Below are 288,358 nucleotides of genomic sequence, written 5' to 3'. Positions count from 1 at the left end.
GAGAGGACCATGTCTTCTCCCAAGTAAATTTGAGAGGAAATTTTTCGGATAAGATATGAATATTTAAATTGGAATAAATGGAAGGAGACCATATCCTATAAAAATTTAAATTTGAGGAGGTAAGTTGGGAATTGAATAATAACAAAATTTATATCAGTAATAAATTTACAGTTTCACCAATGTAGGTATGTACCAATATTTCTTGATAATTATAAGTCAATATTCTAAGGTACCCCGGATGCGGGTGACACGACCGCGGAGAATGGAATGCCACCTGGTTACCATGGGCGGCCCCAAGCATAAGACGCGCATTTATTGCGATCCGCCACCATGGATTGTAAGCGTGGATTGTAAGAGAAGGGATGGCAATTCATTGCCTTGTCCGGGCTTCAATTACGATTTCAGTGTGCAGTTATGGCATATAAGGATCGAAAAAGAGCAGAGGAGCATAAGAATGGTGAGGGTATGGAATGTCATGCATTCGGTCGAGTTCAGATTTTGGAATTGGGATTATGGTCGTCGGCTCTCAGAGCTAAGGTTCAAGTCGCCCCTTTGGCAATTGAAGGTGGTTTCAGGTCTGCAAGGGCGGGTGACGGTTGTTTCACACCTTCCATCTCCTCTTACCCTGCTCTGTTCCGCTTTCCTGCTTTCAGGGAAATCATGGTCAGGCCTCGACAGCGCCTCATCAGCCGTCGAGGCTCTGGTAGAGGCGGATCCTCACGCCCCTCAGTCGCAAATCCCCCCTCTCACTGCTGCCGATGTCTATGCCACCAAGTTGCAGAGGCTCATCCCATCCAGTCGAGCCAGTTCATGGACTCCAATAATCCTGATTCAGGCTCTGCCCCGCTACCTGCGTTTGGAACTGCAGTCTTCTCCTTCAGCAGTCCCCAGGGCAATTCTTGTATTAACACCCATGTCTCGGTCCTTTTTCTGGAAGAACCGAAGGAGGAGGTCATGGAGCAACCTCGCACACAGTTTCAACAGGCTAGAAGCTCCAAGGACGCTGAGGGTCTGCTAGAGGGTCGCCCAGAGCCGGATGTCGTCCCACCTTCGACTCAGGCAGCGCCTTCTTCAGAGAAGGACAAGGTCGATTGGGGCCCTCCCCCGGAAGGTATGTGCTGGATCTTTGAAGAGGAGCCGGACGAATAGTCGTCCGCTCGCTCATGCTCTACCCTTCAGACGATGCTCAGGTTTTTCTATGAATTGCTACGGTCGCTACAATGGCTTACTGTATGTTTTGGGTGTCTTTGTTTGGTTCGAGAATATATAGTTCAATGTCTGTCTACGCCCCTGCGAGGGATCTTGATGAAGGTCTTCTTTTTCTCTTCTATGCCCCTGCGTGGGATGACTATTTTTGCTCTCATTGTTCCTCAATGGTTTAAAGCCCCTACGTGGGTAATCTGTCTCAGTGGTGGTGCCCCTGCGTGGGTGTTTTGTCTCAGTGGTGTTGCCCCTGCTCGGGTGATCGGTCTTAGTGGTGTGGACCCTGTATGGGTGGTTTTTTTTTATCACTGTCAGTCGAGAGTGCCATCCTCGGCCTCTGGCAATATGACCTCATGACTGTAATTGTTTTCCTGTTTATGTACATAATAGAATAACATAGTCTTAACGAGAAAAAAAATTATTCTAAGGTAATTTAAATACTAGTAAAATTTGCATGATAAGATTAAGTAGGGCATTACATACACTCCTTCTTCATAGAACTTGATCCCTATGTTATAGTGCAAAAGATACAAGGAGTTCGAAGCAGTTTGGCAATAAGGCATAACAAGATAGAGAGAGAGTTATAGTAGTAAAATTTGGTAAGTCAAAAAATGACATCGTGTTACATCAAGAGTCTCCAACTGATCTATATCCTCATATCCTTCCTGACCTACTTCCATTCCGAACCTATCCATCCTCTGCTTCTATATACAGTGGAAGCAGCTATACCAATCTAACCACTGATAAAACCAATATGGCGAAAGCGTCGACTATATCGACCTAACTTCCCCAACAGGAGTCTGGCAATCATCATCACACGTATAGCAGAGCGTTTCCACCACTTACCTCCCCTGATTCCAGGTTTGGAGGTTACATGGTGGGAAATACCTCCACCCCTCCTCAAAAATAGGCTCAACACCCTAATATGGACCACACTAATTGGATACTTGTCATCAAATAATCCAGTCAGGTAGTCTTGTCACCTGTCATTCACATTTCACCCATGTCATAAGAGTGCATATCCAGTAGATACAAAATGTAATAGAACAATGTACATTATACCTTTCCCATGAGATATCTCAACCTTCCCCCAATGGAAGAGTAGATCTTGGCTATCATATAGTTCTTTCCAATCTGCGGGTTAGCTCTCATTCATGCATTTATATAACAAAAATATATATATATATAGATAAGTGATCTTAAACATGATGTTATTAAGTCTAGTATCTATGTGTCAATCTTGCAGTTCATACTGGAAATAAATCATAATTTCACTAAGTCATTCATTAAACATGACTTAGTGAAATTATGAAATTATGACAAAGGTTGGTTCGAAACGTCAATTCCAACAAACATGAATGCAATGAATCCGGAAGATAACACTACAAAGAACATAGATTGCAGGAGCCTCAAATCATCAAATCATATCCACTTGAGCCATACATGAAACAAAAATAATTCTGATAAGTCGCGCACTTGATAATTCATCACCAAGTGAGTCATATGTTAGGCCATACATCAAACATTTCCATCATCAATACCAAATCCATCAAATGATTTATATAAGTAGTTTCACGTGTCTAACTAAATGCATCAATATTACATAACGTTCATAAATAAATAACATGGAACTGCAAAATAGAACCTTAGCATAGGTAGTTGTCTAAGTCAAAAATGGGCATCATAGATGCTCAAAAAGTGAGGGGTAGTCACGACATATAGTCTCTGCATCCTCCCAAGTAGCAGATCATGGGCTACACTTGTCCCACTGGACCTTAACTTGGTCCACCATGCAACATTTGAGCTATCGAACCCTACGGTCCAATATGCATAATGGTTCGACCACTATGGTTCCCATGTCCGAGACCTGCAATTCCCTCCAATCCAGTTTGTGAGATTCATTAGAAACATAATGTCGTAAAATAGATACATGAAAAACATCATGAGTTATATGTAAATGGGGTGGTAGTACAAGACGGTAGGCAATTGGTCTAGTCTTCTCCTTGATCCTAAAAGGTCCTATGAACCGAGGTGACAACTTCGTCCCTTTCCCAAACCGAATGGTGCTTTTGTTGGGTCCGATACGAATAAAACCTTGGTCCCCTACTTCATAACTGTGATCAATGCTATGTGAATAAGCATAACTCTTTTGTCTATCTTGTGCTTCCTTTAACCTTTGTCGAATCTTCTTTACACATTCCTCCATTTCTTGAATTAATTCTGGCCAAACTATTACTCTGTCCTCCAACTTTTCCCAACTCAACGACATTCTACATGGCCTTCCATATAGAGCTTGATAAGGAGGCATCCTGATTGAACTATGGTAACTGTTATTATAGGAAAATCTACCAATGGTAAGTACCTTTCCCACTAAGTATGATTATCCATGACGTACATCCTAAGCATGTCTTCCATAACTGGATTTACTGTTTCAGTTTGCCCATCTATTTCTGGATGATATGCAGTGCTCAGGTTCAACTGAGTCCCTAGTGCTGACTGCAAACTTTTCCAAAACCTAGATGTAAATCGAGAGTCTCTATTAGAAATGATCTTTGTCAGTAGCTCGTGTAGTTGAATAACTTCACTTATAAACACTCGTTCCACATCAGTAACATCGTAAGTCTCTCTTTTTGGAATGAAATGGGCACTTTTGGTCAATTTATCAATTGTAACCAATATAGCATTGTGCCTCTGTGAAGTGAGTGGAAAACCCACAAAAAAATCCATGGAAATTACCTCCCATTTCGACATAGGGATGTCATGTGGTTGTAGGAGTCCTGTTGGATGGCGATGATCAACCTTCACTCGTTGACATTCAAGACATTTGGTGAAAAACTGGACTATATCGTGCTTCATGCCTGCCCAAAAGAAGAGTTTCTTTGTGTCCGCGTACATCTTATTTACTTTAGGATATGCACAGTAGAGTGCTCTATGTGACTCTTCGACGATGGTCCTTCTTATACCCCCTTCCTTAGGTATGTACATTCTCCCTTGAAATCTCAATAGTCCATCTCGTTCAAGGACATATCCCTCAAACTTTGGTTCTATCTGCTTCCCAATCTGGAGTGTTGAGATGACCTTTAGATACCAACTATCTTCAAAGAGTTTCTCCAACACACGTTCCCTCAAATTTACCTTTAAGGCTACTAGGGAAAAGGTTTGAGGTCTCTTGCGTCATGCATCAGCCACCACATTCTCCTTTCCCTTGATGTATGAGATCTCAAAATCATACTCACTCATGAATTTGCTCCATCGCCTTTGTTTAGAATTCAAATCCATTTAAGTGAAGAGATGCTTCAAGCTTTGATGATCTATTCTTAACTCAAATATTCTCCCAACGAGGTAGTGTCTCCGCAGTTTCAAATCTAAGATCATTGCTGCTAATTTTAAGTCATAGGTAGGATACAACTCTTCGTGTTTCTTCAATTTTCTGGATGAGTAAGCTATTACTCTGCCTTCTTGCATCAATACTGCACCCAATCCTTGCTTCGAAGCATCGGTACAGAAAATGATTTTTTTTTCCATGTCTGGTACTCAAAGGATTGGTGCACTAGTTAGTAACCTTTAGTTTTGTGAATACAATGTCGCATTCATATGCCCATTCATACCCAACCCCATTTCGTTGTAATGTGGTGATGGGTTTTACAATCCTCAAAAACCCTTCCAGAAACTTGCGATAATACCCTGCTATCGCCATAAAACTACATACCTCATGAGCATTTTTCGATACTAGTCAATCCATTATGGTCTTCACCTTTTTTCGGGTCAACTAAAATCCCTTCTCCTGAAATGATGTGCCCAAGGTAATGAACTTTCTTCTGAAAGAAGGAACATTTTGACAATTTTCCATACAGTTGATTTTCCCTTAAGCAAGTCAATACAACCCTTAGGTGCTTTTCATGCTCCTTTTCATTCTTGCAATACACAAGAATGTTGTCTAGAAAGACTTGCACAAATTGGTCCAAATACTTCCTGAAAAAACCATTCATGAGGCTCATTAATATTGTGGGTGCATTGGTCAAACCAAATGGAACAACTACGAACTCATAGTGCCCAAACCGAGTTCAAAATGTAGTTTTTGAGATGTCCTCTTCCTTAATACTCAATTGGTGGTATCTAGATCCTAGATCGATCTTTGAGAAAACCATTGCTCCCTTAATTTGATCAAATAGGTCATCTATTCGAGGTATCGGGTACCTATTCCTTATTTTTGCTCTATTCAAGTCCCTATAATCTATGCATAGCCGTAAGAAGCCATCCTTCTTCTTGACAAAAATTACTGGTGCAACCCAAGGTGAAATAATAGGTCTGATAAATCCCAAGTCTAAGAGCTCTTTTAACTGCATCTGCAACTCACAAAGTTCTGGAGTTGTCATCCTATAGGTTGTGTTATATGTTGGTTCTGCACCAGGTTTTAGGTCGATTGTGAAATCAATCTCCCTTACAAGAGGTAATCCAGGCAATTCCTTAGGAAAAAAATACTTGAATTTTGACAAAATTGGTGTTGATCTAGGGAGGGTCCTTTCTGGTCACTTATAGCCTCGACCACATATAGCTTGCAACCTTGTTGGAGACAACGTTTTACCTTCATCATGGATATGAATCGTAGTGATACTCCTCTCTTGATTCCAAAAACCTCAATTGGCCTACCTTTATCATCTAAACTAATCACCTTCTTCTTGAAACAGTCTACCAAAGCTTGATGAGTTTCTATCCAGTCCATTCCAATAAATACATCATACATCCCCAATGTTGTGACGTATGCCTTCAACTTAGTCATACACACCCCAAGGTTTACTTGACATTAGTTACCATAGGTCCTACCGCTTGTTTTATCCCATAAGCCATCTCAACTTGCTTAAAGTCATTGTGCTCATAGGCTGCCAACCCACATTTTTCTAATGCAATTGGTGAAATGAAACTGTCTGTAGCACCAAAATCAAACAAAATTTTAACTTTTACTTTGTTTATCATACCTAATGTTTCTACCATGGTAGACTGGTGTTCAACTTGTTGGTTATCAACTACTGCATAGATTTGATGGTGGCTACTAGCGACCCCCCCTCATTGGCGCTTTTCCTTCTCTATGTCTTTTACCAGCCTGTAACTCAGGGAAGTCACACTGGTAATGAGGTCCCCTACATCCCCAACAGGTGATGCACGGTAGACCTTCAACCGAATGTTGTGGAGTTCTTTGGAAACAGTTCCTTCCCTTGGGACCCTTGCCCCTACTTGTTGCTCCTCGCATATGACCTTGATTTTCACGCACCCTTGAAGCTACAGGTGAAGTTGCACTAGTAACCATTGAAATCCCCACTCTCGGTACTCTGGGTACAACCCTGTTTCCATATGGTGGTGGCCTCAAACTTACTCCCCCGAGGAAGGTACGAGGGGCCTTCCCCATAAACCTTGGTTGGCATGGAAAAATGGTTTTGTTTCCACCTTTTAAGTCTAAGTGTTCTTCGACATAACGAGCCTGTTCCACAACTTCTACAACTTAGGATGGTGTCCACATCCACACCATTGCCCTAATCTTAAGGTTCAATACATAAATAAAATGATATGCTTGGTGCTAATCAGTATCCATGTAGGAGACATACTTGACCAATTCCATGAATTTAATTTCATATTCTTCTACCGTACGATTTCCCTGTACCAGGACATGGAAGGCTCATACTTGTTGTTCTTCATAATATGCTGGTAGGTACTTTTTCCTGAATCTCTCCTCAAATAACTACGAAGTAACTATGTTTGGAGTGAGGTGTAGCTGACGCTCTAAGTTACCCCACCAATTTAGAGCACTATCTTTGAGTTGGAATATTGCTATTTTAGCTTTTGAATTGGAATTATAATCCCTTAGTGTGAAGCAACTTCTCATTCCTTCTAACTAGGCTTCTACATGTTCATTGGCACGACCTCCTGCAAACTCTAGGAGCTTAATCTTTTGGAGCTCCCTAGTAATGTCCTTGATTGGAGGTCCTCTATTAGAGACTCTTGATCCCTCAAGATTTCCTAACCGTGATGGAGGGTGCTCCATTTCCACTTCATTTGTTTGGCACCCTTTTAAAGTCTCATTAATTGCTTCTAGGGAATGCAAGATGAGAGTCAACTCCGGTGAAGGTAATGGGTTATTTGTAGGAGGTCCTTGTGATTCCTCTCCCTGACCTTGATTTCTTCGCGTCCTCACTATTTTGAGTTGTCCAAATATTTGTTCCAAGGGGAAAAGGAATAAATGATGAGTGTGATCAACCTAAATCTTGAAAATCAAAATTATATTTCTATCTTGATTAGTGTAAAGGAGAAGATAAATATTGCTAAAATAAGAATAAATTCTCATGAGATTTCTAGTGAAGTTAGGTGTTGGTAAATTCCCAAAACAGCATGGGATGATAAAATATTTGCAACAGTCATACATGGCTGAAAATTAAAAATACTCTCTTTGATTGTTCAACTAATACTCACACTAAATTGAAGTTCAAGATTTTGTCACACTAGGAACCTTTTTCACCTTTTATTTCAACAAAATTATGTTATTCATAGAAACTTATCTTAATATTTTAAATTATATTATTCATAGAATAATTATCTCAATATCTTTTTGAGTATAGAAATAAAATACTAATAAATTCAAAATAATATCTTATCATCTTATAAACCATTTCACTTAGTTGATCATCATTATCAAAATATTATGATTTATTCTCTTATTGATATCTTAATGTAAATTGTTTATATCTATATAATTAGTTACTTAAAATTTTTGTAACTCCTAATTAATCTCATCAAAAATATATATATATAAAACAAATTCCTAAACTAAGAGGATAATATACTTTTTTAAACAAAATCTTAAACTAAGAGGATAATATAGGTTTTTGAAGCAAACTTTAATGTATTTATATACAATATTATATTATCAGGTTGATTAATCAATGTAATGTTGGTTTGTGGAAAGTGTTATTTATGTTCACTTTCTATAAAAGTCAACCTGGTTGCTTAACAAAAATTACCCACAGCTCAGCTGAACCCTATTAAATGTATTATAAAATTAACAAAACCTTCTGGAAAATTGGACCAAATTCGAATAAATAAATAAAAAACCCTTCCCACTATTTGAAGCGACAATTCTATTGGAAAGGACAACACTGCTGATGAACTCTGAATACCTTGGACAAAGGATTCCCGCTAAACTCGACTTTTTAAATATATAATACAAATTCACAAAAACTCTTGAAGTTTCAACACTAGTTGAAGCCTTGCAGGATTTTCTTACCTAAAATGAACCTAGTTAAAGTATATTTTAAGAGTCAACATGGTTCTTCCTAAAAGTATTCCAGGTTTACAGGAAATGGAAGGTGTCTTCCCAGATTTGAGGCAGTGGAAGATTCTAGCACAGCTTTCGTTAATTATAAACACCAATTTTAAGCAACGAATAGCCAACAAAGAGATATGTAATCCTTCATAATAAGGATTTTCTGATACAAATTGGATATTCGACAATGAAGCTTACAATGAATTTCTCTTTCTCAATAGCATTTATTGTGATAATCTACTTGCATTCATGGAGGCACAGTTATGCATCGACAGTTTGTCACAACTCTATTTTTAGTTTTGGTGATTCTTTAGCGTGGAATCCCACCACTGCTGGAAACATCGGTAGACTACCTTATGGTGAAAATTATTTCAAAAGAGCTACAGGCCAGTTTTCAAACAGCCGATTAGTTGTGGATTATATCGGTATGTTGGAACCTTCTGCTGAATAAATAAATTTTATGCCTTTTTAAGGCATTGACTAATTACTTTCTGTATTTGGCAGCACAAACTGTTGTTTCTCTCCATCGAGTTGAAAAATATATCCACAGTGATGAGGTGAATGCAGAGGTTGTTGAGAATATTTCTAAGGGAGATGAATATGCTTTAATTATAGATGGGTCATTCAAGTGGTCTCCTGAAGATGAAGAACTGATTCTTAATAATATAAGTTTATGTGTGAAATCTTCATCTTTCATAGCTATTGTAGGGATAGGGTAAGCAGTTTCATGCTTATATTTTCCAAACAGGATTTGAATCAGATGTCTTCGTACGGAATGCATTTATAGATGCCTACGTCAAATGCAAAAGCATTTCAAATCATTTCAAGAAATAGACTTATGCTACATCCAAAAAAAATCTGGGGTAAGAAAGACTGACCACAACACTCCTAGGAATTCAACATCGGCAGATGAGAAATTTAACACATACTTTAAGACATCCTCGAGCTATAATGGAGTTAAACGTTATAACAATAATTATGACAAGTACTGGATTCTACCGAAATCCCTCTTTCAGTAGATATGAAGAAGTTAAGTCTAACAGAGATGTGCAATTTCATGACTGCAAAATTTCACAAGAGAGGGAACAAGAACAAAATGTAGGTGGAAGAGTTGGGAATGATAGGTACAGAAGAGTAAATGGAGACGATAAAGACAGAGACTGCAAGCAATTTGGTACTTCACATCATGGGTCCAGTTCAAGAGCTCAATGTATATTTGAAGAAAAAAAGATTTTGGAGGGCACAAAAAAAATATGGAAGAGAGTCACCTCTACCCCATGCTTCTTTTGCCAGTATTGTAGACAAAGTCTCTTTTGAAAGACACTTTCCATTTCTTGGTACTGAAATGAAGCATGCTAGTTTTAATTTAAATCAAGGAAATATAGGGCGGGGACAAGTTGGGATATCTGGGTTAGGCAGACCTTTATCAGGCTTATCTATCCTAGTTGGTTTGTCTCACGGCACATCAGGGAGAGGGATATTTGTTGCTGGAGCCAATGGACAGGTTTCTTCCTTAGTTGACATTCCAATATCAACTATGGGTTTGTCAAGAAGCAATGGTTTCTCTACTTTAGCTGAAAAGATTGCTCACGAAAGTTTGGTTTCATCCATGCAACCTAGTCCTACACGTGCAGGTGGAGATAACATGGTCTCCACTTCAGCACAAAATCCCCCCTAAAATTTGTTCTTCTCCTAAGGTAAATGCTGCAACCCAAAATCGGGAGGAATTGTCCCTAAAGCAGTCAAGGCAACTAGTCCCATTGACACGTACTTTACCAAAGAACATGGCTGCTTTCCAATCTGAAAATTCGAGGTTAAAATTACTTAAACACGCCCAGTTTGAAACCATTTCATCTGGTGGTAAATTTCAACAGCCTCTAGGATCTTTCCATCAGAATCCTTCTGTTCGTTCACCTCAAAAAATGAAATTTAAGAAGCCAACTCAAGGAGAGAATCCTTTGCAGGGAGGAAATTTTGGCATCAAATCTTTCGATGCCTCAAATGCGAGGGATAGAAAAGTAAGGTCAACAATGTCAATTGCAGATTCGACAGGATTGGAAACACAATCAAAACACAGGAGCTTAGCACTTGATGATAAGAAATCGGTGTTGCAAAACTGAAATGAATTTTTCAATGTTCTCAATAAAAAAGCCTCTGGGAGTCTACTAATGACCAGAGAGGCACAAGATAAGTCCACTTTATCAACTGGGAAGAAAATGGATGAGTTGAGTGGGAAGAGCCTTGTTGGGAATAAGTCTTTAAATGATGTAAAAATAAATGGCTCTCCTGATGAAAGTCCTGATAAATATAAGAAAGATCTTACAGTAGTAGATGAAGTTCACAAGAAAAACAATATTGTGAATGGTTCCATTTTTGGAAATCGCAGTAATTGTCCTAAGGATATGGATAAATGGGTTGCCCAACCCCATGAACGACATGTATTTCATTAGATGGTCAAAAGAGGAAGAAATCGCTTTTATGAGGTATGTTGGGTGGGACGAAAATGCAGAAGAGGAACCTCTCACAGCAGAGGAAATTAATGAATTCTACAAGAAGCATAAGACATCTCTTAATGCTTTGCTCCAAGATAATCATTGGCAAGGGGATCAGAGGCTTCACCTTGAAAATATGATAAGAAATTCCAGTTTTTAGTTTAAATTCTGTTGGGTCAGGTATAATAATCTAAGTTAACCAATGTACTAATTAACGAGATGACACCGTGAATGTGATCTCGATAAAAATAATAAGAACAACCACATGATTGAATCTTGTTCTAAATTGGATTCCATGATAGTTATATGTAATTACTTTTGATATATTGACAACATTATTTAGGTCGGATAGTTGTGATATGTAATTACTTTTGATATATTGACAACATTATTTAGGTCGGATACTCAAATTTTGTTGTGATAAAAATGTATTGAAAGTGAGGGATTGAGTAAGGCAGCCAAAGAAAATGCTTCAATCTTTTCAAAGTTGTTGCTTGAGATTTGTGTCTAGTGGGTCTTAGGTCCAGATTTTGAACCTGCTCTGATACCATGTGTAAGGCTCCATCCTAGGGTCCTCTAACAGAACTAAATTCTCTAATTTCAAATACAATAAAACAAGAAATAGTTTATTTCTAACTAAGCATTTAATCGATGATAATTTACCATTAAAATTTATTTCCTACAATTAAATAGTGAGCATTTCATTTCAATCACATACATGAGCAATCTATAAATAGAGGAATACCTATTCCGATAGTCTGGTTGACATGCCCCTGAGCTCTTGATCCTACTGGGATGCTGCTCTTGACTACCGACTGGAGTTACTTCCCAGCCAACTAGGAAGTATTTTCTAGCCCAAGAAACCTCCATAGGTTCTCTAGCCCTTCGAGATCAACTCCAACCAAATGTAGTGTGTCCAAGATAAACAATACTCTCATTTTCTCCCTTCTCTCTTCCCCACTTTACTCTCAAAAGAAATCCCAAGTAAATTTGAGAGGACATTTTGGGGATGAGATATGAATATATAATTTGGTAATTAATTAGATAGGGCCATGTCTTCTCCCAATTAAATTTGAGAGGACATTTTGGAGATGAGATATGAATATTTAAATTGGAATAAATGGAAGGAGACATATCCTATCAAAATTTAAATTTGAGGAGGTAAGTTGGGAATTGAATAATAACAAAATTTATATCAGTAATAAATTTAGAGTTTCACTAATGTAGGTATGTATCAATCTTTCTTGATAATTATAAGTCAATATTCTAAGGTAATTTAAACATTAGTAAAATTTGCATGATAAGATTAAGTAGGGAATTACACCCCGAGTTGTTACTCATATGCAGGATATTCTGCAAGACCATTAGTCTTACTGGTCACAGCTATCTGGTCTTAACAAGACTGATTCATCAGCACATAAATCTCCCTTCTCCTTTTCCTCTTTTCATCTCACGTGACAATACCCTCTTGATTTATTTCCTTGAGAATAAATCCTCATGGAAGTATTTAGGGATAGGTAACTGCCTACCATAACCACCTAACATATGATTGTCATTATCAAAACATTTACCTCATCTAAATCTTTTAATCAAAGTAATAAATTTATAAACTTAAAATAATAATGTTTAGTTTGTTTACTGCAGTAATAAAATATTTATAATTATTGGGGACGTCACACTCTACCACCATGCAAGCAAACATTGGGGACGTCACACTCTACCACCATGCAAGCAAAATTGGAAATCAAATAAAATAGTGACTAGAGACAATGGTAGTGGAAATAAAGAGTGACAATAAAACAACATCGTTGAGCTATGTAAATAAAGAAATATCTTTGACAGCATTAGGGATGGGAGTGTGGATTGGATTTTTCGGAGTTGTTTCTATGTTCATTTTTTGGGATATGGCAAGGTGTTGGGTAATGTGGTTGTCTCCCAAAAAAAAACAAAGAACATTTTAAGGATTTTATTGATTCCCTACATAGATCAATGACACTTCTCTATATAAATTAATGCCTTAGTGTATATAATATTGTTTTTTCGTATAATATTTGAGTGTCCCCTATTTTGAGGCCCTAAATGACATTTTTTTGGAAACAAGAAAATCAATAACCTTTGGAAAAAGTTTGGAGTCAAAATTTTTAGAACTCGGATATATATTTCTAACGAGGTATCATATGCATCAAAGAGATATCGTATTCCAATGTTATGACTCCAGGAAGTGGATTTACTAATTTACCCCAACGGGACCCACTCACTTTTGGCACTTCATCTCCTAGGGTTAGGTTTTTAGATTTTTAAGGTTTTCCATTGTTTTTCAATAATAAATAGGCGTTCGAGCCTCATTGTAACAAAGTTCAAAAGGCATGTAGATGCCACATCTCTTCTCAGAGATAAGCTACCATTGCATGAGCTAGTTTATTTATGTTCTCCATATAAACAATTTCCAATACTTTGTTATTAATGAATTGAAATTATGTTTTTCACTGTATCTTTATGTTTCTTTTTGTATGTGTATTTCAATTCATTCCTTCATAAAATCTAGATCACCTAAATATTTTTCAAAAACGAACCCATCTTCCATCCATATCTTGCCTTCATATTTATGCCGCATGAAACTCTAGGGATTGGAAAATATATTTACCATCTCCATTGTCCTTTTCTTTTTTAATATCAACAAAACTTACTTCTTTAGTCTGTTTCATTTTAACATGGTCATTCATGTTAACAAACACTTAAACAAGCTCCCATTTCCATATCCCTGTATATTTGTACAATCTTCCCAACATTTCAAGAATATGCTAGAGGCATCAAACTCCTTTCCATACCATCAACAATATTGGCACTCAATACCTCCAAGGTTTAGATTGGTCGCTTGGATCTCTCCACATCTTGTAGGACACTCAGGTTTACACGTCGTAAGCCCCACATTTCCAATTCTCATCTACACCCTTCACATTTGGTAGGATCACTCACTCAGTAGCATAAAGGTTACGTGACTATTCATGGCTGACTCCAACTAGTGTTTTGTGTCTCACTCGCTAATAGCTAACTTACAAGATCACTTCACACATGAAATTAATTATCCATGTAACAACTACTTTGCTCATCTTGAACCCATTTTTCACAAATTTTATAGCACTGCCGCACAACACTGCCTATTTCCCACTTCCTCTTAGAGACTATAGTTTTGTCATCTCCTAATTTGTTGCATTCCAAGGTTCTCATTCTCATGCTTGTAGACACAACCACACCTCCTGATCACATTTTGCTAAGGGTTTCATCATGACCACATCCAAAATCTCCAAGCCACCATCAGAAGTCTCAATATGTGTTCCTCCATGTGGCCACAATGATGCATGACTTGCATATGTCACAAATATCTCCTTCAAATCACGAACCTCATCTCCTCCTCTACTCAAGCGTTAACATCGTGTTCCTAGAAATATTTATACCATCTTTGTGTATCTTATATTTCTTCCAACATGTGCACTTTTCTTCCTCATGTCTTCTCTGTATTTCTCATAGAATTCTGGTCATTCATAACCATGCTTTGCACACAACAACATTTTTTTTTTCTGAATTTGTCTACTCCTATATTGATACAAAAATATGGTTACAAAGAGGCAGAGGCCTCGAGAGTTCTGGCCTATGAGATGGCATGCTTACAAAAATCGCTTAAGAAATTGACCAGAAGACCTGCATAATGACTTACTTTGAGACTTAAGATAACTGGAAACAGTAACTGAGGACCGAGACAAAAAGAAAGGAACAACGCAGCCGCTACCAAGGCAGTGACCCATATATAGATTGAACCAAGACAGTGACCAAAGAAACAGGAGATAGCCGCCCACGCAGGGGAAACCGGCAAGTCCAAAATAAAAAAAGACCTGATTCTGAGAGCTAAAAACATGAAATGGCTATGAATCCGGAAGGGAATGAGCAACTTGTTTCAGCAATTGAACAAAAACCATAAGGTGCAGACCTATTCAGTCTTCATGCGATGTTGGAGGCGATTCTTCAACAATGCGGTAGCCAAATTGGTCTAGGTCTTCACACTCAGAGGGTTGGCCCTCTTTTCCTAAAGGATCCTCGCCTGCAGGAGTGCTTGGACTGGCTTGGATGGTCGAATCCAGAGTTGCAGAGCCACCTTGGGCCTTTCTCTGAGTATTCATATTCTGCGAAGAATCAAACTCGTCTTCCATCATTGGTACCAAAGGATCTCCTGGACTGACAACCTCCAAATTCGCAGAATCCTCGCACAACTCAACAGTAACGGATGCAATGAAGGAGTAATTGCCAAGAGTGCATGGGAAGCGGAAGCGAGCTGTATGAGAATTGGGATGGAGAGAGCGCACTTCGGAGAAGAACTGCCCTCGACCCCTGCCACGACCGCTTCTGGTCTCAGGGTATCTATCAAAACGGAAATCCAAAGCCTCTGACGAAGGGTCTGAGGTTGTGGAGCAAGGCTGGTGGGAGACTCGGCCTTGGGAGCTGCCTCTTCTGCTAATCATCCTTGAGTGCACTCTTGGCATCTTGAAGAATGCTGGGGGATCCGAACAAACAGCCGTGGATGGGACTGAGAGGGGGCGACCGAGGGAGATGCAAAGAGGATTATTTGAAGCATAAAATCCCATATGAGTGTCGACGCCTTGATACTGAGACAGACAATACCCTGGACTATCTTCAACCTTTCTAAACCAGTATGTGCGAAAGGGAGGAGCGGGAAGGAATAACGAGCAGAGCATCATTACCGATATACTGACACACATGCAAGAGGGAGTGAGCTGCGTTATTGCAGCATTTAAGTTGATGGACTGTGATTTTAATTCAATTTTCATGCGATGCCGGCTGGCACTTGTGATGAGCCACGCGCCCTTCCTTCTTGCCACCAACGTACTGTTCTCTTGGCTATGCACCCGCATCCGGGGGTGATGAATCCTGTTGCACCAGAGAAGTGCATTCTTGTTTGAGTTGTGCATCATCGAAATCGCTTAAAGGACCTGAGAAAAATAGGAGCTACTGATTGACTCCCTGATTAGCCAATCTGTCTGCTACCTTGTTGGCCGATCGCCGAATATGTTTGAAAGTAATGCTTCTGGAAGTCCTGAGCCATTCCTCTATTTGTTCCAATCTACTTAGAAGCTGCCAACTCGAGGCAATCTTTGCTGCTGAGGTACCTGAGTGAATCCTTGTGGCTGCTGCTATTAAGATTTGAGAATCCCCTTCTACCTCAAGAGGGAAAAAGTTTTCCTTTTCTGCTATGCATAGACCTTTCCATAAACCTTCAAGTTCTGGTGCATTGTTGGTATCTTTGCCAATTGACCCATGATATATGTACAGTGCTGAACCAACTTCGTTTCTAAAGACACCACCATAGCCAGACAACCCAGGATTGCCCTTAGCAGCCCCATCAAAGTTCAATTTGTAAGATTGGGAAGTCGGGGGAGACCAATTGTGGGGAGAAGAAGTGCTGATTGGGGGGCTAGATTTGACTTAAGCTAAGAAAGTGAGGTCCAAATTCCAATCTCTCAGGATGAGGCATTCCTGAGGAGAGTTTGGCGGGTCCGAATCTTGCCAATGTCTTAGAGAAAGAGTTTCTTGCAGGTTTTGTTTGAGAAGAAACCATAGGGTATCAAGTGGCTTGCTAAATTTTTGAAGATTCTATTATTTCTCTCCTTCCATAAGATCCAATAGACAAAGCCCGGAATGAGGCTCCAAAGGGAGTTGAGAAGAAGGCTTTGGAAAGGATGCTGAGGCCAGTTTCCGATAGTGTCTGTGATATTTCCCACACATCTGCCCGTTCTTCTATTGCACAGAGCAATTCTCTCCCACAATTGTGCTGCTAGTGGGCAGGTATCCAGGAGATGCAAGATGGTTTCTGAATTGAGATTGCAATTAGGACATCTAGAAGGAACATTAAATCCACACTTTTGTAGATTATCCCAAGTAAGGATTCACTGCTTGCTCAAAAGCCATAGAAAAGTGGAAACCTTAGGCCAGATATTGGGTTGCCAAATCTGATCCCAAATCTGATCCTTTGCTATTTGCATGGGTTGATAGAGGAGTTGGTATGCTTCCTTGGTGGTGAACATACCTTTTGGTGTGTGTCCCCATCGCAGTTTGTCCTTTTGATCAGAGTATATAATTTTCTTGAGATTTAACTCCTGATCGATCTCTTCAAATGTTTCCCCCTGCCAATTTGCCTGCCAGGTGCTGGCTGATCTCCAGAGTTGAAAATCTTGTGGGGTTTGCCGCTGCCAAAACTGATGAACATGGATTTGGTTAGTTTGCTGCATCGAAGCTTGCCAGTTGGGTTTGTGGAAGAGAGAGGCTAGTTTGGGGAGTTTTTGCCAAGAGTCCTCCCAAAATCTAGCTGTAGTGCCCGAATGGATTTCCCAAAAACTGTGCGCTTGAATAAAGGCACTATGTTGCTTGGCAGCATTCTAGATCAACGAGCTTGGAGTTGTTGTGCTGATTCTGATGAGATCATCCTATTGACTGCCTGGCGCGTATTTGGCTTGCCAGAGACGTGCCCAAGGAGTGTGCGGTTTGGAAATCCAACTCCACCAGATATGGGCTCCCATTGTATTGTTGCTGTGAAGGGGATCCCTCAAACCTAGCCCACCAGTTGATCTCTGTAGACAGACCTCAGTCCATTTGACAAGAGCCCATTTCCTATTGAGTCCAGCAGACCCCCAAAGAAAGTTTCTTTGAAGATTGCGGATGTTCTTGAGAACCCATTTAGGAGCTCCCAATATAGAAAAAGCATAAAGGGGCATAGCTTGGAGAACGGATTTGATTAGGATGAGCCTGCCAGCTATGTTGAGCAAGCCAAGGGTCCAAGAAGAGAGCCTGGTTTCTATCTTATCAATGAGGGTTCTCCAGGAGGCGTGTTTAATAGCAGAGTCCAGCAATGGAGCTCCCAGATATTTCGAAGGAAGCGTGGCTATCGGGAAGCCCAGAATCCTAGCAATGTTCCTCTGAGTCAGGGTGGGAGTATGAAAGAAGAAGAGTTGGGACTTGGAGGCATCGATGGATGTTCCTGAGGCTTCTGAGAAGAGATTGAGCAGGGCTTTAAAGGAAGAGGTCTCTTGAGCTGACGAGTGGCCAAAAAGCATAGTGTCGTTGACAAACTGTTGATGGGAAATAGGAGGGAGACCATGAAGGGAAATGCCCTTTAGAGAATGGGAGGAGATGGCAGAATGAAGGAGGCGACTGAGGCCTTCGGCCATGAGAACAAAGAGGAAAGGGGAAAGGGGGTCACCTTGTCGAATGCCACGAGAAGGACGAAAGGGAACAGAAGGAGAGCCATTAAGCAGGATGGAGAAGCTAGGTGAAGAGATGAGGTTCATGATCCACTGAGTCCAAGTAGCGCTGAAACCAAATGCCAATAACATCTTATGGATATAATTCCAGCTGAGTTTATCAAAAGCCTTGGAAAGATCTAGCTTAAGAATCATACCTGACTTTTTTAATAGCTTGAGAGAGTGGATCACTTCATTTGAGAGAATGATGCCGTCCATTATCTGGCGCCCTTCGACATATTTGTTCTGCTCTGACGAGATGAGAAGAGAGAGAAGAGGTTTAAGCCTGTTCGCCAAGATTTTGGATATGAGCTTGTAAATGACGTTACAAAGTGCTATGGGCCTGTATTTGTCAGGCATATTGGGTTCATCCACTTTAGGAATTAGCACTATGAAGGTAGAATTTAGGGAAGGAAGGATCCAGTGCATCGATTTTGATTCCTCCACCATCTCCCAGACCTCTGTTTTAATTAGCTCCCAAAACACATGAAAGAAGTTGGCTGTAAAGCCATCGGGTCCAGGTGCTTTGCCATCCTTAAGTTGAGCCATGGCATCCTCCACTTCTTGTTTGGAGATGCGTTGGAGCAGCATTTTGTTGTGGTCCTCCGTAACAAGTTTAGGAATATGCTGCATGAGTGATCGAATGGCTTGATCCCTGCATCCCGGTGGCTCCCGAAGAATATCCTGAAAGTACTCTTTGAATTCCTGTTCCACTTCTTCATGCACCTCTAATCTCTCCCCTTGTCGATTATTTATGAAGGCGATGTTATTGTGAATTCTCCTTTCAATAGTAGATCTATGAAAAAAATTTGTATTTTTCTTCCCTTCCTTTATCCAATTGATTCTGGATTTTTGTCGCCACAGAACTTCTTCTTGCTTCCTTCATGCTTTGATCTTGGTTAAGAGGGTCTGCTCCTGTTGCACATATTCATCTGTTCTTCCCTCCAAGATAATTCTCTATTGTAGTGAGTTCATCTGCTGCTCCAGCTCTTTCCGATTTTCAAAGATGTTACCAAACTGAGTCCGATTCCATGATTTGAGAGCTTGTTTGAGATGTTTTAGTTTTTGTTGGAGCTGGTACATCTTGGCTCCTGCAGGGGGATTGAATGACTTCCAAGCTTCGTTAACTACTTCTTTGAATTTGGGATGAGAGAACCAAAAGGCCTCAAAGCGGAAAGGTCTATTGCACTTTGTGCCCGGATGCGACCACTGAAGCATTATGGGCCAATGGTCAGAGCCCACTTGAGGCAAGATGGAAGCATGAAATTCCCCACCTAGGTGTATGGCATTATCCGATATAAGGAAGCGGTCCAGCCTGGAAGCTATATGCTGTGGTCCCCTTCTTTTATTGGTCCAGGTATACATACCATTGGAAGTCTGAAGGTCCATTAACTAATTAATGTTGATGAAGTCTTTGAAGTCGGTGCTGTCAGCTTCTAGCTTCGATCTACCTTCGGATTTTTCCTCCAAAGCCGTGATGATATTGAAGTCACCGCCACCAATCCAAAGGGGAAATCGCCTATCTGAATTGAGAGCTATAAGTGTGTCCAGGAGATCCATCTTTTGTTGTAAGTCTTGTGGAAAATATACATTAGAGAGATGGCCATGGATATTGGTCCCACTTAGATGGAAGGTTGATTGAATGAAGAAGTGTGAGGCATGAAAGTCTTGAAGGGAGAGTACCTGCGGATTCCACAAGATTGCCAGCCCTCCAGAAGCCCTAGAAGTGTCCACTGAGACTGAGTGGCATCCTGACCAAACCTTATTTAGAATCCTTTCCAATACAATGCTATTTCCTTTGGTTTCTTGAAGAAAGACAATTGAAGGCATTTCTTGCTGGATCATATTTTTTAACATTTTGTGTTTTGTGGGGCTGTTAAGCCCTCTCACGTTCCATGAGATGAGCTTCATGAGGAACTATGGGGGAGATATTTGAAGAACCTGGTCAGCTTGGGGAATGTACCAGAATCCACCAGCATTTCTCCGATGATAATTGTCCTTTGCAGATCTGTCTTACGCCCTCGTTTCTTCGTGTCTTTCAAGATTTTCTTTCCATCCCAAGGACTGCCGGCCTAAATACCTAGACATTTATTGTGCTATGCTCTGGCCAGAACTACTTCAAGCCTGTCGATTTCCCGGAGGGGTATTGTATTAAATTATTTTTGTTTGCACGCCGTTTCCAGTTTGAGAATATCTAGCCCTTCCAGATCTACGCTCTCTGGTTCCTCATCCATGTGGATTGGAGTGTTCTGATCTTCCTCATTTATCTGTTGGTGAATGCTGAGAGCTAGAGCTGCATCGATTTCCATAGTGGAATATTTTTGGGCGGTCTCTGGATCTACTTTTTCAGAGGAGGTATAGGAGGGAATGCTGGTGAGAGTTGAGGCGGATTTCAGAACTGCAAATTGAAGGGGTTGGGGGGGTGAGGAAGGAGAGGGATCTACAAGAGGGATTTCAGGGTGATCCTCCGTAGTATTTTGAGAGGTTATAATTTCAAATATGTTCTGGGTTTCAGGATTTTTGGAGGTACCGGGAGCTGTCGGATTTTTCTTGGCACGCCTTCTGCGACTAGGGACCTTTATAAAACCCTCAGTGTCTTTGCTTGTCTCATTAACTAGGGCTTTGGATTTAAGATTCAGAGGGTAGTCCCTGAAGAGATGGCCATGTTCATGGCATTTTCTGCAATGAAAAGGTACATGCTCGTAATCTATTGTTTGGATCCATTCATAGTCGTCATGAAATAGACTTACCAAGTCCATGATTGCTTTAGTTAGATGCATGTGAACGCAGATCTTGGCATAGGAGATGTATCTCTGAGTTTTGGTTTCCTCGGCAGCTTTGATGAATACCCCCAGGCTGTTGCCTATGTCCTTTAAGGTCTCCTCGTTCCAGTATTCCAGTGGCAGAGAATACATGCGTATCCATACTAGAGCCCAGCTGAAATCTTCCTTGTCTGGGTTGAACCTTTCTTTCCAGTCATGCAGGTACAGGCCTAAAGAGTTGAAAAAATACGGGCCTCCCTTGAAGATGCGAGTTTTGTCTTCCAAGTAGTTGAAAGTGGTGGTAAAGAAGCCTTTGGGGCCAAGTTGCAGAGTAACTTGTCCTTTAGGCTTCCATTTGGAAGCTATCCAACCATGCAAGGCCTTTTCAATAGGCCAGAATCCGAGGAACTTGCCTATGAGTGCATGATCCCTCATATATTGGATTTCGTTGTTGATTCTATCACTGGGGAGACCTACTTTGATTCTTTCTGCAGTCTTCAGAATGCATGTTGCAGAAGACGCCTTTGGCTGTGACGTTGAGGTCTTTTGGTCATTGCCTATATCATTTGCGGCCGCAGAACCTGCAACAGGGTCCCCGATAGCATCGGTGGCAGGTTCAGTGTCCTGGTTGGTCCGAGGGAGGGCGCCTGGATTGATCAGAGGGTATGCGCGTTCTGTCTTGTCAGAAGAGAGACCGGTGAATGAAGGGGGGGTTGAGCCCACCCTCCAAAGGGCAAATCCATGGTGGAGAACTCAGTAGGAGTACTGAGTCAGGATCACCAATAACACAGAGTAGAAAGGCGAAAGGGTTAACGCTCGAGCCCTAGCGCGAGCAACATCCGGTGAGCCTTAGCGCAAGTTGCAGATCGAACGATAGACTCATAAAAATGAAAATAACACACAACAACATTGATCACAACTCTAATACCAATTTTTAAGTTCACGAAATTGAGGAAAGTGGTGGTGTCTAAAAACACTGTTGCTTGTGATCCCAACGGCCACTAGGACAAATTAACATGCATTGTTTCTACCTTTAAATATGTTATGTTCCACATGAATACTATTGTTCAATACCATGGGTTCTCATAAACCTAGAGAATGAAAACCACCAATAACTGGACTGAGTCAATTTTAACTAAACTACTCTAACACAAAGTTAATAAAGTGTTTGAATTGTGAGAGTGATCAACAAAGGAATATTTAGAGATTATATTATGTTGGGTTTCAACTATATATTCTTTAAAAATGTCTTCCTAGTTGGCCAATTTAGGTTATTCCACAAGAACCTTGAATTTGATAAATCCTAAGACAATAATTGGATGAGAGTGATCCTTAACACAAGAATAATTGTTAAAGGGTAGTGTGAGATTTAAATATAGTCTTAATTTTCTTTTTTGCAAGGGATTTTGAGATGCGAACAATAATCACTTGGGCGTAAGGAAGGGTGACTTTGGCTAGGGGGTTGGACAAGGGTTTGAATGTTTTTGGGTTGATAGATGAATGTAAGGCTCTTTTTATTTGAAAGATTTTGTAGCCATTAGATAAGAAGACTTTAGTTAAATGGGATTTTCCTTTTTCAAAAATTTAGGGTGCAGAATTTTGAATGGCCCTAGTGACTAAGGTGTTAAGGATGATAAATTCTTATGTTGGGAGCTGGTGAGAGTCACAATAAAGGTATCTATCTATATGGGTATTTTTTGAAATATCAAATGTTTCACACCTAGTCCACATTTTTCTAAAAGTAACAACACATAATATGAATTTGAATTTTGAAAACCTACACTCTCCAATCTTATATTATTAATGACTAACTTCTTTTTAATTTTATACATAAAAAAAACTAGATATGTATATGATTTTTCCATAATTATATATATGTTTAATTAATATTTAGAAAATTTAATTTCCTTTTAATTATTACGATATTTTTTCAAAGTTATAAATTTTAATATTATACTATAGATTAATTAAGTATATGAGGAATAATGTTTTTTAATTAATAATTAATTTTTAATTAAAAAAATATGTAAATGATATTTTCATATTAAATTTTATATTTTGTTAATGTTGATAATTTTTTCCTTACTACTATTTTCAAAATTATAAATGTTAGTATTATATTATAAAAATATAAAAAAGTCATCATATTATTAAAATCCATTATATTTCTTTTTATAAATTATGAAAAAGAGATTAAAAAGGGGAAAAATGAAAAATAATGATGGAGTTGGAAGAGATAAGAAAATTACAAAACAAAGAAATTAGATATGTTCATATTGTTTTGTGTTTATATTTCTTTTTAAAAATTATGAAAATGAGATTAGAAGGAGAAAAATGAAAAATAATGATGGAGTTGGAAAAGTTAAGAAAATTACAAAACAAAGAAATTAGATATGTTCATATTCTTTTGTATTGAATGAGATATAAAAGGAAAAAAAGCGATGGAAATTTTCATTAATAAAAAAAAAATATACAAAAGGAAAAAAGCAATGGAAATTTTCATTAATAAAAAGGAAAATTTTTATAATATATAATAGATAAGGTATTTTAATCATTTTAAATGGGGTTAAGAAATGGGGAATCTAGTTGATAAAGATAACATTATTTGAGAACATTATTTTAGGTGAAGATTATATGGGTTATTTATATTGATTTGATTTTATGTGAAGTTAGAAAATGAAAATTTTTGTCTATTAAAATAACATCATCACATTATGAAATTTCAATGTGTTTTCTAACTTTATAGTTATTTATATTGATTTGATTTAAATGGGTTAGAAAACGAGAAATTTTGTTGATAAAATGAACATCATGAAATTTCAATGTATTTTCTAATTTGATGAATTATTTGTATTTACTTGGTTTAACTAGGGCTCAAACATGAGAAATCAAAATTTCAATGTGTTTTCTAACTTTAAGGGTTCTCTGTATTGACTTGAGTTGGGTTAGAAAATTAGAAATTTTGTTGGTAAAAAGAACATCATCATATTATGAAATATCAATGTATTTTCTAATTTTATTGGTTATTTGTATTTACATGATTTAAGTGACTTTAGAAACTGAGAATTTTGGTTGATAAAGAGAAAGTTATCATATTATGGAATTTCAATGTATTTTCTAAGTTTATGAGTTGGATTCAGAGAGAAGAATAGAGTTGTTGATAAACATAGAAATTGTTGGTTTTAAATTTACTAATAAATTAATCTTAAAGAATTTTTTTTGTTAACACTTAATTTTTTTAATGAATAAATAAATATTTTAAGAGTTAAAATTATCTATTTTATAAATATTTAAATCAAATTTTATTTAAATTATTATTTTTTATTTTAACAATCGTTTCAAATATAGGTTATATTGAAACAAGTATAAATATAATTATTTAATTTTGGAAAAAAAATCATATTTTTAAATTGAAAGTATAAATAAATAAATAAATAAATTAATTAATTATTTGTATTATGAGAAAATTCTTCGGCGTAAATCACATGACATTACGGAGCAGTATCTTCATGCTTATTCCCACCATTTCCCGGCTCAGAAGTTGGGTGTTCTCAACACCCTCGCTACTCGGGCCTTAAGGATCTCTGATGAAAAGAGCTTTGAGAAAGAGAAATCGCATCTCCTTAATGTCTTTATTGAGAATGGTTATAGTAGATACCTGGGTTAGAAGGCATTCCTCAAAGCTGCCAAAAATTCATTAACAAAAAAAGATCCTAAAGAATGGGTCTGAGGGGTCCACCTACCATTTGTGCAAGGGACCACTGATAAGATAGTGAGGATTCTTAGGAAACATAATGTTTCCTCGACCTTCAGACTCCTTAACACCATTCGTAATTCCCTCCGATCAGTGAAGGATCCTATCGACCCTAAGGACATGAAGGGGGTCTATATTATTCCTTGTTCCTGTGGGACACCCTATATTGGTGAAACTGGGCACTCTATTAATCATAGGATTAGTGAGCACGTGGTTGACCTTAAACATAGGAGAACCAAGTCTTCCACACTTGCAGAGCATGCAGAGAAAACCAAAAATCATGTTTGTATCGAAGAGGTCAGTGTTATTGCTAGAGTTTTGCAGTTCCATCACTGAAAATTTAGGGAAGCCCTTGAAATTGAAAAAAGGTCGAGCAATCTTAATAGAGAGGACGGCTGGAAGATCAGTAGCTACTGGGTCCCAACCCTTGCTTCCTAGTCGTGTTCTTCCCTTCCTCCCCTCCCGTCTTTTATAGCTTGTTTTTGGTTTTCTTATTTGTTAGTTTCCCCTTGTTATCCTTTAACCTACTCTCTTTTACCATAGTTCTTTGTTCCTCTTTGAGGGTTTGTTTATATAATATAATATATTCAAATAGCCTTTAGTTTAAGCCTTTTTTTTTTTTTTTTTAATAAATAAACAATTAAATAAAATTAAAATATAAATTCTTATTATATTAAACTTTAAAATAACAGTTCTAGCAATAGAATTTTTTTTATTTTTTATTTTATTTTTATTTATTTTTAACTTACAATAGGATTTTATTTTACTTTTTATTTATTTATTATTATTATTATTTTTTCTAACAAATTAATAAATAAATAAACAATTGAATAAAATAAAATTATAAATTCTTATTATAATAAAACTTAAATTTATTTATAACAATCCTAACAATAGGATTTTCTTTTTATTAACCTCTAAAATTAAAACAAATAGTTAATTTTAATACTAATATAACTAACTATTGATTTAATAATTATTTAAATTCTATAACTTTAACTTATTTTATTTTTTACTTAAATTTCTCTCCTTTCCCTTGGTCCTGTCCTGCTAGTCGTTTCCAAGTCAAATGTAGCCGTTAGCTGGTCAATTTAGCTATTGCCTGGTCAAATATAGACGTTGGAGGTCCTTCTCTAACTAGTTAACATGTAGCCTAGATCTCATTCTTCAACTTGTCCTGACGATGAACCACATTGGTTGTGTAACGCCCTGTGGTTGATAGGCAGCCGGGCGCGCGCTCCACCCACTCCGCGAAATTGACTAAGGCATAAAACAGTGCGAGGGGCGACCAAGGGCGTAACATATCTATGAGGACGAGTTGGTGCTCTGTCATTTATAGGGGCGAGCTGGGGAAGCTTTTTCACAAGCCGACCGAGGAAGCATTAGGAAAACAAAGGAGAATTGTGGGGTGGTCCCGCGCCATGGGCGGGCCGACCTAACAAAGGTGCTCAAGTCGTTTGGTAATATGGTTGGTGGAGCGAACGGAGGGTCGGACGAGGGTGCGACCTCCGCGCTCGATATCATATAAACAAGGCGACGATGGATGGCATTCTCACCATCGCTCTTTGGTCTTCGCTCATCAAAATAAGGTGCGAGCAAGGAGATAACCGTAGCAAAAAGGCACAGGTTATGCGCCCGGTTGCCGGGCACGGTTGTAGGACTTGGCATGGAGGTTGAAGGCGCGGGTGGTGGGCGTGTGAGGGTGCCCACCCGCTGAAGGGTGTCGACAAGTTTTCGGTTGCGTTTGGGCATGGGACGTGCACGGAAGCGCTTGCCCGGTTCGGCAAAGAAGACTTGTGTTGTATTTTGGTTAAGTCGTGGTGAGACCACCATGCAGTCTTGCACGGGTGGGCACCCGACTTGGGTAAAACGCCGGTGGAGCCAAGCTCCCAGTCACTTGTAAAAATTCTTCATATATAATAAAAGAATTCTCTTGCATATGAATGTGTTTATGCTGTTGTTCTATGATGTTCTTATATTAATTGTTTTTGCACATTAATATGTTATTCATGTTTAATGATGAATGTTAAGGCGTAGTTTGTAAAGTAAGCTAACAATGAAAGATGTTGGTTACTTAGGCGGTGTCGTACCCGGCCAATTTAACGAAAAAAGAATTGGGGGCATGACAGGTGGTATCAGAGCAGGGTTGCTCATGATAGGTGAAGCTGATTCAAGGTTGAAGAAGCTTGATGAATGCAGAGAACAGACATTTATGCAAGGAAAAGTTATGGAGAAATGGTGGATTAACAGTCTGGGTTTCGTGGACTTGATGGTTCATGGCAAGACCATTCAAGCTTTGGTGGACACGGCGGCCACTCATAACTTCATGACGACACGGTTGGCAAAAGAGGTTGGACTGATGATCTTCCCCTCAAATGTGGAAGTCAAGGCAGTGAACTCTAGAGCTAAAGTGGCGGGTTTGGCACGCGAAGTGCCTGTGCAGATAAAAGACTGGAAGGGTTAGTTGGACTTCATAGTGATGGAGATGAACGACTTCGATATGATACTCAGACAAGATTTCTTGAAGGGCAACAGGGCTATTGTTGTCCCCTTCTGTGATGAGGTGGTGCTGGTTGGACAGTCACAAACTTGGACTTTGCCCACTCATAGGCAAAGGAGGGAAGTCAAGGTGCAGAATGTTTCGGCACTGAGTTTGGAGAAGGCTATGAAGGAGTCAGATATGGAGACATATGTGGTGATGTTCAAGGGAGTCGAAGGTGATGGAGTTGGGATGCCTTTTCCAGCCGAGATTTTTGAGGTACTGACCAAATATGCAGATTTGATGCCTGATGAGCTACCAAAGAAACTTCCACCAAGGCGTGCAGTGGACCATAGCATTGAGCTTGAGCTAGGAAAGAAACCCCCGGCTAAAGCACCTTGTCGGTTGTCAGGACCTGAGCTGGAGGAATTGAAATGGAAGCTAAAGGAGTTAGCTGATGTAGGTTTCATCAGACCTTCAAGGTCCCCTTATGGAGCTCCGGTATTGTTCCAGTGGAAGAAGGATTCGAATGAGCTACGAATGTGCTGTGATTACCGTGCATTGAACAAGCAGACGGTAAGGAACATGTATCCTTTTCCATTGGCTGTTGATTGCTTTGAAAAGCTTGCGAAAGCTTGACTGTTTTCCAAGCTGGACTTGAGGCATGGGTATTATCAAGTGCGGATAGCTGAGGGAGACGAGAAGAAGACCGCAATAGTAACAAGGTATGGTAGCTTTGAGTTCCTTGTTAGGCCATTCGGGTTGTGTAATGCTCTTGCTACGTTTTGCACTTTGATGAATGATGTCCTACAACCATATTTGGATTCGTTCATAGTAGTGTACTTGGATGATATAGTGGTGTTCAGTGAGAACATGGAGGATCATAAGAAGCACTTGGCGATGGTGTTCGAGGCACTGAGGGCAAATCAGTTGTTCTTGAAGAAGTCTAAGTGTGTGTTTGCTCAGACCGAGATTCCGTTCCTTGGGCATATTGTTGGTCAAGGGTACATACGGATGGAGCCGAGCAGAGTGAAGGTGATCGAGGACTGGGTTGAACCAAAGAATGTCCATGAGATGAGGGTGTTTTTGGGCATGACCAACTACCAACGGAAGTTTGTAGAGGGGTACTCCAAGGTAACATCATCACTGACAAACCTATTGAAGAAAGACAAGAGATGGAGTTGGATGGATAAATGTCAGAAGGCATTTGATGACTTGAAGAAGAGGATGGTTACAGCACTGATACTGAAGTTGCCGGACTTCGAAAGACTGTCTGAGGTACACACAAATGCTTTAGATTTTTCCATAGGAGGGGTTCTTATGCAGGATGGGCATCCAGTGGCGTACGAGAGTCAGAAGTTGCAGGATAGAGAACGGAGGTATCCGGTCCATGAGAAGGAGATGACTGCAATCATTCACTGTCTTCATATGTGGATGCATTACCTGATTGGGAAGACGTTTGTTGTCAAGACTGACAATGTTGCAGCAAGTTATTTTGCATCACAATCGAAGCTTTCTGTGAAGCAAGCTCGTTGGTAGGACTTCTTGGCAGAGTTCGACATGACTATCGAGTATAGACCAGGAAGACACAATGCGGTAGTAGATGCCCTTAACAGGAAGGGACAACTTGCAGCATTGGAAGGAGAAGACCGGGCAGCTAGGAGTAGAAGTCGAGTTCAGATGTTAGAAGATATGCAGAATAAGCTCAAGGAAAGTGTTGAAACCGATACTTTGGCGCAGAATATAGTGAAGCAGATAAAGGAGGGGAAGACACGGAAGTTCTTTCTACGAGACGGGTTCTTGTTCTTTGGAAACCGACTCTATGTTGCAAAGTCATCTGGGTTCAGGAGGCACCTTTTGAAGGAGTGCCATGACTCACCATGGGCTGGCCACCCAGGGATGTGTCGTTCTTTGGCATTGTTGGAGAGAGGATTCTTTTGGGAGAAGATGCGAGAGGATGTAGAGGAGTATGTAGATACATGCATCATTTGTTAGCAGGAGAAATCGGATACTCAGAGGCAAGGAGGTCTGTTGCAGCCTTTACCGATTCCTGAGAGACCGTGGATGAGTGTCTCGATGGACTTCATCACTCACTTGCCACAGGTTCAGGGGTATAGTGGGATAATGGTCGTGGTTGATTGTTTTTCCAAGTATGCTGTCTTTGTTCCTACACAGATGCCTTGTAGAGCCGAGCGGACTGCGAAGTTGTTCTTTAAGAACATAGTGAAGTATTGGGGGATGCCATTAAGCATCATGTCAGACCGAGATCCGCGTTTTACAGGCAGATTTTGGACCACATTGTTCATGTTAGTCGGGACAGAGTTGTTGATGAGTTCGAGTTATCATCCGCAGACAGATGGGCAGACCGAGAGGATCAACGCATTGCTGGAGGACTACTTGAGACATTATGTGATGGTTGATCAGAAGAATTGGCCTGAACTCTTGGATATTGCTCAGTTTAGTTACAATATTCAAAAGAGTTATGCGACGGGGTATAGTCCATTTGAGTTGGTGAATGGGCAGATACCGGTTGCACCACATATCGTAGTGACAGGAGGTTTTTTGAGGAGTCCTCATGCGAAGAAGTTCATGAAGGCTTGGGATGAGACCTTGGAGTTGGCATGGTTGCGCTTGCACGAAGCCGCAAGGAGAATGAAGAAATGGGCTGATCGAGGAAGACGGGATGCGCACTTCAGTGTGGGAGATATGGTGTTTCTCAGGATTACTAGGGAGCAGTTTCAGCCAGCCAAGGGGACTGCGAGCAAACTGACACGAAAGCATGAGGGACCATTCTGGGTGAAGAAGAGAGTGGGGGAAGTTGCTTATGAGCTGGAGCTCCCGCACCATATGCACATGAAGCATCCAGTTTTTCACATGAGTCAATTGAAGAGATGCATACTTGATGCTGATCATCCAGAGAGAGCTGAACCGCCAAGAGGACCAGCCGGGATTGTGGGCAAGCCAGGACTGGAGTTGGATAAGATTTTGAGCTACAGAACTACAGGCACTGGTTACCACATGAAACGGGAGTATCTTGTCAGATGGAAGAATCCATCGGAGGAGGAAAGCTTGGAATCGAAGGACTCGCTTTGGAGATGGAAGAAGAAGATTGCAAAGTATGAACGGAAGATACTGAGGTAGTCGGGATTGTCGAGGGCGACAATGATTTCGAGTGTGGGAGGATGTAACGCCCTGCGGTTGATAGGAAACCAGGCGCGCGCTCCACCTGTTCTGCGAAATTGACTAAGGCATAAAACAGTGCGAGGGGCGACTAAGGACGTAACATATCTATGAGGACGAGTTGGTGCTCCATCATTTATAGGGGCGAGATGGGGAAGCTCGTTCACAAGCCGACCGAGGAAGCGTTAGGCAAACAAAGGAGAATTGTGGGGCGGTCCTGCGCCATGGGCGGGCCGACCTAACAAAGTTGCTCAAGTCGTTTGGTAAATGTATGGTTGGTGGAGCGAACGGAGGGTTGGTCGAGGGCACGACCTTCGCGCTCGATAGCATATAAACAAGGCGACGATGGATGGCATTCTCACCATCGCTCTTCGGTCTTCGCTCATCAACATAAGGTGCGAGCAAGGAGATAACCGCAGCAAAAAGGCACAGGTTATGCGCCCGGTTGCCGAGCACGGTTGTAGGACTTGGCATGGAGGTTGAAGGCGCGGGTGGTGGGCATGTGAGGGCACCCGCCCGCCGAAGGGTGTCGACAAGTTTTGGGTTGCGTTTGGGCGTGGGACGTGCATGGGCGCGCCCGCCGGTTCGGCAAAGAAGACTTGTGTTGTATTTTGGTTAAGTCGTGGTGAGACCACCGTGCGCTCTTGCACTGGTGGGCACCCGACTTGGGTAAAACACCGGTGGAGCCAAGCTCTTGGTCACTTGTAAAAATTCTTCATATGTAATAAAAGAATTCTCTTGCATATGAATGTGTTTATGCTGCTGTTCTATGATTTTCTTATATTAATGGTTTCTGCACATTAATATGTTATTCATGTTTAATGGTGAATGTTAAGGCGTAGTTCGTAAAGTAAACTAACAATGAAAGATGTTGGTTGCTTAGGCGGTGCCGCACCCGGCCAATTTAATGAAAAAAGAATTGGGGGCGTGACAGGTTGGTTCGAAACGCGTTGACAAATGTAATGTCATGTGATTTACGCCGAAGAATTTTCTCATATAACTTGATATGGATCACAAAGCCTCAATTCAATAATTAATTGTATTAATATATATTAAGCATAGTTTAATTTGTAGGTAAAAGTTTTTTTTATTATTATTGGAATTTGGTGATACAATTTCAAACAAGAATGAGATTTTTTGTTGTTTAAAATGTATTTTTGAATATATAAATAAATTTAACACCATGAAAAATCCTAAATCACTTAAATTATGTTGATTAAATAACTTAATCTCAAATTTTTAAAACTCTCTATTAAATTTGATTAAACTTAACTAAAAAAACATGTTTAAAAAAAAAACATTTATAAATTACCCTAAACCATATATATTATAACCTTCTTAGTAATTTTTTTAAAATAAATTTAAATTAATTAATAAATACCATGCATCCCAATAGTATCATGAAACTACCTAAGATAACCCATAAGATAAACCATATTTGATATAATTAAAACCCCTCAAAAAGCCCCTAAATCTCGTGTCTCATTTCTCCAATACAATGGGGGTGGCGATCAAGTTATTCTTTAGGTTTTAAGATAGAAAATATTGTAAAAAAAATTAGTTTTATATTTTATTAAATATTAATAATCTCATACATGTAAATACCTCAATATTAATATTGAGGTATTATATAAATATTATTTTAAATATTTTAATTAAATGGTAAAAGCTATTTTAACTACTGTGAGTTTCGGGTGGTCTTATTTTTACGTGGTTTTCTACGATACAAAAATACTTCACACAAAATGACAATTTGGTGTCATACTTATCAATAAAAATTAAATAAAACACATATTAGTCGCAATTTACCACACTTTTCCTTATCTCTGTGCCCCCAATGCCGAATTACGAGCTGAACTGAAAAAGCCTATTTAAATGAAATTTCCAAGTACAATAGGAAGTTTGAGAGAACAATGGTTTTTACCTTCAAACAATAATTTGACAAGGGTAATTTTAAATACAATAGGAAATTTAAGAAAATTTGAATACTTTGTATTCTCATAAAATAGCTTGACATGGGTAATTTCAAGTGCAATAGAAAATTTCAATCATTGGAATATTTGTTTTCCTATTCAAATAAATTAGTTGGTCAAATTCCATATAGCTTAGGCCAATTAAAATCCCTCTATATACTTTACATTTATAATAATAGCTTTTTCAGGAGTAATCTTAACAATATCAATGGTTTAGTTTCACTTCAAGAATTAGATCTATCACAAAACAAATTAGAGGGATCCATTCCTATTGAAGGCATATATAATTGGACTTATTTACTTATTTTATCTGCTTATTCCACCAACTTTTCTAGCACTTTTCCCTCATCATTGGCCAATTGCACAAAACATTTGGTGCTAAATTTAAGACACAATGGGTTTACAGGCGAGCTTCCTCCATACATCACAAATTTTGGTGACTTGCAAGTTTTAAATGTTGGTTATAATAACCTTCACGGTAATATTCCTCAGTGGATTACAAATCTCAACAAGTTGTTTGTGTTGGATTTATCCAACAATAAAGTTAGTGGAGAAATACCATCGGATCTTCATACACTCCAAGGATTTGCAATAAACAAATCTTCACAAGGGATCATGTATGGATATGAAATGGCAGTAGACATAAAAGGGATTGAATATATTATGCCATATGTGTGGCAAACTGACAGGATATTTGATTTGTCTATGAATAATCTTTTGAGGGCGAGTTCTTTGAACATACCTGTGGTTTTGTCATGGGCTCACCCCTTTCCCCTGTTGTTGCTAATCTTTTTATGGAATATTTTGAATCTAAAGCTCTGGCCTTGGCACGTCTCCTACCTAAACTTTAGAAAAGATTTGTAGATGAAACTAATGTCATTTGGTCTCATGGCCAAGAAGAGTTAGATTTCTTCTTCAAACATCTCAATAGTCAATCCCCCGCCATTAAGTTCACCATGGAACAGGAAGTTGATGGTTGTCTCCCTTTCCTTGATATTCTTATTTCAAGGAATATTGACGGTTCCCTCTCCCACCAAGTGTTTCGGAAGAAAACACATACAGAGCAATATCTTCATGTCAGTTCCCATCATTTCCCGGCTCAAAAGTTGGGCATTCTCAACACCCTCGCTTCTTGTGCCCTAAGGATCTCTGATGAAAAGAGCTTCAAGAAAGAGAAATCCCATCTCCTTAATGTCTTTGTTGAGAATGGTTATAGTAGACACCTTGGTCAGAAGGCTTTCCTTAAAGCTTCTAGAAATTTGATAGTTAAAAAAGAACCTAAAGAACAAATCCGAGGGGTCTATCTACCTTTTGTTCAAGCGAACACTGATAAGATTGCTAGGATTCTCAAGAAGCATAATATTCCCTCGACCTTTAGACCCCTTAACACCATTTGTAATCCCTCCGATCAGTGAAGGATCCTATCGACCCTAAGGACATGAAGGGTGTCTATATTATTCCTTGTTCCTGTGGGACCCCCTATATTGGTGAGACTGGATGCTCTATTAATCAAAGGGTTAATGAGCACGCAGCTGACCTAAAACACAGGAGAACCAAGTCTTCTGCACTAGCAGAGCATGCGGAGAAGACTAAACATCATGTTTGTATTGAGGAGGCCAATGTTATTGCTAAAGTTGCGCAATTCCGTCACCGAAAATTTAGGGAAGCCATTGAAATTGAATGAAGGCCAAGCAATCTCAATAGAGATGACAGTTGGAAGATCAGTAGTTTCTTGATACAAGCCCTCTTTTCCTAGTCGTTTCTTCCCCTTCCTCCCCTCCCTCTATTAATAGCTTGTTATCCTTCAACCTTCTTTCTTTAGCCATAATCCTTTGATCCTCTTTAGGAATCTCCCTTGATTTCTTATTTGTAAGAGATAGTCCTTTTCATAACTATATAAATAGATTAAACGATCTAATATAAGGATATTTAAATACCTAAATTAGATAGGTTTACCAATAAATTTGGTTACCTTTAATAATAATACTATTATTATAACACTATTATATTAATAATAAGATTTTAATAAATCCTTACTATTACTAATTTACCTAAAACTGTTAGTTACCCTAACCATTAATAATTAGAATAATACTACAACAAGAATATAATAATAACTAATATTACATTAGTTAATACTACTTATAATATATGTTAAATATTAGTATCTAGTAGATATAATATAATAATAATTAATATTATTTTCGTTAATATTAAATACTTAAAATTACTAATATCCCTAGATCTATAATACTTATACCCATAAACTAACCTTACTATTAAATTTATATTAATTAGTTACACATGCCATTAATAATAAATACTATAACATTATATTATAATAATAATATAATATGAATTATTTGTTATGAAACCAGGTCACAAAAAGATAGAAAAGATAGATCAACGCCTTAGAATTCAGCCTGTTCGAGGGGGCAACCTCCTTTACATTACACAAATGAATGATTCTTTGATGATTCAAATGACAAAACCTCCTTTCTATATATAGTAGTCTAAGGAGTCACAATATAACCGAGCCGACCTAACAATAATAATATAAAGGCACAAAAATAACAATAGAGGGATTCTATGGGGCACAGTAATAACAATATGGGGACAATAGGGGCACAACAATATTAATAAGGGATACAACTACAATAGTAATGGGGTAATCACTAGTATTATAGGGACCTAACATGCCCCTCTCCTTCAAAAAAGTGTTGTCCTCAACGCTTGAGTAGTTCTGGATGCTTCTGTATAAAATTCTCATCCTCCCATGTGGAATCTTTAGTGGATAAGTTCTTCCACTTGATGAGATACTCCGAAATTGATCGATTTCGTAGCTGTCGAGTTCTTATTTTTGTGACTGCTTCCGGTTCCAATATAATTTTTCCTTCCTCATCAAGTTCTAGCAATATTGTTTGAATTGGGAGCTTGTCGCCTATAACCTTCTTTAAACATGAAACATGGAAAACTGGGTGCACTCGAGAAGCTGCAGGAAGCTCCAATTTGTATGCCATAGTACCAATCTTTTGCAACACCTTGTATGGACCATAATACTTTCGTGATAATTTATTATCCTTCTTAGCTTGCTTGAGGGACATTTGTTTATATGGTTGTAGCCGTAGGAATACCCAATCACCCACATCAAAACTTCTTTTGCTGCGATGTTGATCTGCCTGTTGTTTCATTCTATTCTGTGCCAACACGAGGTTATCCTTTAAGAGTTGGAGGACTTGTTGTTGATGCTCGATGTGATGTTCCATTGCTTGAACCTTAGAATTTTCTCTTAAATATGATGTGATGGATGGTGGCTGATATCCATAAAGTGCCATAAATGGGGTAATTTTTGTTGTTGTATGGAAGGAAGTGTTATACCACAATTCAGCCAGAGGCAACCATTTGACCCATTGTGTCTGTAATAGACCCGGGGTCTTAATTGTTTCAACTTTATTTTGTTGGAAAACCAAACATTCCACCACAAACTTTTGAATATCTGATTTAAGGCCATCCCAAAAAAATTCCTTCTTAACCCTGTGGTAAGTTTTTAAAAATCCTGAGTGCCCTCCTAAGGGAGAAGTGTGCAATTCCATAAGAATATTTTGTTTGAGCTGGGAATTCTTACAGAGGTATAAGCGATCTTTATACCATAATGAATCATTTTTCTAGTTAAATGTATCAGATGTACTGGAATCTTGTTCTAACTTTCGAATAAGTGCCCACACTTCTTCATCATTCTTCCATTCCTCCCTTACTTCATTTATCCAATCTGGTTGGATAATAGAAACGACGCACAACAATGCTTCCACATCCTCATCCTTTCTTGAGAGTGCATCTGCCACCACATTTTGCTTCCCTTTTTTGTATATGATTTCAAAGTCATAACCCAACATCTTTGTGACCCACTTTTGTTGCTCTTCAGAGGATAATCTTTGCTCTAAAAAGTATTTAAGGCTATCATGATCCGTTTTTACCTTGAAGTGTCTTCCTATTAGGTAGGGTCACCATTTCTTATGTACATGTAGTATTGTCAACATTTCCTTCTCATAAATAGCTTTGTGTAAAAACTTTCCCTAAATAGCTTTGTGTAAAAGCTTTCGCTTGATTAGACGACTTTCAAAAGCAATGGGTCTTTCATATTGCATTAAAACAACACCAATTCCATTTCCTGAAGCATCACATTCCACAATAAAGGTTTTTGTGAAGTCTGGTGTAGCTAAGACCGGTGCTTGGCACATTGCCTCTTTAAGATGTTCGAAGGCTTTTGTTGCTTCTGGAGTCCATGAAAATGCATCTTTCTTCAATAATGTTGTTAGAGGTGCTACTATTCTCCCATAATTCTTCACAAACTTTCGATAATACCCTGTCAACCCGAGAAATCCTCGCAGATGCTTTATGGATGTGGGGATTTTCCATTCCTTAATGGCTTTAATTTTGCTAGGATCTACCTTAACTCCTTCATGAGATACAATATGACCTAGATATTCCACCTGTTGTACTCCAAAGAAACATTTGGATCCTTTTGCATATAATTGTTTCTCCTCCAATAGTTGTAGCACCCTGTCAACATGTTCAACATGATCCTTCCAAGACTCGCTGTAGATTAGTATATCATCAAAAAATACTAACGCAAATTTTCTAAGGCAGGGTTTGAAAATGGAATTCATCAAACCTTGAAATGTAGAAGGTGCATTGGTAAGGCCAAAAAGCATGACCAAAAATTCATAATGACCCTCATGAGTTCTAAATGTTGTTTTCAGAATGTCTTCAGTCTTCATTCTGATTTGATGATATCCTGAACGAAGATCCAACTTGGTGAAGTAAATTGATCCATGCAATTCAACCAGTAATTCATCAATGACAGGAATGGGAAACTTATCTTTAATAGTGAGCTTGTTGAGCTCCCTATAATCCGGACACATGTGCCATGATCCATCCTTCTTATGCACCAATACTACTGGAGTAGAGAAAGAACTTTGACTAGGTTGAATTATACCAGCCTCTAGCATTTCTCCAACCATACGTTCAATTTCACTCTTTTGGGCATAGGGATATCTGTACGGACTGATTTTTGGAGGAACACTTCCTGGAATCAAATGAATACCATGATCATGATCACGAATAGGTAGGAGACCTTTAGGAGTCTCAAATACCTTGGAATGATTGTCCAAGACTTTTTGGAGATCTGGAGAAATAGATGATTTCGATGTGGAAACATCTAGCAAACATAATTGTGCAATTACACCTCTTTGTTCCTTTTCTAGAAGCTTCGTCATATTGTTAGAGCTAATTATCTTTCCCGGTCTCCCTGCAATACCCCTTAAGTCAACTTCCTTTCCTTCCGCAAAAAAATTTAAAGAAAAGTTCTTGAAAATTAAAAGCTATTGTACCCAAGGATTATAGCCATTGGACTCCTAGTACAACATCAGCACCTCCCATTGGAATGGAAAGCATTGGGCTAGTCAATACATATTCTCCCATGGATAGCTTGATATTATGGCACTTTCTAGAGAAATTTATTGTTCCTCCATTTGCAACGATCACTTGACACTCTGGTGCTGGATATAGGAAGCAATTCAATTCTTTTGCTACCTTACAATGAAAAAAATTGTGGGTACTTCCTGAATCAATCAACACTATTACCTTTTTCTTCTTCATTTGTCCTTCTATCTTGATGGTTTGAGGAGTGGTAATTCCAGCGAATGCATTACAAGATATGGTCGGATCCATTTCTTCTTTATCTAGGCTTTGTTCCTAGACTATATCCTCTTCTTTTGACCTTTCTTGCTCCTTTTCTTCTTCCTCTTCACAATCTATGTAGAATAATTTCTTCTCAGAACACTTATGACCTTTAGTGTATTTTCTATCACAACTGTAACAAAGCCCTTTTGCTCTTTTTTCTTCGAATTGTGTGGCGTCAACCTTATAGGTTGTGGAAGACTAGGGGCAACAACACTTCCATCTTTATAGTTGTGAGTGGTATGCTTCCTGGTTGCCATAATTTTGCTTTCCATTTTTCTTGCTAACCTGAATGCCTTCTCTAATGAATCAGGTTCCCAAAGGAAAACATCATGTTGGATATTATCCTTTAAAGTCCCTATGAACACATAAATCCTATGCTCCTCTGGAATATTTTTTACCCTTATGTTCAATTTTTGGAACTCCTTAATGTGCTCCATTATTGAACCCTTTTGTTTGAGACTTATCAATTAGCTAAAAAAAGTGTTTCTTTTTCTATCCTCATAATGTGTTGTCAATTCTTCTGTAAAAATTTCCCAAGTGATAATTTGTTTATGAAAGCAAAGCCATTGATACCATACAAACTGATTTGGTTCCAAAAATAAAGTTGCAATACGTACCTTTTGTGTGTTTTGCACATTATTGAGATCGAAAAATTGCTCCATCTGTAATATCCATGTTGCGGGATCCTTGCAATCAAACTTCCTCATATCGATTTTTGGAATATGGTGGGTCTTCGATCCAACATTAGAGTCTATGAAATCATGATTAACATTTCTTTTGTTCGCATCATGAGTTTCCTTTACTACCCTTTCACCATTAGTAAGTATTTCTTGTAGAAAATTTTGCAAATCTGTCTTCAAATTTATCTTCAAATCGTCAATCTTAGATTCCATGCCCTTTATCTTAGATTCCATGTCATTTATCTTAGATTCTGTTAGCTTTTGTGAGAGTGAAATTTGTTGCACTTGGTCTTGTAATTTTGATATATCATGTATCATTTCTTCCTTTTCTTCATGAGTCATGCTAGAGCTTTCAGGTTGCTTACTAGGTGTTTGCATTTTCTTTCCTCGGGGCATAAGTTACTGATAATAATGCTCTACTATGACTTTTGAATTCCTTCAAAATAATTTTTCAAACCAAGCTTAAGATAAAATTTAAAAAAATCTACACACCTTTTTTCACTTGGTAGGAGCTCAATATTGCCTCTGATGTATCTTTGTAATTTCAGATCATCCAATTCTAAAATTGCAACCTGCAATAGCCCTCTGTGTCCTCTTTCCGATGCCACCAGTCTGATCCCAATTGGATTCTCCAAGGAAGCGTTATGCCAAATCTCCCACAGTGACCTGATTATAGACTAGTTCAATAGAGTGAACTTGTACGATGTGCCATGTGTCCTTGTTTCGGCTTTTGGCTTTGAAAATATAGACAAGAAACTACATTCCGTCCTCTTTCTGTACCTTCTTACGAAATTTCAATCCAATGCTCAGAGAGAAAGTTATGACGATTTTCCTCAGGTCACCTGTTTGGAATGCAATTGAGGAGTCTGCAAAAAGACCAACTTCCTTAGATCATATCTCCGCAAATATGGCATGAAAGGCTCTAAAATTCAGACCCGAGGTTCAGCACGATTTCATCTCAAATTGGTTTTTTTTTTCTCTTTTGAAACGTCGCAGAAAAATTTTAATAGCGAAAATGCCATGATGACCTATTTGGAGCAGCGAAACCCTAGAATCCAAAACTTTGATACCAAATGTTATGAAACCAGCTCACAAAAAGATAGAAATGATAGATCAACGCCTTAGAATTCAGCCTCTTCAAGGGGGGAACCTCTTTTACATTACACAAATGAATGATTCTTTGATGATTCAAATGACAAAATCTCCTTTCTATATATAGTAGTCTAAGTAGTCACAATATAACCCAGCCGACCTAACAATAATAATATAAAATAACGATAGAGGGATTCTATGGGGCACAGTAATAACAATATGGGGACAATAGGGCCACAACAATATTAATAAGGGATACAACTACAATAGTAATGGGGTAATCACTAGTATTATAGGGACCTAACATTGTTATTAGTTTAGTTAATATCAAACCCTTTCGATTACTATGAGTTATTTTCCCTAGTTCTATTTTTATATGTTAACATTTCTATCAATTTTATTATAAATATTCCCTAGTAGTATTGTTAACATATCTAGGTATTAAAATAATATTTGTTTTAGCATAATAATATTATTATAATTAAACAATTTGAATAGCCAAATCTAGCCGTTTCTTGGTCAATTTTAGCCGTTTTTTTCCAGTATGATCTAATTTTAGCCGTTTTTATAGCCGTTGGAAGATCTGCTTTCCCTATTTAATTTGTAGCCATGATCTGATTCTTCAACATGTCCTGACGATGAACCACACTCGTTGGTTCGAAACGCATCGACAAATGTATTATCATGTGATTTACGTGGAATTTTGTTTTCTCATAAACTCGATATGGATCAAAGAAGCCTCAATTCAACAAATGAATAATCTTATTGGTGTCTAGTCAATTTAACGTCTTAAATTGCTCTACATAAATTATCAATCCGGGTATTGTAAACTGATGAAGTGTGGTGCACTATATGTGCTTAGTTAACCTTTCTCTTACTTCGTTGTTTTATAGTTTATGTGCAATAATCAAATAATGAGAGAATGACTATGAGACCCAGTATCCTTGCTGCTTTAGCAAAAGGACAAGATGATTCTATCACGTCATTAGTTCATTAAAAGGCTATGTGCATCACTAATCTACAATCAACTTGAAAGCAATTTATGTACAACTAATATACATGAGAAAAAGAAAATAAAATGCAGTAATTCAAACTGTACATTAATATACATGAAAATCAGAAAAAGAAATGCAAGAAATTAAAGTGACAACTATACAAGGCAGGGGCCCCCTACCACCTATGAAATCAAATGCTTAAAGGAAAATAAAGACATCAAATAAAGGACTAAATGACATCAGCCCAGTATCTCTGTTGCTGATTTAAAATGAAAATGAAATGTGAAATCTAAGTGACACTACATAAAGGAGACAAATCACACTACTTTAACCTTTTCCTAACCTTTTTGCCTTTCAGCTAGTTATGAACAAGTCAGCAATGTGAGTCTTAAAGCAAACTAAACCAAGATGTACTAAGTGATATTTTGGCTCCAATAAAGTTGTTTGATTATGGAGAAAGAACCATCAATAGATGAACAACTTGATATCTAAGAGCAAAAAGTGAAGTGCAAGTTAAAGAAATGATACTAATGAAAATCAAACTAGAAAAATAAAGGTCAGCAACATAGACAAGATGATCACATATGCCATTAGTCATGAAATCAAAGCAAAATTAAACACATTTGCATGAATTAAAATTGCATGAATGAAAATCTAATCTACCTTACATTCTACAAAGCAATATTTACAAAATGAAATCTACTCTACTTACATCCTAATATGCTCCATGACATCTACTTCACATCTCCTTCCATGTTGAGAACATCAAAGCTTTATTCAATTTCTTCAAAAGTACAAAGTACAAAAGCTTTCAAAAGCCATGGGACTAACAAGCTAAAAGGACTAAGAAAAAGAAGACTAGCAAATGAAGGAGAGAGATCTCCTATTTATACAAAAAGATGAGAGCCATCTCATTAATGAGAATCCATGAATCTCTCCCTCTACCTCTAGAGTCCTAATCAAAATAGGAACTGTTAAGACACATGTCTTCTTAGAGTTACAATACAATTAGGAGATGTGACACATATCCTCATGATCCCATGATTCTTTCCAACCAAATTCAAATTTGGCCTTGAGGTGCCACATAAGGGTCTTCTCGAAGTCTCCTTTCAACCTACACATGTCAACAACCTCAACCCATTTGTTAGGTATAAGCATATGCACATTATTTTCTAATGTTTAACCACAAATTCACTTAAAAGGCTTAGAAATAATAAAGCTTGGAAAAACATAAAGGTGGCCCAATGATAATGAAAGTGGGATGAATGTGGTGACATAGTAGTGAAATGGAGATGAAATGGAGGTGATATAATGGACATAATAGTGAAAGTATAATGCAAATGAATGACATTTTCAAGACTCAACAATTGGAAAAATCCCTGTAAGCATAGCAAGTATGAATAGCTTGCAATTGTTGAATTTATCTTGGAACCAATTGGAAGGGAAAGTACCTGTAGGCCTTGGTGACATATCTACTCTAGAGGAGTTAAACCTAGCCAAAAATAAATTGCATGGAGAAATTCCTCAAGAACTTTGAAAATTATCAATGCTGGCTTTGCTTAATCTTTCATATAATAACCTATGTGGGGAAATCCCAAGAGGGACACAATTCTACACTTTTACTGTGACTTCATTTCATAATAATAAGTGCTTATGTGGGCTTGCTCTACCACCGTGCAAGAAAAATGTGAAGTCAAATACAACAATGGTGAGAGACAGTGGTAGTGGAAATAATGTTAAAGCAAGATGGTTCAACTATGTAAATGAAGAAATATCTTTGTTATCATTATGGATTGGATTTGTGGGATTTTTTGCTATGTTCATTGTTTGGGACAAAGCAAGGTGTTGGGTAATGGGGTTGTCTCCCAACAACACACAAAGACAAGTTTATGGATTGTATCGATCCCCTACAAAGATCAGTAACACTTCTCTATATACATTAATGTCTATAGATTCAATATAATGATATAATGTTTCAATGTAGGTAAAAAACTTGTCAAAGAAATGTAAAATATAATTCAAAAATTCTATTTGAATTTCTATTAGTTATTAAATACAAAAATATATATGTGAAACATGGACTCAACTATCTAGATGGAAATCTCTTGCTCATTTAAAATTTTTGAATCAGAGAATTTTATGGCTCACTCCACTTAAAGGACTAAACTTTGATTACAAATGTTTCTTTTCCTAGGACCTTTGAATCTTGGAATGTAATAGAGACTCTATTATATTTAATGGAATGCATTATTCTAAATGAAATTAGCCCATGGGAGCACAACATTTTCTCTATTGTATTTTAAGAACATGTTGGTTGTGCTTAACATGAGAATTGTGTATGTTGGTAGCTACTAGAATTTCAATATAAGTTTGTTAATAATTTGTTAGTTTCCAAAGATTTTAAGTAGAGGCTTTCAAAAATTTTAAAAATTGCCCCAGTTATATCTAAATAAATCTCATAATTTCCAAGCGTTCTTGTACTAAATCAAGGTACTCTTGATAATATCATTTAGCTTGTTGTATGCTAGAGAATGATGCCTTGTGAAATGTGTTTGTGTATTCCTATAAGGCTTATGGTATTATTTTATGGTAAGAAATAAAATGTTGGTAAAATGTAATTATTAATTTGTTGAGTATATTCTTAGATTACGAGTGGATGTCCTCTTATTATGCATAGATAATATTCTCTTTCTAAACCATAGTCAAAGGAATGCATTGCAATAACATAATGGATTGGGTAATGTAGCCACCTTTAGTCTCTCATGAACCATTATAGCCCAATCTCTTCAAATTTCATATTGGAAAGGGATATTTTTGTATTAACAAACATGTTGACACCTTATAGAAAAAGGGCTAAAATCCAAACACTCATAATATGTGATGTGCACATATCTTACATTTATGAATGGGGCATAACTTCCAGTATTTTTTCGCTCATTTAGAACACAATATAAGTGCAATATTTACCATTCTTCATATTTAAATATTGCTTTGTGGATGATTAAAAAACTTATTCAATTGGTTGTTATTCAATATCTAATTAACTATTAACTACATACTTAGACAATGCATATTTCATGAAAGACTATATCCTTTACTCTAATTTTAGATTGGACAAAGTAAACAGAAACCATAAACAAATAACAACTTCCATGTCATAAATTTCAAAACCACAAACATAATACTATAATTCATTACATTAAAAGCACACATATTAGGTAAAAGATACCATGGAATATGGTTGCCAATAAAGCACTCACTACCTATCCATAATGATTTTACTCAAGTTCAATTCATAAGATGTGGCTATAAAATAATAACGTTGATTTCTATATGCAATGTCCTTTAAAATTTAAGGTTGTGTATAGAAATACAAAGTCAATGCACACTATATTATTTGAAAATATTGAATAAATAATATTAAATGCTTATAGAAATGACATGTAATGCACTAATGCACATATGGAACATGGAAAAATATTCATTTTTTTTTTCATAGGTTCCTTTGGAAAAGGAATGTGTTCATAATCAATGTTAATAATTTATGCTTATAACATATGTCATTTCCATAATTGCTATTACTTTTTTATCATATCATATATATATCTATATCTATCTATCTATCTATATATATATATATAGATATATATATATATATATATATATATATATATATATATATATATATATATATATATATATATATATATATATATTCCTAGCATGAATCAAATAACTAACATGTATATGTGAAATCAATATGTAGAGACTCAAATTCCATTCATCTAATTATGTATTTCTATAGAAACTTTTAGGGGCTAATATTTGCAAGTGGGCTAATTTCCCATGCTTTTCTACACAAAGGTTCACCAATTTCCATTTTTTTATAAAAATGATTCGCCCAAAATTTACAATATAAAATTATTTTACCTTAAAAAATGACAACATTATATAGATACTATATATACAATCATTATAAATTTTAAGAATTTTACAAATATATCAATAAATTTTTTATAGTTTGCATATTAGAGGCTAGTGATATTTGCCAATGTTTTTAAAGTTCAAGATAATTTTCCATCCTTAAAATTTTCCTTATGTATTTCATGGATTTCACAACGTCGAAAACAAATCGTGAATTTGATCATGTGGCCTCCCATCATCTCAAGAACGATTATTAGAATTGGTATTTTCTTATTGTTTATCCCCCTTCCTAATTCTATACATATGAATGTGTTTACCTCAATGGGTGTCTAGTACTTGAACAAGGTTGCCTTTGTTACCTTCTTGGGTCATTCTTTGGTCTTGTTTACTCCATGGTAGATTTCTTGTATAGGAATTCTCTCCTTCCCATAGATCAACCCCTGTGTTTGTTCTTTATTTGTTCTACATATGTTAGTTAGAGATGACTTCTTGAGATTCATGGTACACATGAATTTTGACAAGATTAAAATTTATCTTATCCTCTCCATGTTTCTCTCTATGACATGATATGTAGGTCATATATGTAGATAAATGCCCATATCTTGTGGCTAGGTGGATCAAAGGGCCATTTTCAAATGGGAAACTCCTGAATATACTAAGGATAACAAATTCCTAACTTTGATACATAAATAAAGAGTTGGTAACTTCAACATTTTCTAAAGGGGTATTTGTCATGCCTTTTACACCTTGTACTTTATGTTTCTTATAATCAACCTCTTTTAAATTTTGTTTAGGTTCAAAAACAATTATTTCAGTGTCTCAAATCTTCCCAAAACTTTATCATATTTGTGAAAATATTGGATCTCAACTTCAATAATTAAGCAACTAAACCACTTACATTAATAGTATTCATTACCAACCTCAACCTCATAGTGATAAATTACCCTCATAATTGTCCCATTCTTGTTGTTTGAATTCCTCCCATTCTTTAGTTAAATTCTTCTCATTCTTCATCCTAGCTAAGTTTGGATCTTCTTATTTTCTCTTGTGCATTTTTACTAGATCCTCTCAACCCCACTTTCATGACGGATTATTAATGCCATCTTTTAGGGAGAGAGCCTCCCAACTAAGGGCTAAGTTTATATGCCAATTGGTGTTATTATCGGTAGGTTTAGTGTGTTATTGTATATATATTTCATTGTGTTAGAGATTTATATTTTTAAAACAAACTATAGGAGATTATTTAGGGGATGGATTTGAGCATTCCGCCCAAGATTTCCTTCAATAGCATGTCACATATTAGTAAACATAGGAGTCAAATCTTTCTCTATGAGCCAAATGTATATAGGAGTATTTTTAGTTTCTATCTCTAATTTGACACAAACATATGGTATGACCCAAAATTATCTTGGAATTTTTCTCCTTCCCTTTATCCAATTGGGCATGTACATTCCTACCAGTCTTTCCAAGTGCTCATGTGACATGACCTACAATGTTTGACATGAGACCAATTAATCTCCCAAGTGGAGACTTATTTCTAGGACCTAAGGCAATATCTTAGGAACACTCTGAACATCCTAAGAGATCCCCATCATCTCCCTATAATTATGATCTCTGGAGATACTAGAAATAAACCCATCCCTGCACCTATGTACCTCCTTCCTATACAAGAGAACAAATCCTTACTAATGACTAAAGGATCCACATTGGCAAGGGAATTTTCTTGCTTATATTTTGTTGCCACGAATGTGATTATATATATATATATATATATATATATATATATATATATATATATATATATAGAGAGAGAGAGAGAGAGAGAGAGAGAGAGAGAGAGAGAGAGAGAGATAATTATACTTTGTAGCTAAGGATGGAATCCAAAACTTTGTTTCATATGGTTTAATACTTAATTAATCAATACCCAATTCACATCCAAAACAAGGAACATGAGATGAATATCACTAACCTTCATCATTGACCTGCGAAGGAACCAACACAACCAAAAACATTACTTAGCTACTATATTTTTGTAATGTCCTCGACCTCCAACCAGGTGATATTACACAATTCATAGTACAAATCTCATCAATTCATCAACATTCCTGTAGAATCTTGTAATTTATAATTTATAATTTTCTATAATTGAACCTTGGATCCACTAGAAATTTTATATGAATCTCACCCTAAGTTATAAACTGTAATAAACAATTAATATATATTAAACCCCAGATTAATTCTAGACTCCACTAGTAATTCCATAAATTCCCACTATAATTATCACCTAGCTTTTCAACCTAAAACCCAAAATTTGTATTTATTAGAAGAATGCATAATTAGTAAACAATTTACACACCACTGCATCCACTCTTATTACACGCACTTAGGGTTTAAATTCATTATAATAAAATTATGCAAAATAGAATAATTCCCACATAATATTATGCATGGTAGTTATGAATACCTATGAAAGTATCAATAAACCTATGGGATTAACTAAACTTATAATTTTAACAACGTAAGCACATAAGCATATATAAATACATATGAAAACAAATAAATGCACAAAAGTGCTCAAAATCCCAAACTAGGGTGTACAATGAAACTGCACATAAATATAAAACTTGGCATGTAAACAAATTACTAATTAATTACAAAAATTTAAACACAGAACCCCGAAAATTATGGTTTCTTCATAACATTCATAATTTTGAAAAGTAAATCACATGGATACTTAACTACATAAATTATTGATTGGATATAGGATCTCCACATTCCACCCTCCCATAGGTTGTATTGTTGATCAATTTCAACCATGGGTCACCCCTTAGCTGAGGTTGCAACTCCATGGGTAATAGTAACCAAAAATAACCATATATCCATGGCCAAGGTGCCAACCCAAAAACCATGTTTTTCATGGTTTTGGACACCCTCTAGGATAATTGCTAAGGTGGAAATCCACAACCATGCCACTCTAGGGCTCCAGGCACCGTCCAGGTCATCAAACTGACAAAACTCCCAGCTGGTCCAAAACCCAACCTTAGGGCTTACGAAATAGTTTCTTTGGACTAAATTCCAAAACCATCATCCTCCTTAGACTGATGATCATTATCAAAATGACATTGAATACTAATGTTCGTGTCAAGTACACACACACACACACACACACACACATTTTCCCATTGAATGGCTCTTTCTTCCATGCGGTGCTCTTGAAGCCACATGGGATCCAAGTGTCTTTGTTAATGGAATATGTCATCAAAACTTTGTTTCCCATCACCATGGAGTTGCACCACCCCTAATACTCTTACCATGGAGTGGCTTCGTAGCCAGTCTTTTTATTATTATTAAAATATTTACAAATTATATCATATTTACAATTTGGGCCCTCTCGCCACTTAAACAACACTGACACATATGCTCGGTCATGTTTGTTATAGTGTTTTCTCCTCGAATATGTACGAAAAAGAAACACTTAAGACCGTGGATGAAAAACAATCTCAACAATATAAATGGCTACTAAACATTGTAGATCTGCAGCAATTGATATAAGCAAAACATGCAAAAGTCGTGGTCTATGCCACAATAATAGTTAAACAACAAAATGAAATAGTAATAACTCCAATAATCCAATGGAAACCAGATATACAAACAATATATTTTATTATAACACCTGTGAAGGGAACAAATAAATGCTACCAGTCCCCCTCTATGGGATGGGTTCTTGGCTATCCTCAAACGTCTTTAGATTGTGTAGAGTCTCTCTCCTCTATAATGTGTAAACCCAAAAAATAAAATGTTTGAGCTCAATGGGAACTCAAATGGAAGAAAAATGGTGTGTGACAATGATAATAATGAAAGTTATAGAAGTGAGTGCAATAATGAAAATAATCGAAAGTGAATAATGAATGGAAAACCCTTCTATTTATAACAAAATATTGAGTTATCCTCGAATAATGAGAAATAGTAAAATATTATTAACCCCATTCTTGGAATAACGACTTGGAATATTTTATTATATTTGGTTAGGATGGAAAAAGTATTTAAACTTTTATTTAGAAATAATAAATAAATAAATGATTTATTTATCATCTCAAGAATTGGTTAAGGATTAATAAAAAAATAATGACTTATTTAATTATTCCTAAGGGATTTAGTAAAACATGACAAGAAATTATATTTAATTAGTGATTAATTAATTATTCCTAGAGAAAAATAAGATAATTAATAATTTATCTGTTGATTTTTCATAACTAGATCAAATATGACAAGGAATATTAATTAAACAATGGTTTAATTAATTATTCCTGGAAGATAATTAAATAAATAATGATTTATTTAATTATTCTTCATGGGTTTAATTATAAATTACTTTAACAAATGTGGTTTATTAAGTAATTTATCACAGATAAAGCAATTTTACTATGGTAAAATTGGCCTTACATGGTGTACTTTGATCCATCTAGTAAATTAGTCTAGATGATCAATTTTTTGGTGATAAAGGATTGTCCCCCAACGTACGAGTGTTAGGAGAAAAACATATGACAGAAGTATGTTGTATAGACACAATCACTAGACAATAAAGTGGAGTTAGAAAGAGAGAGAGAGACCAATAGGGCTGAAGTGAAAGAGGATAGGGACAGAGGGTACGAGACCAATGCAAGTCTCCTTTTATGTTATGGTACTGGATCTTAGTGAGGCGGGGGAGGCATACCTATACTTGTCAAGATAACTTAGTAAAAAAAATGATGCACCCAGAAACGTAAAACTGAGAAATGAAGTACATGCTGAATGGTACATAACATGCTGGTATAACTTAGCCAGAAAATAACACAATGTGTCCCATATACATAATGCACCTAGGAAAAGCATGAGCCAACACTGAATACAATATCATTTGAGTACATGAGATATAATGGCCCTTCCCTCAAATAATGGGTGGGATGGAGGTAGAAAAACCGAAGAAGCCCGGTTGAACAGGGAGGGGCTCTGCAAAACTGAATGGATCATTTGAAGGAGACGTGCATGCTATGAATAGTGCAATCGGTAAGAACCAAACCCATGAAATCTGCAGAACTGCATCTAAGGATGTAGAATAATATGAAGGCATCTGGGCATGTGTGGGGATACCTGAAGGGCCACCCCCTAATGAGGTTTGAAACATCTCACACACACCCGGGAATCACTGGTACAATCTGCTACATCAATGGACCATCAAGTGTATGAATCAGGAGCATGAAACAACCAAGTCAAAGGGAAATAATGAGTCCCTCTACTCGATGTGAGGTACTAAACAAGAATGGAAGTTGAAAACAAAATACATCGCCCTCTAAGCCATTCTTCTGGAATGAATGAGCTTATGTCAACAGAATACGGCCCGCGATAGGTGAGGCAATGAGGATCCTCAACTAAGGCACGAGGGAAAATAGTAATGTGTCTGATGCACTGACACTAGGGACAATGGAAAATGTGGGACTAAGGGATAAACAGATGACTTCCCTTGTTAGAGCATAAAGTGCATGTTTGACTTGGCAACAACTGACTCAACTTCGAAGGGGATGGGGGACAGTATGACTCGAGCCCAAAATGGGCAACACAAGATGAATGGTATGTAAATATGGATGGAATACTGTGACATGATATAATGGGACGTGAAACAGACTTCATGGATGCAAAGGTGACTCATCATGGATGCTTTGAACAAGGATGACTTGATGATGCTACCACATAGAATAGGCCTGGTGGGGGCCATGAAAGCATGAGTAGATGATGGTTACTCATGACTAAAATCGACATGTGACACAAAAAGTATTAAGAGGAGGTGGACCTCAAAGTACAAGGGTCTCTTTAGGAATAAATCTAATTTTGAGAGGCAATGAAGTGACCCTTATTGGAAAAATGGCTTCCTGGTGAAGTCTCAAATCATCAAGTGACATGATGCAACCTACCTAAATGCATGTTATGAAACCAGCTCACAAAAAGATAGAAAAGAGAGATCAATGCCTTCAAACTAAGCCTCTTCGAGGGGGAAACTTCCTTGACATTACACAAATGAATAATTCTTGGATGCTACAAATGACAAGACCTCCTTTCTTTATATAGGAGTCTAAGGGGTCATAATATAATCCGAGACAACATAACAATAATAATGTAAGGGCACAACAATAACAATAGTGGCCTTCTATGGGGCACAATAATAACAATATGGGTACTACATGGCCACAAAAATATAATAAGGGCGTTGCACTAATAACATTAAGGGGTTACGATAGTAGTATAGGGACCTAACATGCCCCTCTCCTTCAAAAAGTGTTGTCCTGAATGCTTGATTAGTTCTAGATGATTTTGTATAAAATTATCATCCTTCCATGTGGAATCTTCAGCGGCTAAGTTCTTCCACTTGATGAGATACTCTGAAATTGATCGATTTTGTAGTTGTCGATTTCTCGGTTCTATGACTGCTTCCGGTTCCAATATGATTTTTCCTTCCTTGTCCAGTTCTCACCATATTGTTGAACAGGGATCTTATGCAACTTTTGAATGAGTCCCCACCCTGCTTCGTCATCCTTCCATTCATCCCTTGCTTCATTTATCAAATTTGGTTGGATAATTATACCAACTTCTAGAATTTCGGAAACCATAGGTTCAATTTCACTCCTTTGGGAATATGGATATCTGTAAGGCCTGATGTTTGGAGGAACACTTCCTGGAATTAAATGAATAGCATGATCATGATCAAAAATAGGTGGGAGGAATTTGGGAGTCTCAAATACCTTGGAATGACTGTCCAAGACTTTTTGGAGATATTGAGAAATAGATGATCTCGATGTGGGAACCTCTACCGAACATAATTGTGTAATTACGCCTCTTTATTCTTTCTTTAGAAGCTTTGTCATTCTGTTAGAGATGATTATCTTTCCTAGTTTCCCTGTGATACCCCTTATTTCAACTTCCTTTCCTTTCGAAGAAAATTTCGTGAAAAGTTCTTGAAAATTAAAAGCTATTGTACCTAAGGATTGTAACCATTCGACTCCTAATACAACATCAGCACGACCCATTGGAATGGAAAGAATTGGGCTATTCAATACATATTCTCCCATGGATAGATTGACATTATGGCACTTTCTAGAGCAATTTATGGTTCCTCCACTTGCAACCATCACTTGACACTCTGGTGCCGGATATAAGAAGAAATTCAATTCCTTGGCTATCTTACAATGAATAAATTTATGGGTACTGCCCGAATCAATCAACACTATTACCTTTTTCTTCTTGATATGTCCTTCTATCTTGATAGTTTGAGGAGTGGTAATTCCGGCCAACGCATTAAAAGATATTTTCGGATTCATTTCTTGATGCTCGATGTGATCTTTCGCTTCTTGAACCTTTTTATTCTTGATATGTCCTTCTATCTTGAGAGTTTGAGGAGTGGTAATTCTTGCTAATGCTTTACAAGAAATGGTCGGATTCATTTCCTCTTTCTCTGGGGTTGGTTCCTGGTGTATATCCTCTTCTTTTGATGTTTCTTGATCCTTTTCTTCCTCTTCTTCACAATCTATGTAAAATAATTTCTTCTCAGCACACTTATGACCTTTAGTGTATTTTCTATCACAACTATAACAAAGCCCTTTTTCTATTTTTTCTTCCAATTGTTGTTGTGTAAACCTTCTTGGTGGTGGAAAGCTAGGAGAGAAAACACTTCCATATTTATAGTTGTGAGTGGTAGGATTCCTTGTTTCCATAGCTCCTCTTTCAATTTTTCTTGCCAACCTAAATGCCTTCTCCAATGAATCAGGTTCCCAAAGATGAACCTCATGTTGAATGTTATCCTTTAAAGTCCCTATGAAGACATCAACCTTTTGCTTCTTTGGAATATAATTTACCCTTATATTCAATTTTTGGAAGTCCTCAATGTGCTCTTCCATTGAACCCTTTTATTTGAGATTTATCAATTGGCTAAAGAAGGCGTTACTCTTTATATCCTCATAATGTGTTATCATTTCTTCTATGAAAATTAACTAAGTGACAAGTGCTTTACAAGAACAATGCCCTTTATACCATAAAAATTTATTCGATTCTAAATATAAATATGCAATATGTACCTTTTGTAATAGTTGTACACCATATAGATCAAAATATTCTTCCATATGTAGTATCCAATTTACCGGATCCTTGCCATCAAACTTCCTCATATCGCCTTTTCTTCATTTTAGGAGCTCCATCTTGAAATGACTGTAACTATGTAATTGTGGATCTCCAAGGTCTGAAATTGCGACCTACAGTATCCCTTTGCGTCTTCTTTCCAATTCCACCAGTCCAATCAAAATTGGATTCTCAAAAAAAGAGGTATGCCCAATATCCCAAGATAATCTACTTATATAATTTTTTAGTAGAGCGAACTTATACGAAGTGCAACGTGTTTTAGTTTCGACCTTTGGACCAAAAAACAATACACAAAAAATTACTATCCGTCCACATTCTGTATCTTCTTATGAAATTTCAATCTGATTTTCATAGAGAAAGTTATGATGATTTTCCCCAGGTCACGTGTTTTGAAAGTAATTTGGGAGATTTCCAAAACCCTAAATTTCTTGGACTGTATCTCTGAAAATATAGCGAAACAAGATCTAAAATTCAGGAACGAGCTTCACCGAGTTTTCGAATCAAATGGGTTTTAATTTCAGAGTCTGAAACTTCGTAGAAAAAGAATTATAACATACATTCCACAATGACTTGTTTGAGATGGAATTATGGAGCTTCCAAAAACCTTAACTTCCTCAGATCAGATCTCCGAAAATATAGCGAGAAAAGATCTGAAATTTGGACACGAGGTTCAGCGCAATTTCTTCTCAAATGGGTTTTTTTTTGGCTTTTGAAACGTCACAAAAAAAACGATATAGCAAAAATTCCACGATGGCCTGTTTGGAGCAGTGAAACCCTAGAATCCAAAGCTCTGATACCAAATGTTATGAAACCATCTCACAGAAAGATAGAAAAGAGAGATCAACGCCTTCAAAATAAGCATCTTCGATGGGGAAACCTCCTTTACATTACACAAATGAATAATTTTTGGATGCTACATATGACAAGAACTCCTTTCTATATATAGGAGTCTAAGGGGTCATAATATAATCAAAGCCGACATAACAATAATAATGTAAGGGCACAACAAGATAATAAGGGGGTTGCACTAATAAAAATAAGGGGTTACAATAGTAGTGTAGGGATCTAACAATGCATGAGAGAAATAAATACATGCAAATTAATGGGAAATGCTATGGGTAAAATTTCTTAAGGTAGAGTGCATTAAGAGGATTAGGAAGGAGTTGGCCTTTGAAATCCTCTAGGAGATATGCCCCCTTCCTTAAGTGCTTACGAATGATGTAAGGTCCTAGCTATAATGATTCAAACTTCCCATGTCCCAGGGTATCATGGGGTTGGTCATACACCAGAACAAGATCACCTTCGTGGAAGGCACGAGAGTTGACATTTTGGCCATACTGAGCTTTGGTGCGCTTTTGTGCCACTTCAATGGTTTTCAAAGCAATACGACGGTCTTCAGAGGCATGTTCAAGCATGACAAGTCTTTGTTCTAATGGATGGGTGTTAAGGTGAAGTTCGACAGCTAGGTGAAGGGAAGGGATCTCACACTAGATTGGCAAGACTGCCTCCTCACCAAAAACAAGGTGGAAAGGAGTGAACCCAGTGGCAGTTTTGACAGAAGTTCTATAGGCCCACAAAGTTGGGAAGAGCATAAGGTTCCAGTTGTTCTTGTGCTTATTCATCATCTGTTGAAGCATTTTTTTCAGAATCTTACTGACTGCTTCAACTTGTCCATTACCTTGGGGTTAATAAGACAATGAATATTGGTGCTGGAAGCCCAACAGTGAGGATGACTTACGCAATAGCTCATCTTCAGAATGTCGGCCATGGTCAGAGACCAATTGTTTCAGAACTTTGAATCGAGCAATAACATGGTTAAAAAATAAAAGAGTTGCGGTAGCCGTCGTGTTATTGAATGTTGGCATGGCCTCAGCCCATTTGGTAAAATAGTCGACCACCATGATAATATATTTATGGTTATTAATACATGGTGGTCGACACTCCATAAATTCAATGGCCCATTTATAAAAAGGACCAATAGCAATGACAAGATGGAGGAGAGCCAGTGGAGCTCTTGCCTTTGGGGCAAAATATTCGCAATTAGGGAAGTGTTTGACTGCCTCAATGCAATCACTGAAGAGAGAAGGCTAAAAGTAACCAACACGGACGAATTTCTGGGAAGTGGCCATACCAGAGAGGTGAATACCACAAGTGCCACTGTGACAGGAGTTTAGCACTTGCTCTGCTTCAAGATGGGTGAGACAACTATGAAAGATAGAATCCACATCGCGGCGATAAAGTTTGTCACCAATGAGGAGGTAGCGAGGGGCCTCATGTCGAATTCATCATCGATCATCACAAGTAATATGGGGGGCAAACTTTTGGGTTTAAAAATATGTGAGGATATCTCGTACCAAGAATCATTTGAAGTGATGACAAACAAGTGTTCATCTGGGAGCTCGTCATTAACCAGCGAATCACGTGCACTTGTGGTTAATTCAGAAATGGGTTTGGCGAGGGCCAAACCTTTCTTACTCTTAGGCATAACAAACTCAAGGTCGAATTCCTTGAGGATGATGATCCAACGTGCATACTTCCTATTGATGATCCGTCGACTCAATAGGAAGGTCATGGGGTTGGAGTTTGTTACAACCTTGGTGGTACACGTAAGGATATAGTGATGAAGCTTTTGGACGTATAAAATGATAGGCGGTGCCAATTTCTCTTCATGAGAGTAGCTCATGGGGGGACCTATGAGGTTCTTATTGACATAGTAGATAACATTCTCATTCCGATCATCATCTTCTTGAATAAGGGCCCCATCGACTGAATGGACAGAAGCAGAGATGTACAAGATGAAATCCTTGGTGAAGTTAGTAGGAATGATCAAGGGAGCAGAAGTGAGAGCATGCTTCAGGGCATCAAAATAGTATTGAGCATTGTCATCCCAAACAAATGGAATCGTTGAGCAAAGGAGTCTAAGAAATACATGTGTGGTGGTCGCATAGTCAGGCATGAACCTGCGAAGGAAGTTGGCTTTGCCTTGAAGGTTTTGTAACTAGCACAAGGTACGGGGAGGTGGAAGCTCAAGAATGGCTTGAACTTTCAAGGGGTCAAGAGTGATACCATTTTTCGACACAATGAATCCTAACAGATAGTTGGTGGGAACACAAAAGACACATTTCAATGGATTAAGATGAATGCTATACTTGCAACATCGGAGAAAAATGGTGCGCAAATCATGAATATGTTGTGCTCGAGACCTAGAAACAGTGGTGAGATCATCAAGGTAAGCAAGGATAAGGTGCACCAAGTCATGAAAATAGTATGACATGGCCCACTAAATTTTGACTCCAGCATTTTTTGAGTCGAATTGCATGACCTGATAAGTAGAGGCTCCCCTCGAGCTAATGAGCGTTGTCTTTAACTGATCGACATGACGTATACTGATCTGGTTGTATCCAAAGAATCCATCCATAAAGGATAGAACCTTGTGCCCCGCACACTCATCAATGATCTGGTCAATAAAGGGTGTGGGAAAGTTGTCTTTGGGACAAGCTTTATTTAGGTCAAAAAAATATGTACAGACACGAATGGTGCATTACTTCTTGAGAACAGGAACCAGTTTAGATACCCATGTGGTATACCCAATGTGATAGATGAAATCAGCCTGCATGAGCTTGTTGATCTTGGATTTGATGGCCTCACGATGAAAAGGGTGGATGGGTATCAACTTTTGACAGACAAGAGTGGCATCGAGCCATGTTTCGATATGGTGTTCAATAATGGCGGGATCAAGTCTGGGCATATTAGAGTAAGACCAAGCAAACACATCACGAAATGTTTTGAAGAGCTTGGTGTCAGGTTCAATTTCTTCTGGGGTATACTGTTCCCCCAAGGTAATGTTTTCTTCAACCCCTAGTTTATCTGAAATGTTGATTTTGATTGTAGGAGAGATATTGGCCATATTCTCTTCTTTGAAAACATCTAGGGCAGGGATTGGATTTCAAAACCAATCGAATTCACCATGGTTGAAGTCTTTTGATTCCACAGCATATTCGTCATGACACTGTTGTGGTAGGAAGTATGCATCATGGTGCATTTCATCCCAAGGGTAATTAGGGGTAGACATAATTATCATGATGTCCTCATCAGAATGGAAGATGGGCGGACATGAGGAAGACTGACTACATGATGCAACGATGGTACCTGGTGCATCAACCTGAGAAAGAAGGTTAAAAAATGCATCATCTTGAATGGTAGATGACGAGCTAGTAAATGGAGGATCTACGGATGTTGAGACCTACGATTATGTTGAAAGAGGTTTGATAGAAACACACGCAGAAACCTCAAAAAGGTTTTCTTGCGACGAACTCAAGAATGATGATAGGTAAAGGATATGGCCCGTGGAGTCCGTCATCTCAACATTAGGGGGAGGGACCAGGATGGTGGGACCAGAGTCCCCCTATTATGGTTTACTAGTGGTAACAAATCCACGGGTAAATGAGTAGGTGTTCCACTACGAGTGGTCTCATATTCACGAAGCGAGTCAGGGAAATCGCGAAATTCATCGAGACGAGGGCAATAATGGGAGTAGTGACCATGATGATCGCATAAGGCATAAGGGTGATTTGTGCGTAACGTTTTGAGATTCTTGGCTTGACCCGGTAAGTTAACATGGACTTTAGGGATATTTGACTCAGGGAACATTTCATGAACCAAAGGTTTAAGATGAGGGAGTTTAGGACAATTATTGGTGTTGTGCCCAACAACTTTACACAAAGTGCATGTAGGTGATGGATTTGGGGTCTTGGGCATTGGAGGAGCTTGGGGGGCCTTGTCCTTAGGTTCTTTCCTCTTGGGTTTTCCCCCATGTCTAGATGCTTTCGCAACAGGAGGGGGTTCATGTTGAGGTTGTGATCAAATTGAAGTAGTGGTAGGGGTCATAGGGATCGGCTGAACCAAGGTCAAAAAATTATAAGGTCTTAGATGACCAGGGGGAGTGCTTGCAAGAGTATTTATGTACCATACTAGGATCCCAAAATTCATGTTAGGAAGGACTAGCGAAGCCATGACAAGGATAGAAAATATTCCTGGAGGGGGAAATAAGAAAGTTATCTATCCTGCAGGGTAATGTCCCGACCGAACAACTCCTAGATGGTTGAGACCTAGAGGAACAATTCCTAGTGGGAATATAGGAGAGGCACGCACAAATGGAGGAGGTCCTTAGGGGGTGGATCTGGATGGCTCTGATGGGATGGTAACTGCAGGGTGATGAGGAGTGTAATGTTGTTTTAATCAATCCTAATTGATCGATACTACAACATTTAATTGTCAACCTAGGGTAGGTCTTGTTGTTTCAATGGAGTTTTCACTATTTGTGCTGATACAGTACAACCAAGAATGAAAAATAGAAAGAAAATAAAAAGATGTCATTGAATCAAATTGTTGAAATCAAATCATTCATGTAGAAATAAAGACACTCCGTAGAATTGAAATCACACTTCACAACTACCAAAGTAAGGGCGCGCCACACAGTAACTAATATCTACTCCAACTTGTTTCTACCATTTTGTTTGATTACTCAGTGTAACAACATAATATAAATTGGAACAATAGTGAATTTAATTCACAATTTGTATAGCAACACCAGGAAACCATATGACAAATAAACAAAACAAGAATGTACACTACCTCTACCACTGCAGTCCCTAACAAAGAGGAGGGCCCTTCCTCCTTAGCAAGGGTGCATGAATAACATGAAATTAATTAACAAATCAGCTGAAGATAAGTAACAACATCACCGTAGTGATTTTATATTAAAAGTAATTCAGAGTTACAGAAGCATAGTAACAATACCCTTCTATATGTCATCCTTGTACATAGGAAATCGAGTTTCTTTTATAGTTATTACATGCCCGAAAATAGAAATAGATCAGTCACAAGAATCTCACGATTCTCATGCTCATAAAAAATAATAGTTACAACCTATTTCTAAATACAAGTATACATTAGTTAGGATTGCAACCACTTGGGTCTGTTGCTTCCAAAAGAAACAATTCCTAATGCCGACACCTGTTATGTGGAATAGTACCCACACTTTCCAGCTCCAGTGCAACAACATCCTATGAGTGAATAGCAGTTCGAGATGTAACAACAATCATTGGTGACAACACCCTGGGTGTAACAATGGTCCTTTGTATTAGTGCGTAGTGTAAAAACATCTTGTAATAACATTCAATGTGTAACAGCAACCTGTAACAACGTAAGGGTGTAACAACGAACTTCTCTACCCTAGTCTGTAATTGATCATCGCTGCCTATTTACTCCATAGCCTTGTTCCCATGAGAAAAACTTGAAAAGGAGAAGATCTTCCTAAATACTCCTCCAATGCTCACCCCAGTTAGACACAAAAATGAATAAAGTATTGTATTATTCAACAAAATATGGAAAAATAACATGACAATGGAATAGGTTATAAAAGTGAGAAAAAGGGTGGTTAATCATGTAAAGTTCATAGGCATGGAGGATAAGAGGATAAAAACTGGGGAAAGAAGGTGCAAAAAATAGGTAAAAAGTCACACCCAACATCTCCCCCCAACTAAAGAAACTACATGTCCCCATGCAGAATCTTAGATTCTCCTGCTATACCCCCAATGTAAGTCTGTAAAATTGTAAGCACCAGTAGTGCCTTCACCCGGAACTCTGTAACCTTGAATGGCCATCAACTGATGTGGCTAGGATTCTTCTTCATAATCACATAGGTGGTAGTTTGACTGATACTCTTCTACTGGCAACCAAATCAAAGGAAATTTAAATCTGAGCCCAATCCAGAACGTTCCCAATGTCTGCACGATCTGAGCATACTCAAGCACCCGTGTAACAATAACCACAAAATTTGTGTATTCAAAAGGATCTCCTTCTTTCAACTCAGCGCTACAAGCTTTGGTGCATTTAAGGCATCCTACTAGCACTTGACTTTTCATATGTGCATGAAAAGTGAGGCAAATCCTCACAATCCTTTTCATATAGATGACTTATTGTTAGTTGATCTTTGGAGTGCTCAGGAATAGCTTAAACTCACGCCTGAGTTCATAAAACATCCCTGGTTCTGCTCTGACCCATAATGTTGTCCTCTCTTCATTAATTTTTGTTGATTTCATGGCCAGATGCCACTCAATCTCGTTCCTCATAAATGAAAGAAAGGTTCACAACTATAAATCTCCCATATAGGAGAAGACACTTGCTACCATTTTTGTGTTGACATACTCACACATGATATTATGCAAAAATAGCTCACAAAGCAAGATTTGTTCATCAAAATTGCAGGAGCGAAAAATCTCAAGAAAATTTTGGGTTGAATAACCCAAATAAGACCTATTCTCAAAAACTACTTTCAATTGAAATAAATAATAACGTTCCCAAAGCAACACTGGATACGATGGGGATCACTGCTTGCATGCTAGTAGGTTCAGGGCAAGATCATGGAGCTTGGTATTATCATTCGTCAGGTCCGAGACTTATTGCTATAACTGATACAGTTGTTCATCCTTCTTCTTCATGGCTTCCTTATGCCTCTATGCTTCCCATTCTCTCTCCCATTCTTGCTTTAACCAATTTTCCCTAAGGGAATCCATCATCCTTTTGTGTACCTTGAGAGAGATAACCCCCTCTTGTAGAGAGAGTGCCCGTTGCTTCCATTTTTGTAGCTCTGGTAACAACAACATCTTTTCAGAACACCATCCTTCATCAGGACCTGGTGTTCTCCCACATGCACTATCAATTGAGGGTGTAACAGCCTCCCGAGGGTGAAACTGCTCCACTTCTACTATTGGTTCTTGTGTAATAGTAGCTTCATCAATGGATTTTGTTACAGTTTCCTTCTCTCCCTGATCAACTTCCATTCCCATTGTTGGTTCTTGTGTAATAGCAGTTTCATCCACAGACTTTCGTATATTGTTTTTCCCTAGGCAGGGTTCTGTCTCCACTGCTGGTTCTTGTGTAACAACAGTGTCAACCACAAGCTCGTGGATGTCAACTTCTCCTTCCTCTCCTTGGTTGAATTTTGTCTCCACTGCTAGTTCTTCTGTAACAGCAGTGTTAGCCAAGGGCTCTTGTGTATCCACTACCAGATTACTTTTTGTGGACTACACCATCTCAGTTGCTAGTTCTTCTGTAACCACAATGTCCTCAATGGGTTTTTGTGTGTCAGCCTCCTAGACTTCAGTTTGTGTTTCCCTCGAGATGATGTTTGTTGTACAGACTCTAAACCCCACTGTCACTAGCTTCTCAGCACAGGTCGTGCAAACAGTACCTGGGACATCTCCCTTCCTGGCCCTATGCATGGCCTCAACCAAAGTGTCTAACCCTGGGGCTCTTTCCTCTGCCTTCCCCTCTGCTAGTTGTTCCCTTAGCTCTCTATTTTCTTTTCCTAAATTTTCAATTTTTAACAGCAACGATTGAGTTTCGCTCTTACCAGGTGAAGAAGGTTCCTCTGGCTGAGCGTGCTCCTTGTCCTTCTGCTCCACTGCCTCTTTGTTCTCCTTTGACATGGATGGGGACTCTAGGTGCCCGCTAACCCTTATTCTCCGCTTTTTCCACCTATGACCAATTGGTTTGTCGATTGGCCTCATAGCAACCCTTACTGTCTAAGGCGATGGCTACTCCTTTGTCGCCGCTGGAGCTTCCTCAAATGTCTCTATTTGTCTCTTGCGGGTGGTCCTCGCCTTCTTCCTCATGAATTCCTTCCAATTCCTTACCTGGTGGCTAAAGGCGTCTAGCACAATGAGTTTGATGAGGCCATGGTTGTTGACGCATGTTTTTGGATGCGCAACTATTTTCACGGCTGTGACCATATGCTTAATGTTTCCCAAAAAGAAGTAGGGAAGATTTATCATCTGTTGATGTCGAAGGTGGTTTAGTAATGGAAAGTGGTAATTGAACACAATTTTCGCCCTTCCCTCATAGGTGATGTACTTGATGAGGTAAAGGGCAACATCACCCCATGTCTAGGAAAGTGACAACATGTCAATCCCCCTCCCTTTCTTCACAAGTGACTCTTCCTCTTGGAGGAAATCCCCCTTCAGGGAGGGGTTATTAACCTTTCTATTAAACCACCTCTTTCCTTCCACTGGTAATCCTATAACTTGGGAAACCACCTCTTCTGTAACCTCCAACTTCAACCCCCTAACCTCCATATGATTTCCCTCTAAATTCTTTTCAAATTCCATGGCAACTCCACTGTTTGATCCCTCCAACCTCTAGAAGAACTCAAACCAGCCTGCATCCTTGAAAATATGGCATTCTTCAAGGAAATTCTCCAAGGCCTCTGTTGACCCTGGCTCATGTCGAATTGCTTCTCCACCCATTACTATGCAATTCAATGACGTTTTCCTTCCTTTTCCTTTCCTTCAGAAGTTTCGGAGTAGTCAACACACTACTTAGTTGTTTCAGCATGCAACTGTTCTTTTCCCACTTCTCTGAGCACTCTGAATGGGGCTGCAATGCTCCAGTAGGGGTAAATGGTAGGGTAGCACAGGTGAAAATTTCAAATTAAGATTTTGCAATCATGGTTCGTATTGCATAGTAATATTGCCTTATTAATGTTGGGTTATAGGAGGTCTCATCGAAGGTACACTTCCCTTTTTTGGTATGATCGTAAATTAATTAACAATGATTACCAGATCACCACGCCTTAATTATGGGTTTTTAAAATAATCATAGGTCATGCAAATGTTATGTTGCAATGTGATTCCCCCCCGGCTTAAATGTGACAGCCGACCTCGGCCATCAAAAGGGATGTCGTGTTAGTTTCCATAATTATTGAATAAAGCGAATAACAATATTACCTTTGTATGACATGGGGAGAAGTCATTGGTGGCGAGATGCGCGAACTTAGCTCCGGTGGCGAGACACGCGAACTTAACTCCGATGACGAGAAACATGATGATGCCTATTGTCTATTGCAATAAATATATTATTCCACCTATTTCTAGAAGTCGTCGACTGTTACAGGTGTAACAACCAAGATGACTATTATATATTATTAATTTTTAAAAAAATAGAGAAGAAAATATCATGTAACAACACTATCGTAAAGTATGCTTTGAAATAACAAATGTTGTTATAGAGTATGTAACAGCCACCACAAGGTGGTTTTCAACTGCTACAAAAATTGTATGTCTGCCACAGGAAGATTTATTTATTTATTTATTTTTTAAGTTTGAAGGTGTAACAGCCGCCAACCGTGGTTGATTTTCAGCTGTTACACTTATTGAAAAAATCAGAATTTTTGCAGCACAGGGGATTTCCCCCTATTCCTATAATCTGAAGATCCAAATTTGTAACAATGTTGACGAATGAATCCCTTGAAGTAGGTTTGTGATATAACTGAAGACAGTGCCCATTTTCAAGTAATGGTGTCCTCGCACTGTCAACGGTTACCAAATTTATAGTCCCATTGTTATATATTGCATATACCTCACAGGGACCTAGCCATATGGTGTAGAGCTTACCCCTGAAGTCTTTGAATATTGAGTCATATAAGAGAGCCCAATCTCCTTTCTGGAAATTCTTGTTCTTGATGAACCTGTCATGCCTCTGCTGCTGAATAATCTCATTTTGTTGGATATCAGCTAACCGTTTCTCTTCCAATTCATTGATATGGTTCAATCTCTACTTTTACACTTTATCCAGATCCAAATTTACCTACAATGTTGTTCTTAGTATCTTGATTTCGAACTCAATAGGGAATAAGGGATTTTTCCCATGCACAAGTTCATATGGTGAGAATCCTGTGGTATTCCTCCATGTAGTCTTGTATGCCCACAACACTTTTGGAAGTTTGTCGGCCTAATTCCTTCACTGACTGGCCACAGTCTTCGTAAGGATCCCCTCAATGAATTTGTTAGTGCTTTCCTCTTGGCCATTTTCTTGTGGATGATAAGGTGTTGTGATTCTATAATGGATTTTATATTTTTCAACCAACTTATTGATCATATGGGATGTAAACTGGGGCCCTCCATTTGTGACTATCTCCCTGGGTATGCCAAATCAGACAAAGATGTCTTCAAATAGAAAGTCTGAAACAACCTACTCCATGGCGCTGGTTAGTGCCTTTGCCTCAACCCATTTTGTGACATAGTAAGTGCAGACCAAGATATAAGATTTATGTCTAAATGAAGGATTAATTGGTCCCACAAAATCTAGGTCCCATTTCTCAAAAGGTTCTAAGACGGTTTGGGGTTGTAATGGAATCTCATTTGATTGTAGTGGTTAGCCCATCCTTTGACAACTATCACATCCCTTCACAAACTTCTTGGCATCATGAAATATTGTTGGCCAATAATACCCCATTGAAAGGACTTTGTACCCTGTCCGCTTGTCTGTGAAGTGCCCTCCACAAGGTTCCTCATGATAAGCTTTAAGGATGTCAAAGATCTCATCTTCTCTAACACAACATATGATCTGTAAATTTGGTCCAGTGTGATAGAGATTCCCATCTATCTAGGTATAAGTAACACTTTGTTGTATAATATTTCTTTTCTCCTTGGAGGAAAAATACTGCGGAAACTTCCTTGTAGCAAGATATTTGGCTATATTTACATACCAAGTTGAGTAAGTATAAATAGCAAAGAGATATTCATCAGGGAAAGAATCCTCAATAGGAATGCTATTGTCATCAATTGTTAACCTAGAAAGGAAATCAGCTACTACATTGTCTTTTCCAGGTGATATCAAATTCTTATAACAACAATAACCAGTGTGTAATTATACCATTGGTAATTGGCCTATTCATTAAAAAATGAATGACATAGTGGTTAGTGTGTACAAATACTTGATACCCGGTGATATAGTGTCAAAATTTATTTATGGCATGCACAACTGCTAAGAACTCCTTCTCGGTCACTGTGTAGTTGAGCTCAGTCGGGGTTTGATTTTTTCTTATGTAGTAAATAACATAAGGTTTCTTATCCTCCAGTTCGCCCAAAACAACACCTAAAACAATATCAGATGCATCTATAGCTGTGTGAAATAGAAGTTCCCAATTAGGTCCTTGTAAGACTAGAGCTGCTGATGCATAACATTTCAGCTTTAAAAAGGCCCGCTCACACTTTCCTATCCACAAAATGTCAACATCCTTCATGAGAAAATAAAATAATGGCGATGCAATTTTTGAATTTTTTTTATATAAATCTCCTGTAATACCCTACATGCACCAAGAAACTACGTACCTATTTTTGCGTCTTGGGGGTTGGAATTTTCAGAATTACCTCTATTTCTACAGGGTCTACCTTGATCCTGTCAATTGAAATGTAATGTTTGAGCATGATTCCTTCAGTCTTCATCATGGGACATTTTTCAGTTCTCAAAGAAACATTAGTCTCCACACATTGTTCCAACACTTTTTCCCGATTAGCTAATTTTGTTTCAAAAGCATCTCCATAAGGTGTAAATTGTCCATGAAGATTTCAAGGAAGTCATTCAACAAATCAGAAAAAATTCCTAGGATTACCCTCTGAAAGGTTATTGCCGCATTGCAGAGTCCAAATGAGAGTACTCTGGATGCAAAAGTTCCCCAAGGGAAAGTAAAGGTTGTTTTATCTTGATCCTTCCAGGGCAATCTGTATCTGATTGTATCCACTAAACCCATCTAAAAACGAAAACATTTTTTTTCCTGGAAATGGTATCAAGGCCCTGATATATAAACGGTAAAGGAAAATGTTACTTTTGAGTGGCCTTATTGAGTTCTCTGTAATCCACACAGACTCTCCACTTTCCATTCTTCTTAGGAGTGATGACAAGCAGCGATAGTCACAAACTGTCAGATATCAGATAAATAAAATTAGCACTCAGGAGTTTTTGTAATTCTTCCTTCACCACCTCCTTTAGTGTAGGTCTCATGTGGTGCTATGGTTTTCTCATTGCTTTGCATCCATCCTTCAAATAAATACAATGAGTGCACAGGTTAGGGGTGGATCCCTTTCATATAGGTATAGTCCCATGCAAATGCCTTTTTTTATTTATGTAATAGTTGTAACAGAAATTGGCTTTACTCAGCAGTAAGTTTGGGGTTATGTTGAAGCCCCGAAAATCAGGTCGACAACAAGGGGGATACCCGCCCGGTCCGGACCTTGGTTGGCAGCTCCTTATCCGTTTGGTATAGCGGGTTCAACTGGGGATAATGGGACCAGTTTCCCAATCTAAGGGTGTGTATGTGTGTGCAGAGTTGGATGATGCTGATCTAAAAGTTCTAAGCTATTTTAATCTAACTTTATGCTATTGTAATCTAATGAAAACAGCACATCTAATCTATGCTAACCCGGGATGTAATTCTTCTATTATGCGATCTAAAGAGATTTCAAACAATAACTGGTAATAAAGATCATTCAGCTATCATAAGAATAGAAATCAATTAAGATAAACCACTTTGCATAAAAAGTTAGGCAAAATAGTTGTGAGCAGCATATTGCATAATAATTTATTCATATATCAGACATAAATAAATGGCTCCACCATACAAAAGTGCCAAATGGTAACTCACACATTCATGCAATAACATATAAACAACTAAAAATTGTATATCACTTTAAGAATATGAGCAGAAATTGTCAAGAGATAGAAGTACCATTTATGACTGGTCCTACTCATAAGCTTCAAGCAACAATGGTTTATCTCTCCTTGTTCTAACATCTACTAAGAGTACAGAAGTGCAACCTCGGTAGCAGATATCAAAGGCAAATATTAATAAACCTCGATCCATCCATTCATCAAAACCTCCTCTGAGGGTGCAAAAGTGCATGTTCTGAGGACATGTTTTTGACAAATTTCTGGACCTTTCTCTAAATGCATGAGAAGGGTTTAAATACTGCTAACTAAATAACTTAATTACATAAATTTAGGATGTGGTTTAAATGACCGCCCTTTTTCTTAAGCAAAATTATTTCTAAAAAACTGAATCTAATTCCTAACTATTTCTGCATTTGGTCCTTAACGTTGTGAACATTCAACATCTGCCTGGGAAGAGTCAGCTGGTTGCCTTCTGCTTTTGTTTGAGTTAAGCAAACAGAAATGGCAAGCGTTGGCACCATTTTAGCAAACTAGAAGATATTTTTGAGAATCTTCCTCTTGCTGGGTGTATTTACTGCGTGTATACTTGGTAACAACCCAAATTTCCCTCAAATTGCTTCTGCTTTTGCTGTTTCGGTTTCCGAACTTGCGAATGACTAAGCAAGTTAGGGACTTTGCTTTCTGAACAATTTTCTTAGCGATGCGCGATTAGCGCTAGGCACTAATTGCACATCGAAAACTGCCTCTGTTCTTTATTCCGGGCTTTTCTGGTGTGTTTTCCCTCTGCAGCGCCTTTTCCTTTACCGGGTATAAGCTTCAGGATTTTTTGTAAACATGCTGCTTTTGTGAGCTTTTGACTCTGAGTGTTGAATTGCCTATTGATATCAGCATCTGTTCAGTAATACTCTGAAATCTGCGTTTCTGTTGTATGCGGTGTCCGTTTATGAGGGCATTTCTTCTCTGTTCTCTGAGCATTGACACTTTCCCCTTTTCCTTAGATGTTTCCTGCACATTGCTTCATGTTGTCACCTATCTTTCATTCCTGCAGTTTACGCAAAGGAAAAGAGTAATGATAATAAATATTGACATGAAAGCCCTAAGCTCTACGAATGTATAAAATCATGACACCCATAGCGAACTGACTCTTCGAAAAACACAAAACCATCCTTCATGAATACTTTAGCGTACATTCATTAATCTTCTTTAAGGCGCGCGCCCAATTTTTGGTTTACGGACAGCTTTCCTTAAATGTTGCACCAAGGAAAATTTGCGATGGGTGATTTCTGTGACTCGCATCGCAGCATCACGGATCGCGTTATCAAGATGTGCCATCGCAGAGTTTCCTGATCAGCTTAGCGTAGCATCGCGTTATCGCGTTGATCGCAGATATCGCAAGATCGCAGATCACATATCGCATTTATCGCAAATCGCAGCATCGCAGATCGCAGCATCGTGTTTAGTCATTCATGTGTAGATTATGCGACGTTGCAATATGCAATGTCGCATATCGGCCAATAGAGATTTCTTAAGATTCTCATTTATGGGCGCTTTATTAATGTATGCGATGCGATGAATTTCGCGTCGCTTCTTCGCAGTTTATTATGCTCATAAGGAAATGCTTTATTCTCTTCTCGCGATGCGATATATTTTTAAGGAGTATAATACAAAAAGTTTTATAAAATGTTTTTTGAATTTTTTATTAAGGGTCCCCACTTGCTTAGTGTTATTGCTAATACTAAACAAAGAGGGGGGTTGTTGGTGGCCACAACAATGACGATTCACTTGGAAGAACCAGTTATCTCTGCTTTTCTATTGAATCTTAACTTCCAAAACAGAAAAATTTTCATAAGTCTAAATTTTGTTATGGACAGATAGAGTACGTTGTTCCTTATCCTATTAATGATATTTTGTTTCAACCCTTTTCTATTCTAATTGCTTGCTTCCTCAGGCTTGTCCTTGTATCTACATCAGCCATTACTTGGTCTTTTAAAGATAAAATAAAGTCTTCTCTGTGTGACGGCTTTAAAATATGCTCATTTGTCGTAGGTAGAGCCTCTGCTGCTAGCAGGCGTCCATAGCCTCGACAGGGTTACCTATTACCCAGCAATGATCCTTTATCCTGCTTAAGGCTACCTACAACCTTCAAAGAAAAATCTATATTGACACTTTTTCCTTTTTTATTCTTAAAGAACAATGTCTTGGTTTGGTAACCAAATTATGACACAGTCATTCACTTGATTTACACTTTTGCTGAACAAGCTAGCTCGTGATGAGACCCCTTGTCTTTTGATTTCAACAATCTTGAGTCATTGCCTTGTTTTGGTGGACAGTATTGGCAAAGTCAGCAAGTTATAATATTTGTGATCATGATAAGCCGGCTCGTGATGAGACCTCTTATTCTTTGAGATATAGTGTTTCTTGGATTGTTCCTCTGAATGCTGCGATTTTCTTTAACAGGGAGGAAACCATTGTTTTCCTTAAGAAAGCTCTAGACGACAATAATAGAGTTTGAAAACAACAGTTTTACAGAGAATCTTTATTTTGTTATTGATACCTTTCATTGTGCTGATATAAAACAATTTCTTCGCTAAAGGTTGCTTTCATCAAATTTTGAAGTTGAAACTAGTATCATATCTAAGCTAAAGTTTTTAACTCTATTTGTCAATAATAGAGATCATATTTTCAAAATTTTTCTATTTATACAAGCGAAAAGCTCAAAATCTTAAAGAGAATTGGTGTCTTTTCGTGAACACCTGTAGTAACCATTTACAATTGGTTTTATTATGAAAAAGAAAAGAAAAACTAAAACTATTCTACAAAATAGAAGAATAATCTTCTATGGAAAATATATTTTAAGGATTTGTCCATTAACAGGCAAAGAATCCCTTCTACCTGCTAAATCTTGCAACACAAACGTTGATGGACCTATGACTTCAACAATTTGAAAAGGACCAAGCCACATCTTTTGAAATTTTGTATGTTTTCCCTTTTCTTCATGAGCCTTATCCCATTTCAAAACTAAATCTCCCATTTGAAAAAAATTTCTGGTCATTATGCTTGAATCAAAAGAGGATTTTATTAGCGCTTGGTGATGGGCATGGGTTTTCTTAGCTTGTTCTCGTTGTTCTTCTAATTTAATTATTTCCATTTGTCTTAGTTGTATGGAGGAAGTAGATACTTCATCGATGTATTGTACTAAAGACAAAGAGGGGATGACTAAGTGAGTTGGAAGAACCACTTCCTTACCATAAACTAAATTAAAGGGAGAAGTGCCGATTGAAGCTTTCTTCGTTATTCTATCTGTCCATAAAGCATTTACCAAAGCTTTGTGCCAATTCTTTTGGTTCTGGTCAATTGTTCTTTTAATAATCCTGATTAGGTTTTTATTTGTTGACTTAGCTAACCCATTACCTTGCGGATAGTAATTGGCCGAATATTTCAGTTTGAACCCTCTTTTAAGTGCAAACTCAGTCATTGCATTTCCAGAAAAGTATGATGCATTATCAAACATTAAAGCCGTTGGCAATCCAAACCTAGTGATTATAAATTGATCTATGAATTCAATGATTTTTTCAGAATTAGCTGTCTTGAGAGGAACTGCTTCTACCCATTTAGTAAAATAATTTGTTGCCATGAGGATGTATCTATACTGCTTAGAAGAGTGAGGAACGATCTCACCTATTATGTCCAAGCCCCACTGACTGAATGGTTGCTCGATGTTTACCAGCTGTAGTGGCATGGACGGTTTCTTTTGTCTACCAGCAGTAGTTTGGCAGACTTGACATTTTCTCACGTAACTGTGTGAGTCTTTGAACAGCGTAGGCCAGTAATATCCTGCACGTAAGATCTTATGTGCAGTATCATCTCCAGCATAGTGTCCGCCCGTTGGTCCATCGTGGAGTTCCTGCAAAAATTTTTAAGCTTCAGTTTTTTCAAGACATCTAAGAAGAACAGAATCATAATTTTTTCTAAAAAGAATATCATTTATGAGCTAATATTGTTTAGCTTTCAATCTCAGAGCTCTTTTCTTACTGTGATCCAGGTGTGATGGAGCATACCCGTTCTTAAGATAATAAATGATACAATGATTATGTATCATTTAGGCTTACCTCATACATTTGTACCTCTTCAGATGGAATTTCAGGAATTTGCGATGCTCCAGCCAACATTTTGCAGAAGCCTTGACCTCTTACAACGTTTGCTGGTTTGATCTCAAGGTCGTATTCCTGTAAAAAAGTGATCCAATTTGCTCTTTTCTCACCCACATCCTTCTGTGCTAGAAGATTTCTTACCGCTGGAAATGGTACTATGATCTTAGTATGGGTTTTAAGTAAGAAAGGTCTGAAATATTTGACCGCTTTGAAAACAGCATAGGCCTGCTTTTCCATGTTTGAATAATTGACTTCAGCACCTTGTAAATTCGAGCTAAAAAACGCAATTGGAGCTTCCGCTTTTTCTTGATTTACTTGAGTTAGAATCGCAGCATATGATTTCTCTGAGGCAAATGTGTATAAGATAAAAGATTCTGAAAAATTCGGGGTTGCTAAAGATGGAGCATTAATAATAACTTGTTTGATCAGGTTGAATGATTCATGTTCATCTTGACCCCATTTAAAGTTTGAATTCCTTTTAATCATGGTTTGCAAAGGAGACACAATTCGTGAAAAATCTGGGACAAATCTCTTTACAAAATTGATTTGACCAAGGAAAGATTGCATGGCTTTTTTATTATGAGGTAGGGATATTTCAGAAATTTCTTTGATTCTGTCGGGCTCAATGTGAATACCAGATTTTGACACTATGAATCCTAGAAGTTTTCCTTCACTTAATGCGAAAAAAGATTTCTTTGGGTTAAGTGAAATCCCATACCTTAAACATCGTTGAAAGATTTGTTTTAAGTCTCTGAGATGGTCACTTTGCTTCTTGGAGTACACTGTTATATCATCCAAATAAATTACTACGGATTTATTGACTAAACCCTTGAATGCAATGTCCATGGCTCTTTGAAATGTAGCGCCGGCATTAATCAAACCAAATGGCATCTTCCGATATGCGTATGTGCCCCATTTAGTTCTGAATGTGGTTTTCAACTGATCATCAGGATGTACCAGCACTTGATTATATCCTGAAAATCCATCCAAGAAAGACATCAGTTCTGAGCCTGCTACTGCCTGTAATATCTGTTCCATACATGGGAGAGGAAAATTGTCTTTTTGACAGGCTTTGTTGAGATTCCGAAAATCGATACAGATCCTAATATCTCCGTTTTTCTTTCTAACGGGTACCATATTGGAGACCCATTTTGAATGTCTGACGGGGAAAATTATTCTGGCTTTTAATAACTTATTTAGCTCAACTTTTATCTGATTTTCTAAATTGGGGTGGATCTTTCTCAGTTTCTGTTGGACAGGTTTTTCGTTGTCAATCATAGGAATAGTATGCTGAATGATAGAAGTGTCGTATGTCTTCAGATCATCGTAATTCTAGGAAAAAACATTTTTATATTGTCTCAAAAGACGAACATACGCTAGTTTTTCTTCAGGGGTTAGGCTGATTCCTAGATTAACGTTTTTCGGTTTATCATCGGTTCCTAGGTTTACTAATTCGTAATTCAGAGTTGGACTGTAGAGCTTTGAATTGGTAGACCTCTTAAACCGGTTTTTTAAATCGTATAAGTCTTCCAACTTAACCACTGATTTAGGTATAACATTATCAGTGATATTTTGTTGTATTTGTTGATCGTGATGGTCTTCGTCAATTATCTGATTGGAGTAGGATCCTTCAGAAGTGAGGAAATTTACAATATCAGGATCGTCATTGAATACTCTCCAATTTGTAATGTTGTCAGGGATGGACGGTCTAAAGATTAATTCTATTGAGAATCTATCTGATAAAATCTTCGGAGGGAATAAGCTTAGAGGCTACGTTAGCCAAAAGGTCTGCACTTGCGTTTTGGAGTCTCGGGATTGACGAAATATTGAATGCTATGAAATGCTCAGTCAGATCTTGTACTAAATATTGACAGTGTTTTAAATGACCTGATAGGCAATGTATAGTGTTAAGTACCTGTTTGACGACAATCTCATAGTCTCCAAAGACTTGAAGATACTTGACGTTCAACCCGATTGCTTTGTATAGGCCTTGCACCAAGGCCTCATATTTTGCTGTATTGTTTGTGCAATCGAATTCGAGTCTGCACGTAAGCATGGCCTTATTTCCTTCTGGACTAATCAGAACGCATCCTGCTCCTGCTCCTTCGTTAGATTTAGAGCCATCGAAATATAATTTCCAAAACAAAGATGTATTTACAAGTTTATCTACAAAATTAACACACCTTGAACTGTCAGTTTGGGAAAAAATTTCGACTTGGGATAAGACTGAATTTTCTAAGTAAGGTGATGTGTGAGCATTGAAATTATTGAGAAAAGAATCTACCGAGTAATTGTGTATGATACTGCTGTTATACAATACTGCTTCATTTTCTCCCTCTAATTACGTTACTATGTACTTCTGGTGTAACTCTCATTCAACTTTTATCTGATTTGGTTTACCGTTGTAGGGTAACCACATGTGCGACCAGTCGGTTGCAAAGTATCCATGGAGTTTCTCGGACCAATCCCTGCTAAGAATTAAGCCATAGAATTCTGGGATATCGGCCACTAAAATGTCAATAACCTGACATACCTTCGGGTTGGATGACAATCTAATGGCTACTTGATTAAGTTCACCAATCACTTCAAATTGAGATCGATCAAGCTGAACTATGCGTACTGTGGTTTTTTGTGGTTGAACATTCAACTTGGCACATATTGATCTGGGTAAAATATTCGATGAAGCACCGAAATCTACCAAACAATTGTGCACATTTTTATTGAAAATTTCATTGATCTTCCTCCAATCAAGGCGATATCATTTGGATCAATCTTATTGATCGCGTTAGTTGGAGGTATTCCCATGTTGTGGGAAGCTTGAGAGAGTACAGCGGTAGGCAAAGGTAAAATAGGCATGGCATGTAATTCTTTCATCATTATATTCTGTTGATGTTTCAGTTTGCTCAATTCATAAAGAGTGATATTAGCCCTAGTCTTTTTCATGTCATCAATAATATTGTATTCCATTTCATCCGGCACTATCAGTGTTTTTGATGGAGTTGTTGGATCTGCTGGAACTGGGCTAGATTGAGTCACTTTAGCGGTTGTTTTCTTTGTTGCGACTTTATCTTTTGTTGTAGAGCTTGCGCTCTTCTGCTTAGGAGTAGTTTGGAGAGGATCAAGCTGATGTTTGCTTCGTGTGCTAACCAGAAATACTTCTTGATCTTCTTCTTGTGGGAGTGTTACACAGTAATTTGTCACTGTCTCCCTGTCAGTCTCCCTACTGTGTCATGAACTCCATTTGATCATGCTCCTGCTCCCTAATCTAGCCAAATGACCCACTTTTCCAAAGTTTATTTGATCAGCGCAACTGTTATTAAAATAACCGCGCTGACTGGCGGCTGATAGTACAACTGATGCGCTGCCAGCACAGAAGCACACGGGTTTTCCGCGCTGGTCGAATTTCATGAGCCAGTGCAACACATATTTGTATTAAGCCACGCTGACACAGCCTGTCCCATTATCCAAATGCGCTGTCAGCGCTCCAGTCTAGTTATGCACCTGCGCTGATCCAGTTTGGGCAAATTTGTTCCAACAGCCAGCCTTCCAGATGACTCCAGACTTGGTTGTTGGCCTTGTGAGTATCGCCCTCCCTTCTATGGCATGTCTGTTCGTCATTTGAAACCACCTTCCTTGAAGATAAGCTCATCCTCCCACCATTCATGGAGACTCCTTCTCCTATTTAAACCTCTACCATTGCCATGAGCAGCTAGTTTTTAGTTTGGATTGTGTGGAGTTTATAGTGCTCAGATTGCTGCTACTAATAGGTAGTTGGTGTGATAAGTGTGGAATTGCTAGATAGCTTAAGGAAGGTTGTGAAGTGTTGCTTGTGTGAGAGAGAGTTCTTGTCTTGGGAGATCTATCTCTAAGGGTGAATGCTTAAGAGACTTGCTGGCTGGACCCTCTTGAGAAGGATTCGACGTCAAAACATTTGGTTGTACTCTTCTCTGTTATTGATTATTAATAGATGACTACTATTATGGTTCCATTATCATTTGTCTTTGTAATGGTTAATGTGAATTACATCCTTTCTGACTGATGTTTAATTGCTTTTATTAGATTTCATGCTTGTGTTTGTCTTTCTCTTCGTGTGTGCAGGTATCTATTCGCGGAGATCGTGGAGGATCGTGACCGGCCAGAGCGAAGGAGCGAGAGCGGCATCTCTTCATCAAACAATAGCGTTGGAATCCAAGTAGGTGTCCATTGCCTACCTTTTACTTGCAATTAGGAACTTGCATAGTAGCATTGACTGATTGTTGCTAGACCCGTTCTGGGCTAGTAGGGATCGCCTCTATCCGTAGAGGGGATTTACCTCTCCAACAATTTGGCGACTCCGCTAGGGAGCTCGCCTTTGTCTCTTTTTGTTCATTCTTGTCTTGAGTTTGATTTGTTCCTCTCTTTTCAAAGATCAGGGGTTAGTCCTCTGTTTTTAACCTTCCTGGTTCGATCTGGGAGGTGACTTAATTGTTTAAGAGTTACTGCCTTGGTTTGGGAGTTTTTTGCTTGTTTGTGCTTGTTTTTTTAGCCTCAGCGCAGTTTATATCAAAACAATCACGCTGACAACGCATAGCTGTCTCTTTGACTCCGTGGTCATCGTGCTTGTACATGAAACAGTCGCGATGATTCTGAAAAACGAACCAGCGCGACTAAGCCGTGTGCTTCCGCGCTGACAGCGCTTTGTTGCTACGCGTGACCTCTGGTCAGCGCATTGTTGCTGAGTTCTACCCGCGCTGATCCTGTAGAATTCAATTTGTTTCAAATTTTCCTCCTGAGCCTGTTGGTTTGACTGCCCCTTACTCTTTCCACCTGGTTTATGGCTTGTTTTTCATTGTTTGAACTGTGAATCACTTGCTTGTGAAGTCTTGTCGGGCGGATTTTGTTTTGTGTCCGGTGACCTAGTGTTATCATCCCGTTTTCGCTGGATTGATTTTGTTTTATCACTCGTTCACAAAGATCCGTTGCTACTTGCCTTTGCTTTTGTGAAAACCTTCCTCTTTTGCTTTCTTTGCTTGGTTTTTTAGGTGGTTGTCCTCGAACTAGTCCTTGGATTGTCTCGATTACTTCTCACCACCCAGACATAGATTACAATTGCTTGGTTTCAACCGGCTCTTTTCACGCTTGTTGTGTTTTTCATTGAGTGATTTTGTTTCTCTTTACTCGGTGTTGCTGTCTCTCAAAATTCATTTTAAAGTGCATTGTGTCTGTTGGAGAGGCAAATCCCCTCTACGGATAGAGGTGATCCCTACTAGCCCAGAGTGGGTCTAGCAACAATCATTCAATGCTACTATGAAAGTTCCTAATTGCAATTAAAAGGTAGGCAAAGAACACCTACTTGGATTCCAGCGCTGTTGTTTGATGAAGAGATGCCACCTTCGCTCCTTCGCTCTGGCTGGTCACGATCCTCCGCGATCTCCGCGAATAGATACCTGCACACACGAAGAGGAAACAAACACAAGCGTGAAATCTAATAAAAGCAACTATACATCAGTCAGAAAGGATGTAATTCACATTAACCATTGCATAGACAAATGAGAATGGAACAATAATAGTAGTCATCTATTATTAATCAAGCAGAGAAGAGTACAACCAAATGTTCTGACGTCGGTATCCTTCTCAGGAGGGGCCAGTCAGCAAGTCTCTTAAGCATTCACCTTTGGAAATGATTCTCCCAAGACAAGAAACTCTCTCTCTCACACAAGCAACACAACACAACCTTCCCTAAGCAATCAAACACTTCCACACTTATCACACCAACTACCTATAGTAGCAGCAATCTGAGCACTATGAGCTCCACACAATCCAAGCTATTCAAAAACTAGCTGCTCATGGTAATGGTAGAGGTTTATATAGGAGAAGGAGTCTCCTTGAATGGTGGAAGGATGAGCTTATCTTCAAGGGAAGTAGTTGCAAAGGGTCGAACAGACATGCCATAGAAGGGAGTCGATACTCACAAGGCCAACAACCAAGTCTGGAGTTATCTGGAAGGCTGGTTGTTGGAACAAATTCACCCAAACTGGATCAGCGCGGGTGCATAACTGGTCTGGCGCGCTGAGGTCGCAAAGACATAATGGAAAGGGCCATGTCAGCACGGGTAAATACAAACAGAGGCTGCGCTAGTCATGAAATTCGATCAGCGCGGGAAAGTCGTGTGCTTCCGCGCTAGCAGCGCACGCGGTCTGTTATGAAGCGCCAGTCATCGCGAATATTTTAGAAACAGACGCGCTGATGAGGAAAACTTTGGAAAAGTGGGTTTTTTGGCCAGTTCAGAAGGCATGAACTTGATTATTGTGAATTCCTGACACAGTAGGGTGATTGACAGGGAGACAGTGACAAATTACTGTGTAATAGATGCCCCCTAAAGCATGAAGACCGAGAGAGTGGGAGGGGTGAAATGCTTTACAAACTCGCCGAACTGGAACACCACCAGGAAGGACCGAATATCTCTGATAATCAAGTACATGCAGTCTAGGCATGGGCGCAGCCATCCGAAAGACATGCGAAAAGGTCTGTGGAATGGACGCAGCCACCCAGCTAAAGAGACCAGAATAATGATAAGATATGGTTGCAATCATCCATGAAGACTCAGGTATGGGCGCAGCCATCCATCAATGAGTCATGTAATGATCATCCACAAAATCGCAACCTGGACCATAACAGACAGAGATCCAGGGTCTTGCACTCCGTCCCGACCCGAACAAAGTACAAGTCCAAGCATGTGAATACATGAGCTGAAGTCGAACATGCATGGACATCGTCTGATTACCAGTCAATTATGAGAACTGTTAACAAACGCGAGAGGTACCACCAATAATGACAATGGTCCTCAAGGTACTATAGGCACAATCTGCAGCGTGTGATTCAATGAGCTGGTGTCGAACACCCGCAGAATCATTCGATCGGAGGCCAATGATGAAAACCTTGCGTCGAACACGAAGAACCTGCCATTGAGGCATGCAGGCTCTAAGGCACCTGAAGGGAGTCTCTAAGTCACCTTCCCGGATAATGAGCTGAAGTCGACAGGAAGTGACTTTGATCAAAGGTGGGCCATAATGTTTCCCACATCATCGACACGAGACAGAAGTAAAATGATTTGTGTGAGATGGCAGATGAGGTTGTATTATTGCAGAGGTCAACTTCTCTTGAACATATCGGCGGCACGACAGTGGATTTGGCAGTATTTGACATCAAATGAGCAGAGGGTATAAAGACGACGGCAATGAGCAAATGAGAGGTCAAATAGGATAACCCGTACCCACGGAGGTTAGTTGTGAAACGAAATGAGAAATTCCCACCCGACACGAATGCAGACCAGTGCCATGTTCAAGAGCGACATACTGCCGACGCGACAATTTCAGTTTCATTTTCCCCACCATTTCTGGCAGGTACCCCGGTTATTTTTGGATGACAAGCTTGACGGGGATAGCATATGCTTGAAGAGTGTCATTTCAACGATGCTCGATGTCATCAAGTGTTTAACGAGCCTGACAAAGGAAAAACTCGGCGTCTTTTGTTGTTTAGAGAGTCTGAAAAGACAGCGGAAAAGGAAACTCCAGGGGGGTCCTTTTTCGTAAAGTTGTGTCTCTCGAGCCCGAAAAAGTATAAAACAATGCTTGAAAGAACCGTCCGACCATTACGATTGAGGAGTATTTTTCGTAAATAGTGCCTTTGACCCGAAAAAGTAAAAAAGCGGTCGGAAACACGTCGTTTTTAGAACCAAAAACGAATGCGAAACGACAAACACCCGGCAATCTTTTTAAGTTACACGGTCGGAAAAAGAGCTTAAAACGACCGCCTCTCATTCCCCTTAACGAGCCAAGAGGAAGCTCGGCAATCTTTCCTTGATTTATGTCGGAAAAGAGCTCAAAGACGACATTTTTTGGGACCAAGTATACGAAAGACTACTTACGACCATGCTGGTTACCTGAACCTGCACAAGAACACCACCCGCATAAATCCATTCGATATGCATAAAAACATAGTAAAACATGCATGAAGGCATAATTAAGCGACATTAGAGCCAAATCCATGGTAAAAATACGACCGAAACCCACATTGATAAGAAATTATAGCAAATTATGAGTTTTTTACCATAAATAGGGGGGTAAAAGTCATTTTTACCATTGTTACCATTTTGGATCGTGAAGAACGTTGAGGAGCTGCAAAGTTGACGGAGCGATTTCCAACCCGTGTGGAGACCATTCATCCGGCAGCTTCTTCCAGGTAGGTTCTCCTCTCCCTGCATTTCATTTTGAGCATTTTTTTGAGCAATTCCATGGTGGAATGTGGCCATTTGGGCAAGTTCTTTGAGCGTTGGTACGCTCTCGGTCAGCGCGGGTTTCCTGCGCGGGACCGCACTGATCGAATTATTTTTACACGTACCACCTGTTGGGTCAGCGCGGAAAACACGTGTGCTTCCGCGTTGACCCGAGGAAAAAACAAAGGGGTTCCATTTTCAGCGCGACTGTTTTAAAAACAGTCGCGCTGGCACGGAAAAATTTGATTTTTAATAAAATGAATGTTCAAACTTCCACAATTAGCACTTTAATGTTTTTCCATGGTCTTGCAGGGCAAAATGTCTTTTGTGTGGCAAGAGAGAGCTCATGATGATGAGGATATAGCGGCTTATGCACTTCCCAAATGCCGAAATGCAATGTGGGCATGCGGCTTCGTGAAATTCTTCCTGACTCCGCGCCTGAGGGCGCAACCTGACTTACTAGAGTTCCTAATCAGAGCTTGGAACCCCGTAGATGGGAAATTCAGAATCCGTGGTGAGGATATCGAGTTTGACTCCACGGACATTTATTTTTTGACTGGATTGTCACGCCGAGGTCAGATGCCCATTCTGGAGGGGCAGCGACCCAGCGGTGAGACACTGGACCAGCTGATGGCTCGAGTATGCCCAGGAGACGCGAAAACACGGAGTGGGAAGGTTGGTATCCCGACAGTGCGAGACATGCCTCTTCGCACTATACTCTTCCTCGTGACACGAGCAGCGGGTTCTTTGGCCAATCATGAGGCCTCAAAGAACCAACTACTGCTAGCTTTGGAGTGCCTTCAGCCCACCATTTTCAACTGGGCGACAGCTGTGACTAACAGCATGAAGAGGCAAGTAAACAACTGCCGTTGCGGAGAGACGAAGCAGTTTGCGTATGGGTCGCTTCTTCCTCCGCTCATGCTGGAGCGGGTGCCAGCTCTACAGCTACAGACGATGGCTGTGGATCCACCTAGAGGTCCCCAGGAGACGAGGGCTAGCCGATGGTCCCGTGTCATGCCACGTGGAGGTGGAGGCCGCCCAGTATCTTGGGGAGTGTATTTCAGAGAGTGGCTGGATCGCTAGGTTGTCATTGTGGAGGACTGGCCATATGCTGGCATGGACTTCCGCAATGATCCTGACATGCCACTGCCTGCAGGAGAGCATTGGGACGACGGAGGTATGATACTTGATCTTTTTTCAATATTTTTTAATATTTTTTGATTTTTCATGTACATGTCTTAATAGATTTCACTGTATGCAAATGTGGGACCCGTGAGACCCATTGGCCTAGCCCCAACGGCACGGAGGGAGGGGCAAGGAGCTGGAGCCCTGGCCCTAGTGCCTCTAGGAGTTGATATGTCGGAGACGGTGGCTCGCAAACTTGAGGGTTTGCTGGAGGGAGTGCCAGATTACCAGGGGGTCGAGGAGGTCCCTATAGAGCATCAGATCCACACAGTGGGGGTGGCACCCAGGATGCACCGCCTTTTGAGGCGGGTGGCACGAGCAGCTGTATGCTACAGAGAGCATAACCCAGCACAGTAGTCGCCTAGGTTTACTTCCACTGATGTTTTGAGAGACATATGTCTCGGATGTACTGAGGACAGTGATTCCATTTTTGACATATACACTTATTTTTGAGCGCCTTAGTGCGCCACACGATATATATATATATATATATATATATATATATATATATATATATATATACATACCGATTTTTGGATGGATCTTGTTACATATGATGATGTTTTGTTTATGTTATGCAAATGTTCGATACAATTGTGATCTATGCATCTATCGCACAACACACGACCCATGTATTTTAGTTTTTTTAAATGCAAGCTTAAAAACACACACGGCACGTATGCAAACTAGAGAATATCTTATTTACATATGCTTTACTCTATTATGCTTTCGATGTCTTCTTGTATGATGTTTATCTATTTCACAAATGTCTGTCTAACACATGATTTGCCAATGCATTAGTCAACGTGTTTAATCGTCTCAGAATATGTTGATATGTGATATAGTCAAAATTCCTTTCTAACAATCTGACACGTAGATACAACCTTAGGATACGTTGGTCTCTGACGGAATATCGCCCATTGAGTTGATGAACGACAAGCTAGGAGTCGAGGTTCACCATCATTGCACGAATGCCGAGATCAACTGCTTCGGCTAGTAGCTCAATTACAGCATTGTATTCAGCAGCATTATTAGTGGTACGACCGAGGCAGACTCCTTGAAGATCTAGCAACTCTCCGTGAGGATCATAGATTGCCCACGCCGCAGAGGACAAATCGCAAGTACTACGGCAGGCGCCATCAGCGAAACCAACATAAGGTGCACTAGACATCTGCACAAGAAGGAGAAAACACAATAAGAGGCAAACACGCCTTCACACCAAAGCAAAACATGAAATCATGCACACAAAACACACTAAACACGTGTATGTACAAACTGAGTGCACGAAGTCATGCATAATATTTCTTCAAATAAAGCCCGTTGCGGGGCTTGTCAAGAGGATTTCCTTCGTAATCAATCAACTCATATGCGCCCTTTTGTAAAACTCTCTTCACGATATAGGGACCTAGCCACATGGATTCGAGTTTTCCTGCCCCCAGCTTATCTTTAGCTTGATCATAGAGCAGTACTAGATCTCCCTCAACACAGGAACGAGGATGAATATTCTGGTCAAAGTGAGCCTTGACTCTCTTCTTTTGCGCTTCGATAGCCAGAGAATCTAAACGACGAGTCTCGTCCAACCGTTCTAGGTAAAGAAGCCGTTCCTCCACCGGAGTGGTGTTGGGAAGCAACTCGACAGCTAATTTCAACGAAGGAATCTCACACTCGACGGGAAGGGTGGCCTCCAGTCCGTAAACCAACTGAAACGGAGTGAAACCGGTGGCGTCCTTCACAGAAGTCCGGTAGGCCCACAAGGCTGGGAACAACATCAGATGCCAATTAGACTTGTGCGTATTGACGGTGCGTTGAAGCATAGTGATCAAAACTTTGTTCACGGCCTCGACTTGACCGTTGGATTGTGGATAGTACGGTGTCGAACTATCTTGACGCAAGCCTAGTTGGGTCGTTAGTTCCGTCATCATGTGATTACGGAAATGCTTTCCGTGATCCGTGACAATAGCCTGAGGGACTCCGAAACGAGTAATGACATGATTAAATAAAAACTGCGCCGCTGTGTAACCGTCTTCGTTCAATGTAGGCATCGCTTCAGCCCACTTGGTGAAATAATCCACGGCAACGATGATATACCCATGCCCCCCGGCCGAACGAGGGTTACAGGACATATAATCGATGCCCCATTTGGCAAATGGACCTACGGTGAAAACAGGGTGCAGTGGTGCAGAAGGAGCACGCATTTTTCGGTGGTATACTTGGCATTCATGGCATGCGCGGATGGCAAGAATGCAATCTTTGAAGATAGAAGGCCAAAAGTAACCAGCACGGAGAATTTTCTGGGCGATAGCATATCCGAACATGTGACCGCCACAAGCACCATAGTGGCAGTCATTCAACACCTGCTCAGCTTCCTCGAGAGTCAAACATCGGCGGAGAACAGAATCAACGCCGAGGCGGTACAGGGTATCGCCCAAAATGCGATAGGGTTGAGATTGGTGACGAATTCGTCGTCGAGCATCTTTCGATACATTTGGACAGAAGGAAGACGTCTGCAAATATACGATAATGTCCCCGTACCACAGGTCGAGGGTGCTGATGAGAAACAATGTTTCATCCGGGATATGCTCCTCCGAACGAGATGGTGCAGAGTGGGATGGTAAGGAACAGAGCAGTTCAGCAAAGACCAGAGATTTCTTAGACTTGGCTGCAGTGAATTCCAAGTCGAACTCTTGGAGGATTACAATCCACTTCGAGTATTTGCCCCCCAGCAGTTGACGCGACAAAATGTAGGTCATGGGGTTGCAGTCAGAGATCACGGTCGTTGTGCGCAACAGGATATAATGCCGAAATCGTTGGACGACGCAGACAGCTGCCAATGCCAACTTCTCGACATGTGCGTAGTGAGTTTCCGTATCCAGAAGGTTGCGACTAAGATAATAGATAACGTGCTCGGTGCCGGCATCATCATCCTGCACTAGAACCATGCCGATGGTGGTGTCAGCAGCAGCTAGATAGAGAGTGTAATCACGGTGGTAGTTCGGAGGTCTTATGAGCGGAGCTGAGACAAGAAGGTCTTTAAGGTGCTCGAAAGATTCCTGGGCAATAGCATCCCAACGAAAGGGTGTGTCTCGCTTTAATAACCGTGTGAAACCCTTAGCCACCTCGGCATAATTCGGAATGAATCGTCTGAGAAAATTAGCTTTACCCTGCAAGCTCTACAATTGCTGCAAAGAGGCAGGGGGAGGAAGATTCAAAATGGCCTCGACTTTGAGGGGATCCAGACGAATGCCTTCTCGGGAGACGATGAACCTGAGTAGTCAGCCAGATTCTACGCAGAAGACACACTTATGCAGATTGAGTCGAATACGGTAGTGTCGACAGCGGAGAAAAATTTCGCGTAGATGAGATGGATGGTCCTGACGCTTAGCTGAATGAGCTGGGAGGTCATCCAGGTAAGGCTGTACGATGTGTCGAATATCATGAAAAGCATATGACATCGCACGCTGGAAGGTGGCACCGGCATTTTTGAGACCGAAAGGAAGCTTCTTATAAGCGAAGGTGCCCCAATGACAAATGAAAGCTGTCTTATGCTGGTCGGCAGGGGCTATGTTGATCTGGTTATAGCCAGAGAAGCCGTCCATAAACGAATAAATCTCACTTCCTGCGCAGTCATCAATGAGCTGATCAATGAAAGGCGTAGGAAAGTTATCTTTCGGACAGACACGATTGATGTCGCGGTAGTCAACACAGACCCGGATAGTGCCCTGCTTTTTATTCACATGGACTATATTGGTCACCCACTCCGTGAGGAGGATGGCATAGATGAAACCAGCTCGAAGAAGCTTTTCGACTTCGGCCTTGATGGCTGCAGCCTTTCGAGGGTGCACTGGACGTAAGCGCTGATGAACAGGCTTAGCATCTGGATAAGTAGGTATTTCGTGCACCACAATACTAGGGTCGATGCCGGGCATTTCCTCGTAAGACCATGCGAAGACATCACGGAATTCACGAAATAAATCAGTATAGAGTTGAACCTCCTCAGGAGTGCATGTGACTCCAATGAAAATATTCTCGACAATCCCTAGTTTGATAGAGATGTCGATAGGCTGGGTTTGCATGATGTTACCCATATTGCCCTCTGAAGACACTTGATATAGCTAGACAGGTGTTTGGAGGGGCGGAGATGGGACACATGAAGCAAACCGCTCGAGACATGCGACCATTTCCGAATGTGGAGGGAGAAACGAAGAGCGATGGTGGTGATCTGACCAAGGGAGCTCTTCGAGAGACATAGTCTCTATGATGGCCTCATCGGAGGGAAATGTTTCCTTCAGAGGATCCGAAGTGGCCTCATCACCCAGCCAAGGGAAATGATCATATGAATCGGGAACACTGCTTAAAAAGGCAGGTTCAGGAGGGGGAGCCGATGCAGCGACAATCTCGATGTAGTTGAGCTCGGCAGGACTCAACGACATCATATCACCCCAAGAGTCTTCCTGATTCAAGGGAGGAAGAACCCATGGATCAGAACGTACTAAAATCATGTTAACAGGGGCGAGATTCGGAGGTGGGAGGGGAAAGACTCCCATTAAGGACGGATCTTTGAACAGTCCGGCACCCACACTCACTAATGACTTGGAGGTATGCTCCACTAATGGCACATTTCCTTCAGAAGAAGAAGCAAAAAAGGACAGCTGGTCCACCGTGACGATTCTTCCTTGATGAGGGAAGCAAACGACACGGAACAAGGACGAAGCCACGGCTTGCATGGCGTATGTCCAGCTTCGTCCAAGGAGGAGGTTGTAAGTGAGATTAGCGTCAACAACTTCAACCTCTACCTCTACAGTTTTCCCTTCTAAAGAGATAGGCAATCGTGGGAGGATACCATATGGACGAGATTCTCTTCCATCGAAAGCTTCCAGGGTCATAGGAGACTGACTCAGAGCAGGAGAACCAATAGCCTTCCAGCAAGCAACAGACATGATGCAGGTCGAGGCACCCTCATCAATGACTGTACGGTGAATCGTTTTGCCATTGATGAGGACCTGTATAAGGAAAGCCACTTGGTGAGGCAGTCTCTGTGTGAAACCCTCGAGATCAAAAGAAATTAAATCCGAATCTGCCGGGTCGATGCCACCAATGGCTGATAGCAAGGACTTCCTCTGGGAGGGGCAGCTCTGGAGGGCTTCTAACGCGGACATAGCAGACGGAGCCTGAGCTAAGTCCTCGACAATGCTATAGTGCTGGGCAGCATGAGCATTGGGGTTATAAGATGACTTCCTGAGTACACCTTTGGGAGGGGGTCGGGGGATCGTCTCAGTGCTGGGCTGTTCGATGTGAAGGGGACCAGAATTGGACGGAGGAGCACTGGAGGGAACCTCCGGCTCTTTCCCGGCTTGAGACGGATAATCTTTCGCTCGAGTTGAAACATGGATGGGAATCGTTCCCGCCATGAACACTTGAGAACCGAACGAGGAAGAGGATTGAGACGGATCTGCCACCATTTGGGTCTGCTGGGAAGGGAAAGGCTCTTTAAGCACAACAGGAGGCCCCGGATCACCTTTCAAAAGTCGACTAACTTCAGACCGCCTTGGGCAATCCTTGGTATAGTGATCCTCATCGCAGATGAGACAAGGATACTTAGGTTTTCGTTTAGCTCCTTCCTCGGAGGGAGGCTTAGGAGGATCCTGCTTGGGCTTTCCAGATTTATCTTTAGCTTTCTCTTTCTTTTTCCCTTTCGAGGATTTGTCCGCCGCGGTGGACTGAACGGCGTTTACCTCGGAGGTACTCCCAGAAATTGATTGGCCCTGAGAAGCATTTTCGTTAGAGGCGTTCTGTTTCTGCTTCCCAGGGTTCGCGGCTGATTTCTTTGATGACGAATTCACAGAACCAATGACTCCATCAACAGAAGGCTTGGGTGGAGCCTTGGGCTGTCCAGGCCTTGGGGCATCTGGCAAATACTCATACAAAGTACTCGACTGAGAATACACTAAGTCGAGGTACTGAGCTCGCGCGATTGCTTGCTCTTCAGTTACACACGGTCCCATTGCGATGTCTTTTACAATCTTAGCGACAAAGGAAGTCGTGAACCAATCGGTCACGAGTTGATCAGGAATCCAAAATTTGATCAAGCGACGACGCCTTCTCCATTCATGTAAATGATCAGAGATGTGCGTAGCCGTATCCTGTTTGAGAGACGCGAGGAGATGTGTCCCAGTCTCGTACCGAATGGGCAACTGAAAATGAGTCAAGAAGGCCATAGCCAACGAGTTGAAATCTTGAAACATGCCGCGATTCAGCTCGATGTACCACTTAGCGGCTGAACCAGTGAGAGTTCTCTGAAAGAGGCGGAGCCGGATAGAATCATCAAGCCATGAGTTCCATGAACACCAAAGGTGATAAGTCATTACATGGGCCTGAGGGTCTTCACCAGCTTTGCCATCAAACTTTGGACAATCACCTGGTATTTTGGTTGGAACCGATGGCCAATATGGATTATGCAAAATAGGATCATTTGTTAACTTGGGCACATCAGGCAGTTCCAACGTTGCTAAGAATGGTAACCGAGGGTTAAAGGACATTTGCGGCTGCGGATTTGAGGCAACATTAGGGTTCCAACCAGGTGGTGGTTGCCCCCATGGGTTCTGTCCAGATGGACCCGGCCCGAAAGGGCCTGGTGCATAGGGACCTTGCCCATAGGAGTTCTGTCCATATGGATTCTGGCCATATGCGGACAGTTGTCCCTGTGTCTGCCCCCCAGCTCCCCATGTATTAGAAACTTGCCCTATAGGTGCGGCATACTGATAATTTTGGTAAGGAGTGACCTGTGGCTGTTGATAATTTTGATAAGGAGCAAACTGAGTTTGCCCCTGGGGTTGCTGGTAGCCATATGACTGCTGGGCCCCATACTGAGCCTGATAGGGAGGTTGCATCTGGTAAGAAGGTTGAGGCTGTGGCCCACCTTGCATTTGATAACCCATTTGAGTTTGCGGCCCAGAATAATGTCCTTGAACCGGCTGGGCTTGGATCATCTGGCCCGAAGGTTGACTTGGTTGGATTTGGGATGGGCCTGGCTGGCCAGCAGGATGAACTTTCTGGGTGCCAGGTTGTCCGTGGACCACCAAGGGTTGTCCTTGCGGTACAGATGACTAAGCCGGCTGAACAGCTGGTTGACCCTGAGGTTGGCCAGCTTGTCCAGATGGATGATTAGGGCGGACAGCGGGTTGACCTTGCTACATAGAAGGTTGGCCTGTCTGCCCCCCAGAGTGCACAGACTGATCGGAGGGCTGGCTTTGCTGTATAGTAGGTTGCCCCCCTTGGTGCATAGGCTGAGCAGTGGGTTGGCCTTGCTGTATAGCAGGCTGCCCCCCTTGCCCAGAAGGATGCATGGATTGAGCAGTGGGTTGACCCTGCTGAATGTAGGGCTGCCCACCCTGCCCAAAAAGATGACCAGACTGGGCAGTAGGTTGGCCCTACTGTAAGTAGGGTTGCCCCCCCTGCCCAAGAGGATATCCCTGCTGGACTGCTGGTTGACTTTGAGGAGTATAAACTTGCCCAGCTTGTTCAGATGGGTACCCCTGCTGGAAACCGGGTTGGCCTTGTTGAATGTAAGGCTTCCCTGGTTGTCCAGTTGGGTAACCTTGCTGGGTACCAGGTTTCCCTGGATATCCAGAAGGTTGACTCTGATATGAAAATGACGGACCCCCAACGGCCGAGGGTTGTCCCGGGTAGGGTTGTCCCTGCGGGCCCCCAGACTGTCCTGGGTAAGGCGGGCCATAAAGTGGTTGCCCTTGAGGGGTTTGCACATAAGGTGGCTGGCCTTGATTGGGTGGTCCTTGGGGCTGTCCAGGAGGATTTCGGCGCCCGCGAAAAGTATGAGTAATGGGATCATATGTAACGTCCAACGGTGCCGAGTTTTCAACGGAAGGTTGACGAGGCAGGGATGAAACGTTCTTGAGGTACTGACCGTTAGCATCATAATAAAAGAGTGGACCTTGGTAATCTGGATCCACAATGGGCTGCCCATGGGCATCATACGGACCTGCTCCTGGAACACCACCAGAAGAGGGCTGAGCACTTTGTGCAGAATCGATGACTCCAAACGAAACCCCTGGCTGGCCCTGACTGTAAGAGGGACCAGCCCCAGGGTTTGTAGATGAGGATGCTGTCACAGCACTGACGACCGGAGTCGAGTGCGCTACACAAACGGTTGGATTGGTAGGAACTGAGGTAACAGGCGTATTAAGCCCTGAGGTAACAGGCGTATTAAGAGGTCACGAAATAAAGGGCCCCGTGGTGGCAATAAGACTAGGATCCCATATAGTCGTAGAAGTAGTTCTAGCAGCTATCCTATCCCTCACTGACTGATATCGTGGAGGGAGTGGAGAGGTAGCTGGGATCAGAGTTTCAATGTCTGTCACCACGGGTGTCTCACCTGTGCTGGAAGATGTCTCATCCATGGGGGAAGTAGACATCGGAGACGACATACCGAGAGGAGTACGAGGGGTATAATCGCTGTCAGGCTCCCAGATAGGATTCCAATCTTCTATGTAATCTTCGTCGCCCGGGGCACGTACGTTGATAGGCTGGATACTCTGAACAATGGGAAGAGTATCGCTTACAACTGGTACCTCTGGAGCAACAGAAGATGGAGAACCTTGATCACTCGGACCGGGAGTTGACGGGTCAGCCAGGATGACAAGACCCCTTAGAAAACCTAAATAAAACTAACGATAAAGACCCTACTCAAAACTAACGCACACAAGATCTAACCAGGTGATGTTATCGTGGCCGAATAAATTTTAAGACACAAGAACCAAACTTGACCTTTTCATGTTTCAAGAGTCGAGAAAAGGACGAAAAGATGACTCCAGTCTCCTTCGAATGTTTAATGAGCATGAAGTGACAAGACGCTCACAGGCACCTTTTCATTTAGGGAGTCCGAAAAGGATCAAAAGTGACTGCTCTGGAGACTCTAGGTAAAGGGTTTACCAAGCGACTCGTAAAACTGCTTATACACCTTAGCAATCGTATGAGAGCCAAGGACTTTCCGTACTGCAGTCAATCTTCCTGAATGTTGTGTTCGGTGCGTTACGGTTCACAAGGCGGTAGACTCGGCCTCCTATGGATAAAGGATAAAAGCCTAGTGGGGTCTCCCTATATACGCGACGGTACGTGGGAGCACAGTCCGTGTTAGACCACTATCGAGTCACAGAAGGAGGAATCACCCAACCATAATGTGAAACAATAGTGACTATGTTTAAAGACGCCGGAACACGTCTCTAACCTAGACCTCTAGATATTTGCGTTTAGTTCCAGTGCATTTTTAGGTTTATTCAGTTCATTTTATGGTTGATCTTGAAATTAAGTTTCGATTTCAGGCCCTATCGTATGGTCTCTCACAATTTCCTAGATGCAAGCTATATGCCAAAGAATACCATTTTGTTCGATGAATTCTAACTATGAGAAGGTTAAGAGCTTTCAATCAAACAAAACGAAAACAAGCAATCAAACAATCTAATGCAGCTAATGACAAAGAAATGAGACTTTTCTTTTGATAATGCAAATCAACAAAAATGCTCTTTCTTTCGATTAACTATTGAACGCAAAAGATGCTAGTTTGATTTCTCTTTCAATGGCACTAATGCACTTCAAAACGAATTTTGAGAGACAAGAACACTGAGCAAAAGAATTAAAATCACTCAATGAAACACACAACAAGCGTGAAAAGAGTTGGTTGAACCCAAGCAATTGTAATCTATGTCTGGGTGGCGAAGAGTAGTCGAAACAACCGAGGGGCTGGTTCGAGGACAGTCACCTAAACAACCAAGCAAAGAAAGCAAAAAGGAAGGTTTACGCAGTAGCAAAGGCAAGCAACAACGAATTTTTGCGAACAAGTGAACAAGCGAACAAAACAAGGTTGGTCCAGTGAAAACTGGATGATGGCACTAGGTCACGGGGCGCAAAAATGAGATTCGTTCGACAAGGCTTTGCAAACAAGTGTGCAACAGTTCAAACAATGAATATCAAGTCACAAACCAAGTAGAAAGAGCTGGAGACAGCCAAACCAACAGATTCAGGAGGTCAAACTGAGACAATTTCAATTTCACAGGATCAGCGCGGGTAGCCTTCAGCAACTGTGCGCTGAAACTAGGTCACGCGTAGCAACTTGGCGCTGTCAGCGCGGAACGACACGGATTAAGCGCGCTGGTTCGATTTTAGAACCATCGCGACTGTTTTACGTACAAGCGCGATGACAACAGGTTTAAAGAAACAGCTAAGCGCTGTCAGCGCAACTGTTTTGATATAAACCGTGCTGAGTTTAAAAAAGAGGCAAAAACAAGCCAAGAACTCCCAAACCAAGGCCAGAACTCTTTAAACAATTCATACACCTCCCAGATTGACCTAGGAAGCCTGATAGGGAGAACTAATTCCCAAACTCGAAAAGAGAGAAAAATCAAATTCAAACACAAGAATGGACACAAGAGACAAAAGGCTGAACTCCCCAGCGGAGTCGCCAAATTGTTGGAGAGGAAAATCCCCTCTACGGATAGAGGCGATCCCTACTAGCCCAGAGTGGGTCTAGCAACAATCAGTCAATGCTACTATGCAAGTTCCTAATTGCAATTAAAAGGTAGGCAAAGAACACCTACTTGGATTCCAGCGCTGTTGTTTGATGAAGAGATGCCACCTTCGCTCCTTCGCTCTAGCTGGTCACGATCCTCCGCGATCTCCACGAATAGATACCTACACACACGAAGAGGAAACAAACACAAGCGTGAAATCTAATAAAAGCAACTATACATCAGTCAGAAAGGATGTAATTCACATTAACCATTGCGTAGACAAATGAGAATGGAACAATAATAGTAGTCATCTATTATTAATCAAGCAGAGAAGAGTACAACCAAATGTTCTGACGTCGGTATCCTTCTCAGGAGGGGCCAGTCAGCAAGTCTCTTAAGCATTCACCTATGGAAATGATTCTCCCAAGACAAGAAACTCTCTCTCTCACACAAGCAACACAACACAACCTTCCCTAAGCAATCAAACACTTCCACACTTATCACACCAACTACCTATAGTAGCAGCAATCTGAGCACTATGAGCTCCACACAATCCAAGCTATTCAAAAACTAGCTGCTCATGGTAATGGTAGAGGTTTATATAGGAGAAGGAGTCTCCTTGAATGGTGGAAGGATGAGCTTATCTTCAAGGGAAGTAGTTGCAAAGGTTCGAACAGACATGCCATAGAAGGGAGTCGATACTCACAAGGCCAACAACCAAGTCTGGAGTTATCTGGAAGGCTGGCTGTTGGAACAAATTCACCCAAACTGGATCAGCGCGGGTGCATAACTGGTCTGGCGCACTGACGTCGCAAAGACATAATGGAAAGGGCCATGTCAGCGCAGGTAAATACAAACAGAGGCTGCGCTGGTCATGAAATTCGATCAGCGCGGGAAAGTCATGTGCTTCCGCGCTGGCAGCGCACGCGGTCTGTTATGAAGCGCCAGTCATCGCGGATATTTTAGAAACAGACGCGCTGATGAGGAAAACTTTGGAAAGGTGGGTTTTTTGGCCAGTTTAGAAGGCATGAACTTGATTATTGTGAATTCCTGACACAGTAGGGTGACTGACAGGGAGACAGTGACAAATTACTGTGTAACAGTGCCATTGAAAAAGAAATCGAACTAATATCTTTTGCATTCAATAGTTAATGAAAAGAAGAGCATTTCATTGATTTGTGTTCTCAAAAGAAAAGTCTCGTTTCTTTGCCATTAGCTGCACTAGATTGTTTGATTGTTTGAGTTCATTTTGTTTGATTGAAAGCTCTTAACCCTCTCATAGTTAGAATTCATCGAACGAAATGGTGTTCTGTGGCATATAGTTTGCATCTAGGTAATTGTGAGAGACCACACGATAAGGCCTGAAATCGAAACTTAAATTCAAGATCAACCATAAAATAAACTGAATAAACCTAAAAACGCATTGGAGCTTAACGCAAACATCTAGAGATCTAGGTTAGAGACGTGTTCCGGCATCTTTAAACATAGTCACTATTGTTTCACATTACGGTTGGGTGATTCCTCCTTCTGTGACTCAATAGTGGTCTAACACGGACTGTGCTCCCACGTACCGTTGCGTATATAGGGAGACCCCACTAGGCTTTTATCCTTGATCCATAGGAAGCCGAGTCTGCCGCCTTGTGAACCGCAACGCACCGAACACAACATTTGGGAAGATTGACTGCAGTACGGAAAGTCCTTGGTTCTCATACGATTGCCAAGGTGTATAAGCAGTTTTACGGATTGCTTGGTAAACCCTTTACCTAGAGTCTCCAGAGCAGTCACTTTTGATCCTTTTCGGACTCCCTAAAAGAAAAGGTGCCAGTGAGCGTCTTGTCACTTCGTGCTCATTAAACATTCGAAGGAGACTAGAGTCATCTTTTTGTCCTTTTCTCGACTCTTGAAACATGAAAAGGTCAAGTTTAGTTCCTGTGTCTTAAAAATTTATTCGGCCACGATAACACTACCTTGTTAGATCTTGTGTGCGTTAGCTTGAGTAGGGTCTTTATCGTTAGTTCCCTTTAGGTTTTGTGTGGGGTCTTGTCATCTTGGATGACCCGTCAACTCCCAGTCCAAGTGATCAAGGTTCTCCATATTTTATTGCTCATGAGGTACCGGTTGTAAGCGATACTCTTCCTGTTATCCCGAGTATCCAGCCTATCAACGTACGTCCCCCGGGCGATGAGGATTACGAAGAAGATTGGAACCCTATCTGGGAGCCCGACGAGGACGATATTCCTATTACCCCTCCCGATATGTCGTCTCCGATGTCCACTTCCCACATGGATGAGACATCCCCTAGCGCAAGTGAGACATCGTGGTGTCGAATATTGACACTCCCATTCCAGCTACTTCTCCACTCCCCCCATGATATCAGTCGATGAGGGATAGAATAGCTGCTAGGGGTCCTTCTACAACTATATGGGATCCTAGTGTCATTGCCACCACGGAACCCTTTGTTTCACAACCCCATAATACACCTGTTACCTCGGTTCCCACAAATCCAACTGTTTGTGTAGCGTACTCGACACCGGTCGTTAGTACCATGACAGTGTCTTCATCTACGAAAAATGGTGTTGATCCTTCTCACAGTCAAGTGAGTAATGGCCTACCGGAACTTTCGTCTGGAGTCGTCGATCCTACACAGAGTGCTCAACCCTCTTCTGGTCCTGTTCTAGGAGGGGGGCCGTATGATGCCCAGGGGAAACCCATTGTGGACCCGAATTACGAAGGTCCACTCTTTTATTATGACTCTACTGGTCAGTACCTCCAATTCGCTCAATCCGTGCCTCTTCAACATTTCGTTGAAGTCTCGGTACCGTTATCCATTACTTGGGACGCCAGTACTCATTCTTTTCATGGGGGCCAGGCAATCCCTAGGCAGCCTCAAGGACCACCAAATCAAGGCCAGCCGCCTTATGTGCAAGCCCCCCAAGGGCAACCACTTTATGGCCAGTCTTACCCAGGACAATCTAGGGGCCCACAAGGACAACCCTATCCGGGACAACCTTTGGCCGTTGGTGGTCCGTCGTTTTCCTATCAGAGTCAACCTTCTGGTTACCCAGGGCAACCTGGTACCCAGCAAGGTTACCTGACTGGACAACCAGGGCAGCCTTATATCCAACAAGGCCAACCTGGTCTCCAGCAGGGTTACCCCTCTGGACAAGCTGGGCAAGCTTACACTCCTCAAGGTCAACCAGCAGTCCAACAGGGGTATCCTCTTGGGCAAGGGGGGTAACCCTACATACAGCAGGGCCAACCTACTGCTCAGTCTGGTCATCTTTCTGGGTAGGGGGGGCAACCCTACATACAGCAGGGCCAACCTACTGCTCAGTCTGGTCATCTTTCTGAGCAAGGGGGGCAACCCTACGTACAGCAGGGCCAACCCACTGCTCAATCCATGCATCCTCCTGGGCAAGGGTGGCAGCCTTCTATACAGCAAGGCCAACCCACTGCTCAGCCTGTGCACCCTTCCGGGCAGATGGGCCAGCCTTCTATGCAACAAGGCCAACCCACTGTCCGCCCTAATCATCCATCTGGACAGGCTGGCCAACCTCAAGGTCAATCAGCCGTCCAGCGTGCTCGGCCATCTGTTCCGCAAGGACAACCCTTGGTGGTTCACGGACAACCTGGCACCCAGCAAGTACATCCTTCTGGGCAAGCGGGTCCATCCCAAACCCAACCAAGTCAACCTTCCGGCCAGATGATCCAAGCCCAACCAATTCAAGGACATTATTCTGGGCCCCAAACTCAAATGGGTTATCAAATGCAAGGCGGGCCACGGCCCCAACCTTCTTACCAAACGCAGCCTTATTATCAGGCTCAGTATGGAGCTCAGCAAATGTATGGCTACGAGCAACCTCAGGGGCAAACTCAGTTTACCCCTTATCAAAATTATCAATAGATGCAGGTCACTCCTTACCAAAATTATCAGTATGCTGCACCTGCAGGGCAAGTTGCTAATACATGGGGTGCTGGGGGGCAAACCCAGGGACAACTGTCCGCATATGGCCAAAATCCGTATGGACAGAACTCCTACGGGCAAGGTCCCTATGGGCCAGGTCCTTTCGGGTCGAGTCCATCTAGACGGAGTCCATGGGGGCAACCACCATCTGGTTGGAACCCTAATACTGCCTCGAATCTGCAGCCACAAATGTCCTTTAACCCTCAGTTGCCTTTCTTAGCGACGTTGGAACTTTCGGATGTGTCCAAGTTGACAAATGATCCTATTTTTCATAATCCGTATTGGCCACCAGTTCCAACTAATATACCCAGTGATTGCCCAAAATTTGATGGCAAAGCTGGTGAAGATCCTCAAGCCGATGTCATGACCTACCACCTTTGGTGTTCATCGAACTCATGGCTTGATGACTCTATCTAGCTCCGCCTCTTTCAGAGAACTCTCATCGGTTCAGCCGCTAAGTGGTATATTGAGCTGAATCACGACACGTTTCAAGATTTCAACTCGCTGGCTATGGCATTTTTAACTCATTTTCAGTTACCCATTCGGTACGAGACGGGGACACATCTCCTCACGTCTCTCAAACAAGACACGGCTACACACATATCTGATCATATACATGAATGGAGAAGGCATCGTCGCTTGATCAAATTCTGGATTCCTAATCAGCTCCTGACCGATTGGTTCACGACTTCCTTTGTCCCCGCAATTGCGCGGGACATCGCCATGGGAGCCTGTGTAACTGAAGAGCAAGCGATCGCGCGTGCTCAGTACCTCGACTTAGTGTACTCTCAGTCGGGTACTTTATATGATTATTTTCCAGATGCCCCGAGGCCTGGACAGTCTAAGGCTCTGCCAAAACCATTTGTTGATGGAGTCATTGGCTCTGTAAACTCGTCATCGAAGAAATCGGTCGTGAACCTTGGGAAGCAAAAACAGAACGCTTCTAATGGAAATGCTTCTCAGGGCCAGTCTAATTCTGGGAGTACCTCCGAGGTAAACGCCGTTCAGTCCACCGCGGCGGATAAATCCTCAAAAGGGAAAAAGAAAGGGAAAGCTAAAGATAAATCTGGACAACCCAAGCAGGATCCCCCTAAGCCTCCCTCCGAGGAAGGAGCTAAACGAAAACCTAAGTATCCTTGTCTCATCTGTGATGAGGATCACTACACTAAGGACTACCCGAGGCGGTCTAAAGTTAGTCGACTTTTGAAAGGTGCTCCTGGGCCTCCTGCTGTGCTTAAAGAGCCTTTCCCTTCCCAGCAGACTCAAATGGTGGCAGACCCATCTCAACCCTCTTCCTCGTTCGGTTCTCAAGTGTTCATGGCTGGAACGATTCCCATCCATGTTTCAACTCGAGCAAAAGACTATCCATCTCATGTCGGGAAAGAGCCGGAGGTTCCCTCCAGCGCTCCTTCATCCAGTTCTGGCCCTCTCCATATCGAACGGCCCAGCACTGAGACGATCCCTCGACCCCCTCCAAAAGGTGTACTCAGGAAGTCGTCTTATAACCCTAATGCTCGTGCTGCCCAGCATTATAGCATTGTTGAGGACTTAGCTCAGGCTCCGTCTGCTATGTCCGCGTTAGAAGTCCTCCAGAGCTGCCCCTCCCAGAGGAAGTCCTTGCTATCAGCTATTGGTGGCATCGACCCGGCAGATTCAGATTTGATTTCTTTTGATCTCGAGGGTTTTACACAGAGACTGCCTCACCAAGTCGCTTTCCTTATACAGGTCATCATCAATAGCAAAACGATTCATCGTACAGTTATTGATGAAGGTGCCTCAACCTGCATCATGTCTGTTGCTTGCTGGAAGGCTATTGGTTCTCCTACTCTGAGTCAGTCTCCTACGACGTTAGAAGCTTTCGATGGAAGAGAATCTCGTCCTTACGGTATCCTCCAATGCTTGCCCATCTCTTTAGAAGGGAAGACCGTAGAGGTGGAGGTCGAAGTTGTTGACGCTAATCTCACCTACAACCTCCTTCTCGGACGTAGCTGGACATACGCCATGCAAGCCGTGGCTTCCTCCCTATTATGTGTCATTTGTTTCCCTCACCAGGGGAAGATTGTCACGGTGGACCAGCTCTCCTTTTTCGCTTCTTCTTCTGAAGATAATGTGCCATTTGTGGAGCATACCTCCAAGTCATTAGAGAGTGTGGGTGCCGGACTTTTCAAAGATCCCGCATTAATGGGAGTTTTTCCCCTCCCACCTCTGAATCTCGCCCCTATCAACATGATCTCTGTACGTTCTGATCCGTGGGTTCTTCCTCCCGCTAATCAGGAAGACTCTTGGGGTGATATGATGCCGTTGAGTCCTGCCGAGCTCAACTACGTCGAGATTGTCGCTGCATCAGCTCCCCCTGCTGAACTTGCTCTTTCGAGCAGTGTTCCCGATTCATATGATCATTTCCCTTGGCTAGGAGATGAGGCTACTTCGGATCCATTGAAGGAAATATTTCCCTCCGATGAAGCCATCATAGAGACCATGTCTCTCGAAGAGCTCCCTTGGTCAGATTATCACCATCGCTCTTCGTTTCTCCCTCCACATTCAGAAATGGTCGCATGTCTCGAGCGGTTTGCTTCGTGTGTCCCATCCCCGCCCCTCCAAACACCTATTCAGCTATATCAAGTGTCTTCTGAGGGAAATATGGGCAACATCACGCAAACCCAACCCATCGACATCTCTGTCAAACCAGGGATTGTCGAATAAATTTACATTGGAGTCATGTGTACTCCTGAGGAGGTTCAACTCTATACTACTCTATTTCGCGAATTCCGTGATGTCTTCGCATGGTCCTACGAGGAAATGCCCGACATCGACCCTAGTATCGTGGTGCATGAAATACCGACATACCTAGGGGCTAAGCCTGTCCGTCAGCGCCTACGCCCCATGCACCCTCGAAAGGCTGCAGCCATCAAGGCCGAAGTCGAAAAGCTTCTTAAAGCCGGTTTCATTTACCCCATTCCCCTTACGGATTGGGTGTCTAATATAGTCCCTGTGAATAAAAAGCAGGGCACTTTCCGGGTCTGTGTTGACTACCGTGATATCAATCGTGCATGTCCGAAAGATAACTTCTCTACGCCCTTCATCGCTCAGCTTATTGATGAATGCGCAGGAAGTGAAATTTTCTCGTTTATGGACGGCTTCTCTGGCTATAACCAGATCAACATAGCCCTTGCAGACCAGCATAAGACAACTTTTATTTGTCCTTGGGGCACCTTTGCCTATAAGAAGCTCCCTTTTGGTCTCAAGAATGCCGGCGCCACTTTCCAACGTGCAATGTCTTACGCCTTTCATGATATTCGTCACATTGTACAACCATACCTGGATGACCTTCCGGCTCATTCAGTCAAGCGTCAGGACCATCCCTCTCATCTTCGCGAAATTTTTCTCCGCTGTCGACACTACCGTATTCGACTCAATCCTCATAAGTGTGTCTTCTGCGTAGAATCAGGCCGACTGCTCGGGTTCATCGTCTCCCGAGAAGGCATCCGTCTGGATCCCCTCAAAGTCGAGGCCATCCTAAATCTTCCTCCCCCTGCCTCTTTGTAGCAATTGCAGAGCTTATAGGGCAAAGCTAATTTCCTTAGACGATTCATTCCGAATTATGTCGAGGTGGCTAAGGGTTTCACATGGTTATTAAAGCGAGACACACCCTTTCGTTGGGATGCTATCACCCAGGAGTCTTTCGAGTGACTCAAGGACCTCCTTGTCTCGGCTCCACTCTTAAGACCCCCGAACTACCACCGTGATTATACTTTCTATTTAGCCGCCGCTGACACAACCATCGGCATGGTTCTGGTGTAGGATGACGATGACGGCAATGAGCACGTTATTTATTACCTTAGTCGCAACCTTTTGGATACGGAAACTCGCTACGCATATGTCGAGAATTTGGCATTGGCAGCCGTTTGCGCCGTCCAACGTTTCCGGCACTATATCCTGTTGCGCACCACGACCGTGATTTCTAATTGCAACCCAATGACCTACATTTTGTCACACCAGCTACTGGGGGGCAAATACTCGAAATGGATCGTAATCCTCCAAGAGTTCGACTTGGAATTTACTGCGGCCAAGTCTAAGAAGTCTCTGGTCTTTGCTGAATTGCTTTGTTCCTTACCATCTCATTCTACACCATCTCGTTCGGAGGAGCATATTCCGGTTGAAACGTTGTTTCTCATCAGCACCCTCGACCCGTGGTATGTGGACATCATAGTATATTTGCAGACGTCTTCCTTCCGTTCCAATGTATCGAAAGATGCTCGACGGCGGATTCGTCACCAATCTCAACCCTATCGCATTCTGGGTGATACCCTGTACCGCCTCGGCGCTGATTCTGTTCTTCGTCGATGTTTGACTCTCGAGGAGGTTGAGCGGGTGTTGAATGACTGCCACTCCGGTGCTTGTGGCGGCCACATGTCCGGATATGCTACCGCCTAGAAAATTCTCCGTGATGGTTATTTCTGGCCTTCTATCTTCAAGGATTGCATCCTTGTCGTCCGTGCATGCCATGAATGCCTGGTTTACCAACGGAAAATGCGTGCACCTCCTGCACCACTGCACCCTGTTGTTACCGTAGGTCCATTTGCCAAATGGGGCATCGATTATACGTCCTGTAACCCTCGTTCGGCCGGGGGGCATGGGTATAGCATCGTTGTCGTGGATTATTTCACCAAGTGGGCCGAAGCGATGCCTACACTGAACGAAGACGGTTACACAGCGACGCATTTTTTGTTTAATCATGTCATTACTCGATTCGGAGTCCCTCAGGCTATCGTCACGGATCACGGAAAACATTTCTGTAATCACATGATGACGGAACTAACGACCCAGCTAGGCTTGCGTCAAGATAGTTCGACGTCGTACTACCCCCAATCCAACGGCCAAGTTGAAGCTATGAACAAAGTTTTGATCACAATGCTCCAACGTACCATTGGTGCACACAAGTCTAATTGGCATCTGATGCTATTCCCTGCCTTGTGGGCCTACCGGACCTCTGTGAAGGACGCCACCGGTTTCACTCCTTTTCAGCTAGTTTACGGACTGGAGGCCACCCTTCCTATTGAATGTGAGATTCCTTCGTTAAAGTTAGCTGTCGAGTTGCTTCCCAACACCACTCCGGTGGAGGAACGACTTCTTTACCTAGAGCGGCTAGACGAGACCCGTCGCTTAGCTTCTCTAGCTATCGAAGCGCAGAAGAAAAGGGTTAAGGCTCATTTCGACAATACCATTCAACCTCGTTCCTTTGTTGAGGGAGATCTAGTACTGCTCTACGATCAGGCTAAGGATAAGCTAGGGGCAGGCAAACTCGAATCCATGTGGCTAGGCCCCTATATCGTGAAGAGAGTTTTGCAGAAGGGCGCATATGAGTTGATTGATTACGAAGGAAACCCTCTCGACAAGCCCCGCAACGGGCTTTATTTGAAGAAATACTATGCATGATTTCGTGCACCTAGCTTGTACATACGCGTGTTTTAGTGTGTTATGTGTGCATGATTTCACGTTTTGCTTTGGGGTGAAGGCGTGTTTGCCTCTTATTGTGTTTTCTGCTTCTTGTGCAGATGTCTAATGCACCTTATGTTGGTTTCGCTGATGGCGCCTGCCATAGTACTTGAAACTTGTCTTCTGCGGCTTGGGCGATCTATGATCCTCATGGAGAGTTGCTAGACCTTCAAGGCATGTGCTTGGGTCGTACCACTAACAATGTTGCCGAATACAGTGCCGTAATTGAGTTACTAGCCGAAGCAGTTGATCTCGACATTCGTGCAATGGTGGTGAACCTGGACTCTCAGCTTGCCGTCCATCAACTCAACGGGCGATATTCCGTCAGGGACCAACGCATTCTAAGGTTGTATCTACGTGTCAGATTGTTAGAAAGAAATTTTGATTATATCACATATCAACATATTCCGAGACGATTAAACACGTTAACTGATGCATTGGCGAATCATGTGTTAGACAGGCATTTGCGAAACAGATAAACATCATACAAGAAGATATAGAAAGCATAATAAGACCATAGAGTAAGCATATGTATATAAATAAATCTTTTTCCAAGCATAGTTTGCATGTGTGTCTCCATATGTGCTTTTAAGCTTGCATAAAAATTAAAATATATGGGTCGTGTTTTGTGCAACTGATACATTAGATCACATTTGTATTAGACATTTGCATAGCATATAAAAACATCATCACATGTGAAAAGATCCATCCAAAAACAGTATATATATATATATATCACGGCGCACCAAGGCGCTCAAAAAATAAGTGTATATGTCTAAAGTAAAGGTCGGTGTCCTCAGTACATCTAAGACATATGTCTCTCAAAAACATCAGTGGAAATAAAACCTAGATGACTACTGAGCTGGGTTATGCTCTCTATAGCATACAACTGCCCGTGCCACCCGCCTCAAAAGGCGATGCATCCTGGGTTCTACCCCCACTGTGTGGATCTGAGAAGCTATGGGGACCTCCTCGATCCCCTGGTAATCTGGCACCCCCGCCAGTAAACCCTCGAGGTTGTGAGCTATAATCTCCGTCGTATCGGCTCCCGGAGGAGCCAGGGCTAGGACTCCAGCACCTTGCCCCTCTCTCCATGCCTCTGGGGCTAGACCAATGTGTCTCACAGGTCCCACATCTACACACCATGACATTTATCAAGACATGTACATGAAAAATCAAAAACATTAAAAAGAGATCAAGTGTCATACCTCCATCGTCCCAATGCTCTCCCACGGGCAGTGGCATGTCGGGATCGCCGCGGAAATCCATACCGGCATATGGCCAGTCCTCTACGAAAATGACCTGCCAATCCAGCCACTCTCGAAAATATACACCCCAAGCCACTGGGCGGCCGCCACCTCCGCGCGGCATGACATGGCCCCATCGACTGGCCCTCGTCTCCCGAGGACCTCTGGGTGGATCCACGACCATGTCCTGTAGTTGTAGGGCCGGCACCTGCTCCAGCATGAGCGGAAGTAAGAGCGACCCATAGGCAAACTGCTTCGACTCTCTGCGTCGACAGTTGCTCAATTGCCTCTTCATGATGGTTGTTACTGTTGCTGCCCAGTTAAAAATGGTGGGTTGTAAGCACTCGAGAGCCAGTAGTAGATGGGTCTTCGAGGCCTCATGATTGGCCAAAGAGCCCGCTGCCCAGGTCACCATGAAGAGTATGGTACAAAGGACGATGTCGTCCACCGTCGGAATACCCACCTTCCCGCTCTGTGTTTTGTGTGCCTGTGGGCACACTTGAGCCATAAGCATGTCAAAGGTCTCGCCACTGGGCCGTTGCCCCTCCAGGATGGGCATCTCGCCTCGGCATGAAAATCCAGTCAAAAAATAAATATCCGTGGAATCAAACTCAATGTCTCGGCCACGGATTGTGAATTTCTCGTCAACTGGGTTCCAAGCTCTGATTAAGAGCTCGAGGAGATCAGGTTGCGCCCTCAGGTGCGGAGTGAGGAAGAATTTAAGGAACCCACATGCCCGTATTGCATTTCGGCACTCCGCATTAGCATAAGCGGCTATATCTTCGTTATCGTGAGCTCTCTCTTGCCAAACAAATGCCATTGTGTCCTGCAAGACCATAGAAAAATATTAGGACCCTGACCGTTGAAGTTTGTACGTTCAATTTTTTAAAAATCGAATTTCACGGCGTCAGCACGACTGTTTTTAAAACAGTCGCACTGATAATGGCGCCCCAGTGTTTTTTTCCTTGGGTCAGCGCGTAAGTACACGTGTTTTCCGCGTTGACCCGGGTGGTGGTGTGTGTAAAATAAATCGATCAGCGCGGACCTGATGAGGATATCCGCGCTGATCGAGAGCGCATTCGAGCTCAAAGAATTTGCCCAAAGGGCCACTTCCCACCGTGGAATTGCTCCCAAAAAGACTCAAAATAAAGCGCAGGGGGAGGAGAACCTACCTGGAACAAGCTGCCAGATGAATGGTGCCCACACGGGATGGAATTCGCTCCGTCAACTTCACAGCTCCACAACGTTCTCCGCGGCTCAAAATGGTAACAATGGTAAAAAAATTCTTTTACCCCCTATTTATGGTAAAAAATTCATAATTCATTATAATTTCTCATAAATGTGGGTTTTTTATCATGTTTACCATGTATTTGATACCAATGTCGCTTTGCTATGTGTTTTATGCATGTTTTAAGATGTTTTTAACATATCGAACGGGTTTATGCGGGTAGTTTCCTTGTGCAGGTCTTTGTAACCAGCGGGGTCGTGACGGTTCTATATATACTTGGTCCCAAAAAATGTTGTCTTCAAGCTCTTTTCCGACGTAAACCAAGAAAAGATTGTCGGGTTCCCTCTTGACTCGTTAAAAGGAACGAGGGGCGGTCGCTTTTTAAGCTCTTTTTTCGACCGTTTAACTTAAAAAGATTGCCGGGTGTTTGTCATTTCACACTCGTTATTGGCTCCAAAACGACGTGCTTCCGACCGCTTTTTTACTTTTTTGGGTCGAAGTCACTACTTACGAAAAGTACTCCTCGATCATACTGGTCGGGCGGTTCTTTCGAGCATCATTTTATACTTTTTTGGGCTCGGGAGACACAACTTTACGAAAAAGGACCCCCTTGGAGTTTTCTTTTTCGTTGTCTTTTCAGACTCTCTAAACAAGAAAAGACGCCGAGCTCCTCCTTTGTCAGGCTCGTTAAAACCTCATGACATCGGACACCGTCGAAATGGCGCTTTCCAAGCATATGCTATCCCCGTCAAGCTTGTCATCCAAAAATAATTGGGGTACCTGCCAGAAATGGTGGGGAAAATGGAACTGTAATAATGGTCGTTGTTACGCAGTAATTTGTCACTGCCTTCCTGTCAGTCACCCTGCTGTGCCCAGAATTCACAATCACTGAGTTCATGTTTCCTGAACTGGCCTAAAAACCCATTTTTCCAAAGTTTTGTTCATCAGCGCGTCTGTTTATAAAATATCCGCGATGACCGGCGCCCTGCAGTGTATTTCATGCGCTGCCAGCGCGGAAGGACATCACTTTCCCGCGCTGGTAGACATCGCGCCTTTCCCGTGTGCTTCCGCGCTGACATGACTGTCCCAGTTATTGAGACGCGACGACAGCGCGACAGTTTCCTAATAATCTGCGCTGATCCAGTTTGGGCGAATTTGTTCAAACAGCCAGCCTTCCAGATGACTCCAGGCTTGGTTGTTAGTCTTGTGAATGTCGCCTCCCCTCTATGGCATGTCTGTTCGACCCTTTGCAACCACTTCCCTTGAAGATAAGCTCATCCTTCCACCTTTCTAGGAGACCCCTTCTCCTATATAAACTCCCACCATTACCATGAGCAGCTAGTTAGCAGTTGGAACAATTAGACATAGCTTGGATTGTACAGAGCTTGCTGCTGTAGGTTTGGTGTGTTAGGTGTGGAAGTGATTGATTGCTTAGGGAAGGTTGTTTTGTGACTTATGTGTGAGAGAGTTGCTTGGCTTGGGAGAATCATCCTCAAAGGTGAATGCTTGAGACATATGCTAACTGGCCCCTCCTGAGAAGGCTACCGACGTCAGAACATTTGGTTGTACTCTTCTCTATTCTGATTAATAATAGATGACTGCCGCTATTGTTCCATTCTCGTTTGTCTATGTGATGGTTAAATGTGAATTACATCTTTTCTGACCGATGTATAGTTGCTTTTATTAGATTTCACACCTGTGTTTGTTTCCCTCTCGTGTGTGCAGGTGTCTGTCCGCGGAGATCGCGAAGGATCGTGACCAGCTGAAGCGAGGGAGCGAAGACGACATCTCTTCGTCAAACAATAGCGTTGGAATCCAAGTAGGTGCTCTTGACCTCTTGTTTAATTGTAACTAGGAACATGCACGACAGCATTGATTGATTGCTCCTAGACCCCTGCTGGGCTAGTAGGGATCGCCTTTATCCGTAGAGGGGATTTACCTCTCCAACAATTTGGCGACTCTGCTAGGGATCAGCCTTTTTGTCTCTTGAACCCCTTTTGTGGTTGACTTTGATTGGTCTTTCTTCCGAGTGTTTGGGATTGTTTCTCTGCTTGTGAACTTTCTGGGTGCATCTGGGAAGTGCCTTAATTGTTAAAAGAAGCTTACCTTTGGTTTGGGAAGTTTTCCCTTTGGCTTACTTGTTTTTTGCACTCAGCGCGTTTTAAATCAGAACAGTCGCGCTGACATCGCGCCCCTATTCCTTTGGTTTTCTTTTCATCGCGCCTGTACGTCTAACAGTCGCGCTGACCTCGTTTTCAGAGACAACGCGCTTTATTCGTGTGCTTCCGCGCTGGTATCGCGCCCCCGCCTCTTTGAAATTTTTGTCATCGCGGCTATGTGTTTTATTTCCGCGCTGACCTCGTTTTTCAAGGTCAGCGCCCTTTATTCCTATACTTCCGTGCTGATATCGCGCCCCCGCTTCTTTGTGGTTTTTGTCATCGCGTCTGTTTAAATTTTTTTCGTGCTGATCTCGACAGCGCGCTTTATTCCTATATTTTCGCGCTGACGTCGCAAAGTTGCTACAGGCTACCCCCTGTCAGCGCCGAGTTGCTGAAGGCTACCCGCGCTGATCCTGTAAAATTCATTTTTGGCCAAATTAGCCTCCTGAACCTCTTGATGAGACTATCCCTTCTTCTCTCCACCTGTCTGATGACTTGTTTTTCATTGTTTGAACCTAGGATTGCTTGATTACGGAGCTTGGTTCCGTAGGGTTTCGTTTTGCTCGATTTTCAAGTTTGCAAATACCTTCCCTTTTTTCGTTTTTGCTGCTTGGTTCATGTTTCCATCGTCACTTTTGCGATTGCTAGATTGTGTTGTATCTCTAGTTGATTGGTTGGGACTCTAGTCCTCCGGGTGTTTGCTCTTTTCTATTGATTTCGCACCCTAGCCCTAGGACATCTAGTGGCTCTGTGTGTGTCAAGCCTACCGTAGGAAGCTTGTTTGCTTGTTCGACCAGTCGAGTTTAGATTTGTTCATGCACTTCTTTAGTGATTTTTGAAGTGTTTTGGATTGTGTTTCCGAGTGCTTTCTTTTCACTTCCTCCTTACTTGCAGTCCTTGCTTGTCTTGCAGAGCTTAGATTACATAGCTCCTGCAGAACTTTGTTTTCCTTTGATTTGGAAACTTTGGTTGAGTGTTTCGGGAACTTTGTGTGCTTTCATTAAGTAGTATACTTGGTGTTCCGGTTCCTCCAAATTCATTTAGGTGCTTTGTGTCATTGAAAAGAAATCAAACTAGTAGCTTTGCTTTGAAAATTGAAAGGAAAAGAACATTTCATTGATTTACATTTTCAAAAGAAAAGTTTCCTTTCCTCACTTTAGTTGCATTAAGGTGCTTGTTTGCTTGTATTTGTTTTGTTTGATTAAAAGATTCCTTGCCCTCTCGTAGCTAGAATTCATCGAACAAAATGAAGTTCTTTGGCATATAGATCGCATCTAGGTAATTGTGAGCGAACATACGATAGAGCTTGAAATCGAAACTTAATCTCAAGATCAACTATAAAATGAACCAAATGAATCTAAAAACGCATTGGAACTAAACGCAAATATCTAGAGGTCTAGGTTAGGGACGTGTTCCGGCGTCTTTAAACATAGTCACTGTTGTTTCACATTGGGTTGGGTGATTCCTCCTTCTGTGACTCGATAGTGGTCTAACACGGACTGTGATCCCACGTACCGTCGCGTATATAGGGAGACCCCACTAGGCTTTTATCCTTGATCCATAGGAAGCCGAGTCTGCCGCCTTACGATTCGCAATGCAGTGAACACAGCATTCACGAAGATTGACCACCCGTACCCTAAAAAGTATTCTGTGGTTTTGCGAAAAGTCTGGCACACCTTTTACCTAGAGTCTCCAGAGCAGTCACTTTTGATCCTTTTTGGACTCCCTAAACGAAAAGGTGCCTGTGAGCGTCTTGTCACTTCGTGCTCATTAAACATTCGAAGGCGACTGGAGTCATCTTTTGTCCTTTTCTCGACTCTTGAAACATGAAAAGGTCAAGTCTAATTCCAATGTCTTAAAATTTATTCGGCCACGATAACATCACCCATTTTAGATCCTGAGCGCGATAGTTTTGAGTAGAGTTTTTATCGTTAGTTTCCTTTAAGTTTTCTAAGGGGTCCGGTCATCCTGGCTGACCCATCAACTCCTGGCTTGAATGATCAAGGTTCTCCATCCTCTGTTGCTCCAGAGGTACCAGTTGTAAGCGGTACTCTTCCCATTATCCCGAGTATCCAGCCTATCAACGTACGTGCCCCAGGCGACGAAGATTACATAGAGGATTGGAATCCCATCTGGGAGCCCGATCATACACCTCGTACCCCTCATACCCCTCTCGGTATGTCGACTCCGATGTCTTCTTCCCACATGGAAGAAACAGCTTCCAGCACCGGTGAGACGCCCGTGGTTACAGACATCGAGACCCCAATCCCGACTTCCTCTCCCCTCCCTCCACGATATCAATCAGTGAGGGACAGGTATGCCGCTAGAACGACTTCTACAACTATATGGGATCCTAGTCTTGTTGCCTCCACTGGGCCTTTTGTTTCGCAACCCCTTAGTACACCCCTCACTACAGGGCTTAACACGCCCGTCACCTCAGTTCCCACTCAACCTACTGTTTGTGTAGCACATTCGACTCCAGTCGTCAGTGCTGCGCCGGTTTCCTCATCTGAAAACCCTCAAGATGGTTCCTTTGTTGGTGGAATTCCAGGATCAGGACCGTATGATGCTTATGGGGAACCCATAACGGACCCAGATTACGAAGGTCCCTTCTTTTACTATGATGAAAACGGCGAGTTCCTTGAAAGCATCTCGGGTCTTCCTCATCGTCCTTTCGAAGAAAACGAGGAACCCTTGAATGTCACGTATGATCACGCTACTCATATGTTCAAAGGGAACCGGGATCCTCCCGGGCAGCCCTTAGGACCACCCAACCAAGGCCAGCCATTTTACGTGCAAACCCCCCAGGGGCAACCACTTTATGGCCCGCCTGACCCAGGACAATCTGGGGGCCCACAAGGTCAACCTTACCAGGAACAACCCATGGGCATTGGAGGTCCGCCATATACATATCAAAACCAACCTACTGGACAACCAGAGCAACCTTCTTTCCAACAAGGTCAACTCGGTTTCCAGCAAGGGTACCCCTCTGGACAAACTGGCTAAGTTTACAACCCTCCAAATCAACCAGTGGCCCAGCAAGGGTATCCTTTTGGGCCGGGTGGACAACCCTATGTTCAACAGGGCCAACCTACCCCTCAAATCACGAATCCTTCTGGGCAAGGGGGGCAACCTGCCATGCAGCAAGGTCAACCTTCTGCCCAGCCCATATACCAAGGAGGGCAGCCTGCTATACAGCAAGCCCAACCCTCTTCCCAATCTATTCACGCTGGGGGACAAACGGGCCAACCGTCTATACAGCCAAATCAACCCGGTGTCCACCCTTATCGTCAAACTGGACAAGCTGGTCAACCGCGACGTCAACCAGCTATCCAGCCGATTCGACCACCCGTTCCGCAAAGGCGACCCTTGGCGGCACATGGACAACCTAGTGCCCAGCAAGGTTACCCTGCTGGCCAACCAGGTCCGTCTCGAATCCGACCAAGTCAACCTTCGGGCCAAATCGCCTCAGCTCAACCGATTCAAGGACAATATGCTGGCCCCCAAACTCAAACGGGTTATCAAACGCAAGGCGGGCCTCAACCCCAGCCTTCCTACCCAGCGCAGCCTCCCTACTAGGCTCAGTCTGGCGCCCAGCAGGCATATGGCTACCAGCAACCCCAGGGGCAAAATCAATTTTCCCCTTACCAAAATTATCAACAACCACAGGCCACCCCTTATCAAAATTATCAATACGGTGCACCTGCAGGCCAAGTTGCTAATACATGGGGTGCTGGGGGGCAGTATCAGGGTCAATCGTCTGCATATGGGCAAAATCCGTATGGACAGAACCCTTCTGGACAAGGTCCTTATGCACCCGGCACTTTTGGGCCGGGTCCGTCAGGACAAAGCTCTTATGCTCCAGGCCCTTTTGGGCCAGGTCCATCGGGACAAGGTCCTTGGGGACAATCATCATCCGGTTAGAACCATAATACTGCCTCGAACCCTCAGCCGCGGATGTCCTTTAACCCTCAGCTGCCGTTTTTAGCGACATTGGAACTTCCGGACGTGTCCAAGTTAACAAATGATCCTATTTTGCATAATTCGTATTGGCCGCCAGTTCCAACTAAAATACCTGGTGATTGTCGAAAGTTTGACGGCAAGGCAGGAGAAGATCCTCAAGCACATGTTATGACTTATCATCTGTGGTGTTCATCAAATTCATGGCTTGATGACTCTATCTGGCTTCACCTCTTTCAGAGAACTCTCACTGGTGCAGCTGCCAAATGGTATATTGAGCTGAGTCGCGGAATGTTTCAAGACTTCAACTCGTTAGCTATGGCATTTTTAACCCATTTTCAGTTACCCATTCGGTACGAGACTGGGACTAACCTCCTTACGTCTCTAAAACAGGACACAGCTACTCACATCTCTGATCATATACATGAATGGAGAAGGCGTCGTCGGTTGATCAAGTTCTGGATTCCTGATCAACTCCTGACCGACTGGTTTACAACCTCCTTTGTGCCCAAAATCGCGAAAGATATTGCCATGGGAGCTTGTGTAACTGAAGAGCAAGCGATCGCGTGAGCTCAGTACCTAGACTTAGTCTACTCTCAGTCAGGTACTCTGTACGAGTATTTGCCAGATGCTCCGAGGCCCGGCCAGACCAAGGCCCCACCGAAACCATCAGTAGATGGAGTCATTGGTTTTGTCAACTCGTCGTTGAAGAAATCTTCCGCAAACCCTGGAAAGCAAAAGCAAAATGCTGCCCATGAGAATGCTTCTCAGGGCCCAACAAATTCTGTTAGTACCTTAGAGGTTAACGCCGTTCAGTCCACCGCGGCAAATAAATCCTCGAAGGGGAAAGGGAAGGGAAAAGGAAAACCGAAAAATGGAAATAAACAACCCAAACAGGAGTCCTCTAAGAATTCATCAGAAGATGGAGCCAAACGAAAACCCAAGTATCCATGCCTCATTTGCGAGGAGGATCACTACACCAAAGACTGCCCTAGGCGGTCCGAGGTTAGTCGGTTATTGAAAGGTGCTCCTGGACCTCCTGCCGTGTTGAAAGAACCTTTTCCTTCCCAACAAACGCATCAGGTGGCCGACCCCTCTCAGTCCTCTTCCTCGTTCGGCTCTCAGGTGTTCATGGCTGGCACCATCCCCGTCCATGTTTCAACTCGAGCAAAAGATTATCCTTCTTCAGTCGGGAAGGAGCCAGAGATTCCATCCAGCGCTCCTCCGTCCAGTTCTGGTCCCCTTCACATCGAACGGCCCGGCACCGAGACGATCCCCCGACCCCCTCCTAAAGGTGTACTCAGGAAGTCATCCTATAACCCCAATGCTCGTGCCGCCCAGCACTATAGCATTGTCGAGGACTTAGCTCAGGCTCTGTCTGCTATGTCCGCATTAGAGGTCCTCCAGAGCTGCCCCTCACAGAGGAAGTCCCTGCTATCAGCCATTGGTGGCATCGACCCGGCAGATTCGGATTTATTTACTTTTGATCTCGAGGGTTTTTCCCAGAGACTGCCTCACCAAGTAGCATTCCTTATCCAGGTCATCATTAATAGCAAGACGATTCATCGTACTGTTATTGATGAAGGTGCCTCAACTTGTATCATGTCAGTTGCTTGCTAGAAAGCTATTGGGTCTCCTGCTCTGAGTCAGTCTCCTACAACCCTGGAAGCGTTCGACGGAAGAGAATCTCGCCCTTACGGTATTCTCCAACGTTTACCCATTTCCCTAGAAGGTAAGACAGTCGAAGTAGAGGTGGAGGTCGTTGACGCAAATCTCACATACAACCTCCTCCTCGGCCGCAGCTGGACATATGCCATGCAGGCCGTAGCGTCCTCTTTATTCCGTGTCATTCGTTTCCCCCACCAAGGAAAGATAGTCACGGTGGACCAGCTCTCTTTCTTCGCCTCTTCCTCCGAAGGAAATGTGCTATTCGTGGAGCATACCTCCAAGTCCTTAGAAAGTATGGGAGCCGGACTTTTTAAAGATCCTGCTTTCATGGGAGTTTTTCCCCTACCACCTCCCAATGTCGCCTCTGTTAATATGATTTCTGTACGGTCAGATCCATGGGTTCTTCCTCCCCCGGATCAGGAAGACTCTTGGGGCGATATGATGCCATTGAGTCCAGCCGAGCTCAATTACATCGAGATTGTTGCTGCATCGGCTCCACCCCCTGAACCTGCTCCATTGAGTAGTGTTCCCAATTCATCCGATCATTTCCCATGGTTAGGAGAAGAGCCTACTTCGGACCCATTGAAAGAGATTTTCCCGTCCGATGAGGCCATTATAGAGACTATGTCCCTAGAAGAGCTCCCTTGGTTAGATCACCACCATCGCTCTTCGTTCCTCCCTCCCCATCCGGAAATGGCCGCATGCCTCGAGCGGTTTGCCTCATGTGTCCCATCTCCGCCTCTCCAAACACCTATCCAGCTATATCAAGTGTCGTCCAAGGGAAATTTGGGGAATATTACGCAAACTCAACCAATCGACATCTCTGTCAAACCAGGGATTGTCGAGCATATTCATATTGGAGTCACTTGTACTCCAGAGGAAGTTCAACTTTATACTGCTTTATTTCGTGAATTCCGGGATGTGTTCACATGGTCTTACGAAGAAATGCCTGGCATCGACCCTAGCATAGTGGTGCATGAGATACCCACGTATCCAGGAGCCAAACCTGTTCGTCAGCGCTTACGTCCTGTGCACCCCCGAAAGGCAGCAGCCATCAAGGCTGAGGTTGAAAAGCTCCTTCGAGCTGGTTTCATTTATGCCATTCCTCTCACGGAATGGGTGTCTAACATAGTCCCTGTGAATAAAAAACAGGGCACTATTCGGGTCTGTGTAGATTATCGCGACATCAATCGTGCCTGTCCAAAAGATAACTTTCCTACGCCTTTTATTGATCAGCTTATCGATGACTGCGCAGGAAGCGAGATTTACTCCTTCATGGACGGCTTCTCTGGTTACAACCAGATCAACATAGCCCCCGCAGACCAGCACAAGACAGCTTTCATTTGTCCTTGGGGTACCTTCGCTTACAAGAAACTCCCTTTCGGTCTCAAAAACGCCGATGCTACTTTCCAGCGTGCGATGTCATACGCTTTTCATGATATCCGACACATCGTGCAGCCTTACCTGGATGACCTTCCAGCTCATTCAGCTAAGCGTCAAGACCATCCATCCCATTTACGCGAAATCTTCCTCCGCTGTCGACACTACCGCATCCGACTCAATCCTCACAAGTGTGTCTTCTGCGTGGAAGCTGGCCGAATACTCGGGTTCATCGTCTCCTGAGAAGGCATCCGTCTGGATCCCCTCAAAGTCGAGGCCATTTTGAACCTTCCTCCCCCTGCCTCTTTGCAGCAATTGCAGAGCTTGCAGGGGAAAGCCAATTTTCTCAGACGTTTTATCCCGAATTATGCCGAGGTGGCTAAAGGCTTCACGCGATTATTAAAGCGAGACACACCCTTTTGTTGGGATGTCATCGCCCAGGAGTCTTTCGAGCGTCTTAAAGACCTTCTCGTCTCAGCCCCACTCTTAAGACCTCCGAACTACCACCGCGACTACATTCTTTATTTAGCTGCCGCCGACACCACCATCGGTATGGTTCTGGTGCAAGACGATGATGCAGGCACCGAGCATGTTGTTTATTATCTTAGCCTCAACCTTCTGGATACGGAATCTCGTTACGCTTATGTCGAGAAGTTGGCATTGGCAGCTGTATGTGCCGTCCAACGTTTCCGACATTATATCCTGTTGCGCACAACGACCGTGATCTCTGATTGCAACCCCATGACCTACATCTTGTCACGTCAGCTGCTGGGGGGAAAATACTCGAAGTGGATTGTAATCCTCCAAGAGTTCGACTTGGAATTCACTGCTGCCAAGTCTAAGAAATCTCTGGTCTTCGTTGAACTGCTCTGTTCCTTACCATCTCACTTTGCACCATCCCACTCCGAGGAGCATATTCCAGATGAGACGTTGTTTCTCATCAGCACCCTCGACCCATGGTATGGGGACATTATCGTATACTTGCAAACGTCTTCGTTCCGTCCCAACGTATCGAAAGATGCTCGACGACGAATTCGTCACCAAGCTCAACCATATCGTATCTTGGGCGATACCCTGTACCGCCTCGGCATCGATTCAGTCCTTCGCCGATGCCTAACTCTCGAGGAAGCTGAGCGAGTCTTGAATGACTGCCACTCCGGCGCTTGTGGCGGCCATATGTCTGGATATGCTACCGCCCAGAAGATCCTCCGTGCTGGCTATTTCTGACCTTCTATCTTCAAGGATTGCATCCTTGCTGTACGTGCATGTCACGAGTGCCAGGTCTACCACCGGAAGATGCGTGCACCTGTTGCACCACTGCACCCTATAGTAACCGTGGGACCATTTGCTAAATGGGCAATCGATTATACGTCCTGTAACCCTCGTTCGGCCGAGGGGCATGGGTACATTATCGTTGCTGTGGATTATTTCACCAAATGGGCCGAAGCGATGCCTACATTAAACGAAGACGGTTACACTGCGGTGCAGTTTTTATTCAATCATGTTATCACTCGCTTCGGAGTCCCTCAGGCTATTGTTACAGATCACGGAAAGCATTTCCGAAATCATATGATGACGGAGCTGACAACCCAACTAGGCTTGCGCCAGGATAGTTCGACACCATACTATCCACAATCGAACGGTCAAGTCGAAGCCGTGAACAAAATTTTGATCACCATGCTTCAACGCACCGTTAATACGCACAAATCTAACTGGCACCTTATGCTTTTCCCGGCCTTGTGGGCCTACCGAACTTCGGTGAAGGATGCTACCGGTTTCACCCCGTTCCAGCTGGTTTATGGACTGGAGGCTACCCTTCCCGTCGAATGCGAGATTCCTTCATTAAAATTAGCTGTCGAGTTGCTTCCCAACACCACCCCGGTGGAGGAACGACTTCTTTACTTAGAACGGTTAGACGAGACTCGTCGTTTGGCCTCTCTAGCTATCGAAGCACAAAAGAAGAGAGTCAAGGCTCACTTCGACCAGAATATTCATCCCCGTTCCTTTGTTGAGGGAGATTTAGTACTGCTCTACGATCAAGCCAAAGATAAGCTGGGGGCAGGGAAACTCGAATCTATGTGGCTAGGACCCTACATTGTGAAAAGAGTTTTACAAAAGGGCGCATATGAGTTGATTGATTATGAAGGAAATCCTCTGAACAAGCCCCGCAACGGGCTGTATCTGAAGAAATATTATGCATAGCTTCGCACACTCACTTTGTATATACGTGTGTTTTGTGTGTTTGAGTATGATTTCGTTCTTGCTTTGGTGTGAAGGTGTGTTTGCCTCTTATTATGTTTTCTTTTCCTGTGCAGATGTCTAGTACACCTTATGTTGGTTTCGCTGATGGTGCCTGCCGCAGCACTTGCAATTTGTCTTCTGCGGCGTGGGTGATCTACGATCCTCACGGAGAATTGTTAGACCTACAGGGTGTCTGCCTAGGTCGTACCACTAACAACGTTGCCGAGTACAGCGCTGTAATTGAATTACTTGCCGAAGCAGTCGACCTCGGCATCCGAGAACTAGTAGTGAACTTGGACTCCCAGCTGGTCGTCCATCAACTCAACGGGCGATATTCCGTCAGAGATCAGCGCATACTAAGGTTGTACCTGCGTGTAAAGTTGTTGGAACAGAATTTTGATTACATTACTTATCAACACATTCCAAGACGATTAAATACGTTAACTGATGCATTGGCAAATCATGTGTTAGATAGACATTTGCGTAACAGATAAATGTCATACAGGAAAACATAGATAGCATAATAAGACCATAGGCATATGTAAATAAACCATTTCAAGCATAGCTTGCATTAAAAAACATATAAAATATATGGGTCATGTGTCATGCAAATTCATACATAAGATCACAGTTGTACTGAATAAATGCATAACATAACGAAACATCATCACATGTAACAATGATCCATCCAAAAACAATATGTATATATATATATGTCGTGTGGCGCACTAAGGCGCTCAAAAATATAAGTATATGTCCAAAAATCAGTACATCTGAGTCATGTGTCTAAACAACAGTGGAAATAAAAGCCCTAGGTAAACTAAGGAGCCGGATGATGCTCTCTGTAGTACACAGCTGCTCGTGCTACCCGCCTCAGAAGGCGGTGCACCCTGGGTTGCACCCCCACTGTATGGATCTGATGCTCTATGGGCACCTCCTCGACCCCCTGGTAATCAGGCACTCCCTCCAGCAACCCCTCAAGGTTGCGAGCTACGGTCTCGAACGTGTCAACTCCTGGAGCAACCAAGGCAAGGATATCAGCTCCTTGCCCCTCCCTCCGTGCCTCTGGAGCCAAACCAATAGGCCTGGCAGGTCCCACATCTGCATACCATGGCATTTATTAAGACATGTACATATAAAAAAAAAAAACTCAAAAAACATTGCAAAGTTTAAATGAGATCAAGTGTTATACCTGCATCGTCCCACTGTTCCCCTGGGGGCAGCACTAGATCTGGGTCATGGCGGAAGTCTGTACCCGCGTATGGCCAGTCCTCCACGTAGATGATCTGCTGGTCCAGCCAGTCTCGAAAAAATGCTCCCTAGGCATGTGGCCGGCCACCACCCCCGCGTGGCATGATGCGGGCCCATCGTGTGGCCCTCGTCTCCCGAGGATCCCTGGGAGCATCCACGACCAATGACTGTAGCCGCATGGCTGGTACCCGCTCCAGAATAAGCGGAACCAGGATAGACCCATAACCAAACTGTTTCGTCTCCCCGCGACGACAGTTGCTCAGCTGCCTTTTCATGTTGTTGGTCACTGCTGTGGCCCAATCGAACACTCTAGGCTCAAGGCAGTCAAGAGCTAGCATGAGGTGAGTCTTCGAGGCCTCGTGGTTCGCCATGCTGCCTGCTTCCCGGGTCACCATAAACAGGATGGTGCGAAGGACTATGTTTCCCACCGTAGGAATGGATACTTTCCCACTCCGCGACTTCTCGGCCTCTGGACAGACTCGAACCATGAGGTCGTCTAGGGTACCACCGCCAGGTCGCTGTCCCTCTATAATGGGCCTCTCACCTCGGCGTGACAACCCAGTCAGGAAAAATATGTCCATGGGGTCAAATGTGATATCCTGGCCTCGGATGGTGAATTTCCCATCCACCGGGTTCCATGCCCTGATCACAAGCTCAAGGAGATCGTGCTGAGCCCGTAGGCGCGGCGTAAGGAAGAATTTCATAAAGCCGCAAGCCCGCATGGCATTGCAGCAATTCACATCTGCCCAAGCAGCCACATCTTCAACATCGTGAGCTCTTTCTTGCCATTGGAAAGCCATGATGTCCTGCACAAGCCCATAGAAATCAGTTAGAAGCGCTGGCATTGGACATTTCACGTTCATTTGCAAACACAAAAATTTTTCCGCGCCAGCGCAGCTGTTCTGAAAACAGCCGCGCTGGCCATGGCAGCCCTTTGTTAAATTTCGAGGTCAGCGCGGAAGAACACGGCTTTTCCGCGCTGACCCGAAGTTGGCCACGTTTTGTTCTAATTCGGTCAGCGCGGACCCACGCGGGATATCCGCGCTGACCGAGGGCGCATTCATGCACCAAAAATTCACCCAATTGGGCAAATTTAACCGTTAAATTCCTACTGAAAACAACCAAAATGCAGGGCAAGGGAACAAGGACCTACCTGGAGGAAGCGGTTCGAGAAACGGTGTCCGTATGGGCTGGAAATCACTCCGTCAACTTTCTAGCTTCTTCACGTCCTTCACGTCCCAAAATGGTAAAATGGTAAAAATGACTTATTACTTCTTTCTATTTATAGTAAAAACTCATATATTGCCATATTTTTGGGTTTTTGCCATTTTTAACCATGACTTTAGCCCTGAATTCGTTAAATGCTTGTTTCAAATATGTTTTTTACACATATCGAATGGATTTATGCGGGTAGTGCTCTCGTGCAGGTTCAGATAAAGCGACTTGGCCATGGTGGTCCTCCGTTCGTATGATCCCCACATATGTCGTCTCTAAGCTCTTTTCCGACATTAAACAAGAGAAGATGGCCGAGCTTCCTTTCAGCTCGTTAAAAGGAACGAAAGGCGGTCATTTTAAGCTCTTTTTCGACCATTGATCTAAAAAGATTGCCGGGCGTTTGTCGTTTCGCGCTCGATATCGGCTCTAAAACGACGTGTTTTCGACCGCTTTTTTACTTTTTCGGGTTGAAGGCACTATCCACGAAAAGTACTCCTCGGTCGTAATGATCGGGCGGTTCTTTCGAGCATGGTTTTATACTTTTTCGGGCTCGAGAGACACAACTGTACGAAAAAGGACCCCTCCTGGAGCCTCCTTTTCCGCAATCTTTTCAGACTCTCTAAACAAGAAAAGATGCCGAGTTTTTCCTTTGTCAGGCTCGTTAAATACTTAATGACATCGGGCATTGTCGAAATGACGTTGTTCAAGCATATGCTATCCCCGTCAAGCTTGTTGTCCAAAAATAATCGGGGTACCTGCCTGTAAAGGTGGGAAAAATGGAACTATGATTACAGTCGTGTCGGCAGTATGTCGCTCTTGAACATGGCACTTCGCTGCTTCGTGTCTGGGTGGGGTCATCTCATCTTGTTTTCACTAGCCTCCATGGGTTTCGGTTATCCTATTTGGCCTCTCATTTGCTCATTGCCATCATCACCATACCCTTTGCTCATTTGATGTCAAATACTGCCAACCCTGCTACAGTGTCGCCGATGTGTTCAAGAGAAGTTGGCCTTTGCAAGAATACAACCTCATCTGCTATCTCACACAAACTATTTTATCTCTGTCTCGTGGCGATGATGTGGGGAACATTATGGCCCACCTTCGTTCAAGGTCCTTTCCCGTCGACTCCAACTCATTATCCGGGAAGGTGACTTAGAGACTCCCTTCAAGTGCCTTGGAGCCTGCATGCCTTAATGGCAGGTTCTTCGTGTTCGACGTGAGGTTTACATCATTAGCCTCCGCTCGAATGATTCCATGGGTGTTCGACACCAGCTCATTAATTCACACGCCACGGATTGTACCTCTAGTACCTTGAGGGCCATTGTCATTATTGGTGGTACCTCTCGCGTCTGTTAACAGTTTTCATCATTGACTGGTAATCAGACGATGTTCACACATGTTCGACTTCAACTCATGTATTCACATGTCTGGACTTGTACTTTGTTCGGGTCGAGATGGAGCGCAAGACCCTGGATCCCTGTCTGTTATGGTCCAGGTTGCGATTTGTGGATGATCATTACATGACTCATTGATGGATGGCTTCGTCCATACCTGAGTCTTCATGGATGGCTGCGCCCATACCTTGTCATTATTTTGGTCTCTTCAGCTGGGTGGCTGCGTCCATTCCACAGACCTTTTCGCATGTCTTTTGGATGGCTGCACCCATGCCTAGACTGCATGTACTTGATTATCAGAGATTGCTCGGTCCTTCCTGGTGGTGTTCCAGTTCGGCATGTGTTGTAAAGCATTTCACCCCTCCCACTCTCTCGGTCTTCATGCTTTAGGGGGCATCTGTTACGCAGTAATTTGTCACTGCCTTCCTATCAGTCACCCTGCTGTGCCCATAATTCACAATCACTGAGTTCATGTTTCCTGAACTGGCCTAAAAACCCATTTTTCCAAAGTTTTGTTCATTAGCGCGTCTGTTTATAAAATATCCGCGATGACCGGCGCCCTGCAGCGTATTTCATGCGCTGCCAGTGCGGAAGGACATCACTTTCCCGCGCTGGTAGACATCGCGCCTTTCCCGTGTGCTTCCGCGCTGACATGACTGTCCCAGTTATTGAGACGCGACGACAGCGCGACAGTTTCCTAATAATCCGCGCTGATCCAGTTTGGGCGAATTTGTTCAAACAGCCAGCCTTCCAAATGACTCCAGGCTTGGTTGTTAGTCTTGTGAATGTCGCCTCCCCTCTATGGCATGTCTGTTCGACCCTTTGCAACCACTTCCCTTGAAGATAAGCTCATCCTTCCACCTTTCTAGGAGACCCCTTCTCCTATATAAACTCCCACCATTACCATGAGCAGCTAGTTAGCAGTTGGAACAATTAGACATAGCTTGGATTGTACAGAGCTTGTTGCTGTAGGTTTGGTGTGTTAGGTGTGGAAGTGATTGATTGCTTAGGGAAGGTTGTTTTGTGACTTATGTGTGAGAGAGTTGCTTGGCTTGGGAGAATCATCCTCAAAGGTGAATGCTTGAGACATATGCTGACTGGCCCCTCCTGAGAAGGCTACCGACGTCAGAACATTTGGTTGTACTCTTCTCTATTCTGATTAATAATAGATGACTGCCGCTATTGTTCCATTCTCGTTTGTCTATGTGATGGTTAAATGTGAATTACATCTTTTCTGACCAATGTATAGTTGCTTTTATTAGATTTCACGCTTGTGTTTGTTTCCCTCTCGTGTGTGCAGGTGTCTGTCCGCGGAGATCGCGAAGGATCGTGACCAGCTGAAGCGAGGGAGCGAAGACGATATCTCTTCGTCAAACAATAGCGTTGGAATCCAAGTAGGTGCTCTTGACCTCTTGTTTAATTGTAACTAGGAACATGCACGACAGCATTGATTGATTGTTGCTAGACCCCTGCTGGGCTAGTAGGGATCGCCTCTATCCGTAGAGGGGATTTACCTCTCCAACAGTCGTGTCGGCAGTATGTCGCTCTTGAACATGGCACTCGTCTGCATTGGTGTCTGGGTGGGGATTTCTCATCTTATTTCACACTATCCTCCATGGGTTTGGGTTACCCTGTTTTGACCTCTCATCTACTCATTGCCTTGTCACCATGACCTCTGCTTATTTGATGTCAAATACTGCCAAATCCGCTGTCATGCCACCGATTTGTTCAAGAGAAGTTGACCTCTGCAAGCTTACCACCTCCCTCTGATGTCTCACACAAAATATTTTCCTCTGTCTCGTGTTGATGATGTGGGAAACGTTATGGCCCACCTTCGATCAAGGTTACTTCCTATCGACTTGAGCTCATTATCCAGGAAAGTGACCTAGAGACTCCCTTCAGGTGCCTTAGAGCCTGCATGCCTCAATGGTAGGTTCTTCATGTTCGACGCGAGGTTCTCATCATTGGCCTCCGATCGAATGATTCTGCGGGTGTTCGACACCGGCTCATTGATTCACACACCGCGGATTGTACCTATAAGTACCTTGAGGACCATTGTCATTATTGGTGGTGCTTCTCGCGTCTGTTAACAGTTTTCATCACTGACTGGTAATCAGACGATGTTCATGCATGCTCGACTTCAGCTCATGTATTCACATGCTTGAACTTGTACTTTGTCCGGATTGGGATGGAGCGCAAGACCCTGGTTTTTGTCTGCTGCAAACCATGTTGTGATTTTGTGGATTGTTATTGCATGAATCATTGATGGATGGCTGCGTCCATGCCTGAGTCTTTTAGGATGGCTGCGACCATGCCTTATTATCATCATGGTCTCTTTAGCTAGGTGGCTGCGTCCATACCACAGACCTTCTCCGTATGTCTTCTGGATGGCTACGCCCATGCCTAGACTACATGTAATCGAGATATCAGTTGCACGTGCAGGTCCTTCCTGGTTGTGTTCCAGTTCAGCGAGTTTTGTAAAGCATTTCACCCCTCCCACTCTCTCGGGCTTCATGCTTTAGGGGGCAATCTGTTACATAGTAATTTGTCACTGTCTCCCTGTCAGTCTCTCTACTGTGTCATGAACTCCATTTGATCATGCTCCTGCTCCCTAATCTGGCCAAATGACCCACTTTGCCAAAGTTTATTTGATCAGCGTGACTGTTATTAAAATAACCACGCTGACTGGCAGCTGATAGTACAACTGATGCGCTGCCAGCGCGGAAGCACACGGGTTTTCCGCGCTGGTCGAATTTCATGAGCCAGCGCAACACATATTTGTATTAAGCCGCGCTGACACAGCCTGTCCCGTTATCCAGATGCGCTGTCAGCGCTCCAGTCCAGTTATGCACCCGCGCTGATCCAGTTTGGGTGAATTTGTTCCAACAGCCAGCCTTCCAGATGACTCCAGACTTGGTTTTTGGCCTTGTGAGTATTTCCCTCCCTTCTATGGCATGTCTGTTCGTCATTTGAAACCACCTTCCTTGAAGATAAGCTCATCCTCCCACCATTCATGGAGACTCCTTCTCCTATTTAAACCTTTACCATTGCCATGAGTAGCTAGTTTTTAGTTTGGATTGTGTGGAGTTTATAGTGCTCAGATTGCTGCTACTAATAGGTAGTTGGTGTGATAAGTGTGGAATTGCTAGATAGCTTAAGGAAGGTTGTGAAGTGTTGCTTGTGTGAGAGAGAGTTCTTGTCTTGGGAGATCTATCTCTAAGGGTGAATGCTTAAGAGACTTGCTGGCTGGACCCCCTTGAGAAGGATTCGACGTCAGAACATTTGGTTGTACTCTTCTCTGTTATTGATTATTAATAGATGACTACTATTATCGTTCCATTCTCATTTGTCTTTGTAATGGTTAATGTGAATTACATCCTTCCTAACTGATGTATAATTGCTTTTATTAGATTTCACGCTTGTGTTTGTCTTTCTCTTCGTGTGTGCAGGTATCTATTCGCGGAGATCGTGGAGGATCGTGACCGGCCAGAGCGAAGGAGCGAGAGCGGAATCTCTTCATAAAACAATAGCGTTGGAATCCAAGTAGGTGTCCATTTCCTACCTTTTACTTGCAATTAGGAACTTGCATAGTAGCATTGACTGATTGTTGCTAGACCCGTTCCGGGCTAGTAGGGATCGCCTATCCGTAGAGGGGATTTACCTCTCCAACAGGGAGGATGAAATCCCACATTCCTTGTAATTCCACAACTTCTTCGTCATCAGTCTGCCCTTCAGCGGCACTTTCTTCTTCTTCCTCTTCCTCAGTTTCAGCATTTGAGATGGAATTGGGTGGTTTTCGATCCATTAAAGGACCTCTTTTAAAAGCTCTGAAGGGATTTTTCGTTGAAGTTTCTGCTACTTTTTTTTTTATGTCAATCATCTCATTAGACATGGTCTTTAATACTTTCTGCAATCCTTCCAAATCGAAAGGGTATTTCGCTTGTTTCTTCTTGGAATCTTCCTTGAAGGTGACTTTTTTAGACTTGCGTTCCTCTATCGCGGATCTCTTTTCCAGGGCTATTACGCGTTTCTCTACTGCTATCGCCTCTGTCAAGTTTTCAACTAAGGTTGTTTTATTTGCCCTATCCACGAAGATTGCTAAGTTTGATGGTAAGGCAGTAATATACCATTCACATCGTACTTCTTCGCTGGGTTGGGAAGCAGTGGGAATTTTGTTGAGAATTTTATTGAACCATAAATTCAAATCTTTGATAGGCTATTTAACTTTGGCTTTAAGATTGGATAGGTCATTGATTAACGTTTCCATTGATCTGTCATCACCAAACTTGGTAAGGAATTGATTCTGGAAGATATCCCAACTTGTGATAGACCCGGAGGGTAATGAAAAGTACCATGACCCGGCTATCCCTTGCATTGTATAGGGAAAAAGCTGAACAACAACGTCCTCATTAGTGACTCCGTTGAGGTTGACAGAAAGCACGAAATTGTTAATGTGTTCTTCCGCTAGCATGCCTATTTCTGGATTGAATTTGGGTAGCCATTTCTCAGGATGGGCCGGTATTTGACTCAAGGGTGGAGGCATTGAAACTGCCCCAGGATTGTTCCATGGAGACTGGGCCATCGTTGAGCTGCTAGTAAATGAAAGTGCAGAAGATGATCCATGTGGCTGGGAAGATGAGGATACTATGATCGCAGATGATTGAAGAGGGGTTGTGGGAGTTCCGGTAGACGGATGGATGATGGTTTGGAATGGAGGCATGGGTGGTTGACTTCGCGGTGAGGTAGTTGAAATGGGCGGTGTAGACGAAAGAGTCTCCTGTCAGACTGTTGTGGTGATTTCCTCGCTCGTTTCCTAGTGGGAAGAGGCAACTCAGTTGGCTGGGTGCCAAATTTTTCACTCTTTAATCTGGTTAGGGGATGAGCAGGATTGTACTGCGAAGTCACACTGCTTTGAGATTTATCAGACTCCTGAGGAGAAATGGAAAATCCCTGAAGTTTGTGAATCATAGATTCCACTCCAGGAGGTTCAATGGTAAATTGGTCTAAAATATCAGGGTGTGTAGCAGCGATTGATACTCGAGCGACTTCTGACTCTGGATTTAAATATACTAGAGAAGTCGGGGGAGATGATGAGGGCGATTTACTCTCAGAATGGTATTTAGATTTTGATTTAGGTGCCATTCATAGTTCAGGCCCTCCTTCTAGCGCCAAATATGTTGAAGCCCTGAAAATCAGGTCGACAACAAGGGGGATACCCGCCCGGTCCGGACCTTGGTTGGCAGCTCCTTATCCGTTTGGTATAGCGGGTCCGACTGGGGATAATGGGACCAGTTTCCCAATCTAAGGGTGTGTATGTGTGTGCAGAGTTGGATGATGCTGATCTAAAAGTTCTAAGCTATTTTAATCTAACTTTATGCTATTGTAATCTAATGAAAAAAACACATCTAATCTATGCTAACCCGTGATGTAATTCTTCTATTATGCGATCTAAAGAGATTTCAAACAATAATTGGTAATAAAGAGCATTCAGCTATCATAAGGATAGAAATCAATTAAGATAAACCAGTTTGCATAAGAAGTTAGGCAAAACAGTTGTGAGCAGCATATCGCATAATAAGTTATTCATATATCAGACATAAATAAATGGCTCCACCATACAAAAGTGCCAAATGGTAACTCACACATTCATGCAATAACATATAAACAACTAAAAATTGTATATCACTTTAAGAATATGAGAAGAAATGGTCAAGAGATAGAAGTACCATTTATGACTGGTCCTACTCATAAGCTTCAAGCAACAATGGTTTATCTCTCCTTGTTCTAACATCTACTAAGAGTACAGAAGTGCAACATCAGTAGCAGATATCAAAGGCAAATATTAATAAACCTCGATCCATCCATTCATCAAAACCTCCTCTGAGGGTGCAGAAGTGCATGTTCTGAGGACAAGTTTTTGACAAATTTCTGGACCCTTCTCTAAATGCATGAGAAGGGTTTAAATACTGCTAACTAAATAACTTAATTACATAAATTTAGGATGCGGTTTAAATCACCGCACTTTTTCTTAAGCAAAATTATTTCTAAAAAACTGAATCTAATTCCTAACTATTTCTGCATTTGCTCCTTAACGTTGTGAACATTCAACATTTGCCTGGGAAGAGTCGGCTGGTTGCCTTCTACTTTTGTTTGAGTTAAGCAAACAAAAATGGCAAGCGCTGGCACCATTTTAGCAAACTAGAAGATATTTTTGAGAATCTTCCTCTGGCTGGGTGGATTTACTGTGTGTATACTTGGTAACAACCCAAATTTCCCTCAAACTGCTTCTGCTTTTGCTATTTTAGTTTCCGGACTTGTGAATGACTAAGCAAGTTAGGGACTTTGCTTTCTGATCAATTTTCTTAGCGAGCGCTAATCGCGCATCGAAAACTGCCTCTGTTCTTTATTCCGGGCTTTTCTGGTGCGTTTTCCTTCTGCAGCGCCTTTTCCTTTACCGGGTATAAGCTTCAGGATTTTTTGTAAACATGCTGCTTTTGTGAGCTTTTGACTCTGAGTGTTGAATCGACTATTGATATCAGCATATGTTCAGTAATACTCTGAAATCTGCATTTATGTTGTATGCGGTGTCTGTTTATGAGGGCATTTCTTCTTTGTTCTCTCAGCATTGACACTTTCCCCTTTTCCTTAGATGTTTCCTACACATTCCTTCATGTTGTCACCTGTCTTTCATTCCTGCAGTTTACGCAAGGGAAAAGAGTAATGATAATAAATATTGACATGAAAGCCCTAAGCTCTACAAATGTATAAAATCATGACACCCATAGCGAACTGACTCTTCGAAAAACACAAAACTGTCCTTCATGAATACTTTAGCGTACATTCATTAATCTTCTTTAAGGCGCACGCCCAATTTTTGGTTTACGGACAGCTTTCCTTGAATGCTGCGCCGAGGAAAATTTGCGATGGGCAATTTCTGCAACTCGCATTGCAGCATCGCGGATCGCGTTATCAAGATGTGCCATCGTAGAGTTTCCTAATCAGCTTAGCGCAGCATCGCGTTATCGCGTTGATCGCAGATCGCAAATATCGCAAGATCGCAGATCACATTTATCGCAAATCGCAACATCGCAGATCGCAGCATCGCGTTTAGTCATTCGTGTGTAGATTATGCAACGTTGCGATATGCGATGTCGCATATCGGCCATCAGAGATTTCTTAAGATTCTTATTTATGGGCGCTTTCTTAATGTATGCGATGCGATGAATTTCGAGTCGCTTCTTCGCAGTTTATTATGCTCATAAGGAAATGCTTTATTCTCTTCTCGCGATGCGATAATATCGGCCATCGGAGATTTCTTAAGATTCTTATTTATGGGCGCTTTCTTAATGTATGCGATGCGATGAATTTCGAGTCGCTTCTTCGCAGTTTATTATGCTCATAAGGAAATGCTTTATTCTCTTCTCGCGATGCGATATATTTTTAAGGAGTATAATACAAAATGTTTTATAAAATGTTTTTTGAATTTTTTATTAAGGGTCCCCACTTGCTTAGTGTTATTGCTAATACTAAGCAAAGAGGGGGGTTTTTGGTGGCCACAACAGGTTAATATTCAAATTTCTTGGTTCTATTTCAATTGGACTGCGGTCAGTATTCTGAGTGGTTCTTATTTGTTAAAAATCTATATCTTCCACCACTTCTTCCCCATTCTCATTTTTCACAGAAGCAACAGAAAGCGAGTTACTAATAAAACCATTAATGATTCATCTTCTATCTCATCCTTGAAATACTGGGCTTTCCCCAGAGTGAGGAGTGGTAGGGAAAGATCTGATTTAGGATCAAACTCATCCCACCAAGGGTTATATAAATCAACATTTGGTTTTCAGGGGTAAAGATTGAAGTTCTTTGTCGCCTCACCATCTAAGATCATCATAGATTCAGATCTGTAGCCTATAAATGCATCTGCAATGGCCAGCCAAGGTCTCCCTAAGATCAAAGGATATCCACCCAAATTGGATTTGGGTTGTAAGATAAGAAAGTCAGTCAGATACCTCCAGGAAGCTATTGTAATCACAATATCCTCTAACACCCCCTTGGGTTTAACATGGAACATGTCTGCTAATTCAAGTACATTAGGAGTATGTCTAAATCCCTATAGCCCTAGGATGGTGAAGAGGTCCTTTTTCATTACATTAATGGCAGCCCCAAGATCGATCAACATGTTAGCTATGGGCTGATCATTAATGTAGACAGTAACTGTAGGATTTCCTGGATCATTATACTTAGTTAGAAGAGGCTGAGCGGACATTAATTTGGATAACCTCCCCATCACATGTATGGTAGAAGGGTATTTAGGCTTCCTCCTAGGTTTCTTGACGCACAAATCTTGCACCGTTTTAGCATAGATAGGTACTTCTTTAAGGGCTTGCAACAGAGGAATTCGTACATGCAGATTTTGCAACTCCCTAAGAAAATCATATTCGGGCTGTGAAGTCATTCCAGATTCAGCAAATCTATGAGTTTATGGAGGGTCTTGAGTTACAACAGTCGAGTCTGCTATTACAAATGTATCAGCCTTTCCCGAGTTGGCTATTACAAAAGTAACATTCCTTCACGGGTTGGCTGTTACAGATGTAATAACTTCCTCTGTATCAACTGTTATATGCATAACAACCGCCTCCGAGCCTACAGTATCTCTTCTAGAAGGTTCATAATCCTCCTCTATAATGATAGGTAAGTGACTTGGTTTAAGTACCTTACCCAATCGCAATTAAATTTCATTAAGCCTGTTGGGCATGGAATCTCCCCGAGGCATGTTTTGGGATTTAAAGCCCATTTTGACCAAGTCTTTTGTAAAAGCTCCACGAATTGTGGGCATGGAGTGCGGAGTCATAATAGATTCATAGGGTTGTCCACCCTAGTTTTTGTAATGTAATGTCGGCTTGATAGACCTTCCCATGATCCACGGACCATGGGATTGCATAAATAGAGCGAGGCTCTAAGTAATAGAAAGGAAGAAGTAGGAAAAAGAGATGAGTTGAAGAGATTGAGTTTGAGTCCAGTGTATCGATTTTGGGTTGTAGAGTAGGAGAAGGCTCTGCATCTGAGTGCGTAGAGGCCTAGTAGTCCGCAATTGAGTGCGTGGACCCCTATAGCTGAGTGCGTAGGGCAGGTCAAGTCTGTAATTGTTTGAAGAATCAATAAAGAGAAGTTTACCATATTTCTGTGTATGTCTTCCTTTGTTATATGTTATTGGGCATGAATTACAAGTTTACTATTTATTTACATGTGTGAACTTATATGAGTGTGTTGAATCGATAAATATATTACAAGGCACCTATTTATGTGAAGGTAACTAATTTGTGTAAGAAGTTAAGTACGATCTCAAGTGTGACTTAGGGAATTAACGTGAAGTGTTTCTCCAGTAGTGCGGGGGTTCCACAGCCCTGGTGAGGGCTGCGTGAAGGTGGTGTATCAGGGCACGAAGGCCTGGGAAGTGCGTGAAGAAACCTATGTGTAGGAACGAACAGTTGGACCAGTCGAAACCCTCAAACATCTCAAGGGTGCAAAAACCTGGTTCCAGCACCCTCCCATACTACTTCGGGTGAGACCTCAGTCCGCGCTCCATGAACTGTCGCCGAAAGGGCCAGTAGTACAGGGATTTTCTTGGCTAATTAACGTTGAACTTGGGTCAGGCCCCAACAAGCCAACAAATGGTTCTGTTGCCGGGACCGAGATCTACATAAGAGATGTCTGATGTCGCATCACTGGAATCCAACTAAGAAGGAAATCGAAGACTGGATTGACAGGAAAATCCACGAGTTCGCAGCACAGGAGAACAGGAATTTGCGAGTGAAAAAAGAAGAGTGGTTAGACTGCTTGTATACAGAGATCCACAAAATTTTCTTTGCATCATTCCCCATTGAGCTGTATGAGTGGATCGTGAAGCTAGCCGATAGCCCAGGAAGGTGCAGGCTTGATAGTCCTATTTTGTGGACCCCAGAGTTGGTGTGCAAATTGGAAGAATCAAAGGATAAGATCGTGCAGGTTGTTGATAATTCTCTTGATCAAATTATAGGAGGATTCATCACTGACTTTGCAGTAGACACTTAAGTTAGCTACAACGATGCAGAGCGACATTTTCTCAAAGGACCGTGAGGTAAGTACCTTAAGTCTTTGAACACTTGGATTAAAATGCTATTGCATGAGAAACAGATTATGCAGTTACATTAATGTTCGAGGCTACACGAAGTGGAAGAATTTACAGAAACAAAGGAAGTGTGGAACTAGAAACTAGCCCCTTGATATCACCTCCGCGAAAGAACGAGGAAGAGCTCGCACAGGTATCTCCGTGCAGTGTGATAAACTTGATAAGACAAAGGATTCCATACATACCACCTCCACCCACATCGCCACCAGCTTCGCCACCATCACCTCCATCCTCACCCACCCCACCTCCACCACCATGCTATAATATGGGGAGCTCAATAAAGTTTATGGTGTTCAAAGGCGTCGGAAATGAAGATCTGGACCAGTTTTGGTTCGTGGTAAAAGATGTGTGGGAAGAACAAGGAGTAACATACGATGCGATCAAGAGAGCTATGTTGGTTAGTTCCCAATAGGATCGTGCATTGACCTAGTATAATAAGCACTCAAGTGATCATCCGAATGCAAGAATTGAGGAGTTTCAAATTGCGTTAACCAAGGAATTCAGCAGGCTAAAATTAGAAGTGCAGTCAATAATTGGGTTCAAAGAAATCAGGATGCTACCAGGCGAGACTCCTTGGGAGTTGGATCAAAGGCTGAAAAGTATGATCGGCGAAGCCAACATGACTCTGATAGAGGGACAACATCTTTCATGGTTTGTAGCATCCCTAGCTCCACATCTGAGTAACACGTTGTCACAGCAAAGAATAACAACTCAGGCCAGAGCATTAGAGACCGCGATGAGGCTACATGAAACCTCGATACAAGATCCTAGCCTGGGAGTTCAGCAGATCCATGTGCAGTTAAAAAACATATGCCTTGAGATGCAGACCCTAAAACGAGACAGAACAGTTCACCCAGAGGTGCGCGAAGAAGTATGGAGCATAAAGTGCAAAGGTTAGGGCCATGGCAAGGACCATTGCCCAGTGTTTGTGAATTACCTCACAGGAGGAGGACCAATCCTGTTGAGGCCAGAGGCACAAGCAGGACCTAGCGCAATGCCTACATTATGGTATACGATTTGTCAAATAGGGGGGAAGCATGCCACAGACAACTGCCACTTATTGCAAAAGTACACACAGAAGTCCCAACAGTTGTTCTATAATTTTTGTAGGTCAGTAGGGCATGATGAGCACACCTACAAAAGTTATGAGTTGATGATGGATAAGACTCCTACTTATAGAGTTTAGGATGAAACATGGCCGCTTGACCAAAACACTGGAGTGGCACGCACCATATTCTAGGGGTGTGGACGAGGCCGAGGGGGAGGAGGATTTGGGAGAGGGCGCAGACAACTCATATGTTATAATTGCAGGGGGCCAAGACATTATGCCCATGATTGTATGAATCCAACGTGTCCATCATGCTAGTATTGTACATTTTTTATCACGAAATGGAGGATTTTCCCACACTAATAGCGATTTTGCGTGATAAAGGAACACTCCAACCTACCTCGACTTAGAGCTTGCAAATGATGAGGTTTGGACAAAGAGGATTCTAATGTGAAAATTGTACTCTAGAGTGGAATTATGACATGGGATGGCAAAGGAAAGTAGCCTGAAGAGAGTCCTTGTGTCCATAAGGCTCTAGCAAAAGAACCATAATTTGATTTGGAGCGCACTAAGGAAACCTTCATGGAAGCTAGGGAGAACTTTGTTGATGCCTCCACTTCAAGAAGCAAGGACAGACCGGAGCCGGAAATGGACCCCTCGATGCTCACAATATTCATGGAAACATGCATGAAGTTGTTGCGCGACAGTAAGGCTGTAAAATGACTATAGAAACTCATCAATCGATGTGCTGGGAGCGTGCCAGGTGAACCGCGCGTAGTCAGAAAGGTTGGAAAACATGCGACAAGGACAGGAAGAGAAATGAGATTAACTACGCAAATCAGAGAATACGAGATGGATCAAGTGATTGTAGACTTGGGATCATACACGAACGTTCTGCCAATGCAGACATGGGAGCACATGGGGAAGCCTACGATGCAATGGTCTCCTATCCAGCTACGAATGGCGAACCAACAGAAAAAATGGCGAACCAATAGAAAATCCTACATATGGGAAGATTGTAGGGAGTCACTTTAGATATCGAGGGAGAAAGTGCACTCACAGATTTTGAAGTGATAGAGATTGTTGATGACAACAATCCCTACCCCACGCTATTAGGGATAGATTGGGCCACTAACATGAATGGGGTAATAAATCTAAAGAAGTGCAAGATGATTTTTGAGAACAAGTCTTTGCGCGTAGTTGTACCATTGGACCCTGCAGAAGGATCGCATTACACGGAGCCAGTGCATGACTATGAGAGCGATGATGATCTAGATTACATATACAAGATAACAGCATGAGAACAAGACTGGGTGAACCCAAGCATGGATGGATGAATCTCATGGGAGAGCGAAATTTCTTGTACGTCGGATTCGGACGAAGAAATAGAACAATGGCAGAACTGGTTACATGAGGCAACCACACTAAACTGTAACATGATCATAAGATCATTGCGTTTTTATCTATGGAAACAACGGATCTGCCTACGTATGATGGATTAAGAAAGGTAGAGGATTTCTTAAACAAGTTTGAAAATGAGGTGCTAGAACAACAACGATTCGAAGTGTTGAAATGGGTACTGCACGCTATGCCTGCAAGGTGGTGGGGTACTCACCAAGGAAGCTTTGGGGACTTGTGCATATATAGAAGGATGATGCACGCACGATTTTGGAAGCCCATAATGTGATTGATGAATAAATACCAGGGAGGGGATAGTCCGTGCATGCATCTGTCCGCATGGGTACGAGCATATGGCAATCAACCTGTGCGGAAGCACATGAACTGCGCATTGATTGATTCATTCCACGCGCAGGTGTTAGGGGGGAAAAAATATGCAAAGCTCCTAACAATGTAAGCTTTGAAACGGGAACTGATACTGTTACCCGTTTCATAGAGATAGCAAAAAAGTGACCTTATTTTGAAAAAGGGTGATGCAGAACGAACATGTTTTTTTTAGAGCATACTTTTTGGCACTTTAATTTTTTTATGTACATTACGTTTTAGAATCGTTTTAGAATGGTAGTGATTTTCACGGTGATTTAAAAAAGCGAGTATTCTGCATCACCACCTTTTTTTAAAAGACCTATGTTTTGGCTTTAAATTTTCTAATGTATAAAATGTAAATAATTATTTTGTAAATTTGATCATTTTTGAAGTGGCCATTTTCTTCACATTTTCTTGTTTTTTATTTTAATTTTAACTTTTTTTTAATGAGGTTTTTATTGTTTGCATTTTTAAATTAGGAAGTTGATATTTAGAATTTTCGTTATTCTACATATTTATACATCCTTAATTAATTTTTGAATCCACATGAAATAATTGTTTCTAAAAAACAATCTTTTTTAACAATGGACATAAAAATAACCATTTTTAACATAAATATAACTAAAAAATTACATGTTTTGATAATTTTTTGCTACAATTGACATGTCAAATCACAATTTTTATACGATAATTTTAACTAAAAATAGTTAAATAATAGTTTTTTCTATGAATTTCATGTCAAAAAAATAATAATAATCATTTTTTTTAAATAATGATTAACTTAAAAATCAATGCGAAAATCACATATTACAAATATTGAACGTATAACAACCTTAATTGAGTGTTTATTATTATCATAAAATGTCAAAGTCAAAACATTGCAAAGTTTGATTTACAAGCATAACTTAAATTTAATCAACAATGTTACGTAATCCAAACTCTTCGTCCTCTAGAGTTTCATCATTGTCTTCTTCCACAATATTTTCTGTTTCTTTTTGCCCACTTTCCTCTTCTAATGGGTCTTTGATGTCTGCGAATATCCTAATGTATGTCTTTCCAAACATTCCATGTAATGGTGGTTGGCGTTCCTTCGCCTTTTTTGCCACATGTGATTCATTAAAGTCCCCTTTATTCAACCCAATTTCTTGCATTGCATCTGGAAGAAATTGAAGAACATTAATTCTTTGCTGAATGAAATTGCACTGTACTGGATCTTTTTCAATTGCAATGCAATTTCTTCATTTTTGAAGGCAACATGCTAGCGTTGTACCTAATTATCAAGCACAAAAGAAATAATGAACTAAATTAGTACAATGACATATTAATTAAAAAATAACATATTGAAATTCAATTCCATATAATAAAACTTACCTGAGCCAGAAAATAAATCCAGAACCCAATCTCCTTCATCTGACAAATGTCTATAAGATAGTTAATCAATAATTGTGGTTTTTGATAAATGTTAACTATCTCTTTTTTTGCTTTTGATTCCGGGAATCAACCAGCCACCAGCCGGGCAGGCGGCTGGTGGCCGGGTGATTCCCACCAGTCGAGCGGGTGGCTAGTGGCCGGTTCATTCCCAGAATCACCCAGCCACCAGCAGAGTGGGCGGCTGGTGGCTGGGTGATTCTGGGAATCAACCAGCCACCAACCGGGCAGCTAGCTGGTGGTTGGTTGATTCCCGGAATCAACTAACCACCAGCCGCCTGGTTGGTGGCTGGGTAATTCCGGGAATCAACCAGCCACCAGCCCGGTGGCCGGCTAGTAGCTGGTTGATTCCGAAAATCAACCAGCGACCAGCGGCCCGCCCGGTTGGTAGCTGGATGATTCCAGGAATCAATCAGCCATCAGCCGGGCGGCCAGCTGGTGGCTGGTTTATTCGGGAATCAACCAGCCACCACCACTAGCTGGCCACTCAACTGCTGGCTGGTTGAATCTTGGAATCAACCAGCCACCAGTGATTCCAAGAATCAACCAGTCACCAGCCAGGCGCACCAGCCACCAACCGCGAGCTCGGCTGGTGGCTGGGTGATTCCGGGAATCAACGAGCCACCAGCCAGGCGGCCGGAATCAACCAGCCGCCAGCCACCCGCCCGACTAGTGGCTAGGTGATTCCAGAAATCAACCAGCCACCAGTTGGGCGACTAGCTGGTGGCTGCCGCCCAACTGGTGGCTGGTTGATTCCCGGAATCAACCAGCCACCAGCTGGCCGTCCGGATGGTGGCTGGGTGATTCCTGGAATCACCCAGCCACCAGCCGGGTGGGGGAATGACCCAGCCACCAACCGGGCGGCCGGTTGGTGGCTGGTTGATTCCAGGAATCAACCAGCCACCAGCTGGCCGCACGGCTGGTGCTTGGTTGATTCCGGGAATCAACCAGCCACCAGCCGGGCGTAGCCCCCAGCCGGGCGGCCGGCTGGTTGATTCCGGGAATCAACCAGCCACTAGCCGCCGACCCAACCGGTGGCTGATTGATTCCGGGAATAACCGAGCCACCAGCCGGGCTGGTGGCTGGTTGATTACCGGAATCAACCAGCCACCAGTTGGGCGGCCAGCTGGTAGCTGATTGATTCCCGGAATCAACTAGCCACCAACCGCCCACCCGGCTAGTGGCTCCGCCCGGCTAGTGGCTGGTTGATTCCCGGAATCGACCAGCGACCAACCGGGTGGCCAGCTGGTCGCCGGTTGATTCCCGGAATCAACCAGCCGCCAGCCGGGCGGAGCCACCAGCCGGGCGGGTGGCTGGCTGATTCCGGGAATCAACCAGCCACCAGCTAGCCGCCCGACTGGTGGCAGGTTGATTCCCGGAATCAACCAGCCACGAGATGGGCAGTGATTCCGGGAATCAACCAGCCACCAGCGGGGCAGACAGCTGGTGGCTGGTTGATTCCCAGAATCACCCAGCCACCAGCAGGGCGGGCTGCTGGTGGCTGGCCACCAACCGGGCGGCCAGCTGGTGGTTGGTTGATTCCCGGAATCAACAAGCCACCAGCCGCCCACCCGGTTGATGGCTCTGCCCTGCTGGTAGATTGTTGATTCCCGTAATCAACTTGCCACTAACCGGGCGGCCAGATGGTGGCTGGTTGAATCCCGGAATCAACCAGCCACCAACCGGGCAATCAGTTGGTTGCCCATGAACCGGCCACCCGGTTCATGGTTGGTTGATTCCAGGAATCAACCAGCCACCAATGGGGCGGGTGGCTGGTGGCTGGTTGATTCCAGGCACCAGCCTCCTGCTCGGCCGGTGGCTGGTTGATTCCCAGAATCAACCAGCAACCTCCCCGGTTGGTGGCTGGGTGATTCCCGGAATCAACCAGGCACCAGCCGGGCGGTCAACTGGTGGCTGGTTGATTCCCGGAATCAACCAGCAACCAACCGGACGGCTGATTGATTCCCCCGCCCGGCTGGTGGCTAGATGATTCCGGTAATCAATGAGCCACCGGGCGGCGGGCGGCTGGTTGATTCCAAGAATCAACCAGCCAGTAGCCGGGTGGGCGGCTGGTGGCTCGATGATTCCGGGAATCAACCAACCACCAGTCGGGCGACCATCTAGTGGCTAGATGATTCCCGGAATCAACCAGCCACCAACCGGCCACCTGGATGATGGCTAGTTGATTTCCGGAATCAACCAGCCACCAACCGGTTGTCCGGTTGGAGGCTAGTTGATTCCGGGAATCAACCAACCACCAGTTGGTCGCCCGGCTAGTGGCAGGTTGATTTCGGGAATCAACCAACCACCAGCGGGGTGGCCAGCTGGTGGCTAGTTGATTCCCCATATCAACCTGCCATTAGCCGGGCAGCCAACTGGTGGCTGGTTGAATCCCGGAATCAACCAACCACCAACCGAGCGATCGATTGGTGGCTGGTTCATTTCAGGAATCAACCAGCCATCAACCGGGTGGCCGGTTGATTCCGGGAATCAACCAGCCACAATCCGGGCGGGTGGCTAGTTGATTTCGGGAATCAACGAGCCACCAGCCACCAGCTGGGCGGGCGGCTGGTGGCTCCGCCCAGCTAGTGGCTGGTTGATTCAACGAGCCACCAATTGGCCAGGCGGGCGGCTTGTGGCTCGTTGATTCCCGGAATCAACCAGCCACCAGCTGGGCGACCAGTTGGTGCCTCATTGATTCTCGGAATCAACAAGCCACCAGCGACCAGCCGCCCGCCCAATTGTTGGCTGAGTGATTCCCGGAATCAACCAGCCACGGCCGGGCGGGCGGCTGGTGGACCAGCCGCCCAGCCAGCTGATGGCTGGTTGATTTCCGAAATCAACCAGCCACCCTCCCGGCTGTTGGCTCCGCTCGGCTGGTGGCTGGTTGATTCCCGGAATCAACCAAGGACCAGCCGGGCGGCCAGCTGGTGGCTGGTTGATTCCCGGAATCAACCTTCCACCGACCGACCACCCGGTTGACGGCTGGTTGATTCCCAAAATCAACCAGGCACTAACCGGCGATCGGTCGCTCGGTTGGTGCCTCGTTGATTCCGGGATTCAACCAGCCACCAGCTAGCTGTCCGGCTAGTTTCAGGTTGATTCCGGGATTCAACCAGCCACCAGCTAGCTGCCCGGCTAGTTTCAGGTTGATTCCGGGAATCAACTAGTCACAGGCTGGTCACCCGGTTGGTGGCTGGTTGATTCCCGGAATAAATCAGCCACCAGCCGTGTGGGCGGCTGGTTGATTCTGGTAATCAACCAGGCACTAGCCGCCCACTCAGCTGCTAGCTCCGCCCGGCTGGTGGCTGGTTGATTCCCAGAATCAACCTGCCACTAGCTGGGCAGCCCGGTTGGTGACTGGTTGATTACGGGGATCAACCAACCATCAACAGGGCGGCCGGCTGGTGGCTGGTTGATTCCGGGAATCAACCAGCCACCAGCCGGGCGCCCGGCTGGTGGCTAGTTGATTATGGGAATCATCTAGCCACCGGCCGCCACCAGATGACCACGTGGCCGATGGCTGGATGATTCAGAGAATCATCCAGCCACCGGCCGCCCGCGCGGCCAGTGGCTGGTTGATTCCCGGAATCATCCAGCCACTAGCCGGGCGGGGGAATCAATCAGCCGCCCGGTTGGTGGTTGGTTGATTCCGGGAATCAACCAGCCACCAGCTGGCCGCCCGGCTGGTGCCTTGTTGATTCCGGGAATCAACAAGCCACCAGCCGGGAGGATGGCTGGTGGCTGGTTGATTCCAGGATTCAACCAGCCACCAGCTAGCCGGTCGGCTGGTCCACCAGCCGCGCGCCTGGCCTACCAGCCGCCCGCTCGGCCGGTGGCTGGTTGATTCCGCGAATCACCCAGCCACCAACCGCTCTCTGGTCGGTGGTTGGTTGATTCCAGGAATCACCCAGCCACCAGCCGGGTGAGCGCCTGGTGGCTGGTGGCTTGTTGATTCTGGGAATCAACGAACCACCAACTGGCCGCCTAGCTGGTTGATTCTGGGAATCAACGAGCCACCAACCGCCCGCCCGGCTGGTGGCTGGTTGATTCCGTGAATCAACGAGCCACCAGCCGCTCACCTAACCGATGGATGGTTGATTCCGGGAATCACCCAGCCACCAGCCGGGTGGTCGGCTGATGACTGGTGGCTGATTGATTCCCCCGCCAGGTTGGTGGCTGGATGATTCCGGGAATCAATGAGCCACCGGTCGGGCGACAGGCTAGTGGCTGGTTGATTCCAGGAATCAACCAGTCACCAGCCGGGCGGGCGGCTGGTGGCTCGATGATTCCGGGAATAAACCAGCCACCGGCCGGGTGGCCATCTGGTGGTTGGTTGATTCGCGGAATCAACCAACCACCAACCGTCCGCTCGGCTGGTGGCTCTGCTCGGCAGGTGGCTGGTTGATTCACGGAATCAACCAGCCAACAACCGGTCATCCGGTTGGAGGCTGGTTGATTTTTGGTATCAACCAACCACCAGTTGGTCGCCCAGCTAATGGTAGGTTGATTCCGGGAATCAACCAACCACCAGCCGGGCAGGCGGCTAGTGGCTGGTTGATTCCCAGAATCAACCAGCCACCAGTGGGGCGGCCAGCTGGTGGCTGGTTGATTCCTGGAATCAACCTGGCACTAGCTGGTGGCTGGTTGAATCCCGGAATCAACCAACCACCAACAAGGCGATCGGTTGGTGGTTGGTTGATTTCGGGAATCAACTAGCCATCCACTGGGTGGCCGGTGGTGGCTAGTTCATTCGGAGAATCAACTAGCCACCAGCCGGGCGGGTGGCTAGTGGCTGGTTGATTCCGGGAATCAACGAGCCACCAGCCACCGGCTGGGCGGGCGGCTGGTGGCTCATTGATTCCCGGAATCAACCAGCCACCAGCTGGTGGCTCGTTGGCTCCCGGAATCGACGAGCCACCAGCTAGCCACCCGGCTAGTGGCTGGTTGATTTCGGGAATCAACGAGTGACCAGCCGGGCGGGCGGCTGGTGGCTCGTTGATTCCCGGAATCAACCAGCCACCAGTTGGGTGGCCAATTGGTGGCTCTTTGATTCCTGGAATTAACAAGCCATCAGCCGCCCACCCGGCTGGTGGCCGGGTGATTCCCGGAATCAACCAACCACCGGCCAGCGGGCGGCTGGTGGCTGGGTGATTCCCGGAATCAACCAGCCATCAGCCGGGTGGGCGGCTGGTGGTCCAGTCGGCTAACCAGCTGGTGGCTGGTTGATTCCCGGAATTAACCAGCCGCCCTCCCGGCTGGTGGCTGGTTGATTCCCGGAATCAACCAGCTACCAACCGGGCGGCTGATTGATTCCCCCGCCCGGCTAGTGGCTGGATGATTCCGGGAATCAACCAGCCACCCGCTGGGCGAGCGGCTAGTGGCTGGTTGATTATGCGAATCAACCACCGGTGGGTGATTGATTCCCGGAATCATCGAGCCACCGGCCGGGCGGCCATCTGGTAGCTGGTTGATTTCCAGAATCAACCAGCCTCCCACCCGGTTGGTGGCTCTGCTTGACTGGTGGTTGGTTGATTCCCGAAATCAACTAGCCACAACCGGCCACCCGGTTTATGGCCGGTTGATTCCCGAAATCAACCAGCCACCAACTGGTCGCCTGGTTGGTGGCAGGTTGATTCCGGTAATCAACCAACCACCAGCCGGCCGCCCAGGTAGTGGCAAGTTGATTCTGGGAATCAACCAGCCACCAGCCGGGCGGAGCCACCAGCTGGGCGGACGGCTGGTGCCTGGTTGATTACTGGAATCAACCAGCCACCAGCCCCCCGCTTGGCTGATGGCTGGTTGATTCCGAGAATCAAGCAGCCACCAACTGGGCGGCCAATCTGTGGCTGGTTGATTCCGGGAATCAACTAGCCACCAGCCGCCCACCCGGCTGGTGGCTCCACTCGGCTGGTGGCTGGTTGATTCCCGGAATCAACCTGCCACTAGCCGAGCGGCCAGCTGCTGGCTGGTTGAATCCCGGAATCAACCAGTCACCCGGTTGGTGACTGGTTGATTCCGGGAATCAAGCAACCACCGGCCGGGTGGGTGGCTGGTGGCTAGTTGATTCCGGGAATCAACAAGCCACCTGCTGGCCGCCAAGCTGGTGGCTAGTTGATTCCGGGAATCAACGAGCCACCAGCCGCACGCCCGGCCGGTGGCTGGTTGATTCCGGGAATCGCCCAGCCACCAACCGGGTGGGCTGCTAGTGGCTCGGTGATTCCAGCCGTCTGGGTGATTCCCGGAATCACCTACTCATTAGTCGGGCGGGCACGGGCGGCTGGTGCCAGCGCGATTCCCAAAATCAACCACCAACCAGCCGGGCAGGCGGGGTGGCGCGATTCACCTAGCCACTAGCGGGGCGGGCTGGCGGGCCGCAGGGGTGGCCCGCCCGCCCGCCCGCCCGACTAGTGGCTGGGCGATTCCGGGAATCACCCAACCATCAGCTGAGTGAGCGGGCAGGCCGCTGGGGTGGCACAGCTTGGGCTGGCGCCACGCCGACGGCCCGCTTGCCCACCTGGCTGGTGGCTTGGCGATTTCGGGAATTTCCCGGACACCACCCGCTCGCTTGGCTGGTGGATGGGTGATTCCGAAAATCACCCAGCCACTGGGTGGGCGAGCCGCCGGGGTGGCGCGGCTTGGGTTGGCGCCACACCGGTTGCCCGCCAGCCTACCCGGCTGGTGGCTGGGGGATTTCAGGAATCACCCAGCCACGAGCCGTTCCACCCCGGCGGCCTGCCAGCCTACCCAACTAGTGGTTGATCGATTCTCGGAATTGCCCAGCCACCAACCGGGTGGGCAGGCTGGCCGCTGGGGTGACTCGGCTGGGCTGGCGCCACCCTAGCAGCCTGCCCATCCACCCGGCTGGTGGCTGGGCAATTCCTGGAATCATTTTTCTTTTGTATCTAGCATGTTATGGTTGAAAACATGTTGAATTTATACTTAGGAAAGAAAAATTATATCCTACCAAAAACATTAATGTGTTTTTTTCCTCATAAACAACTTTGTTTGGCACATAAAAATTTGGTTTTACTAGTATTTTTTTAAAATTTTGATAATTGACCCTAAAAAAAAAGTCATTGTTCCAGTATCATCACTTTCGTTTTTAAGCTATATTTTGCATGAAAATTTCGTAGTCACTGCCACTTTTAAAACATGTTCAAAATTGACCCCTAAAAAATAAAATCATCGTTCCAATATACACACTTTTCATTTTTAGCACTGTTTTTTATGTTTTTTCGGGGTTTTTGGGCCAGAGTTCCCGTTTTGAGTTTATAGTTCCCGTTTCGAGTTTATAGTTCCTGTTTCAAAGTTTACATTGTTTCCTCAAAGGAGAGCAACAAAGTGAACAGAAGATGGTCACGTAGAGTGGTAACCATATGGAGGCATTTAGTGAAGTATGCGAAGTTTTGAACAAGGTTTATCGTGTGCAGCGCAAGAATTGGGACTTGCGCGTACTAGCAGTCCTATGGGCGTATAGGGAGACATGAAAGAAATTGACAGGATGGACACCATCTAGGCTGGGTTGTGGAATAAATGTTGTAATCCCAACAGAGTACCCGAGGCCTAATTCGCACATAGTAGTTCCGAGGGATATGAAGGGTCGCCATGCCTTGGAAGGAGGGATTGTGTAGTTAGAAGTTGAAGAAAAGCGTGCGGAATCTGATGACGATAGTCAGAAAAATGATCTTAGGCTTTAGGAACTTATGAAAGAAAGGTGCAATTAAGGAAGAAAAGTGTTCTCATGGAAGTAGAAGTCAAGAAGCTTGAGGATGAGATAAAGAAATATTTTCTCGGTCAGAAGATCAGGGTGGTAAAACAGGGTGCACGCAGTCACGTTGACAAATTTGGGGACTATCTCCATGAGTTGATCACCATGCTGCCTTGGATGGCATTGCATATTACTAAACAGATCAACCAGGATGGGGCACTGTAGATAAGAGAATACGCGACACAACTAGTAACGATACAAGATGGATGTTTTCCAGGGAAATAATTGGAAGGATGGTTGGAACATTACACGAGTGGCGCAGCCACCTGACTAACCGTGAGAGCTACAGTCTTAGCACTCCAGGCAGTTGAAAGGAGGCACGGGACTATAAACTATTATGCCCGGGAGCTGCGTGATGTTGGAGCTGCGCGTAGGGGTAAGGTGTCACAAGGTTTGTGACCGCGCAAGCGGGGTTGTGATGATGCGCGAGTTGGCAGAAAAGTGACCATTGAAGTCACTATTCATGATGTGATACTCGAATTGAGGCCAAATGAAGTGGGCTGCAGGAATTTAAGATGCGATTTATGGCAAGATTTGCGCAAATATGCCACCAAGGGAGAATTAATGAATAGGATTTTGGGGGAACGGTCAAATTCAAATTCAAAAGGCACTATAAATTACAAAGAATTGCCTAGCAAACAACACTTGGTCATTTGCGAATTGAGCTATTAAGTTGAGAACTGGTTGTTTTCTACCAAGCGCTAATTGAGCCCCTGAGTTCGCGAGTGATAAATTTCTGGACACATAAGATGGCAGCATCAGAGGAAGTTATGGAAATTGTGGAGATAACCGCCGAAGAGGTCGCACAGGCCCTGTCTATGGGAGATGTTGTGGAAGGCGCCGAGATTGTGGCAGAAATCCAGAAATCACCATGCATGCCAAGACTAAAGAAGGACAAACAATTGATGATTCTAGTGCGTGTGTCCTCGCAAAACCTGTTGCGCACCAAGATAACCATGGAAGAAAAAAGAAAGTGGTTACCGTGGAAACTGGCGAAGAGGAGGAAGACATGCAGGACCTCATCATTGAGGAAGACGAGGACAAGGGCATGGAGGTAGAAACTTAGCCTTCGCACCCTCCAACAAAGCTACCCGCCTATACCCCCTTACGGAAAGGGAAGGCGAAAGTACCTAAGGATCTTGACATGAGCAAGAGTGCTCTCCAGATGTCGCTTCTCCCGGACGACATAATTTTCGAAGGCCCGCACCTAGGAAGGGTACCAAGCTTAAAGTTTGAAGATTGGGATCTCGCTGACCATGAGAAATTCCCTCAACTAGAGACCTCACAGCTCATGAAGCCGAAACAAAACACCCTAGCATGGATTATCGAATTGGAACCGCGGAAGTGCTTATGCAAAGTGGAGAAGGTAGGGCTATTAAACCTGCTCTTCGTGGCACATTTTCACCGCACCCCCATAGCGATATTCATCATTAGGCAGCTCCTCTGCCTGGTGCATGATGGGTGTTTATGGTTGGAGGAGCCCATCCCCATCATGGAGCATTTGATTCACTACATCACTCGGTTGCCATGCAACAGAGAGGACCCCGTGGACATCTCACAAGGGAAGAGCAATGATCTAGCCGTTGCGGAGATGATGAATAAGAAGTATAAGCTAGAGAAAAAGAAAAGGGGCTATGCCTTATCCAACATCAACAAAACGACTGTTAAAGTGGTGACCCAGATATTGGTGAGCAAGGTCATGCGCAAGTGTCACGTAGACGAGGTACCTGCACTGATGGTCACACTGGCTGAACAATGCGTGGAGGGGTTCCAGTTCAACTAGTTTGAGTTTTTGTGCCATTAATTCCTGGAGAATTGCCACAAGGCCTAGGAGCAAGGAAAGACATTCTAATATGCATGGCTTCAGCTGTGCATAGTACTAGTGGTAGGAGAATTGTCGGAGGACAGTTAGTTCCCCACCATTGACAGGGATCTTCTGGAGGTCGTGAAGTATGCTTCACTATGGGCCACTAAGGATGCGAACTGGATCCACAACAACAAGATATTCTGGGTGTTCATGGAGATGAACCTCAGAATGGGGATCAACCGCAAGCCACGGTTGTCACCCACTGTCTACAATAACCTCTAAAGTTTCGCTCAGAGCAGACTTCCACAAATTCTATGTCAGAGCATGCAACGATCCGACCAAGAAATGGCATGAGTTACCATTCATAGCCACGGATGATGCAATCTTTGCCATAATGGAAACATGGCCTCCAGAGTGGCACGCCCTAGATCTTGCAACAGTGGAAAAGACGGTTGTGCAACAGAAGAAAGATGAGGCCAAACTGCACATAGCATAGTTCGCAGAAAAGAGAAATAGGAAGTAGCGACAGCCAAAGCGCAAAAGGCATGGGACGCTGCGCAGGTAGCAGCAACACAGAAATAGGCCGCAGCAGCAGCATCACAGAAGGCGATAGAGTAGGTTCGTGAGGGCCAGTAGTCACCTTCACATGAGTAGGGAAAAGAGGCAGAAACATAGGAGGAAGAGGGCGGCATAGATCCACAAACAACATCGACACTACTAAAGTGCTAGCACCTCAGCGAGCGGATAGGGTCGCGCAAGAAAATGAAAGCTTCCAAGTTGTCAATCAATTCGATCACTCTAACTGAGGGTGATCTGTGTGACATCAGCAAAGCAGTATGCGATGTCACCACTGAGGCTATCTAGGGTTTCGCAAAGTAGAATCAGATTGTGTTGGGAGCCCTCCGAGTAGCTTCAGGAGTTGCAGGTGCACGCTCCTCAGTTTGGTACCCTTTCAACCAACCTTGTAGTAGGGACAGTTGCAACCGAGTAGATGTTGTACGCTCAGATAACCAACACAATAGTGTTGCCAGAAGGGTCACTAATGATGGCCAATGACATTGACAGTCCTACGGTGAGTGCACTAAAGGGAATAAGAATCAATATGGTTGCGCTCCCGCGAGAAATGTTATATGTTCTGCAGGATGGGATTACTGCAGAACTGCGAGCTAAGGAGAACTGCGTGTTGCAAGTACTAAGTGAGCAAAAGATCAACATGGAACAACTGAGCTTGCAATGTGATGAGGTGGAGGCACAGAACCAACAGATGGAATAGGCACTCGAAGAAGCCTGTCGGATGGTCCCCAAATTGGCCATCCTAGCAGATGCACTAGCAGAGGCGCACATCCACCGATTAGTAGCAAGGGTGTGCAATGCACGAGACGAAATGACGAAGGTTCAGCTAGAGCTGAACCTTCAGATTGTAGAGCTGTGACTGAAGGCGCAATAGTCCACCCCTCCAGAAGTAAGGGACTGCACCAGAATGTTGAAAGAATCCTTCGAGGTCCTCACCACTTTGCAGGAGGACCCCAATATTTAGCACTTAGAGATAGAGGCGTGAGAGCTCCAATAGCAATATGACATCATCAAAGGGACCACGCAGATGGTGGCCCTTACTGAAAGGCTTGCACGAATGCAACAGGACAAAGCGCTAAAAGAACAAGTGGACGCGACACGACACAAAGAAGCAGTTTTGAAAGCATGCGTTCAACCTTGGATCGATGAGGCCTTCATCATTACAGTGGCAATTGATGGTAAGCTCACACAAATGTAGGGGGCACAAACACAGATGTAAGAAAGTAGTTCCGACTCCACGGTCTCATAGCAACACGTACAACTGATCCAGTAGGCAGCAGCTCAGTGCATTGCTGACCTTGCAGTAGTTCAAGTAGAGTTGGAGGGACTTCGCGCGCAGATCTCCGCACCGAAATAGTGACTCGAGGGCAAGTCACGATGTTTGTGTTCGAGGCTTGTTGGGCATGGAATTCCCCCGAGGCATGTTTTGGGGATAAAGCCCAAGTTTTGACCAGGTATTTTGTAAAAGCTCTACGAATTGTGGGCACGGAGCGTGGAGTCATAATAGAGTCATAGGGTTGTCCACCCTAGTTTTTGTAATGTAATGTCGGCTTGATAGAATTGTATAAATAGAGTGAGGCTGTAAGTAATAGAAAGGAAGAACTAGAAAAAAGGGATGAGTTGAACAGATTGAGTTTGAGTCAAGTGTATCTGTTTTGGGTCGTAGAGTAGGAGAAGGCTCTTCAGCTGCGTGCGCAGAGGCCTAGTAGTCCGCAGCTGAGTACGCGGACCACTACAGCTGAGTGCGCAGGTTAGGTAAAGTATATAATTGTTTGAAGAATCAATAAAGAGAAGTTTACCATATTTCTGTGTATCTTTTCCTGTGTTATATGTTATTGGGCATGAATTACAAGTTTACTGTTTATTTACATGCACAAACTTATATGAATGTGTTGAATCGATAAATATATTACAAGGAACCTATTTATGCGAAGGTAACTAATTTGTGTAAGAAGCTACGTATGATCTCAAGTGTGAATTAGGGAATTAGCGTGGAGCGTTGGTCCAATAGCGCAGGGGTTCCACAACCTTGGTGAGGGTTGTACGAAGGTAGTGTATTTGGGAGCAAAAGCCTGGGAAGTGCGCAAATCAACCTACGTGTAGGAATGAACAGTAGGACCAATTGAAACCCTCAGACATCTCAAGGGTGTGGAATCCTGGTTCTAACATCCTCCCATACTACTTCGGGTGAGACCTTAGTCCTCACTCTGCAAACTGTTGTTGAAAGGGCCAGTAGTACAGGGATTTGCTTGGCTAATTAACGCTGAACCTGGGCTAGGCCCCAACAAGCCAAAAAAGCCCCACGTGGGTAATAAGTTAGGTCTGGAAGGTAGTCGAAGCCTCTATTCCTTGAGCTAATTTATTGTTCGAGTTTGTGTTAGGTTGCATAGGTAGTTGGGTTCGCATAAGCAGTGTAGGAGTAGGAGTTTGGAAAGGAGGTAACTGCAGTTGTTGTTGCATTGGTAATCCAAGTAAATTTATATTTTGGGTATTTCCTCTCCAGTTCTGGTTCCAAGGGTATGATTGAGATTGAGGATATTAGATAGAGGGAGATGGACACCATTGGTTTTAGGGTGAAGGAAACTATGCTGATGAAGGAGTAGGATATTTCCATGGATATTGTTGAGGATTATATGCATTGTTCCATGAATTGAAAGAGGAAAAATCTTGACACATACCTAGAGGTCATGGTTGAAATGGCCTCCTTGGTGTGATGAAATAAGAGGATTGCACCTCCTCGCTTGACTCTTTAAGTACTACCTTCAGTCTAGGAAGCTCCTGAAATTGACCTATCGAATGTTCCATCTCACAAATATTACACAAGCTGATGTTGTTCAATTCGCATTCCCTCAAAGGATGCTTCTTCCGGCAATTCAGACAAAACACAACCAAAGGTGTATCAGCTTCTGCTTGTGTCATCCTGATCTATGTTGTCGTTATCTAGGTAGAGAGAGTATTGAGGATATTTGTCTTGAAATTTTTAATTTCCGATCTCTTCTCTGGTTACTCCTTCTCCAACACATTTTTGTATTCGGTAAGAGGCATCTTGAATTGTGCTCCTCCCCTTAGATGATCCTCTAGAGCATCTTAGACAGAGCTTTACAATTTCAGTGAATGGTTTTGTTGTAGCATCTACAACAAACCTCCAAAATTTTTCCATAGCTTCATTTTGGAGCCTCCTTACCAACTTTTCATAGTAGTCTGCCTTGCTTCGTCAAGTTCATAAGCTTTAGTGTTTTTCTTGCACAAAAGTAGGGTGTCGATCACAGCTCGATGCATTCCCATCACAGGCTATTCACCCAGACTTGGTCCAATTGCAGGCTAAGCATATCCTCAAATAAATTGCGCAATTATGGAGGGAAACCATCATTCCCTCGAGAAGTTGCATAATCCTGTCTGGCAACCTGCTTAGCTCAAAAATTGTGCAACTCTGTGAGTCAACCCTAACAGAGAAAATTGTGCAATTTTCCCCAGCAAGGTTGCTCAGCCCATAATCTGCGCAAATATGGGCAGCAGTCAGCTGCTCTACCCAAAAATTGCTCAAATATCCTGGGCATACAACCCAGCTCCTAGCCAGAAATGTGCATTTTCTTCCAGTAGTCGAACAACCTCTTACATGTGTAGCTGAGTGGACCGGTTCCCTTCGAGATTGAGAAAATCTAAGTTTCATGCATGGGTTTCTTCTCCCAAGGCAGAATGCAAATGCATCCCTTGTTTTAGGGATCTACTTTTAGCAGTTGGAGGTTACATGCAAGGATTAGTTTAGAATCCTCCCACCAAGTGTCGCTTTCCCTAGATTTGTGGCATGCATGTCACAACCTCAATGTTATCAAAACTCATCAACTAGATACTGCAGAGCTCATTCCTCACATCAACCTTGCAGCTGTGACATCCCACATCACATCCAGGAGTTGTCAGCACATTCAGCTTATTTGTTTTGGGGTAAGCCCGCTTTCCATGACTTATGTTGCAGTTCTGGCACTTTTTTGTAATTCGCTTCGTATGAACATTGTCTACTTGATTTCAGTGAGCGCTTGCTGTTTTTTTTATACATACTATCTTGTACTAGCACCGTTTTATTTTTCGTTGCTATCTCATTGCTGTAGCATGCATAAACTGTTTTGCATGAACAGTCACCGATTCGGCGACTCGCTTCACCCACATGCATGTTGATATGTTTATTGAATCTTTCATTTAATGTTTTCATGCATGACCAATCACTTCAGTTTTCACTTAGTGTCGCCATGCATTCACTTCCATATTTACTTTCAGTTGCTTGTCTGCGAGTTTGACCAACCTTGGCCTAGACTCTGCCTCACCAAGAACCTCACCAAGAAAACATTGCGCAATCTTGAGAGGGAAGGCTCTGCCTTCCTCTCCAGAAATGTGCATTTATTTCCAGAAGTTGTTCCCCAGACCTGATTTGCGCAATCCTAAGGATAGTGACCGCTGACCCAGAAAATTGCACAATGCAGTCACTGAGCCTGCAGTCATTGCCAACTAAAATTGCGCATTGTGCAATTCTAGTAGTCAGCAGCCAGACTAGACTGTGCATTATGTAGTTCTAGCAGTCAGTCATTCTCCCAGTAGCTCAGATTGTGCCTTGCGTAGCCTTGGCAATCAATCTCCCGACCTCTCAGCAGAAATTGCACAACCTTCATCATGAGTCACATAGGTAAGTTGCAAGTCAGTTCTCAAGTTCATTTTGGTTTTTTACTGAGATATTGCTCGCCATGAGTGATTCCATGTCTCCAAGTATTGTAGGTGTTCATCTGCCTCTCAGCAGTGTAGGTACAAAGGTTTCCAAGAGAGTTGAGTCGAAGACACCGTTTAGAGCACACCTGGAGATGCAGTCGATCAAATGTCTATGGGCTTACCTACTCATGAAGATATCAAGTTGTTCGTAGACAATAACATCAAGATATCATAGCAAGAAACATCATGACCAACAGCTAGATGCAATATATCAAACACAATGAATGCAAAGAATACAGCGAACACAACGAACACAATGATTGCAGCGCATGGAAGAGGAAGGTTGTTGACAAAACAGAGGCGGAACAAAGTTGCAAGATCAAGAAGATCCACTGAGGATGAAAGAAACTTTGGAGACTCGGGATATGAGGTGATGACATGACATGAATATTGTGCGGAGACAGAGAATGGAACAAAGAAGGATTTACATGTGCTGAAGTAGCAACTCAAGGAAGAACATGAAGCTACATAGATAGATGAATGAGTTGCAGCAAGAACAGGAACAATAGTGGGTGCAACATGCACTCACGAATGAAACTGCACCCATACAAGTTTTATATCTATCCTAGCAGTTGGCACATAGAAGACATGGGGAGTAGTGTTGTTGATCGCATGCAAGGGATTCAACAACATGCATGTCATTGTGTGCACACATGCGATCCAACCCATTCAGATCACTCACCAAGGCGAAGGCAAGAAACAAGTCCAACTGGAGCTAAACATGTACTTCTGCAAGTTGATGCGCATGACCACTAGCACACACTTGAAGATTAGCACAGACACTATGCATCAGTTTGTTGTCAGTTCAGCCACACCCAATAAGACTATGCGCATGTTAGAAGATGAGTTGGATGAAGGTGCTGAACCAATGTGCCGATTGTAGCAGAGGCAAGATTTCGCTTCAGCAAGATGTCACCATGGGGTTCATGCACACCAACGTAGATGACCAAGCTTGGCATTAGATCACAACCTTCAACATCACAAGCATGTCAAAGAGTTGGTGTCACCTCAACAGACCGAGTGTGAGTGATGTCTTGCATGGCTTGCTTAAGCCATTTCGTCTCACATGAGCACATGTGCATTGTAATGTAACATCATGTCAAGTGGAAGTTCAAGTGTCAATAGTTGGATGTAACAGTCATAGAGTAGATGAAGAGTCATGAGGGTAGATGAATTGTCACAAAGGGGAATGTCAAGGTTCACCCCACCCTTTGCTATAAATAGAACTTCATAAATCATTGTAGAGGCTTTTGGTCAACCAAGTTTCTGATAAGACTATCTTGGAGAGCTTGGACAATATTGTAATGTGCCTTGGCTTCTCCACTACATGAAGCTAGTACATCTTTTTGGAGGAGCAGGCAGATGTGGCTGTAACATTCCACTGTTGGGGCTAGCGGGTTTACATGGATTTATTGTATCACAGGAACATACACTTATTTATATAATAAGAGGCAACACGTTTCCATGCATATGTTGTTATTGTAGTTGGATTGTTTTGGTTGTTGTAGCAATGTATGTTGTTTAACTTACATAGTTGTGTATGAACTGTTTTGTATGCAATTATATGAATCTTGTTGCAAATGTGTTGTTGGTTTAACCATCACTATGGATTTCTTGCTAACTTTCGTTCTAGTTTGTGATTCATCATTGCTCGTGTGCTCCCTTCCCATCCGAGTACTGTTATAGGTTGCCAAGGGGTGCACTGATATCAACCCGCCTATGTTAGAACCTCTCATGCAGCTTCCTTGGCTCACTACAGTGGTCACACCCTTGCTACTGATAGAGTTATCTTACTTTCCTCTATGCGAAATCGTGGTCAATGCATTACCATACGACCCACTGCTACGACTCCTACATCAAACAGTCTGATGTCTAATTGGGTATTCATACCGGGGATATCCCCTTGACATGTTGGCGGATCCAACAGCTTCAACATTTCTAGCGCTAGAAGGAGGGCCAGATGACAAGGTGCATCCTCTCATCTAGTTTTGAAGCTTTTCATGCCTTTCATGGATTCTTACACTCTTCTCCCTCCACGATGTTTTTCAAATCGTGAAGATGTCTCTGTCATGGGGGAGTTTTTCGATCGCTTGCCCACTTACACGTATGATGGTGAACGCAAAGTGGCCTGGCCTGAGTACTTACATGAATTTCTTTCCATGCTTCCTGAGGAAGATGGGTGTTTTAATGAGCAGGCCAGCTTGCTACTTTCACACACACACTTCGCGAATCTCCATGTCGATGGATACTCATCCTACTGGCAGACAACATGCACTCACTTGAGCACTTCTGTGATCTCATTGAAGACACTTTCTATCATTTTGATCTAGATAATCTTGACCAAAAACTGTTACAACAATGGAAGGCTCCACATGGATTAGTTATAGATTTTTGGCAGCGCTTCTGTGACTTGCAGTTTCAAGCTTAGAGGAGCCAAATGAAATTTTCCTATCTTTGGGACGGTTCGAGTATTGCCTTAAGAAATTTTCCCGTCCTAAGAAGAATCTTGAGATCAATCCTCGCTCAACATTCTTCACTGATGGATTTGCGCAATCTCATGTCGATGCGGTCACTGTCTCGACTGACTATTCACCTTCCTATGATTCAATAGCTCCACCACTGTTCAGCGATGTTGAGGATCATGCTCACACACTTGTTCATTTTTCACACCCTCCCAAGATCACTTCACTCAATTTGCGCACAGATTTGGTTGCGAGTTCTTCGAGTTCTCATATACATTCTTTTCTACGTCCTCCGTCTTCGTACTTGGGTGTTCCTCGAGATGAGATTGTCATGTGTTCTTCCATTCTGGACTCTTCACTTGTTGTGAACGAGAAACAAGCCACTGACGGAGTTGGTGTTGCACAAAAAACATGCATTTTTATTCATGAATAGTATGAGTGGGAGCTTGAGCATCAACACTTGGCGAAGGAGGACTTCCTTCCGTCCAAGCCCCCTATGTTCTTTCCTGACATCTTTGGTGAGCCTTCCATCCATGATTTCATATGTGTGCCTTCATCCATGGATGTACCCATTGTTTATCACTCGCAGGACTCGCCGGATGCGGGTCCATCATTCGACAATGGAGAGGATAAGTTATTCATTGAAAATCCACTTGATATTTCATCTATCTTTTTTGGAGACACGGAGGATGAGTTTGTTCGCTTTTCCCCTTTGTTTGATTTATCTAATCATGAGGATGCCAATGAAATCTTTGATTTTTCTAATCGTGACTGTCATGATCCATTTGTTTCCATATTTGATCACGATCATGAATCTATCATAGTTGATATTTCAAAGCCATTGGTCTATGATGATCTATCTGATGATGAAGTCGAAACACCCAAGACTGTCAAGGCACTTCAGCCCGAGCTGATGGTTATGTCAGGTCCTCACTCTCTTGGGGTTAGTCTCACTTCCAATCATGAAAGTATTCAATCACCCAAGGCTCCTCATCACTCATCTATATGCATTGAAGATCCATATCACACAAATATCTTACTTCATCCACTAGAACTTCATGATCCCATCGCTCATACATTGGACGTACCTTACATTGCAAGCACTCGTTTGCAACGCAAGTTATCTTTGTTTCTTTCGTTTGATTTCATGTTAGAGTCAAGAGTGTGCTTATGCTCCAAAGTTGCATGCAGTGTCACACAACTCCATGATAAGTCCACGGACTACTCGTCATGCACTTGCACCCACTTATGTCCTGTGGGCACTATAAAAAATGAAGTGTGGTTGTCTTCATTCTTATATCTTTCTTGCTTATTTGTTTGCACAACTGGGTTGCTCGCAGACCAAGCCTTCACCAACATGGGTCAACCAATGCGTCGATGGCTACATTGGAAATATCACTTCACATGATCAGGCCCATGCACTGTTAAAGTAAGAGTAGGAGTAGTGTTTTCTTTTGGTCAGTTTGCTTGCATAATTGTTTTCTTACTCGCTTTGTTTGTTTGCTTGTCTACTTAGTTGTTTTCTTACTTTCTTTGCTTTCACTTTCACTTCTGCTCTTTCTTTTCTTTGTTGTTTGTTAGTTCGCTTGTTTTGTATAGTTCGCTTGTTTCGTTCGTAGGTTAGTTTCACATGAAACCATGTATGACTCTTGAAATGAGCTGGGTGAAGTACAAGAGGGCTTGTACAACTATCACTACTTGGTTATCTGCTATCTTGCCTCTGTATGTAGAAATTGTTTCTTTTATTTCGTGATACGTCGAAGGAAAATATGTATTGTTGGAAGTGAACCTTGGTGAAAAACAACGCTTGCATGCTAATTAGTGTCACCTTCTCTAACCGGTTGTTTTTGGGTTAACCCTTGTCAGCTCAGTCAAGTAGAGTAAGGTGAGGGGGAAACCTTAACAGGCACGTCAAAGATATAATAAACTACTTCTCTACTGGAAAAACCTCTTCTACTCTCAATAAGTCGAGATCCCTCTTCCGCCTCTGAAATGAATATGTGCTATGCACTCTTGAAAAATAATGAAAAACGAAAAAAAGAAAAGTCAAAAAAATGAAAAATGAAAAATGAATAAGGCAAAAGAAGAGAAAGGCTTCTCATGAAGGGAGGTGATGCAAGTAACTTCACCAGGGTACTGACTAGGCTCGCTAGCAGCGAAGCCATGCTTGTGTTCCTAGGTGACTCCACCGGGGTAATGTCTAGGCCTGCTAGCAGCAGAGCAACACCAGAGATGAATCTAATACTTTGACGAATATACTTCTTGTGCACCAATATACCCCTTAAGCCCAATCAAAAACACTGTGTTGATGTGGCTTGGGATGTGTGAAAATCAACCAAGATCTTGGCAGATGCTACATCTTACAATCAAGCTAGTGTGAAACCAAGATGAGCTGAGAACTGAACAATACTTTTGGAGGTGTTAGAATTGTTTTTGATGAACAAGGTCCATTCAGAGAGCTAGAGTTCTACCAGTGTGTCGCCAAGTGTTGTAGCTACTACAACCACCCTCCAAAATTTTTCCTTAGCTTTATTTTGGAGCCTCCCTACCAACTTTTCATAGCAACTTGCCTTTTTTCATCAAGTTTACAAGCTTCAGTTTTTTGCTTGCACAAAGGAAGCCTGTCGAGCACAGCTCGATGCATTCCCCTCAGAGGTTATTCACTCGGACTTGGTCTGGTTGCAGGATGAGAATCCCCCACAAGAAATTGCACAATTCTGGAGGGCAACTAGCCTTCCCTCTAGAAATTGTGCAATCCTGTCTGGTAGTCTGTTGGGCTCCAGAATTCCACAATTCTACCAGTCAACCCTCACAGGGAAAATTGTGCAATTTTCCCCAGCAAGGCTGCTCAGCTTGGAATTTGTGGAAATGTGGGCAGTAGTCAACCGCTCTACCCATCAATTGTTCAAATCTCCTGGGCAGCCAACCCAACTCCCAACCAGAAATGTGCATTTTCTCCCAGCAGTCAAACAACCTCTTGCATGTGTAGATGAGTTGATTGGTTCCCTCCGGGACCGAGAAAAACTGGCTTGTATGCATGGGATTCTTCTCCCTGGGAAACATGCAAAGGCATCCCTTGTTTCAGGGATCTATTTTTAGTAGCTGGAGGTTACATGCAAGGATCAGTTCGAAAACGTCTCACCAAGTGTCTCTTTCCCTAGATTTGTGGCATGCACGTCACAACCTCGATGTTATCAAAACAAATCAATCAAACACTGCAGAGCTCATTCCTCACATCAACCTTGCAGCTCTGACATCCCACATCACATCTAGGAGTTGTCGGCACATTCAACTCAGTTGTTTTGGGGTAAGCCCACTTTCCATGACTTATGTTGCATTTCTGGTGTTTTTTTTATTTCACTTCGTGCGAACGTTTTCTACTTGATTTCAGGGAGCGCTTGTTGTCATTTTCATACATACTATCTTGTACTAGCACTGTTTCAAGTTTCGATGCTATCTCACTGCTATCGCATGCATGAATTGTTTTGCACGAACGGTCACCGATTCAGTGACTTGCTTAACCCACATGCATGTTGATCTGTTTACTAAATCTTTCATTCAATTTTTGCATGCACAATCAATCACTTCTGTTTTCACTTAGTGTCGCCATGCATTAAGTTCCATATTTACTTTCAGTTGCTCATTGGAGAGTCTAGCCAACCTTGGCCTGGACTCTGCCTCACCAAGAGCCTCACCAAGATAGCATTGCATAATCATAAGAGGGAAGGATCTGCCTTCATCTCCATAAATGCACATTTCTTCCCAACATTTGTTCCCCAGGCTTGCTTTGCACAATCTTGAGGGACAGTGACTACTGACCCAGAAAATTGCGTAATGTAGTCATTGAGCCTGCAGTGATTGGCAACTGAAATTGTGCATTGCATAATTCCAGCAGTCAATAGCCATACTGGACTTTGCATTGCATAGTTCCAATAGTCATTCATTTTCACAGCAGCCCATACTCTGCCTTGCATAGTCTTGGCAGTGAGTCTCCCGACCTCACGGGTGAAATTGCGTAATCTTCATGATCAGTCACAATGGTATGTTGCAAGTCCGTTCTCAAGTTCATTTTGGTTTTTGACTAACAGATTGCTTGCCATGAGTTTTTCCATGTCTCCAGGTATTGTAGGTGTTCATCTGCCTCTCAGCAGTGCAGGTACAATGGTTTCCAAGAGAGTAGAGTCCAAGACACCATTCGAAGCACACCTAGAGATGTAGCCGATCAAATGTCTATGAGCTTTCCTAGTCACAAAGATATCAATTTGTTCATAGACAATAACATCAAAATATCATAGTGAGAAACATCATAAACAAAAATTGAAGGAAACATACCAAACACAACAAATGCAGCGAATACAGTGAACGCAACAAATGTAGTGAATGTAGCGAATTCAATAGGAAGGTTGTTAACAACATAGAGACATAACAAAGTGTGAAGATCAAGCAGATCCACTGAGGATGAAAGAAACTTTGGAGACTCAGGCTATGAGGTGACGACGTGACATGAATATCGCATAGAGATAGAGAATGGAACAAAGAAGGAGTTTCATGTGTTGAAGCAGCAACTCATGGAAGAACATGAAGCTGCACAGACAAACGAATGAGTTGTAGCAGGAACAGGAATAGAAGTGGGTGCAACATGCACTCACGAATGAAACCACACCCATATAACTTTTATATCTATCCCAGAAGTTGGCACAGAGCATACATGGTGAGTAGTGTTGCTGATCGTATTCAAGGGATTCAGCAACATGCATGTCATTGTGTTCACATGCACGATCTAACCCATTCAACACACTCACCAAGGCAAAGACAAGAAGCAAGTCCATCCGGAGCTAAACATGTACTCTAGCAAGTTGATGCACATGACCACCAGCACACACTTGAATATTAGCATGGACATTATGCATCAATTTTTTGTTGGTTTAGCCACACCCAATAAGACTATGCACATGTTAGAAGACGAGTTGGATGAAGGAGCCGAACCAATGCACCGGTTGTAATGGAAGCAAGAGTTCGCTTTAGCAAGATGTCACCATGGGGTGCATGCACACCATCACGGATGACCAAGCTTGGCATTAGATCACCACCTTCAACATCACAAGCATGTCAAAGAGTTGGTCTCACCTCTACGGACCGAGTGTGAGTGATGTCTTGCATGGCTTTCTAAAGCCATTTCGTCTCACATGAGCACATGTGCATTGTAATGTAACGTCATGTCAAGTGGAAGTTCAAGTATCAATAGTTGGATGTAGTAGTCATAGAGTAGATGAAGAGTCATGAGGGTAGATGAACTGTCACAAAGGAAAATGTCAACAGTCACCCCACCCTTTGCTATAAATAGAACCTCATAATTTATTGTAGGGGCTTTTGGTCTGCCAAACTTTCGATAAGACTATCTTGGAGAGAGCTTCGATAGTATTGTAACATGCCTTCGCTTCTCCACTACACGGAGCTAGTACATCTCTCTAGAGGAGGAGGTAGATGTCACAGTAATGTTCCACTGTTGGGGCTAGCCGGTTTACATAGATGTATTGTATGACAGAAACTTACACTTCTTTATATAATAAGAGCCAACACGTTTTCATGCATGTTATAGACATTTTTGTGCCTCGCAGCATGGAGCATGAAATGTCAATAATTACAGGGATCCAAAGTCCCTAAACATGTTGTTCTTATCCCTAGAAGAACAAGGTCAACAAACCACAGCACTTCCTATCAGTTCTCCACCTGAAAACACTCAAAAACAGGCTATTTTTGGATCATGTCAGCTGCTCCACTGAGCATCTGCGCTGAATGTCAACTGCTCCTCCTTGTACCTGCGCTGAAAGTCAAAACTAATGAAGGCTACCTGCGCTGGGCGAGATTGGCCAAGTGGCACAGTCATTCTGCAAGGTGTCAACTGCCCAGGAAGCTTCCAAACTGACACTTGGTTCAAGGAATTCGCCCTATGATGAGTAAGAAGGTCTTGATCTCCAAGTGGAAGCAAGATTCTCCAAGTGGACTCAAGAACTGAAGATTAACTAAAGTGGGAGAGGACACTAGTCAGCTTTATGCCAGCCTCAAGCTGACTCATCCTTTCTCCAAATCTCCTATATATAGAGCTCTCTTATGAGGTCTAGGGAGGCTGGAATTTTGTGCAAAGTAAGGAAGTGTTGTTGGTTTAAGTTTTGAACTATTGGGTGATTGCTTTGAAGGAGGTGAAGAGGAGATTTCTTGCTGCTGGGAGGTGTTGCTGGATTGGGCCTCTATGGTTGTAACCTTCTCAGAACTTTACTTCTTCCATTAATAAAGCATTTGAGGTTCTTCTATATACATGTGTTGCAATGATGTATTGTTGTATTTGTATATTTGATCTATTCTAATCCATGAATCAGTTATGAATGCATGCTTCTTGTAGTTTCCCTCTTTTGCCTTTTTGCAGGATCTTTGTGTAGCTGGGCCCGTGAAAGAGCAGGGAGCTGGAAGCAAGCGGCAAAGAGAGAAGACTGGATCAACACTAGCGAAAGACATCGATTGGTGGATCTCTTTCTCCTCTCTGTATTTCATAAAGAAGAAATATCAAATAGCTTTGCTTTCTGTTGTTGCTAAGGAACTATCACCCTTAGAGTAGGGATAGGGTCATTCCGAGTCGGATACTTTTCCCCACAACAAACTGGCGACTCCACTGGGGAGAAGTTGTATCTTGTTGGTTAGTTGTGTTTCTTGCTATTCATCTCATAAACAAGGAGAGCACCAAATCGAACTGCAATTGAATCCTTCAATTGCAAAGTAGAGGGCAGCAGCTCTGGCTCAGTTTATGAGCAAGTTTATGATTTGAAGAGCTAATCCACAAGGACTCTTGAGCTCTTTGTGATAGCTTTTAATCCTCTTGATCATCCCTTAGCTTGTACTTGACCTATAGCTTTTTATTTCAGCAAAAACTGTGAATTTTTGAGCTTTTTATGACCCGGAAACCCTTGTAAACGCAACTCTCGTTCATCAGTGCAGGCTGCCCAAAGGCAGTCTGCATTTCAGCGCAGGTACTCCCTTCGGGAACTGCGATGAATGTCAGTTTGACAGACCAGAGCCTGCGCTGAAACAGTTAGGCAGTGTCCTACTGAGGTTTCCCACTGTGTCTTTGCCCTGTTTTCACTGTTATTTTGCTGCTGTTGCTAGTCATTGTACTTTGCTGTAAACCAACTGTCCTTGCCATTATTCTGCCTCAGTTGTGTGATGAAACTGTGATTGTTCTTTCAGTATTTCTTGTTTCATTTACAGTTTCCCATTGTGAAAAGCGAACTAGTTTAGCTGTGGCCTCTTAGATCTAGAACTGTAAAAGTGTCGTAGTGGTCTTAAGAGTTAGTTTTATTGCTTTTCATAGCTGATTGAGTTTGTTTTCTTTCATCTTATGGTTTGAATTCATACATTTCTAGTGTCGAAACAAGTACTTGTAAGGCGTCTTTTGATTTTAGACAAACTTCTTTGTTTGTGCTTCAAATTGAATTCGAAATTATACAACAGCTTCCTTTTTGTCTTACATCAACATTAAGGAAAAAGAAAAAGAAATACCTACATCTTGCATTTGCATTTTCGATAAGTTTTCATGATTGATCTAGGAGAAAGTGCATTAGTGTGTGCTTTGTGATCTGTGTGAAAAGATGATGTCTTTCTTTTCCCTCAGTAGTTAGGATTTTCAAAGCTAAAATGATTGTAAAGCTTGCTTATCATTTTAGCTGCATTTAGGAATTTGTACCAATACATCTCGTGGTGATCCTGAAAGACAAACTGCTAAACAAGATCAACTTAAAATATATTGAATGAATCTAAAAACGCTTTGTAACATAACTCTCACAGTAGAGGTCTAGGTAGAGACGTGTTCCGGCGTCGTTAAACATAGTGACTGTCGATCTCTACGAAGGTGGGTGATTCCTCCTGAGGGACGATAACACTAATACGGACTTGTGCTCCTGCGTACCGTCGCGTATATTGGGAGACCCCTATAGGAATTTATCCTTTATCCTTAGGAAGCCGTGTCGGCCGCCCTACTGATCGCGATGCAGTGAACATAGCATTCACGAAGATCGACCACCCGTACCGTAAAACGTATTCTGTGGTTTCGCGAAAGGTTTGGCACACCCTCTGCCTAGATCTCCAGAGCAGTTTCTTTTGGCCTTTTTCAAACTCTATAATTGAAAAATTCCAACCGAGCATTTGTCACTTCGGGCTCGTTAATACATCGAAGGTGACTAGAGTCATCTTTAGCTTTTTCTCGACTCTTAAAAACTGAAAAAGCAAGTTGTGTCTAAAAGCGTCTAATAAAATTCATTCAATACGGAAACATAATTCCCCTTTTTGTATTTTAGTTGATCGAGTAATCCGCAACCGTGGAGGAAAGTCAATTAAAACTCCGTCGTTCGAGGAGACTCGCGAGTCAACCGTCTTTGTCTCCGGAATCGAGATTAGTACGGACGAAGCGAACTCGCTTGACCAGGTCAAAATCTCCCATTAAAGTTAGAACAACAGTTCCAACAACATCTGAGATTCTGGTCACTCCTAATATTTCTGGAATCCCTGCCTCTATTGAAGAAGTTCAACAGCCACAGAGGGACAGTTTCACTGATCCTGGTCTGAGAACAAGTACTTGCATTACTGAACCAGTTCCATCTGTAACCGGTCCACAGAGTCTTGTCGCTCAAACAACTGTCGCTGTCGAAGCAACCCCTTCTTCGGCACCAGAAATCTTTTACGGACCTGACGGTCTGCCTCTTCCTCTTGGTCTAATTGCAATAGAGGAAATTGTAGAGGACCAGCAAGCAAATACTCCAACTCATTTTGGGGTAGGTGTAACTCTTTTTCCTTCTGCATCAGAAGTTTGTCCATCACCAGTGGAAGTTCCTGTAGAATCGCTGGGCAGTTTATTGGATAGACTTAAAATGTCTGAGCAACCGTCGACATCTAGGACTGTGCCAAATGACACAACGACGGCAGAAGCTCCTGCTGTCACTCCAACGATGTTTGCCGGTATACCAGCTGTCCCAACTAGCTCTCAACAGCTAGAAGGAGTCCACCCAGGGACTATTACGACAGCTTGGTCTATTCCAGTTTGTTCTTCCGGTATAATACCCGGTAATTCTTATGTTGAAGCTAGACAAATTGATCCCTATGGAGGTCAATTTGGGCCATCCAGTCCTCAAAGGCAATCTATACCCTTGAGCTCCGGATTGCTACCGTATGGGGGGCAATATGCCCTTTCACTTCCTCTTTCGGGAGGATACCCATACGGCAGTTTTCAACCGCATTCAGGTTTGACTGAAGTTACGACGAGTGGTTGGGTGCCTATGTTGCCCCAACAACCGAGAGTTGTATATTCCATGCAACAATGTGTACCTATGTCTAGCATCCCGACGACGCCAGCAATTGTAACCGTGTCGCAAGTTCAATCGATGCCTATTGTATGTCAACCCCAAGTTGTAATGCAACAGCCCCTTGACCCTGCAACACAACCACAATCGCCAACTGCCGGGACGACACAGATACAAACGGGAACCATGACCCCGCATCTTGGTCCGTCGGTTAGTATAGCACAACAAAACATGGCTTCACAACCATGGATGGTGCAATACCAACAACCTCAGTTTCAACAGGTGTACCAGGGATCTGAGCAACAGATCTTTGCGAATAGTGGACAACCCTATATTCAGAACGGGTTAAATCAACCACTTTACAGTGGCCAAGTCCACCAGCCATATCAGTCGTATCAACATCAGTTGCATTATGCTGGTATGCAAAGGCCTACTGCTCAGGCGATTCCATCGTATCCTGGGTATGCCTCGCCAAACCTGAATCAGCAGTTGCCATTCGTGGCGACTCTAGAATTACCAGATTTACATCGATTGACGAACGATCCAATCGCCTATGCCCATTGGTGGCCAGCGATTCCTCACAAGCTTCCTTCGGACATTCCTAAATTCAATGGAAATCCTGGCGAAGACCCGTCGAATCATGTGATGACTTTTCATCTGTGGTGTTCGTCGAATACCTTGAATGATGATTCGATAAGGCTTCGCCTTTTCCAGAGGACATTGACTGGTCCGGCGACTAAATGGTATATTGAATTACCTAGAGCCTCTTTCGACAATTTTAGTTCCCTAGCCACGACTTTCTTAACACACTTTCAGTTACCTATAAGGTACGAAACTGGAACCGAGATCTTAACCAAGTTCAAGCAGACAACGGCCACACATATATCAGATCATATACATGAGTGGCGTCGTCATCGTAGAATGGTAAAGACTTATGTTCCAGATCAGCTATTAGCTGAGTGGTTTATAAAGTCGCTTCTTCCTGCTATAACAGAAGATGTGGCAAAGGGAGGCGTCGTAACAGAGGAGCAGGTTATTGCTCGTGCCCAATATTTAGACTTAGTGTATACTCAGTCTGGCACGCTCTATGATAAGATACCTGATGCCCCCAGACCGAAATTTTCAATCCCTCCTCCTCCTGGATCAAATAGTGGCTCTCATGCCGGTGACGGTGTGATTGGAGCTGCAAACGCAAAGTCGACAAGGGATTCGAATAAGAAAGCCCGTAAGACTTCGAATCAAAAAGAAAATCAAGAAATTCTTGCTTCGGAGGTAAATGTTGTATCTACGGATAAAAGCAAAAACTCCAATCAACCAGGAAGCAAGAAGAAACAAAACAGAGGGAAGAAGAAGAAACAGGGTGAGTCATCCCCTCAAAAAGCTTCTTCAAACCCTCCTGGGCAAGGGAAACAAATTTATCCATGTCAGATATGTGATGAAGAGGGTCATTTCACAAAGAACTGTCCGTTCAAAGCTGAGTTAAAGAAGTTCTTTAAAAGTTCCCAAACTTCAGCTGTGTTGACTGACCCATTTCCCAACCCAGGTCAAAATATGGTTGATAGTGGAAATGCTTCCCCATCACAAGTGCTTATGTTGTCGGTTTCTAAGCAAAATGATGCTTTGATCTCAACAAGAAATAAAGATTATGGGAATCCACCGGTGTCGAACGACAAAGGGAAAGATCAACCCAGTAGTTCGACAACAACTTCGGCAGACGTTGTACCCCCCATCACGCATGAATTAGCAATAAAACCGCCAAAGGGAGTAGTACACAAGTCGACATTTAATCCTCGCGCCAGGGCGGCGCAACATTATAACATAGTGGAAGATTTGGCCCAATCGCCATCCGCTATGTCGACTCTTGAGGTACTTCAAAATTGTCCATCCCAAAGGCAGGCATTGTTATCAGCAATTGGTGGAGTGGATCCTAAAGATTCCAATCTTGTATCGTTTGATCACAGAGGATATGATCCTCAGTTACCAGCGCAACTAGCTTTCCTTATTCAAGTGAAAGCACTCAACAAAACTGTTCATAGAACGATTATTGATGAGGGAGCATCGACATGTATCATGTCGATGAGTTGCTGGAAAACTCTTGGATCTCCAATCTTGTCGCGATCTTCGACAACATTGAAAGCATTTGACGGTAGGACGTACACTCTGTACGGTATCCTAAATAACTTTAAGGTTGAACTAGGGGGAAAAATAGTGGAAATTGATGTTGAAGTCATCGATGGCAATCTTGACTATAACATCCTACTGGGAAGACCATGGATATATGCCATGGCAGCTGTGGTGTCGACTTATTTTAGGAAGATCGCATTCCCATTTGAAGGAGGGATTACGATTGTCGACCAACAAAACTTCCTCCCTAATGGTTCACAAGTTACTGGAAGCATTCCCATGATCCATGGGAGCGACCATTCAGTTCAAGATATCGGAGTAGGCTTGCTGAAAGATCCCACAATGATGGGAACTTTCGCATTGCCACCTCCTCTCCATGTAGGGAATATCCTGTTTGTAGCAACATGCAACATGGTATCTTCCGTGAAGGTCGTAGAAGACAAGGTCGTCATGGATCATCAAATGGTTTTGCCACCAAGCCCTATAGAAATATTGTAGCAATCAATGTTTCAGGCATGGGAGGCGAGCCCAAGTCAACGCTCGTCAAGCGTTTGGGTAGATAGGTCTGGAGAATATGGTACCCCATTAGATCCATGGTCAAAAGTTCATGGGACTGACGAAGGAATCTTACAATCAATGATGATTGAGGGGACACCATGGAATGATCACCACCATCGTTCCCTTCTTCCGGAGTGTGAAGAAGGAACTCAACACGACCTATACCACCCTTCAGTGTTTGAATTCCTAACAAATACTGTAAATACGGTGGATTCAGAGCGAAACCTATCCAATATTGAAGAGACCGTAGCCATAAATATCTCGACAAAACCTAATGTTGTAGAGAATATTCATGTCGGAAAAAGTTGTTCCCCTTCAGAACTGGAAATATATGGTGCTCTCTTTCGCGAATTTAGAGATGTCTTTGCATGGTCATATGATGAAATGCCAGGCATTGACTCGAGCATAGTTGAACATGAGATTAAAATGTATCCTGATGTCAAACCAGTAAGACAACGGCTTCGGCAGGTGCACCCCAAGAAAGCCGCTGCCATTAAGGCAGAAGTTGAGAAACTTCTCCATGCTGGATTCATCTACCCGGTTCCTCTAACCGATTGCGTATCGAATATTGTCCCTGTTATGAAAAAGCAAGGGACGATAAGAGTGTGCGTCGACTATAGGGATGTAAACCAAGCTTGTCCAAAGGACAACTACCCTACACCCTTCATCGACTAGATAATTGATGAATGCGCCGGATGTGAAATCTTTTCCTTTATGGATGGATTTTCCGGGTATAATCAAATAAATATCCGCCCACAGGACCAGTCTAAGACTGCATTTATTTGTCCGTGGGGCACATTCGCTTATCGAAAATTACCCTTTGGTTTAAAGAACGCAGGGGCGACGTTTCAGAGGGCAATGAATTATGCCTTCCATGACATCAAGAACATCGTTCAACCTTACCTCGACGATCTTCCGGCTCATTCGCGGAAGCGGACTGATCATCTGCGGCATTTGAGAGCAATATTTCTACGTTGCCGACACTACAAGATAAGACTCAATCCGCACAAATGTGTGTTTTGCGTCGGTTCTGGTCGTTTACTTGGCTTTGTAGTCTCTAAGGATGGGATTCGTCTCGACCCCTGTAAGGTTCAGGCAATCATTAATTTGCCTCCACCTTCAAATTTGCTTCAGATTCAGAAACTCCAAGGGAAAGCAAACTTTCTGAGGAGGTTCATTCCAAATTACGCAGAACTTGCCAAAGGTTATACTCGTCTTTTGAAAAAGGATGTACCTTTTGTCTGGGACCAGGTCGCGCAAGCTTCCTTTGATGCTCTGAAAGATTCTCTAGTAAGAGCATCATTAATGTACGCCCCGGACTATCAAAGAGATTTTAACCTGTATCTAGCTGCAGCAGATACAACCATTGCGATGGTTTTAGTGCAAGAAGTCGATGGAATTGAACATCCTATTTATTATTTAAGTAAAAACTTAAATGACACAGAAAGTAAATATTCCTATGTTGAAAAACTAGCGCTTGCTGCTGTTCAAGCGATTCAAAGGTTTCGACATTATGTCCTCTTTAGGAAAACTACCATTCTGTCAGATTGCAACCCCATGACGTATATACTGTCGCGACAGTTGCTGGGGGGCAAATATTCAAAATGGATAGCGATCCTTCAAGAGTTTGATCTGGATTTTGTAAAATCCAAATCGAAGAAAGCTCTAGTTTTCGCGGAATTATTGTGCGATCTCCCATCGTCGTCCAACGATGAAACATCGGAAGAGTCAATCGTGGATGAAAATTTGTTTCTGATATCTGTAAGCGATGAGTGGTATGGAGACATCATAGTTTATCTCCAAACCCAAAAGTTTAGGCCTAATACCTCACACTCAGAACAGAAACGTATACGATACCAATCTAAAGACTACGTGATCGTCGGTGATACACTTTACCGTCGTGGTGTCGATACAGTTCTAAGGAGGTGCCTTACCCATGAGGAGGCCGAGAAAGCCCTGAATGATTGCCATTCAGGCGCGTGCGGGGGGCATCAATCTGGATATGCAACAGCACAAAGAATCTTACGAGCAGGATACTTCTGGCCTACCATGTTCAAAGATTGCATAATAGCAGTCAGAAGTTGCCATGCATGTCAGATTTTTGATAGCAAAACCAGAAGACCACCCGCACCTTTGCAGCCTATAGTTGTTGTTGGGCCTTTCGCCAAGTGGGGCATCGATTTCATGCAATGTAACCCCACCTCGACCGGGGGGCATGGGTATATTATAGTCGCTGTTGACTATTTTACCAAATGGGCCGAGGCGATGCCTACATTGGATAACACTGGTGAAACAGCTGCCCTTTTCTTTTTCAATCATGTAGTCGCCAGGTTCGGCGTTCCACAGGCTATAGTGACAGATCATGGATCGCATTTTCGCAATCACATGATGGTTGAATTAGCTACCAAACTAGGGCTATCTCACGACAGCTCTACCCCATATTATCCACAAGCCAACGGACAGGTTGAGGCAATCAACAAGGTCCTGAAGCGTATGTTGCAGAGGATGATCGGGGTTCACAAAAGAAGATGGCACCTACTCCTGTACTCAGCCTTGTGGGCTTACCGAACCTCGGTAAAAAACGCCACTGGGTTCACACCGTTCCAATTGGTGTATGGCTTGGAGGCAGTCTTACCGATCCAGTGTGAAATTTCGTCTCTTAAACTCGCAATTGACCTCCTCCCCGGAACCTCAGAAGAAGAGGCCCGTTTCTTGGAATTGATCCAGTTGGATGAAAACCGTCGTGACGCTGCTTTGGCGAACGAAGCCCATAAGAAACGAGTCAAGGCACAGTTCGACAAGAATGTCAAACCTCGTGTCTTCTCTGAGGGTGACTTGGTTTTGCTTTACGACCAAGAATCCGACAAGTTAGGAGCAGGAAAATTTAAGTCCTTATTGATGGGTCCCTATATTGTTAAAAGGGTGTTAGCAAAAGGAGCCTACGAGTTAATGGATTGTGACGGAATACCACTGGCGCAACCCCGCAACGGGTTGTACCTCAAGCGTTACTATGCCTAATTAGTAACCTGAGTGCTTTTGTTGTATTTTGTTTTCGCTAAAGTGTTTGTTTCGGTTGAGTAATCCACCTTCCTCGTTTGTTGCAGATGTCAAATTTTTCTTAAACATATGTGGGATATGCCAACGGAGCGAGTCGTAGTACGAGGAATTTGTCCTCCGCAGCCTGGGCCATTTTTGATCCAAGCGGCGAGTTAGTGAGTTTCAGAGGTGTGTGTATTGGACAATCGACGAACAACATCGCTGAGTATAGCGCGTTGATTGAACTCCTCTCTGATACCATTGCCCATGGTATACGCCGACTAATTGTTAGGCTAGACTCACAGCTTGTGATACTACAACTCAATGGTATATATTCCGTTCGCAATCCAGCTATTTATCGAATGTTTCTAAGGGTTAAGATTTTGGAAAGAGAGTTTGATTCAATTCAATACCAGCATATTTCCAGAAACTTAAACACATTAACAGATTCATTAGCAAACTATGTATTAGATAGACATTTACGACATGTATAAGAGAAAGATGCATTGGTGCTATGCAAGTGGATCACAAAAGCAACCAGAATAAAACCCGAAAATCAAAATATATAAAGTTTTTTATAGTTTGTACATAATGTTCTGTAACCAAGACAAAATGGGTCATATGACCTAAAAACTCAAAAATATGCTAGGGGGCACCCTAGCCTAGTGGTGCTCATGATAGTACGTCACGGTCTGTGCAATCATGCGCAAGAGACGAGTCCATCGTCTAGGCACGCCAATAGTGTGACGCTGCAACTGTAAAGGTAACTCGTCAATCTGTACATCCGGAAGGCCACGAGTAAGGCTCTCAACCTGCTCCTGCACAGCTGTAAGGGTCTCAGTATCGTCAAGATCGCGAATAACAACTCTCCTAGCAGGCTCTGCTGCTGGGGCAGCAACAGGCGATCGCGGACGAGCTGCTGGACGAACAGGACCAACATCTGCATGCACCCAAGAGTTTGATTAAAAGTCTTGTTAGAATAAAGCACAACGACATTATGAATAAAAACAATAAACAGTGATATGGTCAGAGATTTTACCAATAGCGCCCCATTGCTCGCCGTCCGGTAGCACCAAATCCGGATCACCTCGGTAATCCATACCCACGTATGGATACTCAGAAAACACCATCTCCTGACGCTCGAACCACCTAAAGAAGGCCTCAGTGAAAGTAATCTGAGGTTGACCAGCATGTCGAGACATATGGTCGACCCACCTCTGCATGCGTGGCTCGGTCGGAGAAGGCAAGTCAAGTATGATGTACTGAGGCTGCATCAATGGGATTTTCTCCAAGGCAAAGGCAGTCAGAATAGAACCAAATCCAAAGTTCTTCAGCCTCCCGTCCTTTACCTTGGTCAATTGACTTTTCATCTGAACAAGTACTGCATCACACCAGTTAAACACTTTCGGTTGGAGACACTCCAAGGCGTGCTGCATATAAGATCTGTTGGCAACATGTAAAGCTGCGCTACCGGCCATCCTACCAATGGTAAACAGAATGGACTTGAGAGACCTGTCAGTAATGTCACGGATATTGATCTTGCCGTCTCTGCTTAGCTGTGAACCTTCCCGGCAATACTGACGGATATAATCTCTGGTGCAATTAGTCCCTCGAGCCGTACCTGACAAAGAAATGGGGGCACCCCGCCTTGACAACCCAGTCAAGAAGTACATGTCCTCTATGGTCAAGGGGATGGACTTTCCCCTAATCTATAATACTTGGTTAACAGGATCCCAAGCATCAAGCATATAATGCAGTAAAGAAATCTGTGCTCTCATGCTAGAGATACGGAAGAACTTCAGTAGGCCACAGTTCCAAAGCGCGTTCACCGTGACCGGGTCATGGAGGGAAATCATGTCCTCTGCTTCATGTTCTCGTTCTCGCCATGTAAGGGACATTTTGTTCAAGGTTCCCTGCAAGCAAACAAGAGAAGGAGTAAGTTCCTGATTTTGATGAAAAACTGGCGAAAAAATCATCAAAAAATAACATGCAGGATCAGTTTTCTAGGCCCAGCGCAGGCAGAGAGTCTCTCCCCTGCGCTGAAGCGCAGTCTGCCTTAAGACAGCTTGGCATTCAGCGCAGGTCTCGAAAGGAGAACCTGCGCTGATGCTAGGGCATTTTGATGAAACCCCTGAGGCTCAGAAACCCTGAAAAACATGCATGAAACTGAAAAAGGAAACCATGAAAGTAAAGGGCTAGGGTTTAGCTCCTACCTGGTCCAAACGGCGCCGAAAATCGTCCGCAGAATCTCCCGGAATCAGCTGGTGAAAATCAAGGAAGAAGAGGCACCTCCAGAGCTCCAACAAACCAAATGCAAATGAAATGGTAAATGAGAGGTAAAAACACCTTTTTATGACTTTTTACATAGTTTAAAGTTAAATATTAGGGTTATAATCTCATTTTCATGCAAATATTATCCATTTCTAACAAAGTTTGTTGCAGCAATTGAAAGTGCAGTACTATATTTGAAAAGAGAAAAGCTAGTAAAAGTAAAAAATCAAATTTGACCATGTAATCGAGCAGTTTTACCGCGGAATTTATGCTCGTTAAAAAATAGAAAAGCGTGAGCAAGGGTTTCCACCAGAGTTCAAGCTCATTAAAAAATGAACCTATCCCGGTAAATAACCATTGCGATCGTAAATTTGTCAGCCTTAAAAACCTTGGTCGTGTTTTCATCCACCACCTCCACCGTCATTTGGCCGATCGTTCACCCCCATATGATTTTTTACCCATTTTGAGGAACAGCTGCGAAGAGTGATTTCACCTAGCCATCCTTGTGACACTGCCATGATTGGAAAATTCCAACTTGTACCTGGAATCAGTTGCTATCCCTGTTTATCACTCGTTCCTCAAAAGACGAGTCATCTTTGAGCTCTTTTCTGACTCGTAAAATATGAAAAGTTTGCCGATTTTTGGCCTTCCAGCTCGTTAAAGGGACCAGAAGAGCTATCCCTCATTTAGACTTTAATCTTTTTGGACCTGAGGGATTATTACACAAAAAGATCGAGCGCTTGTCTTGTTCGGCTCGTTAAAAGTACGGAACACCCATCCCTTCTGTATTGTTTTATAATTTTTCGGACTTAAGGGATTCGATGACAAAAAAGGAATTATAGAGTTAACTTTCTGTACCTTTTCAGACTCTCTAAAAATGAAAAGGACCGAGTTTTCCTTGTCGTTAGACTCGTTAAAATGATTAAATAGCGACAAACTTGTCTTTAGACGAGAACGAGTTTCCCTATCGCTAAGCTCGTTAAAACATAGCGATAGGCTTGCCCGAAGGGCAGGTTATAGAACAAGCATATGTTATCCTCCTCAAGCTTGACAAAAATAAAGAGGTACTGGTCAGAAATGACTGGGGAAAAATTGGGAGAACCTCAAAGCTTTAATGGTAGCAAGTCGCTCTTGAACATGACACTTTTCCTCCGTACCACATCGGGTTGGGTTGTTTCATTCACCAGTCTCATCACCATGGTCTTCGCCAAACCATCCACATTTGGGGTAAATGCTACCGATCCATCGCATCAGTGTCGTTATATGTTCAAGAGAGGTCATTCTGAAAGTGTCAACCGTGTCCCATCCACTACCATACATTATCCTTCATCCGTCCATGATCGCCACCCCGAATCATATGTCACAGATTGTATTCACCTCCACTAAAATCATTAGCTCCGTTCCGTGTCATTGATGTGGGATTCATTAAGGCCCTCCTTTGACGGATCGCTTCTTGTCGACTTCAGCTCATTATCCAAGAATTTGATCTAGGAACAACCCCCTCAGTACTTTGAAGCTTGCATGCCTCAATGGCAAGTTTCTCACTTCCGGCGACAGGTATACATCAATGACCTTCGACCAGAAGGTTTTGCGTGGCGTTCGACGCCAAGTCCTTTATTCACGCCACGTGAATTGTACTGCAGTACCTTGAGGGTCATTATCATTATCGGTGATTCCTCTCGCGCTTGTTAACGGTTTTCATCATTGACCGGTAATCAAGCGATGTCTTTCCATGTTCGACTTCAGCACAATTCTCACATGGATCGACTTGTACTTAGAGTGAAGATCGAACGAGTTTGAAGACCCCGGATCTAGTTTCATCCATCCGGGCTGCGATATATATTCAGGAGATATAAAAGCATTTGTCATGTACATCATTGCAGCAGATGATCATCCTATTTAAAGGATGATAATTTCAGCAGAGAATTATCAGTCTACCATCAGACGATCGTCTGTTCTATGTACCAAAATGTATTTATAAAGCTGAGCATGGGAATGCTCGCCTCAGCTAGATCATGAAAACAGAATGAAAAAATAATGTATTGTATTGTATTGTATTACAGGGCACCTCTCAGCACTTGAATGAACTTCGGATCCTCTGGATAAAGCATTTCACCCGATAAACGACCTCATACTTTAAGGGGCAACTGTTATAGACATTTTTGTGCCTCGCAGCATGGAGCATGAAATGTCAATAATTACAGGGATCCAAAGTCCCTAAACATGTTGTTCTTATCCCTAGAAGAACAAGGTCAGCAAACCACAGCACTTCCTATCAGTTCTCCACTTGAAAACACTCAAAAACAGGCTATTTTTGGATCATGTCAGCTGCTCCACTAAGCATCTGCGCTGAATGTCAACTGCTCCTCCTTGTACCTGCGCTGAAAGTCAAAACTAATGAAGGCTACCTGCGCTGGGCGAGATTGGCCAAGTGGCATAGTCATTCTGCAAGGTGTCAACTGCCCAGGAAGCTTCCAAACTGACACTTGGTTCAAGGAATTCGCCCTATGATGAGTAAGAAGGTCTTGATCTCCAAGTGGAAGCAATATTCTCCAAGTGGACTCAAGAACTGAAGATTAACTAAAGTGGGAGAGGACACTAGTCATCTTTATGCCAGCCTCAAGCTGACTCATCCTTTCTCCAAATCTCCTATATATAGAGCTCTCTTATGAGGTCTAGGGAGGCTGGAATTTTGTGCAAAGTAAGGAAGTGATGTTGGTTTGAGTTTTGAACTATTGGGTGATTGCTTTGAAGGAGGTGAAGAGGAGATTTCTTACTGCTGGGAGGTGTTGCTGGATTGGGCCTCTATGGTTGTAACCTTCTCAGAACTTTACTTCTTCCATTAATAAAGCATTTGAGGTTCTTCTATATACATGTGTTGCAACGATGTATTGTTGTATTTGTATATTTGATCTATTCTAATCCATGAATCAATTATGAATGCATGCTTCTTGTAGTTTCCCTCTTTTGCCTTTTTGCAGGATCTTTGTGTAGCTGGGCCCGTGAAAGAGCAGGGAGCTGGAAGCAAGCAGCAAAGAGAGAACACTGGATCAACACTAGCGAAAGACATCGGTTGGTGGATCTCTTTCTCCTCTCTGTATTTCATAAAGAAGAAATATCAAATAGCTTTGCTTTCTGTTGTTGCTAAGGAACTATCACCCTTAGAGTAGGGATAGGGTCATTCCGAGTCGGATACTTTTCCCCACAACAATGCATATGTTATTATTGAAGTTAGACTGTTCTGGTTGTTGTAGCAATGTATATTGTTTAAATTACGTAGTTGTGTATGAACTGTTTTGTATGCAATTATTAGAATCTTATTGTAGATGTGCTCTTGGTTTAACCATCACTTTAGATTTTCGGATGACTTTATTTCCAACTTGTGATACATCTTCACTTGTGTGTTCCCTTCCCATCCGAGTACTATTATAGGTTGTGAAGGGGCACACTGATCTCAACCCACCTATGTTAGAACGTATCATGCACCTTGCTTGACTAACTGCAACTATCACACCCTTGCTTCTGACAGAGTTATCTTACTTTCCTCTATGTGAAATCGCGGTCAAGGCATTACCATATGACCCACTACTGGGACTCCTACACCAAACGGTCTGACATCTAATTGGGACTTCTTACCAGGGAGATCCCCTTGACATGTTGGTGGGTCTAGCACCATCAATAGGTTCCTGCGATATACTCCCCTTCCCTAGTAGGTTCAAGGTGTCAAGGAAGTTGTCTCTCATTCCTCTGATAAATATGGTCTTCAATATTTCATGGTCTAAATCGTTGTTTTTAGACCTCTGCAGATTATAGTGGAACCTCTCTACATAGTCTTCTAGGCTCTTATCCTCCTTCTTTGTCCTTAAGAATACTTCCTCCCTTAATTCCCTGGTTCTACAATAGTCTTGGTACTTTGATAAGAACATCTCCTTCATATCGTTCCATGTTCGCATAGAAGTGGAGCTCAGTCCCATGAACCATCTCAAGGCTTCCCCTTTTAAAGTAGTAGGAAATAATTTCAGTTTCTGAGCATTTGAGATATAGTCATAACTCCTGCATAAGACATCAAATTCAAATAAAAAATATGTCCAGATCTTCCATAGCCATCCCTTGGAAGGATGGTAAGGATGATAGAGGAATATTTTTCATAGGATCTTCACCTCCAATATCTCCGATTGGGAACTCAAAGGTGGTAATAGTAGCATGTGTCTTAGCATTGTTGTCATTGTTGTCCCCCATGATTAATCCTTCTAACCCTTTCTGTAACAGATGTTCTTCAAACTGTTCTTGTGATGGTCTTGCAGGTGTGATTGATGGCTCATGTATCCTCAGGGTTGGTTGTTTCACTGCACTACCTGAATCTGGATATTGATAAACCAATATGTGCTCTCCTGTCTTAGGTGTTTTATGTTCCCCCTTAGTCTCCCCTTGTCCCTCGGTCCTCAAGTTCTGGCTACTAGCTTCCCCCTCACACTCCTGGATTGGATTCTTGATCTTGGGAGTGTGGGTGATATCTTTAGAATGATATGGCCCTGAGATAGAAGAATCATAGGTTTTTTCCCTTGTTATGGGAGTGACATCTTTTTGTGACCCTGTTTTCCTTGCATCCCTTTGAGAGCTTGATTGTTCTTTTTCTGCCTTAGATATTAATCTTGGATAAATGTTTTCCTTCCCAAATCTACACTCTTCCTTTCCATTTGACGACTCGTTTTTCCTGTGACTAATTAGCGTGGGGGTATTTTTGGTATCTCTATAGTTCCTATGGTTGTACACATGGACCCCTATGTGTATTAATTCACACCCTAAGTGTCTCAGTCTTCGGCAGTGGTGAGCTCGCCCAGGTATGTTAGAGCGATGTGCAGGTTCTTACCTCTCGTCTTACTGCCCAACTACTGAAGAGTTAAAGACACACTAAAAAAATTACCAAAATTCCATGCCCTAAGTACCCTAGTGATTACAATGGTGAGCCCGCCTAGGTATGTTATAGTGATGCGTAGGTTCTTACCTCTCATCTTACCACCCAACAATTGTGGACTATGAACACTCTATCATCAAACAAACAACTTGGCTAACTGTATCGTCAATTGCCATCCCCAGCAATGGCACCAAAATGTAGTGTTGTTTTAATCAATCCTAATTGACTGAGACTATAGCATTTAATTTTCAACCCAAGGTAGGTCTTGTTGTTTCAATGGAGTTTGCATTATTTGTGCTGATACGCTACAGCCAAGAACGAAAAATAGAAAGAACAACAAAAGATGTTGTTGAATCAAATTGTTGAAATCAAACCATTCATGTAGAAATAAAGACACTCCACATAATTGAAATCACACTTTGTAACTACCAAAGTAAGGGCACACCACACAGTAACTAATATCTACTCTAGCTGGTTACTACCATTCTGTTTGATTACTCAGTATAACAACATAATATAAATTGGAACAACAGCGAATGCAATTCACAATTTGTACAGCAACAACAAGAAACCATATGACAAATAAACAAAATAAGAATGCACACTACCTCTACCACTGCAGTCCCTGCCAAAGAGGAGGGCCCTTCCTCCTTAGCAGGGGAGCAGTAGTAACACGAAATTAATTAACTAATTAGATGAAGAGCAGTAACAACATCACCATAGTGATTTAATATTAAAAATAATTCAGAGTTACAGAAGTAGAGTAACACTACCCTTCTATATGTCATCCTTGTACATAGGAAATTGAGTTTCTTTTATATTTATTACATGCCCGAAATTAGAAATAGATCAGTAATGAGAATCTCACGATTCCATGTTGATAAAAAATAAAAGTAGTTACAACCTATTTCTAAATACAGGTTTACATTAGTTAGGATTGCAACCACTTGGGTCTGTTGCTTCCAAAATAAAAAAATTCCTACTGTCGATAGCTGTTATGTGGAATAGTACCCACACTTGCCAGCTCCGGTGCAACAACATCGTGCAAGTGAATAGTAATTCGAGATGTAACTACAATCACTGGCATCAACACCCTTGGTGTAACAATGGTCCTTTGTATCAGCGCATAGTGTAACAACATTCAATGTGTAACAAGAACTTGTAACAACATACAAGGTGTAATAGCGAATTGCTCTACCCTACTCTGTAATTGATCAATGCCACCTATTTACTCCATAGCTTTGTTCCCACGAGCAACTCCTAAAAAGGAGAAGAGCTTCCAAAATACTCCTCCAATGATCACCCCAGTTAGCCACAAAAAGGAATAAAGTATCGTATTATTTAGAAAAATATGGAAAAATAACATGACAGTGGAATAGGTTATAAAAGTGAGAAAAAGGGTGGTTAATCATGTAATGTTCATAGGCCTGGAGGATAAGAGGATGAAAATTGGGGAAAGAAGGTGAAAAAAAATAGGTAAAAAGTCACACGAAACAAGGATCTAGTCGCATATCAGATGTACCAGACTACTTAAGAGCAGCCCGTGACGCTTGTAACATGAAAACACTCAAAGAGTTAGGCTTTGAGATGAGAGGAGGAGGACCTGGGAAAGCACCCAACAATGACGAATATTTGTAGAATCCGGGTGAAACACCAGTGAGAGGGGTTGGAGACTTCTTATCTGACATTAATGAGATAATGGAATTGGGGGAGGTCACCAATTCTAGATCGTTGTAAGTCAATTGATTGATGGTGGCAATCTTCCCTTCATGGGGGAAGCACATCTCGCAAAAAACCACAGATGCGAATTTTGACATGGCATATGTGTAAATACGACCTAGGAGAATGTTGTAATCTAAAGGGGCATCAATAACCTCAATGTCTACATGGACAGTCTTACTTGCAAGAATCACTGGACAATTGTGATACATGCCTAGAGGCTCGGAGGAGTGACTGTCCCAAGCACACAAAGTGATGGTGGATGGGGACAACTCAGGTGACTTAAGTTGTTTCCAAACCACAACGAACATCACATAGGTGGATTCACCTTCATTGATAATGCATTGGGAGATGATATCATTACGGACTTGATGTGGTATCTGGAAAGCAACGAATGAAGGTAATGGGGGGTATTCTGATGTATCAACTAGGAAGACAATCAAATGATCATCAGAAGGATCTACTGTGCCCAAAGTAGTTAGTAGAGCTTTCTTTTGAGATGGGTATGACTGGAGAACCTATAGCATCGACATGGCGGCAGGTGATTGCACCAAGTCATCTACTATAATCTATGTATGGGTAGCTCAATTAGAAGCCACATTATGGCATAACGGGACCTTGGGGATCTTAACAAATTCCTCAAATTTACGTTGAGGGATTTGTAGCAGACCATTGGTGGTGTAATAGGCTTAGTAGATGCTTTGGTTTTGGAATCAGTCGCATAAGAATTCGATGCCTTGTCATATTGATGCAACCGAGTTTGTAGGTTTATATCAGACGGGTTAACCTCGTCAGAATTCATCATAAGGATCTGGTAGTCACCAGGACTAGAAGTTTTGGGGGGCATGGACTAATTGACCTTTTTGATGTTGATCAACAACAAATCCTTGCTGAGGGAAAGGATTTGTAAGCACTGTCCATTGAGATGGCACAAAATTCTGAGGTGATTATTGACCTCTAGAAGCTACTTGAGCTTTCCACATTTGGCGTATCTGGGGCAAGACAGGACACTCATGTGTATAACGGCCATGTACACCACAACATGCACAAGGCTTGTTCGTATGAATAGCCTTGTTCTACTTGGGTTGGATGCCTTTTTGCTGGTTGTTAGTGTTAGTCTAGTTCCCCTGGGGTTCACTTGGTTGATTACCTTAATTACCCTAGTTACCCTAGTTACCCTTCCCCTTATTCATTTTCTTTGAAATTTGGGGATTGGTTGCACTCTGTTGCATAAACACTTGACCCTCAGGGGACGGTGGTTGTTGGGGCTGAGGATCCATGGGAGGCTTCGCGCTAATTTTTGAGGGGTTGGAGGCTCGGTTGTGCATAAGAAGGAGCAACGGTGTGGTAGACAGGTGGAGCATTGGCTAGCCCTCTAAACATGTTTCTAGCAGGAGGTGAATAATTGTTGGAGGCACTGGTTCCCCCCTGAAAATAGCCATAACTTTGTTGAGTATATGGTGAAGGGTGTGAAATGCTTCGAATGATACCGTCGATGGAATGAGATTCCTCCAGTGCATTGGCACCTCTAGGACAGGGGACGTTTGCAATGATGGCATAGACATAACTGGATTGCGCATAAATCAGGTCATAGTTGAGAGTGGTTTGGAAATCTTCTTCCTCTGTCTGAGGAAAATGGGACGTGACATATTTTCCAATGGGTGATAAAAGGCTCCTAAGAAACCAATCTAGATATACACAGTCTTCGAGGGGTGGAGCACGACATGTGATCCTCCTTCTACGCCATTCCAAAACATGATCGGAAAGACGAGTGGTATAGGACTGATGAAATGAGGTCAAGAGCTCCGTACCAGTGTCATATCGGAGAGGTAACTGAAAATGTGAGAGGAACACTTTAGCAAGCATTGTGAAAATGGAATGACATGCGATGGGCTAGTCTACATACAATTTTGGAGTGTCTCTAGTGAGCATACGTTGGAACAACCGAAGACGAATGCATCCATCGGTAATGGAGTTGGATTAACACCAAATGTGGAAGGAGCGGATGTGATTGGTAGGGTCCTCTCGAGAATTACCCTCAAACATTGGCATGTTTGAGGCAAGCTTAGTTAGCATAGTAGGCCAACTAACATCATGGTATATAGGGTCGTTTATCAAATGGCTAAAATCTAGCAGACTTAACCCATCCATAAAAGGGAGCATGGGGGCCGCTGGAACAGTTCTTAAGACTGTTCCGCTAGATGTGACCACTAGGGTAGGATAGGAGCCAACACTAGATTGGGTTCCTGCACCAGCTGTGGGTCGAGACATGATGACGATATGCTGTGAAGGACTCTCGGAATCATATGAGTAATCAGATGAACCAGGAGAAGAGTCGATATGGGGACTAAGGGGACTATGAACTCGAACCCTGCGGAGAGGAGTAATATGCCCAAGTGGAAACTAGGGATGAAGTTCTAAGAGTCTCTGTGACAAATTCCTTGGTGGCGCAATGGCAGTAAGACATAAGTGGTAGAGAAATGGGGAAGGGAGATAAACAATATGCCTTTGTCTCTATTGTTATACACATTTTTGTGCCTTACAGCATTGAGCATGAAATGTCCATAATCTAAGGGATCCAAATTCCCTAAACATGTTGTTCCTACCCCTAGAGGAACAAGGCTAACAAACCACAGCAATTCACAAAAGTTCTCCACCAGAAACTGCTAAAAAACAATTCAATTCAGGATCAATTCAGTGGCTCCACTAGCTGTCTGTGCTGAATGTCAAAGTCAACACTAGCTACCTACACTGCAATGCAGGTAGAAGCACTACCAGGGTGCGCTGAGCGAGAGTTGACGTGTGGCAAGTTCATTCCACAAGGTGTCAAAACCCAGGAAGCTTCCAAAATCTTCCTCAATGACACTTGCCTCAGTGAATTCGACTATGATGAGTAAGAGGTTCCAAATCTCCAAGTGGAAGCAAGAACCTCCAAGTGGAATCAAGAACTGACAGAGGGAGAGGACACTAGTCAGATCTCAAGCTGACTCATCCTCTCTCCAAACATCTATATATGGATCTCTCCTCCATGAGATCTAGAGGCTAGAATTTTGTTATTGCAAAGAATTGTTGTTGGTTTGAGATTGGAATCATTGGGTGCTTAATGCTTTGAAGGGAGGTGAAGATAGGAATTCCATTTGCTGGGAAGGAGATGCTGGATTGGAGCCTTCTTGGTTGTATCTCTTCCTGAACCTTGTTATTCATCAATAAAGCTATCTTGGTTTCTCCTATATACTGGTGTATCTTTGATGTATGATTGCATTAGTATGTTTAGTTTATTTCTAATCCTAAACTAGTTATGAATATGAATCTATTTCTTTGTGTAGTGTTCTCTTCTTGTGATCTTGCAGATACCTGTTGAAGCTGGGCGAGCGAGAAGGCAAGTAGCTGAGAACTCTCAAAGAGGAGAGAAGCTGGATCGAGGGACAAACGGAAGACATCGGTTAGTCCATCCATCTCTCTTCATTCTTAATTCATAAAGGAAGAATACTAGAATAGCTGTCTCTGTTTGTTGCTAAGGCACTGTCACACCTTAGGTGGATAGGATCGTCCTGCATAGGCATTTTTCCCCACAAAATACCTGACGCCCCTAGACCGGAATTCTCAATTCCTCCTCCTCCTAAATCAAATAGTGACCTATCTAGCCTTTGTCGTCAAGCGTTTGGGTAGATAGGTCTAGAGAATATGGTACCCCATTGGATCCTTGGTCGAAAGTGCATGGGACTGACGAAGGAATCCTACAATCAATGTTGATTGAGGGGACACCATGGAATGATTGCCACCATCGTTCCCTTTTTCCAGATTATGAAGAAGATACTCAACATGACCTTTATCACCCTTCAGTTTTTGAATTCATATCAAATACTGTAAATACGGTGGATTCTGAGCGAAACTTATCCAATATTGAAGAGACTATAGCCATAAATATCTCGACTAAAACAAATGTTGTAGAGAATATTGATGTCGGCAAAGGTTGTTCTCCTTCAGAACTGGAAATATATAACGCTCTTTTTCGCGAGTTCAGAGATGTCTTTGCTTGGTCATATGATGAAATGCCAGGCATTGGCTTGAGTATCGTTGAACATGAAATTAAGATGTATCCTGATGTCAAACGAGTAAGACAACGGCTTCGGCAGGTGCACCCCAAGAAAGCCGCTGCCATTAAGGCAGAAGTTGAAAAGCTTCTCCATGCTGGTTTCATCTACCCGGTTCCTCTAACCGATTGGGTATCGAAAATTGTCCCTGTTATGAAGAAACAAGGGACAATTAGAGTGTGTGTCGATTATAGGGATGTAAACCAAGCTTGTCTAAAGGACAACTACCCTACACCCTTCATCGACCAGATAATTGATGAATGCACCTGATGTGAAATCTTTTCATTCGTGGATGGATTCTCCGGGTATAATCAAATAAATATCCGCCCACAGGACCAGTCAAAGACTGCATTCATTTGTCCGTGGGCACATTCGCTTATCGAAAATTACCCTTTGGTTTAAAGAACGCAGGGGCGACGTTTCGGAGGGCAATGAATTATGCCTTCCATGACATCAAGAACATCGTTCAACCATATCTCGACGACCTTCCGGCTCATTCACGAAAGCGGACTGATCATCCGCAGCATTTAAGAGCGATATTTCTACGTTGCCGACACTACAAGATAAGACTCAATCCACACAAATGTGTGTTTTGTGTCGGTTCTGGTCGTTTACTTGGCTTTATAGTCTCTAAGGATGGGATTCGTCTCGACCCTTGCAAGGTTCAGGCAATCATTAATTTGCCTCCACCTTCAAATTTGCTTCAGATTCAGAAACTCCAAGGGAAAGAAAAATTTCTGAGGAGGTTCATTCCGAATTACACAGAACTTGCTAAAGGTTATACTCGTCTTTTGAAAAAGGATGTACCTTTTGTCTGGGATCAGGTGGCGAAAGCTTCCTTTGATGCTCTGAAAGATTCTCTAGTAAAAGCATCATTAATGTATGCCCCGGACTATCAAAGAGATTTTAACCTGTATCTGGCTGCAGCGGATACGACAATCGCAATGGTTTTAGTTCAAGAAGTCGACGGAATTAAACACCCTATATATTATTTAAGTAAGAACTTGAATGATACAAAAAGCAAATATTCTTATGTTGAAAAACTAGCGCTTGCAGCTGTTCAAGCAATTCAAAGATTTCGACATTATGTCCTCTTTCAGAAAACTACCATTTTATCAGATTGCAACCCCATGACTTATATATTGTCGCGACAGTTGCTGGGGGGAAAATATTCAAAATGGATAACGATCCTTCAAGAGTTTGATCTGGAATTTGTAAAATCCAAATCAAAGAAAGCTCTAGTTTTCGCAGAATTATTGTGCGATCTCCCATCGTCGTCCAACGATGAAACATCCGAAGAATCAATCGTGGACGAGAATTTGTTTCTGATATCTACAAGCAATGAGTGGTATGGAGATATCATAATTTATCTCCAAACCCAAAAGTTCAGGCCTAACACCTCTCACTCTGAACAAAAACGTATACGATACCAAGCAAAAGACTACATGATCGTCGATGATACGCTTTACCGTGGTGGTATCGATACAGTTCTGAGGAGGTGTCTCACCCATGAGGAGGCCGAAAAAGCCCTAAATGAGTGTCATTCGGGCGCATGTGGGGGGCATCAATCTGGATATGAAACAACACAAAAAATCTTACGAGCAGGATACTTTTGGCCAACCATGTTCAAAGATTGCATAACCGCAGTCAGAAGTTGTCATGCTTGTCAAATTTTTGATAGCAAAACCAGAAGACCACCCGCACCTTTACAGCCAATAGTTGTTGTTGGGCCTTTCGCCAAATGGGGCATCGATTTCATGACATGTAACCCCACCTCGACCGGGGGGCATGGGTATATCATAGTCACCGTTGACTATTTTACCAAATGGGCCGAGGTGATGCCTACATTAGATAACACTGGTGAAACAGTTGCCCTTTTCTTTTTCAATTATGTAGTCGCCAGGTTCGGCGTACCACAGGCTATAGTTACAGATCATGGATCGCATTTTCGCAAGCACATGATGGTTGAATTAGCTGCCAAGCTAGGGCTATCTCACGACAGCTCTACCCCGTATTATCCGCAAGCCAACGGACAAGTTGAAGCGATCAACAAGGTCCTGAAGCGTATGTTGCAAAGGATGATCGGATTTCACAAAAGAAGGTGGCACCTAATCCTGTACTCAGCCTTGTGGGCTTACCGAACATCGGTAAGGAATGCGACCGGGTTCACACCTTTCCAACTGGTGTATGGCCTAGAGGTAGTCTTGCCAGTCCAGTGCGAAATTTTGTCTCTTAAACTCGCAATCGATCTCCTCCCTGGAACTTCAGAAGAAGAGGCTCGTTTCTTGGAATTAATCCAATTGGATGAAACCCATCGTAATGCCTCTTTGGCTAACGAAGCCCATAAGAAACGACTCAAGGCGCAGTTCGACAAAAATGTCAAACCCCGTGTCTTCTCAGAAGGTGACTTGGTCTTGCTTTACGACCAAGAATCCGATAAATTGGGAGCAAGTAAGTTTAATTCTTTATGGATGGGACCCTATATTGTCAAACGAGTGTTAGCAAAAGGAGCCTATGAGTTAATGGATTATGACGGAATTCCACTGGCGCAACCTCGCAATGGGTTGTACCTCAAGCGTTACTATGCTTAAATAGTGACCAATATGCATGCACCTCGATTTGCGTTATTATGCTGGGGGCATGCAAACCTGTTATCGAGCAGTTTCAGCACACAGTTCATGCTCGTTAAAAAATAAACGCAAGATCCGAGCAGTTTTAATGCGGACTTCATGCTCGTTAAAAAATAAACATAAGCAATGAGCAAGTGTTTCCACCAGTGTTTAAGCTCATTTTAAAATAAAAAATGAACTAATTCCCGGTAAATAACTACTGTGAATGTAACATTATCAGCCATTAAAGCCTTGGTCGTGTTTGCACCGTCACCTCCACTTTTCATTTGGCCGATCGTTCACCTCCATATGATTGTTACCCATTTTGAGGAACAGCTGCGAAGAGTGATTTCACCTAGCCATCCTTGCGACACTGCCATGATTGGAAAATTCCAACCTGTACCTGGAATCAGCTGCTAACCCGTTTCATCACTCGTTCCTCAAAAGACGAGTCTTCTTTAAGCTCTTTTCAACTGACTCGTAAAATATCAAAATATTGTCGAGTTTTGGCCTTCCAGCTCGTTAAAGCGACCAGAAATGCTATCCCTCCTCTAGATTTTAGTCTTTTTGGACCTGAGGGATTATTGCACAAAAAGATCGAGCGCTTGTTTTGTTCGGCTCGTTAAAACTATCGAAAACTCATCCCTTCTGTATTGTTTTATACTTTTTCAGACCTAAGGGATTAGATGACGAAAAAGGACTTTTGGAGTTAACTTTATGTACCTTTTCAGACTCTCTAAAAATGAAAAGGACCGAGTTATCTTTGTCGTTAGACTCGTTAAAATCATTAAATAGCGACAAACTTGTCTTTAGACGAGAACGAGTTTCACTATCGCTAGGCTCGTTAAAACATAGCGATGGGCTTGCCCGAAGGGCAGGTTATAGAACAAGCATATGTTATCCTCCTCAAGCTTGACAAAAATAAAGAGGTACTGGTCAGCAATGACTGGGGAAAATTGGGAGAAATTCAAGAAAACTTTGATGGTAGCAAGTCGCTCTTGAACATGACACTTTTCCTCCGTACCACAATCGGGTTGGGTTGTTTCATTCACCGGTCACATCACCATGGTCTCGCCATACCATCCATATTTGGGGTAATGCTACCGATCCATCGCACCAGTGTCGCCATATGTTCAAGAGAAGTCGTTCAGAGAAGTCAACCGTGTCCCATCCACTGTCGTACATTATCCTTCGTCCTTTCATGACCGCCACCCTGAATCATATGTCACAAATCATTTTCACCTCCATCAAAATCATTAGCTCCGTTCCGTGTCATTGATGTGGGATTCATTAAGGCCCTCCTTTGATGGATCGCTTCTTGTTGACATCAGCTCATTATCCAAGAAGTTGATCTAGGAACAACCCCTTCAGTACTTTGAAGCTTGCATGCCTCAATGGCAAGTTTCTCACTTCCGGCGATAGGTATACATCAATGACCTTCGACCAAAAGATTTTGCGTGGTGTTCGACGCCAAGTCCTTTATTCACACCATGTGAATTGTACCGCAGTACCTTGAGGGTCATCATCATTATCGGTGATTCCTCTCGCGCTTGTTAACGGTTTACCTCATTTACCGGTAATCAAGCGATGTCTTTCCATGTTCGACTTCAGAACATTTCTCACATGGATCGACTTGTACTTAGAGTGAATATCGAACGAGTTTGAAGACCCCGGATCTAGTTTCATCCATCCGGGCGGCGATATATATTCAGGAAAGATAAAGACATTGACATGTACATCATTGCAACAGATAATCATCCTACCCAAAGGATGATAATTTCATCAAAAGTATCAGTCTACCATCAGACGATTGTCTGTTCTATGTACAGAAAAATGAATTTATAAAGTTGAGCATGGGAATGCCCGCCTCAGCTAGATCATGAAAGAAGTATGAAAAATAATGTATTGTATTGTATCTTATTACAGGTCTCCTCCCAGCGTTGGATGAACTTCGGATACTCCTGATAAAGCATTTCACCCGATAAACGGCCTCATGCTTTAGGGGGCAACTGTTATAGACATTTTTGTGCCTTACAGCATTGAGCATGAAATGTCCATAATCTAAGGGATCCAAAGTCCCTAAACATGTTGTTCCTACCCCTAGAGGAACAAGGCTAACAAACCACAGCAATTCACAAAAGTTCTCCACCAGAAACTGCTAAAAAACAATTCAATTCAGGATCAATTCAGTGGCTCCACTAGCTGTTTGCGCTGAATGTCAAAGTCAACACTGGCTACCTGCACTGCAACACAGGTAGAAGCACTACCAGGGTGCGCTGAGCGAGAGTTGACATGTGGCAAGTTCATTCCACAAGGTGTCAAAACCCAGGAAGCTTCCAAAATCTTCCTCAATGACACTTGCCTCAGTGAATTCGACTATGATGAGTAAGAGGTTCCAAATCTCCATGTGGAAGCAAGAACCTCCAAGTGGAATCAAGAACTGACAGAGGGAGAGGACACTAGTCAGATCTCAAGCTGACTCATCCTCTCTCCAAACATCTATATATGGATCTCTCCTCCATGAGATCTAGAGGCTGGAATTTTGTTATTGCAAAGAATTGTTGTTGGTTTGAGATTGGAATCATTGGGTGCTTAATGCTTTGAAGGGAGGTGAAGATAGGAATTCCATTTGTTGGGAAGGAGATGCTGGGTTGGAGCCTTCTTGGTTGTATCTCTTCCTGAACCTTGTTATTCATCAATAAAGCTATCTTGGTTTCTCCTATATACTGGTGTATCTTTGATGTATGATTGCATTAGTATGTTTAGTTTATTTCTAATCCTGAACTAGTTATGAATATGAATCTATGTCTTTGTGTAGTGTTCTCTTCTTGTGATCTTGCAGATACCTGTTGAAGCTGGGCGAGCGAGAAGGCAAGTAGCTGAGAACTCTCAAAGAGGAGAGAAGCTGGATCGAGGGACAAACGGAAGACACCGGTTAGTCAATCCATCTCTCTTCATTCTTAATTCATAAAGGAAGAATACTGGAATAGTTGTCTCTGTTTGTTGCTAAGGCACTGTCACACGTTAGGTGGATAGGATCGTCCTGCATAGGCATTTTTCCCCACAACATCTATGTGGGGAGATAAATTTATTATGTCAAGTCTTCGCTTGGCAGTGTAAAACGAGCATCATTTGCTTAAGGTGTGCTTGTGTGTGTAAGTGTGCTTATTAATTAAGCCCAGATCGTGTTTGAAAAAAGAGAAAAGGATTGCTAAAAATGAACTGAAATTTAAAAAAAAATGAACAACAAACCAATTAACTAAACCACACCCAAACTGGGTTTGCAAACACTATGTTGGTTGGTGGCGAAATCTACCGAAAACACGCTAAAAATGTTAAGAGATCTAAGTGTCGATGTGACTAGGATCAAATGAAACTAGGCTTCTAGAAAGTGGTGCAGCAACAACAAAACACCAGAGAGGAATATCGTTGCAAAAAGATATGGAGATGGGTGAAAAACCTAGGGCAATTGATGGGACCCTAAGGAAAATGACCAAATAAGGTTTAAAATGAAACTTTGGATGGAAACAACCTATCTTTGAAGATTTGAAATATAAAGGTACAAATCTAGAAAACATGGTTGAAAGTGTTGCAGAAACTCAGACTTCTTAGTCAGCTAAACTCCTCCTAAAAGGTGGAAGCGTACTAGAAGCCTCGAGGGGCTAAATTCCACTTCGATGAGTAAATCATAGTAGATCAAGGCCTAAGTAGGATGAGACAGAGGTCAAACAACCCAGCAGACAACCCTCAGAAAAACCGAGAAATAGATCTGACAAAAACCCAGAAACCATAAAATCATAGGTACTAACCTGTTTTCAGCGGGAGCACAATTTTTCGGCTGAAAGGTGTGCTCTGGACATCCAGATCGCACTTTTTTTGGTAGAAAAGTGAAATTTCTACTCTTTGATTCCTGGTCGGCAAGTCTCGGAAAACTTTGTCATCTCTGTCACAGTTGGTTCCTGTGACTTGTAAAAAAGACCAGAAAACTTCCAGAAGTTAGAAATTTGATAGATATAGTGTTAAAAAGTTAGTAATCAACATTAAGAGACTGAAAAAAAAAAAAAAAAAAAAGCGCCTAAGCTGAAAACTGAAGGTCACCCAGGTTTCTAGATCCGAAGTAAAAAATCAGTGGAGTCACCAATTTTGTTATAGTGTTTTCTCCTCGAATATGTACGAAAAGGAAAAACTTAAGACCGTGGATGACAAACAATCTCAACAATATAAATGGTTGCTAAACATAGTATATCTGTAGCAATTGATAGAAACAAAACCTACCAAAGTCCTGGTCTATGCCACAATCATAGTCAAACAACAAAATGAAATAGTAATAACTCCAATAATCCAATGGAAACTAGATATACAAAGAATAGGTTTTATTATAACACATGTGAAGGGAAAAAATAAATGTTACCAACCCCCCTCTATGGGATGGGTTCTTGGCTATCCTCAAACGTCTTCAACTTCTGTAGAGTCTCTCTCCTCTATAATGTGTAAACCCAACAAATAAAATGTTTGAGCTCAATGGGAACTCAAATGGAAGAAAAATGGTGTGCAACAGTGATAATAAATAGAGTTATAACAGTAAGTGCAACAATGAAAATAATCAAAAGTGAATAATGAATGAAAAGCCCTTCTATTTATAACAAAATATTGAGGTATCCTCGAATAATGAGCAATAATAAAATATTATTAACCCCATTCTTGGAATAACCACTTGGAATATTTTATTATAGTTGGTTAGGAGGGAAAACGTATCTAAACTTTTATTTAGAAATAATAAATAAATAAGTGATTTATTTATCATCGCAACAAATTGGTTAAGGAATAATAAACAAATAATGGTTTATTTAATTATTCCCAAGGGATTTAGTCAAACTTGACAAGGAATAATAATTAATTCGTGATTAATTAATTATTCTTAGAGAAAAATAAGATAATTAATCATTTATCTGTTGATTTTTCATAACTGAGTCAAATATGACAATGAATATTAATTAAACAATGATTTAATTAATTATTCCTAGAATATAATTAAATAAATAGTGATTTATTTAATTATTCTTCATGAGTTTAATTATAAATTACTTTAACAAATGTGATTTATTAAGTGATTTCTCACAGTGAAAACAATTTTACTATGGTAAAATTGGCCTTACATGGTGTACCTCGACCCATCTAGTAAATTAGGCTAGATGATCAATTTGTTGGTGATAAAAATGTTGGTCCCATAATATATATATATATAGATATATATATATATATATATATACATATATATATATATATACATATATATATATATATATATATATATATATATATATATATATATATATATATATATATATATATATATATATATATATATATATATATATATATATATGCCGCATATTATAAACATATAAACACATAAGTCTGCAATATACATCCAACCCACAATCCTCATAACAAGTACATATGTCTACATTATAAATGGATGGGGGTATTACATTTCCCCCCCACCCCCCCCCCCCTCCCCCCCTTATTTTATGCAATATCCTCAATGGATCTTATTCTCATAAGCTCAATATATTGTGGAAATTCCATGCCTTCATGTATTGCTTCATCCTAGGGCATCTTCTACTTCCTAGTGCCATTTACACATTGGCGGGATATGAAGATCCTTACCCCATGTTGATGAGCATACTGTCTCCGCATTCTCAACCTCATTACACATATAAGACATCAAACTCATAACATTAATGCCATGTGTAGTCAATTCTCACATGCATAAATATATATACAAACATATATATGGAAATATTTTTCTCTTTTCATCAAGGGTAATCAACAATCAAATATATACAATCATAACTAAATATGAATTATGAAGAATGAAATTTCATATAATGTGAAAATCCAAAGTCAAATATAGCTTTTAGATTCCCTAATCACAAGCATGGGCCCTACAGATAAATTTATGCAAACAACTATCTATCCTTTGATGCTAGTTGTTTCATTTCCAAATTCCCTCTCTCTTGTTGGTTCATGTCCTATAGGATTTCCATTTCACCATTCTTATTTTGTAGCTCACTCTTTAAAACTTATATCATGTTTTCTATTTTTCCATCTCTCACTTCTCTTAGTGTCTCAATATATGTTTTAAAACATTACATATCCAATTTTCCTTTATCTACCTATATTCCAGTATTTTCCTTTTGCTCGTACACTTGAATAGAAGAATCCATGTTCTGTTCCTCATGCAATTTAGTAAGTTTGAAATTTTCCCTTTCATTATGCTTTTGTATTTCATTAGCTCTTAGAAATCCCTCTTCCTTGCTACACACCTTCATATTTTCGTATTCTATATTTCTAAAATGATTTTGAGCTTCTCTTTGCTCTACTTCTTAGTGTTTATGCTCAAGTTCCAACATTTGTCTCTCCAAATCCCTACTAAACTCCCTATTTTCTTCAGTGTGATGATTAACCAGAGCTCAAATGTTTGGTTGAACTTTATTCAATTCTATTGCCAAAGTTGTACCAAATCTATCATCTTTCGGTACAACTTGTCACATACTTGCTAGTTTGACCATTTACACACATATTTTTTCATAAATAGTAGCTTGTTTCTCTTTTCATCGCACTTGTAATGATTTATCATATCCTACACACAAATCCATATAGAATATATATTGTAGATATGCTACAACATGTATACAAGCTTGTCAAATGACTTGTTAGAAACATATTATAACCCATCGTGTCCTTGTCGTCCACCTACACAGAATTTGTGAAAACCTAACATTGATGTGCCATCAACCCGTGAAAAACTTATGGTAATCAGTATGCAATCACCTGTGATAAACCAATCACAAACATGTCATAGAACCTGTTGTATACCCTTTTACTCCATTTGACCAATTCCTCGGTTGTATCCTGTAATGATTGTGTCGAATACCAGTGACAAAATATGTTATTACCTTTACTTAAAATGTAGGGAATTCTGATATCAACCTATGATCATTTTACTTGTAATGCTCTGTCAGAGATTGTAAATATACTTGTTATCTACTTGTGACAAGCATGTCGTAAACCTGTAATAAATCTTGCAACCACCCAATCCACTTCATACACTTTGTTATAATTTGTAATATACCCATCGCCTACCTATGACAACCTGTTATTTTAACCATAATATACTCGATATAACCTATCACAACCCATTGCAACTTGGTCAACCACGGGTGACAAACCCAACTATGGTAACCTACCATATAACTATTATGAATGTTTTGTAATCTTTTGATTATATTCCTGTCAATTCTATGAGATTCTATGATATCTTATGGTACCTGTGACATCCATATGGTATCTGCGATCACATCAAATTACAATATATTATATGCCTATCATATTAATAGTTGTTAATTCATTAACATATTATCATTTATTCCTATTTGTACCATCGATATTTTTGCAATCAAACGTGTATATAATCTTGCATAAAGTTATGGTATTCCACCCCTTGTAGCCTTGGTATTTGCTAACCTTGCATAGTATTGTTGTTTAGTATCCTAATCATGTACCAATTTAATAGCCAACATGCTATTTTTTTATGATGTAAACTATGTCAGTGACCACTTTATTTATTTACTTGATCCTTATATTTCAGTTTAGACCACCCAAAAACATACTTAATGCTACAGTTATCAAATCAAATCCCGAGTTTATGATATTTGATTACAAATCAATCATGCCCATAAAGTCAATAGTCCATTCACAAAATTTTATTCCTAAGAGTTACAATTCTTAACTCATGTAATCATAGCACAAAAAAGGAATAAGATATGTACAAGGAATCAACACTTATTAGATTAGTCTTCATATCATATATTGTGTAAATAATACAACATATTATTGTCAAGTAGCAGGAAATAATCAAGGGAAATTCATGCTTCACACATGTATTTGATAAAATGTTGCATAGTTTATCAGAGAGAGAAGGTTTAGAAAAATTTCCCTTCTCCTTTTTCTTATAGGTCACAAAATTCAGTCAACACATTGTCCCATTCTATAGTTTTCTCATGATGAATATTCCTTTACCAACCACCTGTATCTTATATTTGTATTATCATCATTGTTGTGCATGCATTAATTTCCAAGGTGATCCAGATTTAGACAAGAACGCAATAGATTACAGAGATAACCATAAATACAGAGATGCGATAACCATAAATATAGAGATGCAGCGGAAATAATACTTCATTTCATTAATGGAAAATACTGAAATATGCTTACAACCAGAAATGGAAATAAACCAGCTAGGGCGATGGTAGCTTATCTCTGAGAAGAGATGTGATGGCTACATGCCTCTGAACTGTTCTGAACTGTATTACAATGAGGCTCGAAGGCCTATTTATTGTTGAGAAACAATGGAAAACCCTTCACATCCCGAAACTGTACGGCTGCGGGTGCGGTGTAGTCGGTAGGCCCAACCGCTTCACAACCTCTGCTGAAATGAGGTTCTTTTGGCTGCCACTGTCGACAATGAATTGTAGCGGCGAACCCTTCACCCACATCTGTGAGTGGAAAAGATGCTCCCCTTCCTCTAGATTTTCGGGCTCATCTTTCTGGATCTTGGCGGTGGCAACAGTGGCACTGGGATCCGCATCAATGATCTGCTTCCCTTTTCCATTCCCCTTGTCGGGTTCTGGCTCAGGGTCGGAACATGCATCTGGTTCGGAAGCCTTCAACTCAGCCACCAGCGACTGCTTGGTCCGACACTCACTTGTGTTATGAGTGGGACTCTTGTGGAACTCACACCACTTCCTTGTGTCCTTCTTCGGCTTCATGGTATTTTTCTTTTCTTGCGGCTTCGACGGGTTGTCTTGGGTCACCCCGCCCTGGCTTTGTCCTTTGGGCTTCGAATTTGCAGATCCAAAGTCTCGCTTCTTCTGTTTGAATTTTTACTCGATTTTGACAGCATATCGGTATGCTGTGCCGAGTGAGGAGATGTTCAAGAACCCCATCTCTTCCTGGATGTATTGGTGTAGGCAGCCGCGGTATTTGAGTACCAGATGCAGCTCAGAATCTTTGATACCCAACTGTGTGCGAAGGTTATGAAAAATGTTTGTGAACTTTGGCACATCTTGGTCTCGTCCCTGCCGTAGTGTGGTCCATTTGATGTATTTGTCCTCATAGCTTCCGACAGGGTAGTACTGCTCCTTGATGGCATCCCGGAAGTCATTCCAAGTGGGTGCGGCTGAAAATAGTGAGCCTGTACTTTCATCCTTTTGCTCGCAGTAGGTTTCCCACCAGTCCTTGACGTGGGGGGCTGCTTTAAGAAGAGAAAAAACAATCTTTTCCCGACTTGAAAATTCGTGAACAGAAAAATACCCATCTAGCAGATTTAACCATTTATCTACAACATCTACGTCTATCTGACCCTCGAAGATGGGGATTTCAAAATTAACTTGTACCTTGAAGGGTGTGGCATTTCCAGAGTCGCTGTTGGAAGCCGATGCGTCGCCTCTGGGTAGCCGCTGAAGGATCTGCGCAAAGCTATCCGTCATCACGTTCCTTTGCCGCTCGAGCGCTTCTTCGAGCAAGATTCTGATAGGATCTCCTGCCCCCTCGTCTTTCTTCTCATCCGCCATGGGAGGCCGTCGGGATTTGCGAGGCTGGTCTTGCAAAGGTTCGACCAGTTCAAGCCCTAACTCCTTATATCCCGACCTCGTTGGGGACATGCAAAGAAAAACAGAGAAAAAGCAGACCGCTCTGATACCACTGATCCGGATTTAGACAGGAACGCAATAGATTACAGAGATAACCATAAATACAGAGATGCGATAACCATAAATACAGAGATGCAGCGGAAATAATACTTCATTTCATTAATGGAAAATACTGAAATATGCTTACAACCAGAAATGGAAATAAACCAGCTAGGGCGATGGTAGCTTATCTCTGAGAAGAGATGTGATGGCTACATGCCTCTAAACTGTTCTGAACTGTATTACAATGAGGCTCGAAGGCCTATTTATTGTTGAGAAACAATGGAAAACCCTTCACATCCCGAAACCTAACCCTAGAAGATGAAACGCCAAATTGTGGGCCCCGTTTGGGTAAATTGGTACATCAATTTCCCGGGGTCGTAACTTTGGCATACGATCTCTGTTTGACGCGTACGATAGCTCATTAGAAAGATCTATCCGAGTACTATCACTTTGGGAGGCAACATGGGTCCATGGACCCATGCTGCCCCAGAATCCCAAAAAAACGTCGTTTAGGGCCTCAAAACGGCTTCGGAAGTTCAGGACTCGAAAAACTGCTAAAAATAGTAAACTGCGCTACAATTTAGGAAACTGAAAGAGCTGAAAGAGACAATTGTGGGGGTCCAAATGGGATAGGTGGGTGGCCACCAACATCCACCTGGATCACAAGGTATCTTGGATACCTATTCATGTATGACTTTACCATACAACTCATGTCACTATGACCAAGGAATATATAACACTTTCATTTATTATCACAATCTTAATAAATAAATTTCATCGTGGCACTTTACTTTATTTTAGTCGTTTCCAATTATACACTATCCATTGTGCCCAAGTGAAACCCATGCTTCACTAGTCATGGTCTTGTCAAAAATCATCCTATTATTGTGGTAATCATGTAACCTTCAGGAAGTATTTTCTTCAATGTTTCTACCCATATTCACATTCTTAGAATATGTTTCTACCAACATATTCTTTCCATCAATATCTTTCCATTGACTACTACCTTACTAAATTTTGATATCTGGGCTAATAATTATTGTAGACTTTTACTTGTAGATTCAACATCTTATGTGATATGCTAAAACGTAATACATGAATCTACTCTACTCATCAGCGGAAACAAAAATTGATCGATGAAAACACTAAGTAGAATAGGAAGAATTTCAATCGCACATAACACAATATTTTTCTGGGGAAAGAAATTGCTCAAAACCCCAAATATCTATATTGTATTAGCTAGAATATCTGAGAAGAAAATATGATGCTTGTTCAACTCAAACAATTTCTGCACAAGTACAATCTATCTCTCATCTTCACAAATGAGCTCAAGCCAACACTTAGCCAATTTTTCCGCCTGTCAAGCCCCTACTTCCTTGCGAAATTATTGAGATAATTAGCCCATATTTAATTGGGAAAGTCTCTCTCCATACCTGCAAAATCCATCCATAGGCCCTCAACTAATTGCATGCACCATATGTACAACTCAGAAAATTATACAACTGACAGTACGTTGTCCCTAAACTCTAATCTCAACTACATCTTCCTTAGAACTAACATGCATGAGTTATTTATGAGTGAATTTTCAGTTAATTGGTGGAGTAGTGAAGTTTCAATGGTGCTTGTCCCCACTACTAGACCTCCTACAAGTTCCTCCAACTGTTTGAACTAGCTTAACTAACTTCAACTCGGCTAGACTGAGTTACTTAATTACAACTCAAAAGAAATCAACTTGGACCCCTAAGATTTAGGAATCACTCTACATAAATCTACATACACTTCCAACTCGAATTTATTGAGCCAACTAAGTCAAATTAACTTAGTTAGTTGTTACAAGTTACTATGAGAATATAATTTCAATTTAATTCCAAATTTAATTCAAGGACAAATTGAAGCCACCGATTAACCCACAAAACCCTTAATATAACTCCAAATTCCATATTTTCTTTTAATCCCTTTAACCAGTGCAAAAACCCCAATTTTGTTTTCAACCTAAGCCACAGAAGTTTCCAATTAAGCGACGTAAGATACCAATTGAAGCCACAGAAAAACCATACATCCACCGAAGGCACAGAAACCACCGAATAACACACATAACCCACATTATAACCCCAAATTCCATATTTTCTTTAAAACCCTTTAACCAGTGAAATAACCCTAATTGTTTTTTCAACCTAAGCCATAGAGGCCACCAATTAAGCCACAAAATACACCAATTGAAGCCATAGATAAACAATACATCCACAAAAGGCACAAAAGCCACTCATAACCCACAAAACCCACATTATAACCCCAAATTCCATATTTTCTTTAAAACTCATTAACAACTTCAAAAAGCACATTTTTTTTTTTTTTTTTTTCAGCCTAAGCCACACAATCCACCAATTGAAGCCATAGAAAAACCTTACATCCATAAAAAACAAAAAAGTCACCAAATATCCCATATAACCCACAATATAACCTCAAATTCCATATTTTCTTTAAAATCCTTTAACCAGTGCAAAACCCCAATTTTTTTTTCAACATAATCCATAAAAGTCACCAATTAAGCCATAGAAACCACCAATTGAAGCCACAGAAAAACTCTACATCCACAGAAGACACAAAATCCAACAAATAACCACAAAATCAACATTATAACCCGAAATTCCATATTTTCTTTAAGACTCTTTAACTAGTGAAAAAAACTCAATTTTCTTTCAACCTAAGCCATAGAAGCCACCAATTGAACCCACAAAAAAACCATACACTCATAGAAGGGAAAAAAAGCTAGATAATAACCAACATAAAAACCATACGTTCAAAGAAGGCACAAAAGCTAGAGAACAACCAATAGAGGATAGATGTTGTGAATACCGAGAAAATTGATGTGTTGACAAACACAATTGCAGGTATGGTTGGTAGGACGAATAATCCTCCCATAGAAGAACAATGCCAAGATCTAAACGCCTACTACAACGAGCCCAATATCGTGTCCAATGTCGAGTTAAATAAGGTTGAGTGAGCGAGAAAAATCGAAGAAAGATCCCTCCAATTCTGAATCACAGTCAATGCCATACAACTCTGTAGCAATGTGATTCCACCCAAGAGCCAAAACCATTTACTGCGTCCACACCCCACCTCTGCAGCCAAACAAAACACCACAGTAGCCAAACAACACAATGAAACAGTCGAACAAGATGCCATAACAAGAGATAAATAGAGTTTCACCTCACCATCAATGAACACCTCACACACAACTATTGACGGAGCAGAATTTGCACGTTTCGGGCTTTGAAAGAAATGAATGGGGAGTGAAACAGTGTCGAGTAGTCAAGGCAAGAGGAACCCTAAATGGTGCCAAAACACGAAGGTGGGTTCCACACTGTGAAGGGGACATGTGGATGTATATTAATTTCTATGCTAGCCAACATTATACACATATCATTTTGGAATGACCTTCAAATGTTCATTTGGATCAATAAATCCCCTTAATTATGCCCATGCCAACCCATTAAATTATTGGAGTGATAAATTACATTTCCTCTCACCCTCATTTGAAATGTGCCTCATTGGTTACTAATTTTTCTAGAGCTACCACTTTTCCCTTTAAATCCACTACCTCTAAATATATTACTTAGGTAGCAATGATTACTCTAAATTGGGAACTTCACTCACCTCTCATGGTTCAACAAAACCCTCTTATACCTAGGAATACCTATAAGAGTGGATCAAACTTATGTGTCTCACGTGACTCTCATGATTCCATGAGATCATCCCTTTTCTATAGCTATAACCAAATATGTTTTCACACAAGAGGCATTTTTAAGAACCCATTATGTGTTTGCATATATAAATATTTCCAACCCTCTATGCCATTCCATTATTTATATTCTTGACCTCACTCCTCTAACCACATTTTTTTCTTCTCTTTATTAAAATACTTCCCATTCATTTGTTCCTTTTAAAAAGATGTGCTTTTCATCTAATCCTAGAATAATGTATGATCATATTCTATGGTTTTGGAATATAAGTTTTAGTCTTGTGTTTTATTCTCTCACCCTTAACAAAAGATCCCATATAAACATTATGCACATCAAATATAATAATATATCTATTATATATAGATCATATCTTCTCAACCTAACTCAATGTTGGATATTCTATATCTTTATGAACTATGTGTTACATCCTCTTCCCCATAATCATATAGCCCGTCCTAAACAAACTAATTTAAAATATCATTATATTCTCATATCCCTTTGACTACTCTACCTTGAAATATACCACATTGTATCTAAATTTTTAAAGTTCCTAGAGCTCCAATATAAGGATGAATTGTCCATGTATATCCATTTTTCCATACTTATCCTAACTAGATGTCCATTGACATTATCCTTACACTCTTACATTATACTTTAAGGAATTAAACCCTTAATGTTTTTACAATTTAGTGGAAATTCCTATGATGCAACTTTAACAACTTATGGATGTATTTGCCTAATTAATTGACATCATGAAACCTTGTGACATTCTTAAGAAGGCATTTCTTTACCATTAATGTAGGAAATGATGAAATTTTAGTCAACTAGCATAGATACATCTTCATCCAAAAACTCCTAACCCCGAAATATCATGTGTGGAGAGGGGCCAAATATCACATGGTGCAGACTTCCTCAAGCTTCTTACCTCTATAAAAATGTTTGTACATTGAGATTAGATCCCTCTTTATGCTAGATATATTGAAGGTTAATATGAGCCTAGGTTGAGTATTCTTAGGAAGACTGAATTTAATATTTACAGGTTCACGACACCATGAATGCGAGAGGTATACCCACCTGCTTCCTATCTATGTTCGAGGTTGGCATATAAAGTTTGGTCTGTTATAACGCTATCTTTGTAACATGGGTTGGGGGACGCTACTAGTGATAAGCCTCGTTTACGGAAGGGAAAGGAAACACTAGTTAAATTAGAAGATTCTATGACTTGCAATATTGGCCTTCTCGACTATGTAATGTTGATTTCTATCTTTTTTTACAATATCATTTCTTGCATGGTCATATTTACTGGTTTCTAGTGTCTTCTCCTGATGTTTCCTTTGCATGTTGATAATTGGGTTCCCCGTTTTAAGCTTGAATTATCTGGGAAATCCCTATGGAGAGTAAGGGTTTTGGTAAATTATTAGGTCCAAGTCTACAGACGCAGGGCTCATGGGTGCATGGGTGTTATCGGGAAAACTAGTGCCCATCCAGAGCTGTTGGTCCCACTAAGACGTGTAGCTATCTTAGAAACAAACAACTAAAGTTACTTGTGTTTTCCTTTATGAGAGATAGATGAGAGAGAAGCAGAGAGTACCAACCTCAGTCTTTCGCTAGTCTCCTTGCTAGTTTCCTCTCTCCTTTGATAGAGCTTTCGCCACTCCTTTCTCACTTGTCCCACTTCAAAGAACACCTGTAGATTCAAAGCAACAAAATACCATCAAAGCATAGAGATCTATAACCATAAACAATGTAGGATCAGATGTACATTAACCATATAAATGCATATACAATTACAAGATTCAGAGATATACAAGCATATGGAGGAAAAATCAAATAGCTTTATTGATAGAAGTAGTAGAAGAGAGGATTACAACCAAGCTATCTGATCCAGCATCATCCTCCCAGCATGAAAGCCCTCTTCACCTCATACAAAGCAAGATCACCCAACAATGTCTTCAAAGAGAAACCAACAACACTTCCTTGCAAATTACAAAATTCCAGCCTTCCGGATCTCTAGGATGAAGGATCCATATATAGATGTTTAGAGGAGAGTGAGTTAGCTTCTGGGATTTTGATTAGTGTCATTTCACTGATAGTTCTTGGTTCCACTTGGAGATTTCATGATCTCTTACTCATCCCTGGGCGAATTCAGAGAGGCAAGTGTCATATGAGCAGTTTCTAGAATATTCTTTGAGTTTCCACCTAGCAAACTGCTTCTGCCATTTGTGTGCTCTCGCTCATTGCACCCTACATAATGGATTTTGAGTATGCATTGCACCCCCCATGTGTAATAGGTGAGATGCATCAGACCCTTAGCATGGAGTAGTCTGTATGGTCCAGTTTTGACCAGTTCTGAGTAGTTTTTCAGGGAGAACTTCTAGGAAATGATGTAATCAGCTGACCTTGTTCCTTTAGGGTATGAAACAACACTTTTATGGGTTTAGAAGCCCTTGGTTTATGGACATATGTGATTGGGGTTGCAGTGCCCAAATATGTCTATAACACTTGCCCCCTAAAGCATGAGGTAGTAAATCTTTTGATGTCGGGTGAAATTCTTTATAATGAGGATCCGAGGTTTTTCGAACTAGAAGGTGACCTGTAATAAGATACAATACAATACATTATCTTCATAATATTTTCATGATCTAGCTGAGGTGGCCATTCCCATGCTCAACTTTATAAATTCATTTTCATTTACATAAGACAGACAATCGTCTGTGTGGCAGACTGATGATTCTGGTAGTGCCATCATCCCTTAGCTTGGATGATTATCTATGCAGAAATGATGTACATTTGATGTCTTTATTATCCTAAATATATCGTAGCCCAGATGGATGAGACTAGATCCGGGGTCTTCAAACTCGTTCAATCTTCGCCCGAAGTACAAGTCGATCCATGTGAGAAGATGTTCTGATGTCGAACATGGGAAGACATCACCTTATTACCAGCCAATGATGTAAGCTGTTAACAGGCGCAAGAGGAATAACCGATAATGATAATGACGCTCAAGGTACTGCAGTACAATTCACGTGGAGTGAATAGATGAGTTGATGTCGAACACCATGCAAAATCTTTCGGTCGAAGGCCATTGATGTAAACCTGTCGCCGGAAGTGAGAAACTTGCCATTGAGGCATGCAAGCTTCAAAGTACTGAAAGGGTTGTTCCTAAGTCAACTTCTTGGATAATAAGTTGATGTCGACAAGAAGTGACCCATCGTAGGAGGGCCTTAATGAATCCCACATTTACGACACAGAACGGAGCAAATGATTTTGTGGAGGTGAAAACGATCTGACGATATAAGGTTTAGGGTGGCGGTCATGAAAAATGGAGAGTGAAGGTATTGCAGTGATGAGGCATTAGCTAGGTTGGTGAATTCTTTGAGCGAATTCTCTTGAACATATCGGTGACACTGAAATGGATTGGTAGCGTTAACCCCAAAATGGATGGTACGACGGACCAATGGTGATATGGCCGGTGAATGGAATAACCCAACCTGAATCAATCATGGTGACGGAGTGAAAGTGTCATGTTCAAGAGCGACCTATTACCAATGAAGTTATTCAAGTTTTCTTCCATTTTTCCCTAGTCATTGCTGACCAATACCTCTTTATTTTTGTCAAGCTTGAGGAGGATAACATATGCTTGTTCTATAATTTTCCCTTCGGGCAAACTTGTCACTATGTTTTAACGAGCCTAGCAACAGTGAAACTCGCTCTTGTCTGCATGGACAAGTTTGTCGCTATTGTTTTAATGAGTTTAACAACAAAGATAACTCAGTCCTTTTCAATTTTAGAGAGTCTAAAAGAGACGTAAAGGCAACTCCAGTGGTCCTTTTTCGTAATGTAATCCCTTAAGTCTGAAAAGGTGTAAAATAATACGAAAGGGATGACTTTTCGATAGTTTTAACAAGCCTAACAAGACAATCGCTCAATATTTTTGTGTAATGATCCCTTAGGTCCAGAAATATTAAAATCTAGAGGAGGGATGGCACTTTCGATCGTTTTAATGAGTTGGAGAGGCCAATTGCTCGATAATCTTTTCATATTTTACGAGTCAGATGAAAAGAGCTTAAAGGAGACTCGTTTTTTGAGGAACGAGTGATGTTTTTGGATAGCAACTGGTTCCAAGTAAGGTTTGGAACTTTTCAATCATGATAGTGTAAAGAAGGTGGCTAATAGAATCACTCGTCACAGCTATTCTCAAAAGGGTAAGCAATCAAATGGAGGTGTATGATCGGCTAAAAAGGAGTGGAGGTGATGGTAAGAACACGACCAAGGTTCAAAAGTTGATAGCCATGCGATTGCAATGATTATTTACCGAAGGTGGGTTCATTTTTTAATGAGCTTAAACTCTGAGGGATCATTTGCTCATTGCTAGGTTTATTTTTTAATGAGCCTAAACTTTGCGTAAAACTGCTCGTTGCTAGATTTATTTTTTAACGAGCTTGAACTTTGCGTAAAACTGCTCGTGCCAGTCATATAATAAGGATGTCTCATCGATAGGTTCATTTTTTAGGGAGCTTGCCCCATTCGAAACTTTGCTCCAGAGCCTTTCATTATGCAAGCTAGGAACGACCAACCTACGAGTTTAAAGGGTTAAGAGCCTACAAACTAAGAAAATAAATGGTCGCTTTTCACTTGCATGCAAAAAGGTTTGCATGCCCCCAGGTATAAAGTAGAGTTTCCAGGTCACCATATGGAAGTTCTTGCATTAGCAAGATTGTTCCATCCGTGTTGCAGACAAAACACTTCCTTGGCGATGTCCATCGAAATGGACAAAGGTGACTGTTGTCAGTCCCAATCACATAACCTTTGATGAGGGAATCCTTTTCCAGTCCAAATCCATTTTCCTAAATGGACAGGGGTATCAAACTAGTCATATTCCTACACGGAAACCTACCTTATATCTGGGGTTTTCCTGCCGAAGCAGACCAGGGTGCATGCCTCCTGGGTTTCAGTCACAATCACCGAATCACTCGCGATCATCAGGTGGGCAGACTGGAGATTGATGAGACATTCCTTACGTAAAAAGACCAGTTAGGGATGGCATTTGACTAATAGCTGTGTTTGAACCAAGGAATGAAAGCTGGTCTACGAGTTGGACCACTCTGCCTTCATGTGGAAAACACATCACTCGAAAGAGTGAGGAAACAATAGCTCCCATGCTATAAATGTAGTCACGTCCAAGGAGTAGATTGTAATCTAAAGGCCCTTGGAGTACCATCACATTTAGATGAATGGTTTTCCTTCTCAAAGTTATAGGCAAATTTGGAAGGATCCCCAATGATCGACTGGTTCCTTTGTTGAAGCCTGTCAAATTTCAAATCTCGGGCAGAAGCGATGGCGAACCAAGTTATTTCCAAGCAGTTGAGGAAATGATACTCACAGAAGCCCCTTCATCTATGATAGTACCAACCATGATCATTCTGTCAGCTTGTACTATGATTCAGAGTGGTACATTAGATGCTAGGCGGGGTCTCCCTAGTAGGTTCCAATCGAAGGAAACGACTAGATTGCTTGGAGGAGGGACCAAATAAATAGCCAAATAAATCTCTAACGAACTTCCTTCCTATGGTAAAGGAATGGGTATATTTCCCCCATGTTCATCGGATTTTGTGTTTATGAAAAGAATTTGAACGGTGTCGTTCTCATTCTCTTTGGTGACAGTATCATCTGAAGGTGGACCTTCTGAAGACAAGATTGGGTCGACTGCCGTCTCGACCTGTTGACTTTGGTCCGGTGTGGACTCAGAGGGTTTATCTTTAATGGTAGGTGCTTCGACTGACAACAACGGTGTGTCAGTCGGGTTTTCAACTAGCGATGGACTCAGCAAGAGTTTCTTGTCTCCAAGAGGAAGCCGCTGCGGTGATGCAGGACGGTTATCCAAGACTCTTTTAGCTTCGTCTAGGAAAGGACAACAGTGGAGGACATGATTGCCTTCACACACTCTACAAGGAAATTTAGATCTTCCTTTCTTTCCATTGGCTTCGTTTTCACTAGTTGATGGTGTGCTCTCAACATGATTGTCAGAGGTTGAAGACACCAGATTGTGCAAGTGGGGAGACCAGTCCCTCAGGATCTGTCGGATACAGGGACAATCTCGATGAAAGTGGTCTCCCTTACAAATGACACATGGAGATTTAGGTTTGGAAGGTGCAGTGTGTGGATTTTCGCCAGACGATGCACGGTTGCCCCCTTTTGCCATTGGATTCTTCTTCTTCTTCTCCTTCCCTTTCTTCTTCTTCTCAGTTACTTGGTTTTTAGCGTTACTAGCTTCACCAAGCGAAAAGGAAGAAGGAGAGGGAGAAACAAACGAAGTAGAAGGTAGGGGAGAAACTTCAGTATCATCTGGTTGCTGATTTGATTGTTGAGGAATTGCGGTGTTTTGAACGATAGAGGTCAAGAAAAGCCATACTGGCAGGCTAATTGTGAGTCCTGGAAGGGACAATGTGGCCATGTGTGGAGCACCAACAAGGGGAAATCCTTGATTGGTAGAGTCCATTTTCTCAACCCAAAGACCAACGAGGGAACAATGACGCTATTCCGATTAAAATAAATATTATGATGCTTTGACACAATTTTCTTTTTCAATTTTTAAGAGTCGAGAAAAAGCTAAAGATGACTCTAGTCACCTTCGATTTTTAATGAGCCTGAAGTGACAAGTGCTCAAATGGACCTTTTCTTTTAAGGAGTCTGAAAAGGAACAAAAGTGACTACTCTAGAAATCTAGACAGAGGGATTACCAAACTAATCGCAAAACTGCAGAATACTTTTTACAGTACGATAGTCAATCTTCCGAAATGTTGTGTTCAGTGCATTGCGATCGATAGGGCGGCAGACACGACTTCCTAAGGATAAAGGATGTAGCCTATTGTGTTCTCCCAATATATACTCAATGGTACGTGGGAGCACAAGTTCGTACTGGCACTTGTCATCTCAAAGAGGAGGAATCACCCAACCTATGATGAAAGCGATAGTTACCAGGCTTTACGATGCCGCGTCTCTAGCCTAGACTTCTAAATGTTGTGCATTAGGTTCCAAAGCATTTTTATGTTCATTGAGGTTTATTTTACAGTTGATCTTTCTTAAGAATTTTTCCTTTAAGGTTCACCACGTGATGTAGATTTACAATTCCTAAATATGCAATCTAAGATGATAAACAATTGTTTACTTTCTTTTTGCAATTAAAATCCTAGCTACTAAGGAAAGAGAAATGAAATTCTTTCAACATAGAGCAGAGAGCATACACTAGATGCACTTTTCCTAAATCAATTCCAGCATGCAGGCTAATGCATGTATTGTTTTTCAGTTTCCTTAATGTGAGAATGACAAAGGAAAACTAAGTATAGATCTGAACTATCTTCTCTCAAAGCAACAGTACTAACAATTTTATCTTCAAAAAACGAAAGGAAGGCTAAGACGACACTTTGCGATTTTGAATTTAAAAATGCTTTTGATACCTGAAATACTAATGATTCAAATCAAATACAATGGCAAAAGTGTAATCGAATATCTAAAAGAGGAATGCTTTTCGACACTCTTTTTCTTGACTAAAAACGACACTTGTGACACTTTCAAATCAAAAGACGACAGTTCGATTAAGCTACTATTTGCAAAGGAGAACTGTAAATGATGAAAAATACATAAAAAACATTCACAATTCCTTCTGATGGAGGCTGAATAATGCAAAGGAAGATGGTTTCAACAGAGATATACTGATCATAGACAGAAAAACTATTGAATAAAGCTGAAGACAATGAAGAAAAACCAAAATCTGGAGGCAGAAACAGTCTCATTCAATCATCACACCTGTAACACAGGGAAACAGGGATGCATCCCACCTACAACACATGGGAGGTGTGATGCATCCAGATTGCCAATAAGAGACAGTGTGATGGTCCAGGGACGAGACTGAGCTTGGTTTTAACTCACAGTTTGCAGCTAAGTTCAGGGATTTAGGTTGAGCTAATGATAGTCAATAAACACAAAGTATAGAGGCTGATCTAATGAGGTTATTGGAGCTACCACTAGGGAACTTAGGATGTTTGCAAGCTAGATGTTCAGTTCATAAACCAACCTGGAGATTGACTGAAGCAGCGTTCATCTACTTTACAGTTGCATAGCAAAAAAAGTTCGAAGGCTAGCTGGCTTAACTTCAGGCTCCGTTTGTGGTTTATAAAGCAAACAACAATAACAAAACAAACAAACCATTTGATCCCTAGTGGAGTCACCATTTTGTTATCGTGAAAACTACTGTCCGTTCAAAGCTACTAGTCCCACTAAGACGGGTAGCTATCTTAGAAACAAACTAAAGTTACTTGTGTTTTCCTTTATGAGAGATAGATGAGAGAGAAGCAGAGAGTACCAACCTCAGTCTTCCGCTAGTCTCCTTGCTTGTTTCCTCTCTTCTTTGATAGAGCTTTCGCCACTCCTTTCTCACTTGTCCCACTTCAAAGAACACCTATAGGGTCAAAGAAGCAAAATACCATCAAAGCATAGAGATCCATAACCATAAACAATGTAGTATCAGATGTACATTAACCATATAAATGCATATACAAATACAAGATTCAAAGATATACAAGCATATGGAGGAAAACTCAAATAGCTTTATTGATAGAAGTAGTAGAAGAGAGGATTACAACCAAGCTATCTGATCCAGAATCATCCTCCCAGCATGAAAGCCCTCATCACCTCATACAAAGCAAGATCACCCAACAATGTCTTCAAAGATAAACCAACAACACTTCCTTGCAAATTACAAAATTCTAGCCTTTTGGATCTCTAGGATGAAGGATCCATATATAGATGTTTGCAGGAGAGTGAGTCAGCTTCTGGGATTTTGATTAGTGTCATTTCACTGATAGTTCTTGGTTCCACTTGGAGATTTCATGATCTATTATTCATACCTGGGCGAATTCAGAGAGGCAAGTGTCATATGAGCAGTTTCTAGAAGATTCTTTGAGTTTACACCTGGAAAACTGCTTCTGCCATTTGTCTGCTCTCGCTCGTCACACCCTACAAAAGGGATTTTCAGTATGCATTGCACCCCCTGTGTATAATAGGTGAGATGCATCGCACCCTTAGCATGGAGCAGTCTGTATGGTCCAGTTTTGACCAGTTCTGAGTAGTTTTTCAGGGAGAACTTTTGGGAAATGATGTAGTCAGTTGACCTTGTTCCTTTAGGGTATGAAACAACACTTTTAAGGGTTTAGAAGCCCTTTTTTTATGGACATATGTGATTAGGGTTGCAGTGCCTAAATATGTCTATAACAATGGGGGACACCATTTTTATTCCGGTGGCACCTCCCACTCTTGGAGGGCCACTATTTATGTATGTTTGTTGGCTCGGGTTGTGGAATTCTATGTTGAAGAAAAAGTAACTAGGTTCGGTCTTCATAAATGTAATTTTGATTTTTGTACTTGTAAAATAAAATAAACATTATTTTTTTAAATTATAAAAATGAGTTTCTTGCTCATTGCATAGGTCTAGCACACGTCAAAGTGCTATAGGAAATTCAAAGAGTCAAAATAAAAGTTGAAGGCCCTTAAGGGCATGTTACACCCAGTATATTTATGTATTAGAACCCAAGAAATACCTCCAAGGAAAGTCACAATCCTTCTACAAATTCCGGCCTCACAAAAGGGACTAATTCGCATCTCCAAAGTCAAGTCAACCTAAAGTCATCAAGTAATCTGAAAAGGAGTGACATACCACTATATATAGGGTCACTCATCCTCACCAAAAGGCAACAAGTCACCTCTGAAATTAGCAAGGAAGAAGGAAGAGAAAAGGGTATGGAAAAGGACAAAAAAGTTGTCTCTCTTGTAGCGAACAAGGAGCGATAGAAGACTGAGTTCACAAGGCATATTTATGGTCTAGTTATAGTCACATGTGCGAAGAAAGGGAGGCTCATTCTTCTTTCATAACTGACCTCCTAGTATATTCATACAAAGAGGCTTGGTTGGGCTAGAAAATAGTGTTGATTAGGCCTCTTACTCGAGCAAAGAAGAGGGATACTCAAGAAAAGGTAAGAGAGCATACAAATCTGCAATTATTGAAGGCATCCTCCACACGTGCAAAGGAAAATGAAGACATACTACTATTGTTCCAATTATGAAATCACAGTGAAGAAAAGAGACCTCGATTGGGTTAGTAACAAGGTCTTCTCCTTGATTAAGGAAGGCTCCATCTCAAGCGAAGGAAGAAAAGAATAATGTCCCTTTTAGGGCATGCAAATTAGCGTTTCTACAATAAATCTATCACTTTTTGGAAGAAGGACAAAAAAGGAGGAAAAAAATGTTGCAAGAGGAAGTGATATCATATCAAAAGGAAAGGCTTCACTTGTGCTTGGAGGATCTTCTTGTCAAGGGTCTAGGTTCCGTATTTGTAAATTGAAGCTTCAATAATAGAAATTTGTTGAAGGTTTTTCCTCTCTAGGAGAGAAAGGTTTTTCCCTGGCAGAGAGCCAACATCTTATGTTCTTGTCTCTTTTATTTTGGTAATTGTTTGATGAAGTAAGTAAACACACATTGGTTGAAGGGTTTTCCTCTCTAGGAGGGAGAGGTTTTTCCCTGGCAAAGAGCCAACATCTTGTGTTCTTGTCTCTTTTATTTTGGTAATTGTTTGATGAAGTAGTAAACACACATTGATAATAATAAGAGAAAATTTTGGTAATAAGAAAAGTTAAAAGTACTTCACAAATTGTTATCATTGGTAGAAGAATCTTATTATATCTCATATTCCCTAGATTCTTCAACATGGTATCAGAGCTAAGGTGATGCATCAATGAAGGGAATCTCAAGAATAGATAGAAGAGTGAAGTATCAAGATCAAGAAAAGAAAGGAATACAAATATTGAAGCATCATATCTTCAAGCAAGTGTTCCAGATCCATCAAATACAAGGAGAATTACTATCTCCTCTCCTAGATCCATCAAGAAGGACTACCATCCTAGGAACAAAGAAAGAAGAAAGACATCCATATAAAGGCATCCACAAGAAGGCTCATTCAAGAAGAGTATCCATTCTAAAAAATAAAAGCACTTTACATCAAGATTAATGATTAAAGGCCTCTACACATTGGGAAGTCTTAAACACCAAGCAATCTCTCAGAAGGCACCTTGAAGAAATCATTTTGAAGATCTCTAAGATCCAAGAAGACAAATCATCAAATCCTCCAGAAAGAAGCAAGCGATATTCATCACCAACATTATAAAGTAAGTATTTTTATGTCCTCTTATGAAATATCAAAGTCTTTCTGCAAGGAAATCAATAAATTGGTTGGGACTGCTAAATTTCTTGCATGGAAAAAGAGGACTGATCTATTTATAAAGGAGAATGAACTTTTGGACCACATCAAAGGGACTGCCATTTTTTCTACTAAGGAACAAACTCAAGCCCTAGAAAATTACAATAAGGATGAAATAAGGGCTCAAAGGATTTTGATAGAATACATCAAGGACCCTCTCATTCCTTATGTTTCCAAACTTGAAACATCTGAAGAAATCTATGATAAGATGGTGGAGCTATTCTATGCTAGTACAGCTGAAGAAGTGATGTCACTGTGTAACGAATTGTATAAGATGAATATGTCCAAGGAATAAGGAATAGCTCCCTACTTCATGAAAATATCTGAGATGAGATATCAACTACAATAGTTAGGAGAAGTTATGTCTGACAGAGAAATGACTACTTTGGTACTCAATGCACTACCTAAGCAATGGGGCAACTTCACATCAAGTATATATGCCAAGAAGGAAGCTACCCCATTAAATGAAATTTGGTCTCTATGCAAAATTGAGAAGACTAGACTAAAAGCTAAAGATGATGTGGGATCAAAGGAGAAAGAATTTGATGTTATGGCCAAGAAAAGAGGAAAATTTGGCAAGTTTGGTCCACAAAGAAAGGGTAAAAGAGATATGTCTAAAATCCAATGTTTTGGCTGTCAAGAGTATGGACACTATAAGAGGGACTATCCCAAATTTAAGAAGGACAACAATAAGAGGAAATGAGAAGAAGGCCACATTACCCAAGAAGTGAAAGAAGAAGAGAAGAATCAGAATAAGGAGGACCCTCCGGATCTCTTCTATGACTGAGATAAACTTCTTCACATAAGTCTTCTTTAAAGTTTTGGGTATTATAGGAACATGTAGTAGTAGGATAGAATGCATTGTTTATGAGAATGGCATCTTCCAGAATATAGGAGTATTATGTAGAGATAGATTAGATAAATAAATTTATGTAGGAATGGTGTAGCCATTGAATGACCTCATCAATTCATAAAGGAATGATCATGATCAAGAAGAATCATCTTAGAAAGCCACCATCATCAATAGGAAGGAACATTTGTAGGATGAGGACTACAAGGATGATATTCAGAAAAGGCAGATGTCTTGATGGGAATTCCACCTATGGGAATTCAAGAAATGATAATGTGTAGGCAAGGAAAGATGTGGCAAAGAAAAAGGACATTGAGGAAATCTCAATCAAGGAAGTTTTCAAACAAAGCTAAGATGATCAAAGAAAGAATTAATATGAGGTATGTATGCATTTATGTTTTTAGTTAAATTCATTTCATCATTTATATCGATGAGCATGAGGAATTTCTCTGGTAGCATGATCAAGAATACGGTAGATATCTTTCATTGAATAACATGCATGAAGGCATGGTTCACACACTGATAAAGTTGAAAATGAGGAATGTCATCATATGATGTATGAGGTGATTGAAAAGAGAACCTATAAAGAAGCATATGGGAAAAGATATCAAGGATAAAAGGACACCATGAACACTAGGAATTAGCATCGAACAAATTTGGTTAAAGGATCTCTCGAAAGAAGGCACGAGAATTCTGACAAAGCAAGAAAAGATAAAAGGACCCTTGACACCTGTAAAATCCTTGGATATATGAAAATGCAGGATGCGGATGATTCAAGCCAACTAGATTTCATGATATAAAACCATCTTGTAAGGTACTATTTAATTTAAAGTTATGCTTTGATTTCTTGAATAATATCTAGATGAGTTCATGTAGTGCTAATGGAATAAGGATTGTAAGTGAAAGTACAACTAGCATTCATGTGGTGGACGGAAATTCCTGAAAGAAACATGATGAGGAATAAGTAGCCATATGACGAAGGTTCTAGATATGTATCAAGAAGGCCACTTTCCATGGAGGAAGGAATGACAGGATGAACTAAGAAGGACAGTGATTGATGGTTGATGTCCTACAAACAAGAAGCTCAACTGAATTTCATGAAATCAATGAAAGAAAGTGATTAAGCAGCTGGATGTCCCACAAGAATAAAGTTGTTGATGCACAAGAGAGTCCCTAGTTAAGAGGCTGCTCTCACAAATCCATGATTAAGAGGTAGCCTGGAAAAGTTCTTGGTCAAAAGGAGCTTAGGTACATTCCTTCATAGGAATGGGAATATCTTCCCTAGCTGAGAGGGAGAGATAGACACAACATTCTTGTCTTCACTTTCGAAGAAATAATAGAGGATTGGTTAACCATCTGGCATCTGATACTCTTTGAGGATGTATAGGGCATCCATGGAAAGAGTAGGAAAGAGGATGGATATTCTTTGAGGTCTAGGAACCCAAGATAAGAATAGTCCTAGAAGGTCATACTCAGTGAACACCCAGGTGGGTATGTACCTTGAGAGACAATGATGAAGGTGTCTATAATCATTGGCCTCACCAAAATTATGCTTTGTCTATTGAGAGATAGATATGTCAGTCAAGGCCTTGATGTGTAAACAATGTTGCTTATTATGATGCTATAACAGATGGATTGAGAATATGATTTCTATTATGTGAATTATTTAGAATGAAAATGGCCAAACACCTTGTAATGATTTATGAATACCTCCCTAGTTAAGATGGAGTGTTGAAGAAAGTGTAACTAGGTTCAGTCTTCATAAATGTAATTTTGATCTCTATACTTGTAAAATAAAAGAACTATTATTTTCATAAATTATAAAAAATAGTTTCTTGCTCATTGCATAGGTCTAGCACATGCCAAAGTGCTATAGGAAAGTCAAAGAGTCAAAATAAATGTTGAATACCCTTAAGGGCATGTTACACAATGTATATATATGTATTAGATTCCAAGAAAGAGCTCTAAGCAAATTCACAAGCCTCCTACACATGTAGGCCTCATAAAAGGGACTAACTTTCATCTCCAAAGTCAAGTCAATTGAAAAGGAGGGATAGACCACTATATATAGGGTCACTTGTCCTCGCCAAAATTCAGCAAGACACCTCTCAAATTATCGAGGAATAAGGAAGAGAAAAGGGGACAAAAAAGGACGAAGAAGGTGTCTCTCTCTTATATCGAATAAGAAGGGATAGAAGACCAAGTTCACAAGTCATATTTCTAGCCTAGTTACAGTCACATGTGCGAAGATAGGGAAGCTCATTCTAATGTCATATCTGACCTCCTATTATAGTCATATGAAGAGGATTGGTTGGGCCAGCAAAGAGTGCCAACTAGGCCTCTTACTCAAGAAAAGAAGAGGGATACTCAAGTGAAGTTAAGAGAACATACACAACTATAATTCTTCAAGACATCCTCCACATGTGCGAAGGAAAAGGAAGACATACTACTATTGTTCCAAATATGAAATCACAATGAAGAAAAGAAAGCTTATTTGGGTTAGTAATAAGGTCTTATCCTTAATTAAGGAAGGCTCGATCTCAAGTGAAGGAAGAAAATAAGAATGTCCCTTGTAGGGCATGCAAACTGGTGTTGTTGTAGTAAAGTTATCAGTTGTTGGAAGAAGGATAAAGAAGGAGGACAAAGTGCTACAAGAGGAAGTGATCTCAGATCTAAAGGAAAGGCTTGACTTGTGCTTGGAGGATATTGTTGTCAAGAGTCTAGGATTTGGCATTTGTCAATTGAAGCTTCAATAAGAGAAATTTGCATAAGGGTTTTCCACTATAGGAGAGAGATGTTTTTCCCTGGAAAAGAGCCAAAATCTTGTGTTCTTGTTTCTTTTATTTTGGTAATTGTTTGATGAAGTAAGAAAACACACATTGATAATAATAAGAGAATATTGTGGTGATAAGAAAAGTAAAAAGAACTTCACAAATTGTTATAATTGGTAGAAGAATCTCATCATAGCTCAAATGCCCTAGATTTTTCAACATTCTGAAGGGACGTAGTGTCCTCTGATGTTTCATTTATTTTTGTCGTCATACACTAAGTTAATTATTTTATTTCATGTGGATCTCTCTACACATCATATTCCAAGTCCACCTACGATGTATCTACTTTCGACATTTATACAATGGGTTGGTTTACGAAAGCGGGAAGGTGGGAGAAGGGTGAAGAAAGGGGGCCTGACCTCCACAGATATGGTGAAGTCTCAGCCTTGCGGTGGAGCCTCGCACAGAGGAAGAAGGGGCCACATACACCAGGAAGTAAAAGGTAAAGAAGTTGGTTCATCTTCTAGTCAGAATACAAGGTAGAGGATTACACGACAAAGGACAGTGTGACAAAGGGTCAGAAAATGAACTTTGATATTCTTTAGGCCATGGTTCAGGCATACTATGAAGGGACCATGACACATGTGAAACAATTGATTGCGGCCTGGGAGGCAAAGTTGAATTTGAAAGCCAAGATTGATATTCCAACCGAAGATTGGGGTGAGCCTATCACGGCCCCTGGATACACTTGTTTTTGTCTAACCCTATTTTTACAGTCCATCCATATCTATTGGTTAATGAAATACATAGTGGCCAAAGCAATGGTTGCGACCACCAACATAATAGTGCAAAGTGAACCCAAGCCAAGCCTCTAAGACATTAAAAAATAGCTCCAGCTTATTCAACTTCAGTTGCAGAATCAAAATGCTCACCTAGGCCGCATTGACAGGCATATCCCATGTATGTCACAATCTAAATTGTCAATATCAAGTGCTAAAGATCATGCTCTAGTGGAATCATCAGATGATTAGTTGATCGAAGTTATGCCTGTTAAGTTTGGCTTAATGTTGGTTGTCTATGTCGGGTAGCATTTATCTTTTTAGTGTTATGCTTACTAGTTGGTTTGGCTTGGTTAAATAGACCCAAACTATTTATGTTTTGGATGGATTATAATACGATTCAGTGGCCAATAGACCTAGTTTCCCACTAGGTGGGTTGAGGTCACTTAATGACTTATATATTTGTAACATGCCTATTTATAGATATATGGATGAACGATATTGCTAAGCTTACCAAAATAAAATAAAAGAATTATGAAACAAGTACAAAATTCGAATTACAAACATGAAACATCCACATATGTTGTAGAAACCAGGTCTAAATGTAGTTATGTTTATACGTGATGTCTACACATGGAGTGGTTTTTCAAGCCTTCATGTCATCCCATGGGGTAGATTATCAAAATAAATCACCACATTTTTGTTTATATTTGTAAAATGACTTCCCATTAATTTGTTCCTTTCTGAGGGATGCAATTTCAATATGATGCTAGAATAATTTAAGATTAAATTGATAGGTTTCAAAATATCAATTCTAATCTTTAGCCTTTGTTCAGTCACCCTTATCAATACTATATAGCTCACATGCACATTAAATATCCTAATCCAACCCTTATACATGGAATACATCTTCTCAACCTAACATTAATGGACTAATGCATGTTAACTATGTTGTTCCAACCCCTATTAATGGAAAACATGTTCTCAAGCAAAGTCCAACACTGGATCTTATTCCCTTCTTTATGGACTACGTGTTACATCCTTTTACATTTAATGGTGAATCTTAATATCACATAAGTCTTCTAGTCTCCTATATCCTTAGGAATAATTTTCCATTAAGTCTTCCTTTCCTATATTCATCTCTAAATTTTACAAATCTTGTAGAAAAGACTTAATTACCCCATGCAGTTGGCATTCAAGGTATTGGATCCAAAAAATTAGACTAAACCCCTTATATGATTCTACCATTTAGTACAATGTCATATCACCTAGTTCGAGGAAGTTATGGATGTCTCCTTCTAATACTTTTATGTCATGAATCCTTGTGACATTGGCAAGAAAGTCCAATAATTTTACTAGATTACCATTGAAGTAGGAAAGGATGAAATTTTATTGGATTTGATATAGGTGGTGCTAAAATTTTTCATTCATTTAGGATTATTACTTAATTTATTATTAGTGCCTCAAATTGCATACATACTCTTTAACACCCCAAGTTCTTTTGAAATAGACACTAAACTTATCAAATAACACAAGGTTGTAAAATTAATATTCCTTATTATGGAAGCATGGAAACTCAAGGTTGAAATAGGTGTATAATATAACAAAACCCTACCTCTTAAGTAAATTTAAATAATAAAATGATCAAATGTGGAATTGTAGAGAACAAAATAAGAAAATATCACAAAACCAAAAACGAAAAAAAAATGAACCAAGGAAAATAAGAGGGCCAAAGCACAAAGCAATTGAACAAGCCCCACAAGAGAAACTTCCTCCTTTTGATCCCAAAACATATTGTAAACTACACCTAAAAAATATGGTAACATGCATGAAGTTCTAGGCCATGACAATGATGATTCCCTTACCTAACAAACAATTGAGAAATATTATAATTTACACCATTTTTTTTGTTAGCTTGACCCATGGGGGATTTAAACCTATAATCTCATGGTTTACATAATACTCCATAACACAACGATCACCAATTGAGCTACCCCCTGTGAGCTTATAAATTACACCAAGTTGTATTCCATGATGGTAACTATTTCCTTACTAAACAAAATAAGAAACAAATAAGGATATGTAGAATAGGACCTCACCAATAAGTCAACAAAAGTTGAAGCAAGAAATTCTAAAATCTCATATACTTAATAGCTCTAGCCCCTCCAACTATGCATGTTCATCCAACTCTACCCTACATGAAGTTCTTAATGGTATGATATTGAAGTTGATGCTTTTATAAGCATGTTGAGTTCTCCATCTAGTTATAGAAATCTCTTTTAAACCCTTCCTTTCGAGAACTATCTTTTAAGATATCAAATTGTATTTTCCTTTTCCCATGGTATGCTATTCTTGTTAGTTTTATAATTTTTCTTTTATTTTTCCACATTCTCCCATGCACCAAACATTTCTAAATATTTCTTACATCTCATTGCAACATAATTATCCCACATCAAATAGTAACTTTAAACAAACTTGTGCATTTTAGATTGTATATGGTGACCCCATCATCTAATTTTAGGAAATAGAGAGAAAAAGATATTAAATTTTTGAAAAAATGCATTTTTTCAATATTTCTTTCCTCAATAGGCTTAGCTTTATTTTTTTATGTGTGATATTTGCTGGAACATAATTTGTTTTTATACAGGATAAGTTAAAAAAAAATCTTGTACAATGTCAATTGAATTGTTTTACATTTCCAACTTATTAAGATAAAGAAATGAATTATAAAACATTTATATTCAAATTGCACACATACATCACCTAATTCCATCATTTATTTATATTAGACCTATTTAACATTCATTTTGGCTTGATTTTTGCATAAGAGACTTAATTTTACAAATGAAAACAAAAAAATCATGTGTACATAGAAAAAATTTCAAATTCAAAGTGTATTAGAAGGCACGTTCAAATATATTTATGTCTATTTAAAAAAACTAGACCTATTTCTTCACTCCACCCTCTCTGATCCGAATTTAAACAGGAACACAACAAATTAAAGATATAACCATAAATACAGAGATCCAACAGAAATAACACTTCATTTCATTTATATCAAATACTAAAAAATGCTTACAAACAGAATGGAAATAAGACTAGCTTGGACAATGGTAGCTTATCTCTTAGGAGAGATGCAGCGGCTACATGCCTCTAAACTATGTTACAATGAGGCTCAAAGGCCTATTTATTATTGAGGAACAAGATAAAACCCTAAACATCCAAAACCCTAACCCTAGGAGACTAAGCGCCAAAACTATGGGCCTTGTTTGGGTAAATTGGTACATCAACTTCCCGAGGTCGTAACTTTGGCATACGATCTTCGTTTGGCGTACACAATACCTCATTAGAAATATCTATCCTAGTAATACAAATTTTAACTGGCCAACATGGTCTATATGTAGTTTTGGCCCCGATTTCCCAAAAAATTTCCATTTAGGACCTCAAAACGACTCTAGAAGTTCAAGACTCGAAAAACTGCCAAAACTAGTAAATTGTGTGTTATAATTAAGGAAACTAAAAAAATGAAAGAGACAATGGTGGGGGTCCAAGTGGAATAGATAGGTGGCTAACCACATCCACCTAGATCAATCCTCGCCTCTTAGGAAGCAATGGTCCCCATTGTGTTCAATGCCTCCATGAGATGGGGAAACTTTTGCTGGTGTGAGTTGTTCTGCAATGTCCGATTTGTCCAATAATGGTGGGATGTATGGTCGAAGGCACTCCACATTGAACACTGGGTGCGAGCCAATGAATTTGGGAATGTTGTGCTCCAAAGAATCATCTCCCATAGCCTGGTAATGGTGTAAGGACCATATCAGAGTGGTATGAGCTTCCGATAGGCTCTAGTAAGACATTCTTTCTACAAATGCAACCAAACATTATCGCTCACCTAAAACTTGTGTGGCACCCGATGTTGATCATGTTTCTTCTTCTACTTGGAATTTTCCACATGGGAGTGGTGATATATGGGCCCGTTGGGTAGAGGTGCTCTGGGAGTCAGATCAAATGAATTCTTCACCTGACAATGCAACGGTACCACTGTGGGTGATGAGAAGATGTCCATGTATTCTTTCATGATTGTATCCACATACTTATGTTGCATGGAGGAACCATTCCTGGGGGCCATGGATGTGGCTATGATCTTCCCCTTACACTCAGAGAGAACCTAAAAGAAAATAAATTTTCTAGTCTGGGAGATGATCTTACTGTATTCCTTTACAGAGATCAAAGAGGTGGCAATAGGTGGAGCTACCTCTTGTAGCCTGTATAACGTATTACCCAAAGAAATAATAATAGAGAAAGGTTTGGACTCATATACAACATGTCACTTCCATAATTATGGTTTTCCTAATAATACATCACAAATGTCAAGAGGAGCAACATCACACGATACCTCATATGTGAAGGGCTTGATGTTGTAGGGAAGGTGACACTGTTGGCCGACTCAGAGATCACGTCCTTGGTGAATCCGGTCATTGTACGGATGCGGGTATGTTGTAGTCAGTAGGCCCAACTGCTTCAAGACCTCTACCGAAAAGATGTTCATTTGGCTCCCACTGTCAATAATGAATTGCAACGGCAAACCCTTCACCCACATCTATGAGTGGAAGAGACGCTCCCCTCCTCTAGATCTTTGAACTCATTTTTCTATATCTTGGTGGTGGCAATAATGGCACTGGGCTCTGCATCAATAATTTTCTTCCATTTTTCATTCCTCCTGTTTGATTTTGACTTAGAGTCAAAACATGCATATGATTTTGAAGTCTTCAAATTAGTCACTAGTGACTACTTGGCCCGACACTCACTTGTGTTATGAGTGGGCCTCTTATGGAACTCATACCACTTTCTTGTGTCCTTCTTTGAATTTGTGGTGTTGTTCTTTTCTTGCGGCTTTGACGGGTTTTCTTGGGCCACCCCACCTTGGCTTTGTACTTTATTTTGTGGTTTAGCGGCCCCTTTCCCTTGCTTCGGGTCAGCAGATCCAAAGTCTCGATTTCTATGTTTAAGCTCCTGCTCGATCTTCACAGCGCATCGGTACGCCATGCCGAGTGAGGAGATGTCGAAGAAATCCATCTCATCCTAGATGTACCTATGTAGGCAGCCATGGAAATTGAGTACCAAATGTTTCTCATAATCCTTGATACTCAACTTCGTGCGAAGAGTATGAAAAACATTGGTAAACTTTGGCACGTCTTGGTCTCTTCCCTATCGCAGCGTGGTCCAAATTATGTATTTATCCTCATAGCTCCCAATGGGGTAGTACTGCGCCTTGATGTCATCCCAAAAAAATTCCAAGTGGGTGTGGCTGAAAATAGTGAGGGCATACTTTCATCCTTCTGCTCACAATAGGTTTCCCACCAATGCTTGATGTGGGGGGAGGTTTTGAGAAGAAAAAAAGTGGTATTTTACTGGCTGAAAAGATCATGAATAGAAAAATATCCTTCTAATAGATTTAACCATTTATCTACAACGTCTACATCTATTTTTCCCTCAAATATGGGAATGTCATAGTTTACTTGTACCTCAAAAGAAGTGGAACCTCCAGAGTGGTTGTTGGATGTGGATGTGCTGTTGGTGGGAAACCGTTCAAAGATCTGGGTGAAGTTGTCCATCATCGCGTTCCTCTATCGCTCGAGGGCTTCTTCAAGCAATATTTTGAAAGGATATCCTGCCCGCTCATATTTCTTTTCTTCTACCAATGGAGGTCTTTAGTATTTACAAGGCTGGTCTTGCAAAGGTTCGACCATTTCAAGCCCTAACTCCTTATATCCCAAACTCGTTGGGACATGCAAAGAAAAATAAATGAAGAGAAGACCCCTCTGATACCGCTGATCTGAATTTAAATACAAATGCAACAAATTACAGATATAACCATAAGTACAGAGATGCGGTAGAAATAGCACTTCTTTTCATTAATATCAAATACTGAAATATGCTTAAAAACATAATGGAAATAAGACTAGCTTATCTCTGAGAAGAGATGTGGCAGCTACATGCCTCTGAACTATGTTACAATGAGGCTCAAAAGCCTATTTATTATTGAAGAATAAGGGAAAACCATAAACATCCAAAACCCTAACCCTAGGTGATGAAGCGCCAAAATTATGGGCCATGTTTGGGTAAATTGGTGCTTCAACTTCCCGGGGTTGTAACTTTGCATGTGATCTCCATTTGGCGCTCAAAATACCTTGTTAGAAAGATCTATTTGAGGACTACAACTTTCGAGTGATCATCATCATATCAAATTCATTATGGCCTCTAGAATTTCAGGACCCGAAAAACTACCAAAAATAGTAAATTGTGCTATAATTAAGGAAACTGAAAAATGAAAGAGACAATGGTGGGGGTCCAAGTGGAATAGACAAGTGGCCACCCATATCCACCCGGATCAATGTCATTATGAATACCAAACGTAGTTACACTTTTCAACACAGAAGAATGAAGCCCAACAACTCTTACCAGTATCTTAGGAAAAATCTTTCCCCATATCCCTAGCACCGAACCCTAAAAATTGAAAGTAACCGAGACTTGATAATGCAACTATTATATAAGAACAATGACACAATTTCCTTAGAAAGGTTAATTTTGGTGCAAACAAGGTTACCTGAAGGTCCATTCGTGATGGAAGGGGAACACATGTCCAAACTATTACCGTCGCCATCAAACTAGAAATAACCAGAAGGTAAATTCAAATTAAACGAGCTCCCGCAAGAACTAGTGGTTGGGAGCATTAACAAGCGTGTTGATAAAAAACTAACAAATTGTGCAAGTTATGCAAAACAATAAAACTGGACATCACAGCTCACCTATATAGCATGGAGATTACCAAAATGACTGAATGGAGTTAGTTCAGTGTGAAATTGCTGAGCTCGGCTAGGTGATTGTGCCAAGAAAATGAGTGGGCTGAGTAGCGGAGGGAATGAGGGTTGGTTACCCTAACTTCTCACCATGACTTGAGGACCATCAGATGAGATATTTGATGAGCTACGGTGAATATTGCAACAACTGTTTGTTACCTTGACTAACAACTGATAGTTGCAACTTTTTCAAGAAGATTCTGGTCTCCTCTTATGGAATACTTGCTTAAGGTGTTGATAAGGTTGATTATGGCCTAAGTTAAAAACATTTTTATATACTAATATTTATATTAAAACTTAAAAGATTCCATAGTTATTACATGGTTACTTAAATATACATACACACACACACACACACACATATATATATATCGTTCGTAAAGTGTAGGTGGTAATATTTTTTTTATGTATAATGAATGTGTGCTTAACATGTTACAAGTGGTATCAAAGCCACGGGTTGCAACACTGTGGCCTTTGAAGGAAAATATATGATTAAAAAAAGTGTTTATAATGCACATAGAGAAAGAGCGGTAGTTGGAACAGTATGAGGAGGGTAATAGGAGCCACCCCACCTAGTGGACCTTCGACAAGAGCTAGATCTAACCTAGAGATGTGTGTCTAGTTGGGAGAAGGCACTACAAATGTGAATGCTATGATGTTGGAAACTGTTTAGAAATTATGAGTGGAAATGATGAATCTAAGAGCTGATAATGAGATACTTAGGTTTGAGAAGGAGAGAAACATGAAAAGTCTCTCAGATAAACAGAATATGAGGAATCTAGATCCTACTCTTGATAATGGGAATAGGGAAGAGACAAGGTGACAACAAGGATATCATCCAAAAGGTGGGGGAGCTCGAATGGATAACGAGGAAGAGTCGGGCAATACTTCTGGTGGCAGGGGGGGCAAGTGGCCAAAGATTGAGTTACAAGGGGAATTCAAGAAAATAAAGCCCCCATTGTTCAAGTGAGAAGTGGAAGAGGCTATAGAAGCATGGTTGGTTAATATGAATAAGTACTTCCAGATTTATGAAGATGACGATAATTTAAAAGCTTGCCTAGAAGTCTATCAATTGCTGGGTAAAGCCACACAATTGTGGGAAAAAATTAAAATAGTTCGTAGCATTGATGAACAAGAGGTGATTGGGGATACCTTCCAAAAATATTTTAAGGACAAATACCTGATTGAGAGATTTTATGATGAGAAGGCAAAGGAATTTCATGATCTGAAGTTGGGACAGTAGTCCATGGACGAATTTATAACCAAGTTGACCTCTTTGTTGTGTTATGTTCCTTACATATGAGAGGAAAAACAAAAAATGCAGCACTTTATAAGCAGTATGTTAACTTTCATGAAGGAACAACTAGAATTTGATAATCCCAGTACAATGGACGAGACAATAAGGAAGGCTTGTATTTTCTATTAGTAGATGTGGAAAAAATGAGATAATAGTAAAGGCTAGTTGGGTAAAAAGGAGCGGAGGAGTTATTTGATTAATAATAAGAATACTAGATCAGGTGGGGAAAAATCAGTACCCAAGAAATCTATGGGAGGATCCTTGAGAAAGAGTTAGCAGTGAAACATAATTTCAAGCGAACCCAAACCAACTGAGGCATCAAATAAAATAGAACATGGGAAATCACAGAAACCTCCCCTACAATATTCAGGTTGTGGGAAACCCCACTATTATGAGAATTGTCCTCACCACACTAGAACTGGGCTCACAAAGGGTGTTTAAGAAGCCTGTATGGTTAGAGATTGGACGAGAAACATACCGCAGATCAATGTTGCCTTGGAGGATCACCAAGTAGAGTATCAACCTGCCATGGTGGAGTGTTAAGGTAACATAGCTAGCTAGTCCGTGTCTATTTTAATTTAAACATGAGAAAGTCTTAGTTATGTTAGTTCGAAAACAATTGAATTGTGTCACCTATCAAGTATTAAATTTAAAAATCCAAGACTAGTGCAACTAGCCACATGAAACAAATGTAAGGTGACAGCCAAAGTGGAAGGTTTTCCTATGCATATTGGAGGCCAAGAGACTAAAGTAAATTTAAATATATTACCCCTAGGGTCATAAGATGTAGTCATTAGGATGGACTTGTTAGAGGGACATTGGTCCTTAGTAAACTGTAAAGACAAAATCATCAGTTTCGTCACAGATGAAGGAAACATACAAGGAATTCAGGGCATTAAAATAATTGTTAAGCTATCATCCATCACTACTAATCAGTTTAAAAAAAGTCTCAGAAAAGATTTCGAAGTTTAGGCAGTGCGAGTGGGTTATGCTAATTCTAAAGATAAATTAACATCCTTAGAAAATATACCCTTCGTTCAAGAGTTTGTAGATGTGTTTTCTGAAGAGATATTACGATTGCGCCTGAAAAGAAGCATTGACTTTACCATAGAACTTATTCCAGGAGTTTCCCCGATGTCAAAAGAACCATATTGTATGAATATTCCTCAGTTAACTGAACTCAAGATATAGCTACAGGAAATACTTGACAAAGGGTACATTCGGCCAAGTGTGTCACCTTGGGGGGTGTAGGTGTTGTTTGTAAAGAATAAAGATGGAATACTAAGATTATGTATTGATTATCAGTTAAATAAGCTAACCATAAAAAATAAGTACCCTTTGCCAAGGATTGATGACTTGTTTTACCGAGTTAAAGGTGTCATGGTATTCTCTAAGATCGATTTGTGATCGAGGTATCACCAAATTACAATTAAGGATGAAGATGTTTGTAAAGCCATGTTTAGAACACGCTATGGCCATTATGAATTTATTGTGTTACATTTTGGTCCTACAAATGCTCCTGCAACCTTCATGAGTTTAATGAATAGGATTTTCCACCCCTATTTAGACAAGTTTGTTCTAATTTTTGTTGATGATATTCTGATTTATTGAAAAAATGTATTGGATCATAAGGAGCATTTGAGGATAGTTCTTTAAACCTTAAGAGAAAATTAGCTCTGTGCCAAATTCAGTAAATGTGACTTTTTTAAGGAACAAATTCAATATTTGGGGCATGTAATATCCTCTAAAGGTATTTTTATTGATAGGGAAAATATTAGGACTATCCTGGACTCGTATGTTCCTAAAAATGTTGCCGATATTCAGTTTTTTATTGGATTAACTGGTTATTATCATCATTTTATTGAGGGGGTTTCTAGAATTTCCTACCCCATTACATCTCTACAAAATAAAGGCAGAATTTTTAAGTGGACAACTGAATGTCAACATAGTTTTGAGAAATTGAATTTTTTATTGACATCAACCCCAATGTTAAAAGTTGTTAATCCATAAAAGAAGTTTATTGTATCTACAAACAATTTCCAAGAAGGGGTGGGAGGTGTCTTGATGTAGGATGGTAAAGTAGTAGCCTATGAATCAAGGAAGCTAAAGGAGCATGAGAAAATGTATTCATCATATGACTTAGAACTTACTGCAGTGGTGCATGCTTTAAAAGTATGGCACCATTACTTACTAGGGAATAAATTCATGCTAATGAAAGACCATAGTAGCTTAACCAGTTTCTTCAAACAAACTAATTTAAATGCATGACAAACCAGGTGGATTACATTCCTAAGTGAGTTTGACTTTGATATAGGACACCATAAAGGGAAGGAAAACCGTGTAGCTAATGCCTTAAGTAGAAAAGTGCAATATGTTTAACAAGTTCGGTACCATCGCATTGACTTTGATGTGAAAAAACATCATAAAGAAGATTCACCTAAGGATCCCAAATATGAATTCTTATGGCAGCAAACTAAACAGATACAAGATTCTGGAAAACCATCAGAGTATGGTATAAATGATAGAAATTTGTTAACTTTCAAAGGAAGGGTTTATGTTCCTAATCAAGTGGTTATTAAAGAGATGTTGTTAGATGAATTTCACCGCAATCCTTGTGCCGCCCACCCTGTGTATAAAAAATTATTTTCTACGATTAAGAGAGAGTATTTTTTACCTGGTGTGAGGAAATATATCATTGTGTATTTAGCCAAGTGTTTGGGGTGTCAACAGAATGAGGTTGAACATAATCACCCCATTTGTTTACTCCAACCGCTTCCTATTCCTAAATTGAAATGGGAAGTAATTACATTGGATTTTATAATTGTACTACCCAAAGCCCGAAAACAACATAATTCTATCATGGTAGTGGTGGATAAGTTAAGAAAAATTGTTCATTTCATGCATGTTAAATCCACCTATAAAAACTGTGGAAATCACAAATATCTTGATGAAGGAAATATTTCGGTTGCATGGCATGCCAAAGGTATTAATTTCAAATAGGGATGTAAAGTTCAAATCTGCATTCTGGAAAGCTCTTTTTAAAAGGTTGGGTACCAAGATTCAATTTAGCATTGTTTATCACCCACAGACATATGGGAAAACTGAGCAGGTAAACCAGGTATTGGAAGATATGTTGCGAATGTATGTAATATAGTATCCAACCAAATGAGAAGAATACCTTCATTTTCTTGAGTTTTATTATAATAACAACTACCATGAATCATTAAAAATGAGTCTATATGAGGTGTTGTATGGAAGAAAGTGTAGAACCCCCGCTAAGTAGTGTAGCCCAGAAGATAAGACAATTTTAGGAACTGACATGTTGGCAGAAATGGAGCAAGAGATCAAGAAAGTTAAATGGAACTTAAAAACGACAAGGATAGACAAAAGGCATACACAGATAAAAAGAGAACTTATAAAGAATTTCGGATAGGGAATCATGTTTATGTTTGGATAAAACCCAGAAAGAGCACCCTATAGTGCGGTTAGTATCTTATCATCTTTCCCTTCCAAGCCACATAAAGGTTCATAATGTATTTCATGTTTCACTATTAAAGAAGTATGTATATGACTCCAGACACATTATTAGCTGGCAGGGTGTACAAGTATAAGCTAGATTCTAAAATGTGTATAATTAGTTAAGGAATAGATTTATAACTAATAATGATAATAATGCTCTGGCAAGTCGAACCAGACGGGAGTTTCTGGTATAACCTCTATGTATTCTCGACCAGAGAGAAACAATTTTGCGCAGGCGGGCTATCATCTTGCTTAAAGTCTAGTGGAGACACTTTAGCCCAAAGGAAGGCACCTGGGAAGAAGAATGTATTATGGGACAGGCTTATTTTGACTTGTTCCATAGGCTATAATAAACACTCAGGACGGTTTTTCACGAAAGAGGCGAAATATGTAACACCCTAGGATGATATTTGAGTTAATGACATTTACATTACTTGCATTATTTGATACTATCGTAAATAAGGCTTGTGGAAGACTAGTGAAACTTTTGTTAACATTTAATACCTAGTAATGTTATTTTATTATTATGAAATCTCATAATTCAAGACGGTAGACTGGTAAATGAATTCGAACCTCCAGGAAGTTAGAAATAGTTACACTTCTCTTTTTGGAGAGAAAGGAAGATCTCAGTGGAAAGAAGAGGGTTTTTCTTTTGTTGTTTTCAATGTAAGGAAAGAAAATTCTGTAAAACTGATAGGATGTTGTCAAGGAGAGATGTCCTAGCTAGACTAGAGCCAGTGGATAACTTCGTTACAGATAGAGATCAATAAGTATTATACTGGACTATAATATTCATGTCTACTACCTGACACGAAGGAAGAATATTATTTTCTATTGTTCTGGAGTGGAAGATCAAGGGGAGAAGTGGACGTAATTTCCCTTCTCAAGGTTGGGTGGAATGGTCTCAGCTCTGTTGAATTCGTGAGATAGTTGTTAAATAGATAAGTATCTATACCTAAACATATATATTTATATGGTTTGGATTAAATTTCTGTTGGAAAGAAAAGTTGTGGTTGCTTTGACTGTACTGTAATAAATTTTGCAGAAGTATCTTTAGGTTTGTCTATTGAAATTAAATACTTGAGTTAAATACTGGTTGTGGATTATTTCTTTGTTGTAACTGGACTCTATGCTCATCTATTAAAGAACAATTTATGTTCTTGTGCATTCAAATGGGTCATGGGTATAGGTGAAAAGTGCTATATCAGGGTAGACTATGTTATGAACAAATGTAACCCTTTTTTGAATGAAGTGACATAAGGTTTTTGTAAGCTGCATGGTGAGTACGGTTAAGTTGATGTGAACCCAAAAAGTTGTACCTAAGGAAATGTTTGTTGTCCATTGTAACACAGAGTAGTGAAAGAATTAAATGTAAGGAAAAGAGGATCTCATCCAAGTAAATGGAAACAGATGCACAAGAGTAAAATCTAAATTTTGCATAGAGGGTGACAGGGCTAGGACTGGTTTAGTTTCACGCCAAGCCAGATTAAACCAGGAGCCTGGAACCATTATAGCCTAAGCCCTCAAAACAAGTCATGAGATATAACAGTACCTAGGAAGATTATGGCGGGAGGACTAAAACCAAAACTTGATAAATGTGTTACCAAACACCCTAGACAATTGTAAATGTTAAGTCAATAGGAAGTTAGGAAATGGAAGACCATTGTGAAAACTATGGGTTATAAAGTTTACCATTTGAGGGTCGAGAGGGAGTAAGAACATCATTAGGTAATGAAATTGATTTAACCATTGAATAAATTACTCAATCATAAATTATTTTACTACAAGCTTCTATAAAACGAGAATAACTGACAATCAAGGTAACCTCCACAAATACGACATTCACTAATTGTTGAAGAAATTACTCAGTCATAAATTATTTTACTACAAGATTCTAGAAAACGAGAATAACTGACAATCAAGGTAACCTCCACAAATACAACATTCACTATTAAATTCAACTAAAACTATAACAAACTTGTTGTAAATCACAAATTTTATAGTGCAAACCCTCACTAGTTGGAAATATGCCACCGTGGGGGTTGAGACCTAGGCTTCCAAATAAACCAATTGCTAGGTCCAGTCCCCCTTGTGCCTATTTTGCAATATAAACCAAATAAGAACAAAATTAAAACATCGTCCATGTAATTGATAAGAACCCAAGAAAATGTATACAATTTATAAATGAAACAAAGTAAAGAGCATGAAAGTTGTATGGTAATTTATTCATATGCATAATCTTGTACATACAACGTACAGGGAGATTGAATATTAATAACCATTGTACATGCATTAACTGAAAAAAACCCTTTTTGGGTTAAGGCTGTCGTGAGGCTCAACCTCTAGCAGGAATCAATAAAATAGTGAGACAAGTAGTGCTTTAGACCAAGTTTAAATAACTATCAGGAAAACTTATAACCAGTTGGTCATTGTTTTCTCCGAGCAGGGGATCAATGGAACCCTTCCAATTATTACAGATGATGTTTCAACAATTAAATAGAGACCTCATGAAATAACAATTTTGACACCCAAATAAACCGAGAGGATATGGCTTCAGCCACTCAGTTGTCGCCCTCAAAGCGTCACTGGAGTATCTAACGAGCCTATTATCATTCCTCCTATCGGAAATCATTACAACCCACATCCTAACCCCTTTGAATACAATATTTACTTTTATTCAAATACATTCAACCCATCACAAAGACTCTCTCGATTATTCTTCCACACATTTAGTCATACCACTTTCCTTATACGATACAATACTTATACCACTTTCCTTATATGATACAATACTTAATGCAAAGAATGTGATTTTACACCATAAATAATGGAAGAAATCTATGGTTATTCAAACATTATGAGTTCGAGCTAGAGAGTATTTTTTGTAAAATGGAAGATTGTGATGGAGTTGGAGAGCCGAAATTTAATAAAGAAGAGAGATCAGAGAAAATAAAAATATTCATAAAATAAATTATAATGCATTTTGTGTTGATTTTAATGGGATAGGAATTTAGGAATAAAATTTAATAAAGAAGAGAGATCAGAGAAAATAAAAATATTCATAAAATAAATTATAATGTATTTTGAGTTGATTTTAGTGGGATAGGAATTTAGGAATAAAACTTAATAAAGAAGAGAGATCACAGAAAATAAAAATATTCATAAAATAAATTATAATGCATTTTGAGTTGACTTTAGTGGGATAGGAATTTAGGAATAAAATTTAATAAATATGAGAGATAAAGAAAATAAAAATATGAATAAAATAAATCATAATGCATTTTGAGTTGATTTTAGTGGGATAGGAATTGAGGAATAAAATTTAATAAAGAAGAGAGATGAGAGAAAATAAAAATATTCATAAAATAGATTATAATACATTTTGAGTTGATTTTAGTGGGATAGGAATTTAAAAATAAAATTTAGTAAAGAAGAGAGATCAGAGAAAATAAAAATATTCATAAAATAAATTATAATGCATTTTGAAATTATTTTTTAAATGTTGAGTTGATTTTAGTGGGATAGGAATTTAGGAATTTTGTGAGTGGAATGAGAAAGTAGTAGAAATAGAAAGATAATTATAGAATTTGTATCGATGTGAAGTTATTTTAATGCTGACTTGATTTTAGTGGGTTAGGAATTTTGTGAGTGTAATGAGAAAGTGGGAGAAAAAGAAAGATAATTATAGAATTGATATTGACTTGACTTTAAAAAGGGAAATTCTATAAGTGAAGTGAGATAATGGGGAAAAATTATAGAATTGAAAAAAGAAAAAGATAATTATATTAATGCCAAAAGGTAAGGATTTTTTATTAAATTTGACTAATAAATAGATGAAAATTTTAAAAATAAGTTTTCAACCATTTGATTTCATTGATTTTTATCAATTTAATAAATTAATAATAAAAATAATATAAAAATTTAAAATATGTTGAACATTAATTTTTTTTTATGCATATCATTGTAATTTATTAAATACTCAAAAATTAAAAATTATTTAAAGATCAAATATTTCTTATTTGTAAATTATTGTAATTAGAAAGTGAAGAATGTAAAGCCAAATTTTGATTCATAGTGTCCATATTTAATATTATATATTTAGGGTCATCAAGAGTGACATTATCTTCTTTTTTTCTTTTTTCTACATATTTTTTTTTTAGGGTCGTGAATCTGTAACTTATTGGAGTAATTTGGGAGCTATAACCTAATTGCTACCATTATAACACCAAAAGCATATCCAACATTCAGTAAACTAGATATACTAGGAATTTATGACTTACAAAGATCACATGAAGGTGGAAAATCCTACTCCTTAAATCTTATCACAATAGGCAAAGATCAAGACATAAGTAATTAGAGAAAAAAAAACTAAAATCAATCATAAATGCAAAAGAAATAAAAAGAAAATAAATAACCAAACATAAGATTCTCTTAAAACCTCACATAATCATCAAAAACAATAAAAACAAAAACTAAATAAAGAAACCACAAACAAAATTGAAAACATAATAATATTAAATATTAAAAATAATTCTATCATTATATATAAATGCATTTATATTTTAAATTTTTATATCTACATATAAATAAAATTCATCAATTTAAATTAATTGAATGACCATTAATATTCTTATGTAAGCGTATATAGACAACATGTGAGTTGTTGTTATGACTCCAATTAATACATCTGGTTATTCATCATCTGGTTATTTTTTATTCCTCTTAGAAAATAACTTAATTAAAAATATAGATTGAGAATTTTTTGGATAATTTGTTAGAAATTTAGTTATATTGTTCTTATAAATTGTGAGTAATTTGGTATTGAGTATTATGTCTTTTAAAGTACTAATGACGACTAACTTGATGTATTAATTGGAGTCATAACAACAACTCACATGGGATATTGTCTATATCGACTTACATAAGAATATTAATGGCCATTCAATTAATTTAAATTGATGAATTTTATTTATATGTAGATATAATTAGAAAAAAAATGTAAAAAAAAATATTTTAAATTTACAATATTTTAGTTAAAATTTTACTTTTATTAATAGTTTAATCTTAAAGAATTTGTTTTTTTGGTTAACATTTAATTTTTTATTGAATAAATAGATATGTATTTCCAGAATTAAAATGATCTATTTTATAAAAAAGTTGAGGGGATGATTGCTGCATAAATACCGTGGTCTCTGATACTTAACACAAAATGACAATTTGGTTTCATACTTATCAATAAAAATTAAATAAAAAAACATATTATTATCAGCGGTTTTATTATATAAATATTTAAATGACAAATGAGTGTTATTAGCTTTGGTCTTTACCAGCAATAAAAAATGTTTTTATGTTCTTGTTTCTCATTGGAAAGAACCACAGGTAACGCTAAATTCCTTATCTGTGTGCCCCACCGACAATCGCCGAATTCTGCGCTAAACTGAAAAAGCGTATTTAAAAGAAAAATAGTGTACGACTCGATGGGAGTGTACCAGTTTATAACAAATTCCCACACTTTTCCTAATCTCTGTGCGCATGCCCCACCTTGTCAAATTCCTGAAGCCATTACTTAAGTTCCTTGTCCTGTCAAACAATTGTTTGACAGGGTAATTCCAAGTACAATAGAGACCAATTTTATTTATTGATTTATTTAAATTTGTATTTAAATAAATTAAGTGGTCGAATTCTTGAAGCCATTGTCAATTAAGAAAACTTAAATTTCTTGTTTTCTCACATAATTGTTTGACGAAGGTAATTCCAAGTACAATACGAAATTTCTTGTTTTCTCAAATAATTGTTTGACGAAGGTAATTCAAAGTACAATAGGAAATTTGAGAAAAATTGAATGGCTTTTACTTTCAAACAATAGTTTGACCGGTGTAATTCCAAGTACAATAAGAAAGCTTGAATTATTGAAATATTTATCTTTTATTCAAACAAATTAATTGATCTAATTCCATATAGCTTATGTCAATTAAAAGCTTTTTCTATACTTTACATCTATAATAATAGGTTTTTTGGAAGTATTCTTAACAATATCAATGGTTTAGTTTCAATTCAAGAATTAGATCTATCACAAAACAAATTAGAGGGATCCATTCTTATTGAAGGCATCTATAACTGGACTTATTTAACTATTTTCTGTGCTTATTCCAACAACTTTTATGGAACTTTTCCCTCATCATTAACCAATTGCACAAAACTTTTGGTGCTAAATTTAAGACACAATGGCTTTACACGTGAGCTTCCTCCATACATCGCAAATTTTGGTGACTTGCAAGTTTTAAATGTTGGTTATAATAACCTTCAGGGTAGTATTCCTCAATGGATTACAAGTCTCAGCAACTTGTTTGTGTTGGATTTATCCAACAATAAATTTAGTGGAGAAATACCATCTGATTTTAATACACTCCAAGGATTTGCAATAGACAAATCTTCACAAGGGATCATGTATGGATATGAAATGACATCACACATAAAAGGGATTGAATATATTATTCTATGTGTGTGGAAAATTCACAGGATATTTGATTTGTCTATGAATAATCTTATTGGAAAAATCCCTGTAAGCATAGCAAGTATGAATAACTTGTGATTGTTGAATTTATCTTGGAACCAATTGGAAGGGAAAATACCTGCAGGCCTTGGTGACATATCTACTGTAAGGAGTTAAACCCAGCCAAAAATAAATTGCATGGAGAAATTCCTCAAGAACTCTGCAAGTTATCAATGTTGGCTTCACCTAATATTTCATATAATAACCTATGTGGGGAAATCCCAAGAGGTACACAATTCTACACTTTTATTGTGACTTCATTTCAGAATAATAAGTGCTTATGTGGGCTTGCTCTACCACCATGCAAGCAAAATGTGAAGTCAAATACAACAATGGCTAGAGACAGTGGTAGTGGAAATAATGTTAAAGCAAGATGGTTCAGCTATGTAAATGAAGAAATATCTTTGTTAGCATTAGGGGATTGGAGTAGGGATTGGATTTGTGGGAGTTGTTGCTATGTTCATTGTTTGGGACAAAGCAAGGTGTTGGGTAATGGGGTTGTCTCCCAAAAACATACAAAGACCAATTTATGGATTGCATCCATTCCCTACATAGATCAGTAACACTTCTCTATATACATTAATGGCTTAGTGTATATAATGTTTTTTTTTGGTATAATATTTGAATATCACTTGCTCGCATATATCATTGTTTTATTCAATATAATGATATAGTGTTTCAATGTAGGTAAACAACTCCTCAAAGAAATGTAAAATATAATTCAAAATTTCTATTTGAATTGATATGAGTTATTAATACACAAAAATATATGTGAAACATGGAATGGACTATCTAGATGCAAATCTCTTACTCATTTAAGTTTTTTGAATCAGAGAATTTTATGGCTCACTTCACTTAAAGGACTAAACTTTTATTACAAATGTTTCTTTTCCTAGGACCTCCAATCTTGGAATGTAATAGACAAGGAAATTTTTAAGAAACCCCCCAAATTTATATGTATCATAAATGGGTGAATCCCCATGGTATATAGAAAAATGTATAGGCTATTTTTTATTGATATAATATACGTTTATATTTTTTTGGCGAATCTTTCACTGAACTATAAAATTTTGTTAAATCTTGGCGAAATTTTCACTAGTTTATATGGTATTGGAAATTCTTGACTAATCTTCTAAAAAAATAGAAAACAATGTAAAATATTGGTTATTCTTTGATAATGTATAAAAATATATATAATAATAATAAAATTATTTAGTTAAATTATAATATACTATTTTTCCATGTTTTGGAAAAGAAAATTCATGAGTAATGTTACTCTAGGTTCTTATTATACACTATTGCAATTTTGTTTTGCATGGTTTTATCTTGTTTTACTAGAAAGGTCTTGTCACATCCCAAGGGGAAACTAGTTGGAAAGACACCCCCAAAGGCGTGTGATGTTGAAATAAAGAAATTATTTTTCTCAAACTTGGTCATGATACATCTAGATAACTCAATCATATTTAATGTAATTCATATTTTGTAGGCTTCACATGAAAGTAAGGTCAATGAATAGCTATATCGAATTCAGTGACATTTACATCAAAATTCTTTTATTTTCTCATACATCACTTTTCTAAAAGGTAGATACTTCTCCAATTCCACGAGTTCAAATAAACCAACAACTTTAAAATATGGTGCTTCCTCCTCATATGTAGGTTTTTCACCTAATTTTTTTATCATAACTATTGTAGTAGTTGTTGCACTTTATTCTACCATTGACAACTCTTATAATGTTGAATTGGTAAACAATTATTTGAAATCACAGAAAATGAAAAATGAAAATGAATGGAAGATAAATATCTATTGAAACTTAATTCCCTACACGATGAAAAAATAAAGAAGGTAATAAAACAAACTCATTAAAAGACTATAGTTGGTGAGTTAAAAAATATAAACAATATTCTCTGCATGTTCAATACTTGGAAAAATATGTCACAAAACAATAATGATCAAGGGATTTTTCAGTTCAAGAATGGTAGTGCACTAAACAATGTATCGTTCTCATCTAATAGCATGTGATTCTTTTTTTGTATTGGTATCAATGTATAATTGCATTAGATGAATGTCCGTCTCATGATAATAGGACTCCTATGATGAACACATATGATCCTAGTGCATAGAGCATTTTTCTCTTCATTTAACTAAGTAGATCTCATTTTCCTTTCTTAACAAAAAAATAAGTATTTTCAAAGGAAATATAAAATAAAGATAGTAGCTTATAAAAGACAAATATTATTTTGTGACACCACAAAGTCAAAGGAGAAAAAGACTTTCCTTAAATAATCAAATATATAAAGAAAATAATTTATCTTTTATGGCCCAAATTTCTCATAATTTCTACATTATTCTTTATATGATTTAAATGTATTTTCCATTCCTTGGAACCCATTTTTTCTTTTCTGGTTAACTCCTTTCCATTACCTTTATATTCTCTTTTCATTGCTAAACTCACTTAATATTTTATTTCTTTCTTTTTTCTTGATGATGGGTGGAGTGTCCAATTCAAATATTAACACACAATTTATTCCAAAACAAATATCAACAATGGTTAAAATGTTGATGATGAAGTGGCCTATGTTAGAAAACCTTGTGAAAAGGATAAATATGATAGGATTATTTTCAATAGGTTGATTAAGGGATGATGTGAGTTCCCATAAGACATCAACTGAACAAGTAATGTCAGGAATGCTGAAGGAAATTATCCAAGTGTGAAAATAATTCATGTCAACATATATGACTTGAAATGATTGGAGTAAGGATTCAGCTAGGCATAGTTTATATATTCATTTATTTGTTTATGATGGAATGCATGTATGATAATGATACCTATGTGGGATATAATGAAGGAAGAAGCTTTTCGTATGGCAATATTGTTATAATCCATTTTATTCAACCATGAATTAGTATCTCATGATTGAGTTACATGACAATGAGTGAAAGGGTAACATAATCATGTTATGAATTTGTATAGGACATGAAAGTGAATGCCAATAGAGTTAATGTGTGATACCATATTGTTCGTGGATATGGAAGCATATAATATTGCACAAGTGTCCAATTGTCTCCCTACTTATATTGGTGTTGTAGACTTTAACCTTCTTGCAAATAGTGAGGAGATCCTATAGAGGAGAGGGTTCCTAAGGTAATATATAGTAGATAAGGGAAGTTCCTCGTAGTATTCCTAAGGTATAGATGGGATATGACTAGATGATGTTTTGAGGTGTTGGCTAGGCCCTCCAAGTGATGATGGTGGAATACATGGTATAGAAATGTAGTATTTTGATATCAAGCGACAAATATAGATTGAGTAGATGTGATCATGAGTATTGGCACATTGGTTTATTGGAATAAATATTTAGTTTCATCTTGTAATGGTAGGTATATTAAGTAACCCATGTACATTGAATCTGTAGAAATTCCCACTGTAGATCAATAGATTATGCAATAAACTAAAGAAAAATTGACGAGCCCCAAATTGGGTAACTTATTGGGCTCATTTTGCCTAGTTATCCTTGTTCAGTCCTTGTTCAATCCTCCATTTTTCATAGCTTATGCATTATTTTTTAGTATGTTTATGTCATTTGTACGAATAAGGGTGGTCACTCTTCCTAGGTGGCTAACACGTGCTTATTTCAGTTTTTTTTACACATGTTGGAGCAAAACCGAGCAACCATGGGCTAGAAGACAACCAAGTTTGAGGTGAGGATTGGTAGGGGGGATTGTCTATGACATTAAATAGCCCTTCCTCGGGATCTTCACCCCCAAACTCCGAGCCCACAGGCCACCAAAACCGGATCTTGAAGGCAGCCAAGCAGATTTTGGAGAAGGGACTGTTTACTAACAGTTGGACAGCCAAGTCCCCCAGATTTAGGAGGCCTGCTAGGGCCCTTGTGGTGTATAAATGATAAGGCCTCAGCCTTCGAAAATGACTTTTGGAAACCATTGCATATTTTGCACTACAGTGTTGTCAGATTTAGCTCGTTTTCTTGTAGCCATTTTGGCATAACTCTTGACTGATGACTATTTTTTAATAATGATAAGCAGTCCTATTTCATATCAACTCTGAGCTTTCTATAGGAGCCGTAGCTCTCAGGGTTGGGCCCAACATGAGAGCCTAGGGCCTCCTTTATGTACTGTTATCTTTCCTTTGAGCATCATTGTTTTCCTTTTGTGCATTTGCAAACGTATTTCTGTTAGGCAGATTAAGTTGTGTTGATTAACTAGGTCATTGTTTATGAATAGAATGCTTCAGATGTTTAGAATAGATTGGTAGGAAAATAACAGAAAAAAGCTCCAAAAAAGGGTCAACAAACACTTTTGGTTTCACCTCTTCCTTGTTGGATCAGGGGCTGGAATTGAAGTAACTGTGTTGTCCCAAACAAAAACACTAGTTTGCTTTAACCATGCAATCCTTAGTGTACTGTTTTCATTTGCAGAAGTTGGTTATGTGTTCAGATCTCTAAAATGTTTCATTGCATCTTTGATATACATGGTTCTCGTCCAAATAAAGCTGTTGTTCATTCACTTTATTGTTAGATAGATTAGATTAGCTAGGACTTTGATTACTTGCAAGACTTTGTTGATTCAGTTGAATGTATACGTTGTAGAGCATCCCTACCACTCTTTCATCCACCTAAGCTTCAACAGAGCCATCTCCTCCGTCTCCTAGCTAGGTTCCTCGTCTCACATCTGTCCTCTTGCCCATGTAACCCTACCTTTTTGTGCAATCATTGCTTCAGCCTTCCTTGAGCTAACTTAGCCATCTACACCTTCTCATCACTCCATCCACCAGTCCCTGGGCCACTTCAGACCCCTATCCTACCTCCATATCCATTCATGCATCTTCCCTCACTCACCCATCCTCCAAAATCCAATTTTTAAACATCGTGTAGAAACTTCTGAACATCTTGTAGAAATTCCTGAACATCCTGTAGAACCCCTGCAGACTTCCTATAGAAGCTCACAAATGAGGTTTCTTGATAGCCCAACTTTGTGAAACTCTCTGGAAGGGTGTTAGGGACTCCTTAGACCCTCTCTGAACCTTCCCGAACTCTTCCAAGCATTTCTCCTCCTTGATCCACCCCCGCACAGTCAAAGAACAGTGAAAGCATATGCATGATGAAACTGACGACTTAACCAAAAATACAAAAAGATGTTTTCTTCAGATAGAGGTAGTATAGACACATGTATTTTACCTTCATAGAAGTAATGGCATCCCTTCCTGTAGTTTGCATTCTCTCCTTTGCATCAGTAGGACTAGCTGGTAGAATTAGGGTTTGCTAGGGTTTGCGTTTTCGTTCAGTTTTTCAATCTCTTTTCACAATTAGATTAACTTCCTTCAAGTTAGCTTTCATCCATCAATTAAAAATCTTCTTCTAAGATCTCATAGAAGTTGGCTTAAGCTCCTAGCGGACTTGTGCCAGTTGACCAAGTGACAGTTGCGGCAAGAGCTAGTACTTGTGCATACAGCACCGTCACTTCCAAGTTTGTTACGAACTACCGAGTTGATAAAAGCAAAGACGGGAGTCCCAGGAGTTGCAGCATTATTGCTGCAATACTGGAGCCCACCATCTTTTTGGTGCCATTGTCGGGGAAGCGTTAGAGTATTTGTGATTGCTACTTTTCTTCTATTTTTCTACTCTTGCTTTCTACTAAGTAGTTTATTTCATTTCCATTCTGCAATTTCATTTCTGTAAAAGTAAAGTAGACATTTCCTGCTTTCATAGATTAGACTTTCAATTCTACAAGCGTAAAATAGAATTTCAATTTTCCAAGCATAGTCTAGTATTTCCTTCTCGCAATTTGATTTCAGCAGAGTAGATTAGTCCTTTTCTGCTTTCATTTCAATTCCGCATTTTCATTTATGCAAGATGGATTCTAGTTAGTTGCCATTCCATCTATTTCAGTTTTGCAGGTACAGGCAGAGAAAAAAACAAAAGCAATCAAAAGTCTTTCCATTTCATGCCTCGTAGGAACATAGATAAAACCGGCAAATTCTTACCCAACACCCCCACCACATCACTGAGTCAACCTTCTCTCTTCTCTGGTGACAGTGAGCCAGAAGAACCTATAGGTGAACTTCCTGAGATATACGAAGATCCTATAACAGAAGAAGAGTTAGAGAACACTCCATATGAAGCCATGGCTGAACACCGAAACGGTAGAAGAGAAGATGAGAGAATAGAAGGTGCCTTTCCCATCCGAGAGACCAATGGAGACATGAAAATGAAAAATATAAGTCCCTCAGCTTTACCTCACTTCCATGGATTGACTACTGAAGACCCTGATACCTTCCTGTTTGAGTTTTCTGTCCTTTGTCAAACTTATGACTATGCTGAGGACGAACAAAAGTTGAAACTCTTTCCCTCTACCCTCAAGGATGTAGCATTATGCTGGTTCATGGAGTTACCTGGAAACAGTATCACCACTTGGGCTCAGATGCAACAAGCTTTCAATGCCAAATACCGGGACTACTGTAGGTCCAAGGAAACCAAGGGAGAAATCTTTCGGATGACCACGGGAAGCGATGAGTCTTTGGAAGATTATGAGGAAAGGTTCGAACTTAGTTATAAACGGGCCAGGTGCACACTTGACCCGGAATCTCTGAAGCTGGTTCTGCTCTGAGGAGTCCCTTAAGACCTTCTGGACACCCTTCACATGCTGGCTGGAGTGGACATCTACCAACTACCTTATGAGGACATAAAGACCGTGTTTAGAAACCATTCTAGGGCGGCCCGGAAGAGAGGTAGGGGGAATCCACTTTCAGCTAGTACCACCTTCTCCAAGCATGAGTTTGCTAACCAGATGGAAGACCTCAAGAGTGAGATGAGACAGAGTATTTCCATGCAACTTGATACCTTCTGAATTCAGCAAAAGAAAGAGGAAGCTGAGAGGGATTTGGCCATTTTTTGTCCTAGATGCATGAGGAAGCATCCTAAGAATGAGTGCCCATTGCACTCAGTAGAGGTATGTTTCATTTGTGAGGAAGACCACCCCACCAACCAGTGCCCTGCCTTGCCTGGATTTAAAGCCATGTACCTAGGGACTGAGGCGGCAACTGAACCTCTCTACTTCCTCAACCAAAGGAGGCCACATGGTCCCAGACCTTACCAGCAGGGGATGCAAGGGACATCCCAAGCTTATTATAACCCCAACCAATCTGCTCATATACCTTCTTGGGGCCCCCCTTCTCATCCTTCCTGGTCTGCACCTCCTCTGTGGTCTTATCCATCTCCATACCATACTCAACTTCCTCCTCATTCATTTTACTCAAATGCCCAGCCAAAACCTCAATGGAATGCACCTCAACTGGGGTGGAGGCCCCAGTACAACACTCCTCCCGCCATTTTGCCTCCAACACCGGCTCAACCACAACCATTACCTCCTGCTCCTCCAAGACAACCCCAGATTCCTGCTCAACCGAACCCGAACCCCAACAACAGACAGGCCCAACAGGTATATACTGGGGAGACAACATGCCCTACCTATGCTGTGGAGATCCAGGAGATCAACCTGCGCTCTGGGAAGGTCCTTCAAGAGCGCCAACCTCCTCCCCTAGAGGAGGAGGAAGAGAAACAGGAAATTGAACCCCAAGCCATTCCACCCTTTCTTGAGCGACTCACAGTAACCACACAACCCAACCCAGAAGAGATTGAGCTTCTGGGAGAACTCAAGCAGTTGTGTGTGAAAATACCACTTCTCCAGGCCATAAAATATGTACCAATATACAATAAACTGATTTAGGAGAAGTGTTTCAGGCACCCAGGCAGGTGAAAGAGAGATGCCTCAACTATCAATGTCATAGGACAACTGTCCGATCTTATGTTGGGGAAAGTAATATGTCCAAAGTATTTGGACCCTGGGAGTCCTGTAGTTGATGTTCACATCAATGGCACCATCATACCCCACACCTTGATTGATCTAGGGGCCGCCATTAATGTGATGACCAGGGACACCATGCTTAAACTCAACCTTCAGAGTTCCTTAAGGAAGACCTCGACAGTCCTGCAGTTGGCAGACTGCTCCACCGTGACTCCTAAAGGGATTGTGGAAGATGTCTTGGTATTTGTTGACTCCTGGGAGTACCTTGCGGACTTCTTGGTCCTTCAGCCAAAGGAAAAACTCATTGGATATCCCCTCATTTTGGGAAGGCCTTGGCTAGCTACTGTGGATGCTTACATCAGCTGTCAAGCAGGAAGCATGACCATCAAACATGGGCCTATGTCCAAACAGTTGGTCCTATACCTTCCTGTCCAACCTCTGCTAGAACATGACTTACCCCTCTGGTTGGAAGAAGGAGATGAAGATGAGGTCTACTCTACACTATTATGCACAGTGGAGGCCACCAGGGGAGGTCCTAAAACTGAGGATGATTTGATTGAAAACTTGATCCAAAATCCTTCCCCCGGTGCGCTATCTTTGGAAGAGTTGGTGGAAGATACCCAAGCCAGTGCTTTAGTGGACCTATGTGTGACTAATCCGACCACTCCCAGAGTTAAGAATGTGGAGTTTGGCCCTGAAAGAACTTTAAAGATCAGCTCCTCTCTCTCTCCCTCTCAGGAAAAGGAGCTATGTAGCCTCTTGACCCGCCATTTGGAGGCTTTTACCTGGAGCTACAAGGAAATGAAAGGAATCCATCCCTCAGTCTATACCCATCATATTTACATTAAGGAGGACTGCAAACCAGTCAGGCAACCTCAGAGGAGAATGAATCCAGCCCTTAAGGACATTGTTAAAGACGAAGTGCAAAAATTGTTGGATGCAGGATTCATCTACCCCATCTCAGACAGCGAATGGGTTTCCCCTCTGGTGTTGGTACCCAAGAAAAATGGGAAGTGGAGAATCTGTGTGGACTACAGAGAACTGAACAAAGCCACCAAGAAAGACCACTTCCCTTTGCCTTTCATAGATCAAGTGTTGGATGGACTGGTAGGAAATAAGTTTTTCTCTTTCCTAGATGGGTTCAGCAGGTACAATCAGATCCAAATCAGCCTGGAGGACCAAGATAAGACCACCTTCACTTGTCCATGGGGTACCTATGCCTACGAAGTCCTTCCCTTTGGGATATGCAATGCCCCTGCCACTTTCCAGAGAGCTGTATTGAGCATCTTTGCCGAGCTGGTTCATGATTCGGTGGAAATCTATATGGATGACTTTACTCCTTACGGGTCGAGCTTCCAAGAAGCCTTGTCCAACCTTGGAAAAGTTTTAAGCAAGTGCATTGAGATGAACCTATCCCTCAGCCCTGAAAAATGTGAATTCCTGATGACTGAAGGGACTGTGTTAGGTCATACCATTTCTCGCCAAGGATTACAGGTGCATCCTAATAAAATTGCTATCATAAAAAAGGTTCCACCTCCTCAGAAGGTAAGAGAAGTTCGGAGTTTCTTAGGCTTAACAGGATATTATAGAAGATTCATTAAAGACTTCAGTAAGCTAGCCTCGCCACTATTTGGCCTCTTAGGAAAAGATGTTGAGTTTAAATGGACTGACGACTGTTAGAGGGCTCTGGATGAGTTGAAGGATAAGTTAGTGTCCGCCCCAATTTTGAGAGGCCCAAACTGGGCCCTGCCTTTCCATATCCACACTGATGCCTCGAAAAAATCCATAGGGGAAGCCTTAGGACAAGTTGAGGAAAAACTTCCATATGCCATATACTTTGTCAAAAAAAACTTATCCAGGGCAGAATTGAATTATACTGTAACTGAGAAGGAGTTCCTGGCCGTGGTCCATTCCCTGAACAAGTTCCAACACTACATCACTGGCTATCAAACATTTGTACATACTGATCATGCTGCAATTAGATATTTAATGAATAAACCTGATGTGAATGCTTGTATTATTAGATGGTTACTTTTGTTGCAGCAGTTTGATTTGACTATCGTTGATAAACCAGGTAAAGAAAATGTTGTTGCTGACTTCTTGTCTAGATTGGATTTGCCTGTAGGTGAAGAAGGAACAGTGGATGACCAGATGCCAGATGAACATATGTTTGCTATCTCAGTACTCTCTCCATGGTTTGCTAATATAGCAAACTACCTGGTCTTAGCATAGTTCCCTCCACATCTATCCTCAAAGGAGAAGAGAAGAATCGTGAGGAAGAGTGCCTCATTCACTTGGATCGGGGGAAACCTGTTCAAATTTGGCCCCGATCAGATCTTAAGGCGTTGTGTAAGGGAGGAGGAAGTCTTTGACATCCTCCTAACCTGTCACGATGGGCCCTGTGGAGGACATTTTGCAGCGAAGAGGACTGCCTTCAAAATTGTACAGGCAGGCTACTATTGGCCCACTCTTCATCAAGATGTCAGGAGATATATCAGCTAATGTGACCGATGCCAGAGGATGGGGAAACCAACTCCAAGGGATGAAATGCCTCTCCAACCTCAAGTGACCCTTGAGCCATTTGAGAAATGGGGTATGGATTTTGTGGGTCCTATCAACCCTCCTTCAATGCAAAAGTCTTACATCATTGTGTGCACAGACTATCTGACAAAGTGGGCAGAAACCAAGGCAATCAAAGCATCAACAGAAGAAAAGGTGGCTGAAATTTTAAGAGAAAACATCTTCTACAAATTTGGCTACCCAAGAGAGTTAGTCACCGATCAAGGAAGCCAGTTCACCTCCAACATAATTGAAGACTTGCTCGCCCATCACAAGATCAAGCATAGGACTTCCACCCCATATCATCCTCAAGCAAATGGGTAGGTGGAAGTCACCAATAGAGCATTAGAAGGGATTTTGACTAAGGTGGTGAGCAGCAGCAGAAAGGATTGGGCAGATCGCCTGGTTGAGGCCACTTGGGCCTACAACACCACTTGGAATACCACAACCAGTTTCACACCTTATGCGTTGGTCTATGGGAAGAGAGCTTTGCTGTCAATCGAGTTCGAGTACAACACATTGAGGATGGTAGCTCAGCTGGACCTAGATCTCAGCCATGCTCAACGAGAAAGGTTATTGCAGCTGAATGGGTTAGATGAACACCGAATGCAGGCCCTCCTCCACTCAGAAGTGGTTCAACTTCAGAGGAAGATATGGCATGACCGGCACCTTAATGACAAACAATTCGAGCTGGGATATTGGGCGCTGTTGTATGATTCCAAACATAAGGATTTCAAAGGGAAGCTAAGGAAAAGATGGCTAGGACCATATGCAGTGGTGAAGTGCAATGACAATGGTTCCGTCCTTATCCGGACCATTGATGAAGAAGCCATCCCATTCTCATCAATGGGCATCGACTAAAGATCTACAGGAAACCCCTTTCGAGGCAAGAGTTCATCGACACTGTGGAAAAATCGGTGTTGGTAATAGAGAAGGGTTTTGCCTCTGTTTTGGCCACACCTTGAGCATCATCATAAAAAAAGAAGAAGGGAAAAATACAATAAAAAAGATCCTTGGGTGAAAACCTCTCTAAGGCACCCAAGGCAGATAGTAGGGTTGAAAACCTCATTGAGGCGCCCCTGCTGTCTCTTTAAAAAAAAAAAAAAAGAGAGAAAAAGAAAAAGAAGGAAGAAACAAGAACAAGTTTAATCCCTGGAAATTGTTGCAGGTTGCAGGAACACAATGCAAAAAGGGGGCCTCCCAACACAAGGACAAGGGTCCCTACCAAGTTACCAAGCATCTTCACATCCACTCCCTCCATGAACACTCATTTTTTTCAGGGTTCGGACACAATCTGGTCATGATTCAACCTTCTACAGGAAGTTACAGGACTTTCTACAGGAAGTTCTGTATTTCTACCAGAAACATCCTGTAGAGCCTTTGGGCAGGCCATAATCGATTATGGAGAGGAATTTGAAGCTTGAAGTCTGTTGAGGGGGCATGCAAGCACTCTTTTCTTCCATCCTCCACTTGTTTCATCTCCTTTCACCACCATCGCCACCATCTGGTTGAATATACCTGCACAGTCATACCAGAACCCTATTTTCTCAGATAAAAACAAGTTCTTTTCGTGAAAAATAAAGCATACAGAGGCCCGCACACTTTATCTGTCAAGGCACCCTCAGGACCCTTCATCCGTGAACGCAACTTTGTTTGTTTCAGCATGCACCCCAGGAGGAGAAACGACTACAGGATGTCCTACAGGGATGCTGTAGCAGCTGATCTGGCTCGAGCACATACCATGGAGACACCAACAGCTCACATCAAACGAAGCCGGTGCATGTAGCATTCACCACCAGAGATTCAGGTCTCAAGATCTTGGGACCAGCATCAGCCAATGGAAGAAGAGCTCCAGCACTTGTGCATGAAGCAATAGCAAACAAATCTAGCATTCCTCGTCCTAAAGCCTGAAAAAATGTCCACGGCCGCACAGGTAAGTGCCTAAACTTATTCGTCGAATTACATGAACTATACTCTAAAATTTGCATGACTGTGAGAATGGGCGGATTGAACAAGGTGGGTGGCCAATCAACTGGCCACCCATAGCCAGTCAGCTGCCTCGTAGGATCCGAATGGGCTTGATTATGCCAAAAAGACGGGCAGATCGACACGTGGGAAGTGTCCAGTCAAGGAGAATCAGCAATATGACAGAAATGGCAGCGGTGAATGCAGAGGGAAGGATTCGGCGGTCAGAGACACGCCGAGGCATGATGGCTGTGACGTCGGCCAATGGATCGGCCTGGACAGCTCACCCCTGCACCATGAATTCCGCAGCATTTCAAATCGGCCGGTCGAATAACTCACAGTAAACTGCTGTCATTCACACTTGCAACTGTTTTTGCAGCCGAGTACGTGTTCTCCTCCTCTGAAAGTTGTTAGCCCAAGCTTCTCGGTCTGTTCCAACGTCCTTCCGTAGCTCAGACTTGTCCAAAACCACCGTAACGTCCTCCAGAAACCGGGAAGGCTTTCTACAGGAAGGTGCGCTACAGGAAGCCCAACATTACAAAGAAGCTTGGACTGTTCACGTCGAGGGTGGAAATTCTCAAAGAAGTAGGCCCGAACATACCTTTCCCATGCAAAATAGTTCAAAAGGTGGTGAATTCGACGTGCTGGGGTAGAGAAATTTAAAAGCAAGTCTGTCTGCGAAAGCAGTTTACTTATCATTGCATGAAATTGTCTTCGTGGTTTGCGTCCAAGATTTTCTCCACGAAGTCCCGAGTTAAGTTCCTCCTGTAGAGAAGTGAGACACTGGCAAGGCTAACCGGTGGAAAAACTGTGAATTTTATATGATTTTGTGTATGTTGGAAACATAGCCCTGCACTTTGTTTAGAAAAATATTGAGTCGTCGTTCTGCATACGAGCAGTCAGGTTTCAAAACAGAGGAATTGATACGAAGAGGCCTGCAGACACTGTTTTAACACTCTGAGAAGGAAACACATCTAGAATTCCCTTTCTACTCAAAGCGCAAGCAAAAACATAGTCTTTTCCACCATGCCAGGAGGGTTTATCCGAAAGGAACCCTCGGACTCCAAGAAACTCCAAGAAACCCCTGAGGTGGTAGACTTATTTTTCCGTGCACACTGGATGACATTCTGTGACAAGCTTCAAGGTCACGATGATGAAATTACAGAAGAATTCCTAAGGTCCCTGAAGCTGAAATCGAAGACACTAGCCACTGTCAAGTTCAGAGGATTGACCCTAAGACTCACCCCACAACTCATTAGCAGAGTCACTGATCTACCGATGGGGGTACCCTGGGATAAGGAGGAGAGAAAATTGGGTCAAAAGGCTAAAAAGGAGTTCTTCTTGCCAGAGGAACAATTTTCAGAGAAAAAGAATGGGATCCGAAGAACCAGCCTACAGCCATTTTGGAGTGAAGTCAGCCTCCAAATTATGAAGTATATTACCTGTGAGGGGCGATTCAACATCATATATGGGTATCATTTCCGTTTGCTAACAAAGCTCAGGCACCAAATGGATTTGCCCTCAGAAAAAAAATTGAGCATCCCCTACTTCCTCCTGAAATCCTTGATTGAGTGTGCCACAAAGCTGAGGGAGGGGACACCAGACCAGCTGGCCCATCATGGGCTTATCAAGCTCCTCGTGGAAGATGCACTCCATACTTACACTATCCCTCTCTCCTGGGAAATTTTTCGGAATATGTCTAAGGATGATGACATCCGAATTTTGGCCGAGGAGCTCACTTCCTCCAGCAGCGAGGAGAAGGAGCACACTGAGGCAGAAAAGAAAGCTAAAGGTCAAGAAACCCCGGGCAAACTACCAAAGAAAGAACAGAAAGAGCCACGAGAAAAATGCCAAGCTGCTGAGGCCAAAACAATGGGTGGTAAAATAACACAAACACCCAGGGAGAAAAGACTACAAAGCAGGGCAGAAAGGACCGAGAAAGTCCAAGCCAGTGAAGGCACCCCTAAGGCAGCCTCATCCAAGCTAAAGGAAAAAGCACCCTCAGCCAAGCAGGCTAAAACAGTGCCAACTTCTTCTACAGGAAGTCCAAAAACTGCTTCTACAGGAAGCCAGAAACCAACCATTACAGGCATTTCTACAGGAAGTCTGAAGAAAGGGCAGCAGAAGGATAAATCGGCCGAGATTCTAGCTAGGGAGGCAGCAGCTATGTTGGCCACCCTAAGAACCTCTCCCAAGAAGAAGGAAAAGAGAAAGAGGGAGACTCCCCTGTATTTTAAGGTCTTAGCCTCCTATTGCAATAGGTGTTCATATTTCATGATTGACTGTTTACATGCAAAATATGTCATTCTTTCCATGCTGCAAAGGTTCCATATTTCCTAGAAAACTCAGAAAATTTAAAAAATGTAAAGAGGGTATGCCCTAAAAGAACAATCAAAGGGAAAAAAGATGAATTGGCCAAATAGAAAAAACAAATAAAATGAACCCCAAACAAAAGGCCAGGAAAGTGTGCAAGCTCAAATGCCACTACTTTATTCCATTTTTGATGAATCATACCATTTTTGAAGAGTTTTTCAATTAAGGGAAGGCTAAACAACTTAATCTTGGCTTCCCTAGGTTTAAATTGCTTGTTTTAGAATCTAGAGATGCATATATGTCCAAACTGTTTAATCTTGGCAGATTTGTAGATAGGTAGAGAATCTTAGGTGCGCAACTGCTTAATCTGAGCCCCGGAAGAAATAAGGATTGATTTAGATAGGAGGATAGCCAAAAGAAAAGTTGAAAAGTTGGGTTTGCTAGTTCAAGTGCACCCAAACCAAAAAGAAGAAAAAATGCTAGGTGAGTAGGCTGGGTAGGTAGTTTTGAGGTTGCAGAATCAATGCTTGTGATCGGTTTTGTGTTTTCAAGAGTTAAATCTATTCAAATCACAATTGCAAGGCAAAAATCCATTTGGAGTAGCTCAAGCGAGGCATGTCTAAACTCCCCCTTCTTCCTTGTCCCAAAATCACTCACTAATTCCCCTAAAGAGGTCAAGACCTGCTTGATATCTCTTATTTTCATCATGTTTCATAACATTTGCCTAAGTCAAGCTCTGCTTTACTTGGGAGTGCTCACATTTCCTCTACAAGTCCCATTTCCCCTTTAAAAGCCTAAGGTTTCTACACTTAGCGCTTTCTTCATCAATTTCATATTAATTTCTAACTTATTTTATAAATCCCTTGTTATTTTCCCTTCCCCTTACTAAAATATGCTAAATAGCTCCTCTATGTATATATCCCCTCCCTCTGGTTGAAAAATAACCATAAGTATGTTTGGGAATTGCTAAGTTTACCCGAAACTTGGCAAGAACCCTCTTTTTCTCCTTAACCATCTTCCAAATGCATTTGGACTTCTTCCATTGCATAAAATCCCTCCTTTCACCTATAAAAACCCTCCATTATCCATGTTGCTACCTTTTCCAAGGCATAAACCCCCTTCTTTGGCCTTCAACCCTTCTCAAAATACATAAAAAATCCATTCAAATGCCTTAGGACTCCTTCCAAGGCATGAAATTCCTCTTTTTTGGTTATCGGACCCCTTCTGAGGCCTCAAGAATCCCTCGTTTCGCTTCAAAAGCCCTTCTCCGATCAGAGAATCCCTCACCGATCATGTATATTCCTTCTCCGATCAATTAAAAAGGTTCTAGGCATTGGACCCTCCCTCCGATTGCTTCTCTCCCCCTCTGATGCGATATCGCTGGCGGAGGTGGCATTAACAGTGTTGGCCCTTTTTTATGCATGCCCTGATTACAATGCTCCCGATGCGATTTTGCTGATTGGCGGTCGCAAGTGTTTGATGCCCATATATATATCACCCCCCGATCACCGATGTGCCGACTTACCGAGGGCCGTTGGATCGGGCCCTTAGATCAACGGTTCATATTTAGTCGCATCGCAGCCCACATAAAGCTCCGACTGGCCGGAGCCGAAAAATTATAAAGAACAGTTTAAAGGGATTTCGGGTCCGCGGGGTATATCGCATGTCGGAGGCCATGTGGTTTGGGATCCACCGATCTGCCGATTGCCGATTTAGTGCCAGCCATTGGATCTGCCTTCGCGCGATCCAACGGCCAGGATTGAATCTTTGCTACAGTGTCGCTCCTACTCCAAATTTTTGCGATTTTTGCACGTAAAGTGTTTTTTGCCTTGTAAAAGAAAAAGGACCATTTTTTCATGTTTTCAAATCTGCGCCCGCGTGCACTCCAGTTCAAAGGAAGCTTAGTCATTCCTTCGCCATTTTTGATCGCTCCAGCCCACTTTTGCTCCAGAAAGCCAGTGTCAGCCCAACACAGTTATCAGGTGGCATTCCTCCACCATTATTTGGTAGGATTTCTTCATGTATGTTCATATTCGGTCGGCCAGCACCGATAGCATTCTAGAGGTCACAGAAAGCATTTGCAGCAGTTATTTTTGCCTTGAAAGGGAAGAAAAGGGGCGATTTGACAGTTTCAAGCATATCAAGGGAGAGAAAGTGGCCCGATTCAAGTGTTAAAGAGTATCAGAGGAAAGATAAAGCCCAGATTCAATTAAAGAGTATCAGTGAAGCAGCAAAGAGTATCAGATCGGCAATATCAAAGCAGGTGAACATTAAAGGCCTCCATCCAAGTCAAAGAAGTAGTAAAGGCCCATTTAAAGCTCACCAGATCAAAGTTAATGCACATAAGGCCACCTAAGGGCGGTGCTGCAGAAACCAAAGCAGAGTTATGGCTAAATGAACAACACAGGGCCATAAGGACAGATTTCAACTCATTTTTGAGGCGGTTGCCCAAGCGCAGTAGTTAGATAGATATTTTATGCATTAATTTCAGGATAAGATTAGATTAAAGAACTCATTTCCCTCAGATCTGTTTAAGATCTGCTGTAATAGATATTTTTGGATACTTTCTCTATATAAACCACCCTAATTCATTGTTTAAAGGGTTGACCTCTTTCTGGACTTGCACTGTATACTTCGAGAGATTTAATGAACAGAGATTGCTGGAATACCTTGTGTCTGGACTGCTTGATGTGGATTTGATGGCTGAAGAGTAGATTGCAGAATTTCTAATGCTTTCTTCATGGAACAATAAGTCTTTCTCCCTTGTTTTTAGTTTCTATGTATGCTATATCATCTATATGTCATGATCTAAATTGCAGGAAGAAAGAATAGTTCAGATATTGCTTATTTGTACTTTGTTCTCAATTCCTGTTATTTCTCCATGTTTTCCTCTGAACTAGTCCTAAATATGAATAATTCTTGCTCATACTTAGACTAGTTCTTTCATATATGACCGTTATTTAGGAAACCTTGATTGCTCCTATGTAATGTTCACTCACCTTCCCTCTGTTGGCATAATGAGAGCTGCTTAGCTAGCTTTCATCCCCTGACATCCATTTCATCCTTATTTCAGCTTTGATATTGTTCCTTGTTTAAACTATTATGCTCTGTAGTTCCTCTTGTGACCAAGAAAATGCACCAGCAGCCCTAATCCTTGACTCCATGCCCAATGGTCTTAACTCCTCACACTATGGAGGCCAAATCTATCTGAAAACATCATCCCTCCCACCAAAACTTAAACAAAACCCAAGAGCATCACATCTAGCCTAAAATCAACCCAAAACAAAGCTAAATTATAAAGAGAGAGCCCTCTCTGACTGCAGGTAGGCTAGGAATTGCAGTCCAAAGATTGGTTTGTGGTTACCTCGGCCGTATCCCTTAAGGAGCCAAGGGACAACCTGAGTGATAACATAAGGCAAGGAGGAGTGTGAGGATTAAGACTGGCAGACCCCAGCCTCCATCAAAAGAGCCAATCACAATTATAGATACCCCTACCGCACCAAAGGAGAGGTCCCCCTCCAAGGAATCCATCACTTATGAGCGGGGAAGCCCGAAGATATCCACATGGAAGGAAAGGATGGAGAAATTAAACACAGAGGCCTCTCTACAGGATGCCGAGGCTGCTCTACAGGAAACTTTGACTAGTTTGAAAGAGACTGAATAGATGGAGGAAAGAGCAGCCAAGTCACCACAGGAGGAGGAGAAGGCAATTACCATTATGGAACCAAGCCCCCAGCCCAGCCTGGGCTCTTATTATAACTTCTTAGAGGCCGGGAAAATCATTCCTCAAAAATTCACAGTGCCACTTTTCCTAGCACTAGGGGAAGAAAGAGTACGGACCCACACTTGGATGAAGATCGCTAAATCCAAGGGGGTGGTAGATATAGGCCCTCTAGAGGAAAAGCTCAAGGAGACCCAAAGAGAGTTGGCAAGAGTACAACATGTGGAAAGCTCCCAACAGGCTAAGCTACGGGAAGAGAATGAGCTGCTTAGACAACAACTACAGCTACAAGGACAGAGGAAAGGAGAGGACACAACAGCCAAGGACACCACAGAAGAGCCTCAGGGAAGATAAGGAATGCAAGCTGAATTTGAGGCACTAAACTGGCAACTACAGGAAAGGGAATTGCAAGCAGGCCTAGAGATACAATCTCTAAAACAACAGATGCAAAAAAAGGAGACATAACTGGCCTGCATGGCCACTTGGGCAACGGAAGCTCTGCAATGTAGGTAGCCGGCCAAATCCTATGGCCTATACCTTAGGGATCAGTGGTTGCAATTCCAAATTAGCACGTTGGCACAGAGGGGTATCTCCCAGATCCAAAACCCCCAGCAGTTCATAGACTTATGTAACAACAGTTCATCGAAAGACAAGGCCAAGCTATCAAAGTTCTACCTTCATAATCTGGCCCTTCCAAATATAACCTCATGGGACCCCAAAACAACAGTAGGGGACATGCAGTTGATGGCGATGACCTCATGGCTAAACCATGAAGAAAAGAGAGCAGCAGAGGTCATAAATGTCATGGACAGAGAATTACAAGAACCACTGCTGATTAGAGCAGAGCCAGGGGACCCCAAAACATTGATATCCGCCCACCGGCACCTAGCAACCAACTCTCAGGCTCTGTTACAGTACATGGATCGGCAGGCTCAGGCCATAGCACACTTCGAGGATATGGAGCAACTATTGGGGGACAATTGCATTCATTCTTGCACCCGTAGGTGGAACACATTGTCCCACAGCCTCAAAATCAGGGAATACCACACTCCAACTAGAATGAGGGAGGCCTTGGCACGAGTGCCTCTCTACAAAAAGTCTATGCATAATCTCCAGGCCAGCTGGATAGGCTTCAAGTTAAGTCCCCCTTTGCTTTTGCGATTGTTAGAAGGAGGCACAGAAGAAGAAGAGCATAAGCAGTGGGAAGAGGTAGAAAGGAAGGCAGGATTCCATGACAGTGCAGAGGACACTACTTCAAAAGCCTAGGACATGAGGGAGGCGATCAAAGTAATTAAGGATGAGGAGCTGGACTAGTTGCTCGAGGATGAGCAACCCTTTTAGCAGGGGGGTGATGATGAGCCCCAAATTGGGTAACTTATTGGGCTCATTTTGCCTAGTTATCCTTGTTCAGTCCTTGTTCAATCCTCCATTTTTCATAGCTTATGCATTATTTTTTAGTATGTTTATGTCATTTGTACGAATAAGGGTGGTCACTCTTCCTAGGTGGTTAACACGTGCTTATTTCAATTTTTTTGACACATGTTGGAGCAAAACTGAGCAACCATGGACTAGAAGACAACAAAGATTGAGGTGAGGATTCGTAGGGGGGGTTGTCTATGACATTAAATAGCCCTTCCTCGGTATCTTCAACCCCAAACTCCAAGCCCACAGCCACCAAAACCGGATCTTGAAGGCAGCCAAGCAGATTTTGGAGAAGGGACTGTTTACTAACAGTTGGACAGCCAAGTCCCCAAATTTAGGAGGCCTTCTAGGGCCCTCGTGGTGTGTAAATGATAAGGCCTCAGCCTTCGAAAAGGACTTTTGGAAACCATTACATATTTTTCACTACAGTGCTGTCAACTTTAGCTCGTTTTCTTGTAGCAATTTTGGCATAACTCTTGACTGATGACTTTTTTTGATAATGATAAGCAGTCCTATTTCATATCAACTCTGAGCTTTCTATAGGAGCCGTAGCTCTCAGGGTTGGGCCCAACCTAAGAGCCTAGGGCCTCCTTTATGTACTATTATCTTTCCTTTGAGCATCATTGTTTTCCTTTTGTGAATTTGCAAACGTATTTCTGTTAGGTAGATTAAGTTGTGTTGATTAACTAGGTCATTGTTTATGAATAGAATGCTTCAGATGTTTAGAATAGATTGGTAGGATAATAATAGAAAAAATCTCCAAAAAAGGGTCAACAAAAACTTTTGGTTTCACCTCTTCCTTGTTGGATCAGGGGCTAGAATTGAAGTAACCGTGCTGTCCCAAACAAAAACACTAGTTTGCTTTAACCATGCAATCCTTAGTGTATTGTTTTCATTTGCAGAATTTGGTTATGCTTTCAGATCTCTAAAATGTTTCATTGCATCTTTGATATACATGGTTCTATTCCAAATAACGCAGATTTTCATTCACTTTATTGTTAGATATATTAGATTAGCTAGGACTTTGATTACTTGCAAGACTTTGTTGATTCAGTTGAATGTATACGGTGCAGAGCATCCCTACCACTCTTTCATCCACCTAAGCTTCATCAGAGCCATCTACTCCATCTCCTAGCTAGGTTCCTCATCTCACATCTGTCCTCTTGCCCACGTAACCCTACCTTTTTGTGCAATCATTGCTTCAACCTTCCTTGAGCCAACTTAACCATCTACACCTTCTCACCACTCCATCCACCAATCCCTGGGCCACTTCAGACCCCTATCCTACCTCCATATCCATTCATGCATCTTCCCTCACTCACCCATCCTCCAAAATCAAATTTTTAAACATCCTGTAGAAACTTCTAAACATCCTGTAGAAATTCCTGAACATCCTGTAGAAATTCTGAACATCCTGTAGAACCCCTGCAGACTTCCTGTAGAAGCTCACAACTCAGGTTTCTTGATAGCCGAACTTTGTGAAACTCTCTGGAAGGGTGTTAGGGACTCCTTAGATGCTCTCTGAACCTTCCTGACCTCTTCCAAGCATTTCTCCTCCTTGATCCACCCCCGCACAGTCAAAGAACAGTGAAAGCATATGCATGATGAAACTGACGACTTAACCAAAAATACAAAAAGATGTTTTCTTTAGATAGAGGTAGTCTATACACATGTATTTTACCTTCATAGAAGTAATGGCATCCCTTCCAGTAGTTTGCATTCTCTCCTTTGCATCAGTAGGACTAGCTGGTAGAATTAGGGTTTGCTAGGGTTTGCGTTTTCCTTTAGTTTTTCAATCTCTTTTCGCAATTAGATTAGCTTCCTTCAAGTTAGCTTTCATCCATCAATTAAGAAGCTTCTTCTAAGAGCTCATAGAAGCTGGCTTAAGCTCCTAGCGGACTTGTTCCAATTGACCAAGTGACAGCTGCGGCAAGAGCTAGTACTTGTGCATATAGCACCGTCGCTTCCAAGTTTGTTACGAACTACCGGGTTGATAAAAGTAAAGACGGGAGTCCCAGGAGTTGCAACATTATTGCTGCAATACTAGAGCCCACCAAAAATACAAGATCTACTTCTACAACAAACTTTATGGAAGCTTAATCAAATTGAGCAAGATCAATGAGAACACATATAACTGAGAATGAGAAATAAATCACACATAACACAGAAGAAATAACCTGGGGAAAGCCTCAGCCTAAAACCCTAATCTTTGTATTATCATACAAGTGGAAATCTTGTTCAAGTTACAAAAATAATCAACTCTCAAGCTATCCTGCTCTCTCTGCAATCAAACAATATGGCTTACAGGCTGAATAGACATTGTATATGTCCTCCTCAAGCCCTCCAAGCCTCCTATTTCCTTGTGAAATTTTTCTTTGGGTCCAGTGATGCCACATGTGTGAATTGGCCTCATCATACTCACAAAACCTGAAGAAGTAACTATGCAATCCTCAAGGAAATAATTCCTTCTGCATGCAAGAGATATTCACAATGGAATATTCTAGAAACTGATAGTACACTGATCCTCCATCTGATCTCAACTGGGTCTTTATCTAAACTGACATGCATGAGTTGTTTATGAGAGAATATTCAGTTATCTAAAGTGAAACAGTTACATGCATGCATGCATTAACTAACTGAACTCATAATTAATTCAACAAACTATTTGAATTAATCTAACTGGACTTGACTCAGTTAACTGAGCCAACTAATTACAACTCAACCTTATCTCTTTAACTGATGGATATATTCCTCAATCAATGGAGAAGCTATTGCATGTCCCCACATAGACTTCATGTTTGATTTTCTACAACTAATTAACTCATGGTGAATTAATTAATTATTTTACAAATAACTGCTAAGATCAAATTCGAATTTTTACTTCTCTATTTTAGTTCAGGGACTAACTGAAATAGGAAGGTATCCCGAAATGCTATTTATAGTAGTACTAAATTTAACACTTCTATATTTAGCATTTCTTGTTGCTATTTTCAAAAGAATCATAGTTCCATTTCATTGAGTATGATTAACAACTAAAAATGAATGAATTATTAGTTTGTTAATATTATTCTAGAACACCTCATGGATGGTAGTAAATATTGAAAGAAAGGATTATATTGATAGATACTCACTTTTATTTGGTTGATTGAAAAGTTTAGGTTGTAGGTAGAATGGTCTAAAATATGAAAATGAGTGCAATTCTATAAGAAATATTAGGTGTTGTAACACACAAGAGCCAAACACTATGAGAAGGAATCTCATACTTATGAAATATGAAATTCTTTATGAATTAGAATTGGAATTATAAGTTGTATTATTATGAATATATCTATGTTAACTGTAAGTGTATGATACATGGTAGATGATGGCTATTGAATATGGAAACCCTTGAAGAAGGGAAATTGTTAGGACAAAGGAACCCTGTGATTGCCACATTTTATATACTAATAGTTCATGTCTAGTAGTAATTTAGTGCTCTCCTTACATGAGAAATCCATGACAAGATGGATCGCCTAAGGGATTGTTTAGTAGATAAGGGGAAATATAAGCCTACAGGGTGAGTGTATCAAGGAGGAAACTTAAAAGTTCATGTGGGATGGTGGCTAGAATCTTGTGTGTGAGTTAGAAAGGAGAATGAAAATATTTATTTCCTATGGAAGCCATTATATGGGATAGATGCATATCCATAGAGATAAGTATTAAATAAAAAATGCATACATATATTTGAATGGATGCTTACATCATGGAATTAAGAAATCTTGTGCATAAGATAAGTGCTTTTTGATAATATCTCTAATTTGTTTGCTTACTTGATTACTAATGTAGATATATGTTGGAATGTTGAAGTTTGGTGGTATACCAAGATAGTGAATAGGATGGCACTACAAATACAACTGAAGGATGAGGAAAATAAGTGTTGTTAATGAGAAGATAATATTTATGATTGTGTTATTCGAAGGGGGATATGATAGAATATCATAGTATTGGATTCAATGTCTTAAACATTTACAGTGAAAAAAATAATTGAAACATCTGCACATAACATATTTACGATGTAAGGTGTTTCCCTCAGAGACCAACTCCCCTCCTATAACACCTATACAAATGTGAATCATTGATTTTGATGTTAGACGATAGAAATAATTTCAGCCTTCAGAGTGTTTGAAATTGTTGGTTACAATTCGTTACTAAATGGCCTTAGCCATTGTTTGAGAAACTTACAAGCTTGGTTATGGCTGAAGGTTATCCTGTGCTTGCAAGCTTGGTTACAACTGAAGGTTATCATGTGCTAAGCATATTCAACGCTATCCTGAAGGGTTGTTTGTATGGTCGTAGAGCGTTTGCAGTTTCTTCACTTTCTTATTCGTCCCTCTTCTTGCTGACCATGGTTATATTCCTCTCAAAGGTATATCTCTTATTGAATATTGTTTTTTCACTGCATTGATTTTGGGTTCTAAGTTCAGGCCCCTATAGATTACGAAGAGCGAGCTTACTCTGTATCGTATTATTTGCTGCTACAGATGAGAGTTGCTTCAGAAATGGGTAAATGGATCAAATAATCCCCTACATTCTTGGAATGCCCCAATTGTGTGTAAAAGATCTGCCCAAATGATTGCAACTCATAGACTCCTCCAATTACATGTTTCGGTTTCTCAGAAGTGAAGCACAAGCCACCCTGGAAGCCGAATTTGTAATTTTTAATACCTTTTATGAGATTGATGGTCCTATAGTTGATGCACTATGAACTAGACTTCATGCCTTGTATACAATTGGCCCTCTTGTTTTACAAGTTTCCTGCTTGTCGTTGTTAGATAGGGTTTGTGTGCAGGAAATGTCTCATTCGAAACCTCCACCATGGTATTCATACAATACCTCCACCATGGTATTCCATTCATTTAGCTAGCATTTTCTTACATTCATCTCATCTCGGTTCCCCATTTTCCCTTTTTGCATAGAAAATATTACACCCAAGCTTTACACAACTCACAAGGGAAATTGTCTAATCTTGGGGACTTGTCATTGTCATTGGCCATCTTAGACAAATTAGCATGCAACTCATTTAAAGTTAAAGGTTGATTTCTCATGAAGGTTAGAGACTCAGACAACTTCTAGGGAACTACATCAATACAAGTTTCCATGGAAACCATTATTTCTTCATCTATCCTCTAGTATTGAAATACAATCTTATAATGATTGATAAGTTTCCTATCAAGTGCATGAGATTCACCTCCCACCAGCTGCATTGTTTTTTCACTGCATTGATTTTGGGTTGTACTTAGAACCCCCTCTGGATTATGAAGAGAGATCTTACTCTGTATAGTATTACTTGCTGCTACAGATGAGAGTTGATTCACAAATGGGTAAATGGATCAAATAATCCCTTGCATTCCTGGAATGCCCCAATTGCATGTAAAATATCTGCCCAAATGATTGCTACTCACATACTCCTCCAATTACATGTTTCATTCTTTCAGAAGTGAAGCACAGGCTTCCCTGGAAGCCGAATTTGTAATTCTTAATACCTTTTACGAGCTTGATGGTCCTATTCTTGATCCACTCTGGACTAGACTTCGTGCCTTGTATACGATTGGCCTCTTGTTTTGCAAATTTCCTGCTTATCGCTGCTAGACAAGGTTTGTGTGCAGGAAATGTCTCATTCGACACCTCCACCATGGTATTAATACAACACCTCCACCATGGTATTCCATTCATTTTGCTCACATTTTATTGCACTCATCTCATCTTGGTTCCCCATTTTCACTTTTTGCATAGAAAACAGAACACCCAGGCTTTACACAACTCACAATGGAAATTGTCCAACCTCGGGGACTTGTCATTGTCATTGGCCATCATAGGAAAATTAGCATGCAACTCATTTAAAGTTAAAGCTTATTTCTCATGGAGGGTAGAGACTCAGACAACTTCTAGGGAATTACATCAATACAATTTTCCATGGCAACCCTTATTTCTTCATCTATCCTCTAATATTGAAATACAAGCTTATAATGATTGAAAAGTTTCCTATCAAAAGAGAGATCTTACTCTGTATAGTATTACTTGCTGCTACAGATGAGAGTTAATTCACAAATGGGTAAATGGATCAAATAATCCCTTGCATTCCTGGAATGCCCCAATTGCATGTAAAAGATCTGCCCAAATGATTGCAACTCACATACTCCTCCAATTACATGTTTCATTTTTTCAGAAGTGAAGCACAGGCTTCCCTGGAAGCCGAATTTGTAATTCTTAATACCTTTTATGAGCTTGATGGTCCTATTCTTGATGCACTCTGGACTAGACTTCGTGCCTTGTATACGATTGGCCTCTTGTTTTGCAAAATTCCTGCTTATCGCTGCTAGACAGGGTTTGTGTGCAGGAAATGTCTCATTCGACACCTCCACCATGGTATTAATACACCTCCACCATGGTATTCCATTCATTTTGCTCACATTTTATTGCACTCATCTCATCTTGGTTCCCCATTTTCACTTTTTGCATAGACAACAGAACACCCAGGCTTTACACAACTCACAATGGAAATTGTCCAACCTCGGGGACTTGTCATTGTCATTGGCCATCATAGGAAAATTAGCATGCAACTCATTTAAAGTTAAAGCTTGTTTCTCATGGAGGGTAGAGACTCAGACAACTTCTAGGGAATTACATCAATACAATTTTCCATGGAAACCCTTATTTCTTCATCTATCCTCTAATATTGAAATACAAGCTTATAATGATTGAAAAGTTTCCTATCAAGTGCATGAGTTTGACCTTCCACCACATGCAAAGTGGGGTTTTGTTTAGAAACATCCTTAGAAGTTGATGATTGAAAAAAACCAGGAATTTTTTTTCTTGGTATTACATTCTAGTATGTCTTTGTGTGCCATAGTTTATATGAATGAGGTCCTTCAAATATTGTTTCTTAGAGGCTAATATTTGTATGTGGATGTCTATTGTAGTAATTTTTGTATCATATTTTGCGAGGATTGAAATATATACGCTCTACAAATGCCCTTCATAGGGACTTGAAGCACAAAAATCTTCTACTGAATGAAAATTTTGATCTAAAGATATGTGATTTTGGTGTGGTTTGGATTACTTCTGAAACCGACTTCATGACCGAATATGTGGTTACTAGATGGTATAGAGCTCTAGAATTGCTGTTGAATTCGTCAGATTATAGTGTAGCCATTGATGTCCAGTCAGTAGGTTGTATTTTCATGGAATTGATGAATGGACAACCCTTATTACCTAGAAGGGATCATGTGTATTAACTACATTTATTGATAGAGGTAAAGGCCATATCTTGTAATATTTTCCTACTGCAGCTTGCCCTATATAATGGTTGTATGCTTTTAAGCCTATTGAAGTTTGAGCCACGCTTCTTGTTCATATCTTGTCTTTAGTTAAGGGACATAGAGACATTTTACAGTTTTGGTTGAATGGTTGAAGATATGGCTATAATTTAAATATAATGCCAGTGCAGTGAGAAAGAATTTATTGTCTTTACAGTTTATTGGCATGCCAACTTAGGCTGATAATGCCAAAATATTTATTCGGCAACTACCACAGTATACAAGGTAGTCATTTACTTAAAAATTACCTCATGTGCATGCATTAGTAATTTATCTTTGTGAAAGAATGTCTACATTTGATCCAAATCAGAGGATCACAGGTGCACAACATTACCTCTTTTTCTCGTTGACTAGTCATTTCTTTATTGGTTTGCTAAAGTAGAACTTTTTAATTCATCCTTGTATAAGTTGGACTAATCCTTTGTGGGTTATGGTTGTTTATGGTTGATTTCTCATGGAGGTTAGAGACACGGACAACTTCTAGGGAACTACATCAAAACAAGTTTCCATGGCAACCCTTCTTTCTTCATCCATCCTGTAGTATTGAAATACGAGACTATAATGATTGATAAGTTTCCTATCAAGCGCATGAGTTTGACCTCCCGCCACCTGCAAAGTGGGGTTTTGTTCAAAAACATCCTTAGAATTTGATGCTTGAAAAAAGGCAGGAATTGTTGTTTCTTGGTATTACATTCTAGTATGCGTTTTTGTGCCATACTTTATATTAATGAGGTCCTTCAAATATTGTTTACTAGAGGCTAATGTTTGTATGTGGATTGTCTATTGCAGCACTTTTTGTATCATATTTGCGAGGATTGAAATATATACACTCTGCAAATGTCCTTCATAGGGGCTTGAAGCCCAGAAATCTTCTACTGAATGAAAATTGTGATCCGAAGATATGTGATTTTGGTCTGGCTCGGATTACTTCTGAAACTGATTTCATAATTGAATATGTGGTTACTAGATGGTATAGAGCTCTAGAATTGCTCCTAAATTCATAAGATTATACTACAACCATTGATGTCTGGTCAGTAGGTTGTATTTTCATGGAATTAATGAATAGACAACCCTTATTCCCTGGAAGGGATCATGTGCATTAGTTGCATTTATTGATAGAGGTAAAGGCCATAGCTTGTGATATTTTCCTATTGCAGCTTCCCCTGTATAATGGTTATATGTTTTTAAGCCTATTGAAGTTTGAGCCACACTTATTGTTCATATGTTGTCACTGGTTAAAGGACATAGATGCATTTTAGAGTTTCGGTTGAATGGTTGAAGATATGGCTATAATTTAAATATAATTCCAGTGCGGTGAGAAAGAATTTATTTTATTTGAAAGAATTTATTGTCTTTGCACTTGATTGGCACACCAACTGAGGTTGACCTTGGATTTGTTCAGAGTGATAATGCTAGAAGATTTATTTAGCAACTGCCATAAAATCCAAGGCATTCATTAACTCAAAAATTCCCTCATGTGCATGCATTAGCAATTCATCTTTATGAAAGAATGATGACATTTGATCCAAACCAAAGGATCACAGGAGCACAACATTACCTCTTTTTCTCGTTGACTAGTCACTTATTTATTGGTTTGCTAAAGTAAAACTTTTTAATTCATCCTTGTATAAGTTGGACTAATCCTTTGTGAATTATGGTTGTTTATGGTTGATTTCTCATGGAGGTTAGAGACTCAGATAGCTTCTAAGGAAGTACATCAATACAAGTTTCCATGGTAACCCTTCTTTCTTCATCTATCATGTAGTATTGAAATACAAGATTATAATGATTGATAAGTTTCCTATAAAGTGCATAAGTTTGACCTCCCACCACCTGCAAAGTGGGATTTTGTTCAGAAACCTCCTTAGAAGTTGATGCTTGAAGAAAGGCAGGAATTGTTGTTTCTTGGTATTACATTATAATATGTGTTTTTGTGCCATAGTTTATATGAATGAGGTCCTTCAAATATTGTTTGTTAGAGGCTAACGTTTGTAGGTGGATTGTTTATTGTAGTACTTTCTGTACCAGATTTTGTGAGAATTAAAATATATACACTCTGCAAATGTCCTTTATAGGGACTTGAAGCCCAACAATTTTCTACTGAATGAAAATTGTGATCTAAAGATATATGATTTAGGTATGGCTCAGATTACTTCTAAAGATGATTTCATGATAGAATATGTGGTTATTAGATGGTATAGAGCTCTAGAATTGCTGCTAAATTCATCAGATTATACTACAACAATTGATGTTTGGTTAGTAGGTTGTATTTTCATTGAATTGATGAACAAACAACCCTTATTCCCTGGAAGGGATCATGTGCATCGGTTGTGTTTATTGATATAGGTAAAGGCCATAGATTGTAATATTTTCATACTGCGGTTTGCCATGTATAATGGTTGTATACTTTTAATCCTATTGAAGTTTGGGCCATGCTTCTCATTCATATCTTGTCTCCGGTTAAATGACATAAAGACATTTTACAGTTTTGGTTGAATGGTTGAAGTTATGGCTATAATTTAAATATAATGCCAATGCAGTGAGAAAGCATTTATTGCCTTTGTAGTTGATTGGAATGCCAACTGAGGTTGACCTTGGATTTGTTCGAAGTGATAATGGTAGAAGATTTATTCAACAACTTTCATAGTATCCAAGGCATTCATTTACTCAAAAATTCCCTCATGTGCATGCATTATCAATTTATATTTGTGAAAGAATGCTAACATTTGATCCAAATCAGAGTATCACAGGTGCACAACATTACCTCTCTTTCTCGTTGACTGGTCATTACTTTATTGGTTTGCTAAAGAAGAACTTTTTAATTCATCCTTGTATAGGTTGGACTAATCCTTTTTGGATTATTATTGTTTATGTCACAGTATTTGACATCTAGTATCGAGGTCATTTTTTGTTCCTTGTCCCACAAACAAGGGGATATTATACACCAATTTGGTGTTTGGCTTGGTTGTGACCTTAAAATAAGAAGAAGAAGAAGAAATTGTACACTGAAGAAGGCCCTATTCTATAGATTTAAGTTCTACCCATTTAAATCCAGACAACTAGTAAAAGTTTCCTAACACATGGTAATGCAGATCCAATTCTGAGAAAAGTAGATGAATATCTTATTTTGATATCCTTTGCAGAAATTTTTTAGCTTCTTTTATTTTTTATGACAATGAAAGTTGTTTGTTCTTTTTGATGGGAGTACAATTGATTTTATAGGTCCAGTTGGTTAAACAAATATGTTTGTTTGTTTTGGAACATTGGAAGAGGCACTTCCCATCTGTGCCTGGGAAATCCACATGATATTAGTGATGAACCCACTTGTGCCATGCCATTCAGCATTGATTTTGAGCAGCACACCTTAAAAAAGGATCAGATCAAAGAGTTTATCTATATAGAGAGACTATGGTTTTTAAACCATAGTATGGACAACAAAGTAACATTTTGTGCTGGCATTGGTTACAACTTGGAAAAATGAAAGCTGGGCTATGTTCTTGTTTGTATCAGTCATAATGTTATAAATATTTATTGAGTTTATGGAGAAATGTAAATATGTGTATTAAAATCACTCCATGTTACAACTTTGAAAATTGAAAGCTGGTTATAAATATTTATTGATTTTAGGGAGAAATGTAAATATGTGTATTAAAAGCACATTTGAGTGCAAGGCAAGTTGTAAGGGAGATAATGATTGAAGGGGTGTAAAGCATTTATATTTGAGTATGTCAACATGATATGCTACAACTTGGCGAGATGCATTGTGCATGTATGAGTCACAAACTTGAACACTGTGATAACTGTATTATGCTTTATTCTTCTTTATTTTCAAACTTCAAGGGGTTGTATGAATATAATTTTTGTTAGAATTTAAGTGAAGAAAAGTTGAGTATGGATGTTTGCCACTATATATGATCAATTTCTGTCAAATTCTCCTTTGAGATAAGTGATGAACTTGGACCTTTGGCTATTGTGTACTAATATGAATTAAATAAATTTCTTCTTTCTTCCCCAATCTCGTCGGTTTTTGGTTTTCAGCTTTTAATTGTCTGGTTTATCTACAATAGCTTTTTCTCCATTGCACTTGAAATAAAATATTATGTTTTACAACACCATTTTGGTGTCTGGCATGGATGTGAACTTAAAATAAGAAAAAATAATATGTACAGTAAAGAAGGCCCTATTTTATAGATTTAAGTTCTACCCATTTAAATCCAGGCAACTTTTAGTACTTGTGTCTCTGAGGAAACACCCACTTAAATTATACCATTTAAATAGAGGCCAAAATCTAGCACATGAGAAAAGTTTCCCACCACTCGTAATGCAAATCCAATTATGACAGAATAGATGAATATCTTCTTTTGATATCCTTCATAGAAAATATTTAGTTTCTTTTATTTTTTATGGCAATAAAAGTTGTTTGTTCTTTTGGATGGGAGTGCAATTTATTTTCTAGGTTAATTGGTTAAGCAAACATGTTTGTTGGTTTTCGAACAATGGAAGAGGCACTTTCCCATCCATACGTGGAAAATCTACATGATGTCAGTGATGAACCCACTTGTGCCATGTCATGCAACTTTGATTTTGAGTACCACACCTTAACAAAGGACCTGATGAAAGAGATGATCTATAGAGAGGCTCTAGTTTTTAATCCAAAGTATGCAGAATAAAGTAACATTTTGTGCTGACAATGGTTACAACTTTGAAAATTGAAAGCTGGGTTATTTTCTTGTTTGTAGTAGTCATAGTGTTATAAATATTTATTGAGTTTTTGGAGCAATGTAAATATGTGTATTAAAACCACATTTGAGTCCAGGGAAAGTTGTAAGGGATATAATGATTGAAGTGTTACAGGGAAAAGTGTCTATATAGAACTGCTCTATCCCACTAAGGTGTGGTAGCTGCCTTAGAAATAAACAAAGTAAAGTCTACTTTCGTTTCTTTTACGATAGATAGATGAAAGAAGAATAAGGAGACCAACCTCTGTCTTTTGCTTGACTCCTTGTTCTGTTCTTCTCTCTTCTGATAGTGTTTCACTGCTTGCCTTCTCGTACACCCAGCTTCACGGAGTACTTGCAAGATCACAGCAGCACCAAACTATGAAAGAACATGGATCTATTATCATAAATAATCTAGGGTCAGATGTGGATTAACCATACAAATGCATGAAACATAAATTACACAAGAGTATGGAAGAAAACAAGCATAGCTTTATTGATAATCAAAGTAGAGTCAAGAGAGTTACAACCAGCTGTTCCGACCCAGCATCATCCTCTTGAAAAGAAAAGCCCTATTTTCACCTCATACAAAGCTTAGATCACCCAACATACACTGATATTTCCTCAAGAAACTAACAGCAATTCCTTACAAGATGCAAAATTCCAGCCTCCGGATCTCTGGGATGAGGGATCCATATATAGATACCTGTAAGGGGGATGAGTCAGCTTGTGTTTTGATTAGTTTCCTCCCTCTGATAGTTCTTGATTCCACTTGGAGACTGGTGATCTCTTTCTCATCCTTGGTCGAATTCAGAGAGGCAAGTGTCACAGGAGAAAGTTATGGAAGATTCCATGCTTTTCCACCTTGCAGAATGACGCTACCATTTGTCTCTTCTCGCTCAGCGCACCCCATAGAAGGGATTTTTGCATTGCAACGCACCCCCATAGTGTACTTAGGTGAGCTGCAGCGCAACTTAGCCATGGAGCAAGTGCACTGATCCTGTTTTGACCCATTCTGAGCAGTTTTTCATGGAGAACTTCTGGGAGAAGCTGTAATCAGTTGACCTTGTTCCTTTAGGGGTTGGAACAACACTTTTAGGGACTTAGGAGCCCTTAGTTTATGGATATTTATGCTCAGGGTTGTAGGGCCCAAAAATATCTATAACAGTTGCCCCCTAAAGCATGAGGTCGTTAATTCTTTTTAGATGTCGGGTGAAATGCTTTATAATGAGGATCCGGAGTTCTTTCGAGCCGAGAGGAGACTTGTAATAAGATACAACACAATACATTATCTTCATAACATTTTCATGATCTAGCTGAGGCGGGCATTCCCATGCTCAGCTTTATAAATTCATTTTCATGTACATAGGACAAACAATCGTCTGAGAATAGACTGTTGATTCGAATAGAGCCATCATCCCTTTGATTGGATGATTATCTGTGCCGTAATGCTGTACATTTGATGTTTTTATTTTCCTGAATATATATTGTAGCTTGGATGGATGAAACTAGATCCGGGGTCTTCAATCTCGTTCGATCTTCACTCAAAGTACAAGTCGATCCATGTGAAAGATGTTTTGGAGATGAACATGGAAAGACATCGCCTGATTACCAGCCAATGATGTAAGTTGTTAACAGGCGCGAGAGGAATCACCGATAATGATGATGACCCTCAAGGTACTGCAGTACAATCTACGTGGTGTGAATAAAGGACTTGGCATCGAACACCACGCAAAATCTTTCGGTCGAAGGCCATTGATGTAAACCTTTCGCCGGAAGTGAGAAACTTGCCATTAAGGCATGCAAGCTTCAAAGTACTGAGGGGGGTATTCCTAGATCGACTTCTTGGATAATGAGCTGATGTCGACAAGAAGTGATCCGTCATAGGAGGGCCTTAATGAATCCCACATCAATGACACGGAATGGAGCAAATGATTTTTATGGAGGTGAAAACTGTCTGATGATATAAGGTTCAGGATGGCGGTCATGAAAGAATGGAGTATAAGTGTATTGTGGTGGGTGAGACCCGGGTGAATTCTCTGAATGACTTCTCTTGAACATATCGGCGACACTGACATGATGGATTGGTAGCATTAACCCAAAAATGTGGATGGTGTGATGTGACCATGGTGATGCGACCGGTGAATGAAACAACCCAACCCGACATGGAGGCGGAGTGAAAGTGTCATGTTTAAGAGCGACTTGCTACCGACAAAGTTTCTTCAAGTTTTCTTCCCAATTTTTCCCCAGTCATTGCTGACCAGTACCTCTTTATTTTTGTCAAGCTTGAGGAGGATAACATATGCTTGTTCTATAATTTTCCCTTCAGGCAAACCCATCGCTATGTTTTACCGAGCCTAGCGATAGTGAAACTCGTTCTTGTCTGCCACGGACAAGTTTGTCGCTATTATGCTTTTAACGAGTTTAACGACAAAGATAACTCGGTCCTTTTCAATTTTAGAGAGTCTGAAAAAGGGATGTAAAGAAAACTCCAACATTCCTTTTTCGTCACCTAATCCCTTAAGTCCGAAAAAGTGTAAAACAATACAGAAGGGATGGATTTTCGATCCTTTTAATGAGCTGAACAAAACAAGCGCTCGATCGTTTTGTGTAATGATCCCTCAAGTACAAAAAGATTAAAATCTGAATAAGGGATAGCACTTCCTGTCACTTTAACGAGCTGGAGAGGCCAATAGCTCGACAATATTTTCATATTTTACGAGTCGATTTTGAAAAGATCTTAAAGACGACTCGTCTTTTGAGGAACCAGTGATAAAATTGGGTAGCAACTGATTCCAGGTAAGGCTTGGAATTTTCCAATCACGGCAGTGTTACAAGGATGGCTAACATAATCACTCTTCGCAGTTGTTCCTCAAAATGGGTAAAAAATCAAATGGAGGTGAATGATCAGCCAATGCAAAAGTGGAGGTGATGGTGCAAACACGCCCAAGGCTTTAAAAGGTTGAAATCTTATATTCACGATGGTTATTTACCGGAAATTGGTTCATTTTTTATTTTAATGAGCTTAAACTCTGGAGGAACATGTGCTCATCGCTTATATTTATTTTTTAACGAGCATGAAGTGCGCATTAAAACTGCTCGATTAATGGTCGTTTTTAGATTTTACCATGGATAGCTTTGTTCCCTCAAAGGATTGCACTGCATGCTCAATCGCTTCATCAGACTAGTTAGGAATGAAAAATATATGAAAATGAATTAGGACACTAATACTTTACTCGAAATACGTAAAAGCAATTTAAAAGTGTTCTTTACCTCTCATTTTACCATTTCATTTGAACTTTGGTCTGTTGGAGCTTTGGAGGTGTTTTCCCTCTCGATTTTCATCAGCTGATTCCAGGAGATCCTGTGGACGATTTTCGGCGCCGTTTGGACCAGGTAGGAGCTAACCCTTAGCTCTTTCATTTCATCCTTTCCATTTTCCATTCTGTGCTTGATTTCCTGCTTTTCTGAGCCCTTGGGGTTTGAGAAAAGCGTTCTGGCTCCAGCGCACCCTTCCTGTATCGAAAGGTGCGTTGGATGTCAGTCAGCACACTAGCCAACTGACATTCAACGCACCCAGAACACTACTCTAGGTGCGCTGAGCGCAGGGAAGAATCTTCCTGCACAGTTTTAGTGGAAATTCCTGCCTGTTTCTCTCCAAATTGAAATCTAACTCCTCTCTTGTTTGTTTTCAGAGATTCATCGGAGCAAGATGACCATTACATGGCGAGAACGTGAGCATGAAGAAGAAGATCTGATTGCTTTACATGATCCAGTTACCGTGAATGCACTGCGGAATTGTGGCCTACTGAAGTTCTTCCGTATCTCTAGTATGAGACAACAGATCAACTTGCTGCAGTATTTGCTTGATGCTTGGGATCCCACCAGCCAGGTGTTCCAGATTAGGGGCAAATCCATCCCCTTAACCGTAGAGGACATCTATTTTTTGACCGGCTTGTCGAGGTGGGGTGCCCCCATCTCTTTATCAGGTTCAGCCCGTGGGGGTGAATCCGTGAGAGATTACGTTCGCCGGTATTGCAGAGAGGGATCTCAGCCGAGTAAAGATGGCAAGATCATCATCCGAGATGTCACTGACAGGTCCTTGAGGACCATTCTGTTCACCTTTGGTAGGATGGCTGGTAGCACATCACTTCATGTGGCTAACCGATCCTACATGCAGTACGCCCTGGAATGTCTTGAACCGAAAGTATTCAACTGGTGCGATGCAGTACTTCCTGTGATGAAAGAACAGTTGACCAAGGTGAAAAGTGGAAGGTTGAAGAACTTTGGATATGGTTCTATTTTGGTCGCTTTTGCCTTGGAAAAGATACCACTGATGCAGCCGCAGTACATTGCACTCAGTTTACCTCCACCGACCGAACCACGCATGCAGAGATGGGTTGACCACATGTCTAGACATGCTGGTCAGTCTCAGATTTCTTTTTCTGATACCTTCTTTGGGTGGTTTGATCGTCAGGAGATGTTTTATTCTGAGTATCCATATGCTGGTATGGACTTCCGGGTGACCCAGATTTGGCATTGCCGGCCGGTGAACAGTGGGGTGCTATCGGTAAATTCTTTGACCATTTCCTGTTTATTGTTCGTCTTTTATAATTTCCTTGTGCTTTATTCTATCAAGACTTAATCAAAACTCATGTGCTTTTGCAGATATTGGTCCTGTTCGGCCAGTAGCGCGTCCGAGAGTACCAGCTGCCACCCCAACAGGAGAGGCTGTTGGAAGGGCTATTCTTCGCGACCTTAATGTGGCCGAGACTCTTTCAGCATTGCAGGATCAGATCGAGGGCCTCACCCTTGGTATTCCAGATGTGAGGACTGACGAGCTCCCTTTGATGTTGCAGCGACATACTACCGGCGTGCCAAGTCGATGGACTAGGCTTCTACGCATGATTGCGCAGGCAGTGACTTGTTATCATGAGCATCATTAGACTAGGGTGCCCCCTAGTGTTTTGAGTTTTGGGTCGTTTGACCAATTTTGTCTTGGTTACAGAACATTATATGTAAACCATAAACAGATATATATTTATTTTTGATTTTCGGAGTTTTATTTTGGTTAAGTGTTATGCAAATATTGATGAAATGCTTCTTTTATAAATGTTGCAGATGTCTATCTAACACATAATTTGCCAATGAGTCAGTTAATGTGTTTAAATTTCTGGAAATATGTTGATATTGAATAAAATCAAATTGTCTTTCCAAAATTTTGACCCTTAGGAACATGCGATAAATAGCTGGATTTCGGACAGAGTAGATACCATTGAGTTGTAGTATGACGAGTTGTGATTCTAGCCTGACAATCAGTCGACGTATGCCATACGCTATGGCATCAGAGAGTAGTTCTATCAACGTGCTATATTCAGCGATGTTATTCATTGATCGACCAATACATACCCCTCTGGAACTTACTAACTCGCCGCTTGGATAAAAAATGGCCCAGGCCGCAGAAGATAGGTTCTGCGAATAACGACTCGCTTCGTCGGCATATCCAACCCATGCCTCCAATGGGTTTGACATCTGAAAAAATGTAAAAGTGGATTACTTGACCAAAACAAATACTTTAGTGAAAACAAAAATATAAAAAAAGCAGATAGGTTACTATACTCAATCATGCATAGTAACGCTTAAGGTACAACCCGTTGCGAGGTTGTGCCAGTGGAAAACCGTCATAATCCATTAACTCGTAGGCGCCTTTTGCTAATACTCGCTTAACAATATATGGGCCTATCCATAAAGACTTGAATTTACCTACTCCCAATTTATCGGATTCTTGGTCATAAAGCAAGACCAAATCACCTTCTGAGAAGACACGGGGTTTGACATTCTTGTCGAACTGCGCTTTGACTTGTTTCTTATGGGCTTCATTAGCTAAAGTGGCATCACGATAGGTTTCATCCAATCGGATTAGTTCTAAGAAATGAGCCTCTTCTTCTAAAGTTCCGGGGAGAAGATCGATTGCGAGTTTGAGGGACGAGATTTCACACTGAATCGGCAAGATTTCTTCCAGGCCATACACCAGTTGGAAAGGTGTGAACCCGGTTGCGTTTCTTACTGATGTTCGGTATGCCCACAAAGCTGAGTACAGGATCAGGTGCCAACTCCTTTTGTGAGTTCCAATCATCCTTTGCAGCATGCATTTCAGGACTTTGTTGATTGCTTCAACTTGTCCGTTGGCTTGCGGATAATATGGAGAAGAGCTGTCGTGTGACAACCCTAATTTGGTAGCTAATTCGACCATCATGTGATTGCGAAAATGCGATCCATGATCTGTGACTATGGCCTGTGGGACACCGAATCTGGCGACTACATGATTGAAAAAGAAAAGGGCAGCTGTTTCACCAGTGTTATTTAATGTAGGCATCGCCTCGGCCCATTTGGTAAAATAGTCGACTGCGACTATTATGTACCCATGCCCCCCGGTCGAGGTGGGGTTACATGTCATGAAATCGATGCCCCATTTGGCGAATGGCCCAACAACAACTATCGGCTGTAGAGATGCAGGTGGTTTTCTGGTTTTGCTATCGAAAATTTGACAGTTATGGCAACTTCTGACCGCAGTTATGCAATCTTTAAACATTGTTGGCCAGAAGTATCCTGTTCGCAAAATTTTCTGTGTTGTTGCGTAACCTGATTGATGTCCACCACATGCGCCTGAATGACAATCATTCAGGACTTTTTCGGCCTCCTCGTGAGTGAGGCACCTCCTTAGAACTGTATCGACACCACGACGGTAAAGTGTATTACCGACGATCATGTAGTCTTTGGATTGGTATCTGATACGCTTTTGTTCAGATCTCGAGGTATTAGGCCTATATTTTTGGGTTTGGAGATAGATTATTATATCTCCATACCACGGATTGCTTGAAGATATCAGAAACAAAGATTCATCCACGATTGTATCTTCGGATGTTTCATCGTTGGACGATGATGGGAGATCACATAATAATTCCGCGAAAACAAGGGCTTTCTTTGATTTGGATTTTACAAATTCCAGATCAAACTCTTGTAGAATTGCTATCCATTTTGAATATTTGCCCCCCAGCAACTGTCGCGACAATATGTAAGTCATGGGGTTGCAATCTGACAGAATGGTAGTTTTTCGAAAGAGGACGTAATGTCGAAATCTTTGTATCGCTTGAACTGCTGCTAACGCTAGCTTTTCAACATAAGAATATTTGCTTTCTGTATCATTTAAGTTTCTACTTAAATAATATATAGGATGTTCGATTCCGTTGTCTTCTTGAACTAAAACCATGGCTATGGTTGTATCTGTTGCAGCTAGATACAGGTTAAAGTCCTTTTGATAGTCTGGTGCGTACATTAATGATGCTTTCATCAGAGCTTCTTTCAAAGCATCAAAGGAAGCTTGCGCAACCTGATCCCAATCAAAGGGCACCTCCTTTTTCAATAGACGTGTATAACCTTTAGCAAGTTCGGCGTAATTTGGTATGAACCTCCTCAGAAAGTTTGCTTTCCCTTGTAGTTTCTGAATCTGAAGCAAATTCGAAGGTGGAGGAAAATTTATTATTGCCTGAACCTTACATGGGTCGAGACGAATCCCGTCCTTTGAGACTACAAAGCCGAGTAAACAACCAGAACTGACACAGAACACACATTTGTGTGGATTGAGTCGTATTTTGTAGTGTCGACAATGTAGAAATATCGCTCTTAAATGCTGCGGCTGATCAGTCCGCTTTCGCGAATGAGCCGGAAGGTCGTCGAGATATGGTTGAACAATGTTTTTGATATCGTGGAAGGTGTAATTCATTGCCCTCTGAAACGTTGCCCCTGCGTTCTTTAAACCAAAGGGTAATTTTCGATATGCGAATGTGCCCCACGGACAAATGAATGCAGTCTTTGACTGATCCTGTGGGCGGATATTAATCTGATTATACCCGGAGAATCCATCCATAAATGAAAAGATTTCACATCCGGCGGATTCATCAATTATCTGGTCGATAAAGGGTGTAGGATAGTTGTCTTTTGGACAAGCTTGATTTACATCCCTATAATCGATGCACACTCTTATTGTTCCTTGTTTTTTCATAACAGGAACAATGTTCGATACCCAATCGGTTAGAGGAACCGGGTAAATGAAACCAGCGTGAAGAAGTTTTTCAACTTCAGATTTAATGGCGGCGGCTTTCTTGGGGTGCACCTGCCGGAGCCGTTGTCGTACTGGTTTGACATCGGGATACATCTTTATCTCGTGTTCAACGATACTCGAGTCAATGCCTGGCATTTCATCATATGACCAAGCAAAGACATCTCTAAATTCGCGAAAAAGAGCGTTATATATTTCCAGTTCTGAAGGAGAACAACATTTGCCAAGATAAATATTCTCTACAATATTTGTTTTGGTTGAGATATTTATGGCAGTAGTCTCTTCAATGTTGGACAAGTTTCGCTCGGAATCCACCGTGTTTACAGTATTTGATAGAAAATCAAAAACTGAAGGATGATGAAGGTCATTCGGAGTATCTTCTTCACAATCTGGAAGAAGGGAACGATGGTGGTAATCTTTCCATGGCCCCTCTTCAATTACCATCGATTGAAGGATTCCTTCGTCGGTGTTATACACTCTTGACCAAGGATCTAAAGGGGTGCCATATTCTTCAGACCTATCTATCCAAACGCTTGATGAGCGTTGCTTTGGGTTTGCCTTCCATGCTAGAAACATTGATTGCTATAATATCTCTATTGGGCTTGGAGGCAATACCCTTGTATGATCCATGTTCATATCGTTTTCTGAGATCTTTTGAATCGAAGAAATCATATTGCAGGTTCCTACTGACACCGTCTCCGCTGGATTGATTGGAGGCGGGAGGGCGAAAGTACCCATTAATACAGGGTCTTTTAGTAGGCCTACTCCGATATTTTGAAGCGAATGGTTGCTTCCATGGATCATCGGAATGCTTCCCGTAACTTGGGAACCATTTGGGAGGAAAGTTTGTTGATCGATGATTGTAATACTTCCTTGAAAAGGAAATGCAATCTTCCTAAAATAGGTCGATACAACGGCAGCCATAGCATATATCCATGGTCTTCCCAGTAGGATGTTGTAATCGAGGTTTCCATCGATCACTTCAACATCTATTTCTACTGTTTTTCCTCCTAGTTCAACTTGCAAGTTACTTAGAATACCATACGGGGTATATGTTTGTCCATCAAATGCTTTTAATGTCGTCGATGATCTCGACAAGGTTGGAGACCCTAAAGTTTTCCAGCAACTCATCGACATAATACATGTAGATGCCCCCTCATCAATAATTGTTCTATGAACAGTTTTGTTGAGGGCTTTCACTTGAATGAGGAAAGCTAGCTGAGCTGGTAACTGTGGGTCATATCCTTTATGATCAAAGGACACAAGATTAGAATCTTTTGGGTCAATCCCACCGATTGCTGATAATAAAGCCTGTTTTTGGGATGGACAATTTTGTAGCACCTCAAGTGTCGACATAGTAGATGGCGATTGGGCCAAATCTTCCACTATATTATAATTCTGTGCTGCCCTTGCACGAGGATTAAATGTCGATTTGTGTACTACTCCCTTTGGCGGTTTTATTGTCAGCTCCGGAATTATGGGTGGCGCAACTTCTGTCGAAGTTGTTGTCGAACTACTAGGTTGATCCTTATCCTTGTTGTTCGACATCTGTGGATTTCCATAATCTTTGTTCCTTGTCGATATCAAAGCATCATTTTGATGTTTCGAAATTGACAACATTAGCACTTGGGACGGGGAAGCATTTTCATTAGAAACCAGGTTTATTCCTGGATTCGAAAACGGATCAGTTGGCACTGCAGAATTTTTTGAACCCTTGAAGAGTTTTTTAACCTCAGTTCTGTGTGGACAATCTAGTGTCCAATGATCCTCATCACATATTATGCATGGATATCTTTGTTTCCTATTTCCAGATAGGTTTGCAGAATATTTTTTAGGTGATGATTCTTCCTGCTTCTTCTTCTTCCCTTGGTTTTTCTTCTTGCCCCCTGGTCACTTGGTTTCTTTGCCTTTGTCTGACGAGACGACATTTACTTCCGAGGCAAGAAGTTCTTCATTTTCATTTTGACTGGAATTATTACGGGCCTTTTTGGATGTAGCCCTTGTCGATTTCGTGTCTGTTGTGCCAATCACGCCATCGCCAGCATGAGAGTCATTGTTCGATTTAGGAGGTGGAGGAACAGAAAATTCCGGTCTAGGCGCATCAGGTATTTTATCGTAGAGCGTGCCAGACTGAGTATAAATCAAGTCTAGATATTGTGCACGAGCAATAACCTGCTCTTCTGTGACGACTCCCCCTTTTGCCACATCTTCTGTAATAGAAGGTAACAAAGACTTAATAAACCATTCAGCTAAAAGCTGATCAGGAACATATGTTTTTACCATTCTACGACGACGTTGCCACTCATGAATATGATCAGATATGTGAGTGGCCGTTGTTTGTTTGAAATTGGTAAGGAGTTCTGTTCCTGTTTCGTACCTTATTGGTAACTGAAAATGGGTTAAAAAGGTTGTGGCTAGGGTACTGAAGTTGTCGAACGAAGCTCTGGGCAATTCGATATACCATTTTGCTGCCGGACCAGTTAAATTCCTTTGAAAGAGGCGAAGCCTAATCGAATCATCGTTTAGAGTGTTTGATGAAAACCATAGATGAAAGGTCATCACATGATTCAACGGATCTTCACCCGGATTTCCATTAAATTTAGGAATATCTGATGGAAGTTTATGCGGAATCGCGAGCCACCAAGGGGCGTAAGCGATTGGATCATTTGTTAGCCGGTTTAGATCTGGTAACTCTAAAGTTGCCACGAATGGTAACTGTTGATTTAGGTTAGGCGAAGCATACCCAGGATAAGATGGAATCGCCTGAGCAGTTGGTCTTTGCATACCGGCATAATGCATTTGATGCTGGTAACTCTGGTAAGGTTGGTGGGCATAACCACTATAAAATGGTTGGTTTTGACCGTTTTGAATATACGGTTGCCCACTATTTGCAAAGATTTGTTGCTCAGATCCTTGGTATACTTGTTGGAATTGCGGTTGTTGGTATTGCACCAGCCATGGTTGTGATACCATGTGCTGTTGTCCGATACTAACCGTTTGACCAAGGTGAGGGGTAATTGTACCCATTCTGGCCTGTGTCATTCCACCAGTCGGCGATTGTGGTTGAGTCGCAGGGTCAAACGGTTGTTGCATTACAACCTGAGATTGAGGTTGGCATACAACAGGCAGTGTTTGTACTTGTGACACCGTCACAATAGCCAGTGTAGTTGGTATGTTTGACATAGGTAAACATTGTTGCATCGAATATACAACGCTTGGTTGTTGAGGTAGTGTCGGTACCCAACCGCTAGATGTAATTCCAGCATAACCTAGATTTTGTTGTGAACTCCCGTATGGTTGTCCTCCTGGAGGAGATAATGAAAGGGCATACTGCCCCCCATACGGTGGTAACCCGGTACTCAAAGGAATGATTTTCCCTTGAGGAGCGGACTGCCCAAATTGACATCTTGAAAGATCAATTTGTTGAGATCCAACATAAGAGTTTCTGGATACTACTCCGGATGAACAAACAGGAACAGACCATACTGCCGAAACAACCCTTGACTGGGCTTCCTCTAGCAATTGAGAGCTAGTTGGGACAGATGGTATGCCGGCGAACATGGTTGGAGTAACAATAGGGAGTTCTGCCGTCGCTGTATCTGATGACACAGTCCTAGATGTCGACGGTTGTTCAGACATTTCTAGTCTATCCAGAAGATTACCTAGTGATTCTACAGGAGCTTCCGATGGTGGTAGACTAATTTCCAATGAAGAAGGATACAAAGTGATCCCGACTCCAAATTGCGATGGAGTACTAGATGGAGGATCCTCTACTATCTCTTCTATAGCAATCAAACCAGGTGGAAGAGGTAGACCGTCAGGTCCGTAAAATATTTCTGGTGCCGAAGAAGGTATGGAATCCGCAGCGACAGATGTTCGGGGAACAACACTCTCTGAACCGGTTACAGATGAAATTGGTTCAGTAACACAAGTGTTTACCCTCAAACTAGGATCAGTGCTACTATCCCTCGGTGGCTGCTGAACTTCTTCTGTAAAGGCAGGGATACCAGAAATGTTTGGAGTAACCGGTGTCTCTGATGTCGTTGGAACACTTGTTCTAACTTTACCAGGAGATTTGGAACCAGTTAAACGAGTTCATTTTGTCCGCAATAGTTTCGATTCTGGGGACAAAGACGGTTGACTCGTAAGCCTCCGCGAACGACGGGGTTTCAATTGACTTTCTTCCATGATTGCGGATTACTCAATCAACTAAAAAATCAAAGGGGAAGTATATTTCCGAATTAAATGAATTTTAGACGCTTTGACACAACTTGTTTTTTCACTTTTAAAGAGTCGAGAAAAAACAAAATATGACTCTAGTCTCGTTCGATTTTTAATGAGCCTGAAGTGACAAGTGCTTAGATGGACCTTTTCTGTTAAAGAGTCTGAAAAGGAACGAAAGGGACTGCTCTGGAGATCTAGGTAGAGGGTTTACCAAACCAATCACAAAACTGCAGAATACTTTTTACGGTACGGCAGTCAATCTTCCTGAATGCTGTGTTCGGTGCATTGCGATCGATAGGGCGGCAGACACAGCTTCCTATGGATAAAGGATAAAGCCTATAGTGGTCTCCCAAAATATACTCGACGGTACGTGGGAGCACAAGTCTGTATTGGCACTTGTCGTCTCAAAGTGGAGGAATCACCCAACCAACAGTGAAAGCGATAGTTACCACGTTTTACGACGCCGGAACATGTCTCTATCCTAGACCTCTAGATGTTGCGTTAGGTTCCAAAGCGTTGTTAGATTCATTCAATTTATTTTATAGTTGATCTTGTTTATGAAATTTTCCTTTTGGGTTCACCGCGTGATGTATAGATACAATTCCTAAAATGCAATCTAAGATGATAAACAAACGTTTTATCTTCTTTATGCCATGAAAATCCTAGCTACTAAGGAAAGATAGACAAATTTCTTTCAACAAAGAGCAAAGAGCACACACTATATGCACTTTTCCTAAATCAAACCAATCAAACTGTCTAAATGCAAATGCACATGCATGTATTTTTTCGACTTTCTTAATATGTAGATGATAAAAAGAAAGTTTAATGTGCAAATTTGAATTACTTTTAAAGCGACTGTAATTTAACAACTTTCTTTCCAAAAAGAAGTGAGGGTAAAAGAGACACTCAACGATTTTGAAATGAAATATTGCTTTTCGACACTTTAAAAATTACACCAATTCAAATCATATGCAATAGTAAATCATATAATCGACTACCAAACAGGAGGATTGCTGTCTATGGCTGAAAACGACAGTTACGACACTTTCAAATCAAATGACGACAGCTCGATTATGTTACTTTTTACAAATGAGAACTGAAAATGACTAAAAATACACTTAAAACACTGACAGTTCTTTGCACATTAGAGGCGGAATATCAGCAAGGAAAAGGGTTTCAAACAGAGGTTTACTGATCATAGGCTGCAAAATTCAAGAATAGAACTGAAAGGAGTGAATCCAGAAACCAACATTCAGTGGCAAAGTTCAATCTGATCAGCGCACCTGTAACACAGGGAAACTGGATTGCAGCGCAGGTTCCTCACTCGGGAAGTGCGCTGAAATGCAGTTTCTCAGAACAGAGGGTGCGCTGGTCCAGAGACGAGACTTTGAATAGGTTCCGGGTCACAATTTGCAGTTCAGTTCAGGGTTTTTGGCCGTGAAAATGATGATCAGTAACTTAACAATCAGGGGTAGATCTAAATGAGGTTACTAAGGCCACCACAAAGGGCAAGTAGAGAGCTTGTAGATCAAATGTTCAAGTTATAAACAAACCCGGAGATTGACTGAAGCAGCGTTGATCTACTTTGCATTCGTAAAACGAATGCAGTTCGAAGGCTAGCTGGCTTAGCTTCAGGCTCCGTCTGTATGTTTATAAAGTAAACAAATGTAAATGAACAAACAATCTATTCGCTCCCCAGTGGAGTCGCCATTTTGTTACAGGGAAAAGTGTCTATATAGAACTGCTCTATCCCACTAAGGTGTGGTAGCTGCCTTAGAAACAAACAAAGTAAAGTCTACTTTCGTTTCTTTTACGATAGATAGATGAAAGAAGAATAAGGAGACCAACCTCTGTCTTTCGCTTGACTCCTTGTTCGGTTCTTCTCTCTTCTGATAGTCTTTCACTGCTCGCCTTCTCGTACACCCAGCTTCACGGAGTACCTGCAAGATCACAGCAGCACAAAACTATACAAGAACATGGATCTATTATCATAAATAATCTAGGGTCAGATGTAGATTAACCATACAAATGCATGAAACATAAATTACACAAGAGTATGGAAGAAAACAAGAATAGCTTTATTGATAATCAAAGTAGAGTCAAGAGAGTTACAACCAGCTGTTCCGACCCAGCATCATCCTCTTGACAAGAAAAGCCCTCTTTTCACCTCATACAAAGCTTAGATCACCCAACATACACTGATATTTCCTCAAGAAACTAATAGCAATTCCTTACAAGATGCAAAATTCCAGCCTCCAGATCTCTGGGATGAGGGATCCATATATAGATACCTGTAAGGGGGATGAGTCAGCTTGTGTTTTGATTAGTGTCCTCCCTCTGATAGTTCTTGATTCCACTTGGAGACCGATGATCTCTTACTCATCCTTGGTCAAATTTAGAGAGGCAAGTGTCACAGGAGAAAGTTATGGAAGATTCCATGCTTTTCCACCTTGCAGAATGACACTGCCATTTGTCTCTTCTCGCTCAGCGCACCCCATAGAAGGGCTTTTTGCACTGCAACGCACCCCCATAGTGTACGTAGGTGAGCTTCAGCGCAGCTTAGCCATGGAGCAAGTGCACTGATCATGTTTTGACCCATTATGAGAAGTTTTTCATGGAGAACTTCTGGGAGAAGCTGTAATCAGATGACCTTGTTCCTTTAGGGGTTGGAACAACACTTTTAGGGACTTAGGAGCCCTTAGTTTATGGATATTTATGCTTGGGGTTGTAGGGCCCAAAAATATCTATAACATGAAGGGGTGTAAAGCATTTATATTGGACAACCTCATATGCTACAACTTGGTGAGATGCATTGCGCATGTATGCATCACAGACCTGAACACAGCGGAAAAATTGTGTTATGCTTATTTTTATTTATCTTCAAACTTCAAGGGATTGCATGGAGATAATTTTTGTTAGAATGTAATCGAAGAAAATTTGAGTCTGGCAGTTTGCCACTCTATATGATCAATATGGTATTTTGTCAAATTCTCCTTTTAGATAAGTGATGAAATTGGACCTCTCGCTATTATGTACTGATATGAATAAAATAAATTCCTGCTTTCTTCCCCAATCTCGGCGGTTTTGTATTTTTAGCTTTTGATTGTCTAATTTATCTACAATATTTTTTTCTCCATTGCATTGGAAATCAAATATTATGTTTTACAAGGAGCATTTCCAACCCATGATGGAAGAATATGGGTGAGCATGAATGGAAAAAGTGATATACTGGAAATGAAAATGCAAAATTAATTACTAGAATAAGGAAATGTCTCTTTCGACACCTCCACCATGGTATTCATACGAAACCTCCACCATGGTGTTCATACGACACCTCCACCATGGTATTCCATTCATTTAGCTTGCAATTTCTTTCATTCATCTCATCTTGGTTCCCCATTTTCACTTTTTGCATACAAAACAGAACACACAAGTTTTATACAACTCACAAGGGAAATTGTCCAATCTTGGGGACTTGTCATTGTCATTGGCCATCTCAAGAAAATTAGCATGAAAATCATTTAAAGTTAAAGGTTGATTTCTCATGGAGGTTAGACACTCAGAAAACTTCTAGGGAACTACATCAATATAAGTTTCCATGGCAACCATTATTTCTTCATCTATCCTATAGTATTGAAATACAAGCTTATAATGATTGATAAGTTTCCTACCAAGTGCATGAGTTTCACCTCCTACCACCTGCATTGTTTTTTCACTGCATTGATTTTGGGTTCTAATTTCTAACCCCCTCTAGATTATGAAGAGAGAGCTTAATCTATATCATATTATTTTCTACTGCAGATGAGAGTTGCTTCACAAATGGTTAAATGGATCAAATAATCCCCTGCATTCCTGGAATGCCCCAATTGCGTGTAAAAGATCTTCCCAAATGATTACAACTCAGAGACTCCTCCAATTACATGTTTCAGTTTCTCAGAAGTGAAGCACATGCCACCATGGAAGCTCAATTTGCAATTCTTAATACCTTTTATGAGCTTGATGGTCCTATAGTTGATGCACTTTGGACCAGACTTCTTGCCTTGTATATGATTGGTCCTCTTGTTTTGCAAGTTTCCTTCTTGTCGCTGCCAGATAGGGTTCGTGTGTAGGAAATGTCTCATTCGACACTTCAACCATAGTATTCATACAACACCTCCACCATGGTATTCCATTCATTTAGCTGGCATTTTCTTGCACTCATCTCATCTCGGCTCCCCATTTTCCCTTTTCACATAGAAAACATAACACCTAGGCTTTACACAACTCACAAGGGAAATTGTCCAATCTTGGGGACCTATCATTGTCATTGGCCATCTCAAGAAAATTAACATGCAACTTATTTAAAGATAAATGTTGATTTCTCGTGGAGGTTAGAGACTCAAACAACTTCTAGGGAACTACATCAATACAAGTTTCCATGGCAACCCTTATTTCCTCATCTATCATGTAATATTAAAATAAAAGCTTATAATGATTGATAAGTTTCCTATCAAGTGCATGAGTTTGACCTCCCACCACCTGCAAAGTGGGGTTTTGTTCAGAAACATCCTTAGAAGTTGATGCTTGAAGAAAGGCAGGAATTGTTATTTCTTGGTATTACATTCTAGTAGGTGTTTGTGTGCCATTGTTTATATGAATGAGGTCCTTCAAATATTATTTGTTAGAGGCTAATGTTTGTATGTGGATTGTTTGTTGTAGTACTTTTTGTATCAGATTTTGCGAGGATTGAAATATATACACTCTGCAAATGTCTTTCATAGGGACTTGAAGCCCATCAATCTTCCACTGAATGAAAATTTTGATCTGAAGATGTGTGATTTTGGTCTGGCTCAGATTACTTCTAAAACCTATTTCATGACCAAATATGTGGTTACCAGATGATATAGAGCTCCATAATTGTTTTTGAATACATTAGGTTATAGTGTAGCCATTGATGTCTGGTCAATAGGTTGTATTTTCATGGAATTTATGAACAGACAACCCTTATTCCCTGGAAGGGATCATGTGCATCAATTGTGTTTATTGATAGAGGTAAAGGATATAACTTGTAATATTTTCCTACTGTGACTTGCACTGTATAATGGTTGTATGATTTTAAGCCTATTGAAGTTTGAGCCACGCTTCTTTTTCATATCTTGTCTCTGGTTAAAGGAAATAGAGACATTTTACAGTTTTGGTTGAATGGTTGAAGATATGGTGATAATTTAAATATAATTCTAGTGCAGTGAGAAAGAATTTTTTGTCTTTGCAGTTGATTGGCACGACAACTGAGGCTGACCTTAGATTTGTTCAGAGTGATAATGCTAGATGATTTATTCGACAACTGCCACAATATACAAGGAAGTCTTTTACTCAAAAATTCCCTCATGTGCATGCATTCGTAATTTATCTTTGTGAAAGAATGTTGACATTTGATCCACATCAAAGGATCAAAGGTGCACAACATTACCTCTTTTTCTCGTTGACTGGTCATTTCTTTATTGTTTTTCTAAAGAAGAACTTTTTAACTCATCCTTGTATAAGTTGGACTAATCCTTTGTGGATTATGGTTGTTTATGATTGATTTCTCATGGAGGTTAAAGGCTCAGACATCTTCTAGGGCACTACATCAATACAAGTTTCATGGCAACCCTTCTTTCTTCATCTGTCCTATAGTATTGAAATATAAGATTATAATGATTGATAAGTTTCCTATCAAGTGCATGAATTTGGCCTCCCACGACCTGAAAAGTGGGGTTTTGTTTAGAAACATCCTTAGAAGTTGATGCTTGAAAAAAGGCATGAATTGTTGTTTCTTGGTATTACGTTCTAGTATGCATTTTTGTGCCATAGTTTATATGAATGGGGTCCTTCAAATATTGTTTGTTAGAGGCTAATGTTTGTACATGGATTGTCTATTGTAGTACTTTTTGTATCAAATTTGCGAGGATTGAAATATATACACTCTACAAATGTCCATAGTGACTTGAAGCCCAACAATCTTCTACTGAATGAAAATTGTGATATGAAGATATGTGATTTTGGTCTGGCTCAGATTACTTATGAAACCGATTTCATGATTGAATATGTGGTTACTAGATGGTATAGAGCTCCATAATTGCTCCTAATTCATAAGATTATACTGTAGTGATTGATGTCTGGTCAATAGGTTATATTTTCATGGAATTGATGAATAGACAACCCTTATTCCTTGGAAGGGTTCATGTGCATCAATTGTGTTTAAATTTTTTTATCCCTTTATATTCTAGTATTAACTATTTATCATATTAATTAACATTTTAATGTTATAATATTTTCTATATAACTATTAATTAATATATTAATTATCATATTAATCAATTATAAATATTTATAATTGTTAATATGAATTAATTTAATATATTAAATTAATTTATATAGAAATTAAATTAATTAAATAAAAAAATTTAGTTCAATCTTTTAAACTAAATCTATTTCTAATACCTGATATTATCTCCTCAAAAATTTTAATTAAAATAAAAGTAATTATAAAAATAATAATAAAAATAAAAAGTAAAAATAAAATTAAAATTAAAATTAATTTAAGATTCTAGCCGACAGTGTGTTCCTAAAAATTTTCCCTCATAAGTATTTATTCTGTCTTGATTGCTCTTCTTTTATCATCATTCTTAGCCCTGATGATGGATCCCATTTGGGATTTGAAACGTTGGTATAAAAATGTTCATATTGTGGATTCTTCGGTCAATAATTCGAAAGGTAAAGGCCATAACTTGTAATATTTTTCCTATTGCGGCTTGCCCTGTATAATGGTTTTATGCTTTTAAGCCTATAGATGTTTGAGCCACACTTCTTGTTCATTTCTTGTCTATGGTTAAAGGACACAGAGGCATTTTATAGTTTTAGTTGAATGGTTGAAGATATGGCTATAATTTAAATATAATGCCAGTGTGGTGAAAAAGAATTTATTGTCTTTGCAGTTAATTGGCACGCCAATTGAGGCTGACCTTGGATTTGTTCAGAGTGATAATGCTAGAATATTTATTTGGAATTTTCCATAGTATCCAAGGCAGTAATTTACTCAAAAATTCCCTCATGTGCATGCATTAGAAATTCATCTTTGTGAAAGAATGCTGACATTTGATCCAAATCAGACGATCACAGGTGCACAACATTACCTCTTTTTCTCGTTGACTGGTCATTTCTTTATTGGTTTGCTAAAGTAGAACTTTTTAATTCATCCTCTTATAATTTCGACTAATCCTTTGTGGATTATGGTTGCTTATGTTTGATTTCTCATGGAGGTTAGAGTCTCAAACAGCTTCTAGGGAACTACATCAATACAAGTTTCCATGACAACCCTTCTTTCTTTGTCTATCATGTAGTATTGAAATACAAGCTTATAATGATTGATAAGTTTCCTATCAAGTGCATGAGTTTGACCTCCCACCACTTGTAGAGTAGGGTTTCATTCAGAAACATCCTTAGAAGTTGATGCTTGAAAAAAGGCAGGAATTGTTGTTTCTTGGTATTACATTCTAGTATGCATTTTTGTGCCATAGTTTATATGAATGAGGTCGTTCGACTACTATTTGTTATAGGCTAATGTTTGTACGTGGATTGCTTATTACAGCACTTTCTGTATCAGATTTTGTGAGGATTGAAATATATACATTCTGCAAATGTCCTTCATAGGGACTTGAAGCCCAACAATCTTCTACTGAATGCAAATTGTGACCTAAAGATATGTGATTTTGGTCTGGCTCAAATTACTTGTGAAACTGATTTCATGATTGAATATGTGGTTACTAGATGGTATCAAGCTCCAGAATTGCTCTTAAATTCATCAGATTATAGTGTAGCCATTGATGTCTGGTTAGTAGGTTGTATTTTCATAGAATTGATGAACATACAACCCTTCTTCACTGGAAGGGATCATGTGCATCAGTTGTGTTTATTGATATAGGTAAAGGCCGTAGATTATAATATTTTCCTACTCTGGCTTGCCATGTATAATGGTTGTATAATTTTAAGACTATTGAAGTTTGAGCACGCCTCTAGTTCATATCTTGTCTCTGGTTAAAGGACATAAAGACATTTTACAATTTTGGTTGAATGGTTGAAGTTGTGTTTATAATTTAAATATAATGCCAGTGTGATGACAAATCATTTAATGCCTTTGTAGTTGATTCGAACTCCAACTGAGGTTGACCTTGGATTTGTTCAAAGTGATAATGCTAAGAAGATTTATTGGGCAACTGTCACAGTATCCAAGGCAGTCATTTACTCAAAAATTCCCTCATGTTCATGCATTATCAATTTATCTTTGTGAAAGAATGCTGACATTTGATCCAAATCAGAGGATCACAGGTGCACAACATTACCTCTTTTTCTCATTGACTAGTCATTACTTTATTTGTTTGCTAAAGAAGAACTTTTTAATTCATCCTTGTATAAGTTGGAGTAATCCTTTTTGGATTATAGTTGTTTATATCACAATATTTGACATCTAGTATCGAGATCAATTTTTGTTCCTTGTCCCACAAACAAAGGGGTATTATACACCAATTTGGTGTTTGTCTTGCTTGTGACTTTAAAATAAGAAGAAAAAATCGTCCACTCAAGAAGGCCCTATTATATAGATTTAAGTTCTACCCATTTAAATCTAGGCAACTGGTAAAAGTTTCCTAGCACATGGTAATGCAGATCCAATTCTGACAAAAATAGATGTATATCGTATTTTGATATCCTTTGCAGAAAATTCTTAGCTACTTTCTTTTTTTTATGACAATGAAAGTTGTTTTTTCTTTTGGATGGGAGTACAATTGATTTTATAGGTCCAATTGGTTAGATAAATATGTTTTTTGGTTTTGGAACAGTGGAAGAGGCACTTCCCATCCATGCCTGGAAAATCTACATGATATCAATGATGAACTCATTTGTGCCATACCATTCAGCTTTGATTTTGAGTAGCACACCTTAAAAGACAATCAGATCAAAGAGTTGATCTATGGAGAGACTATGGTTTTTAATCCTTGGGATGCACAATAAAGTAACATTTTGTGCTGACAATGGTTACAACTTTGAAAATTGAAAGCTAGGCTATGTTCTTGTTTGTAGTAGTCATAATGTTATAAATATTTATTGAGTTTAGGGAGAAATGTAAATATGTGTATTAAAATCACATTAGAGTCCAGGGCAAGTTGTAAGGGAGATAATGATTGAAGGGGTGTAAATCATTTATATTGGAGTATGTCAACATGATATGTTGCAACTTGGTGAGATGCATTATGCATGTATGAGTCACAGACCTGAACACTACGATAAAACTGTATTATGTTGTATTCTTCTTTATCCTCAAACTTCAAGGGGTTGTATGAAGATAATTTTTGTTAGAATATAAGTGAAGAAAATTTAAGTATGGCAGTTTGCCACTATATATTGTCAATATGGTATTTTGTCAAATTCTCCTTTCTCATAAGTGATGAACTTGGACCTTTGGCTATTGTGTACTGATATGAATAAAATAAATTCCTGCTTTCTTCCCCAATCTCGTCTGTTTTGGATTTTCAACTTTTAATTGTCTGATTTATCTACAATTGTTTTTTCTCCTTTGCACTCGAAATCAGATATTATGTTTTACAACACCATTTTTGTCTTTGGCATGGCTGCAACCTTAAAATAAGAAGAAAAAAATATGTACACTCAAGAAGGCCCTATTGTATAGATTTAAGTTCTACCGATTTAAATCCAGGCAAATTTTAGCAGTTCTGTCTCTAAGAAAACACCCATTTAAATTATACCATTTAAATCGAGGCCAAAAGCTAGCACATGAGAAAAGTTTCCTAGCACTCGTAATGTAGATCCAATTCTAACAGAATTAGATGAATATCTCCTTTTGATATCCTTTGTAGAAAAAATTTAGTTGCTATTATTTTCTATGGCATTGAAAGTTGTTTGTTCTTTTGGATGGGAGCACAATTGATTTTCTAGGTCCAAATGGTTAAACAAATATGTTTGTTAGTTTTGAAACAGTGGAAGAGGCACTTTCCCATCCATACATGTTAAATCTACATGATATCAATGATGAACCCACTTGTGCCATGTCATTCAGCTTTGATTTTAAGTACCACACCTTAACACAGGATCAGATGAAAGTGTTGATCTATAGAGAGGCTCTGGTTTTTAATCCAAGGTATGCACAATAAAGTAACATTTTATGCTGACAGTGGTTACAACTTTGAAAATTGAAAGCTGGGTTATTTTCTTATTTGTAGTAGTCATAGTGTTATAAATATTTATTGAGTTTTGGGAGCAATGTAAATATGTGTATTAAAACCACATTTGAGTCCAAGGAAATTTGTAAGGGAGATAATGATTGAAGGGGTGTAAAGCATTTATATTGGAGAATGTCAACCTCATATGCTACAACTTGGTGAGATACATTGTGCATGTATGAGTCATAGACTTGAACATGATGGTAAAAGTGTATTATGCTTATTCTTATTTATCTTCAAAATTCAAGGGGTTGTATGAAGATAATTTTTGTTAGAATGTAAGTGAAGAAAGTAGTTTGCCACTATATATTCTCAATATGGTATTTTTTCGAATTATCCTTTCAGATAAGTGATGAACTTGGACCTCTGGCTATTGTGTACTAACATGAATAAAATAAATTCCTGCTTTCTTCCCCAATATCGTTGGTTTTGGATTTTTAGCTTTTGATTGTCTGGTTTATTTACAATACTCAAATATTATGTTTTAGAAAGAGCATTTCCAACCCATGATGGAAGACTATGGGTGAGCATGAATGGAACAAGTGATATACTAGAAAGGAAAATGCAAAATTAATTACTAGAATAAGAGATTATAATTCAACAACTTGTGCAAAAGCCAAACACATATGTAAGTGTTATTGGAAATACTTACTGCGTTTCCTTTGCAACATCTCATGCAAATGCTAGTTAATCTCTCCAGAAACCTAATAGATTTGTAACTAACACACAAACACACACCACATGTAATTTTTTAATGTCTTCAATTTTTTTAATGTCTTCAAAATGTTAAATCTCTCTCCTCTTCATGGCTACCATATATATGAGTAGGATGTCAATCATTGTTGATGTCTATGGATTCCTAGTAAATAAAAATTTCACTGCATCTATGCATATAAAATGACTCAAAATATCTCCTCCATCTTCATCTTGCTAATGAAATTTATTTGAAGTAAATAGTTTCGAATTTATTATTCATTTTCTTAAATTGTCATTCTAATATAACCTTTTTCGTTTCAATCTTGAAAAATTGTATGACAGTCCTTGTTATGATAATACATCTATTTTAAATATATCTCGTTTTTTTTTTTAATAAGATGTCTTTAGACATCCTCTCAAAGTCCTTGTTTTGATAATACATCTATTTTAAATATATCTATTTTTTTTAATAATGTCTTCAAACATCCATTCAATTGTGTTCCAAGTGAATTTTCAAATGACGAGAACCTTACTATTACAAGAATAACAATTACTACTTTATCAATTCATAATAGAAACGTAATGATAAAATTTAAACAATTTTAGCAAAATTTGATTTTTAATAATGTCTTTTAGCAAACATTCTTATGGTAGAGTTTTTTCAAACTTTCAACACCTTGGCATTCAAATAGTAACAACTACTTTATCATTTCCAAGAATAACGACAACTATTTAGCAAAATTTGATTTTTAATAGAGTGTCTTCTAGCAAACATTCTTCAAGTAGATTTTTTCAAACTGTCAGCACCGTGGTATTCAAATAGTAACAACTACTTTATCATTTTTCCATAGAAACGTAATTTACATAGTGTATAATGAAGATAAAGGGTAAGTAACAAAATAAACAATGGAATTTGGGTTGTATTGATTTTGGAAGGTAAGGGATTACTTTCTTGGAATACAGATCTTTAAAATTTTCACAGATGTTGACTTAACAATGGTTGGAAGCTAAAAAGCAAGAATCAAACATCAATTATTTTAATAGGATTGAAAATTCAAAAAATCTATTATCTAAATAATATTTGAAAATGGCAAGTATATATCAGAAAATTAATAATTATATAGACCAAAAATCCATTAAAACACATACTTACCTGTACCATTGTATGTTTATCCTTGACATATTAATTCAAATTTCACTAACGATGGGTGGAAGTAAAAAGAAATAATCAAACATCAATTATTTTAATGTGATTGAAAATTCAAAAAATATATTATCTAAATAATATTTGAAAATGGCAAGTATATATATCAGAAAATTAATAATTATGTATACCAAAAATCCATTAAAACACAGACTTACCTGTACCATTGTACGTTTATCCTTGACATATTAATTCAAATTTCACTACTATGTGAACAACCCTATACCACTACTCAGATTCTACAACTTTGCGAACAACCCTCGCATATGATTATCACTAAATAGATGCAAACTTGGAAGATGGAGGGAGCAGTATATGGAAGGCTGTAACTCCTAATTTCAAGGGCTAAATTTTTTTTTACCCTCTTCCTCAAAATAAGGTGTGCTAAATTTATTTTTTTTACCCTCCCCTTAAAATAAGGTGGGCTAAATTTATTTTTTTACCCTCAACCTTAAAATAAGGTGGGCTAAATTTATTTTTTTACCCTCAACCTTAAAATAAGGTGGGCTAACCTCCATACCTAATTTTTTTATAAAATAAATTTGAGGCGATTTGTAACAATGTACTATTGCATTTTAAGAACATGTTAGTTGTGCTTAACATGAGAATTGTGTATGTTGGTAGCTAGAAGAATTTCAATATAAATTTGTTAATAATTTGTTAGTTTCTAAAGATCTTAAGTAGAGGCTTTCAAAAAATTTAAAATTGCCCCAATTGTATCTAAATCAATCTCATAATTTCCAAGCACTCTTGTACTAAGACTAGTAATTTTATCAGCATAAGCACATAAGCATATATAAATACATATGAAAACCAAGAAATGCACAAAGTGCTCAAAATCCCAAACTAGGGAGTACAATGAAACTACATGTAAATATCAAACTCGGGATGTAAACAAATTACCAATTAATTACAAAATTTTAAACAGAGAACCCCCAAAACTAGGGTTTCTTCAAAGCATTCATAATTTATAAAAGCAAAGAACATGGATATCTTTCTGCATATATTACTCATTGGATATAGGATCTCCACATTCCACCCTCCCATAGACTACATGGTTCATCAATTTCAACCACGGGTCACCCCTGAGCTGAGGATGAAACTCCCCAAGCAATAATAACAAAAAATAACCATATATCCATGACCAAGGTTCCAACCCAAAATCCATGTTTTCCATGGCTCTGGACACCCTCTAGAATATCTGCTAAGGTGCCAATCCACAACCTTGCCACTCTAGGGCTCCAGGCACCCTCTAGGCCACCAAACCAGCAGAACTCTTAGCTGGTCCAGAAGACAACCTCAAGGCTTACCAACTAGTTTCTTTGGACTAATGTCCAAAACCATCATCCTCTTTAGAGTGATGATCATGATCAAAATGGTATTGAATAATAATGTCCGTGGAAATTACACAAACACACACACACACACACACACACACACACACACACACACATATTCTCACTGAATGACTCTTTTTTCCATGTCGTGATCTTGAAGCCACATGGGCCCCAGGTGCCTTTCTTAATGGAATATGTCATCAACACTTTGTTTCCCATCACCATGGAGTTGCACCACCCCTCATATTCTTGTCATGTTGTGGCTTTGTAGTTATTCTTTTTATTATTATTAAATTTTTTATAAATTATATCATATTTATAATTTGGCACCTCTGGCCACTTAACCAATATTCACACATATGCTCGGTCATGTTGGACCCATAATATGTAACATATCTATATGGGTATTCAGGCCACATATTATAATCATATAGTCACAGAAACCTGCAATATACATGAACTCATCATTTTGATAACAAGTACATATATCTACATTATAAATGGGTGGGGGTATTACATTCCTCCCACCTTACTTTATGCAATGTCCTCAGTGCCTCTTATTCCCACAAGTTGGATCTATTATGTAAATTCCATGTCTTCATGTATTGTTTCATCTTAGGGCATCTTCTACTTCCTAGTTCCATTTGCACATTGGAAGGATCTGAAGGTACTTGCCCCATGTTGATGAGCATACCATCTCCACATTCTCAAACTCATTACACATATAAGACATCAAAACCATAACATTAATAACATCCACAGTTGGTTCTCACATACATAAACACATATACAGATATATATATGGAAATATTTTTCTCCTTTCATCATATACAGACATATATATGGAAATATTTTTCTCCTTTCATTAAGGGTAGCAGCAATCAAATATGTACAATCATAACTAAATATGAATTATGAAGAATGAAATTTCATATAAGGTGAAAAGCCAAAGTCAAAGATAGCTTTTAGATTCCCTAATCACAAGCATGGGCGCTATAGATAACTTTATGCAAACAACTATCTATTCTTTGATGCTAGTTGTTTCATTTCCAAATTCCGTCACTTTTGTTCGTTCATGTCCTATAGGATTTCCATTTCACCATTCTTATCTTGTAGCTCACTCTCTAAAGCTTCTGTCCTGTTTTTAGACTATTTCCATCTCTCGCTTCTCTTAGTGTCTCAATATATGTTTTAAAAAATTATATATCCAATTTTCCTTTCTTTATGTATCTTCCAACATTTCTTTTTTGCTGGTGCACTTGAATGGAAAAAGCCATTTTTTCTTCCTCGTGCAATTTAGTAAGTTTGAACTTTTTCCATTCATTATGCTCAAGTTCCAGCATTTGTCTCTCCAACTCCCTACTAAACTACCTATTTTCTTCAGTGAGGTGATTAACCAAAGATCAAACCTTTGGTTGAACTTTATTTAAGTCTATTGCCAAAGTTGTACCAAATTTGTCATCAGTCGTTACAACTTGTCACATACCTGCTAGTTTGATCATTTCCCTACATATTTTTTCATAAATAGTAGCTTGCTTCTATTGTTGTCACACTTATAATGATTTATCATATCCTGCATACAAAGCCAATTAGAATATCTATTGTAGATATGATACAACCTGTATACAGGATTGTCAAATGACTTGTTATAAACATATTATAACCTGTTATGTCCTTGTCATCCACCTACACAAAATTTGTGAAAACCTAAAGTTAACATGTCATCAACCTATGACAAACTTGTGGTAATCGATATGTAATCATCTATGATAAATCAGTCACAAACATGTCGTAGAACCTGCTATATATTGTTTTACTCCCTCTAAACAATTCCTTGGTTGTAACCTATAATGATTATGTTTACTACTAGTGAAAAAATATGTGATTGCCTATACTTAATATGTAGGGAATTCTGATATCAACCTGTGATCATCCTACCTATAATGCTCAGTCACAACTTGTAAATATACTTGTTATCTACTTGTGACAATATTGTAGTAAACCTGTAAGAAATATTGCAACCACCCAATCCACTTGTAACATTTTGTTACAATTTGTAATATACCCATCGCCTACTTGTGACAACCTGTTATTAAAATTGTAATATACTCGATATAACCTATCACAACCCATTGCAACCTGGTCACCCACAGATGACAAGCCTAACTATGGTAACCTTCCATATAACCCATTGCAACCTGGTCACCGGCAGATGACAAACCCAACTATGGTAACCTTCCATATAGCTATTATGAATCTTTTGTAATCTAGTGATTATAAACCTGTCAATTCTATGAGATTCTATGACCTCATATGGTACCTATGACATCCAGATGGTATCTGCGATCACATCCAGTTATAATATGTTATATGCCTATCCTTTTCATAGTTGTTAATTGATTGACATCTTATCATTTATTATTGGTTGTATCATCGATGTTTTTATAACCAAACCTGTATATAATCTTGCATAAAGTTCTGGTATTCAACCCCTTGTACCCTCAGTATTTGCTAAACTTGCATAGTACTATTATTTAGTATCCTAATTATGTACCAATTTAGCAACCAACATGATATTGTTTCCATCATGTAATCTGTGTCAGTGCGCCACTTTATTTATTTACTTTATCCTTATCTTTCACTTTAGAGAAACCAACAACATCCTCAATGCTATAGTTATCAAATCAAATCCCGAGTTTATGATATTTGATTACAAATCACGCATGCCCATAAATCCAATAGTCCACTCACAATATTTTATTCCTAAGAGTTATAATTCTTAACTCATGTAATAATAGCACAAAAAAATGAATAAGATATGTTTAAGTAATCAACACTTATTGGATTAGTCTTCATATCATATATTGTGTAAATAATACAACAT

At 40.8% G+C, this 288,358-nt stretch overlaps 2 pseudogenes; both read left to right on the top strand.

The window, feature by feature from the left end:
- Window positions 1-143,466: 143,466 nt before the first annotated feature.
- Window positions 143,467-259,593, top strand: LOC149240351 (mitogen-activated protein kinase homolog D5-like; annotated as a pseudogene).
- Window positions 259,594-259,613: 20 nt separating this feature from the next.
- On the top strand, window positions 259,614-282,168 carry LOC149240350 (mitogen-activated protein kinase homolog D5-like; annotated as a pseudogene).
- Window positions 282,169-288,358: the final 6,190 nt, after the last annotated feature.

Source organism: Pinus tabuliformis, chromosome 8 (genome assembly GCF_031772625.1).
Source record: "Pinus tabuliformis cultivar Carrire ecotype Pingquan chromosome 8, CPIR1, whole genome shotgun sequence".
Taxonomy (NCBI): Eukaryota; Viridiplantae; Streptophyta; class Pinopsida; order Pinales; family Pinaceae; genus Pinus; species Pinus tabuliformis.
The sequence above is the reverse complement of the archived record's forward strand: the minus strand, read 5'-3'. Positions and strand labels throughout refer to the sequence as shown.